The sequence below is a fragment of the Durio zibethinus genome, chromosome 21 (genome assembly GCF_047325235.1).
Source record: "Durio zibethinus cultivar Kanyao isolate XHJ-2024 chromosome 21, ASM4732523v1, whole genome shotgun sequence".
Lineage (NCBI taxonomy): Eukaryota > Viridiplantae > Streptophyta > Magnoliopsida > Malvales > Malvaceae > Durio > Durio zibethinus.
Genome location: NC_143182.1, coordinates 2,110,199 through 2,341,687, shown reverse-complemented (window position 1 = coordinate 2,341,687; position 231,489 = coordinate 2,110,199). Strand labels below are relative to the sequence as shown.

The 231,489-nt window shown below is 33.9% G+C and overlaps 35 protein-coding genes, 1 long non-coding RNA gene, 1 other non-coding gene and 9 pseudogenes across 122 annotated transcripts; 28 read left to right on the top strand and 18 right to left on the bottom strand.

Annotated features, from left to right (window-relative positions):
- The first annotated feature begins 2,562 nt into the window (after nt 1–2,562).
- Nucleotides 2,563–12,482, top strand: SK20 (SKP1-like 20). 14 transcript variants are annotated; one of them, XR_016331257.1, is made up of 15 exons: nt 2,577–2,975; nt 5,135–5,427; nt 6,168–6,392; nt 6,674–6,865; nt 6,955–7,065; nt 7,255–7,333; nt 8,052–8,155; nt 8,231–8,412; nt 9,199–9,316; nt 9,808–9,886; nt 10,606–10,709; nt 10,785–10,966; nt 11,753–11,870; nt 12,206–12,343; nt 12,456–12,482. XR_016331257.1 is itself a non-coding variant. In XM_089750310.1 (14 exons), exons 2-14 carry the CDS (start codon nt 5,392–5,394, stop codon nt 12,220–12,222), a joined length of 1,563 nt encoding a protein of 520 aa, XP_089606436.1. In that variant the 5' UTR covers nt 2,569–2,975; nt 5,135–5,391; the 3' UTR covers nt 12,223–12,482. The 14 variants fall into 14 exon arrangements, 7 of the variants coding, with proteins under 7 accessions (XP_089606436.1, XP_089606438.1, XP_089606433.1 ...); XR_016331256.1 differs by having other exon boundaries at nt 12,453–12,482; XR_016331259.1 differs by having other exon boundaries at nt 11,753–11,886.
- A 3,086-nt stretch (nt 12,483–15,568) lies between these two features.
- On the top strand, nt 15,569–22,673 carry LOC111304741 (signal peptide peptidase-like 4). 2 transcript variants are annotated; one of them, XM_022901633.2, is made up of 14 exons: nt 15,569–15,847; nt 16,788–16,946; nt 17,098–17,209; nt 17,661–17,777; nt 17,943–18,094; nt 18,218–18,400; nt 19,771–19,805; nt 20,279–20,435; nt 20,658–20,711; nt 20,909–21,001; nt 21,122–21,264; nt 21,648–21,718; nt 22,078–22,161; nt 22,288–22,673. In XM_022901633.2, exons 1-14 carry the CDS (start codon nt 15,713–15,715, stop codon nt 22,401–22,403), a joined length of 1,611 nt encoding a protein of 536 aa, XP_022757368.2. In that variant the 5' UTR covers nt 15,569–15,712; the 3' UTR covers nt 22,404–22,673. The 2 variants fall into 2 exon arrangements, with proteins under 2 accessions (XP_022757368.2, XP_022757367.2); XM_022901632.2 differs by having other exon boundaries at nt 20,273–20,435.
- A 268-nt stretch (nt 22,674–22,941) lies between these two features.
- Nucleotides 22,942–27,368, bottom strand: LOC111304739 (U-box domain-containing protein 33-like). Of its 4 annotated transcripts, none has more exons than XM_022901630.2 (9): nt 27,097–27,368; nt 26,824–26,945; nt 26,252–26,373; nt 25,986–26,151; nt 25,709–25,868; nt 25,332–25,469; nt 24,421–25,077; nt 23,393–24,115; nt 22,942–23,218 (listed from the first exon to the last, which is right to left on the bottom strand). In XM_022901630.2, the coding sequence occupies exons 4-9, from the start codon at nt 26,105–26,107 to the stop codon at nt 23,039–23,041; spliced, it is 1,980 nt and encodes a 659-aa protein (XP_022757365.2). In that variant the 5' UTR covers nt 26,108–26,151; nt 26,252–26,373; nt 26,824–26,945; nt 27,097–27,368; the 3' UTR covers nt 22,942–23,038. The 4 variants fall into 4 exon arrangements, with proteins under 4 accessions (XP_022757365.2, XP_022757363.2, XP_022757364.2 ...); XM_022901628.2 differs by having other exon boundaries at nt 26,050–26,151; XM_022901629.2 differs by having other exon boundaries at nt 26,050–26,151; nt 26,824–26,941; nt 27,097–27,284.
- Nucleotides 27,369–28,235: 867 nt separating this feature from the next.
- On the bottom strand, nt 28,236–33,198 carry LOC111304740 (U-box domain-containing protein 33-like). Of its 3 annotated transcripts, XM_022901631.2 has the most exons (9): nt 32,986–33,198; nt 32,780–32,883; nt 32,451–32,572; nt 31,818–31,922; nt 31,610–31,745; nt 31,258–31,398; nt 30,150–30,668; nt 29,060–29,806; nt 28,236–28,707 (listed from the first exon to the last, which is right to left on the bottom strand). In XM_022901631.2, exons 1-9 carry the CDS (start codon nt 33,143–33,145, stop codon nt 28,522–28,524), a joined length of 2,220 nt encoding a protein of 739 aa, XP_022757366.2. In that variant the 5' UTR covers nt 33,146–33,198; the 3' UTR covers nt 28,236–28,521. The 3 variants fall into 3 exon arrangements, with proteins under 3 accessions (XP_022757366.2, XP_089606431.1, XP_089606432.1); XM_089750305.1 differs by lacking the exon at nt 32,780–32,883; XM_089750306.1 differs by lacking the exons at nt 32,451–32,572; nt 32,780–32,883; nt 32,986–33,198 and adding an exon at nt 32,220–32,271.
- A 1,904-nt stretch (nt 33,199–35,102) lies between these two features.
- Nucleotides 35,103–40,853, bottom strand: LOC111304738 (U-box domain-containing protein 33-like). 2 transcript variants are annotated; one of them, XM_022901625.2, is made up of 9 exons: nt 40,160–40,853; nt 39,751–39,872; nt 39,403–39,539; nt 39,196–39,303; nt 38,540–39,008; nt 38,258–38,395; nt 37,333–37,860; nt 35,995–36,741; nt 35,103–35,551 (listed from the first exon to the last, which is right to left on the bottom strand). In XM_022901625.2, exons 1-9 carry the CDS (start codon nt 40,428–40,430, stop codon nt 35,369–35,371), a joined length of 2,703 nt encoding a protein of 900 aa, XP_022757360.2. In that variant the 5' UTR covers nt 40,431–40,853; the 3' UTR covers nt 35,103–35,368. The 2 variants fall into 2 exon arrangements, with proteins under 2 accessions (XP_022757360.2, XP_089606429.1); XM_089750303.1 differs by lacking the exon at nt 40,160–40,853 and having other exon boundaries at nt 39,403–39,559.
- Nucleotides 40,854–56,347: 15,494 nt separating this feature from the next.
- On the top strand, nt 56,348–61,894 carry LOC111304737 (putative recombination initiation defects 3). 15 transcript variants are annotated; one of them, XR_016331433.1, is made up of 14 exons: nt 56,355–56,621; nt 57,113–57,263; nt 57,363–57,516; nt 57,675–57,809; nt 58,200–58,252; nt 58,359–58,553; nt 58,779–58,853; nt 58,934–58,983; nt 59,266–59,413; nt 59,589–59,667; nt 60,162–60,273; nt 60,672–60,791; nt 60,896–61,099; nt 61,653–61,894. XR_016331433.1 is itself a non-coding variant. In XM_089750647.1 (12 exons), the coding sequence occupies exons 1-12, from the start codon at nt 56,557–56,559 to the stop codon at nt 60,080–60,082; spliced, it is 1,242 nt and encodes a 413-aa protein (XP_089606773.1). In that variant the 5' UTR covers nt 56,351–56,556; the 3' UTR covers nt 60,083–60,245. The 15 variants fall into 15 exon arrangements, 9 of the variants coding, with proteins under 9 accessions (XP_089606773.1, XP_022757352.2, XP_022757351.2 ...); XR_016331436.1 differs by lacking the exon at nt 61,653–61,894 and having other exon boundaries at nt 56,348–56,621; nt 60,186–60,273; nt 60,896–61,267; XR_016331438.1 differs by lacking the exon at nt 61,653–61,894 and having other exon boundaries at nt 56,352–56,621; nt 60,103–60,273; nt 60,680–60,791; nt 60,896–61,267.
- Nucleotides 61,895–63,295: 1,401 nt separating this feature from the next.
- Nucleotides 63,296–78,314, top strand: LOC111304732 (mediator of RNA polymerase II transcription subunit 12-like). Of its 5 annotated transcripts, none has more exons than XM_022901605.2 (13): nt 63,296–63,581; nt 66,496–66,689; nt 67,182–67,241; nt 67,567–67,672; nt 68,343–68,411; nt 68,559–68,612; nt 68,763–68,870; nt 69,018–69,167; nt 69,271–69,615; nt 69,722–72,105; nt 72,596–75,196; nt 76,069–76,360; nt 77,402–78,314. In XM_022901605.2, the coding sequence occupies exons 2-13, from the start codon at nt 66,562–66,564 to the stop codon at nt 77,852–77,854; spliced, it is 6,750 nt and encodes a 2,249-aa protein (XP_022757340.2). In that variant the 5' UTR covers nt 63,296–63,581; nt 66,496–66,561; the 3' UTR covers nt 77,855–78,314. The 5 variants fall into 5 exon arrangements, with proteins under 5 accessions (XP_022757340.2, XP_022757342.2, XP_089606844.1 ...); XM_022901607.2 differs by having other exon boundaries at nt 63,350–63,581; nt 66,496–66,569; XM_089750718.1 differs by having other exon boundaries at nt 63,350–63,581; nt 69,251–69,615.
- Nucleotides 78,315–78,462: 148 nt separating this feature from the next.
- On the top strand, nt 78,463–81,465 carry LOC149512762 (uncharacterized). Of its 3 annotated transcripts, XR_016331508.1 has the most exons (3): nt 78,463–79,874; nt 80,489–80,687; nt 81,334–81,465. It is a non-coding gene; the product is annotated as an uncharacterized LOC149512762 (long non-coding RNA). The 3 variants fall into 3 exon arrangements; XR_016331507.1 differs by lacking the exon at nt 81,334–81,465 and having other exon boundaries at nt 79,102–80,102; nt 80,489–81,125; XR_016331506.1 differs by lacking the exon at nt 81,334–81,465 and having other exon boundaries at nt 79,108–79,874; nt 80,489–81,125.
- LOC111304734 (rop guanine nucleotide exchange factor 3-like) lies at nt 81,212–83,633 on the bottom strand. Of its 2 annotated transcripts, XM_089750719.1 has the most exons (8): nt 82,929–83,633; nt 82,728–82,844; nt 82,480–82,634; nt 82,322–82,396; nt 82,184–82,239; nt 81,949–82,135; nt 81,445–81,789; nt 81,212–81,351 (listed from the first exon to the last, which is right to left on the bottom strand). In XM_089750719.1, exons 1-8 carry the CDS (start codon nt 83,296–83,298, stop codon nt 81,232–81,234), a joined length of 1,425 nt encoding a protein of 474 aa, XP_089606845.1. In that variant the 5' UTR covers nt 83,299–83,633; the 3' UTR covers nt 81,212–81,231. The 2 variants fall into 2 exon arrangements, with proteins under 2 accessions (XP_089606845.1, XP_022757345.2); XM_022901610.2 differs by having other exon boundaries at nt 81,949–82,239; nt 82,929–83,630.
- A 1,564-nt stretch (nt 83,634–85,197) lies between these two features.
- Nucleotides 85,198–89,623, bottom strand: LOC111304735 (putative pentatricopeptide repeat-containing protein At3g01580). Of its 7 annotated transcripts, none has more exons than XM_089750120.1 (5): nt 87,097–89,623; nt 86,143–86,247; nt 85,985–86,050; nt 85,739–85,782; nt 85,198–85,617 (listed from the first exon to the last, which is right to left on the bottom strand). In XM_089750120.1, the coding sequence occupies exon 1, from the start codon at nt 89,095–89,097 to the stop codon at nt 87,175–87,177; it is 1,923 nt and encodes a 640-aa protein (XP_089606246.1). In that variant the 5' UTR covers nt 89,098–89,623; the 3' UTR covers nt 85,198–85,617; nt 85,739–85,782; nt 85,985–86,050; nt 86,143–86,247; nt 87,097–87,174. The 7 variants fall into 7 exon arrangements, with proteins under 7 accessions (XP_089606246.1, XP_089606250.1, XP_089606244.1 ...); XM_089750124.1 differs by having other exon boundaries at nt 87,149–89,623; XM_089750118.1 differs by having other exon boundaries at nt 85,985–86,247.
- A 515-nt stretch (nt 89,624–90,138) lies between these two features.
- LOC111304733 (transcription factor EGL1-like) lies at nt 90,139–94,060 on the bottom strand. The gene is made up of 8 exons (XM_022901609.2): nt 93,503–94,060; nt 92,905–93,156; nt 92,636–92,732; nt 92,477–92,491; nt 92,281–92,337; nt 91,313–92,173; nt 90,692–91,147; nt 90,139–90,595 (listed from the first exon to the last, which is right to left on the bottom strand). Exons 1-8 carry the CDS (start codon nt 93,631–93,633, stop codon nt 90,527–90,529), a joined length of 1,938 nt encoding a protein of 645 aa, XP_022757344.2. The 5' UTR covers nt 93,634–94,060; the 3' UTR covers nt 90,139–90,526.
- A 4,292-nt stretch (nt 94,061–98,352) lies between these two features.
- On the top strand, nt 98,353–102,224 carry LOC111304731 (beta-amylase 2, chloroplastic-like). Of its 5 annotated transcripts, none has more exons than XM_022901602.2 (9): nt 98,354–98,865; nt 98,973–99,044; nt 99,154–99,357; nt 99,814–100,008; nt 100,448–100,612; nt 100,748–101,008; nt 101,131–101,349; nt 101,645–101,864; nt 102,059–102,224. In XM_022901602.2, exons 1-9 carry the CDS (start codon nt 98,617–98,619, stop codon nt 102,139–102,141), a joined length of 1,668 nt encoding a protein of 555 aa, XP_022757337.2. In that variant the 5' UTR covers nt 98,354–98,616; the 3' UTR covers nt 102,142–102,224. The 5 variants fall into 5 exon arrangements, with proteins under 5 accessions (XP_089606264.1, XP_022757335.2, XP_022757337.2 ...); XM_022901601.2 differs by having other exon boundaries at nt 101,645–101,925; XM_089750138.1 differs by having other exon boundaries at nt 98,353–98,865; nt 100,448–100,595; nt 100,743–101,008; nt 101,645–102,224.
- Nucleotides 102,225–102,774: 550 nt separating this feature from the next.
- On the top strand, nt 102,775–110,579 carry BAM7 (beta-amylase 7). 6 transcript variants are annotated; one of them, XM_022901578.2, is made up of 12 exons: nt 102,775–103,130; nt 103,568–103,618; nt 103,729–104,186; nt 104,606–104,893; nt 105,264–105,341; nt 105,586–105,789; nt 106,678–106,872; nt 107,286–107,450; nt 108,182–108,442; nt 109,017–109,235; nt 109,422–109,641; nt 110,224–110,579. In XM_022901578.2, exons 3-12 carry the CDS (start codon nt 103,746–103,748, stop codon nt 110,250–110,252), a joined length of 2,100 nt encoding a protein of 699 aa, XP_022757313.2. In that variant the 5' UTR covers nt 102,775–103,130; nt 103,568–103,618; nt 103,729–103,745; the 3' UTR covers nt 110,253–110,579. The 6 variants fall into 6 exon arrangements, with proteins under 6 accessions (XP_022757313.2, XP_022757314.2, XP_089606262.1 ...); XM_022901579.2 differs by lacking the exon at nt 103,568–103,618; XM_089750136.1 differs by lacking the exon at nt 105,264–105,341.
- Nucleotides 110,580–111,046: 467 nt separating this feature from the next.
- LOC111304726 (uncharacterized) lies at nt 111,047–114,566 on the bottom strand (annotated as a pseudogene). Its single transcript, XR_016331151.1, has 6 exons — nt 114,457–114,566; nt 113,046–113,758; nt 112,794–112,852; nt 112,484–112,612; nt 112,039–112,174; nt 111,047–111,498 (listed from the first exon to the last, which is right to left on the bottom strand). The product of XR_016331151.1 is annotated as an uncharacterized LOC111304726 (transcript).
- A 226-nt stretch (nt 114,567–114,792) lies between these two features.
- LOC111304729 (large ribosomal subunit protein eL36y-like) lies at nt 114,793–117,139 on the top strand. Of its 3 annotated transcripts, XM_089750135.1 has the most exons (5): nt 114,793–114,830; nt 114,916–114,959; nt 116,234–116,350; nt 116,629–116,815; nt 116,920–117,139. In XM_089750135.1, exons 3-5 carry the CDS (start codon nt 116,250–116,252, stop codon nt 116,998–117,000), a joined length of 369 nt encoding a protein of 122 aa, XP_089606261.1. In that variant the 5' UTR covers nt 114,793–114,830; nt 114,916–114,959; nt 116,234–116,249; the 3' UTR covers nt 117,001–117,139. The 3 variants fall into 3 exon arrangements, with proteins under 3 accessions (XP_089606261.1, XP_089606259.1, XP_089606260.1); XM_089750133.1 differs by lacking the exons at nt 114,793–114,830; nt 114,916–114,959 and having other exon boundaries at nt 114,966–116,350; XM_089750134.1 differs by lacking the exons at nt 114,793–114,830; nt 114,916–114,959 and having other exon boundaries at nt 114,966–116,350; nt 116,629–116,820.
- A 746-nt stretch (nt 117,140–117,885) lies between these two features.
- LOC111304725 (acyl-CoA hydrolase 2-like) lies at nt 117,886–124,503 on the top strand. Of its 4 annotated transcripts, none has more exons than XM_022901588.2 (17): nt 117,886–118,017; nt 118,183–118,275; nt 118,477–118,544; nt 118,854–118,935; nt 119,082–119,128; nt 119,264–119,389; nt 120,114–120,191; nt 120,824–120,911; nt 121,621–121,733; nt 122,399–122,461; nt 122,548–122,603; nt 122,812–122,916; nt 123,073–123,129; nt 123,416–123,517; nt 123,910–123,958; nt 124,055–124,123; nt 124,252–124,503. In XM_022901588.2, the coding sequence occupies exons 1-17, from the start codon at nt 118,002–118,004 to the stop codon at nt 124,327–124,329; spliced, it is 1,290 nt and encodes a 429-aa protein (XP_022757323.2). In that variant the 5' UTR covers nt 117,886–118,001; the 3' UTR covers nt 124,330–124,503. The 4 variants fall into 4 exon arrangements, 3 of the variants coding, with proteins under 3 accessions (XP_022757323.2, XP_089606257.1, XP_089606258.1); XR_016331146.1 differs by having other exon boundaries at nt 117,891–118,017; nt 123,301–123,517; XM_089750131.1 differs by lacking the exon at nt 122,812–122,916 and having other exon boundaries at nt 117,891–118,017.
- Nucleotides 124,504–125,225: 722 nt separating this feature from the next.
- Nucleotides 125,226–127,352, top strand: SKIP4 (SKP1 interacting partner 4). Its single transcript, XM_022901594.2, has 3 exons — nt 125,226–125,357; nt 125,794–126,308; nt 126,600–127,352. The coding sequence occupies exons 2-3, from the start codon at nt 125,827–125,829 to the stop codon at nt 127,195–127,197; spliced, it is 1,080 nt and encodes a 359-aa protein (XP_022757329.2). The 5' UTR covers nt 125,226–125,357; nt 125,794–125,826; the 3' UTR covers nt 127,198–127,352.
- Nucleotides 127,353–127,688: 336 nt separating this feature from the next.
- Nucleotides 127,689–128,531, bottom strand: LOC111304730 (uncharacterized). Its single transcript, XM_022901598.2, has 2 exons — nt 128,119–128,531; nt 127,689–128,034 (listed from the first exon to the last, which is right to left on the bottom strand). Exons 1-2 carry the CDS (start codon nt 128,375–128,377, stop codon nt 127,811–127,813), a joined length of 483 nt encoding a protein of 160 aa, XP_022757333.2. The 5' UTR covers nt 128,378–128,531; the 3' UTR covers nt 127,689–127,810.
- Nucleotides 128,532–128,728: 197 nt separating this feature from the next.
- Nucleotides 128,729–132,907, top strand: LOC111304724 (serine/threonine-protein kinase 12-like). Of its 3 annotated transcripts, none has more exons than XM_089750129.1 (12): nt 128,729–129,135; nt 129,206–129,460; nt 129,559–129,633; nt 130,121–130,201; nt 130,410–130,504; nt 130,732–130,852; nt 130,928–131,007; nt 131,251–131,313; nt 131,463–131,575; nt 131,655–131,740; nt 131,945–132,063; nt 132,557–132,907. In XM_089750129.1, exons 1-12 carry the CDS (start codon nt 129,100–129,102, stop codon nt 132,693–132,695), a joined length of 1,263 nt encoding a protein of 420 aa, XP_089606255.1. In that variant the 5' UTR covers nt 128,729–129,099; the 3' UTR covers nt 132,696–132,907. The 3 variants fall into 3 exon arrangements, with proteins under 3 accessions (XP_089606255.1, XP_022757321.2, XP_089606256.1); XM_022901586.2 differs by having other exon boundaries at nt 129,203–129,460; XM_089750130.1 differs by having other exon boundaries at nt 128,769–129,135; nt 129,239–129,460.
- Nucleotides 132,908–133,440: 533 nt separating this feature from the next.
- TRNAV-CAC (transfer RNA valine (anticodon CAC)) lies at nt 133,441–133,514 on the top strand. Its single transcript has one exon. It is a non-coding gene; the product is annotated as a tRNA-Val (tRNA).
- Nucleotides 133,515–133,541: 27 nt separating this feature from the next.
- LOC111304720 (riboflavin biosynthesis protein PYRD, chloroplastic-like) lies at nt 133,542–136,142 on the top strand. 2 transcript variants are annotated; one of them, XM_022901573.2, is made up of 4 exons: nt 133,542–133,694; nt 133,844–134,362; nt 134,752–135,050; nt 135,260–136,142. In XM_022901573.2, exons 2-4 carry the CDS (start codon nt 133,967–133,969, stop codon nt 135,861–135,863), a joined length of 1,299 nt encoding a protein of 432 aa, XP_022757308.2. In that variant the 5' UTR covers nt 133,542–133,694; nt 133,844–133,966; the 3' UTR covers nt 135,864–136,142. The 2 variants fall into 2 exon arrangements, with proteins under 2 accessions (XP_022757308.2, XP_089606801.1); XM_089750675.1 differs by having other exon boundaries at nt 133,589–134,362.
- Nucleotides 136,051–137,921, bottom strand: LOC111304721 (voltage-dependent chloride channel 1, chloroplastic-like). Of its 4 annotated transcripts, none has more exons than XM_089750678.1 (4): nt 136,991–137,921; nt 136,647–136,814; nt 136,304–136,514; nt 136,051–136,244 (listed from the first exon to the last, which is right to left on the bottom strand). In XM_089750678.1, exons 1-4 carry the CDS (start codon nt 137,687–137,689, stop codon nt 136,051–136,053), a joined length of 1,272 nt encoding a protein of 423 aa, XP_089606804.1. In that variant the 5' UTR covers nt 137,690–137,921. The 4 variants fall into 4 exon arrangements, with proteins under 4 accessions (XP_089606804.1, XP_089606802.1, XP_022757310.2 ...); XM_089750676.1 differs by having other exon boundaries at nt 136,051–136,227; nt 136,359–136,514; XM_022901575.2 differs by having other exon boundaries at nt 136,051–136,227; nt 136,460–136,514; nt 136,651–136,814; nt 136,991–137,917.
- A 1,207-nt stretch (nt 137,922–139,128) lies between these two features.
- On the bottom strand, nt 139,129–143,505 carry LOC111304719 (serine/threonine-protein kinase BSK3-like). Of its 2 annotated transcripts, none has more exons than XM_022901571.2 (11): nt 142,960–143,505; nt 142,605–142,694; nt 142,299–142,519; nt 142,067–142,202; nt 141,625–141,758; nt 141,435–141,540; nt 140,986–141,071; nt 140,646–140,834; nt 140,320–140,472; nt 139,999–140,112; nt 139,129–139,728 (listed from the first exon to the last, which is right to left on the bottom strand). In XM_022901571.2, exons 2-11 carry the CDS (start codon nt 142,684–142,686, stop codon nt 139,474–139,476), a joined length of 1,476 nt encoding a protein of 491 aa, XP_022757306.2. In that variant the 5' UTR covers nt 142,687–142,694; nt 142,960–143,505; the 3' UTR covers nt 139,129–139,473. The 2 variants fall into 2 exon arrangements, with proteins under 2 accessions (XP_022757306.2, XP_022757307.2); XM_022901572.2 differs by having other exon boundaries at nt 142,605–142,638; nt 142,960–143,323.
- An 873-nt stretch (nt 143,506–144,378) lies between these two features.
- On the top strand, nt 144,379–145,421 carry LOC111305936 (uncharacterized). Of its 4 annotated transcripts, none has more exons than XR_016331052.1 (4): nt 144,379–144,534; nt 144,632–144,693; nt 144,786–145,026; nt 145,315–145,421. XR_016331052.1 is itself a non-coding variant. In XM_022903815.2 (4 exons), the coding sequence occupies exons 1-3, from the start codon at nt 144,477–144,479 to the stop codon at nt 144,912–144,914; spliced, it is 249 nt and encodes an 82-aa protein (XP_022759550.1). In that variant the 5' UTR covers nt 144,379–144,476; the 3' UTR covers nt 144,915–144,926; nt 145,315–145,369. The 4 variants fall into 4 exon arrangements, 3 of the variants coding, with proteins under 3 accessions (XP_022759550.1, XP_089605980.1, XP_022759549.1); XM_022903815.2 differs by having other exon boundaries at nt 144,786–144,926; nt 145,315–145,369; XM_089749854.1 differs by lacking the exon at nt 145,315–145,421 and having other exon boundaries at nt 144,786–144,859; nt 144,960–145,187.
- A 3,489-nt stretch (nt 145,422–148,910) lies between these two features.
- Nucleotides 148,911–153,870, top strand: LOC111304716 (AT-hook motif nuclear-localized protein 11-like). 6 transcript variants are annotated; one of them, XM_022901566.2, is made up of 6 exons: nt 148,911–149,172; nt 150,351–150,798; nt 151,740–151,807; nt 152,437–152,568; nt 152,878–153,039; nt 153,420–153,870. In XM_022901566.2, exons 2-6 carry the CDS (start codon nt 150,369–150,371, stop codon nt 153,648–153,650), a joined length of 1,023 nt encoding a protein of 340 aa, XP_022757301.2. In that variant the 5' UTR covers nt 148,911–149,172; nt 150,351–150,368; the 3' UTR covers nt 153,651–153,870. The 6 variants fall into 6 exon arrangements, with proteins under 6 accessions (XP_022757301.2, XP_022757303.2, XP_022757300.2 ...); XM_022901568.2 differs by having other exon boundaries at nt 150,346–150,798; XM_022901565.2 differs by having other exon boundaries at nt 148,911–149,373.
- Nucleotides 153,871–154,988: 1,118 nt separating this feature from the next.
- On the top strand, nt 154,989–155,980 carry LOC111304718 (SKP1-like protein 1A pseudogene; annotated as a pseudogene).
- A 2,761-nt stretch (nt 155,981–158,741) lies between these two features.
- On the top strand, nt 158,742–159,236 carry LOC149512761 (SKP1-like protein 1A pseudogene; annotated as a pseudogene).
- Nucleotides 159,237–160,656: 1,420 nt separating this feature from the next.
- On the top strand, nt 160,657–166,641 carry LOC111306368 (kiwellin-1-like; annotated as a pseudogene).
- Nucleotides 166,642–167,042: 401 nt separating this feature from the next.
- On the top strand, nt 167,043–167,524 carry LOC111306367 (SKP1-like protein 1A pseudogene; annotated as a pseudogene).
- Nucleotides 167,525–170,615: 3,091 nt separating this feature from the next.
- Nucleotides 170,616–171,219, top strand: LOC111305935 (SKP1-like protein 1A pseudogene; annotated as a pseudogene).
- A 1,549-nt stretch (nt 171,220–172,768) lies between these two features.
- LOC149512760 (kiwellin-1-like) lies at nt 172,769–173,332 on the top strand. Its single transcript, XM_089750408.1, has one exon. It carries the CDS (start codon nt 172,769–172,771, stop codon nt 173,330–173,332), a length of 564 nt encoding a protein of 187 aa, XP_089606534.1.
- Nucleotides 173,333–173,705: 373 nt separating this feature from the next.
- Nucleotides 173,706–174,231, top strand: LOC149512759 (SKP1-like protein 1A pseudogene; annotated as a pseudogene).
- A 3,763-nt stretch (nt 174,232–177,994) lies between these two features.
- LOC111306365 (SKP1-like protein 1A pseudogene) lies at nt 177,995–178,705 on the top strand (annotated as a pseudogene).
- Nucleotides 178,706–180,139: 1,434 nt separating this feature from the next.
- Nucleotides 180,140–181,023, top strand: LOC111304713 (kiwellin-1-like). The gene has a single exon (XM_089750452.1). It carries the CDS (start codon nt 180,265–180,267, stop codon nt 180,826–180,828), a length of 564 nt encoding a protein of 187 aa, XP_089606578.1. The 5' UTR covers nt 180,140–180,264; the 3' UTR covers nt 180,829–181,023.
- A 661-nt stretch (nt 181,024–181,684) lies between these two features.
- LOC149512758 (putative ripening-related protein 1) lies at nt 181,685–183,465 on the top strand. Of its 2 annotated transcripts, XM_089750451.1 has the most exons (2): nt 181,685–182,397; nt 183,344–183,465. In XM_089750451.1, coding segments are annotated over exons 1-2 (561 nt in total). In that variant the 5' UTR covers nt 181,685–181,837; the 3' UTR covers nt 183,345–183,465. The 2 variants fall into 2 exon arrangements, with proteins under 2 accessions (XP_089606577.1, XP_089606576.1); XM_089750450.1 differs by lacking the exon at nt 183,344–183,465 and having other exon boundaries at nt 181,686–182,672.
- A 1,392-nt stretch (nt 183,466–184,857) lies between these two features.
- Nucleotides 184,858–186,195, top strand: LOC111304714 (putative ripening-related protein 1; annotated as a pseudogene).
- A 190-nt stretch (nt 186,196–186,385) lies between these two features.
- LOC149512757 (uncharacterized) lies at nt 186,386–187,213 on the bottom strand. Of its 2 annotated transcripts, none has more exons than XM_089750454.1 (2): nt 187,080–187,213; nt 186,386–186,909 (listed from the first exon to the last, which is right to left on the bottom strand). In XM_089750454.1, the coding sequence occupies exons 1-2, from the start codon at nt 187,185–187,187 to the stop codon at nt 186,724–186,726; spliced, it is 294 nt and encodes a 97-aa protein (XP_089606580.1). In that variant the 5' UTR covers nt 187,188–187,213; the 3' UTR covers nt 186,386–186,723. The 2 variants fall into 2 exon arrangements, with proteins under 2 accessions (XP_089606580.1, XP_089606579.1); XM_089750453.1 differs by having other exon boundaries at nt 187,038–187,187.
- Nucleotides 187,214–187,253: 40 nt separating this feature from the next.
- LOC111304712 (FT-interacting protein 3-like) lies at nt 187,254–191,807 on the bottom strand. 2 transcript variants are annotated; one of them, XM_022901559.2, is made up of 2 exons: nt 191,540–191,807; nt 187,254–190,546 (listed from the first exon to the last, which is right to left on the bottom strand). In XM_022901559.2, the coding sequence occupies exon 2, from the start codon at nt 190,470–190,472 to the stop codon at nt 187,458–187,460; it is 3,015 nt and encodes a 1,004-aa protein (XP_022757294.2). In that variant the 5' UTR covers nt 190,473–190,546; nt 191,540–191,807; the 3' UTR covers nt 187,254–187,457. The 2 variants fall into 2 exon arrangements, with proteins under 2 accessions (XP_022757294.2, XP_022757293.2); XM_022901558.2 differs by having other exon boundaries at nt 191,582–191,807.
- A 3,182-nt stretch (nt 191,808–194,989) lies between these two features.
- On the top strand, nt 194,990–196,438 carry ADF11 (actin depolymerizing factor 11). The gene is made up of 3 exons (XM_022903811.2): nt 194,990–195,272; nt 195,641–195,906; nt 196,009–196,438. Exons 1-3 carry the CDS (start codon nt 195,270–195,272, stop codon nt 196,157–196,159), a joined length of 420 nt encoding a protein of 139 aa, XP_022759546.1. The 5' UTR covers nt 194,990–195,269; the 3' UTR covers nt 196,160–196,438.
- A 28-nt stretch (nt 196,439–196,466) lies between these two features.
- On the bottom strand, nt 196,467–199,556 carry LOC111305933 (uncharacterized). Its single transcript, XM_022903810.2, has 6 exons — nt 199,188–199,556; nt 198,033–198,583; nt 197,700–197,892; nt 197,480–197,544; nt 197,140–197,350; nt 196,467–197,017 (listed from the first exon to the last, which is right to left on the bottom strand). The coding sequence occupies exons 1-6, from the start codon at nt 199,359–199,361 to the stop codon at nt 196,679–196,681; spliced, it is 1,533 nt and encodes a 510-aa protein (XP_022759545.2). The 5' UTR covers nt 199,362–199,556; the 3' UTR covers nt 196,467–196,678.
- A 1,923-nt stretch (nt 199,557–201,479) lies between these two features.
- LOC111305932 (uncharacterized) lies at nt 201,480–204,198 on the bottom strand. Its single transcript, XM_022903809.2, has 6 exons — nt 203,807–204,198; nt 203,070–203,626; nt 202,722–202,914; nt 202,521–202,585; nt 202,178–202,388; nt 201,480–202,087 (listed from the first exon to the last, which is right to left on the bottom strand). Exons 1-6 carry the CDS (start codon nt 204,050–204,052, stop codon nt 201,725–201,727), a joined length of 1,635 nt encoding a protein of 544 aa, XP_022759544.2. The 5' UTR covers nt 204,053–204,198; the 3' UTR covers nt 201,480–201,724.
- Nucleotides 204,199–205,965: 1,767 nt separating this feature from the next.
- On the bottom strand, nt 205,966–209,563 carry LOC111304710 (denosine deaminases acting on tRNA). 3 transcript variants are annotated; one of them, XM_022901550.2, is made up of 11 exons: nt 209,276–209,563; nt 208,987–209,107; nt 208,514–208,701; nt 208,316–208,408; nt 207,964–208,077; nt 207,469–207,638; nt 207,314–207,390; nt 207,108–207,227; nt 206,944–207,031; nt 206,356–206,469; nt 205,966–206,241 (listed from the first exon to the last, which is right to left on the bottom strand). In XM_022901550.2, exons 1-11 carry the CDS (start codon nt 209,433–209,435, stop codon nt 206,200–206,202), a joined length of 1,287 nt encoding a protein of 428 aa, XP_022757285.2. In that variant the 5' UTR covers nt 209,436–209,563; the 3' UTR covers nt 205,966–206,199. The 3 variants fall into 3 exon arrangements, with proteins under 3 accessions (XP_022757285.2, XP_022757287.2, XP_089606574.1); XM_022901552.2 differs by having other exon boundaries at nt 206,012–206,241; nt 206,944–206,994; XM_089750448.1 differs by lacking the exon at nt 205,966–206,241 and having other exon boundaries at nt 206,381–206,469; nt 206,944–206,994; nt 207,097–207,227.
- Nucleotides 209,564–211,395: 1,832 nt separating this feature from the next.
- LOC111304709 (uncharacterized) lies at nt 211,396–214,397 on the top strand. The gene is made up of 5 exons (XM_022901549.2): nt 211,396–211,636; nt 213,147–213,197; nt 213,307–213,394; nt 213,626–213,707; nt 213,984–214,397. The coding sequence occupies exons 1-5, from the start codon at nt 211,477–211,479 to the stop codon at nt 214,176–214,178; spliced, it is 576 nt and encodes a 191-aa protein (XP_022757284.2). The 5' UTR covers nt 211,396–211,476; the 3' UTR covers nt 214,179–214,397.
- A 218-nt stretch (nt 214,398–214,615) lies between these two features.
- On the bottom strand, nt 214,616–217,372 carry MYB17 (myb domain protein 17). Of its 2 annotated transcripts, none has more exons than XM_022901547.2 (3): nt 216,640–217,372; nt 215,659–215,788; nt 214,616–215,519 (listed from the first exon to the last, which is right to left on the bottom strand). In XM_022901547.2, the coding sequence occupies exons 1-3, from the start codon at nt 216,770–216,772 to the stop codon at nt 214,832–214,834; spliced, it is 951 nt and encodes a 316-aa protein (XP_022757282.2). In that variant the 5' UTR covers nt 216,773–217,372; the 3' UTR covers nt 214,616–214,831. The 2 variants fall into 2 exon arrangements, with proteins under 2 accessions (XP_022757282.2, XP_022757283.2); XM_022901548.2 differs by having other exon boundaries at nt 215,984–217,366.
- A 2,630-nt stretch (nt 217,373–220,002) lies between these two features.
- LOC111304707 (DEAD-box ATP-dependent RNA helicase 8) lies at nt 220,003–225,300 on the bottom strand. Of its 2 annotated transcripts, XM_022901546.2 has the most exons (11): nt 225,218–225,300; nt 224,556–224,970; nt 224,240–224,300; nt 223,486–223,720; nt 222,705–222,943; nt 221,615–221,866; nt 221,355–221,535; nt 220,884–220,972; nt 220,717–220,790; nt 220,505–220,626; nt 220,003–220,366 (listed from the first exon to the last, which is right to left on the bottom strand). In XM_022901546.2, exons 2-10 carry the CDS (start codon nt 224,825–224,827, stop codon nt 220,548–220,550), a joined length of 1,482 nt encoding a protein of 493 aa, XP_022757281.2. In that variant the 5' UTR covers nt 224,828–224,970; nt 225,218–225,300; the 3' UTR covers nt 220,003–220,366; nt 220,505–220,547. The 2 variants fall into 2 exon arrangements, with proteins under 2 accessions (XP_022757281.2, XP_089606573.1); XM_089750447.1 differs by lacking the exons at nt 223,486–223,720; nt 224,240–224,300; nt 224,556–224,970; nt 225,218–225,300 and adding an exon at nt 223,158–223,320.
- Nucleotides 225,301–225,974: 674 nt separating this feature from the next.
- LOC111304706 (acetyl-coenzyme A carboxylase carboxyl transferase subunit alpha, chloroplastic-like) lies at nt 225,975–231,123 on the bottom strand. 2 transcript variants are annotated; one of them, XM_022901542.2, is made up of 11 exons: nt 230,954–231,123; nt 230,269–230,745; nt 229,864–229,938; nt 229,394–229,501; nt 229,141–229,301; nt 228,760–228,874; nt 228,492–228,646; nt 228,024–228,075; nt 227,883–227,951; nt 227,692–227,769; nt 225,975–227,180 (listed from the first exon to the last, which is right to left on the bottom strand). In XM_022901542.2, exons 2-11 carry the CDS (start codon nt 230,650–230,652, stop codon nt 226,182–226,184), a joined length of 2,196 nt encoding a protein of 731 aa, XP_022757277.2. In that variant the 5' UTR covers nt 230,653–230,745; nt 230,954–231,123; the 3' UTR covers nt 225,975–226,181. The 2 variants fall into 2 exon arrangements, with proteins under 2 accessions (XP_022757277.2, XP_022757280.2); XM_022901545.2 differs by lacking the exons at nt 228,492–228,646; nt 228,760–228,874.
- Nucleotides 231,124–231,489: the final 366 nt, after the last annotated feature.

Genomic DNA, 231,489 nt, shown 5'->3' with positions numbered 1-231,489 from the left:
GTATCATATTTTTTATTAATATAAAAATATAAAATATATTTATTATTTTATTAATTTATATATATTTATTATTAAAAATATAAATTATATTATATTTTTATTTTTATTATATTTATTTCATATTATCGCATTATATTTTAAATTATTAAATTTAATTCTGGATTAACATAGAATTCAACTGCTTCGTTACAAATGGTCTCAAAGAATAAAACTTGTCTTGGCTCGATTAAAATACGACAAAAATGCAGGCCTAGACCAATTACATTTCTACGGCCCGAGACTCTCCTCAAAGGCAAACGCAGTTTCAAAAAGCCCACTAACGAAAAAAGAAATTACAAAAAATGGTTTATTTATGTTTTCATGCAAGAAATTCCCATTCATTTTGTTTTAGGCCCACAGGATCATTAGGCAAATGACAAGTACAGGCAGGTTCATTGCTTTGGTTTCTCTTAAGACGATGCCTTTTGTTTATTTTGTCATATTTCTTTGCATCGAGACCAACTAGGTTCCCACGTCATCAATTTTGGTTGGTTCGTTTGCATCCAAAATCAACGTCTTTACCAGATTTGAGGGTGACAGGCAAGCACAGGCAGCAGGCTTATACTTAACTAGCTTGGTCGAGGTCTAGGTTCATTGTACTATAACCTTAACTAAGTGATGATTTTAAGGCTAATGTTTTCCCTAGGCTATATACGTGTTTGTGCCTACGCTACATTACATTCCATGCTGATTGGTTATTGAAAGTTGACACCCCAACTTACCTGATTCTTTGATTTGATTTTAGTACTTTATTTATATTATCATTCACCTCTTCAAGGGTTAATTATACTTTTGAAATTTAAATTTTAGAATAATATATAAATTAGTATTTAAAAATAAAATGTATAATTTATTTTTTGAATTTTTAAATAATCTATAACTTTAATCAAAATTCTAATGCCATTAATTTGTTTATATGTTTTTAAATTAAAATTTAATATAATTTTATTATATGTATATTATTTGTTAAATGAAAATATTAAATATTTTGTAAAATTTGTTGGACACATAGCATGTACAAGACTATAAAAAAATAATTCGTGAATACTTTAGTATCTTGATAACTTTTGAACCTTTTGTAAGTAGTTAGATTAAAATAATTTGAACCTTCGATTATGAATAAAATGATTTTAATATTTGTTGCAAATGCCATATTTTTTAATGATTTTTTTGTCTCGACTAATTATAATATGTAAAATAAGTGAATCAAAATGCCTTCAAAATCTAATAAAGTTTTATTTGTTCTTATTTTACACCAGTAAAACAAACAACTAAATAATCATTGGTAATAACAAAAATAAGTTTTCTACAACAAACAATGTTAAAGAATCTCACCTTTTATTGATAAAGGATTTGAAAAAAATAAGTGAGTTACTATTTAATTGAGTTTTGTTGTATAAATTAACTCACATTAATCTATATTTATATAGATTAAATTTTAAATTTGTAATTATTTGATTATATAGTTTTAATAAAAGATTACTTAAATTTTTATTATAATTAATAAATTTGAAATATTATAAACATATTTATTTATTTAAATAATTAACGATAAAATCATTTTTTTCATTTATGAAAATTATATTTTTATATAAGGCAATCGATTTTTTCTACAAGGCAATGGATTGCCCATTGTATTTCAATAATACTTTCAAAGAAAAACAATATGCTTCTTTCAAATTTCATAATGTTCCCATTCGACTTCTTATAAGACCATCGACTTTTTTTTATTAGTAGTTAGACTGTTGTAATTTCAAACAAATTTATTGAAATTTGAAAAGATTTGATTCATATAAATTATAGCAGTTACTTGTTTTAAACTGACAATCGATTACTATTTAATACCAAATTTAAATATTTTATATTTATCAAAATAATCAACTTAAAATACTCGACAATCAAATATTTTGAACATGACAATCAATTACTTACATCTATAACATTTTCAATATGATTATTTAAAGTTTAGAATCATGTTATTAATCTTATGAACCATGCTTTAAGTTATTTATTAACTTAACATGATTTTTCTTTGATTAAGTTATTACTTAATCATATTTTTATATTTTAAAAATATTTTATAACAAAAATATCACATAGATATCATGTGGACACTACATGACAAATAATAATTGATCAATCTTTCATAATTTTGCAATTCAAGTAAAAAATATATATTTAATTTTTACTAAAAATATTGATATAATGTGTGATAAATTTATAACTTAATAATGTTTGTCAAATATCACATATATAAGTTAATATAGATAATGATATTATAGTTTGGATTAATATAATATATAATTTAAAAATTTATGATATAAAATGTATATTTTATTTATTTAGATGATAATTTATATATATATTTAAAATTTAAATAAAAAAATATAATTAACTTCTATAAGAAATCCCTTAACCAAAAAATTATCCCATAACTTTTACTGATAATGCAAAATTTTATTACTCCGGGAAGCGGGTCGACGGCTAGTTTTATAAAAAAAAAATATTAATATTTCTTGTTTTGGACATGTGGAGTTAGTTTTTCGGAGACAAGTGCATGTTTCCAGGGTATCCGAGCGGAAATGGCAAAATAAGAAACAAAAAGAAAAGAAAGAGCCTAACCCTAACAAACTCTAATAGGGTTCACTTGTGTGCGTGCGGTGATTTTATCGGATCCTCGGCTCGTCCAAAGACAGCGACGCGGCGCGCACCTTGAGCACAGAAAATCTTCCCCCTTTTCTTTTACTTTCTGCGATTTACAATATTTATTTGTACTTTCCAAAATTGAAAATCACTAGAAAATATATACATAAAAAAAAAACTCTATTTTCCTCTCTCTCTCTGTTTCTCTCTCATTTATCCATTCTCGGTTCGCCGACAACCGCCATATCTCAGCAGTTCGAAAGCTCTGCAATAACCGCTGCCTTTTTTCAGAGGTACAATCGGAATAACGCCGTCTTGCTTATAAATTGAAAAAATAAATGAATTACCGTATATTAAGCATTAAAAAAAAGAAAAGTGAAGATCGTTTTTCTACTTATCTGTAAAGATTCACTTTCTCGAATCATTCTTTCATTGTTTTGTTTCTTTATTGGCTCGATTCACGACGGAAATGTGTTTCATTTTCGTATTTTTGATTAAAATTTTTGTTCAATTTATGCGTATCTGATGAATTAGCTGCTCGACTCTGTGCGCTAGGTAGGGTTAGGTTTTTTATTTGTTTTGCAAATTAATTTCTGTTGATTTGATGCTCTATGTGTGTTTATTGGTTAAAAAGATGTATGGTTGCTGAGAAATCGAATGGAAGTCTTAAGGCAGAAAAAGTATAGGAAAATGAAAGAAATTTAAAATGAATTATAAGGTCTTTTCTGGTTGTATGGATATTAACATAATACGTGCATGAAATTAGGTTAGCGATTTGTCTGCTTGACATTGAATTTATTATCAGTTAAAAAAACTGTAAGAACGAAAAAAGATGGCTCCATTATCTTGTATTTTGCCAAAAGCTTGGCAGATGAAAATTTTGCTGCCAGCTGGTGGTTCGGTAGTTCTAACTGTTGAGTGACCTAGCTTTTTCTTCAGGGTAACTATTTAAGTTACAATTAAGTTGAATATTTCGCTTTAAAAGTGAAATAGATAAATTTTATAAGTTTCTAAAATGGTAATGGAGATGAAATGATTGTAATCTCAGAAATAATATTTGGAAGTAATTGGATTCTTGAATCTTTGGAGGTTGGGTCAAATAGTGACTAATGAGAGAATGATGGTAATTTAGGAAAAAGGTAGATTTTAGGGAGTACAGTTGTGGAAATCAGTGGCAACGTCAACAGATGTTTAAGATTTATTATCCACAAACGACAAAGACGAGTGGAATGTGGGGTGAGGTACCGATAAGATACACGTTGACTGTGGCAGAAGAATTTCATTTAGCTCGTTTTTCTCGTGAGGTGCAGGGCTAAAGTATAGTGAAAAGAAACTTACTAGTTTTATATCAACATTGGGGCATTACTACTTAACTTGGGAGTGTCTAATTGATAACTTTAATTTACTGGACACACTGACTTTGGCAGAAGAATTTCATAGCTCGTTTTACTTGTGAGGTGTAGGGTCGAAGTTTAATGAAAAGAAACTTACTATTTTTATATCAACAGTGGGGCATTACTACATAACTTGGAGCGTCTAATTGATAACTTTAATTCACTGGAGAAGTGTATAACAAGAAGTGTCGGGCTCTTCTGAGAACTGAAATTTGTATGTTGATTTCTTATGACATAATCATTATGCCATGAGTCCTGCTTGTCCCGCTGCACTGAAATTATCTGTATGCTTAATGGTTGCGAGTCATTAGGTCTTGGATAGGCAAGTCTTGCCTTGTAGAAATTGGGGAGAGAAAGTGTGATGGAGCAAGCATTTCAGGATAAGCTTTAGCAAGAGCTTTTTTTTTTTACTTAGTTGGGGTTTTCTAGTGGATGGTTAGACTCATTCGCCGAACAGAATCAGTTGTTACCATTTTAGGCTTTACCTTCTGGTGGAGTTGGATTGTGGAATTAACTTTTGAAATTTCATCTTCCTGTTAGAATGTTTGGTTCTATAAAGCAAATTCTGTAGAAGGAAAGAGGTTTTTTTATGGTGAAAGAAAGGTTGAGATAGTCCTGGTAAGACTTAAATTTTTAACTACTATACTATTTTCTCCTGCCATATCAGGTATCTTATGTTTTCTTTTGACTCTGATATTAGTGGTTCCAGCAATAGGATTCATGATTATGAGAGATCCTAGTTTTTTGTTGACAGTCCAAGATATTTTCCATTCTGAACAGTTTTAGTAGAGAATATAAACCTAACTGAAAAATACATAGAATTAATTAAAAAATGTGATTGGCAGAGTCAATTTATTTAAGTTATGGGGACACCTTTCATGATATTTAATGTAGGAGCTTAGGTGTATTTACCTTCTCTTGCAACCTGTTTATGTAATTAACTGCAGAAACTTGACTATAATTTGATATGGTTGTTTATTTATGCAGTTATTCTACTTAAGCTGAAAGATCTGTCTGTAACTTGCTGCATATCTTTTGTATTGTTTCTGGTTGAACAGCTTCATGTTGCAGCTTTAAGTAGCTGTTGAGATCTACTTCCAAAATCAATGTTCGTGCAAGTGGGAAATTTGTCATTGATAACTGTACTGTGGGAAACTTATTACAGGTTTGAGAGTCTCTGTCACTTAAGAAGTGCAAAGCTGTTGCTTGAGCTACTGTATTGAAGCTTTTGATTGCAAGAGAAGTAGGGTATACAACTTATATTACAAGAAGCTTTACATAAATACCTTTCTTGGTGTTTCAAATTTACTTTCAAATGTCTGAGGTTGATATGGCCGTCATTAAACCTGAGGTAAGTTATTCTGAGTCCGTTAAAATTTATAGAGTGTTGTCTTTCCGTTGATCATAATGAATTGCATCCTCGTTTCTATTCACTTCGATTACGTTTTAGTTTAATTAATCATTATTATGTAGATCAAAAGAGGGCAGTTTCTTTCATATTCTTCAGGGTTTCTTTTGGTAGTATAAGAGGCATATTTTTCAGGGTTACAAGCATTTATTTAGCAACCTAGGTAATTAGCAAAATATTTAGCTCTGGTTTGAGATGGACCTAATTATTGTGCTGTGAGAAAATTTTGTGTGTTTGTATTTTTAACATTTACGTGAATAACTTCCTCGATTTTCTTGACCTATGAAGTGTGAGTTAGGCTAGATGGACTCCCCATTGGTATAATGTCCTAAGCAGGATGATGAATGAAAACTAAGTTTCTGTCTGGTGAAATTTGGGCTTTACATAGTTTGCTAAGTAGGGTTCAAGGAGGACCCAAAAATATTTATATGGTTTGCTTAGTAGGGTTCAAGGAGGACCCAAAAATATTTATAGTTCAAGTGTTCGATGGATGGTATAGGTAACTTAACTCAGATGGGTAAGAAGGTAGGATAGGTTTGACTGTTTAGCTGTTAAATGGTATAGAATTTCTTGTAAAAGTTTGTAATGCTGACAATTATACTTAAGTGGTTTGGTTTGGTTTGGTTTTTTTTCGAGTTTATCTTTAAGTTTTGATTCTTAAGAATTGTTGGAATTGTTCTCAGCTGATGAAGTCTTATATTTGGCTTCAAACTGCTGATGGCTCAATCCAACAAGTGGAACAGGAGGCTGCTATGTTTTGTCCCATGATATGTCATGAAGTGATACAAAAGAGCATGGGTTCCTCCAAGAATAATGCAATATCTCTTCCTCAGCGAGTCAATCCTGCCATGTTAAGCCTAATTCTTGATTATTGCCGGTTTCATCAAGTGTCTGGTCGCTCTAACAAGGTAGATTCAACATTTTTCTCAATTAGCATTTGCCTCTTATGTTTGATGTTTTCCTCTTGCTTTCTTTAATAGATGTTTAATCTTTCTGGAGTTGCATAAATGGAGCCATTTCTTTTTTCCATTCTTTAGGTATAGAATGGCTTTCTTTGTATATTTTATTTCTTTTGTCACTTTCTTTTTTGGGAAAAGAAAAAAATATGTGTTTATAGGATATTCAGTTCCATATAGCAAACTGACTTCCTCTCCTCCTTCCTTTGCGTGTTTGTTTTTTCTGTTTGAAGGAGCGCAAGTCTTTTGACGAAAAGTTTATCCGAATGGACACAAAGAGGCTCTGTGAGTTGACATCTGCTGCTGATGGCCTTCAGTTAAAGCCTCTAGTTGATCTTACTAGTCGTGCCCTTGCACGAATTATTGAGGGGAAATCCCCTGAGGAGATACGTGAGATATTTCATTTGCCTGATGATCTTACTGAGGTGTCTGGTTTTAGTCGAAATTTCTTTATTTATTATGTCCATTCTCTCAATCTCTTTTCTTATTTTTAAGGCTTATTTTGTCGGTTTAGGAAGAAAAGTTGGAGCCTCTAAAAAACACAACTGATGACCCACGCATTCGATTGTTGAATAGATTGTATGCAAAAAAGAGGAAGGAACTAAAGGAGAGGGAGAAACTGAAGGTGATGGTCTCTTACTTGTTTTCTGCTGCTTTCATCCTCTGATTATTTCCTACCTCATGCAATTTTACCCCAGTAGTGCGTTTTTCTAGTGGACATGAACTTGCTTTGTCAATGAATTTAATAAGGCAACATTATGCTACTCCCTGCTTAAATTGCGTGTAAATAAGTTAAGATTTCTGTGTGTCTCAGAATGTTGAGGTTGAAGAGGAGCGTGTTGATGATCGTTCAGTTGACGACCTCTTGTCATTTATTAATGGAGACAGCAGAGGTATACATAATTTTTGCTCCGGTGTAGCTTGTCTACATTTTAATCTTCTATCCCAAAGATTGGAGTTCTATAAACTTTATCTATTTCATGGGTCTTTTGGTTGGTAGACCTGCTTAAATTGGCATAATAGTCTTGATATATGGTATTACTGATTAAATAGCTCTTCTCCTAAAAGAATGGTAAAATTCTGTTTAGCTCCTCTGGTTGCATCCCATGTGTCAATCTCAATGTCCAAATGTCCTCTATTTCTCTGCAGTCATTTGGGAGTGTGAGGGACTGCAGAGTGAATGATAGGGCTGAAACAGAACAAGGAAGGCAAATTGTTTTGTGTTCCTTTCTGAGAAACAGATTGGTAATTCATAAATTGTGGAAACATGGAAAGAATAAGACCTTTCTTTGAAGATATGATATTAAAATAAGTAATGTGCTTTTGTTTGTTTCCTTCAATCAGCATTGTGTGGGAACTTTATTGAGGAATAATTTTCCAACAAACCCAAACTGAAAATTGTCAAAATTTTGCACTTAATTTTGGATATCATGTAACAGATGAAATGTTTAGAGTGCTAATTATACTTGTCTGTTTGGTACTGGCATCTGTTATATATCAGACTTTTAAAATTATTCTGCTGTTGTGGATACCATAAGCTTTGCCTCTTAGTCTTCTTTTTCTAATTCCTTCTGAAGGCCTCATAGGAGGTAAGGGAATTTGGTTTTGCAGATTCTAAAGGAATTAAAACTTCAAAGAGTAAAAAGAAGAACAGAAGAAGGAAAGATCAGCAGAAGAGCACATCCGGCAGTGAAGCAACGAAAAACCATAATAAAGTTTGACCCTCTCCTTGTTACTTCTTTAGTTTCCCTCAATACTGCCAAGTTACTGAAGTTTCACTCATGTTCCAGGAGCCAAATGGTCTTAACTCTGTATGCCGTAGTGCCGAAGTTGGTCAGAAAATTCAGCCCAGTTTTGGTGCTACCTCAAACTTACAGGATGCTGAAGATGATATATTTGCAAATAAGAATGAGTTTGATGACGCTGATATTGATGATGAGATTGATCCGGCATTGAAGGAAAAAATAGACAGGTAAAGGTGGAATTTTGCCTCCTAAAATTTCCTCTTCTTCCTTGTTCCCTTCTTATTTTTCTGCTCTTTCTTTGTGAGCATTGAAGGAAAAAAATGGTCACTTAACCTTGGATTTTTTGCCCGAGGGCTCAGCGTGTACACCTTCAATTGCCCAGCTAGTAATAGAGAAATAAATCCAAGATTTTGAAGTTTCTAGACTTGTGTGTTTTTATTCTTTGATATATATCTTCAAGTGGATCTTATGTTTTTCTGTCCATCTCTCCTTTTTCTGTTCCTCTTTTTTTCCCTTCTTTCTCTTTTTCTTTCTCCATTTTCTGTTGATCTATTACAAACAAATGTCCCAAAGGATGAGCTGCCTAGTAAATATTGTAATAACTAGACTTATGACCTCACCTTAATTCATTATTTTAAGGGTTCATGTGCAAGTCCATTTATATTTCTAGAAGTGATGCCGCATTTCTGTAGTAATAGAAACAGAAGATCTTGTCATCTGATATTCTGTTTAATCTGCATATCTGGACTAAAAGAGAGAATTTTTAAAGGAAATTGAAATCATTGCTCTTGATCTGTTGAAAATCTCCGTGGTAGTCCATATATTAGATATTGTTCATATGAATTGATTAGTCCTACTACTGGAGGAAAAGCAGTATGCTGACAACAACAATGAATATTGTATCCAATGAAGTAACAATGTTAAATATCTCATACTTGTTTTACACTATTTTGGAGGAAATTTGTATCTGTACTCTGTAGGCCTAATGATCTTCATTTATATCTTTTGTTTAGGGAGGTGGAAGATTTTGCCCGTAGATTGAATCCAGATTGGCCAGAAAGAATGCAAGAAATTCTTTCTTTTGGTCAAGAAAGAAAACCGGCCCATTTTTCCCTAAATGGTAATGGTTCGGTAAGGAGATATGAGTATGTTGCTTTCCCTTTTCTGTTATAAGTCTGTTTAGTGTTGCTTGTGAAAATTTTTGTGATTTTCATTTGATTTTACTCTCTGTCCATTCTTGTGAAATTAACTATTTGCATTTGTAAACTAAATGAGCCTACGTGTTTGCCTTCTCATCTGTTCCCCTGATGCCTAACTTCAGTTAATGATTTTTCGTGGTTGTGATGGTTCATTTTTTAGAAGTTAAAACTAAACTTTCGTTTTTTGTTATGTTTCCAAGTATCATTCTCATTTGTTTGAATAAGTAACTAAAGGTGATGGTCTCTTACTTGTTTTCTGCTGCTTTCATCCTCTGATTATTTCCTACCTCATGCAATTTTACCCCAGTAGTGCGTTTTTCTGGTGGACATGAACTTGCTTTGTCAATGAATTTAATAAGGCAACATTATGCTACTCCCTGCTTAAATTGCGTGTAAATAAGTTAAGATTTCTGTGTGTCTCAGAATGTTGAGGTTGAAGAGGAGCGTGTCGATGATCGTTCAGTTGACGACCTCTTGTCATTTATTAATGGAGACAGCAGAGGTATACATAAGTTTTGCTCCGATGTAGCTTGTCTACATTTTAATCTTCTATCCCAAAGATTGGAGTTCTATAAAACTTTCTCTATTTCATGGGTCTTTTGGTTGGTAGACCTGCTTAAATTGGCATAATAGTCTTGATATATGGTATTACTGATTAAATAGCTCTTCTCCTAAAAGAATGGTAAAATTCTGTTTAGCTCCTCTGGTTGCATCCCATGTGTCAATCTCAATGTCCAAATGTCCTCTATTTCTCTGCAGTCATTTGGGAGTGTGAGGGACTGCAGAGTGAATGATAGGGCTGAAACAGAACAAGGAAGGCAAATTGTTTTGTGTTCCTTTCTGAGAAACAGATTGGTAATTCATAAATTGTGGAAACATGGAAAGAATAAGACCTTTCTTTGAAGACATGATATTAAAATAAGTAATGTGCTTTTGTTTGTTTCCTTCAATCATCATTGTGTGGGAACTTTATTGAGGAATAATTTTCCAACAAACCCAAACTGAAAATTGTCAAAATTTTGCACTTAATTTTGGATATCATGTAACAGATGAAATGTTTAGAGTGCTAATTATACTTGTCTGTTTGGTACTGGCATCTGTTATATATCAGACTTTTAAAATTATTCTGCTGTTGTGGATACCATAAGCTTTGCCTCTTAGTCTTCTTTTTCTAATTCCTTCTGAAGGCCTCATAGGAGGTAAGGGAATTTGGTTTTGCAGATTCTAAAGGAATTAAAACTTCAAAGAGTAAAAAGAAGAACCGAAGAAGGAAAGATCAGCAGAAGAGCACATCTGGCAGTGAAGCAACGAAAAACCATAATAAAGTTTGACCCTCTCCTTGTTACTTCTTTAGTTTCTCTCAATACTGCCAAGTTACTGAAGTTTCACTCATGTTCCAGGAGCCAAATGGTCTTAACTCTGTATGCCGTAGTGCCGAAGTTGGTCAGAAAATTCAGCCCAGTTTTGGTGCTACCTCAAACTTACAGGATGCTGAAGATGATATATTTGCAAATAAGAATGAGTTTGATGACGCTGATATTGATGATGAGATTGATCCGGCATTGAAGGAAAAAATAGACAGGTAAAGGTGGAATTTTGCCTCCTAAAATTTCCTCTTCTTCCTTGCTCCCTTCTTATTTTTCTGCTCTTTCTTTGTGAGCATTGAAGGAAAAAAATGGTCACTTAACCTTGGATTTTTTGCTCGAGGGCTCAGCGTGTACACCTTCAATTGCCCAGCTAGTAATAGAGAAATAAATCCAAGATTTTGAAGTTTCTAGACTTGTGTGTTTTTATTCTTTGATATATATCTTCAAGTGGATCTTATGTTTTTCTGTCCCTCTCTCCTTTTTCTGTTCCTCTTTTTTTCCCTTCTTTCTCTTTTTCTTTCTCCATTTTCTGTTGATCTATTACAAACAAATGTCCCAAAGGATGAGCTGCCTAGTAAATATTGTAATAACTAGACTTATGACCTCACCTTAATTCATTATTTTAAGGGTTCATGTGCAAGTCCATTTATATTTCTAGAAGTGATGCCGCATTTCTGTAGTAATAGAAACAGAAGATCTTGTCATCTGATATTCTGTTTAATCTGCATATCTGGACTAAAAGAGAGAATTTTTAAAGGAAATTGAAATCATTGCTCTTGATCTGTTGAAAATCTCCGTGGTAGTCCATATATTAGATATTGTTCATATGAATTGATTAGTCCTACTACTGGAGGAAAAGCAGTATGCTGACAACAACAATGAATATTGTATCCAATGAAGTAACAATGTTAAATATCTCATACTTGTTTTACACTATTTTGGAGGAAATTTGTATCTGTACTCTGTAGGCCTAATGATCTTCATTTATATCTTTTGTTTAGGGAGGTGGAAGATTTTGCCCGTAGATTGAATTCAGATTGGCCAGAAAGAATGCAAGAAATTCTTTCTTTTGGTCAAGAAAGAAAACCGGCCCATTTTACCCTAAATGGTAATGGTTCGGTAAGGAGATATATGAGTATGTTGCTTTCCCTTTTCTGTTATAAGTCTGTTTAGTGTTGCTTGTGAAAATTTTTGTGATTTTCATTTGATTTTACTCTCTGTCCATTCTTGTGAAATTAACTATTTGCATTTGTAAACTAAATGAGCCTACGTGTTTGCCTTCTCATCTGTTCCCCTGATGCCTAACTTCAGTTAATGATTTTTCGTGGTTGTGATGGTTCATTTTTTAGAAGTTAAAACCAAACTTTCGTTTTTTGTTATGTTTCCAAGTATCATTCTCATTTGTTTGAATAAGTAACTAACACACTAAAATATTTTTGTATGGTGAGGGCCAGATCCGGAGCACAGATGATTTTGCAATGAGGATACTTCCTCAGCTCGCCTCACAGCCTGGACAATTTTGATCAGATGCTTTTCAGGTGGCTAAAAGATTGCACCTAGAAGGGTTGGGATCCTGGCATTGTGGATCCCTTGTAAGTTTTTAACTTCTTTTTTTTTTTTTTAAATTATTTCTTTCTTTGTTGTGCTTAGTCAGGATGCAATTTTGATTGCGAGGGCAACCTCTTTGTATTTTCATGATAGAAGAAATAAGAAGGAACTGTGTTTTGGTGAGCCAGTTCTGGTCAATTACTCTTTCTCGCAAAGCTACGATGGAAAAAGAAAAAACAAAAACCGAGAGAAAGTAGGTCGTCTTATATGTGGTCGTTAATTAAAATTTTACGACTCCGACGATGTTTTAGGCAATTATGGGCTTAGGTTAGAATGCCCATTCATACTGTTTTCAGTTGTCTGAATAAATGCTGGTGGGCTTTTCAACATCATACGAAGGCCTTCTGTTCAACTAGCATCTAATCACGAATGCTTAATGAAGAAACAACCATTTTTTTGGGAATTGATTATTGGCTATGAGTTTGGCTGGATGTTGTTGGCCTGTAGTGTAATGGAGATATATGCTATCCATGTTATAACTTAGAAGTCATATGTCAGTATCGGGTTGGAATTTGTGGGACTCTAACTAGTGTTACATTTTTTAAAAAATTTTTTCAGTACTGTTTACAACTAATCCCTTAAAATTTTTCATGACCCCATTTGTCATAAAAATTGGTACTAAATATGGTAGAAGCTGCACAACCTTGTGAATGTAGTAGATTCCAAATAGCCTGTCGGCATGTGTGGGTAAAGCATGAAAAGGACTTTGGCAATATGGTCCTGAAGATCCTGAAGATCAATGATGCTCCTCCACTCATCTTGAGTAAGAAAAATTCGAGAGTGCAAGCTGGCAAGCATCTTTGGTTGTGACAAACTCTGTTGTCTAACCGAACAGTACAGTGATGAGAAAAAGTATGGATGCCTAGTTACTTCGGCTAGGCTTTGCTCTGACAGAAAATTTTCTGTTGGATTGGACCTAACATCATGTGGAAATTATAACCAAGCAAAAACGGGCCGGATTCGATATCGTCAACATTGAGTTTTGGTTTTCGATTGTCCTTTTATTTCTTTTGTGCATTTAGTTTCTTTTTTTTTTTTTTATATCCTAGCTATTTAATTTACCCAATAAAGATATTATGTCTTAATCCTTTTAAACTTATAATCTCTATTCCCTGAGATTAGCTTTGTAATAATCTCGGCGGCAATGCGTCTAATTAGAGTTCTATTTTGGATATTTTGTGTGATAAGCTTTGTACTTTTTGCAACTTGGCAACGCTTATCGAGTATAAGTTCAACGTTATCTTCGACGAGAGTCAAGCCTAGCTGATGTTTTCCCGTACTGAGGGGGACCACACATGTGCCATTTCTCACACGTGTGATTCCACCATGAAAGATAGTGCATGTATGAATAGCCCTACCATGTCTGTTGTCCATGTGAGGGCCCCTCCTTTGCATCTTCATTGCCGTCCGTCCAAAGAAATTCTGCTACTCCCAAATGAGGTTAGGTCCATCCCTACAAACACGTGTTTTGTTGTTACTGGTTGTAAATGGTTTAACCCATAATTAGCTGAAATGTACCAAGAAATCAGTGAGGTTGATATTACCTGATCCCATCTAAAAAATTATTTATATTGCCTTCTTATCTGTACGGTCTATACGGAAACTTTTAACCAAATTTACAGTGGCCGGGTAACCTTTGAACTTGGATTAGATATTATCCCACGCGCTTTTGCTTTTTCAACTTCTATCACCGTTAAAAACGGTGTTTGGTAACAAGGAATCATGCCCTTTTATTTGTGGTCTCCCATTGCTTCTTTTTCCCCCTTTTGATTAAAACAAAAATTAAAATTAAAATGTTTCCCTCTTAAATAGTCATTTGACTGTTTGATTTTTCTACGTTAACTTAACAAAATCATGGTTTGACTTCACAATTTAATTTAAAGATACTAAAATTGAACACATTCATTTATGTTGATGAAAAACAAAATAATTTTGAAAGATAATAATATGTAAAAAAAAAAAGGAGTATGTAGTTTTTTTTTAAGTGAGAAAATCAAGACTAAAAAAAAATAGTAGATAGTATTTTTTTTTTCAAGTGAGTACTTTCTCTTTTTTAAGTGAGAAAATGTATATACTATTAATTTTATATTTTAAAATAATTTTATTTTATTTTGGATATATTTTAATCAAATTAATGTGACTTGACTCATGATTCCAACTCAATTAAGCACTTTATATATAGTATAGATTGCACTAAATTATGATTAAGTGAGTGTTTGGTCTAAATCATGAAAAAGTTTTTCATTTTAGAAGTAGTAGTCATATGTTTAGTTATCAAACATTTAAGATTTTTAGTTTATGCATGAAGTTCATTTTAGTTTTTAAGCGAAATTATAAATTAAAATTAAAAAATCCTAATATTATATTATTTTACATTAATTTTTTATTTTTCCTATTTTTTTGTTGATTATATTTGTTTCATTAAAAATAATTTTATTTTATTTATTTTTTATTCAAAATTTTGTGTTTTATTTTAATAAAGTTGAGTATTTTTATTTTTTATTTGTTAAAAATATACAAATATTATAAAATAATTTTTAATATTTTACAACAACAAAGTTTATCAAATGTTATTTTAATTTATTCTTATAACATTTAGCAATTTTGCTCGAACAAAATTCCTTAATGAAATTTCAATCGAACCAAATAAACCCTAATATTAAATATCAATAACACATAACATGTATTTTTTTATTTTCTTTTCTCCACTTTTATGAGTCTAATTTAAAGTAGTTAGTCAAATTTTAAGGTACATTCTACATATATTCTTTTATTACTTCTTATATTTATTGTAATTAAAAAATAAATATCTCAAAAAGTGAACTTACAACACTATTACTCTAATTAAAGTAACTTTTTATTGATCCTTACTAAGCAAACTCTCTAACTGATTAATTTGGAAATTATTAAATGAATCATACCTAATTAATAATTGAATTTATGCTTTAATAATTACTTTATTAGTGCAAAAAATTTATTCCCTATAAGCTAGACCATTTCTACTCCAAAATTACAATAGCGTGAACTGCACACGCCGACCTAGAGCGTCAACCACACAGAAAAAGAGCACAAAGCAAATCCAGGCAACAGCTGTTACCACACGGCGTTTATTTCATGTTCCTACCTCAAAACGACAAAAAACCCAAAATAAGGAAAATGAAAAACAAAAAAGAAAATAAAGAAAGTGATGTTTTTCTTCTTCTTCCTTTGTGCTTTTCCTTTATGCTTCCACATGCTTCATTTCTATCTTTTTTTGGGTTATCTTTGTTTATCTCTCTGAAGAAAGAAAAGAAGAAAAAAAACCCTCGAGAACCCTTTGTTTTTTTCTTTATTTATGGTAAATCTTTCCAAATATGGAAATAAATAGGGGTGTATTTATAGTAATTTTAGTAGTAATTCTGAGTGCTGGTTTGGGGTCGGCTGGGGACATAGTTCATCAAGACGATGTTGCTCCAAAGAGACCTGGTTGTGCTAATAACTTTGTTCTGGTATTCCTACAAAAGCCCTAAACTTTATTTATTTTTTCTTGCTGTCTGTTTGGTTGCTGAGAAAATGGAGGAATGATGAAAGAATCTTGCTTTTTGTCCTTGTACTTGATTTTGGGTTAAGATTTTTCTTTAAATTCGATAATTCTTTCTTTTTTTTTGGGACTTATTTACTTCAAATTATGACCATGTCTTTTTAGTTCTGTCTGTTTGATTGCTAAGAAAATGGTGGCAAAAAATATATATATTTTAGCTTATTTTTGTGATTTTCATCCTGATGGAAAAGTTGATAATGTTTTTCGTGAGTTCCTTTCTTTTTGTTTGGATCAAAGGAAAATAAAATGGTAAAATTTGCTATGAGCTAAATTTTTGCTCTATACTCTTTTTTTTTTTTTCTTATTTGATTATTAAGGCTGGGAGAGGAAATGTGTTAACTTTATTGAATTGTTTGTTTCTATGCATTGGAAGGACAAAAACTTAGTTAAACTAAGCCGAGTAGTTATTTTGGGCTTAGCTGGGTAGGACTCTTTTCCCCATAGTATTGGTATGGTGAAACACTTTTAAAAATTTCTTAGCAGCCAGAGGAAACCTTAATCTTTCCTTAAATTTTAAAATAGATTAAAAGTATATTTTACTTAGACAATAACTTATTACTGGAATGTCTTTAATCTTCAAAATATTTGCAACTTGAACTCAACTTACAAAAAGTTAATTAAATAGCTGAAAAATCTGTGGCATCTTCTTTGTTTTCTTCTTTTTCTTCTAACATTTGGATTCAATAATAGATTTTCTTACTTCTTTGCTACCCTCTGAAAATTAAGTTAGAAATGGTGTTTGTTTGTACGTTTTGTTTTTTATTGGTTTAATCATATTCTTTGATATATTGTTTTAAAATTATGAATATGGCCTTTGTATATTAGATTTGATCCAATTTGTATTTTAGGTAAAAGTCCCAACCTGGATTAATAGTTTAGAAGACAATGAATATGTTGGTGTTGGTGCTCGTTTTGGACCTACTTTGGAGTCGAAGGAAAAACATGCAAACCATACCAGGCTTGCACTTGCAGATCCTCCTGATTGTTGCAGCAAACCTAGGAATCAGGTTTTCAAATTCTGATCTTTTTACAATGTATACATCCAATTTGACTCCTAGATATATTCTTTTTGACGTGTGCATGTGTTTTCATCTGATCAGTGCCCTTTCACTTGTTCCTTTACTCATTGATAATCTTGAATGTCTTGCCTGTTGGTAGCTTGCAGGGAAGGTTGTTCTGGTGCATCGAGGTAACTGTAGTTTCACAGTGAAGGCAAATGCTGCTGAAGAAGCTGGTGCTTCTGCCATCGTCATAATAAACAACCAAACGGGTATCTTGAATAATGCATGATAAGATTATTGCTTCAAATTGGAAAGTTGAAGAAATTTTATGGGCTTACATTTTGGCTTATGATATCTTTTCATTTTTCAACAATAGGCCATCATCATGAAAAATTACTCATAAGATTACTACTACAACTGTGATCAGAAAATTACTCATAAGATTACTTTTTCTGTTCTTTATGATATGTCTCTAAATATCATTGAATTTTATCCGTCCAAATTCTCTAGATGGCTGTTGTGATATCATCATTTTCAATTGGTGGAGCTTGTTTGAGCTATGATTGTGGTAGCTTCAGTTTCTTAATCAATTTACCCTTAGAAAGATGGGAAATGTATGGAATTTTTTGTGATGGCTAATTAAAGTTATGAGCAGTTGTCAATAGTCCCAAAACTTTTTTTTGTTTTCTAAATGCTGAATCAATTAATCTTATTCTACAGAACTCTTCAAGATGGTTTGTGAATCCAATGCTGATGTAGATATAAAAATACCAGCTGTCATGCTTCCTCACGATGCTGGTTTGCATCTGGAAAAATATATAAATAACGACACCATCGGTATGACTTTCCTTCTTCCACATTTCTTTGATACGGTCACAATTGATTTGCGTCTTTGTTCTGGAGAAGTACTCTCTTCTGCTCTTTTTCCTTGCTTGATATTACCTCATACAGCATTAGGTCAAAGTGGATTTTAAATTGCCTGCACTTTTCATCTTTATGTAGTTTCTGTTGCCTTTTACTCTCCAAAGCGTCCACCAGTTGATATTGCTGAACTGTTTTTGTGGCTAATGGCTGTTGGTACCATTTTGTGTGCTTCTTTTTGGTCTGCATGGACTGCTAGAGAAGTTGCTATTGAGCAAGACAAGCTACTAAAGGTCACTTTATAACCTTTAAGAGCAAATTTTATGCATTCTTTGTTAAATTTGTTCTAGTGTATATATAGCAAATATGTTTTCAGTATAATTTATCCACCGCAATGATCGATGTTGTTTGCACAGGATGCATCAGAAGAATTTCTACTAGTGGGAGGTGCAGGGTCGAGTGGTTTTGTTGACATAAATACAATGTCAGCCATTCTCTTTGTCGTGATTGCTTCATGTTTCTTGGTCATGCTTTACAAGCTTATGTCATTCTGGTTTGTTGAGGTTCTGGTGGTTCTGTTTTGCATTGGCGGAGTAGAGGTGCGCCTATCTTCATATATTTGTATGCTTAGTTTAGAGTGGCTTATTTCCTCTATCTTTTTATTGGTAATTCACAAGTTATTACTGAGCTACTTCATATTATCTCCAACAGTTCTCAATATTTTTATGGGCAGTTTTAAGATTTTACTAATGATGCTAGTCTTCTTTCCTTGTATATATATATGCGTCTCTTCTTCCTGTTTTGGTCAGTGGTGGATCTAGGATTTTTTTTTCTAGGGGTGTCCGCTCATATAATATTGTATAAAAATTTGGTGATGGATTTACCAATTTTATCAACGAATTTGCTAATTTTGTGGACGAAAAAGGTATCCATGAGAAAATTTTGGGTGTCCAGTAAAAATGTTTCCTTCACATTTTCTTATTTTTCAAATATTGGGGTGTATATGGGGAAATTTTGGGTGTGTCGGGTGAAAATTTTCCCTTCAAATTTTCTTACTTTCCAAATCATGGACACCCTAGTTTATAAGGTGGATACCCCTATGGTTTTGATCTGTGCTTCTTTGGCAAATCTTGCCCAAAGTTCTAACCCAAGCATATTGTGCTGAAGGGTCATTTTTTTGTCTCTATTTTACATTATCTGCAATGTCCCCAATGTGACTAATGGTTATGACTTATGAAGCCATTTGATGGAAGCTGCAATTGTTGTTGCTCATGCACATTTCGTGCATGTCAAGCACCATCATCCGTGTCTCAGTACTTTTCTGGACAATTTATTATACACTTGCACAGAAGAAAACAGTTTTTGCAACATGTCAAAGATCTTGAATCTGTTCAGTGGGAGGGATATCAGTTTCAGAAGCTGCAACCAAGGGACACCTTGTTCCTTATTGAGCATCAGCATTTGTCTGTGTCATCATCACTTGTTGGACACTGATGTCTGTGCCTTTATGTTTTTACTGAGGCTAAGTTTTTAGATTTTAGAAAACATGTCAAAGATCTTGGTGTGTGAGATGCAAGGCTCACAATCCTTCCAGCTTAAAATAACTTATCCAAAAGATATGCTACCTACTAAAAAGTATCATGTTGCTCTATGTAATTTGTTAATGTTGAGGACAATAATCATGTGATCTTAGTTAGTGCTAGAAATGATATAAAAAAGCTTTGCAACTTTGGCGAGAGGCCATTACCGTCCATGCAATGATTTTGTGAACCTCAATTTGAAAACATCTCTTAAATAAATGTGCCTGGATGTAAAAGTTACTTAATCAGATGCTACATTTGACTTCCATGTTACATTTTTCTGATATTCTCTTGTGATGAGGTCTGATGGGAAGGGCTGAGGGTTGGGGTAGGGGGAAGACTCTCTTAAGATGAGTGCTGATCCTTGATATATCCCTTTATGCTTCCAGGGCCTGCAAACTTGCTTGGTGGCTTTGTTATCATGGTATGCGTATTCCTTCCCCATTACTTTTCTATGATTACATGTGCATCTTCTTGATTGTTCTGCTCCCCTTTGTCTTCTTAATGGAACATCATTAAGACCAAAGTCTCTCTTAGAAATATGTGGGAAAAGTAAGTCAGCAACTACAACAACAACAACAACAAACTAAGCCTTATGTTCCATAACTCTGGGGTTGACTGTATGAAAGGCCAAAAGGAGAATCATGTTAGGTTATAGTTTTGAACCTTCTTCCACCACTCATTTCTATCAAAAACAACCTTTTCATCTACTTACTTAACCCTCAAATCTTTTCTTATTACTGTCATCCACGTCATCCACAGGAAGTCAGCAACTAAATCTCTATTAAAATGTTTTAAAAGCAACAGTATTCCTAGAATGCATGCTTTTTCTTTCCAAGTTTTAGTGAACAAGTTATAAATCAAATGACACTGACAACCAAGTATATATAGTTTCAGGTGGTTTCAATGCTTTGCAGAATCATATGTTAAAGTACCCTTCTTTGGAGCTGTTTCGCATCTGACACTGGGTGTTTCTCCCTTCTGCATAGCATTTGCTGTTGTTTGGGCTGTGTATCGCGGAATCTCCTTTGCCTGGATAGGTCAAGATATTCTTGTAAGACAATGTTTCTAGTAACTTATGTTCATATGTTGTTATTGGTACCTTTCTTAGTAACTGGATTTCTATAGGTGATTGTATCATATCCGATGTGTCCATTTGGTTGTAGTGACATCTCTTCTCATTGAAAATTAATGTGCTTGGAAACTTAGTCTGATTTATATTCTTATCATGTTGAACTGATGATATTTAAACCTCCTCTTTTGCACTCTCAATCAGGGTATTGCACTTATAATCACAGTCCTTCAGATTGTTCGTGTACCAAATCTCAAGGTGAGTATCTTGATTTATTTGACTTTTCTACCTACTGCTTAGAGATGCTTGCTTGTTATGCTATTTTATGGGTTTTATCTTCTTTGCATTTCTGCACGCACAGGATAAAATATGCATGTAGCTAGTGTACATTTGAGGATAATTGAAGTGCTGAAAAATCTTTTGATGCTCTTTAGTGATGAATTTTATTGAATCAGGTTGGAACAGTTCTTCTGGGTTGTGCTTTCTTGTATGATATCTTCTGGGTGTTTGTTTCAAAATGGTGGTTTCACGAGAGCGTGATGATAGTGGTAAGTAATTATAAATATTATTTCTTCGCCATAAAATTCTGATAATGGCTGATATTCTTTATGTAGACCTGTTGGACCATTGAGGGAATGACATTAGTTTATTATTTTCCTTCTATATAGGTAGCTCGTGGTGATAAAAGTGGAGAGGATGGCATACCAATGCTACTAAAAATTCCACGGATGTTTGATCCTTGGGGTGGCTACAGCGTTATTGGATTTGGAGACATAATCTTACCTGGACTGCTTGTGGCATTTTCACTAAGGTTTGAACATTGGAGCCATATTAACTTTTGCATGGCTACTAGCTGTCCACAGGATCTAGAAATTAAATTTGATCTTTATTATCTTTGTTGATTCTTTATACTTTTGTATAGTTTAAGAACTCATAACCATAAGACCAAAATGTGCTGATCATAATTTGTTAATAGACCATATTTACAAGATTCAGTAAGTCCATAAATTATGTCACTATGGCTTATGAAAGTGAATATGCTGCATAATTTAAACTGTAAATAGTTGGTTCTGTTTGTTTTGGGAGTGTTCTATCTTCATTCAAATGTTACGGTACTTGGATTAATTCCAAACAAATAGATTGGTTTCTTATGTTTTGTCTGTTAATTGACTGACCATGTTGGGGATTTTGCAGATATGATTGGCTGGCGAAGAAGAATCTTCGAGCAGGGTACTTTGTATGGGCAATGACTGCTTATGGTGTAGGTATGAGAAATTATTAATTTGCGGAGGCAACCTGTTGATATGTTGGGGTGGGGGAGGGGAAGATGGAACCAAGACAAGCTTGAATTTTACTTTGTTCTAACTCAGCTTAGCCTCAAATTAATGAGGCTCAAGGTCCTTACTGCTAAGGGGAAAAAAATTGTTAGGCTCAAGCTCTTTATTTAATAATCCCATAATCTAAAAGGGCACAAAAATGATATTGCTCAGAGCCTCCTAATTTAATGTGATAATATATATATATATAGATATATATTTTACAGTTTCATTTTCATTGTCTGCTGTCTTGCAACATAAAGACCGTTGGCTCATTAAGTCTCTGTTCCTTTAAATTAATTCCTCAGGTCTTCTAGTCACGTATGTGGCCTTGAACATGATGGATGGACACGGCCAACCTGCTTTGCTTTACATTGTACCTTTCACACTTGGTAAGTGGCAATGAGATAAAGAATAGTGCAGTTTCGGGAACATAAATTGACATGCTTATAAACCCCAGATGAACCCCTATCTTCCACCATATTTCACTTACCACGCATCTGTTGTTTCGATTGCAGGGACCTTTATTACTTTGGGAAAGAAGAGAGGTGATCTCAAAAGTCTCTGGACAAGAGGAGAACCAGAGATGCCTTGTCCTCATGTCCAACTTCAGCCCCTAAAACAAAAAGAATAATGGTAATAAACCATGCAAAATAAGCACCTCAATTGTATGCCTGTTTTGGCTTCTCTTCTAGTCCGGAACCAGTTGAAAAGCTTTTAACCTTTTAGGTTGTAGAGAAGATGTAATATTTGCAGTATGGTTATTGCGACACCTTTAGAAATTGACCAGTAACAAAGTACTTTCAAGCCCGTTCAACTAATTTCTTAGAATCTTTACCTTTGATTCTGTAAACCTATGATCAGATTATGACAAAGTAATTGATGAGTTTGAAATTAACCTAAAGCCTGCATGAAGACCGTGGTTCAGAGTGATTTATAATTTCTAATTTTAGATATAACGGAAACAGTTGTATCATGGCAACTTCATTGAGATACTCGGCAATGAGGCAAGATCTATATTTTGTAATTTTAGATGTAACACTTTGTTCTTTAAAATATTGTTTCTGAGTTCTGACTCCTGACAGAGAATGTACAAACATGTAGGACTCTTATGTACTATTACACTTATAAATGAGGAAGAGCATGATAAAAAAAAAAGGCAAAATTCCGAGGATTGAAAAGCACGGTTTATATATATATATACACACACACAAGATGGGAAACTAGGAGGGAGACTAGTGAAACAAGTTCCTGGAACAAAATACAATTTCAGCGATTTTGCTGCCACTGCTGAATAGCAGAACGAAGAGGAAAGTTAGGGATAAGATTTCGATGCGGAAGCCTGAGGTTTGTCATAGGTGAGGTATCATGGTCAGCTAGCCATCCCTGCAATGCTGTTGCCTCATAAGTAAAACCATCAGCTGCCACATGGGGTTCACTCATAACTTCCTGCAAGCCAATTATCAAATGAATTGAAAAGTGTGTTTTATTGGATGCAAGTATAATCTAATTGTGATTCTTGGCAACAAAGCCCAGACTTAAGCCATAGAATTAGAGAATTTGTTTTCGGTAGATAAACCACCTAAAGGGTTATTAAAACAATGGAAGAGTAATGGAGCTAACCTGTAAAATGGGGCAAATGAAATAAGGTGGAGGCTCACGATTATCATCTTCAGACTCATCAGGGTATGATAATGACGCTCCGGGAGAAGGTCTCATCGTTTCAAGCACCTTCAAGACCTCTGAAGCAAGATCAGGTCGACGGCTGCGGTTAATATGACAACATCTTATAGCCAAGTGAGTCAACTGTGCAACTTGGTGTGGCCATACTCCAGCTGAAGAATCTAAGAAGGAATTCAGATTTCCTCCATTTCGTAGTGCATCTTGTGCGGTCTCAGCTATATTCTGAGTTGATCTCCCACTCAGTAACTGTAATAGTATAATGCCAAAAGGGTATATGTCTAAACTGTGAGATAATCTTCCTGTATTAAGGAAATCAGGATCTAAGTAAGGATGTGCATTGCTTGTGTTTTCCAGAAGAGACCGTGCACGGCGTTCTCCGAAGTCGCTAAGTTTGCAGCCAAAGTTGTCATCAAGGAGAATATTCCCGGGTTTTAAGTTGCCATGAACTAGTTTACTGGAATGTAAAAACATGAGAGTAGAGCATAGCTCAGTAGCTATGTGTATCCTTTTTTGCGATGACAGCGGTTGGGCGTCATTGCTGCAGTTCAAATGATCTTCAAGGCTTCCATTAGGAAGATATTCAGAGATTAGAGCCCAATTTTCAGGGCAGGCTCCAATGAAAGCTACCAGGTTTGGATGCCTCGATTTACTCAAATCATCAACCTGAAATACAGGAGAACATACTTTATTTCACTCCATTGCATGTAACTTATTTGATCTAAAATTTGTACCATAAATAACTTTCATGTTGCTTCATATATTGGTAGCTGCAATCTAATTGAATGTTATCCTTCAAATTAAAAGAAACAGATAGACAAATTGAAAATGCCCAATGAATGTAAACTTCAGAAAAATAATCTGGTAGAAACTCTTTTTTGTTTTTCTTTTGTTTTTGAGACTGCCGGTACTGAACCCTGATCACTGTTGAACAGGTAGAAACTCAATATATACTCAACAAGTTTTCTTACCTCCTGTTGGAATTCAGAGGGGTATTGTAAGCTATTTGGGCCAAGCACCTTTATAGCAACTTCAGTGTGACGAAGGACGCATTTATAGTATACACTCCCTCGAGCTCCATCTGCAATCTTAAAGGAGGGGTGAAACTCCTCAGTGGCTTCCTCAATCTCTGAGATGGAAAACTCTGTAAAGGTTGGCTGCATATGTGTGCTTGAGGTATCTTCCGCTTGTTTTCTTAAAAGCTCTTCGGTTATCTTACGAGTATTTTCAAGCTCAACCTGCAACTCGTCTTTTTCTTTCTGGCAAATTCGTAACTGATCCAAAGTTGCATCATGAATCTCTGAGACAGACAACCGATCAGGGTCGAATTGCTGCATTCGTGTGCTTGAGGTCTCTTCTGCTTGTTTTCTCAAAAGCTCTTCAGTTACTTTGCGAGTATTTTCAAGCTCTACTTGCAACTCATCGTGTTCTTTCTGTGAAATTTGTAACTGCTCCATAGCTGATGACAACTCGTCTTTTTGGCTCTCCAGCATAGACTTTTGTTCCCTGGCAACAGAATGCTCTTCATCTCTCATCCTCTTCATCCTTTCGAGGTCCTCTTTCTGTTTTGCTAGTGCTACCTCAGTTTCTCTCTTGTATTCATTGTACAACCTTTCAAATCTTGTTGCCTATAAATTGATGGCAGGGATTAGCAGCTATCCAATACTTTTTTAAAAAAATGAAAATTTTGGCAGCTGGCTAATGCTAGTCAGTTGCATATGTTTTGAGGAACAGTTGGTAAAATTCACCCCTTTTCTCTTATAAATGTGTTAAATATAGTGGAAGTATAAGTTCAATGGTGACTCATTCTGTTCTCAATGCAAAAACCAAAACCATCTTCACAACAGATGGGAAACAAAGGCTGAATTGCAAAAGACATTACTTGGCGCATAGCCCGGACAGCATTCATTTCAGCTTTCACACGCCCTTCAGACTCTTCAAATGCTTTTCGATTGGATGATTCAGCTTCCTGCAGTGCCTTTTCAAGTTGATCATATAGGTGATCATTGCTAACTACTTCCTGCAAAAAGCCATGAACCATCAGGGACATTAGCAATCATCGTTTTAAACCTGAAAATGCCTCATTTTGCAGGTTCTAGTTCAAAATTAGCTAAAGGGGTGGCAAAATGGCTGTAGGGTTGATCAGCATATGACAATAGAAATTTGCATTGTGGACATTCTCAACATGTAGCTTTTATAGCAGATGAATAAAAACTGTACTTGTTACAGTACATTGGGCGTTAACAATGAATCACAAACCTCTCCAGAGTGAAGCAATACAAATGGCTCAACATCACTCTCACTCTCCTCTCTTTCCTCATACACAGTCGAGTCTAAGATACCAGCAGCTTCACTAGAGCTCGTCAAATAACTGGAACCTGATGGACTTTGTGCATTTGATGATTGCCCAGTTTCAAACCTGCACTAAAGACCTTTAAGTCAATATAATAAAGCAGTTGGAATGTGCTATTTCATTAATGATAAATTAATCAGAGTCTGAGAGAGAACTTTTCACCCATTAGCTTGAAATGTGTACCTGAAAGTTCCAAGAGATAAGACACATAAATTAGAATCAGGATTTTGGCAATCACTGAGCATACCTTGTGTGGACAAGGTGCTCCCTGCAAATGAACCAAATTTGACAGGAAAATGGTGCATTTTCGTTCACATATTGTGCTTTCTCAGACATGAGCCACATTCCCCTGCAATGTTAAGGTCAAGTTCAGTCGATGAGTGCAGAAAATAAATAACATCATGACTGTTAAGGAAACTGAGAACTGTTTAATAGAAAGTTTTTTGTACTCTGAGAAGTGCTCGTCAGCTGCTGCTCCCATGACTAGCTTCTTGATATTTTGCCGGTGAATCAACTCGACAATCCCCTTTGCAACATCATCCCTCTGAATAGATAATCTAATTGCACTTACCTACACGATATTGAGGAACTGTTTCAGAAAAAAAAAAAAAGAAACAAATTTCTTGAAAACTGTTTATGGGCATACGGGGAAATTTTTTTGAATCTTTCTCCATCGAAAACAACTCTCTGAAATTGGATATAATTTGAGGTCAGTTCCCAAAAGTTGAAAAAACTAATGCGATTTCCACTATCAGATCCTTTTAGAGATGTGTCGAGACTTGTCTGGGGTTCTTTCAATGTATTCAACAACACAAATTAATGTTTACAATCAACCAAGTTTCGCTAAATAATCACCAACTGTTTTCATACCTAACATTAAAAAACCGAAAAACCCATAAATTATAGAGAGAAAAAAAAAAAAAAAAAACCTTTCCATTAAGCAACCATGACTCTTTTGCCGAGTTCAGTAGTCATTAAAAGTGCAACTGTACAGAAAGAAGACTGAAGGAAGAAATAGTACCCCTGCTTGACTACAACAAAGAAGGTACTCTTCCATGATCCGATCCATCATGCCCATTCCAACTTCCTCTAGACCCCTGAGTTGTCGTTGGTCAAACATGATTTCAGCTAAATTCCCACTAACTCCATAAGGGGAGGGGGAAAACAGAAAAAACAAAATCAGATTGCATACAGCAAAGAATCTGAAAGAAACCATTAGAAATCAGCAGAAAAGAAAGTCCAATTTCTTTAGTTCATCAGACCAACATCTTATAATTAGAGTGAATTGACTTACTGGAGGAGATCATTTTGGAAGGCTGATGAACATGAAGGATGCAAACTTTTCGAGGACTAAGATTTTGTAATGTCCATAACAAAGTGAGCACACTTTCTTCAACTTCTCCTACTGCAACATATATGGTATCATCATCACCAGCCATGTTGTTAACAGGTGTTGTTTAATGATCTCTCTTCTCTTCACCCACTTTGATTACTCCCTGAATCAACCAGATTTAAAGCTGCAGACACAGGACTCAGTTAAGCCAGAGCAGTGGCAATTATTTCTTCAGTCTTTATCTTATGTAAACCAAGAAAGCTTCAAGGCAAGTTCCAAGTCAATACAGGGTCAATGACACTATGCATACAGGAAAAAGGAAAAAAAAAAGAAGGGAAGATTCCCTACGTTAAGGTCCATATGATGTGGGAGACTTGTCATGACAAGAAATTAATCACTTGTAACTGTATTAAAATACTTTAATAGTATTAAATCGAAAGGAAAATTGAATTCCAAAATAATCCAATTTCCAAAAATCTTTTTTGGCTGCTTTTGGATCCAAAAATTTATTTTCTTTCCATCTTTTTGGTTTCATTGATCACTTTGCTGAGTTCCACACGCCAACAGCCTTTCTTCTTTTTATCGGCCTATTATTCCTTGTTTCTTTTACCCTCTTTCTGCCTTGATGCGTGCATCGAGTGAAATTACTTTTATATGACAACTAAATCAAGAGAAAAACCTTACAAAAAAAAAAAACCAATTTTTCATGTAATTTTTTTCTCTGTTTCTTTTCACTTTTATCTGTGTGGAAAAGAAATAAAGCCTAAAGCAAACAAACAAAGTAGAAGAGTATTTGACTATTTCTCATTTGTTGAGAAATAATAAGGTACGAGATAGTAAAGGATGAGGATTTTTTTTAATCCATAGTTATCCCCGAGTTACTCCTACTACTACTCAGGTACTATTATTACAAGGGCATGACTCAGATCATACCGTACAATGATTGCTTCCTCTCACGGACTCACAACAATAAAGTAAGTATGAATATATAAAAGCAAAATTTCCGACTCAATGAAAATTTCATTCTTTCAATCCTCTAAACACGCTTTGAGGTTTGAATATTTACTCAGTAGCAAATCAGATACGGGAGTCCCTGGAACTGGATATAAAACTCCATTCTTAGAAATATCAACTATAATTCCACATAATATATACATATACAATATTGTAGACATGCCTATGTTCGATTGCAAAAAAAAAAAAAACAACGACATTAGAATTGGAACGATATTAGAAGGAAACATACAACATGAAGAATACTAGGAAACTAGTCAAACATATTCCTGGAACAAAGGAGCAACTGAAAAAACATTAAGTGGTTTAGATCGAGGTCTAGAGTTGCCGGACATGAGCAAATTAAGGAGGAAAACGCATTTAAGTACAAATTCAATGCCGCTGCTGCTGCCACTCCAAGATTGCAGAACGAAGTGCATGGTTAGGGACAAGATTGCGATTAGCAAGCCTTACGTTTGTCATTGGCGAGGTATCGCGGCCACTGTCCAGCCATTTCCTCAACTCCCGCAATTCATAAGTATAACCATCCGCTGCCACATGCGGATTTGCCATAATTTCCTGCAAACATGAGCAAAAGAGGTTAATGTGTTACACAGAATTCAAATACAGTAAGACCAAACTGGTTCTTCCTTCAGAGTCGAGAAATTAGAGCTACATTCCTATACCATAACACCCCCATTTCTGTATCAAATTAAAAAGATGGGAGCAATTCACCTTCCCTAGCTGAATTTAGTAGGTCTATATTGGTTGTCTACGTTACTGCTATTTGCAATTTTGTATTGGCTTTTAGTTTTCTCAATTTCTACTATGCATAAATTAAAACTGAAAAATGTATATTAGGTTAATAGAACTTTGGAATATCCAATATGCACCAAGAATCTAGCATTTGAGAGTAAGGGTGGTCGCTAACCTGAGAAATAGGACAAATGAAATAAGGTGGAGGCTGATGATGCCCTTCAGACCCAGCATGGAATGTTGATAAGGGTCCAATAGAATCTCTCATCTGTTCAAGCACCCCAAAAACCTCCGAAGCAAGATCTGGACGACGACTTCGATTAGCATCACAGCATCTCAAAGCCAAGTGAGTCAACCGCGCAGCTTGCAAATATGACCAGCCTCCAGCTGAAGGATCTAACAAATCATTAAGATATCCTCCATTTCGAGCATTTTCCACATCCTTTGCTATATGCGAAGGTGATCTCCCAGTAATTAACTGTAGTAATATAATGCCAAATGAGTATATGTCAGAACTAGGAATCAATGTCCCTGTTGAAAGAAACTGAGGGTCCAGGTAAGGAAATCTGCTGCTTGAATGAGTCATATTGCTTGAATTTTCGAGAGAAGAAAGCGCATGGCAGACTCCAAAGTCGCTAAGTTTGCAGCCAAAGTTGGTATCAAGGAGTATATTCCCTGGTTTTAAGTTGCCATGCACTAACCTTTGAGGCTTACTGGAATGTAGGAAGATAAGGGCAGAACATATCTCAGTAGCTATATGTATTCGAGTTTGCCATGACAATGGGGGAGTATTATTCATCCGGCTCAAATGATCTTCAAGGCTTCCATTAGGGAGATATTCATAGATCAGAGCCCAAATTTCAGGGCAGACTCCAATGAGTGTGACCAGGTTTGGATGTCTCAGCTTACTCAGAATATCAACCTGAAATACAGCAGATGAAAATTTTATTTCGTTTTGTGAATACGATCAATATCTGATTTCTTTAAGTCCAAAAAGTAATATTGATTAAAATTGTCAATATGCAAAGAAAAAGTATGTATATTCAGTAACATAAGAATTTGAGTCTTCATAGGACTAAAAATTAGATTTACAGTATTAATACTCTTAAGAACTTTCATGCCAAGGCGTAAAACCCTGACTACTCCAAATTAAGCCACATTTAAAAGTCACATCTGCCTCTAAATTTTAAAATTAAGGCCACCCAATAATCATATTGTGTTAATAAATTTAGTTTAAAATGACAATATCAGTGATACTAGCTTACCTCCTTTTGAAATTCTGAGGGCCCCTGCAAACTATTTTGGTGGAGCACCTTTATAGCTACTGGAGTGTGACGGAGGATACATTTATAAATGTTCCCATATGCACCTTCTGCAATCTTAAAGGAAGGGTCAAGTTCCTCAGTTGCATCATGAATTTCAGTGACAGAGAACTCTGAGAAGAATTGCAGCATATGCATGCTACAAGTCTCTTCATCTTGTTTTGTTGAATGCTCCATGGTTTGCTTGCGAGCATTTTCAAACTTTATCTGCAGCTCATCTCGTTCTCTCTGGCAAGCTTGTAACTGTTCCATAGCAGATGTTACTTTACCTTCCAATACTTTAATGTCATCTAAGTTAGCAACTCGACTCTCCAATAATGACTTTTGTGTTCTGGCAAGTTTGCGCGCTTGATCTCTCTGCTGCTTGATCTGTTCAAGTTCCTCATTCTGTTTTGTGAGTACTGCTTCAGTTTCCCTCCGGCGTCTTAACTCTCCAGTGTATGAGCTTTTCAATTCACTTGCCTATAAGTTAATAATGGCTGGGATCAGAAAGTACTGATAAATGCATTCTCAAACTTTGGCAGTGAGACTAAAGAAAGCATGTTTAACACAAATCAGTTGGATTGAGGAAGATGGCATGAAAACACCGCATCTTCAGGGTGGAAATCCCAGATATTTGGGACTTTGAGCCAAAATTGTAACAGCAGATATCAAATCAAACTAAATGAAATAAGCAATTACATGAAAGGTTTACTTGATTTTATCCATTCTTCCCTTCAAACAATAGTGCTGTCAAGTAGAAAATCAATAGTTTTATTTATTATTAAAGACAAAAAAAGTCATTTGGACAATGTCAAGTGAAGAGAGACGTTAAACTCCCTTGAACTGCAAAGCTAAGCCTGACTTAATCAATAGATAACAAGTTTCCTTTCTATGATCAGTAACACAAGTGCTAGACATAACCTTTCCGTTTGCAGTATTTTATCTACAACAATTAATGTAACTATAAATTTGAGGGAAACTCCTTTTCTTTTCTTTTCTTAGTCCAAAAACAAATATATCTACACAAAAAGAGAGGGAAGTGAGGCAAATGAAAAAAGGGGGACCTTACTTGGCGCATCACAGCATTAAGAGCACTCTTTTGCGCTTTCACATGCCTGTCCAACTCTTCAAATGCTTCTTGACTTAATTTTTCAGCATCTAATAGGGCTTCTTCAAGCTTATCCAAGGGTTGATGGTTCCTATTTTCTTCCTGTGAAGATTTATAACCATCTAAGACGTTAGCAAAAGGTTTAGAAAGACTGGATTTCACTGACTGCATTCAGAAACGTAAAGAAACGGACACAATGGAAATTTTTAACTTCTAAGTGATCACATGCTTGATGAATATATAATTGGTCCACTAATGTAAGTTTTAAATTTCCCTGTATAATCAGACATTGGTAAATAATCAGGATCTTCACCAAAGTGGAGTAGGGCGTCTCAAGCCAGTCTGGACTCCCCTCGGATGTCTCAGACACAGTCAGATTTGAATTGCTAGTCAAATGATTAGAACTTGAAGGATTACTCGGGTATGATTGTCCAGTTTCAACAATTGACCTACAGCATGAAGTCCTTATATAAGTACACGTAAGCTTAGGAACAGATTAATAAGACTATTAGCGAGCATACCTTCTATGGATGAGTTGCCCCCCGCAAATAAACCAAATTTGACAGGAAGCTGGCGCATGTCGCTCCACGTATAGGGCTTTTTCAGACTTAAGATCAGTCATTCCCCTGCAATGTTAAGGCAGGCAAGTGATCAAGGTTAGAAAAAAAGTAAATATTAATTTAGTCGGCCATGGACATAGTTTAGGTAAGCAAAACCCTTTGACAGCTTTAGTTTAACAAACCTAAGAGTAATAGTTCTATGAATAACACAAGTTACCTAATTAATTTATTTTAGAAAATGTGAACAGGAAATCAAGCTTGTAATTGTTTTTTCAAGACAAAGAAACAGGAAATCAACTTTGGCTTCCCTAAAATAAGAAGACAAAAATAAAATAAATAAATACATAAAAAGTTTATTTCTACATCAACTGCTGAGATTTTTCCCAGCAGCTTCCACCAGGTCAACATTTGCTTTACTCAATTACTCTCTGCCTGAAGAAAGGATGCCATTGCTTGATCTCATGGAGCCAGGACATATTGAGTCATTTAGTAGCACAACAACAATAGTTGTGGTATATAAGCATAAAAAAGTAGGAGTAATTATTATCAAGAATTTCAAATTAAATTGAGAAGTGTTCAACAAGTTATTTGTACTCTGAAAATTGCTTGTCAGCTGCTGCTCCCATGACAAGTTTCTTGATATTGTGCTCACGAATTACCTCCGCGATCCCCTTTGCAACATCATCCATCGCGATATGTAGTTTTTCTGCTTGGACCTACATGAATACATAATGAAGGCCAACATTAGTAAGGTTAAGAGCAGGAATTGTAACAGAAACAGCTGACCCTTTACCAAGAACCACTTTTGGAAAATAAATTTTCTTGAAAGCACTTAAAAAAAAAAAAAAAAAAACAAGTGTCTACAGGGAGAGCAAGAAAGTTTTCTGCAATTTTAACAAATTCCTCTGAAGAAGAAATAATACCCTTTTTTGAACACAAATGAGAAGGTAATCATTCATGATCCTATCAAAAATTTTCTTCCCAACTTCCTGTTGTTTAATCCAGCTTGCTGGAAAAGTCACACCATCTAAAAACCAAGGAAGAAAAAAGAAAGAAGAAATCAAATATTGACCTAGCAAAGAATTTCAAAGAAACTGATACAACAAACCAATTGTGAAACTGAAGTTACCAATGGTAATTACACTGGCAGGCTGAGAAACATGAAGAATGCAAACTTTTGTTGGACGAAGATTCTGTAATGCCCATAACAAAGTGTGCTTGCTTTCTTCAACAGCTTTTCCTACTGCAACATATATGGTTTCATCAACACCAGTAGTCATCTGATCCATCCGTTTGTTCAATGATCTCTTTACTCGTTGCCACTACACTGATCCACTTGTTCGCATGTTAGAAGACAGAGCCAAAGATTATTATATTTCCGATGAAACTTTCAGGGCAAGTTACAACTTACGAGTCCATCCAAGGTCAATTACACTGTGTACTTTGGAAAAGACAAGATTCTTTGCCTTAGGACTTAAGTGCAGTTGATCTGACGGCTGTGATCCATCAGAATTTAATCATAAAAATATTAACCAGGAGAATGGGTAAGTTTCTTTTGTCTAGTTTTGGACCCGATAACATTTTCCACCCTCTCTCAGTGGGTTTCTTTTTCAATTGTTTCAGCTGGGTTCCACACGCTAAATTCCTATTTCTTCCCTCGTCCCTTTCGCTTGCAGTAAAACTTGCACCACTTTGCTTTTGTTTCACCTTCTTGGAATATGCTTCTTTCAATTGTTGACAGTAAAGACAATTAGTTCGTCTTTACTTTGTTAGGAAAAAGAAATGATTCCATTAGAAAAAAAAAATGTGAAGTAGGACATAATGATTAAAGCTTATAGGCTCTACAGGTATTGAAACATATCACTAAAATGCTAACAAGTTGCAGTTTTATTTGATATATTCTACTAGCATTATTATATCATTAAGACTTAATGATCTGGATGCGTTTATTCACGTACTTTTTTTTTTCTTTTGGAATTTAATTTTTTGTCTTTTTTTTTTTTTTTGGTTTAGAAACTTTTTCTAAGTAATTTTACAATCCCAACATTGTAAAAACTATATATATGGAAAATAAAAACTCATTTTTTGAAATTTTTTTAGAGTTTGAAAATAAAGTGAAAATTTTACCTTATTTATAATTATTTAGTTACATTTTTAGACTAGAAATAATTTTATTTATTTTAAAAATATAGTCATTTTATATATAATTTTTTATTTGATATTAGAAATTTAACAAATACAATATTTTTAAGATAATAACAGAATCTTTATTAAAAATGAGATAATTTTTTATTTTTTAAAATTTAACAAAAATGATATTTTTAAGATAAAAATAATTTTTATTGAAAATATAAAAAAACATTTTTAAAATTCAAACAAAAACAATATTTTTAAAATAAAAAACACAAATTTTGTTTAAAATATTTTTAAAAATTTTTAAATTTCAATGAAAAAGCCGTTTTTAAAATTTAAAAACTTAAATTTGTTAAAAATATGAAAAAAATTTATATTATGATAAAATTTTGTTATTATATATAAAATTTACTATTACATATATTATATATACAATAAAACTTAAAATAATTTTACTTAAATAATTTAATAAATAATATTAAATAAATAATTTACATATTAAATTAATAAAAATTTAAATAAATTTCTTGCTTATTCACGTATTTTTAAATAATTTCATATTATAATAAGCAAAACCAAAAAATCACGTACTACTTTTTCCAAAATCATTCTTCATATCAAAATCTAAGAATTTGCTAATAAAACGTACTTAATAATTTTTTTTCCCCAGAAAATGAGTCAAAGTCGTCTTCGAGTTTCTTTAACAAAATGAAAACAAAAAAGATGACTCGACTCGGTTCAGAATTCAGATAGTACAACAGTTTGGGTCCGTGATCTCCAAATCCTCCGGATGATAGAGAGTGCCATTCTTGTCTGTCGGTGATTTGGATTCTAGGGGGTGGGAAGGGTTTAAATGGCAAACCCAGCCCCTGAGTCCCACACTTCGTTTTGGTTTCCTTTCTGGCTTTCGAGGCTCGCTTTTGGACTTGGGTTGGGAGTTGGGTCTCCTTGGACCAAGAATTCAGTAAAATTTCTGATTAGGTTTTAGACATGATACTTTTGGGCAGCAAGTAGAACCGAGAAAACCCCGGCTATTAGCCTGCTTTCAAACAGAACCTACTAATGTAAAGAGTGTTGAGTCTCACAAAACCCTCAAGCCATAAAGCCACAACATTGAAATATTACATGCTTTCATTACACTAATGACTAATCTTTAGCATACCAACAATCTCTTCCATACAAAATATACAATAGATGACACTATAACGTGACTGCAAGGTCTGAGATCCCGTAGGACCCAAACAAGTACCTAAAAAGAAGGAATATAAATATATATGTACAGAAAATCACGTGTTTTTCTATCTTTTGGCTACTTAAGAGACAGCCATAAGCAACAAACATGACATTGAATCAAAAAGATAATCTGATAGTAATGCATTTTAATGTTGTTGCAGCCACTCCTGAATCGCAGAGCGAAGAGCAAGGTTAGGGACAATATTGCAGTGTGCCAACTTACTGTTCGTCATGGGTGAGGTATCATGACCACTATCAAACCAACCTCTCAAAGCCTCTGCTTCATAAGTGAAACCATCTGCTGCTACATGAGGATCTCGCATTACTTCCTGAAATATTTAAGCAAATATAGGACTAGAATTTAATTGATGAACAATGTTAATTCTTCATATGAATCAAAACTTTGTAGCTAGTCTATAGCCCTTATAACCCACAGTCACAATAATCTTGGTAGATAATACAAATTTAACAGAAAAATGATTGGTTTTGAAAAATTCTAATAATAGTGGATGTCTTTTCTCTCTCCCTTTATGAGGCTGGAGCTTGAAGAGGGGAGTTCATGAAGCAAATCAACAGTAGAGAAAGCAACACTGCAAGTATTCATTACATTAGGAAAGAAGAGTTGGCCACATTTGTGAATTATTTCCAAGGGATGAAAATCCCTTTTTTTTTACCCATTTCAATGGGGGATGAGGGAAGGAGAACTTATTCATTGCAGATGTGCCACTCCAAGGAGTATATGAAAGATAGGAGCAGGAACAGATTAACTTACCTGGAAAATGGGGCAGATAAAATAGGAAGGAGGTTGGAAATGCTCTTCAGAACCCAGCTGGAATGTGGATGAACCTCCACATGAAGCCCTCATTGGCTCAAGCATCCTCCACACATCTGTTGAAAGGTCTGGCCGACACTTTCGGTTCATCTCACAGCACCTCAAGGCTAAGTTAGCCAGTTGCTCGGCTTGCACAAATGGCCAATCTCCAGCCAAAGGATCCAAGAGGTTTTTCAAATTTCCATTATCTAATGCATAATGGACTTCCTTTATTATACCCACGGCTTGTTTTCCTGTCAACAACCGTAACAATATGACTCCAAATGAGTAAACATCGGCCTTTGGAGTAAGTTCTCCTGTTGCAAGGAACTCCGGATCCATGTAAGCAAAAGTTCCCTTGGGGTCAGTTCTACAGCAGACAGTTGTATTGTTGCTTAGCAGACGACAGATTCCAAAATCACTCAGTTTAGTAACAAAATTGGCATCAAGGAGAATATTTGCAGGTTTCAAATCTCCATGCACTATGCCATGAGGCTTACTAGACTGAAGGAAGATGAGAACAGAACATAACTCTGTAGCTATACAGATTCGTGTTTGCCATGATAAAGGGGGTGAATTATCCCTGCAGCTTAGTCTGTCTTCAAGACTTCCATTGGGAAGATATTCATAAATAAGAGTCCAAGCTTCAGGACAGGCTCCAATGAGAGTGACCAGATTACGATGCCTCATCTTACTCAAAACATCCACCTACACATGGCCAACAGAGGTCATTCAACACTACCTGAACTTGCAATCAAATACAGTTCCACGCTTCTAAATGTGCAGCTCTATGCCAGTTACAAAAATTGTTCATACTATCGAAGTATAAATTATGAAAGTGTGGATTCTTTGTTCTTACAGTCAGGGAACACAAATGTTTTTCCTTGTACATAAAACATTCTCCTTTTTTAAAAATTTCAACTCTTATTATAAACAAAATGGAAATAAAACAACTATTTTACATGCATAACATGATGCTACTGTTAACAAATAGGTAAATATAAGCTTATTCATGACAGTGTAAATTTAAAATTTGATAGAGGAAAGAGAAAACACAGAAACATCAAACGTCAGTAAGACACAAAATAGAGTTCCAGGAGAATGGACAATCTACTTTGAGACATGTACAAATAAGGCATGCTGCAAACGAAGCCAAATAACAGAACTTGTAATTAAGTCTTCTGATTTCTGCTAGATATACGACAGGCTCCAGGAATGTACAACATAGATAACAACATAGATAACACTAATAACAGAATCCAAACCATAAATAAATGAACATTTTTTAGGGGACCATACCTCCTGTTGAAATTCTGATGGACCTTGCAAGCTATGAGAATGTAATACCTTGATGGCCACAGTGGTATGGCGCAGGAGACCCTTATAAATGCTCCCATATCCTCCTTCCCCAATCTTCAAGGTGGGATCAAAGTTGTGAGTTGCTTCCTCAATCTCTGAGAAAGAGAACTCACTGAAAAACTGAGGCAAATGTGCACCTGAGGTCTCAGCTCGACTTTTTCGCAACTCTTCAGCCTCTTTGAGTGCATTGTCTCGCTCCATCTGCAAGTCATCTCTTTCATTCTTGTAATTTTGCAAAACTTCAACTGCTGAGATTATCTTCTCTTCAAGCTCCTTAACCACCTTTTCAGATTCCATGATTTGTTTCTCCAGTGATGATTTCTGATCCAAGGAATGTTGAAGTTCTACCATGACCTCATCTCGCTGGTTATTCATCTTGTCAAGTTCCTCCTTTTCTTTTGCTAATGCTTCCTCAATTTCTTTCCTTCGTTTTAACTCCTGTCCATACAGGATTTCTGATGCTTTGACCTGCAGATTAGCAGCCATGACTGGTTCTTTAACAAATGGTGATAGTAAGCTAACTTTAAATCTTAGAGTAAAAGAGGTTACCATTATTTAGTTTGCATATCACTCCAAGACCCATCCTAAAGATTGAGGATATGATTCTTTTTAGATCTAAATTTCTCCAGTAAGGACAAATTGAATAATTAAGAGAATATCGCATGCATTCTGCAATTAAAAGGTCAACCAACTTCCTATTCATTGTCATATGACAGGAAAGTTGAGCACACTATGCAAAATACATGGAAGATTCACTTTTGCCAGAGCAAAAACATCAAGTATTAATTTCTGATAATCTAAATACTAGAAGAAATTTTTGCATGAGGTTGTGTTTGATTCAACTGAATTAAAGCAGGAAATTTACCCTACGTATAGCCTCAAGAGCATCTTTTTCAGCTTTTGCACGCCTGACTGCCTCTTCAAATGCTTCTCTTCTTGAGTTTTCGGCCTCTGCCATTACTTGTTGAAGTTGATCATAAAGAGTATTATCTATAGTTTCATCCTACAGGAAGCAATCAATCATTTGTGAACTTTTTGAATAGTCTAGATATAAAAGAATTGGTATTGCACCAAGTTGGTTGGTCAGTTTAAAGGAAGAAAGTGAAGCTTAACATTCTCAGATAATAAATGAAAATCTTGCACATACCAGAACACTGGGAGGAGATGACAGACGAAATTTCTCTTTAGCCTGAGGCGTTGAAATAGATTCTAATCCATTTTCATTCTCCTCAATTCCCATGTTTGGGACCAAAGCTGCATCAGCCATTCCACTGGAAGAGCATGGTAAGAAAACAGAACTCTGAGGACATCTTCTAGATAAACCACCCCATTCATCAGAACTACTTTCTGCAAAAGATCTGCTCCGCAAAGTTGATAGCCATTCCTTAGCATCAGGGGAAATAAAACCCAATGCACTTCCTATGCGTCCATAAGCATTTTCAGATCTCACTCTATGCAGTGAACCTGGTATAGAAGTAAAGGGTTTTACTTGACCAGTTTGTGGCAGCATAACAGATTTTGGTCTGAAGTGATTTTCCCCAGATTCAAGGATTGGACTTGCTGGCAGTGCTGATGATGATGATGATGCAATATCAGTTACATCTACACTTAGTTTCCTGTATCAATATTTTATTTACATTAGTCACCAGAATCAAGGCAACCAGTAAACCAAATTCATAATATCAATATACAAGTGTACTTTCTCCCTAATAAGTCAACATCGGAGCATCGGGTACAATCATTCTGAAAAGCTTACAACCTGCTTCACTTTATAAGTTTGACAATCATTACAATCAAGCATACCTTGTGTAGATAAGAAGTCCTTTGCAGAGAAACCATATTGTGTGGCAAGAAGCAGGTGCATGTTCACGCACAGAGATGGCTTTCTTGGACTTGAGGTCCATGACTTTCCTGCAATAAAAAGGAATAAGATCAGCAATACCATCAAGGTGCTTCTCTAAGAGGAAAGACATGCTAGTTCTTTAGAAGATCCTCGGGATGGATCATTACTTATGTGGTTTATACTTCGAATAATGTTTGTCCGCTGCTCCTCCCATTACAAGCATCCGAATCCCATTCTCAGATATCATTTCCAAAATCCCCTTCTCGATAACGTCCATTTCTTTGTGCAGCTTCTCTGCTTTCACCTACGATAAAATAACAGAATCTAAAACACATCGAAAACTTTTGCCAATTCGTCGACTTGGTATTTAGAAACAAAATTAAGGACTCAAAAACAATGATATGAAACAGGTAGTGATTGTAGCTTGAAAACTTGAGCTTCATTATCTTGATGCACAACCACAGCAAATAGCCATCATAAACTCATATTGCTTTTCAAGAACAAGAAGCTAATACCCCCTTTTGGAGACAGAGGAGAAGGTATTTATCAAGGATCTTATGCATTTCTTGTCTTTCAAGTTCCCAGTATGCATTGACTTCCTGTTCTTCGAGTTCACTAGCTGGAAATTTTGTTCCCACTGCAAAATAAAACAACAAAACAATATTTCAATTAGAAGATACAAAATTAAGCAAGAGAAAAGAAGGGACAGGCATAATTGATCATATTTTCTAAAAAAGAATAACTACAATTTCAAAATTATTCATTCCGTTCATCCAATTATTTTAATTATAAATCACATAAACCAAGGTCTCCAAAAAATTAAAATCAACAGAATTTAGACAATTTTATCCTTAATTTTGGTTTTTCCTTCTGAAATTAATCTAAATATTACTATAAAGAAAAGTCAATTGCAATAAAACTTACTGTCATTGAGTGGAATCATCTTAGCCCGCTGGTGAACATGAATTATGCAAATTCCTTTTCCTCCGGAATGTTGTAAGGCCCATAATAAAACGGACTTGTATTTTTCAACGTCTTTGCCAACAGCCACATAGATTTTATCTTCAACTTTACGCGCCACCGGTTCCTCCACAATTTCTGTTCGAGCCGCCATGATTCCTGGAGTTCCAACGTGGTGAAACCTCATCGAATTCACCCCCGGCGTTATTGCAGGCACGGGACTCACCACAGCCATCCTCCAATTAAAAAACTAATCACAAAAATATATAAATATATTTCTCAACTAAACTCACCAAAAACCTATACAACAATAATTTCCCCGCACATCTTCGACTGAGGAAGCTAAAAACGACGGGGCTTTGGGAAGATGAAAAGAGTAGGCTTCTTATATCGAAGAAGAAGAAGAAGAAGAAGAAGAAGAATAAGAAACGGTGAAGGGTGAGGTTCTTGTTTAATGTTAAGTAAGGCTTAGTATAAAAGGGCCTTGTTGTCTATAGCTCTGACGACAAACATTAAAAACAAGATAATGACTGCAAAAGCAATTAGAAATTAGATTAGATAAACACTATGGCCATTTGGCGGGCTCCCTTTTCCTTAGTATTGCGGTAAGTGTACAGTGTTGCCTCTCTTTTGAGGATCAGTCTCTCTCTCTCTGTCTGCCTCTGACGACACTCTGATTCTGATTTTAATGCGGCGAGTTTTAATTTGCTTCCAAACGAATCTTCCACCAACTTACCGTTGGGCTCCACTTCAGTTGTTTGGAAAGTGTAAATGCCTTTTTTTTTTTTTTTTTTGCCCCTCCAGAAATCTTATATTCGTTCAAATAGAGCCATACGATGTATTTATTAAAGTAGCAATTTTTTCTTGGCCAAAAAAAAAATCAACAATTTTTATTGAATAGTGTAATTAAATTATTTTTAATAACTAGATCAAGTTTAATTGGTGACATAAAATATTTTTATTTTTGCTATATTTGAAATTGTTAAATATCGAAATATTATAATATATGATGTATACAATTAAAAGTAAATTTATCATTTATCAAAATAGATAATTTATAGTACTAGATTTTAGTCAATTGATTTAGGTATGTTTCACTATCACTTTTGTTTTTTAAATAATGAACATAATCACGTAATTGTTCACGTATATATATTTTGTAGAAAAATATGAATAAATAAATTAACACACATTAATTTAAACTTAAATATTGTATGAAATTTATAGTTTTAGGTTTTAATAACTCATACATTTGTCTTGTTTTGGAAAATGCTTTGCGGGCGAACTATAAAGAAAGAGTACACTGGTGAATTGTTGATAAAGGGAATTAACATTGTAACTCCTAAGGAAGGGGGGCTCCCTCTTGAGAATAGTCTTTTCTGTTCCAATAAGAGCTGTTGGAGGACTCGCTAATGAATCAACTGTTTTAAGGAAATATGGGCAACCTGACAATTATAGCCAAGAGTCCCTAGGGCAGGAAGGGGATCCATTGAATGTAACAATCTTCATACATCAGTTGAATTAAAGAATGCATTTTATTTCAGACAATTAGACATAAATGTAATTGAATAATAATTCATAAGGCATGTATATTATTCAAAAATTTAAGTGCACAATATCATTAGTTAAGAAAATACGTAACATAGATTAATGATAAATTAGAAATTTAAGAAGAAAAATGATGGGGTATTTTTTAATTAGGGTAAAAAAAGGGAGTATGGTGAAAAACCGAAAATAATGAATTGCTGTAACCTTGCCCTATTTGTAAAGAAAAGATCCTCGACGCTGATGGGGTGCTCGTCTGTCAAAATGTACGGATGAGTATGGGGCCACCCATGAATCGCAGAAGAATATTCTTGGTATAATACATTATTAAATTTAATTAAATTTTATGCTGGACCGTCGGGCTAGCCGTGTTCCACGCAAGCGGCAAGCTTGTCAAGTACGGTTACTTCTTCCACTCAAGCTGTCAAGGATGGTTACTTTTCCACTCGGCAATAAATATCAAACTTCAAAGGCATCAACAAAGTATTTTAAATTTTGAAATATAGGAAAATTAAACAAAATCCTCATCCGCGTTTTCTTTAATTTTTACCGATTGTTTAGCTGTTTTTTGTCCGTTATTTTCAAATGTTGCAACTGTCGTTCACAAGCATGGAATTTTCAAAGATGATTTGCAATATATTTTCCGCGTGTAGTAACCGCCCTCCTTCGCGGCCATCAACAAACTTTCAAACAAACAGTATCCATCCTTTTTTTTTTAATTGAATAAAAAATTTTAGACTATTCTCTCTGATTCAATTTGTTTCTTTCTCAACATTGAAATTTAAATTTATTTATTTCATGTCATGCTTTCATAATGTGTGAATTAGTACATGATATTTAAAAGGAAAAAATAATTATTTTTTTTTTTACCAATAAATGAGAGATGTTGACTCTATTTTATTTTTGAAGGCCAAAATATTTCATTTTTTAAAATTCATTTGATACGATGGTAGAAAGAATTCCAATCATATTATAGTTGCCTTTATAACGAACATTCAAAGGTTGAATTATTAAACAATATCACTAAGTAATAAAATTTTCTCTTGTTGTGTTGTCAAGTGAATGTTAAATTATTAATGATTTTGAATATTTCATTGGAGAGAAAAAAAAAAGCAATAATTATGTTAGAAAAAAAAAATCTGACAGATTGCTTAGAATTTACTCATTGATTGCTTTCTCTTCCTTTTAACTTGGATCAATAATTGATTTATTGACTATCAAATAGATGCTGGATAACCTTTGACCATGCACTATCTTAGAAAATGAGCTGGTATTTTTTTTACTAGTTTTACTTTGTTCAACTTTTAAATTAGTTGAACAGATGGTTATGGTATTATATGTTTGTTGTTTTTAGGCTTGTTATAGTTCATTTTCAATATCATAAAAAAATATTTTAAAATATTATTAAATTAAAAAAAAAAAAAAAACTCAGATTCGATACAATGTTTTTTCTCTATACTTGTCTACAAATTTTGGTGCAAACTACAAAATAAATTCTAAAAATACATGATACATTTCAAATATGATACAAAAATTTAAGTACAAAATTTTTTGCCAGAATCTTCCTTTTAAATTATATTATAACAATGTCAACAAATGTAATAAGATTGATGCCTTAAATAAAAGAATATTCCATAAGATGCTAGTGCATGTGTCTTTGAATCATGTCTATTTGACAATAAACAAGGATAGAATCAGTTAACACTATATAATTAATAATTCCAAGTTTTTTTTTTTTTTATGGTAGATTGGAGTTGGTCAGAAATTCTATTTTCTAGATTATCTTTAAACTTGGGCTTCGCTTCTTCAATGCCTCACCTTTCCTACACCAATAACCACCATTTTCATGATGATGATGGAATTGGAAAAAGGTTATATAAATTCATTTAATATATTCATATAATACATAAAAATATATATTTGGTACACATAATTATAATAAAATAAGATAAAATAATATTATAAAAATATTATATTAAATAATAACATCATATCTTGTATTTGATATGTATAAAGATTAGATAAAATAATTTATTTATTGATCAAAATTATCATTTTTAAGAATTTATATAATTTAAATTATTGATGAAATTTTTAAAAGGTATAATAAGATATGTAAATTTAATCTCATTGATTAAAAATAATTATCTCTACTTTTTGAGAAATGAATTATCATATACTAAGAATATGATTATACTCCTTAAAATTCTATTCATTTATTTAGATACAAATCAAATACAATACATAATGATTATTATCATATCCCATCCATCATCTACCAAACATTACCAAAAACTTATATTATAGATATTAGTATTCTCGCTTAAACTTTTGGAATAAGCAATGAATGTATGAGATGAGTGCAAATAATATTGTCTTAACACGATATCTTAAATGCTAAATATTATTAGAATGAGTACGCATAATTAAACCTAATAATTCGTGTCATCGTATTGTGTAAAAAACTATATTCTTATCATGTTTTATATAAAAATTGTACGTCATAATTCGTGTCAATACAAAAATATAAAATATAAATTTTTGATTTTATTAAATCTATTTATGATTTTTCTAAAATTTTAAAACATGTTATATTCGTATATTTTATTTGTATCATTTTTATATCATGTTATTATGTCGTATTTTAAATTGTCAAGTTTACGCGTAACTAAACACGGCTTTGACCATATTTCTCCAATTGTAGCCAAAAATTAAAAAAAATGAGAAAATAAAACCCATCAAGATTTTCAAGGTTAAAATTTAATACAAATTTTGCTTAGAATATTAGGTGAAGATCATTGATTTTTCTATGATTTTAACCAGAAAAAGTGGGCCATTTTGAAAAAATTAAGCTCTATTGTCCAATATAATCAATGAATAAGACATTGATAAGAAGTGTACCCCTAAAAAAACAAGTATATTGAAAGAAATAAAGATATAATAAATGATTGACACTGATAAAAAGTGTACCCAAAAAAATAAGGATGTTGAAAGAAATAAAGATATATATATTTTAAATAAATAATCCATACATTGTGTGAATGATAAATACCATAACAATTTTTTTATGTAGTAATATAATATAATTGAAGTTGATATGAATAATAAGAGTGAAAGTCGAAGTAAACATATCGACATAAAGTAAATAGCTTTAAAAGGCCATGTCAAATCAAACGAGTTTTTTATTGAACACATTAGTATTGAATTGATAATTGCAGATCCTTTAATGAAAGGCATGCCATGAAAGTTGTTAAAGGATAATGTAATACAAATGGAACTTATTTTAGTTCAATATGTTCCTATTAAACTTTACGTATTTTGAAACTCTGAGTGATTAATTTGTCTTCTCCTTTACGTTTGTTGTATACATATCTATTTAAGAATGACAACTATTTTGTAAGGACCTAAAATAAGCAATTAAGGCTTATTCATGTAGTATAAAGTATCACATTTATGATTTATTCGAAAAGAGAAATTATTTGTAATACATGAAAGATGATACTTGTTTGAAAATAACCTATTGTCATGATTCATGTAATTTATCTTTTCGTTTAAGTATGAAATTTTACAATATCATATTGTAAGTATTGAACTAAATGGGAAAATATTAGATATTTCTCTTTTATATTAATTTGAATTTGAAATATATCTAATATGTATTTGAAATTTGATATGGTTCGTCGCTATTTTTACGAAATCTATGGTGTAAGTGTTAATTGTTTCTTTAATGAAAATAGTCTATAAATAATCACCCAATAGGTTCCTAATTTATGCAATAAGTAATAGTATAATACCACCCATCAGATCCCTAATTTATGGAATTAGAAATAGTATAGTACCATCTAACGTGGTTGTTCTAAATTAAAAGACTTGAAAGGTTTTAATTTCATTTAAAAATTTATGGCTGAAAATACGCTTTCTATTTTCGTTGTTTAATCTCTGTATCTTTTATAAATAATTTAGTTAATAAGTTTACAACATGTTCTACTCATTTTATTTTTTTAAGTTCATTTAATATCAAGATAGAATAAATTTAAATATTTTAAAAGTTTATTTATCAAACGATATCACGCTGTGAGGAAATTTTCTTTCATTGCATTACTAAAATATTTTAGTTATTAATGATTTTCAATATTTCATGAAGGGAAAAAAAAAAAAAGCAACGATTATATTAGAAAAAAAATCTGACAGATTGCTTTTTAGTCCTTTTAACTTGGATCAATAATTGATTTATTAACAATCAAATAATTGCTCGATAACTTTTTTTCTTTTAGCTTTTTCAATGCATTATCTTAGAAAATGAGTAAGTATTTTTTTTAAATATTTTTACTTTATTGAAGTTTTAAATTAGATGAACAGATGGTTATCATTTGTTTGTTATAGTTCATTTTCAATATCAACCAAAAAGATTTTAAAATCTTGTTAGATTTAAAATGAAAACTCAAATGTGGTACAGTGTTTTTTCCCCACAATTGTCCAAAAAATTTTGGTGCAAACTACAAGATAAATTTTTCTAAAAATAGGTGATATATAACGAAAGTGATATGAAATTTTAATTATAATTTTTTTATCAGAATCTTTCTTTTAAACTATTTTATAAGAACGTCAACAAATGTCTTATAGTTATAAACTTTGAGAATATTTGAATTTATTAACTTAATTTGGATGTAGTGACATTGATACCTTAGATAAAAGAATCTTCTATAGGATGCTAGTGCATATATATTTTAATTATGAAAATAAATAATGATAGAATCAGTTAACAATATATAATTAATAATTCCAAATTTCCAAGGTTTTTATGGTAGATTATAGTTGGTAAAAAAATTCAGTTATCTAAATTAATTATCTTTAATCTTGGGCTTTAAGTCTTCAATAACTCACATTTCCTATAACAAAAACCAATATTTTGCATGATGATGATACATAATATTATAGCTCATATTAGTATTTTCACTTAAATTTTGGGAATAAGCAATAAATGTATGAGATGAGTGCAAATGATATTGTCTTGACACGATTTCTTAAATGCCAAGTGCTATTAGAACAAGTACACGCAATAAGACATGGTTTTGACCATATTTCTCCAATTGTAGACAAAAATTATAAAAATGATAAAATAAAACCCATTAATATTTTCAAAGTTAAAATTTAATACAGATTTTACTTAGAATATGAGATAAAGATGTTTGATTTTTCTATGATTTTAACCAGCAAAATGGGGTCATTTTGAAAAAATTAAGCTTTTTTGTCTAATATAATCAATTTAGTGATATATTTTTTAAAATAAAAAATAAAAAATATGAAACATGTATTTTATTTTTATAATATAAATTTACTTGTTTACCAAATAGCCTTATTTAAAAAATTATTTAATTATCATAATCTTTCAAATATGTTTAAAAATTATAAAGATTAAATTTATCTAAATATTTCAATAATATTTTTTTATCTTGATTTAAAAAATTATATTTTTTAAAAATTTACATAAGACATTAAAAATTCAAGCAAGTTTATTTAAGATTTTGAAAATTTAAAAAATTTTCATTTTAAATTTTTAAATAATAAGATCATCAAAATCATTTTATCCATTTAAACTATAATTATCAGATTTATAGTTCAAATAAAGGCAAAAACTTTAATATTATCTGTATCACTTATCATATCCATTTTAAATTTTAAAAAAATTAATTTAAAAATTATCTATTTAATATTAATTATCACTAAAAAATTTTTCTACAAATTTAAGAATGTAAATGTAATATGTTATACATTAATTTTTTTTATTTTTTTAGTAATATTTTTTCAAGATATATTCTATTACTATTATAATTTATTTTTTTATTTATAACTTTTTTCAAGATATATTTTATTATTATTACAATTTCATTCTTATGAAAAAAAAAATAAAATTTTAATTTATTTTTTCTTTTTTTACATATTTATAATATTTTTCATATTTTACAAAATAATTTAGTTAAGATTACTAAAGTGAAAGTATGTTAATGCTTCTTTTATTATTTAATTTATCATTTAATAATATATATTTTTATTTTAAAAAAATAATTTTATTTTTGTTTGATATAATCTCACAGGTATATAAATATTATTGTAAACAAAAATATAAAAAAAAGACATAATTTTTTCTTGCTATTTTCAAAAAATTTATTTTTAATAACAAGTCAATATATAAAAATTTTATTTATACTATGAATTTTTAAGATTTGAATATAATTTTAAAAAATTAATTTATATATTTATATTTATTTATATTAAATAAATAAAATTATTTCTTGTATCACACGTATTATAATCTAATTTTAAATATATAATACATACATTGGATGTGTGATAAACACTATAATATTTTTTATTAAATAATATAATAATTTGCCACCTGTAGTAACCACCCCCCTTCACGTCCATCAACACATTTTCAAACAAATAGTATCCGTCCTTTTTTTTTTTTAAATTGAATAAAAATATTTAGACTATTCTCTCTGATTGATTCAATTTGTTTCTTTCTCAAGATTGAAATTTAAATATATTTTCTTCATGTCATGCTTTCATAATGTATGAATTAGCATATGATATTTAAAAGGAAAAAAAAAATTTTTCCAAATAAATGAGAGATGTTGACTCCATTTTATTTTTGAAAGGCCAAAATATTTCATTTTTTAAAATTCATTTGATATGATGGTAGAAATAAATTTTTCTAAAAATATATGATACATTTCAAAAATGATACAAAAATTTAATTACAAAATTTTTTGCCAAATGTCTTATGATTATAAACTTTGGGAATATTTGAATTTATTAACTCAATTTGGATGTAGTAAGATTAATGTCTTAAATAGAAGAATATTCCATAAGATGCTAGTGCATGTATCTTTGAATCATGTCTATTTGACAATAAATAAGGATAGAATAAGTTAACAATATATAATTAATAATTCCAAGTTTTTTTAATAGTAGATAGGAGTTGGTCAGAATTCTATTTTCTAGATTACCTTTAAACCTGGGCATCATGTCTTCAATGCCTCACCTTTGGTAAACCAATAACCACTATTTGCATGATGATGATGGAATTGGAAAAAGGTTATATAAATTCATTTAGTGCACTCGTGTAATATATAAAAGATGTGTTTGATATATATGATTATGATAAGATAAAATAAAATGATATTATAAATATGATTAAATTAAATAATATCATCATATATTGTAGTTGATATATGTAAATATTAGATAAAATAATTTATTTATTAATCAAAATTATTATTTTTTAAATTTTATACAATTAAAATTATTGATAAAATTTTTAAGAGTATAATATGATATATAAGTTCAATCTCATGAATTAAAAATAATTCTATCTACTTTTTGAAGAATTAATCATCCTATATCAATAAAATTATTATCATCCTTATAATTATATCCGTTTTATTTAGATATAAACCAAACAGAATATATAATGATTATTATCCTATTCCATCCATAATTTACCAAACATTACCAAAAACTTATATTATAGCTCATATTAATATTTTCACTTAAACTTTTTGAATAAACAATAAATGCATGAGATGGGTGCAAATAATATTGTCTTGACACGATTTGTTAAATGCTAAGTACTATTAGAATGAGTATGCATAATTAAATCTGATTCGTATCACCATGTCAAGTAAAATACTTTATTCTTATTGTTTTACACAAAAATTTATGTCATAGTTCATGTCCATACAAAAATATAAAATAATTTTTTAGTTTTATTAAACCTATTTATGATTTTTTTAAAAATTTAAGACATGTTATCTTTGTGGTTTTCATTCGTATCGTTTTCATGTTATGTTTCAAATTATCAAGTTTACGCGTAATAAGACACAATTTTGACTATATTTCTCCAATTATAGCAAAAAATTATAAAAATGAGAAAATAAATCCCATCAATACTTTCAAGGTTAAAATTTAATATAAATTTTGCTAGAATATTCGATGCAGATCGTTGATTTTTAATGATTTTAACCAACAAAATGGGCCCATTTTGAAAAAAATTAAGCTCTTTTTTCTAATATAATCAATGAAAAAGACATTGATAAGAAGTGTAACAAAAAAAATAAAACAACTATATTGAAAGAAATAAAGATATAATCAATGATTGATATTGATAAGAAATGTACCCAAAAAGATAAGGATATTGAAAAAAATAAAGATATATATATTTTAAATATATAATACATACACTGTATGCATGATAAATACCATAACTTTTTTTATGTAGTAATATAATATAATTGAAGTTGATATGAATAATAAAAGTGAAAGTCTAAGTAAACACATCAACATAAAGGATTATGTAATGAAAATGGAACTTATTTCAGTTCAGTTTGTTCCTATTAGACTTTATATGTTTTAAAACTCTTAGTAATTAATTTATCTTTTGTTTTAAGTTTTTCGTATACATATCTAATTGAGAATGACAAATATTTTGTGAAGACTTAGAATAAGTAATTAAGGCTTATTCATAAAATATAAAGTATCACACATATGATTTATTTGAAAAGGGACCTATCATCATGATTCATGTAATTTGTCTTTTCGTTTAAGTATGAAAATTTAATTACAAAATTTGTTTTGCCAAAATTTTTCTTTTAGACTATTTTATAAGAACGTCAACAAATGTCTTATGATTATAAATTTTGAGAATATTTGAATTTATTAACTTAATTTGGATGTAGTGAGACTAATGCCTTAAATAAAAAAAATCTTCCATAGGATGCTAGTGCATATATATTTGAATTATGAAAATAAATAATGATAGAATCAGTTAACAATATATAATTAATAATTCCAAATTTTCAAGTTTTTAATGGTATATTATAGTTGGTAAAAAATCCAATTATCTAACTTAATTATCTTTAATATTGGGCTTCAAGTGTTCAATAACTCATATTTCCTACAACAATAATATTATAGCTTATATTAGTATTTTCACTTAAATTTTTGGAATAAGTAATAAATGTACGACATGAATGCAAATGATATTGTCTTGACACAATCTCTTAAATGCCAAGTACTATTAGAATGAGTACGCGTAATAAGACACGGTTTTGACCATATTTCTCCAATTATAGCAAAAAATTATAAAAATGACAAAATAAAACCCATTAATATTTTCAAAGTTAAAAATTTAATACAGTTTTTGCTTAGAATATTAGATTAAAATATTTGATTTTTCTATGATTTTAACCAGCAAAATGGGGCCATTTTGAAAAAATTAAGCTCTCTTGTCTAATATAATCAATGATTAAGACACTGATAAGAAATGTACCTATAAATTGTAGACAAAAATTATAAAAATGACAAAATAAAACCTATTAATATTTTCAAAGTTAAAATTTAATACAAATTTTACTTAGAATATTAGATGAAGATGTTTGATTTTTCTATGAATTTAACAAGCAAAATAGGGCCATTTTGAAAAAAATTAAGCTCTCTTGTCTAATATAATCAATGATTAAGACATTAATAAGAAATGTACCCCAAAAAAAATATATTAAAATAAATAAAGATATATATTTTAAATATATAATACATACACTGTATGCATGATAAACACCGTAATATTTTTTATGTAGTAATATAATAAAATTGAAGTTGATATGAATAATAAAAGTGAAGGTTGAAGTAAACATATTGACATAAAGTACTTAGTTTTAAAAGAGCATGTCAAAATAAACGAGTTGTTTATTGAAAACATTAGTACTGAATTGATAATTGTGGATCCTTTAATGAAAGGCATGCCACAGAAGTTGTCCAATGACCATGTAATGCAAATAGAACTTATTTAAATTTAGTCTATTCCTATTGAATTTTATGTATTTTGAAACTTCGAGTGATTAATTTGTTTTTTCATTTAAGTTTTTCATATACATATCTATTTGAGAATGACAAATATTTTGTAAGAACCTATAATAAGCATTTGAAGCTTATTCATAAAATATAAACTATCGCATATATGATTTATTCGAAGAGGGAGATTATTTGTAATACCTATAAGGTAATACTCATTTTAGAAGGACCTACCACCATATTTCATATAATTTATGTTTTCATTTAAGTATGAAATTTTACAATGACATATTGTAAGTATCAAGGTGAAAATGTTCGGACCAAATAGGAAAATATTAAATATTTCTCTTTTATATTAATCGTGTTAGCCTTGAATTGATAATTATTTTGAAATAATAAAACATTAAGCTAAATAAACTTGATCAAGATTTTGAAAAAGATTTATTTAATACATGTTCTTAAGTTTTATATTTTGGTACTAAATAAATAATATATTTTTCAAAGTATAAACAAACATTTATTTGTTTTCATATTTATCAAACAAAATCTATCTTTAAAGATTATTTATTTGAGCTTAAATGAAAGTCTAATTGTTGTTTTTAAAGTAAACTCATTCATTTTTGACTTAATATAATTTTGATAATATTGGTTTTGAGAAATAGATTAGCTTAAGAAAATTATTTTACAATAACAAAGTTTTCTAACATTAAACTTATTTTATTTTTCTGTATTAATTCATAAAGTTTTAATACTTGAATTTTATATGATTGAAAATATTTTTGAGTCTACTTTCTAATGGATCAAACAAAATCAAAATCTAAATTTAAAAAAAAAAGATTTTGAATTTTTACTAAATACTCTGCAGTTGTCTAAAAATTACACAAAATGGTAGATTTGAAAATTTACTATAATTCATACACAATGAATTAGGTCATTAAATTTATATGGATAGAAAACCATTTAAGTTTAGTTTCTAAATCTTCAAATTGTTTATGATTTGGATTTGTATAACTCAATATATGATTAAAGTAGTAAGTAAAGTGCAAAACAAGAGACTACCACCCAATATGGACATGATTAATCCCCTCTAGAAGGGATCGATTGATTTTTTATACAGAAAGCTCATTGGGTAAAAAACATGAAGAAAAGATCGATCACCTTAAATATAGATCAATCACCTGCTTAACCAATCGATCTCTTACATAAAGGGATCGATCGATTAGGCTATTTTCAAGCGTAAATTGGTTCAAAACATGAACCAATCGATCATTTCATAGACAAAGACATCTCCAACGACTATTTTATCAATGATTCAATGACTACTTTCACTTCATAAGCTTTTCCAATGGCTAATTCTTCAATTTCACTGTAAATTGGGCACTCTAACACATCAAGAAGATTAATGAATCAAGAGAGTAAGAGCCAACAAGTCATATTTTCATTCTCTCAATAATCAAGAGTTTTTAGAGCTTCAAAGTTTATATCTTTGTATTTATTATATTCAAATTATATTTGTTGCTCATTCATCATTTTCTTGTACTTAAACTTAGCAAACACTTAGCCTTAGAGAGGTTATTCTATTGTTTACAAAATCACCTTTGATATACAAAGGTGGAAGAGAACAAGAGGTGATGTATTATTTTGAGAGCTTTGTAATGAGATTGGGTAAAATATTATAAAAGATAGAGGTTTTTATCTTAAGCCTTAGAAAGAAAAATATATATTATATTTTCAATTTAAAGAATAGTGGATTGAACCTTAGTGTGGACAACCAATAAGAGAAGACGTAGGTGTCTTGTGAAGAATGACCGAACCTCTATAAATCATTATGTTTGATTTCTCTATGCCTAACTTCTTACAATTTATTGTTGTTTATATTTTATTTTAGGTTCATTAATTATTATTTTTTACATTATATTTTCATCAAAATTACTTATTATTTTAATTTTCATTCAACTATATTGAAATCATTGTTTGAGAAGAATTTGAAGAAATTTAATTCACCTTCTTTTGGATCACTATCTCACGTAAAAAGTTAACAATTGGTGTAAGAGCTTTAGTCTCTTTTTTATAGGTTTAACCACATTGAGTAAATATCATATGGCTCAATTTTGATTTTAAAATGGCGAGAAAGTTCTTAAAGCTTCTATGGTTGATAAATTTAAATTTTATGAATGGAAAATGAGGATAAAGATGTTTATAATGACCAAATATTTTAGAGCTTGGAATGTGATTTAAAAAATGGCTTGAAATTTCTTCAAATAAGGCAAACTACATGAGACAAGTAATGGATGATGCCAAGGTCAAGTGCTTACTATATGAAGCTCTTGACTATCGCAAATTTATTGGTATCAAAGTGTCCAACATCAAATGAGATATGAGAAAAGTTAGATGAAATATATGAAAAATAACAATAAAATCGAAATGCATCATGTCTCGTGGCTTTTGAAGATCCAGAGGTAATCTCTAATTCTATTGATTAAAATTTATATGCATTTGATGAATTGTAAGATGCTTATAATGAGTTATATATTGAATGTGAATCAATAAAGAGGAAATATAAGAAAATGATTTCAAAGTTAAATGTAGAAAATGAGTTTTTAATGAATGCAAAAAATGTTTTGAAAAAAAAAATGAAAATTTGAAAATAGATTTTGAAATCTCTCAGAATATGTATGAAAATTTAGAAAAATAAAATTTTGATTTGAAAAAAGAAATTTGATGTTTTGATGAATGAAAAACAATAGTTTTTAGATAAGAGTTTAAGTGCTAAAATGATTAAATATAATTTTTATAATTTTTATGGTCATATTATACATACTTGTCATATTAAAAGAAAAGTTTCATTTAAAATTAGACAAGTATAGGTTCCTAAAGGAACAAGAGACTTGTTCATTAACTCTCAATGACTTAAAGCAATTTGGGTATCAAAAATCAAATGAGATTATCTGAACTACTATTTTTTAATATTTTTATTTTGTTAAAGTTTTAAATTAGATTAAATAGATAGTTATATTATCATATGTGTTTAGTATCTAACTTAAAATTAATTGACTATAAATTGAGAGGTTTGACTTGAATATAAGACTATAAAAAATTAGATATTTATTAGATGTAGGATAACTCACTTTAATATGATCTTATCACATATAAGCGGAGATAAAAGAAGCTTATTACGTGATAGATTTGAAAATGATAACAGAAAAAAATATTGACTCTGATACCGTGTTAAGTATCAAACTTAAAATAAATTGATTGTAAGTGAAGGGATCCAACCTGAATATAAGACTACATGATATTTGATATTTATTAGATGTGCGATAATCCACTTTAACATGCCTTTATCGCGTGTAGGCGGAGATGAAAGAAACCTATCACATGATAGATTTAAAAATGACAACAGAAGAAAATTATAACTCTATACCATGTTAAACATCAAACTTTAAATTAATTTGGTATAAATAAAAATGCTCAACTTGAATATAGGATTACAAGAAATTAAAAATTTATTAGATGTGGGATAACTTATTTTAACAATATATTTATTGTTTTTAAGCATGTCATAATTCATTTTCAATATCACCGAAAGAGATTTTAAAATATTATTAGATATAAAAAGAAAAATTTAGATGTGGTACAAAGTTTTTTCTCTAAAACTGTTTAAAAATTTTGGTGCGAACTACAAGAATTTAAAAAAAATATGTGACATATGACGAAAATGATACAAAAATTTAATTACAATTTTGTTGTCTGAACTTTCTTTTAGACTATTTTATAACAACATCAACAAAGTATCTTATAATTATAAACTTTGAAAATATTTAAATTTATTAATTTAATTTGGATGTGGAGAGATTGATGCCTTAAAAGAATCTTTCACAAGATGTTAGAGCATATTTATTTGAATCATGACAATAAATAATAACAGAATCAGTTAACAATATATAATTAATAATTCCAAAATTTCGAGTGATTTTATGGTTGATTAGAGTTGGTCAAAAATTCAATAATCTTATGTAATTGTCTTTAATCTTTGGCGTCAAGTCTTCAATAACTCATATTTCCTACACCGATAACCAATATTTGGCATGATGATAATGAAATTGAAAAAAAGTTTATATAAATTCAATTAATACACTCATTTCATATACTCACATAACATATGAAAAATTATATTATAACTCATATATTAGTATTTTTACTTAAATTCCTAAAAAAAATAATGAATGTATGAGATGATTGCATATAATATTATCTTGACATAATCGCTTAAATGCTAAAATTATTGGAGTGATTACGTGTAATTGACCACGGTTTTGACCATACTTCTTCTATTGCAGCCGAAAATTATAGAAATGATAAAATAAAACCCATCAATATCTTCAAAATTAAAATTTAGAAAAGATTTTGCTTAGAATACTAATCGAAGAATATAATTTTTAATTATCTCTAAATTATATATTTAAATTTCAATTGCAAATTAATGTTCTCAAATGGATTCCATCCAAAAATATCGAAGTTTCAAAATAAAAGTTGTCTTTACGTAGAGTTTGTCATTTTTTTTATTAAGATATGCTATTAAAAAAAATAATAATAATAAAAAAAAGAAATCTGAAAACGGGCTCAAGTCGGGCTTGGTCCTAAAGATAGAATATTTGGACCCAGCATTGGGTCAAATTGCTCTTGAGTCCGGACCCAAACACATTCAGTCCCCTTCAACCCTTTCCCGCCATCCTCTGTATTAAGCGTCATCGTTTCATTCCCTTAAGAGCCTTTTCTTTTTGTAACTGACAACTCTCTCTCTCTCTCTCTCTCTTCCTGTTTCTCAATCTATTAGATAATTCAAAATCCAACGATCACATTCATAAAGAGAAAAAAACAGAAAAATCCGAACGAATTTTTTAGGGTTTCGGAAAATTAAGGCTTGAATTCCTTCTCTAAAAGATTCAGCGATTTCGGTATAAATGAAGTTGAAGATCAACAAAGCCTGCGATCTCAGCTCCATCTCTGTTCTTCCTCCTCATACAAGGTTTGTTTTCAACACAAATTATCATCATTTGTTTCCCGAGAAAATACATAATATGATAAATCAATTAAACTATATCAATCGTGAAGGTTTGATATTATTAGGAAAATACAATTATGGAGCTTAATCGAGTCTATTTTGCGGTTTTCTCAAACTATATGGAAGAGTAGAGATGATCTTAATCTTCTTCATAGGTTTTCCTCAGAATACGAATCTCTAGTTCATTTATGTCAATTTTCTTAGTTTTTTTAAAGGAGATCAATTCCCTTTCGAATATTCAAAGACCTGTTTGACTGGAGGGAATTTTTTTTTTCAAATTTCTGAGTTTAATTTTTTTTCTTCGTACTTCTTTTAAGGAAATAACGTTTATATACGACTTTTTATTTGGCAACGAAAATCATCTTTAGTCAATTTCAAGATTATCATCATCCAAGACCTGAGAGTTAAATTTTCAAATTGGCTTACTTTGTTTGATTATGCTAATATATCTGAAGGAGATCGAGCCTGGCTCCGAGTGGACCACAACCATCACAGCTTAGATCGCAGCTATCGCAACAGTCATTCTCACAGGGGATTTCATCTCAACATGCCTTGTTTTCCCAGATCTCACAGAACTCACTCGATGAAGTCGTGACAACTGATCAGGTTGAATCTCATCTCCTTTGCTTTTTCCTGCATTTATTTCGCAATGTAAATCTCAATAAAACCGGAAAAAATTTGTTGTCTTGTACTTCATCTTTGCAGAGATTTTGTTCTCAAGAACGAGAGAATACTGGGAAGAAGCTTTCTTGCTTGCCTTCAACCAACTTTACAAGAGAAGATAGTCAAATGCCAATTTCTAGACCTTCCACCAACCTAATACGCAAATGGAATTCTGCTTCTGCTCCAGAACATAGATGTAAGTTTATTATTTAATCGTATTAGTGCAAGTAAGGCTTATGTTTAGAATAACCAGTTTTATGATCTTTCCTTTGAGTACCTTAATTAAGCTTTTGAAACACATTTTGTTATGTTATGGCTATGGATGGATGCTGAATATTTTATTTGTCTGACCAGTTCAAACATCTGAAGAACTTGAGCGCCGGCTTTCAATGATTGAAACTTCATTAAACAGATTTGGAATGATCTTGGATTCTGTTCAGAGTGATGTAATGCAAGTGAATAAAGGAACAAAAGAAGTATTGCTGGAAAGTGAGTCATTGAGTTCCTTAAGGTTACAAAATCCTATTGATTTATGGTTATAACTATTATTAGCTTGTTTGTCTGCATAAGATTGTTATAGGCCTGTCAATCCAAGATATGGAAACAAAGGAGAAAACTGAAGCTCTATCTTCTGTAGTTCTAAAAAATATAATTTGATATAAGGCAATAAAAACTATTTTTCGTCATGAAACTTGATCTTCATTAGTGCAGTAAGTAACTACTGAAAAAAGTCCTTAATTTAGATTTTGTGAAGTATTTTATTCCATCATGTAGGGTTTGTTTTGAAAGAAGAATAGTGTGAAGTTACTAAAGAATGAACAATTTTGTAGCCTGTGAACTTATCTTGTTAAATGACGTTTCTTATCATTTTTATTTCAGTGGAAGGGATACGACAGAAGTTGATTTCTGAAGATACCTCCCTAAAGCTAATGGTAACAACACATCATTATGCTCTTTTTACTTTGTAAATTGACTAGCCTCGTTGTTAAAAGCATCCATAAATATATACTTTCAAGACAACTGAGATATGGTAAACAGAACAAGGGACAAGAAGATATCAAAGCCAGCCTTGATGGTGGCATGAAAGCCATATCAGAGCAACTAAACACGGATATATATCGAGACAAATTACAACAGATCTTCTTGGTGCTTTCTGCATTACCAGAACAGACGGAAGCTTCTCTACTCAAATTACGAAATGAGCTTTGCAACACCTTCACCGACGAAATAAAGGCATGTATTATGCTGTAAGGAAGAAGTTCAAAATGCTTAGAACATTTAAACTTTAAAATGATACATTCAGTTCCCTGGTCTCAATCATCATTTCCTTTTCCCAATACAAACAGTTCCCAAATCTTCCCTATTTACAAACTTTTTCTGCCAAATTTATTGGACTTCTGTTTTGCATACTTCCATGCTTCTCATCTTGTACAGAAAGCCTTTGATTTCATTGTGTAGTTACTTTCATCAATTGCTTGCAATGTAAAGACTCTCAGCCAAAAAGGTCCAGTTGCTACTGCTATTCTACCGAAGGTATCATCCTGTATTTTGTAAGCAGCCATTTCATGATAATAAAATTGCTCAGTAAAATTTTCTTTTTTGTGAATATGCAGTCTACCAGCTGTTGTGCATCTCCACAAAGCAAGCCTCAGGCAGTTAAGAAGTATGTAATATTCACACTATACAGTCTTGGTTATTTCTCTGCTTGTTCAGACAAGTTATATGCTCCATCGCTCTCCTGTTAGACTATATAATATTTTTCCTCCTTTTTATTGACTCTCATTAAGAGATAACACATATAATATATTAAAATTTATCATTTTGAAATCCCAAATAGAAGGATACTGGTGTTCATTGTGATGCAGATTTAAGAAAAAGTTTTTCCTTTTGAAATTTAAAGTTCTCTAGCCTTCTCATAATTCTAAAAATATTCTCTTGCTTCTAGTCAAGCTGCAAAAGTTTATGAGCAACCCACTCAAGCTCCAAAGGTTGAATCAGGGGGCTGGAAATCTGTGAAAATGAAACAATCTACTATACGTGAAAAGGCAACCTGTAAAGAGAAAAAGTGTAAGGGAGTTTCTTCTGTTGAACAGGTAGTTCTTACTTCTTATTTGGCTTGTTTTTCGCCTCCACTTATCCCCTGGCTTCTATTCTTCATATGTTCTGTGGAGATATGCTGGTGTATTTAAGGATATTATGAGTTACACGATATTTGAGGATATTTTGGCTTTTTTACTGCATTGGGTTGTTTATGCTTGACTGATGCAGGAAACATACGGAATTTTAATTGAATCAGATGAAGAGATCAATGGAGGCTTTTCATGCTTACTTGATTGCAATGAAACAGGTACTCAACTCCATAAGAGAGTTAGATTATATGATTCACTTTTTTCTTGTAAGTTATCATTTTGAACCCTTTTTTTTTTTTTTAATTAAAAGTCCCTGCCGGAGGCAGACACTAAGACTCCTGTGATCTGCCAGATATTTAAATTAGCATTTACACGGTTTACTGCTAATGACCAGCATTCTGTATGTAGACAGATGGAATTCAAACTCTAATTCGTTGAAAGTTAACTACACTAACTTGCTACAAGAATTTAATAAGCCAGTTGAATGCATTCTGAAGCTTTTAAAAAAAGTAAAGCATCTATCATAAAGGGTTTGCTTTATGTTTTTTTTTTAATTTCAACTGATGCAAACTGGATATAGACATCTATTTTTACCAGATGATTTATCATGGTTTATTGAGAGCAGATGGATAGCATAATTCTATTACTTGCAGCTGTAAGGGTTCTTATTGCTTTTCTCTTCATCTTTCCGAACTTAACTTGTTTCTCCAAGATGACACAGCAAACGTTTTGATAGAGCAAGCAAAGGAAGAGACTGAACGAATTTTGAGGAAAGCTAGGAGGCGAAAGAGAAATTACCATAATCCCATAATTATTAACTGAAGGTACTTAGGCATAAGCATTTTAAAGTTGGCATTTTTGCAGTTACCACTACCATAATCACATAATTATTAACTGAAGGTACTTAGGCATAAGTGTCTTCAAGTTGGCATTTTCACAGTTACCACTCACCTAAAAGTTTCTCTCTCTTCTTAGCGTAACTGTACTCTTTAGAGTAAGTTTACACTGTCAGAAAGACAATCACATAGCATCCAATTTGATCTTATTTTACTGCATATACTGTAGCTCCTGTTGTGCTAAGTAGTATAGAATGAGGAAAAATGAGTCAATGTATTGTCAATGTATTCCATTGACGTAGAAAACCTATATTCTACTAGCTTTAATTTTTTTAAAGTAATTTTATGCTTCAATGACAAATAATGTTTGTCTATGCCTTTCTTAGTTTTGCAGATGCTAGATATCTCCATGTTATGATTACGCATCGAAGAACTTTTGAGGGTTTTCACTGAAGCTCCATTGTATTTGTTTTGGTTGCCAGTTTGGGCAACTTCTCCATCAATTGGTACATTTTTTAGCCACGTCCAATTAAAACCCCTTTTTGTATCAATAACATTTGACTAGTTTTTTTTTTTTTTTTTTTTTTCCCTATGGGGTTCTGATGATCAGCTCGAAAGTTTATTAATGGATGATGATGCATTTCGAAAATAAAAAATAAAAAAACCTGAAAGTAGGTTTGTAGTTTACTTCTCCCCGTTGGAACACCAAAATATTTCCCCTTGGGTTGGGTTCCATTGAAAGGCCCAACTTAAGCCCATTTAGTTGGACACTGAACTCTGAAGTCTGAAGGAGGGAACAGGCCTGTTTTACATGGTAAGCTAAAGTGTTTATACTTTGTTTTGTATAAAGTATATCAAAATATATATACGGATTATATTTCCAAATCACTCTTATCATTTAATGAAGTAATTATTGTGTTGTAAATTGTATAATAGTTTAGCAATTACAAAGATAGCATTTGGATAATAACCGTTGAATATATATTTATGTATATAAGTGGAGCGAAATGTTTAAATGATGATATACTTTCTAAATGTTCCCAGTGTTTGAACTTTTAAATAACTGTATGTTTCAATAACAGAAAAAAACACCAAATTTATAAACGAGTATACTTTAAAAGTTAACTTTTTGATGGTAGTGTAAATATTAAATGTGATTATATAGTATGATTTGAATAAAAGAGATATATTAACGTGGAAGAATCGTTTCATATAATTTATAAATTTTTTAATCTTAAATTTTGTATTTTCATGTATATAACAATTTGAAAATACATGTTATCGTGAAAAGTGTACTGGATATTGATTGCATTAAACCGCCCCAAAACCATGACATATTTGGGACCATTTGGATTGTACTGTGGCAGGGAGGTGCATTTAGGCCATGTTTTTGGCTTAGCCGCACATGAATCATGTATGCATAACGTGATTTGTGGTGCAGTTGGCTTTTGGCCCGCGCTGAAGTCTCAGTGGTGGACTGGATAGAAAAGGTCAGGTGAACCATGGATATATCAAGTGGACTATTTTATCTCTGTTAAAACTTTTCATTTCCATTGGACCTTTAAATGAATTTTTGTTCGCTAAAAAACCTAACACCCGTTTCTTTTCCATATTTTTTCTCTTCTTATGTAATTGTAGAAGGAACAGAAGAAGAAGTATTTTCTGGGTATTTCATTGAGTTTATATGAACCGTTGGATTTTGTTGGCGTGGTAAGACTTTTAGGTTAGTTATAGTGTACAAATTTCTTAGTTTAACATTAGATCTTTGAGATAGAGTGACTACGATTTCCCGGGACAATGTCTTCCTTATGTAGGAAGCTGGTGTTTTTGGTTTTACAGTTCCTAGATGAGGAAAAATTCAATGAAACTGTCCATGAGTAAGTTAATTTACCTCATTTTGCTGTACTGGTTCCTATTAACCTTTTTTTTTTTGTTGGTTGTTGAGTTAGATTTGAAGGATGATGGCACAAGAGTTTTTAAGCCTATTGCAGGAAGAGGGAAAAACTTATTTCTGTTATGTTATATAATGGGACCTGATAGTTAATGTTTTTGGGGTTGCAATGCAAATGATGAACACTCATGAAAATTTGGTTAGCATTTTAGAAATTCGAGAGAATGTATGCATTACAATCGAAGGCCATGAAAAACGTTTTAACTATTTTTTTCGTTAAAATTGTATTTTATTATAAATTTTCATAAATGATGATGTTAATATAAACAAATTTATTAGTTGTGGCAAGCATTTGAGAAATAAAAATAATTATTATAAATAGATGTTGAAAGGGTCTCTAAATACAACAATTCACTTCAAATTTCAAAATTGTTACCCCTAATATATTATTTAAATCTAAAATAATGTTTTACTATTTATCAAATAAAACTTTAAAGGTTTTAATTGTTAAATAACATTAACATTTACATAAAAATAATTTTCAGATATTTAATAACAAAAATATTATTTGATATAAAAATAATTATATTAATTTTTTATTTATTAACAAAAATATTATTTGATATAAAATAATTTTAATAATTTAAAATTATTTAGTAATTTCAAAATTATTAAATATATAATAGATAAGTTTTAATATAATATATTTAATTATCATTTTTTTATAACACTTTACTTTATTATTTAAATATATTTATATTCAAACACTTATCTTATTATTGTAATTATTGTATGTAATTTCATCAATACAACTTTTAATTATATTATTACAGTAATTTTTTTTTTTTTTCATTGAAGACCATCTTGTCGCTTTGATGTAAGATTCTTATTTGATCAGGTCAGAAAAATATATTATACATATTTTGTTTTTGTTTTAGGGGTTTGGATTGGCGCATTTGGTTCATGTGTTAATTTAACCCAAAGTTTGAAAAGTATGGCTCAAGCACTCCACAATCGAAATGGCAATTAAATTAACTTAATGAACACTTTAACACTTAATTCCCATTTTATCCCCGATTTTATTTCCTCCTTCTTAGGAGGAATGAGAATAGATAGAGGGCACAATAGAAAAAAAAACACTAATAATTTTAATATACGAGTAGATCCCTCCGTAATTTCTCTTCTCTTTTAGTTATTTTGAGCAGAAGAAGAAACAGAAGGTCGAGGCTATCGTCGTCATCATCAGCCAAAGCTAAAAAGGAGTCAAAGCCCCAGACCCTTCTCCCCTACGAGTCTCTCTCTCTCATCCTTTTTTGTTCTCTCTCTAAAACCCTATTTCTCTCTATAGATTTCGCCCCTTCTTGCTATCATTCTATGCCTTTTCGAAATCCCTAATTTTTATGAGGTACTCTCCACTTTTTCTGTTTTGCAATCTTAATCCTCTTTCGTATGTTTTCTTATTCCGGTTTAATCCTTGTCTCTTTACATTATTTTACGAATTTGCCATAAAAACCCTAGCTTTACTAATCTGCAAAAAGGAATAAAAAAGGCGTCAATTTTTTTAGCTTATTAGTTCGTCTTTCTTGCATCTGACATAAATCCTAGTTCTCATTTGGTGCATCGAATTTGTGTTTCTTGTAGTTCTAGATTCGATGATTAGGTATCTAAATTTACCTTTTAGCATGTAAAATATCATAGCTTGCGTCTAGTTTAATTTGGGGGTTTGCTTGATTAGGTAGATTTGGTTCATTGCTGAATCACAACGATGAGTTTTTTAGTTCTTTCTGTTATGTTTTTGGTGGTAAACTGGATTGAGTCACCTGGGGAGGTAAACATATTGAATTTTAGCATGTGTTAGTTGTTTATCTTGGTTTATTTTAATAGATCAAACTCATTTGATTATTTAATGCCGTTGTTCTGCTATTTGGCTTTCGAGTTTGCATTCCCAGTTAGGGTTTCCAAAGTGTTGGCAGATGATTTCTTTTGCCTTAAGTTCCAAATTTAAATAATTTGTGAAACATGTTTAGAGTTTAAAGTTTTGATTGGAATCACATTTTTGCAACTTCAAACTAATGTCTTTTATTGTTTACACTAATGGTATGAAACAGCTTAAATTTATAGGATCAGTTCTTAGTAGTTATTAGAACAAAGAAATTGAGTTTTATTCATATGATGTTCAGAGTTTTGGTAAACTAGGGGAGAGCATTCGTTGGTTTAAACCTAAAAAGCCTACAAAAAAATTATGCATTTAAGTAAATCAATTCGATTTTTTTGGTTTAACTGGTTTAGTTGGTTTAGGCGGTTCAGTTTGTCGGTTTGCGGTTTTAATTTTACAAACCGTACTCACCGAATAAATCAACTTTTAATAATTACATATTTAGTAAAATACATCTTTATGCTTACACAGCACCCTAAATTCACGCCTCTCATACTCTTGCACCTCTCTGTTTCCCTAAAATCAAAACCTCATTTCCTTTGTATAAAAAATTCTCCCTCATGCCTCTCTCGCTACTGCAATGCTGCTCGAGCTCCACGGCTCCACCATGCCAGAAGCTACCTCTCACAATCATGCCAAAAGCTACCAGTGACGCCCAAAGCCACCACACGATGGTTAATCCAAACAGCCTTTCATCCTTTCCCTTCCCCTTTTGCCAAACGCCCCGAGTGACCTTCCACCACACGAGCTACACGCCTTCACTTTGTTTCTTTCCTTTCTCTCCTCTCAAAGTTTTCCCATTTCCCTTCTTTTTCTTTTCTCCTCTTTTTGTTTCTTCTTTTATTACACAAGGTATTGTCTCAAATACCATTGCCTTTGCTACTACTACTACTAAAGAATGAACTGGGTTTTGAACTTGTTTGATGGTTAGGTATCTGACATTTTCATTCTTTTAGATGTTTTTGAAATTGGGTTTTTGGATGGGGAAATACTTTTCTTGGATTCTGAATGAATTTTGTTTTTCTTTAGGTGGGAATTAAAGTTTTTTTTGGTTCAAGTTTAGCAATTTCAATGAGGTTTTTTTTTGAGCATTTGGATTGGTGTTACATTGAAAATTTCAATGCCGGCGGAAGTAAGAGATAGAAGTGTGGGTTCAAGAAGCAATCTTTTTAGTCTTTTCATCAAGAATAATCTGTTTGGTAGCTGCGAAAGTGGAGGAAATGAGAAGGAATTGAATTGAATTTTAGAAATGATGTTTTCATTATTTCAGTCATTGCCAATTCCACTGTGAACTAAAAACCAACTTTCCAAAAATTTGCACTCTTTTCTTACTGAATTGGATTCTTATTTTGTCTTACCAATTAAGCAAAAGAAAATTATAGTTCTTAAAAGTTGATTCCTTTTTCCTTCATTTTTTTTTCTTGAGGAACAAACAGAATAATGTGAAGAAATTAAAACGAAAATGATTATTGATGGATTTTCAAACCGAAAAAACCGACTAAACCGACTGACTTAAGTTGGTTTGGTTTATATCAATTTTTAATCACTTAATTGGTTGGTTTGGTTTTTGTATACATTAAGTTGGTTAAATCTGATTTTGGAATTCTTCAACCGAATTAACTGAACTGATTATTTGCTCTTCCCTACTACGGTAAACTGTTTTTCACGAAGGTAAAATCAAGGAATTACCATTCCCATGCCTGTCATGGTTTAAGCTTCAAGTTGTGTACTATTGGTTAATTGTTCATTGGTTTATGCTGTTAGGTTATGTTTTCTTAAGCATTTGAAGGCCTTCAATGGAAGAAAGGATCAGAATCCTGTCTTCTAGAACCTCTAAAAATTGAATTATGTATCCCTTTTCACTTTTTATTTTCCTTTTCCAGGGTTAGTAGTCTGGTTTTTTATATTTATATAATTTGATTTCTCCATCCACATAATGGTAGAACTAGAACTTCTAATAATGGAGTGGGGCGCATAGCCTGTGACATAAATTTAAAATTTCTGATACTGCATCTTAGCCTTGATGACCTAAGTTTGACTGAGGGTTTGTAGTTTTAATTTTTCTTTTGGTTCATACGTTTCAAAAAAATATATTAGAGATTAAAATTGTGATTTCATCCCTCAATGGTTATTTTGCTTTTATTTGTCTCTTAGTCTCTGAAAACACAAAATGGAATTTCCCTCAAGATGTGATGTTTTACTTTCAATTGGCTGACAAGTCAGAGTGAGGTTGATAAGCTAATTTCTAGATTTCATGTTTAAGGTGGCACACTCAGTGAATCTGTTTTTAATTTTATTTTCAATGTGACTTTTCTATCAAATTACTAACAAATTACTTATGCCTTACAATGTGCATATGATTTCTATTTCTTTTTTTTTGCAGTTTGGCTTTGACATTTCTTATTAGTATTTGATGCTGGAAGCAGTATGCCGCTGATAGTTGGGAGAAATGCAAAGGTATCATGCTGCCAGCTGCACTAGTGCAGTTAATAACAGTGCAATAGGAGGAGCCTCAGCCAGGGATACTGCCCGGGCTGACGCATCTTCATTACCACCTAACTTCTCATTAAATTCTAGGTATCAGAATACCATATTCCTTTATGCTCTTTTCACAGGTTCTTGTCTTCTTGAATTGACTTCATTAATTGATTCTAATTCCAGTTTTGGCTATATTTTACAGTATTTTTCTAAGATGAATTTTCAATTAATGGTAAAATGTTGAGAATGTTCTGCACATACTCATAAGAGCACTGTTAATCTGGAATTAGTTTTTCTAAGTCTTGCACTGAGTACTTTGTGCTTTTGTGTAATTCTGTGATTGTGCATAAGCTACTTCATATTGTTCGAAATGGAAGCTAATGCTTGGATATCTCCAACACCTCTATTGTTTTTATTATATCATTTTGTGCATTTTTTTGAAAAATAGATTTGCCATGCTAAGATAAGTGTTGATTATTTTTTTCTGAGCATATTTATCCTTAGCATTTTTTTGAGCTGTAAAGTTGTCTGTCTGCCGGCGGAAAATACACTTTTTTCTACCCGGTCTCTTTAATTATTCTTTTTTTGTAGGCGACAATCTCACTTAGCACCCTACAAGTTAAAGTGTGACAGGGAACCTCTTAATTCCAGGTAATTTCTGCAATTGAATTTAAGCGGTTGTTGTTGTATTAGTATATTTTATAAAGAATGATTTGGTTATGCCTCATAATAGGGTTGTATGTTACTTTTGATTGCTTTATTATAGTGGATTGTGAAGCTGACTGAGTTGATGATCCTACTGATATGATTCTTAAGTTTATCCTTTTAGGTTATACGTTAATTTTGATTGATCGCTTTATAATAATGGGTTGCAAAGCTGACTAAGTTGATGGTCCTACTGATTTGATTCTTAGATTTATCTTCTTAAGTTATTGGATATCTTATATACTAGTAATTTCTTATTGTTCCTTTTCAGACTTGGCCCCCCTGATTTTCATCCTCAGTCCCAAAATTGTCCTGAGGAGACTCTCACTAGAGAAAATGTGCAGCAGGGATATAAGGAGACTATTGATGGATTGGAGGTATAGTCTTATGATTGATTAAGGTTCATTGTTTTTTGTTTTGCCGCAACATCCATATGCAGATGGTTGCTTTACCAATCTATATGAATTGGAATCACATTTTTTTTCTTAAACTGAATGCTGAAGTTACTTTGTTGTTTTTGAGCTAAGTGAAATGATTTTAGTTGGGTCTCTTTGAAAATGAAAGGATTGGATCATGGGTTTTTTTTTTTTTTTTACTGATAATTGAAGTTAAAGTTTATACTCTCTATTCTACTTGGGAGGAGTTGGATAGAGTTTATTTTTCAAATACGCTAACATTTTCTTATTTTGGCCAATAACATTTTCTTATAGTTTGGGAACTAATATCTGCATATGCTCCAAGTATTGGATTCTCATTTTGTTATGGCAGTCTCTGTCAGACTTACTTTATTTCCCATGATGCTGGTTGATTCAATTTTTATTTACCTTTTTTTGTTTTCTTTGGTTACCTTGGATTGGAATCTGATAGTATCAGTGTGAGGGCTGCTTTGGGTTCTTGCTGATGTAGCAACTTAGCAATATTTTAAGGATGTAGGAAATTTAAATCTGGAAAATTTTTAAGATAATTCCAGGAAGTTAACTGTCTTTCATTAGCTTATTTTATTACCATCATATTTGTTTGTCTAACATAGTCCTCCCATCTGTTCAGGATTCGAAAGAGATTTCGTTGACTCAGGTTCAGGCTTTTACAAAGCCGGTTGTTCTGAAATGCAGAGATGTAAGTCCCTTTATTTGGTATGCTATGGCCATATAGACTGTTTTATGCATATTTAATTTAATTTCTCAACCAAACAAAAAAGTTCTTGTGAAATATAACTGTCAATTTTTAACTTTTTATCAAGTAATTCTTTTCTCTTCCTTGCAGGCAATTAGAAAGTGTCTAAGGGCTATCAATGAATCTCGTGCGCAAAAGCGGAAGGTGATGCTTTTGTTCCTTTCATATTTATTAACTTATCTGCTTCTTTAGTTGTTTCTTGTATCTGTACTTGTATTATCATTTCTTTTTTGCTTCCTTTATAAAGTTCTGGATCTCAGTACGGAATTTGAGGCTGTATTTTGTTCTTGTCAGGCTGGTCAGGTTTATGGTGTCCCTCTTTCTGGTCCACTGTTGAGTAAACCAGGGGTTTTCCCTGAACAAAGGCCGAGCAATGAAGATTTCAGAAAGAAATGGATTGAAGTATGTACATACTACCCTCTGTTCATGACTGGTTGTGCATAACTTTTTGTTGTTTTATTTATTTTTTGAGTTCTTGAAACTTTGTGAAAGGCAAAAACAATCTTTATGCATTAACTCAATGAGTTGTTATGTTCTTATTTTTCTCAGGGCTTATCTCAGCAACACAAACGTTTACATTCTTTGGCTGATCAAGTTCCACAAGGGTATAAGAAGAGAACACTAATAGAGGTTCTTATCAGGAATAATGTTCCATTGCTGAGAGCAACTTGGTTTATCAAAATAACTTATCTTAATCAGGTACAATTGCCTTAATTATTATAACCATCTGATCATGCTCTTCTCCATTGCCCTAGGCTATTCATAATATTGGAAGGTAGCAGATTATGGTTATCTTTTGCAGGTCCGCGCTAGTTCTGGAATTTCTTCTGGAGCACCTGATAAAACTCAATTATCTCGTACAGAGCTCTGGACAAAAGACGTTATTGATTACTTGCAGTACCTTTTGGATGAATTTTTTTCAAGAAATAATTCTCATTCTACTCAACATGGTAGAGATCGATTGCCACAAATGCTTTATGCTGGGTCTTTGCAGCATAGGAGTGATTCAGCATCAGCAATCATTGAGGGTGAGGAGCCATCGCTTCACTTTAAATGGTGGTATGTGGTGCGGCTCTTGCAATGGCATCATGCAGAGGGACTGGTTCTTCCTTCTCTTATCATTGATTGGGTTCTGAATCAACTTCAGGTATTGAGTCTTGTGTACCTTTCTGAGAGAGCTGTTCATATGGGAGTAATTATGAGCTTATGAAACATTCTTCTAGTTTCTGATTGTTGTATTTGTTCTTTTCCAGGAAAAGGAATTGCTTGAAATTCTGCAGTTGCTATTGCCTATCATTTATGGAGTTTTGGAAACCATCATTCTATGTCAGACATATGTACGCAATCTTGCGGGTGTAGCTATTCGCTTCATCCGCGAGCGTTCTCCAGGTGGATCTGATTTGGTTGATAATTCTCGGAGAGCATACACAATATCTGCTCTTGTTGAGATGCTTCGCTATTTGATACAGGCTGTGCCGGATACATTTGTTGCTTTAGATTGCTTTCCTTTACCAACTTGTGTACTCTCACATGTACTGAGTGATGGTGGTTTTTTATCAAAGTCATTGGATGATGCAGGGAAAATAAAAAACAATTCTGCAGATGCTTATGTTCTCAGGAGTAAAGTGTTTGATTCTCAATACCAATCCTTGTCATTTAATCATGTTGTTTCCACCATCCAGAAACGTACTGATAATCTTGCTAATGGTGCAAGTGCTGGATATCCTAGCCAAAGTGTGGCAAAAGCTGTGCAGACCCTGGATAAAGCTCTTTTGCAAGGAGATCTGAGAGAGGCGTATAAACATATCTTCGATGGTCTTTGTGATGCAGCAGTTGGCGAAAGTTGGGTAGCAGAAGTTAGTCCATGCTTAAGATCATCATTAAAATGGCTTCAAACTGTGAATTTGTCATTGATTTGCTCAGTTTTTTTCCTTTGTGAGTGGGCAACATGTGATTTCAGAGACTTCCGGACTTCTCCACCCCGTGGCTTGAAGTTCACTGGCAGGAAAGATTTTTCACAAATATATCTTGCAATTCAGCTTTTGAAGCTGAAGATGAAAGAGTTGCAGAATCCACAACACAAGAATGGAAGGGCTTCTGCAATTAACAGCAATGCAAAGAATATGAGTCAGCAGAATAACTATTCCAGCAGAACTTTGTTGGGAGAAGCTAAAATCAATGGAAAAGGTGTGGATGGAAGTAGTATTTCTTCAGATGTATTTGACAGCCCAGGTCCCCTGCATGATATTCTTGTCTGTTGGATTGATCAGCATGAAGGGCATAAAGGAGAAGGTGGCAAGCGTCTTCAGCTTTTTGTATTGGAACTCATACTTTCTGGAATCTTTTATCCTCAGGCATATGTGAAGCAGCTGATAGTTAGTGGAATTATTGATAGAAATGGACCTATGGCTGACCTGGACAAAAGGAAGAGACACCACCGAATCTTGAAGCAGCTTCCAGGGCAGTTTATGTGTGATGCTTTGGGAGAAGCAAGAACTGCTGAGGGCTCAAAACTGCTTGAGACTGTAAATGATTACTCAAATGAACGTCGTCTTGTCCTTCGTGAGCTTCTTTTTGATCAACATAATAATGCAAACAATTCTCATGTATCATCTAAGAAGCAAAAGTGTCATTCTACCTCAGGAAGGGATGGTGCTTCCCAAGTTTCATGTGATGAGTTGAAAACTGTTCAGTCTTCAAAGACTTTCAGGAGAGATGTGGACATTGAAGAACTGAAGGCTACCATCTCAGTGTTGTTGCAATTCCCTAGCTCATCTTTCACATCTGCAGATAGTGGAGTGGATGAGTCTCAAGGGAGTGTTAGAAGGCCTGTTGGGTCAACATGCAACAAGATGGATTTGTTTGAAGGTACTACTGGGTGTGAAGATTGTAAAAGGGTAAAAAGACAAAAATTAAGTGAGGATAAGAGTTCATATCTTCAAGTACCTTTACCAATTCCATTGGATGGTGAAGATACTTGGTGGGTGAGGAAGGGGCCGAAAAACTTAGAGTCTTCCAAAGTTGATCCCTTGCTTAAGTCAACGAAGCAAGTTTCTCGTGGTAGGCAAAAGACTGTGCGTAAAACTCAGAGTCTTGCTCAATTAGCAGCTGCTAGAATTGAGGGTAGCCAGGGGGCATCTACAAGCCATGTATGTGATAACAAAATAAGCTGCCCACATCATAGAACTGAGGCGGAAGCTTTGAAGCCAGTGGATGGGATCAGAACAACCCATTTCGGAGATATTGTTTCAATTGGAAAGGGTTTAAAACGGCTACGCTTTGTGGAAAAGAGGATTGTGACAGTTTGGTTGATATCTGTAGTTAGACAGCTTGTTGAAGAGAAAGAGAAATCTGTGGCCAAGGTTGGCCAGTATGGCAGGCCCTTTGTTGCAGCTGATGAGAATAGTCCTTTAAGGTGGAAGCTTGGTGAGGATGAGCTATCAACCATACTGTATCTAATGGATGTTGCTTGTGATTTAGCTTCAGCTGTCAAATTTCTCCTTTGGTTGTTGCCAAAAGTTATTAGTAATCCCAGTCCTACCATTCATAGTGGGAGAAACATTCTAATGGTGCCCAGGAATGTGGAAAATTATGCATGCGAAGTGGGGGAGGCATATCTTTTATCATCTTTTAGAAGGTGAAATATCATTTTTTTGCCACTTTTTCTTTTAATTAAGTTGTTCATGCTACTCATCTGGCTATCAAATTTGTTCTTCTCTACATGGTTCTTTGTTAGTGTCCATTTCATTGCACTATGATTTGATGAACTTGTTGTTTCTTGATCTTGCTTTAATAATAATTTTAGCCTCTTTTCTCCTCTTTTCTCCCTTAATTTCTGGCTGGAGCAAAGCTGTTCAGGATTTGTTTGTGAATGTTTATCATTGATTGCATGAAACATTTCAACAATACATTTTTTCTTGGTGTGGTTGGAGTAGACTAATTTCTAGGAAACTGTCCCGGGGTTTGGGAGAACTTCAATTTTCTTTCCTGAAAGCTATTCTTATTGCTCGGGATTATATAACTTAGCCACTGGATCTGTCATGGCAAAACCTTTTGTCGTTCTTGTCAATCTTTTGTCTTGACCTGCAAATGTATGTCTTACATGCTTAATGATGAATTTTGTTCAGGTATGAGAACATACTTGTTGCAGCAGATCTGTTGCCTGAAGCTCTGTCAGCTACAATGCATCGTGCTGCTGCAGTTATGGCCACTAATGGAAGAATTACAGGTTCAGGAGCCCTAGCTTTTGCACGGTATTTGTTGAAGAGTTATGGAAATATTGCCATTGTAATTGAATGGGAGAAGAATTTCAAGGGGACTTGTGATAAAAGACTTTTGTCTGAACTTGAATCTGGACGGACAGAGGGAGAGTTTGGGTTTCCACTTGGAGTTCCAGCAGGGACTGAAGATCCTGATGATTATTTCCGTCAAAGGATAGCTGGTGGACGTTTTTCTAGAATGGGTCTAAACATGAGAGAAATGGTTCAGCGTCATGTTGATGATGTCTTGCCCTATATCTTAGGTAAAGAGAGAAAAGTTTTTGCAGCCAATGCACCAAAAAGTCCTGCCATTGAAAAAGGGGATGATGGTTATCAAGTTGCTCAACAAATCATTATGGGACTAATGGACTGTATTAGGCAGACTGGTGGTGCTTTTCAAGAAGGGGACCCGGGTTTGGTGTCTTCTGCTGTTTCTGCCATTGTTAGCAATGTTGGACCAACCCTAGCAAAAATACTTGATTTTACTGGTGGCAGCAATTATTCAAATTATCAGCCACCTATGAATTCCTTGAATTTTGCTAAGCGCATCTTGCACATTCATTTAACATGTCTATGCCTGCTAAAGGAAGCTCTTGGAGAACGCCAAAGCCGAGCATTTGAGATAGCTCTTGCAACAGAAGCTTCTTCTGCTTTAGCATTAGCATATGCTCCTGCAAAGTCCTCTCGAGGTCAGTTTCAGTTATCTCCTGATGCTCCTGATTCTAATGCAAACATATCTGGTGACAATTTGAACAGTTCTTCTAAAATGACTCTTGGGAGAACAACCAAAATGGCGGCTGGTATTTCTGCTCTAGTCATCCGGGCTATTATTCATGGGGTTATTAGCTTGGAGAGAATGGTAACGGTCTTAAGATTAAAGGAAGGTTTGGACGTTGTTCAGTTTGTAAGGAGCACAAAAACCAGTTCTAATGGTAATGCCCGATCTGTTGGGGCTTTTAAGGTGGACAACCCAGTTGAAATCTATGTGCACTGGTTCCGGCTGTTTGTTGGGAACTGCAGAACTGTTTGTGATGGACTGGTTTTGGAACTCTTGGGTGAACAATCTGTTGTAGCTCTTTCAAGGATGCAGAGATTGCTTCCTATTAATTTGGTCTTTCCTCCAGCTTATTCAATATTTGCGTTTGTTATATGGAAACCATTCATTTTGAATGGCAACATTGCAAGTCGTGATGATATCCATCAATTGTATCAGTCTTTGACAATGGCCATTGGTGATGCCATAAAACACACACCTTTTCGAGATGTTTGTATGAGGGATAGTCGTGGCTTTTATGATATTGTAGCTGCAGATACCACTGATGCCGAGTTTGCAGCCATGCTAGAGTTGAATGGTTTGGACATGCACTTGAAATCCATGGCCTTTGTCCGTCTTCGTGCAAGGCTCTTTCTAAATGCTATAATTGATTGTAAGATGCCTTATTCTGCTTTTACACAGGATGATGGAAATAAGGCTTCTGGACATAGCGAGTCTAAAGTTCTGCGTGCAGAAAATGAATCAAATCTTTCGGATAAGCTTGTTTGTTCTTTGGACTCTCTGCAACCGGCTAAATTTCATTGGCAGTGGGTTGAGTTAAGGCTTCTTTTAAATGAACAAGCACTCATTGATAAGATGGAGAACCATGACATGTCCTTGGTGGATGCTATTCGCTCTTCCTCACCCAGTTATGAAAGAGCTTCTCCTTCTGAGAGTGAGAAAGTTTTCATTGAGATCATCCTCACAAGATTGTTGGTCAGACCTGATGCTGCTCCTCTTTTTTCAGAGGTGGTTCATCTTTTTGGAAGGTCATTAGAGGATGCAATGTTGATGCAGGCTAAATGGTTCTTAGTGGGCCAGGATGTTCTTTTGGGAAGGAAAACTGTTAGGCAACGGCTCAGTAATATTGCTGAAAATAAGTGCCTTCCTACAAAGACCCAGTTTTGGAAGCCTTGGGGATGGTGTTCTTATGGTGTTGATCCTCTGACAAACAGGGGAGAGAAGAAGTCTGAAGTCACCTCTCTCGAGGAAGGTGAAGTCATTGAGGGAATGGAGTCAAAAAGGTATGTGAAATGTTCCACTCAGGTGGATGTTGATGGTTCCAGTATCAGCCAGCAGTATGTAACTGAGAAGGCTTTCATTGAATTGGTTCTTCCTTGCATAGACCATAGCTCTGCTGACTCGCGCAATACCTTTGCAAGTGATTTGATAAAGCAGTTTAACACTATTGAGCAACAGATAAACTCAGTTACTCGTGGTGTAAGCAAGCAGTCTGGAACAGCCTCTTCTGGAATTGAAGGTTCTATTAATAAAAGCAACAATCGCAAAGGTATAAGAGGTGGTAGTCCTGGATCGGCTAGACGAACAACGGCTCCTTCGGAATCTGTGCCTCCTTCCCCTGCAGCTTTGCGAGCTTCTATGTCATTTAGGTTGCAGTTTATTGTGAGATTGCTGCCAATCATATGTGCAGATGGGTAAATATATGATTTATTTCCCCCCTGATTTCAGTTTATTCCACTTTAATAGAAGCATGATCAGTTTCTATGCATGCTGGCATACTGCTACGTGAGACTTATTTGTTTGTTTTTCCAATATACTAAGCATATTTTCTTATTGCTATGTATTCCTATCATAGGTTTCTGTCTTTTTTTTTTTTTTTTTTGTTTAACTTCTTGTTTTGGTTATATGGTAGTATGTGAATTATTCTGCTGGAAATGAATATGCTACTTATTTTATTTTCTTTATGAAATCCTCCTGGCTAATTGTCTTAATCTCACCTCAGTCTTAGCTGAAGCCTTTCCTGTTTCACTTATTCTGTTGAAAGGGGTCTGAGAAATTAGCTTTAATTCTTTCTATGTTATTTAACCTTAACACTGACTCATTTTTATGGTACCATGTAAATTGCAAGCCTTAGTTTGTCAGGGTAAGAATTTTTTTGATTTTGATGATTTGTTTAATCTCTAATTCAAACAATTCTTAAATCGAAAACTTCTCTGCTTAGATATGTTTTATATCTGGTTTGAACAACATTTCCATTATCTTAGTGTGAGATTTTTTTTTAATTTAATTTCTTTCCCCCGTTGCTGAAAATTGAATGTGAGCATTAGTTTTTTCTCTTTATAGGGAGTGTTAGAAGCATCAATTATTTTTCTATTTCGTGCATTGTTTATGCTATTTTTTGAGAATTCTTTGACTTTTGGTCTCCTACTGGCAACTAATTGTTTCATCCTAATTAATATTCATGTTTTTGGGTAGAGCTAATGCTATAATTACATGAAATCTCTATCATTTTATTTCTAAGTATTTGATAAACTAGTTACCAAGGTTTATTTGTTGGATTATTCAGGGAACCATCAGCACGAAACATGAGGCACATGCTTGCCTCTGTAATACTTCGATTGCTTGGAAGTAGGGTTGTGTATGAGGATGTAGACCTATCTTTTAACCACATACAGTTGAAGAGGGACATGGAGCTGATGCCATCTGTTGCATCCTTAGAAATGTCTGGCGATAGTCTTTTTGATCGTTTATTGTTAGTTCTACACGGGTTGTTAAGCAGTTGCCTGCCAAGTTGGCTGAGGACAAGGACTGCCAAGGATTTTTCTGGACTTGACCGTGAGACAGTGGAGAGTTTGCAGGTTTGATCTTTGTCATTTAGATTTAGTAGTCTCTCTTTTCTTTATATAAGTTTGTTTTGTCTTTACTTTAACTTTACCCTCTTTATTTTACCCTATATATTACCATAAGTTATTACCGTAAGAAAAAAAGGAATTTTTAATGAGTTTGATTTCGTTTTATTGGGTTTAACTTAGTATTATACATTCATTATGTACCGTTGTGCTGATTGATTTTACTGCTGCTTGTTTTGGTAACCTAACCTAAATTTATTAGAAATGAGAGCTTTGAATGTTTTTTCTTGTTATTTTTAAGTTAAACATGTTATTATACACTACCTCATAACGATAGATTATCTTAATTTACTTGGAAGCAAAGTGTTCCAGTTGTACCAGACTGTGTTGGCTTTGGGGCCTATTCATTTTCTGAATATTCAGGATTGTAATCATGACCAGTATGTATGATATGCCTTCATGGTTTGTTAGCAGTTGAAGCTTGGGGAGGGCGGGGTATTTTGGACTTTTAGAATTCTAAGGTAAAGAAAATTTCTGTAATAATGTGTGGAAATGAGTTCATGAGGTGTTGCTTTGGCTGTAATGAATTTAGTAATGAGAAGTATAAATAAAGCACGTTTGCTGCATGCTGAAGCCATACGTTATCATAGGCGCTTTTAATTTGACTGAATGTCTTCTTTGTTGTTTTGTGGACTTTGCAATTGGTCTTCCCTTCCGAAAGTGGGAATTTTTAGTTGTGGTTTATGATTTTATCATCACAGATAGTGTGACCTTTTCAATACTTTCATTTCATGTGAAAGAAAATATTCAGTTTTCTGCAAGTTACAAGTTCTTGAGATGTCCTTCCTGTCAATATGGAAAATTAATTACTTTTAATTGCTCTTTTGAAGTGAAATTGCTCTTATGAAGTGAACTATCTTTCTCATAAACATAAAGCTTTTAAGAGTTCTTGCTTTATTTTGTAAAAGTTACTATTTAAAGTGAAGTTGGCATTGGAATGAAATGAATGATGACTTCTTACTCACCTTACTTTTTTGTCTGTGGATGCAGAATGAATTAGATTCTATGCAATTGCCTGAGATGATTAGATGGCGTATCCAAGCAGCAATGCCAATATTATTTCCTTCTTTTCGCAATTTGATCTCCTGCCACGCTCCTTCTATCCCATTTGGTGCTTTTAGTTCACTTCAACCCAGCATTTATGTCCCTGGATCGTACACTGGAACTTTGAACCCACCCCAGAGACAGGTTGCATTGGCACGAACTGTAAATAATATACCAGGAAAATCCAAGTCAATGCCATTGCTACAGGAGTATGATATGGAAATTGACCCATGGACACTTTTGGAAGATGGAGCAGGATCAGGTCCATCTTCAAGTAGCACTGCTGTCATTGGAAGCAGTGACCATGCTAATCTTCGAGCCTCAAGTTGGCTTAAGGGGGCTGTAAGAGTGAGACGGACAGACCTGACATATATAGGTGCTGTGGATGATGACAGCTGATTTTAGGTTTGACTTCATTTTTGATTTGGTATAAGGTTACCAAACACACCCCCCCCCCCCCCCCCCCCCAAACAACAGGTAATATAATGCATCATTTGTTGTGCATATTGGCATCTGGGTCACATATGTTGCCTGTCTCATGTTTAATGGTGGAGGGGGAATTGTTGGGAGGGGGTTTTTTTTTTCACAGTTGGGGGGTTGGGAAGGTGGTCTGGGCATGCTGGAGACCTTGTAGAAGAATGTCAAGATGTGCTTATGGAGGCCATTTATTCAGCATTGAGAGCTTATAGAACTACTGTCGTTTTATGCTCCCCCACCATCTGGGCCGTATACGCAGGTGCGGTTCAGAGTCTTTGTTGTATATATAGAGATAATTGTTTCAGTTTACCAATTGATGGAGTAAAATATCTCTAGAATGACACGTGTAGCTGTTCCATTGCTAATCAATCTTTTGCCTCCACTTACCTCTCTCCTTCAAACACACACACACATGGACATGCCGAACGCATGCACATCCCATGTATAGAAATTCGTAAAATACTTGTTTTGCAATCATACATACGTTACTGCCGACTTAAATATGTTTGTACATGTCCGAGGATTAATATTTTCCAAGGTGGAGGGCATGTAGTTCCTATACTTAAATTCTTAAAACATCAGCTTCTGCATACTTAAATTGATTTCTACAGACATTTGTGATATCAAGAAGGTGTCATTGTTGGATAGGCATCGTTTGGTCACAAGACCCTACCTAGAATTTGGAAGATGTCTTTGTGGGTATACAAAGACAACACCATGTTCCTTGATTTTACGGATTTAAGAGATTTGGTTTTTTGAACTATAAATCTCTGATTGACAGTGTTGGTCAATAATAGCTATCTTAGCAGTTAGATTTTCCGATTTGATGCAATAAGAGTCTGAAGATGGATGGCTACATGCATTTGTATATTTTAGTTGTCAATGAATAACTGTTAATGGTTCAATGCTCTGATTCATTTGAAATGAATCAGGCGTTGTCTTAGGACTTCAATGTTAAATTGATGCATCTGATATAAAGATCAAACAGGGAGAAAACACAATGAGTTGAGTTTCTTCTATGGGGCCTTCGTGTCGTTCCTTCTTTTGATGAAAATATAGTTTTAACGCATCGATTGTTATACGAGAAAATTGATTACATTTCAGCTATTTCAAGAGTACTTTATCTGATCTAAAATCTGAAAATTAAAAAAAAAAAAAAAAAAAAAAGCTGATCATAGTAATGAACTTTAATAGGGCCAAATCCAATGGTCGAAAAATGAAATTCTTCTATCAGAAATGGACAACTAAAACCTATTCCAAGTCTGAGGCCAAATAAGAAAATACAGTTTTCAAAGTTTATTGGTTATTCGGCTCAGTCTTGATTAGTTCTATCTGGATCTTTACCTGACGGTTCTTTCCTTACTATTACATTATATTGTTGGCACATTCAATTATAGTCTCTCAGTGGGGGACCATAGCTTCCTGTTTATTTATTCTGTGGTCATTGGGCCTTTACTTTTAGTTATGATATGGTATATAGTATAGGCTTCCTGTGCAAAGAAGATTTTACTATAAGTTTATTAATTTTTGAGCTCTCAGCTTAAGCATTTAGATGGTGTGATTCATAGATTAGTGTCAGTTTTCACTATATTTATTTTTATTTTTAATTCACAAAATGTACGTGATGGACCTGTCAAGTGGGCTTTGTTCACACTTTTCCACACGTGAGAGGATATGTAAAAACTAATCTTAGATTATTATATACAACTAAATTAATAGCTTAAGCTTTTACTGTATTGAGACAATGCTGAAACATTATTGTTATCATTATATGGCATAAAATGCTATCATTATTATTAACGTCTTCTCCTTAACCGTCTCTGCCTCTGCCTCTGCCTCTGCCTCCTTTTGCCTGCTTCTGGTTGGAGAGGTCAACTTGAACCCTGACTCCCTGTGGCCTGTGCGGTTATGGTCAAGGCCAAGGAATCAAAATTGAGGAAAAGTACTACTACTCTCCAATATTTGTTATTATTTCATTTTTCATCTCTGTTCTATCCCTAGCCTTCTGTCTCTGAATAAATTTAGAAATGGACGCTCCAGAAATGAAAGATATATAGACTGATGACTAGTGCTATATATTTCTTTCTCATCTTTCTTTTAAAATAGTTGTCTCCAACTTTCTCTCTCCATCTGCAACTCCAGCAGTACTCCATCCTATAGTTTTCTCTGAGTACGTTCATCAACTTAACATTTTCCACCTTCTTTTTCTTCTCCTTTGTTCTTTTAGGTTTAAGGGCAAGATGGTAGCTGTGGGAACATCAGTTAATCTTGAATTATTCCTGTATAGTTTAAAATTATTGTTGTTTTTAGTTTAAGATCAGGTTAAACTATGTTCTTTGCTTTTGTTTTTCTTGACCTACTTTTTTCTATCATCTTTTCACAGCTGATGAAAAACTACTTAAACAATAAAACCTCAAAATTCTGTGGGTTTTTTTTTCTACCCTACATGTCCCACTTTCCCTGGAAATTAAATATAGCTTGTATATTTTATTTTCTTTTTTAAAGTAGAATATATATGTTTATGTTCTATCAAACAATTTTGAATCTTTGATACAGGCTTCCGAGTCCTTTTGCTTTTGGTTGACTTGGTGGAACTATCGACACAATGGATCAAGAGAAGGGGGTGAATGGCGCCGCTGCTGCTGCTGCTGGTATTGATGTGACAGAGAGGAAGACTTTGTCCCAAGGCAAAGCTGAGGGCTTGGAGGAGTGTTTGGAAGAGAACAAAGGAGACAACACCAAATGCAAGGATAAGGTTAAAGCTTTCAAATCTTCCACATCATCTTCTTCTTCTTCTTCTTCTTCTTCTCCTCCAAGAAAACCCTTAATGCCTATAAGACTAAGGAGTGGTTCGTTGACTGATGTTTGAATGGCTTAGTTGGTATCCATTCCCCTTTTCCACAGTGGATGAAGTGATGATGTTGCCTTGTTGGAGTACATAATTGGGAAATTTTTATTTCCTATTGTTATTTCACAGGTTGTCAAAATTGCAGTTGAATTAATGAGAACCTGTATCTTCAAGTGCAATACAGAATAGGAACCTAAAAAATACAGGGGGACGGGGGGGCTAAAAACATTGTGGTGTTAGAATTGCATGATTTGTTTAAAATGATACTAATGGACAAATTGGTTCCCATGTAACAGCAATTAAAATATGCATGGAATTATAAAGAAATATTGCTAGGTTTATCAACCAGATTATGTTCTTGGTTTCTTGTTAAAATGGATGAACGACCACAAATGACTTTGGGGTTGAGTTAGCCCTCTCTTTGATATTTGTTACTGATTGGAATATACTTTTATTCTTGGTTTCTTATTGTTCTGTCTACAAAAAAGACATCTTCAATCCAAGCAACAATGTTGAAAGCGAGACCTTCTAACACTCTTGAGTAGCTCTCCAGGATTGCTTGCCCCACATCCTGCAACAAAGAATATTCATTAATGGAAGAACTTCTAACACTCAATTTCAGTGCTGCTAAATAGAAAAAACGCACGGATAGCTTTTCACCTACCCGATTGTATTGAATCTTGCATGTGTCCAAGGACGTCTGTGAAAGTTCAGGATACCTCTGCTTCAAGGCAAATAACAAGCTCTCTGCTCTTTCAGCCAATATATGATTTTTGTCACTTCGATCAACATCAGACATCAAGTCTTTTACCATGCTCCATGACGATTTTGAATGGCTTATGCATGCTTTACGTCTCCATGTATACATTGAAGCTTCAACGCGGTCTGCAAGCTCAAGTGCTTCATGTTCGGATGCTATATTCAGACAATCAAGCAGATATTCAGGGGAAAATTTTTCTGTGGCATACATGAAACGGTAAATTTGGTCTCCGATACTGGCTCTTCCGCTCTGTAGATGAAAGGAGTTTCCGCATGGAAAATAGAGTTAGAAAAAAGAAATTTGTCGTATCTTTCAGCTATGGATTGGCAATGCTTGTTCTAGAAAAAAAAATGCAATTGGGTCTTGCTTCAAATTTTGAGCAGCAATTTGATCGCCGGAAGGACTAACCTTTGGAAGAGATAACATGTACGAGTCTGGTATTTCCATCTCAGCAAGAACACTACTGTTGATCGCCATAGCCGCCTTGTGAATTTGATTAGCACAGTCACGTTTGTGTCGCAAGTGTTTCCTTGCTTTCTCAGAGAGACCACCTGAAGGAACGCATGGCACTGGCACCCACCATTTCTCATCGTTCCTCTGAACAACCCTTCTAAATGAGCCTGTACGAGTCGATTTCGAGGACATACTCCCTTGCTCCGCATACCAGAATTCTCTGTCCTGGAAACTATCCAGTATTTCCTGTAAAAAGATGTTAGCAGCTATGAAATAAGCTTTTCAACTAGAAAAGATTGTGATTTTTTTCACAATGAGCTTGTCTTACAATAAGCATTGCATCCAACTTTCTCAGTGCAGGAAGATTGATATAAATATCTGATCTCGGTCTGCTTTCCAGTATCTAAAAAGTCAAAAACATCATGTTAAAGCAGAGAAGGATGACAAACCCCAGCCAAAATTTGGTTTTGGATTATGAAATCTTACCTCAACAGCTGCTCCATTAAGCAAATTCTGTGACTTGGGAGTAAATTCCACAATGTAATCGCAGGCAGATAAAAGACAGTCCATTTCTCTTTTCCAAAGTGCCTTCTTTTCAGTGTTCAAAGGCTCCAACCTCAAATTTTGACCAAATACAGTTGCTACAGAAATTAACATGTAACAGAAGTAAGCAATTTCATAGAATTGAATGACATCTAAAACAGTCATGTTTATGTTTGAAATATGTTATGTACCATAGAGATTGGTTATGGCATTTGAGATTGTAACCGCTGTGCAGACCCCTTTCCCACTTCCTGACATGTCTTCTCCCAGTAAAAGTTTTGCGAATCTTTCCTTCATCATTTCAAGTTCTGTCAACATAATTTACACCAATTAGCATGAAAAAACAAACATAGTTTAGAATGGAAGACATATAACTCTGCCAAATATTTCACCTAAATCCAATGATTCCAGGTCATCAAGCTTTTCATCTGCAATACTTTTGCGCTGCTTTGTTCCAAGCCTGTTAAGAACAGCTTGATTCTGAGCCCCGGATCTTGTGGCCGGCCAATGAGAGGGTGAAGCTTCACTACAACAGCTGTTATCATCAACGGGGTCTGAAAATGCGGAGGTCTCAGAGTAAGTCCGGCAATACAAGAAAGAATCACCACTCATCGTTGAGTATCCTGGCGTTTCTGTCGTTGACTGATCATTTTGATCAATAGAAGAAGGAGAAGGTTGATAACCCAGATCATACTTTTCATCAGAATTTGACAAATTGTCCATTTGAGCCTTATTACTATTCTTGACTCTGCAAATAATCATGAAATTTGGTTAGTGGGGCTCAAGATTTGAGGACTTATAAATCATAATCCACAAACTGAACTGATGGGACTTTAAGACATGGTCCAAAACATGGCCCGGCAAAAATTGTGTTAAACTGAATTATTTACATTGGACAGAAGAAAAAGAAGGGAAAAGAAAAGAAAAAAGAATGGCCTATGGTTCTTGCCGAAACAAAAAAGCAAAAGATGTTTTGTTCACAGTCACAGGTCGTTGTTGCTATCAGATTCCAAATATAATTTATAGAAATATGTTTAAAGCAATATATTTGTATCGAAGAGGTGAAACAAACTGACATTTGAAAATGTAAAGCCAACGGTTGATCATAATTCATAAAGCAACGGTCTTCCTTTACATTCTTTTCCAATAAGTTACCTTTAAAGGGCGTTTGAATTCGAAACCGTTGAAGGTAGCTAGCAATCTGAGGACCGTTTGAAACAGTTCCCTCCTAAGCATTTCTTTGTTGCTTGCTGCTGTTGTAACCTTTTCTTTCCAAAAGAAACACTTTCTTTTTGCATATCCATGGCACCATGATCATGCAAAAGTCGAAAAACAAGGAATCTTGACCGTTCGATTGCAGGATCTTTTTTATTTTTCTGATTAAACAAGAAAAACCCAGTTGCAAAATTGGCAGAAAATATTGCATTGAAGAAAAGAAAGACTGGGTTTGATTTTTGGAGAAAGTTAAAACAATTTTTGGCTTCTTTGGTTGGACGAGTATTGTTTCTGATAGGACATGCACAGTGTCTCTTAGTTGTACATTGAATATTCATGAAGGCTGGGGGCTTTTATTATATGATTGCAGTTTGCAAATACTTGAGAAATATTTTATATTTCAGAGAAAAGAATTTCAACCATTTTATTTGCTTTAATTCAATGCAAATTTTAAGTCAATGAAAAATGTTTCACAATCTTTGATATTAATAATTTTTTTTAGAATGAAGCTTTCTTACAAGCCAAATTTTTATTATGGATCAGTTATCATGTCAGAGCTCACCATCAAAATTAATAAAAATTGCCTAAACTGAGCTGTTGTGAATAAATAACAGCTTTTTTTTAACTTATCTTGATGAATACTAATAGTATATTGAAATGATTCCCAATTAATGTCATGGACAGACAAAAATGATGTGGTTCAAAGCAAAATTAGTAAATTCATTAGCCATATATTTCTAATGATGTAAGTCCAAGGCATGTGAAGCATAACAAGTTGAAAAGATAGGTGTCAGAGTAGGCAAATTGAGGTTTCCCCATTATTTTACTCAACTAATTTGTCTTTAAACACTCATCAAGTGGGTCATTAGGGCCCCATGACTGAGTCAACTTGATAGGAAAGATGCACCAAAACCCATTTCCCCAGTTTCAATAACAAGTTTATTCGACTTTACAGCAATTTCATAAAATGACTTTCTTTTCTTTGCAAAATTTAACTTTATTTTCATGGAAAAGAAATAGTACCAAGTACAAGTATAGATTAGAACATGGGAATTTCGCTTGCATGTTTTGGAAATCATATAGGGCCCCAGCGGTTTTGGGTTGGTCGGAGGTTAGCCTGGAAATCGATAGTATGCACTAGCCTTTGGGAATAATTCATGGGGCTTTCAACTTTGGTGAGTCAAACATATTAGAAAATTCAATGGATTGAAAGAGAACAAAAAAAATCAGTTTATTATAAGGGAGATTCGTGAGATAGACGTGCCTCCCATTTATCTGAATCATATGGCTTATTAGGCCTAATTGGGGGCCAGATTGGAAAGGCCAAATGATTTCTTTTTCTCTTTGTTTTTAATTAAATGCATGAACCTCCGCAAAATGGTGTCAAGTCCTATTTCTAGTTATAGAAAAACTGCCAAGACCTATTGAAAAATCATTGGGAAAATCATTTGGAAAATCTTCATATCATAGAATTCAGACCATGGTTCACAATTTTACATTAAATCGCATGCAAATGAAAATTTCTAGCTGTATTCCTCTTAATCATCCATGTGCTCATTTTTGGAATTATTTTGTTTAAAGAGAAAAGAAAAAAGAAAAAAAAAAACTCCATTGGAATTTCCACAGATTCCTAATGGAGTTCTTGCTTCTCTTTTTGCACTTCTTTCTGCAAAAAAATGACATCCTTTTCTATGAATAAAAATATAAATTTGGGGTCTGATCATACTCACATGAGCAATGAATTTAAATCCAATCTTTATCTGTCCTTTATAGGTGTCATCTTCAAGCACTATACTGTAAGGAGCTGCTCTCACTTGTATAAATCCTATGTCGGTCCCCTCAGTAATTATTCCACCAAGTTGAATTCTGAAAATGTAAACTCATCTTAGCTGTTATATTGGTTTTTTGTGTTAATTGTTGATTTGTTTTCAATGTCTCAAAAAGATGAGTAAATTACAGCAACATTTAACTATCTGCTAGTCATTACCTTATGATGTTTTGGTCATTATATTGCTTTCCTACCAGTCCTATCTGCATTTTTCATGGCACAAGAAATTATAGAAACAGAGTGGGGAAGGTTAGTTGTCAGATTTAGAAGAAGTGAGGTAAAAGATGGTAGTAGTTTCTAAATGCAAACTGAGGTATCAGGGCAATGAGAATGGGGTAAAATGCATATTAGGGAGAAAGAAGCAAAATACATGGTTTCACCAACAAATTAAGTCAAAAAATGAACCTGATGATACTTTGCTTCTGTATTATTGAGTTCCACATTGTAATATAACATTGAAGGCTGGTGTTCCTACGGCCAAATGACCAAACCCAAACTATTAATTAAAAGTTTGAACAAAAAGTTGTTGAAAGAAAAACAAGAATAGACCATGTTATATTTACCATCTATAGCCAGGAGAGAGAGATACCAATAAGATTAATGTGTCTAATATCTTCAGCATTTACGACAAGAACTTCAAGTATTCCTTCTTTCATGTGTGAGATAGCCTGCAGATAAAACAGGGGCAAACTTAGTTTCTGTGTTGGTGTTTCTGTAAGTAAGAAAGGGAGCAAGACTGAAGAAAGTGTGGTTGCTGTGTTGGGAAAGTTAATGCAGTTAGTTTTAGAAGTTCATTTAACACAACATTTGCTCCAATTTTAATGTGTCTATTGGAAAATATTTCTAGCCATAATTTCAACACTTCAAGCTCCCAAGCAGAATTCAATGTTAATCTAATTCTGACATGGAAAATGTTTTGTAATCTGAAAATGAAATAGTTTGATAGAGGTCATCAATATTATATTTTCTATATCCAATTGTCTTGCTTGGTCTCATGCTAGATCGAGGCTTATTTTAGAGAGTAAGGTGCTTTGATTACTCTTTGTTTGCAATGGTTTTTCCTCTTAGGGAAAAAAAATAACAGAGCAATATCGCTCTCAAACTGAAACAGATCAGCAAGCACGTTTTAACTTGTCCCATCATGTTCTGCTTAGATTCCCGAAATAACATTTTAAAAAATCTACAGAATATTGCAAAAAATAACATCCCTCAACTCTCAAGAATGCATGATTGAACACGTCATAACTGGCTAAGGAGTTTAACAACCAAAAAGAAAATGACACACTTGGTCTTGCTTAAACTCATTTTGAGATTCAGAACATGATCACTATTTTAGTCCCAATTATGATTTTCAAAGCACAAAATGAAATGAGAAGATCAACAATGTTAGCAGAATACCCGAAAGATCTCAGATTCCATTAAAAAGAACCCTCAAGTTTTAAAAGTTAAAAATTTTTAAAAATATATTTTCAACATGCTACAAAATGAATACAGAGAGACTATATCAATTGGTTTACCTACTGATCATGAAATCAATTGACAGAATGTACAGAAGACTGAATTCACTACCGCATTGTTCAACTTTTGTTTTTCCTCTAGGCATTCTCATCCACCAATCTTCTCAGCCTCTCTGCATCTTCCTCTCTACCCTCCTCTGCATATAGGTCTGATAAAATCATGTAATAGTTAGTACTATTTTGTGGGTCCAAGGTGGCAAGCTGTTCAACAACAAACTCTACAATCTCAATTGGCCCATGCGTTAACCTACAACCAGCAAGAAGAGCTCCCCAGATTCTTTTATCTGGTTCCATTGGCATTTTCTTCACAAAGTCTAGGGCTTGTTCAATATTACCCTGGCGACTGAGCAAATCTACCATACATGCATAGTGTGCAAGTTTTGGAGTAATGCCATACTTCTCTTTCATAGAATAAAACCAGTTCCAACCCTCGTATTCTAGCCCACAATGACTACAAGCTGATAAAACAGAAAGAAAAATAATATCATTGGGCTTTATCCCACAATGCAACATATTTGAGAATGTCTCAAGAGCCTCAATTCCATAACCATTCAATCGATAACCATTAATCATTGAACTCCAACAAATAAGATCTTTGGTAGGAACTTCATCAAAAAGAGCCTTTCCTTGCTTAACCCTTCCAGATCTGCAGTAGAAATCTATCAAGGCTGAAGATAAATATACATTCCTTGAGTAACCAAGTTTTGCTATGAAAGCATGGATGCTTTCTCCAAGTTCATGAGATGCTTCTTGAGATGCCATCAAAGAACACGTTTGCAACAAAGTAACTAAACTGAACTCATTAGGTTTCAAGTTCATACATAACATCTGTGTAAATGTATCCACAGCATTAAAAGTTAACCTGCTTTGGGTGTAAGCTGAGATCATCACATTCCAAGCAATGACATCTTTATTGCTAATGTGATCAAACACATTCCTAGCTGAACCTACCATGCCAAACTTAACATACATCTGCAAAAGTGAAGTTGCAACAGAAACAAAAGCCAAGAACCCGGTTTTCAGAACATAGCAATGAAATACAGATCCAATTTTACTTTCTCCAGATTGTAGCACAGCCATAATCATATCCAGGACAACAAATTCATCTGGAGCAAAGAAAGACAACCGCTGCATCTTTGAAAAAAGATTAATTGCTTTTATTCCACATTCATTCTCAATATAACCACGAATCAGAGTCTTCCAAGAAACCAAGTCCTTCTTCCACATCCCGTCAAAAACACAGATTGCTGTATCAAGACTATTACATTTTGCATACATATCAACCAATGAATTCTGAACACTAGTAACATGATAAAACATTCTTCTTATAATAAAACCATGTATTTCTCTACCTAACTGGAGAGCACCAAGATTCGCGCAAGCAGGTAAAATGCTGACAATACTAACGTGATTAGCTTTCAACCCAAAAAACTGCATTCTTCTAAACAACTCAAGAGCCTCCACATAGTCCCCATTCTTAACACATCCAGCAACCATAGCACTCCATAAAACAACATCTTTATCAGGTACTTGATGAAACAAACTCCAACATATCTCCATACCATAAACGGAATACGATCCAATTAGAGCAGTTAAAACTGAGGGCTCTGATTCAAACCCCATTTTGACCACCAACCCATGAACCATCATTATCAAGACATCCCAATTTAAAGCATCTACGGCTTTTATTAAGCTTAAAATTGTAACATAGTTTGGCCTTTGATTAGTCATCAGGAATAGCATATTCTTGAACAAGCAAATGGCTTCTTCTGGCTTGCCTAGCCTTACCAACTTGGATAACTTGGATGTCCATGATACTAATACATAATCTTTTTCAGCATAAGAGTCAACTGCTTCGTCGTGTTTTGAATTCCTATGGAATAAATCGTCGTGTTTTAAATTCCTATGGAATAAAGCCGCGGAGATTCTCGTAGGAGAGTTTCTAATTCTTTGGGTAATTTCAGCAAATAGCTGCTGTACATGGCGATACATCGAATACATGTAAGCATGAAGTTGAGATTGGACCTACAGACTGGGCACCGAAGGAACAAGCAGGCAAGACACTCTTATTGGACAACAATGGGTCTCTAAAGCCCAATTAGAGCATTTGAATTGGAACCTTCTCTTACAAAGACCCACCACTCGCTACCCTCACTTAACTCGTCGTTACTTCCGACCGCCCCCCTTCTCTTTCAGTGATAGGCCCATTCTTAGACTTGATGAACTTCCGTAGCTATGAATTAAACTCCATTCCATGCCCCGCTGCTCGTCAATCACATCGGAGAGTAGTTGGGTCAAAGAAGACCTCTTTGGGCAAAAAATTAGACCGCAAAGCCCCAACCCGATAAACGATGAGAGAAGATGCCTTTCAAGGTAAAAACGACACCGTTGAACAACATGTAATGCATCGATTAGTTTTGGATTCATATTGGTCTGTTACAACCAAAAGAAGAGAAAAAACTTATGCCTACTAAAACAAAGAAGCCCACAAGGCCAAGATCTTAGCGCCTCATTGACTTGCTTTTTAATTTACTTAAATGTGTCTTTTGGATATTCTTAAATGTTTTATTAATTTACTTAAAATTATTAATATAAATATTTGTTAAGTTACTTAAGTTATTTAATACAGCATTAGTGGCGTTTTTAAATTGGAAAATGCTTTTAGTACATACTTTTGTTCCTCTTATTTTTTCTCTTAATGAGGCAACATTTTATTGGTTCAAATTTAAACCTTACATTTATGAATTAATTTATTGGAGAAGACTTAAATAAAGTTTTTTAGATAAAATTTTGAAGTTTTTAAATTAAAAATAATTAAATAAAAATTAAAATCAATAGATTGAAATATTTAATTACATTGATCAAATGTATAAATTTTGATTTTTTTTAGATAATTATTTTTAGTAAAAATTTTGACAGAATTTTTATCATTAAATAAGTATTAGTTATTTAAAAATCGATTCTAAGGTAGCCCAAAAGAAAAATCGATTGGTTAGTTTCATAGTTATATAGGTTGACATCATTCAGACATGCAGAAAAAGACAAGTATTTGATGAAGCCTGGTTTAATATTTGTTGGACAGAAAAAAGAAATGAATTAGAAATTGCATGATCATAAAAATACAGTAATTTGTTAACTGAGATTCAAACCTAAAGGTTCTAAACTAGTACTAGGTAGGGGAATACATTGAAGGCTTTGTCCTCTTAACACTAGACAAGTTCCTACTCGAGCCTATTAGCTAAGAGGAAGGGTACAACGATTGATTAATATTCATTACAAATGCTTGTTGGGAAGAATATCAGTTCTTCATTTACTTCTGCATTTGCTTGGTACCCAAGTAACAGAAGTACCAATGTAATCAGCCTGCTGAACCCAGAAATCATACAAATACTGGTTGATGATTAGTTTCTGATGTGGTTTCTCATCCTGATCACCTAGTTGCAACTCTTTGAAGTGCTTGTTTGATCATCCCTGCAGGTGCAATTGCTGCTCCTCGAAACTGAAAAAAAAAACAAATGAAACAGGTTATTCTTAAGAGTGGAACAATAAAAAAACAGAGGAATCTGTTAGAATGAGCCTAGCTGAGCATACAAACCTTAGATTTCAAGTTTACCATGATAAAACCCTCGAGAGTAGATGATTGAACAGTGTGGGCATCCAAGTGTAGGCTGTTTATAGCATCCATGATATCCAGCAACAGAAATTCCCTGGAAGGACATCTTATTTCAATTTTAACCTCCAGCTCTTTAATGCTTACTTTCACATCTGATGTAAGGCCATCTTTAGGAATAACCCTACTTAGTTCTGAGCCAGTTTCGTGGCTTTCATCAATGTCACAGGCCTTCCTCTTGTTCATCCAGGATTTCTTGACATTGTCAACCTTTCTGTTTTCATAGTTATCCGATGTCTGCTCCGCGACATCCAGAAGGCAATTCCTTCTAGGCCTTGCCTCAAAGTCCACTGAATCCTTGCAAGATTCCAACTCTTCTACCCTGGCTTCCAGCTCTTTCAAATACTTAATTGTATCCTTCAGAATTGATGCTTTGTCAATCTGCACAAAGTTTCCGGTAAATTGCTTCGGATGTTTACACTTATATTATGAACGTTTAATAAAACACATAATGGAAATATGTACATGCATATATAAATAAAGTATGATCATATTATGCCACAGTTGATTTCTAGGTAACATAGTGCGGATGGAAGTGAAATTAACCTCACTGATAGAAGGAACCATGGACCTGAGGACCAGAAATTTCTCTTCCTCTCTTCTTTTTTCAAGTAAACCACTTCCTCTGTTATCATCATCTTTTTTCAATTTGCCAAGGCAATGTTTCCCACCATTTTCCTTCTGAGACATAAGAGAACTACAGCCATGCATTAGAGGAACTTCAAATAGAATCTTTTTAAATATGTTCTGATATACCCTTGGTCTGTGAAAATTTGCCATTCCTCCTTTCTTCCAACTGATAAAATTAGATTTATAGCCACAAGTGCGAAAACCTTGGCTTTTGATCAACCAATTTGAAGTTCCGAGAATAGCAGAAAGAGTTCTTTTGTAGTGTAAGTCATCACCAACTTCAAGATCCAAAGAGCTTAGTTTTGTGTGATTGCCATCTTGAAGTTCTTTAAAATGAGAATGGCTTACGCTTCCCCGCTGGGGAGAAGAGATAGCATCTTTTTCTAAAATACTAAAGTCTTCATCCATGAAATGCCAACTTTGAACTTGGGAAGCAACACCATTCACATCTTCAAGCATGAATGAGTCTTCCATCTGGTGATTTTGTTCGCAGCCATTTGAACACTCATCAGGGGAACCAATGTTGAAATCTTCATTGATATTTTCATGTAACTCATTAAATTTCTCCTCATCAAATTTAATTTCTTCCGTAGGTGAATAGAGGTTATCCAAGTCCAACAAATCCACTATCTTATGGTCAACCTTGGCACAAGCAGGATCTCTATCATCATCATCTGCATTATGAGGAGCAGAGGAAGATTTCTCAGAGCAAACAGGCTTGGAGAAGTCCAGCAAGGAAGCTTTAATATGCTGAAGAAGATTAGGATCCTCCAGAACCTTAAAAATTAAGAATATTCAGAGAAAATATTAGGTATCATAATTGCTTAATTTCTTGATATAATGAACTGAAATCTTCAAACCTAGGTCCACAAAAAAGAACTTACTAGTTCAGTTACACCAAGCTCAACCAAACCTCCAAGGTAAGGGAAACATACCACAGTCTGCAGAGCAAAAGTAATAGCCAATAATGTCAAGGTAAGAAAGGAATGACAGCCTGGAGATGTGTTCAGATAACACATCTGCATTACTGCATAGGATGATCAAACGGATGACAAGATTTGCAAGGAGAGATCATCTTACCTGAATAGATGCACTCTATGAGCAATGATGGACATCAAGTCACGGAAAACAAGGTCACAGGAAAATAATATCAGTCAAATGGATTCTTGTAATGCAATTGGTTGGGATATTGTACCAGTTTAAAATGGAGCAACAACACTGAAGCCGAAGGAAACCAACCTTTGCAAGCAATGAGCGGGAGAATATTTTACTATCTGCATGCTGAGCATTGCATAACCATATGGTTTCACCATTTGCTAGTGCTCTTCCTGGCAAGCTATGGAGAAATGTAAATGAAGAATGAATATAGTATTAAAGGAAAACAGTCAAAACACTAAGAAAACGTATAAATGACTAAAAAAAGTAATGAGAGAGACAGACATTATGGAAAAAATAACATATAAAAGGCAATCAAAATAGGTTTACATATTAGAATTGAGATTTATTACCCTTGTCCCGAATTGAATACAAAGGACATGCAAACCAAGTAATACCACTCTGCATCAGACAGATCCTCTGGAGATAATGCAGCAGAAGGCCTCTTGGTTTGGTCAGTTTCACCATCCAGCAGAGATTCATAAAGCTCTCTCAGTTGCTCACTCCTCTGTAGGCCTATTTTATTAGATTTAAGCTCGATTGCTTGAACAGTCTTCCTAGTCTTAATGTCTCCATTGTAGTAACCATCACCCCATTCAAGTACCCTGGTGATTGTTAATCAAGAGATATCATAATTCCAAAGTTAAAAAAGGAGACTCCCTAAATCTTATCTCTCGGGTTACCATACCAGTGGCTTTAAATTCTACTGCAAAACAACCTCATTATGCCATGTATAGAAGGAAAATCAAAATTCCATTGTGGTAAGTTTAGCTTGAAAGGAAAGTTCACATTGAAGACAAAATCTTTTTTTTAAAGAAAACTAAAGACTGATAGCATTCATTTGCATTGGATTTAAAACATGTTTAAACCTAAAAATGAGAACTAAGAAATATGAACAAGATTAAATTTGAAGAATACTATTGATCTGAATGGAACAAATGATGACAATACCCTGGTTGTGTAACTGATAACGACCAGAAAATTGCATAGCTCCACTGGATACTCCTGACAGCCACTGCAAGCTGTTTCCTCAAGTTTTCAGGCACCCCCTCCTGGTTTGTAACAGCATTAGCCATTGACATTACAAAATATGACGGACTTCAACTTACAGAAAGTGGAAACCCAATAAACATCAAAGTAAACCCAAGCTTTTCTTTTTCTCAGCTGACCCAGATGGTTATATTTGCTTTCAACAGAGTGGAAAAACCATAGTTCTTTAACCAACTTTATATGTCATCAGGATAGAGGAGATCTCAAAACTCAAAAAAAAAAAAAAAATGAGGACAAGACCAAAGACAGACAAATTTTGGAGCTTATAACTTTTGGGTTTTCGTTTTTTTTTTTTGTTTTTTTAGCTTTGAAGGTTGCAACTAGCCATTGAATTTAATAAAAAGAATATGCAGAACCATATAGTAACATTTTCTTTAAAAAAATGCAAACAACAGAATCTCCGGCCGGCATTTGTTCCATTTACATCGCTTTCCTGATCCTCTCTTCTTTTTGTTCATTAAGCATTAATTTTATGAATTCTCTCATTTTATCTCAAAAAAGAAAATGAAGGGTATATTCGGGACAGAAATAAAAATAGTACTTGTAGAAATTACTGCATGTGTGTACATTTCTCGTCCGACAAAGATTCCGCACTTTACATTTAAAAATATTTAAGGCTTAAACCCTAAAATTAAAATCTTAAAATAATAAAATTTATAAAACTAATATAAATAATTATTACCTTTTGTTACATTGTTCAATACTTACACAACCAGGAAACTAAAGAAATTGCAACTTGTTAACAGTTGCGTCTCCTTTGATACAATATTGACTTTTTAGTTATAATAAATATAAAATTCAAATTTTGAGAATTTTAAATACAAAATACAAAATATAAAATACAACTCAACTAATTAATTAATATTAAAAGTGTTAAATCATAATTTTTTGAATATTTATATTTAATAAATTTATAATCAAACTTTTTTAAACAGTAATTATAATTAAGAAAAATTACGGTCATAGCGAATATTTTTCAGTTTTCACCATGTTAATTAACATGGCAATGCTCATAAAAGAAAAACATTAATCTATATAGACCATTATTGTGGCAGCTTTATCAGAGTAACTTTTCTTGTTTGATCTTCATAAAGGCAAAATCTTTAATCAGAGCCTAGTATTTTTTTATTTTTGTTATTTAGAAATTAATTTCGTAAAAGTTACTATACATGTTAGGAGTAGTTTGTCCAATCATGTTACGCACATGTGTTGGTTGTAGTTTCAATGACTTATTATTGAATTTTTTATTTAAAAAATAAATTGAAGTGTCGGATTTCTCTTAAATTACTATAAATTCATAACTGTTTAACTTTGGATGCCAAAGATTGTTTCGAATTTTCATAAATATATCTATAGGTGGAGTGGAATTATCAGTTCTATTCTCATCTCCTGTACATCTTACATGATTGCAAAAGACCGATTAGATATTGTTTGTTTTTTATCAAAAATAGGAAAAAACTACTGTTTGCTCAAACAAAGATATATATATGAGGGAACAGTTTACACAAAATTGATATATTAATAAATAGTTTAAAATTTTAAATCATAACAAAATATGTTATATGTAAACGTAATAATTTATATATTCGTATTATATAAAATATTAATATTTTATATATTTATATTATATTTAATATAAAAATTATATATTATAATTTATATTAATACATAAATAAAATTTTTTATTTTGATAAATTTATTTATGATTTTTATTAATATTAAAATCTTTAATCATATTATATTTTATATTTATATTATTTTTATGTTATATTATTATATTATATTTTAAATTATTAAATCTACTTACCTTAAAAATTAATCATGAGTAGGATTTAAATTGAAGACCACTCACGTTTGTAGGAATGAACTCATGGCTTGAGCTATTCATTGATGATTTTAGCTATAGGAAAAATGCAGATGGAGGCCAAGAATGGTTGGTGAGGTGAAGAAAGGGCGATGGCAGGCTTTAAAGGGAGAAGTACTGGTTGAATTGATGAACGCCGAGATGACCGGATAGATTAGAGATCATTATTGAAGTGGTGAGGAGGGCCCCCCTTTGAGAAGAAGAAAGACGAGTGTCCTAGTGCTTTATGTTCACTTTCTCATTTGTCAGCTTTCCTCGACACTGCTAAAGTGCTGCTCCATAGGTCGTACGCTTGCTTGGCATATAGCTATTGTAAACCGCAGTTCATTTTCCTTTGTTTCTCTTCTCTCCTTCAAAACATCATTTAACTTTCACAGCAGTTAATTAACTGTAAATTTTCCACGGGTCTAGGGTAAAATATATATAATACAAAATTCTTGGAGTGAAGAATTATAAGAAATGAAATGACTTGGCAGTATTTTGCAGTCGCATGCATGTGTGATGTGTCCAAGTTGTAGGCGAATATGTCGTGAATCAAACAAGTTTCCTTTGGGATATTGCTTTTGACAGGTTTTAATTATTCGGGGAGAACAACTTTCATGGTACGTTATGTTGTTTTCTCTTGTTTTGTTTTGCTTCTTGTAGTTTTCTTGCCTGCACAACAAAACAAATCAAATCAAACCATGCATGAAAATTCAAAAAAAAAAAAAAAACCCCTTCAGTTCTTAATTTTGACAATCCAATTATATATAAGATATTACAATAAACTCTCACGTGGTGTGTCAGGATTGATTAATTCGTTGGTCACTCCTTAAATGAAAGAAGTAAAGTGTTCATAAATATTTTAAAAAATAAAAATAAATAAAATTTTAAATATTATTGATAACATTTTTAAATTTGTCCATAATCAGACTTTTCATGCATCTCTGATGCTATGTAGCTTTCTTTGTTGCAAATGCCAGGCAAAAACCCATCACCTCCTCAAAGCAAAAGATTCTCCATCGCCGTACCGTTCATGGCTCAACTGGCACATCACATCAAATCAAATCCCATGCATCAAAGTTGATGAATGAACATTACTGGATTTTGATAACTAAATCTTTTTACTAATTTTTACCCTGATTGACATTTAATGTAATTTATAGTATTTTTGGGTAGAATTAAAAGTTAAAAAGAATCTCTGAAACTAATTTAATTAAATTTAGTTGTTGCTTCCACTGTATTTATTACGATGAGACAAATCAATTCTGTCAAAAAATTCAAACTTGAAATTAAAACATGTGATTGAGTAAGTATTTTCCATTTTAATATCATGGAAACCAAAAAAAAAAAAAAACGTTGTTAAGAGATGTATGATGTTTCCAACTCACGAGGCAGGCAAGCATGTGGGGGTGAATGATAATATGGTTTCTCGAAATCTTCAAGTGCTATGATTTAATCCCACCAATGATGGTCCATGAGAATCTATTTAGAATCAATAATCATGCCATATCCATTATTCCCCAACCCCATGCGTCAATCACTTTTTAAAATTTCGTTTAACTTTTGACTGCAAAAATTTTAATAATATGGCTTCTTTACGCTCCTTTAATTATTACAAACCAGAAAATTTTAAGGGAAAAAAAAGTTGAAAGGTACAAAAAAATCTTGAATTATAATTAAAATATCTTTCATTTTTTTTATTTTTTGTTATAATTATTTAATACTTTAAATATTTATCTACTTCCAATTAAATTTTTATTTTGATAAAAAATTTAATATCATTAATTTTTTTTAATTAAGATATAAATTTTACATGATATCAATAAAATAGATAAAATTTTGACATGTTGCGTAATTAATGTATATAAAAATTCAATAAAATAAAATTTTTTTTTATTTTCTCTCTCAAATTTTCTCTAAAATTTCTCTAAGATTTCAATTGATTATAATTGAATGATCACTTGATTTAATTTTTTTCATGTAACTAAATTTCATCTAATTAAAATTTCAATTGGGTTGAAATAAAAGATTAAGAGTTTGATTAATTATAATAAAATATTTAAAATTTAAATGATTATTAAATTATAATTTAAATATATTTTTAACTCGTTAACAAAAAATATATATAATGCCGTGAAAGAAAAAGTTAATCGATGTCTAGTTAAAATGATATTAATTTTTAAAATATTGTAATTAATGTGTTATTATTTTTTTAATTTTATGAAAATAATGTATTAAATGTAAAATTTTAAAATAGTATTTTAATTATTTTAACTAGTGTTTATATATAACCGTTAATCAATTTTCAAAAATAAATAAATAACGAAGTAATAACAATGAAGTACTTCTACATGTATTGTTTGTGTGGACTAGGTTTACCATTTTGGATCTCATCCCTTGTTTATAAGTGGGTAAAACATCACATTTCGAATATATTACATATGAATATGCATACATATACATATATATATATATACGTATTTCATATTTTTGTAACGAAAATAAATTATAATATTTTTTAATAGACTCGATAATCGTTAAAAACATAAAAATTAATCTTAATTATCACATTTTATATCCCAAAAAATAAAAATAGCTCGGGAGTAATTTGATTTATAGGCACTTTTATTAGTAATTGAGAATGACTTATTTGAAGCCCAATATGAACAGAAGGGTCTTGGGTGTGTGTTGTGGAGCACATGAGAGCACGTGTTATTATGTCCAAATCCTATTTAGGTAATAAACCAATAATCTATTGGGCCTTAAGCAGCCCACATTTTGCAATCAAAGGAAAAAAATCAAATGGGACTAAGCCGTGTTATGATCCACTTGTGAAGCCAACATATTTCTCTCGTGTTTTCACCTAAACCCGTCACTTTTTATTTATTTTTTCACCTAAAATAGTAATCTCTTCGATCCATAAAACGTCATCGTTAGATGTTCCTTTTCTTCGATCCCTGGCCACGCAAAATTCAGTCTTCCACCCTATTTCCGTTGGGTTGGTGTTACGTTGGCGAGAAAAATTTTCCAAAAAAACCATGGCCAGATTCTTCTAATAGAAGGAAATTCTTCAAAACACTGCAGATGTTTCATTTAATTTTCTTTGGGAGTAGAACTTAGCGAAACGTTCAATTACATTCTAATTCAGGAGATTACTGGAAAAACCGAAATGGCGGTTTCATCAGTTCGTATATTCAATAGTTTAAAGCCACCAAGTGCTTCTCTTATAGCTTGCTCGACTGTACATTCTAGGTCTCCGAGCTCATTGGGTTACAACTCGTTTTGGTTCAAGGGAGGTTTTGTCTGTTCTAGTGTTTCCGAGTCGTCTCGGGTTCGAGCCATAGTCAGAGATAAAGGAGAAAGAACAGAGGATCATCCAGTCGTTGGTGATCTTGTAGATAACGTTGGCAACAAGCAGGTAAAACCACAAAATTTCCAATCCATAATTTGCGTTTGTTACCCATTTTCGCAAGAACTAGCTGAGAATATAAAACTGAATGGTTCTTTATTTTATTTTTTTGGTAGGTTTTGTGGCCGAGGTTACCAGAGCGTGATTTTGCTGGCACTCCTTATGTTCCTGTATATGTTATGTTACCAGTAAGTTATTAAATTTGACTTCATGATTTTTGTTTTTGAAATGTTTCTTAATAAACACTAAATAGTTTATTTTGTTTGTGTTCTATAATGTGGGGGGTGGGGGTGGCAGCTCGGTGTTGTTGACATGAATTGCGAGTTGGTTGAAAAAGAGGGTCTTGTGGATCAGTTAAGGATTTTGAAGTCAGTTAATGTGGATGGTGTAATGGTTGATTGCTGGTGGGGGATAGTTGAGGCGCATGTGCCTCAAGTGTATAATTGGAGTGGCTACAAGAGGCTTTTTCATATTGTGCGAGATCTTGGGCTTAAGTTACAGGTGAGTAATACTACATTAATTCATGTTTGCTATGTTTTTTTTAACAATAACCAATTAACTATTCATTCTCTAAGAGATTTATTGTTGTCTTCCCTTTACTTTTTCGTTATTGGTATGTATATCGCTAGAAAAAGACTAGTTAGTTGTTAGACCATTTTTTATCTTTAGACTGTCAGCTTGTGATGTCCTGACTTGATTTTGAAACATGTTATGAGTAATGATTGTTGGTAGTCTATCTAAGATGAAAACTGACATGAAGTGGTTTGCCTTTTGTTGTTTGTCTATGAATGTCACGCTTTTGTTTGATATAGGTTGCTCTTATATCATGTATAGGGAAATATTCTAGACGATGAGAGTTGAGAACAACATACAAAATAAATATCACTTAATTGGGATTATCTTGCTCCTGATCTTTTGAATATCCTTCTCCCAGTTCTTGATCTAAAATGGGCACAGGTTGTAATGTCATTTCATGAATGTGGAGGCAATGTTGGAGATGATGTACATATTCCACTCCCTCAGTGGGTAAGAGAAATTGGGCAGAGCAACCCTGATATATATTTCACAGATAGAGAAGGAAGGCAAAATTCTGAATGCCTTACATGGGGAATTGATAAGGAGCGGGTTTTAAAGGGCCGAACTGCTGTTGAGGTATAACAGTTTGATTTTGGTTGTTCAACTCTACTTGACATTTATGCTTCTATCGTTTACTAATGACTTTGGACAAAATCTTTCACAATTTCTCTGTCTTGTTTAGTTCTGCTCTCTACCTGTGACTCTAAAAATTAACAAGTTTCAAACTATTGCTAAATAATTTTTTGGCTTTCTCTTTTCTCTTTGTTTTGGGTGAAATATTTTTGATCAATTTCTAAATTCATCTTTGAATCTTTGTATTATTTAGCACTTATAACTGAGCTTTCCAATATGATTTTCAGATATGTCACAGCCTCACAGGTTTGAATACTAAGGATTGGAAACTTGGACCAGAAGTCTTTTGTTGTTTACTTTGTCCTTCATTTGCAAAATAAATTTCTTTCTTTTGGTGCATGATTAACTTTTAGGATTTTATTGGGTTGATTTATAAGTGCAGGTTTACTTTGACTATATGAGGAGCTTTCGTGTAGAATTTGATGAGTTCTTTGTGGATGGAGTCATATCTGAGATTGAACTAGGACTGGGTCCATGTGGGGAGCTACGCTATCCTTCTTATCCTGCAAAGCATGGTTGGAGATATCCTGGTATTGGTGAATTTCAGGTCCATTTCAAATGACTATGTATCTAGATATCTTTTGTAAATTGGTTGAACCTTTGCTAATTATTATGATGATTCAACATTAATCGATAGTTTTGCTAATTCTTCCAAGCACTAATGCAATCTGGTTCAGTTCAGTGTTATGATAAATATTTGATGAAGAGTCTAAGCAAAGCAGCAGAGATTAGGGGCCATTCTCTCTGGGCCAGAGGACCAGATAATGCCGGTTCTTATAATTCCGCACCTCACGAGACTGGATTCTTTCGTGATGGAGGTGATTATGACAGCTATTATGGCAGGTTCTTTCTTAATTGGTATTCTCAAGTTTTGGTTGATCATGGTGATCGTGTGCTTGCTCTGGCCAACTTAGCCTTTGAAGGCACTTGCATTGCTGCAAAGGTCAGTTTTTAGCAAGTTCTATTCTTTGGAGCTGATTTAGAATTTCATGATTTGCAATCAAGCAAACTCTTCACCGCCTTTTGTTGTAAAGAATTGTGGCTTTGCTTTGATTTCATTCCCAGCTATCAGGTATTCATTGGTGGTATAAAACAGCTAGCCATGCTGCTGAGCTGACTGCTGGGTTTCACAATCCTGCAAATCGTGATGGCTATGCTCCGATTGCAGTGATGTTGAAAAAGCATGGGGTTGCATTAAACTTCACATGTGTTGAATTACGCACCTTGGATCAGCATGAGGACTTCCCAGAGGCACTGGCAGACCCTGAGGGATTAGTTTGGCAGGTAATAGCATTTCTTTTTATTCTGGTTTTCGACTTTGGTGGGTATATCATATTTTACTATGGTAGTGTGTGTTCTAGGATAAAAATGGATTTATCTGTTTTCTCTGATGCTAAGATTGGAGTAAGAAAACATGAATTAGATTGGTTGTGACTTCTGACCATACTCTTATCTTCAGTCAAGTACAAGAATCTTTGGATTAGGGCCATTCAGTTGGTTATCATATGTGGCTGAGTCTATGGCTTGGTTGTGCTAGCAAACCACATTCTAATTTTGCTACCATCTTTCTAATTTCCAGGTGCTGAATGCTGCATGGGATGTTTCCATACTGGTTGCTAGTGAGAATGCTCTTCCATGTTATGACAGAGAAGGCTATAATAAGATACTAGAAAATGCCAAGCCCCGGAACGACCCAGATGGCCGTCATTTATCTGCTTTTACCTACCTTAGGCTCAGCCCAGTTTTGATGGAGAGGCACAACTTTGCAGAGTTTGAAAGATTTGTCAAAAGGATGCATGGTGCAATATACCTTCACTTTTCTCATTTATTCCTTCTTTTGAAAAGAGCTGACCTTCCAATGTATGGTAGATGTGACTTGGCGCAAGGAACCTTAATTTCTGGATTTGAGCTTGCACTGCTTCTACATGTATATAAGCTACTTACCTTTTATCAATTAATTGAAACTCATGAGTTAAGCCACCTTCATTTACAGGGGAAGCAGTACCAGATCTCCAATTGTTTCCAAATGAAAAGCCGGCTACACCTGAGGGGAAGGATGGACAAGTTGCTGCTTAGGGGAAAGAAAGATACATGTAAACTTTGTGCACGATTTTATGCAAATAACTACTGATATAAATAAATATATATATATATGCTTATGATCATGATTTCTTCAAGTGACCAAGAGAATGTTTTCTACCCCACATTCTGTAAATAAATAATATACTGATTATACTGAATATTAGTCTAATTGATGCCGAGCTAAATCATGTTCGAACATTTAGTTCAGTTAGTTGAGGTTTGATTTTTGTGCTCAAAAAACATGCTCGAAATCCCTTCTTAAAAAAAATGGCTTCAAAGAGGGTACTTCTAATTGTCAATTAATTTTAATAATAATTATTTTTATGTAGTTTTAATTTTACAAAACAAATTATTTTTTAGGGAAAATGAGTCACTAGCATTTATATGAGAAATTAAAAAGAAAATATATTGCTAAATAATGGCAAGTGTTTTCTAAAGTGGTTTGTATAACCGACTTTAGCTTGCGTCACAGGTCACGTGATATTTTTCCAGCCTAAAGAGAGACACACCTAAATCTCGTGTCCGGTCGGGTCCCTCAAAGCAAAGCCCACGGCACGTGTGACAAGTGTCCCCTAACACGTCCGTAGATCCCGCTTAATACGCTGCTAGCCCACACACGCCTCATTCGTGCCAAACCCTAAATTTCACACACATACACGCTCGCCCATCCCACACACGCGTGAAACCCTAACACCCACGCGCTCGCCTCCCCCTCGTCACGCGCCCCCCACATCCTCGCCGGCGATAGCCCTATTCTCGGTCTTCTACATCGCTTCTTCTATCTTCGCAGCTCCGGAGAATAGTCCTCTTATCAAGCCGGAGATACCCTGCGGTTGCCGGGAATATTGATCTACTCGCATAAGTCGGTCGGTTTGAGAAGAGAAAGTGGAATTTGAAGGATTGGAGATATTTCGAAGCGTCATGTGAAGCAAATTGAAGATTCGCGTAAGAATTACGCTAGAAATCGAGACGCTACTCTGAAGGTAATTTCTTGAGAGAAAACTTCCGAATTTTTCTAGAGAGAATCTTTCTCTTTTTTTTCGGTCTCCTTAGGTTTATGGTTAATTTACCACGGGAATTGAGTTAGGTACTTAAATTTCTTCATGGGGTTGCTGAGAAAGTGTTGAAGTGAAAGAAGATGAAAAATAATAAAATTTATTTTTTATCGTCTTAATTTTCATGAATAAAAGTTTAAAATCCAAAATAAGACAAATAGTTTCCTAACCTACAATTTAGTGGGGTATTTGATCTTTTTAAGGCCTAAGAGACTTAGTAGGTGCCTTATAATAATTATTGTTGTTGTTTTGGTTATTGTATTAAGGAAACATGTAGAATTGGAAGTTGGAGCTCTGTCTATCTGGGGAGTCCTTCCTTCCCCTTTTGTGTAAGTATATGAATTGAAGTTTTTGATTGTTACCAGGAAAATCTGAAATCGAGTTGGGGCAGAAATTAGTGGATCTGATTCTGCATTGTAAGAGAAATCCATGCCATATTTTAATTTTGCAAAAAGTTAGGAAATGGTTATCACATTTACTGTAGATAAGTTATAATCCTAAGGTAATTTTGGGGTTAGAGGTTCAGGATTAGAGTGGGAAGTTATGGCAACAGATATGCAGAAACTGATGGGAGCTAGTGAGGAGGATGATGAAGAGGAAATGGATGTAAAAGAAGAGGATGATGAGGATGAGGAGAATGGAGAGAGGCGTATTGCTGCTCAGATGATGATGGGGGTTGATGAAGTGATGCCAAGTACAAGTAGTGGCGGTCAGTTTCAACATCAGCAGCAACTTCAAGAGCAAGTCGGCACCCCGGGTGGAGGAGGAGCTCGCAGGTCACGACCACCGGAAGAAAAGGAGCGAACGAAGCTAAGAGAGCGGCATCGGAGAGCAATAACTGCAAGGATCTTGGCAGGGCTTCGGAGGCACGGGAACTATAACCTGAGGGTTAGAGCTGATATCAATGATGTGATTGCAGCTTTGGCCCGGGAAGCTGGCTGGGTTGTTCTTCCAGATGGAACCACTTTTCCATCAAGATCTCCGGTACTAACCCTTCGAATCCATTGGATTTCTCTTCTTAAATTGAGCAATTGTTTCATTCAATATCTACTGCAAGGTACAACATTGAAATGTAACATTCATTTATTCAAGACGTTCATAGATTGTTCATTGTTTAACTTACTGCCTAACCTTGGATTATTTTAATCTTTGTCCTGCATAATATTGATGGTAAGGTTTCATTCAATATCTACTGCAAGGTACAACATTGAAATGTAACATTCATTTATTCAAGAGGTTCATAGATTGTTCATTGTTTAACTTACTGCCTAACCTTGGATTATTTTAATCTTTGTCCTGCATAATATTGATGGTAAGGTTTAGAACCATGCTTTAATGCTCCTTTGATCTTCACTTCTGATGAATCTGTGGAAAATCCAAATGGGAATGTTTTCTCTTTGCAGGGTTCAAGGCCCACTGGTGGCAATTCTGCAGGCATGACTTCATCTTCCTCCCAAATGGTATCACAACAGACTCCACCTACCTCCTTGCAGGGAGTCTCTTCTGGCTATCGCACCTCAGTAGAGTACAATGCTAGTCGTATGAAGGGAGTTTTCATGCCTTCTTCTTCACCTTATGATCTGTCCTCAAGTGCCCGTTCTCAAAGTTCAGGCATGGTTGGAGATGGTGGAGAACAAATAGAAAGTCTTCCTTTTATTTCTGGCTCCATGGAAGCAATTAATGACAAACAGGTATGACAGAGTTATATGGATATCACATGTGAATAACTATCTATGTGTTTTCTGTTACTGATTTGCCAATAGCAAATGATGTTCGGATATTGGATCTAAAATGCCCTGCAAGCACTTGGGAGTGTCAAATAAAATATATGATTGATGCATATTCATACTTAAGTAATAGGTGGAAATAGCCATTGATAGTATGATCTTGTGTATAGTGACATACATTTAGTACTTCCTTACGGTCATGTGTTCTTTTTCATAATTCAGGAGCTTAATTTCATCCTTATATCTATTGTAAAACTTAGTTGCTTTGATTTGCTTATTTTCATGGGTGGATCTTGTGACGTTCATTTTCTCTTCTAATCTACAATCTTTATAGCTTATTGGGCAACTTCCTAAGCTACCAGAACGTGATTTTGCTGGCACTCCATATGTTCCAGTTTATGGGATGCTACCAGTGAGTTTTCTAATTCAAACTTCTTTCTCCATATTTACATTAGATCATAATATTTCTTCAACACTTCATATCTGGCCGACTGGCCCTTTTGTCAAATGGGCATGCGTAACTTTTTTTCTGTTTTCCACCTCAGTTTGGGTTCTTTGATGCTGAAGTGCTTCTTAAAGCTAACTAAATGCCAAATGTGACAACTTCTTTAGAGACTCTCCTAGTTTCAGTCTAATAATTCCCTTAATTGTGGCAGTTGGGGGTCATCAACATTAAGTGTGAGCTAGTTGATCCAGACGGTCTGCTAAAGCAGCTTAGAGTATTGAAATCAATCAATGTAGATGGGGTCATGGTTGACTGCTGGTGGGGAATAGTGGAAGCACATGCTCCCCAGGAATATAACTGGAATGGTTACCGAAGACTCTTTCAGATGGTTCGTGAGCTTAAGCTTAAGTTACAGGTGAGTTTTCAGTAAGGAATTCTTTATGTGGTTGAATGCTGTGTCATTGCTTGAGGTAGTACTCAATGTTAATATCTGACCTCTGATATGGTAAAGAACTACATAATATCAAGTATCAACCACCTATGGTTTTATTTCATGTATTTATTTGATTTATTTGTTCATATGAGCATAGGACTTTGGTGTTCCCCCTCTTTAGCCTCATCCCCCAAGAGTGCTACAAGTCAATTCAAGCTGAAAGTTAGTTGAAAGCCATTTTACTTTCCTTGGTACCTCTGGCACAAGTTTGTCTCTAGATGTCAGCTTTTGCAGATCCTTCTGTATGATGATGTGGATGCTTTAGCGACACAAAATTTGGGAGGTTGGATATGCCTTGAAATCCCCATGTGTGTCTCAAAATGTCAGACTTGACCTGTGTTGCTGCATGGCAAAGTAATATGCCTTTGGCGAAGGCTGTTGTGATGCAATTTGTGAAAGAAAACACAAATGTAATTGGTGGCCTATGTTCTTCAGTGGTATGCCTTAGGAGGGTAGGCTTCATATAGGTTTTGCACTTCATCCTAGAGCTTGGCTCAAGCTTTTGAATATTGGAAGGAAATATGAAATTTCCACAAGTTACTAATCTTAGAACAGAAAGAAACAATCCAAACACTTGCAACTTAATTCAGATGAGTAATCATGACAATTTAGGACTGACATTCTTCTTGTTAAGGTGTTTGAGATGAGTATATTTGTCATTGTGATAGTAAAGTTTCTTTTCTCTTCTATATTAAGCTTAGTTTTATATAAGAAATATGTATGATGCAGTATTTCTTTTTCTTTACCTTTTGAATGTGATGCTTGTAAAGATTTGTTCCAAGTGTGACGGTTATCTTATTGATGGATCAGGTTGTGATGTCATTTCATGAATGTGGTGGCAATGTTGGTGATGATGTTTGTATTCCACTTCCCCATTGGATTGCAGAAATTGGTAGAAGTAATCCTGACATATTTTTCACTGATAGGGAAGGAAGAAGAAACCCTGAATGCCTCTCCTGGGGGATTGATAAAGAGCGAGTTTTAAGGGGCCGAACTGCTGTTGAGGTATTAGTCCTTGATATTATTGTCAGTCATTAGTTAGTCTCTAACTTTGTAACAACCAACAAGTGGTATCGATAATCATACAAGTTACATCATACAAATTGCTGGCTTTACTGTATCACGTTCTGCCCTCTTCTTTTGTTGTGAATCATTAAACTTATTTGAGACCTACTGAAGCTGGTTCTATTCATACTTCTGACTATGTAATTGGTAATGGATCAGACTTTGGATCTTATTTATGTTAAAATAACCATTGCTAAAAAACAAAGTGACAAGGATTTGCTATTTTCTGAAATTTGCTTTTGAGGGATATTATAAACAGATTTGTTATGCTAACTTGGTTTGCTCTTTTCTTCCTTTGCTTTCTTTTAAGGTTAGATTCTTTTGATGTTTTAACTTTTTGTTGGCAAACATAGGTATACTTTGACTATATGAGAAGTTTCCGAGTGGAATTTGATGAATTTTTTGAGGATGGTATCATATCCATGGTTGAAGTTGGACTAGGTCCCTGTGGGGAGCTTCGGTACCCATCTTGTCCAGTAAAGCATGGATGGAGATATCCTGGGATTGGGGAGTTCCAGGTAATTGTAATTACAATTTGAATACCAACCCTTGCCTTATTTAAATCTGACATATTCTTGCATTATTTGACACATCATTTATTTAACTCATTCGGGTATACAATTAGGTTGCTGTCACAAGAACTGTGATTTGTTCTTGTTAGTGGGAAATTTGAAAGAAAATCTTTGTTAAGAACCAGTTTCACCAATTCAAATTTTGAACCTTAAATGTGACAACTGATTTTTGAACCTTAAATTTGACAACTGATTTTATATAGATTAATATATTGCTTTGCTGCTCCATGTATGTTTTGCCACTCTAGATGCTGCAATTACATCAGCATCACATTTTCTTGCGCCTGGAAACTTAGCCTACATCTTCCCTCCCTCTCTCACCCAATTTACCGTCTAGAAGGAAAGAGAACAATAAATAGGAAATGATGACTAGCCAGCTTTCTAGGAATCTTTTATAAGGGCTAGATTAGTATGCTCAGTGTTCTTATCTATCCTGCTTGTGTTAAGAAGTAGTTTCCTTGCAGGTAATTCTTTTCAAGTTTAACATAAGTAATCTCATCATGATTATTAGTATTGCTCTAATGTCAGCCTAGCAAGTTGTGATGCTCTTTGTTTTGGGTCCTGTTGTGTCTCTGTACAGTATGTTGCTTGTTTGTGGTCTTGTCACCTCAACAGTGCCAAGAACATTAAATTTTTGGTTCTCCTCTGGGCATCATATAATGCCTTTCCTTTTGCAGTGTTATGATCAGTACATGTTAAAAAGCCTTAGGAAGGCAGCAGCAATGAGGGGGCACAGCTTTTGGGCTAGAGGGCCAGATAATGCCGGGTCCTATAATTCCCAGCCACATGAAACTTGCTTCTTTTGTGACGGAGGAGACTATGATGGGTACTATGGCAGGTTTTTCCTTAATTGGTACTCTCAGTTATTAGTTGATCATGGAGACCGGGTACTTTCTCTGGCAAAGTTAGCTTTCGAAGGCACTTGCATTGCAGCAAAGGTGAGTCACCCTGCACTGATATATCTTATACCTGACAGAAAATAATTCTTATCATCCTCTAAAATTGATAATATGATTCATTGTTAGCAATCTTCTTTTTCTTCAACCCCCTCAACTGTGTTGCTTCTTCAACTGTGTTGTCCCTTTCAAAATCCTTAAATCCCCTCAACCCTGGTTTAAGTCAGAAATATTCTAAGGTCCAAGTCTTGTTTCATGTCTTAATGTTGCACAGTTTGAACATACTATTGTTTTAAGAGTATATTCTTTAACATGAATGCTTAAAGTAATTATAAGCAATTGAAGATTGTAATTGATATGATATCTTATTCAAGTTTGATTCTCATATGTAGCATTTGATCATAATCAAACTACATAAGGAAAAATTGTTGTTTAACATGCTTTTACATTTCTATTTGTACTGCTTTTGTGAAATACTATGTTTTCATTGACACAATCATGCAAATCTGCAACTGAAGAGTTTTTGTTAACTTTTGTAAACTAATTTTAGAAGTTGTTTCTGAAAGCTATGTAGTGTTTGCATTTTTTTTCTTTTCATGTTTTAATTGCTGAGCAGCTGCCAGGTATTCACTGGTGGTATAAAACAGCCAGTCATGCTGCTGAATTAACTGCTGGATTCTACAATCCCTGCAATCGAGATGGTTATACTGCAATAGCGGCAATGCTAAAGAAGCATGGAGCTGCTTTAAACTTTGCATGTGCTGAACTGAACTTTTTGGAGCAACATGAGGACTTACGGGAAGCGCTGGCAGATGCTCGGGGTTTAGTCTGGCAGGTGAGGTTTTGAGAGCTCCTGATAAGCCTTAATATTTACTTGCTATTAGTTTTCCTTTCTCTTAGAGGAGCACTTTTCCTCTGTAAAAACCTAGCAATTTAGAAATTCATTTGCCATATTTTACTATAAATCCAATAGTGCTGATTCTTTATTCAAATCCAGAAGCTTAGTAGTTGTCTGTTTCAGGTGCTGAATGCTGCATGGGATGTTTGCATTCCAGTTGCAAGTGAGAATGCTGTTCTTTGCCTTGATAGGGTAGGCTATAACAAGATATTGGACAATGTCAAGCCAGTAAATGATCCAGAAGGGAGACATTTTTCATCTTTTACTTACCTTAGGCTCAGCCCACTTCTCATGGAGAGACAGAATTTCATGGAATTTGAACGTTTTGTCAAGCGAATGCATGGTAAGTTATTATACACATTTTCTCTTCTAGACAAATTTTACTTTTTATTTTATCTATTGCTGGCGATCTGAGGTGGGGGGTTTAAAAAAAAGACTTGTGTCTACTGACGCCAAACAAGGAAAAGAAAAAGCCAAAAAAACACTGACAAAACTGAAACTAGAACAAGGAATGAACTAATAGTCAGAAAAAAAAAAGAGTAAACTTCAACCTTGAAGTCCAAACGAAGAAAATCATTTTTGATTTTGGGCAATTGATATGTTGTATCTCTCTGAACTTAAAGATTATCTTATCCCTTTCTAAATTGAAGATCCCAAATGTGGAATGAAATTGAGTTTGTTATGGCTTGGTTTTCCTAGTTATGGGACTGAGGTATAAAATATAAAGCTTGCACAAGATCAGGTGGTTAAATAGTGTGGCTTTTCCTCCCAGAAGTTTTAGTTTTAGTCTGTCTCTCCTTCCGGAATATGATGGCCGATAAGACTTGAGATTGCTTAGAATTTGTTGTATTAAGGATAAAGATCAATTTGGACAACACCATGGCATTGAGTGAAGTATTTTACTCCTGTCTCATCTTTGCTGCAGGGGAAGCAGTTGTAGATCTCCAGGTATAGCAAGAAGGTACGAAAGCTCTTAAAATTATGTAACATCTGGTTTGCCCCTCAACAAATGTTGGCGGTGCAAATGTTGCATATTAGGGGAATATTATTCTTAGTTTAATTTAACAAACAATTATGTAAATGAAACCATGGATACCAGTGGTGAATTATTTTGGACCGCTCCTTGACATGCCTAGCTGTTTAACATAGGTCAGGCGGTTAAATCAATCAATGATCAATGTACAATTTGAATTTCAGGACATTAACATTTCTCGAACGTAAAATACCCTAATATTTTTTCATGGATTACCAATGAATGATGGTAAACTCATCTTTTTCGTCCTTTCTTGTATGTTTGAATTGACAATAAAAAGAAGCAAAAACTAGAAGGAAAGTGAAGCAGGAAGCTGTGCCATGTTTGGATGGCCTAGCGTCGGAGGTGTTTACCTCGAAGTCTAGAGTTCTTGCGGCTAGATTGGATGACTTTCTTTTAATCCTTTAAAATCAATTTTAAAAATGATTCTAAATCAAAGCTATGATGCAATGGCCATTAGTAAATCAGGACATGTATGGTAATTCATTCACTCGTCAGTTTTTCCCCGACAGGAAAGAAGATAATTATCTCGAAACGTTCTTCCATATTCTATTATCCCCACTTAACTTGCAATTAATCCATGATGTTGAATGTGTTCTCCCTTCTGCCAAAGGGGCAAGATAAGGTGATTCTTTGGTGGTGGAACACCAAAAGTTTCCCTATCCTCCATTTGCCTCATGGCATTTGTCATCTAGGGTTGCTGTTACTTGGAAGATTATGACAATCAAAGAATGCTCAACTGGGATAAAATGGATTGACCTTTATGTACAAACTTTCTTATCATTCTTTATAACAATATCGTGGTAATCATGCAATAAATCATGGAACAATGCATTTGTAGGCCTCTTTTCTTTTTGAGGCAGGGTGGGCACTGAGGTTGACTTCTGGAGCACAATGTGGCCAGACTCATCTACTACTTCAGAAAGGCGCTCTACAAAATCATCCTAACCAAGAAACCTCCTCACTTGATCTGCCAGAAAATTCGGCTTCTTCCATTTCGTGGAACGTTCCATATGATGAAGGTAAGTAAGCTTGAGGGATATCCAGAGCAACTGCCCTCTGAAGAGCTGCCTTGTACTCTTCACCAAGTTCTCGAGCAAGAGACTCCTGTCGCTCCATTTTCTGCTTTGCAGGAATCTGCATTATGCCATCTTTCTCCAAAATCAACTGCATTCAACAGAATGAGAGCTTAGTATTTTGTTGTAATAACAAAACTCTTTTCCTATTTTAACCATCTAACTAAAATGTTCCAGCTTTAACAGACTGGTACTCTTCTTACATTGATTTACCATTTAGAGCAGTTGTCGAGATAATTTAAATGCAAAAGTAACACATAAACTTACACATGATTTTTCCCTATGCATCTTGTTAGTCGTTTCGCCTTAATTATGCTAAATGCTTAAGTATAGGTTTAGAGTACAACACATGGCATCAGCAAGATCCTAAAGGGTAGATCCTGGCTCATAAAAACAAAAGTTAATGATAGTAGCCATATTTTTGGTCATTTTCAGCACCCTAAATGCTCCTTGAAGCTAATTAAGATTCTTAATATCTGTCACCTCCAACTGAAAGAAAACAGCTAGTTTAAGATCCAAGCTCTCACGTATATGCTGAAACATTTCTTTAATTGCTTTAATTGTAATCTTAGACATGTAAGGATTTACTACCTCAAAGCACAGTCTACAGCTCAAAAAGCTCTAAACTTACATCAAGTGCTCTTTGGGACTCCCTCTCTATCCAAATCATGGCATGGTCAGAGATTGCATTGCAGGAAAGAACTATATGCTCAAACCTCCCATCCACAGGTACAGCTGTCCTCACTACTGGGGGAAATCTTCCTATCCTGCAATAGGGAAAAAGGGAAACGCATATGAAGCACTGAACTGGAAATACATCCCAATTAATCCCAATAATATGTGATGAATTTAAGGGATAAAAAGAGATTCGTTTGACCACAGCTGGGACTCATTATCCTCTTCTACTAAGAATTCCCTTCTTTATTTGTTTCATACCAAGCAGACTCGTGTTTATTCATATACCAGCATTAATAATCAAGGTGTTTGACCCCTCTAGTAAATGGCATAGAAAACCAAATAATTCATCCTATATTCTAGAATGATTCACAAATTTGTTAATGTAAATCTCATAATACCTGCAGGGTTTTCTTTCAACAATGTGGTAAAGGCGACCAGGTGCATACAGCCGCCTTGGATCTTTAAGCATCTTCTCCTTCATGGTGAAAGTGTCCTTCAAGCACGTTAGGCATAACAAACAGGGTAAACTGCATATTGAACAGAAGTAAAACCAGCCCTGTTATGCAATCATCAAACCATTCCTATGATCGAAGAGAGATTGGCTTTCAAAAATCACATTCTGCAGAACTTTACATAAAAAATATTGGCACATACCAAATGTTAAGAAAATTAGTAATGGAAAGGTGACTAAGACATACTATATTTTACCAGAAGAGTGATTTGAAAACGTCTTCCAGAGCTGTGGTTGTTCGAGGTAAAAAATCATCCTGGTTCATTACAATGGCTCATGTTAGGACATAAGCATACAAGATATTATCAATATGCATTAGAATACGGTGATCTAACCCTAAACCTTCTAACCAATTTGACGAACGGAAGTAACTGAAACAAGTCCATATAAACCAATATAAAGCAAGCAAACATACATAGAAGCTTAGAATATATCGAATGACAATTTACCTGAAGCACAACAGAATTGATTACATCCGCATATCTAACCGCCAAATTGAGTGACATACACCTAGCAGGAGCGGTGGCATAGCATCTAATCCGCTTCCTCTCCATGATTCCCAGTTTGCTACGATTCTTAACTGCAACCATCACCAACAACGCTACCACCCCTGCCCCAAGGGAATGCCCTGCAAATGTCAAAGTGTAACTGGGATTCTTCTCAAGTAATTCCCTTAAAACCTCACACTCGGCATCAAATACCCACTCTGCGGCCTTCAATAACCCATTGTGCACATAACCACCATCAAATTTCGCTTGCCCCAGTTTGTTGTCAAGCAAAACAGCATAATCGCTTTCCTTTGCTAAGTTAAGTCCCCTCACAGCCAAGACAACATCAGCATTATTATGATCCAAATAAATCATGTAAGGAGGAGCTCGGCCTTGAGTTTCTTGGTCATTTCTTCTTAAGATAACCCAATCAGGATCAATACCATAGCCTCCAGGGGGTGCCCAAATAGGGTTATGAAGATCATCTTCATAAACTGCTAGAATTAGACGACAAAGGCGTGGCACTGGCTCGAATTCCTCAGCTGTGGCTAAACCCCAATGCTCACTTTCATGGCCTGCAGTGTATAGACATTTCTGCCATACCCAACGGGCACAGGCTAAACAGTAGACACATTCAAGGATGGGACAGCAACAGGCGATTGACATAGACACCCCTACGAAGCAAACATGTTAATAACATACCATGAACTCCATGTACAATGTAATAAGTAAAAAGCGGGTTTTATTTTAATCAAAGTTGGACAGGCATTCTTAAGGTTGGGAAAAAACAGGGTTTAGAGAGCGATTAAGTATTAGAAGGAAACATCCAATCAGTGCATAATCCAACTAAACTAGAGGGATAATTAATAGGCTCTGAAATCCCAAGCGCCCCAGGTGTCAGCCAAAAGAGTATATAGACATATATTACTGTGGTTCAATTGATATGCTTTCCCAAAGAGAAGTTTCCTGAAGAAACAACACTAAGAGTGTTGTATTTTCACTTCAGGTTTTGTAGGAACAGGGAGATCAAAAAAGAAAAGTTAATCATATCAAAGCTCCAAAAACCACTACCATGAACATGTGATAAAATAATAGAAAAAAATGAAAATTTTGAAAAAAAAAAGAGAAAACTTTGAATTACAGAATGGGAATTGAAGGTATTAGGTACGGTATGTGAAGATTGGAGAAGTTTAGCGGTGAGGTTGCTTTATGTTCAGAGCTACTTTTATTATACTGGTTGGATAAGAATTAGCAAAGGAAAACCAAAACTGATGAAAGAAGAGACAAAGAGATAGAGAGTTGAAAGAGAAAGAAAGAAGGAAAGAAATAGATTGAAAGCCATGGCTGAATTGGCTATGACGCTTAGCTGTACCTGCTAGTCAAACCCATTTGCTGGTTTTGAGCGTTTTCGAGTTGGGTTTCGAGAATCTACGCACCAGAAATTCTTTGATTCCATTTGCTTCCGCCGATCCATTTCATGCGCATCGCTTGCTTAACTATGGAGGGGAAGTGATGGGCCTAATTTCGGCCCATTTTTATTTTTTGGGACCTCCAGAGATTAGCCCAATGAGTCGAACACATTTTTTGCTTTATGTTTCTGGGCCAGTAAGTATGGACCCAACAACATATTTTTTTTTTTAACTTGTTAACGGACCCAAGGAGCCCCGACCCTAATCACAACCTACAAATGGGCAAGCAACGCCGAAAGAGGAAACCCTATCTATCTCTCATTGTGCCGCTGGGGGGGTGAGACAGCTGTACTAAGCCTAATGGAAAATTAAAATCTTTCCCAAGTTGCGGAAGCTAATGTCTGTTATTCTCTTTCTTGCGGCTTCGAGATTTTCTTGGAGATTTTCAGTTGGAGCTGTTTGGTAGGTGAGAAAACACGCTGAAACTGCTATTTTTCGCCGCCTTCATTGTAGTCAATTTTATGTTGAAATTTAAAATGCATGTCAATAGCATAAAGTTTTGGCTCTGTTACTTCCTGGTTTCCGAGAAAACGAGGAAGAAGTCATTAAGGATTCTGGAATTTTGAAGGTTTTAGGCTTTGGGTTTCCTCGAAATGATTCTCTTTACACATTTTCGCTGGTTCCAAAACTAAAATCTGAAGTTCATAATTCCGAGTCTCTTCTTCCTTTTCTCAGGAACTGATTAGAGATTTTTAGTGAAGTATGTACTAAAAAATTCGTTATTCCAACTTAGTAGTTAAGTAGTTTGTCATGTCTTAAATGGAGGAAAGATGATTGGGACGTACTTTTGCTGAATTCAATTTGATGAATTTTTAACCATCTGATTTGATCTTTTTTAACGCATTGTACTGTTAATGTCCAATCTTTAATGTGGTTGATCTGCTTGTTGGAACTTGTCGTACTTGCTTTGTTGCGAGTACGAAAGATTTTATCAATTTTTTAGCTGAGGAGATAATTTTGATGGTTTTATATTATGTTAAGTATATTTTAAGTTGTTTTCAGTTAAAAATGTTCATGTGGGATGGTTAAAACTCATCAAATTGAGTTTCTTTTGTCTTTCCGATCATATTCTCATGTTGACATATTATGAAAATCTAAGATTGTTAGGTCTAGATCAATACTCAAGTTACTTCATTTTGGTCTGACCCTTTTTTGCTTATAACTAACCCTGTAAATTTCTTAAGGAATATGAAACAGTGTGGGAAATGATGTTTCGAGATGTTTTAGTTCTGCGGTTATCCTTTTATATTTGTACTAATTACTTTTGACGTAAATGATTTTCTACAATTTTGATTTATGCACATGTGTTGTTCTTTACTTGTTAGGAGTAGTATTTGGTTTATCAAGTTCTGCATACAATTTTACTTGTGTGGTTAGCTTTTTATGCCGTGTAAGCTTGGGGAAAAAGTGACTTATCATTTATGAGAATCTATTTATAAATATAATTTTTTGTCTAGTGGTTTGTGTTCCTTTTAGAATACTTATAATGTGACTTTGTAGTTTCATGTATACACAAATGCCATTTCTTTTTTTTTTTTTAATCTTTTTGGGTCTAAGGAGTGGAGTGGTGTTGCGGTTTGATATTCCTGTTCCATTCTATTCTTCTTCGGTATTGATAAGGTTTACTGAGTTCACTTGCTTTTCTTGGACTGGTTTCAATTGTGATTTGTCATGCCAGAGACGCTTCTTTCAGGTGATGGCTCCAAGTCAACCTAACACTGGCCTTTTTGTGGGCTTAAACAGAGGACAGGTTGTCACCAAGAAGGAATTGGCTCCCCGCCCTTCTAATAGAAAGGGGTAATGTTCCATTGCTCAAAGTTCTCATGTTGTTGCACTCTCAATTATGTGCGCTTTTGAAACTATTTTGTAAAGCATAGAGAAGGTTCTATGATGAAGTCTTGGCAATTTACTTCAGGAGTGGCTTCTTTTTCATTCAAACCCTGTAGATATCTGCATTTTTTTATCATTTCTATAACCTACCTTCATTTGTCTTGATGATATGCTCTGCATTGTTGAAATATTCTCTATGTTTTTCTATGTTTTTTTTTTTTTTTTTTTTGGTTCTAGAAAACCAGCAAGAGAGTCCATTTTGTGAGGAGCCTAATTAGGGAGGTTGCTGGTTTTGGTCCTTGTGAGAAGAGGATTACTGAACTGCTCAAGGTTGGAAAAGATAAGCGAGCTTTGAAGGTGGCAAAGAGAAAGTTAGGCACTCACAAGAGGGCCAAGAAGAAGCGTGAGGAGATGTCCAGTGTTCTCCGCAAGATGAGGTACTTGATCTAATTATGACTCGGTCATTATTATCACTATTTAATGATTTTTCCATTCCAATGAGGTTTACATGCTGATGCATTTCTTGTCTGTTACAGGTCAGCTGGAGGTGGAGAGAAGAAGAAGTGAGTTGCACTCTGCTTGTGCTTCATAAACGGCTTAAACTCTCGGATGTGTGAAATTTTCTTTTCTGTCTTGTTTTGAGAGTTTTGACTTGCTTATAGAGCTCAAAATCTTGTAGTATTGCTTCCAAATTTTGAGAATATTGTGTTACAGAATATTTTGGGATCTAAAGATAGAACGAATATTTTCGCCTCATTTGCACTCTGCTGGGGTGAATCCTTGAATGGAACTTGAAATGATTCAAGTTTACTCTTGAATCTGATTGCTGGGCAGAGCTGGGGCATCCTTGGTCTTACCCTTGATTTGGTTGTATGGACGTCGGTAACAAAAGATGTGGCTTGAAAATTGGTTCACCTCTGATTAAAGTCTCACAGTTTTTATGCTTGAGATAGGTTCGTTACTAAATCCAATGTCATGATTAAAGTCTCACTCGAACCATTGTTAAATTTCTTTAACAATTAACATATAAAAATTATGTCTCAAAAAAAAAAAAGGAAAATTATGTTGTCAGCTTCTTTCCAAGAGTTAGGTATGCAATTTGATTTCTTACATTAATGTTCAACATTTTTTTATTTATTATTTTGAAAAGAAATGTTCAACATTTTAAAATCTTTTCTAAACTCGGGATTAATCTTCTTTTAAAAAGTGGCCTTTAAATATTATTATCATAAATTTAATAATTTATATATTTGTGTGGTATTTATTTTATATAAAATATAAATATTATTATGATACAATTCATATTAATATATTAAACATAAAATATATATTTTTATTAAATTTAAATATTATTTTTGTTAAAATTTTCAATTTTATCGTTTTCATTTTTTAATATATATATTTTTTATGTTGCATGATATTTAAAGTTACCAGATGAACCTATTATTATGTAAGAGATAAAATTGAGTTAAGTCAATTATTTTGAGATTAATTTGAAAGTCAGACGCGTATTCATGCACCTAACCCGAAACACTTGATCCCAACCTCTACTCCTTTTTATAACCCGTCACATTCTAGTCTGCAATTTCCACTTTCCTTCTTACATTTAAGCTTAAGTATGAACACCGAAACAGGTGAATATTTCTGTTTTAGTCTGTATCGTTAATTTCCGGTATTCCTCTGTTTGGACAACGAGAAACTGCAAGAAAATATTGTCGCGGAAGATTTAATCTCTAATCATGCGCTAAGTTTCTCCAAACTGTGTGAAATCTTTTTGTTATTATTTTTTTTTTTTGCAGTGGTCGAGTTTTTGGGCAACGTTCCATTGCTGCAGAGATTACCGAGTTCTTTGTTCAGAAAAATTGCTGAAGTCGTAAATTTTAAGCACTATGGTAATTTTTTAAATTCTGATCCAAATTCAATTAAATGAAATGTTTGCGATTTGATTTTCCGTTTGTTTTGTTCGTCTATTTTTCTTTCATTTGCTTTATATGCAACCAAACAGAGTCTCTGATCTGTTTAGATCAAACTACTTTGAGTATTACTAAATTTGATTCATTTACTGGATTTGCTTGAAATGATTTGCGTTTCAGAGAAAGGAGATTATGTCGTTCGTGAAGGTGAAGTTGGAGATGGAATATATTTTGTATGGGAAGGAGAGGTCTGTTTTTGCTATTTTACGTACATTAATATTTCTTTTTCTCCTTTTAGGTAGGCTCTGTTTGGTTGTTAATTTTTCTTTTTTTTTTTTGTCAAAAATTATTCAAAATGTAGATGCAAAAAAAAATTTTTTTTTGATTGCCGATGAGGAAATAGCTAAAATGTAATATACAGTTAATCATAATTGTTTTATGAAAAGGTAAAATTTTTTATTCAAATAACTGATATTTGTTTTTAGAAGCTAAAATGTAAACCAAACAAATTCCTTTTTCTTTTAAAGTTGGCTGAGGTTCAATTTTGTGGTTTATAGGCTGAAGTCTCTGGATCAGTCCATGCTGAGGAGGAAAACCAACTTGAGTATCAGTTGAAAAAATATGATTACTTTGGCAACGGTTGGAGTCTTTCTTTCCCTCGTGTGATATTTTTTGCGACTTATAAGTATTGGTCATTAATTCTTATATGAAAAGAGATGGCTTCAAGTCAACTATTGATGGAGACATTCATCCTCAATAGAATATAATTGAGCTTACTTTTGCAGTTGCTTCCACATCTGTTCATGTGGCAGATGTAATCGCTTTAACTAAGGTAGCTATATATTTCTTACTTCTCCCTGGCATAACTTTTCTTGACAAGTACATCATACCAACTGCTTAAACATATGAAAATGCACCATTTGGGAAAACTAATATGGACTATTTTTTGTATTGCCTTTAACTACAGCTAACCTGCCTGGTGCTACCTCATCAACACTGTGGTTTGCTTCAGTCAAAATCTATCTGGAGTGCAGATAAGACAATTGAGACCTCTGCACTTGTGGAAAGCATATTGCATTTGGAGCCAATAGAAGTAAGCTTTTTCTTTTGTCATTTTCTTTTCTTTTGGCTCAAAGCTTTAGATTTCTGCTTACCTTATAGAGCATCTATAAACTTGAGATATTTTCATTTTACGGAGTGGATATTTATAATAAAAATGCTGCTTGTCATGAAGATTATATTGTCAACTATGGACAGTATTCACCCTTCAACTGCACTATAAATGTATATGAGATAAGAGCTTTTTGATTTTCAAATAGTGGCTTGTTTAACATGTGAATAAATAAATGACAAGTTTTTTTTGAAGGAACAATAGCTGAATAATCATAACTGCAGGAATGGAACTCTCTGAGCTTGCATAGATTTTAAGGCTCAACCTATGAACTCATGGTCCCCAGCTCCCAGCCATGTGTTGGAAACTAATATTTCTCCCTTTTTCCTCTATATTGTGTCCTAATCTTCATCTAACCTCAGCAATCATGTGCCGCCCTCGCCCTTTTCATCAGCCACCACCTTAAGCTAAAAGAATTATGCTGCATGTATAGTTTCCTTCATCTAAAGTTGGTAAAAGTATGATGAAAGTACTTATTGCCAAATGGAAAAGTGAGAAGTTATAGAGTTAATGTTTTCGTGGTATACTTTAACCATGCCGTTTTTCTTTCCTTAGTGACCCATGCTAAATAGTGTTGGAAAACACTTGATCTAACTAGATTAATCTTATAACCTCTATACTAAGGCTTTGTTTCTATTTGTTGAAGCTGAACATATTCCAAGGAATTACTCTGCCAGATGCACCGAAATTTGGGAAGGTCTTTGGAGGACAGTTGGTTGGACAGGCATGTTTAAGCTTCTTTGTTTCCTTCATTCTGCTTGTCTATGTGGTTCCTCAGGTTTAGCTTTTATGATACCATATTTTAGACAAATATATTTAATGTAGGCCGGATTCTTTCCTTGTTTTTACTTGTGTTCTTGATTTATATCATAGTCAATGATATTTCAGCTCTGTTGCTTTGAGTCAAGATTATCAGTTTATAGTGGTAGTTTGTGAGGTTAATGGTGGCCTAATATATTTTTGCTGATAAGTACAAATGATTCATAGATGAAATTGTTTGCACAAACACTGAACCTCTTGCTTGTTGAGCAAAATGGTAGACATGTATACTGTTGTGCTCATTAGTTTATTTATATGATATATAACTAATTAAATATTTAGGTTGGAATTTAGTTCATAGCGAGGTAGTATGTTTTCTGCATAGAATCTTTGAGAGAGAAAAAAGAAAATTAAGTAAACTTGGCTTATGTCATGATATGTCAACATACTGTTTGATTCTGATATGTCAACATTAAGTGGTTTAATTCACTTAATGGACTTAGTAACTGTTGTCCTATTTGCTTCCTGTTGATTATTATACTGTTTAAAATAAGCTAACTGTTTCCTTCCTTTTCTTATTTGTTGTCATGTATTCAGGCGCTGGCTGCAGCTTCAAAAACTGTTGATTCTCTTAAAATTGTCCATAGTTTGCATTCTTATTTCCTTTTGGTTGGGGATTTTAATAGTAAGTGCCTTATCTGTGAGCATTAGTGCAATAAATAGATTCATCATATGTATTTTGTTTTTAGAAATGTCCTACCGATTATATATTTACATTTTAACTCAATATATGCATGGCTCACAATAAATGTGTCATTATCCAAACTCCATAACTCATAATATGTCCAAGCTAATAAATTTCATTCTTCATTCTTTGTTACCTCCCTGTCATTGTTCCTAGCCTCCTGTACTTTTAAATTGAAGTTATATACTGGAAGTAAAGAGTGTAGAAGATATGCCATAACTTATGTCCTCAGGGAAATCAATATTAGGTGCCAAATTGCGCTAGTGGATAGAAAAATTATAAATCGTTACCCACTTTTCATTTCTCAAAAAAAGGTTTGCACAAAACTACAGAAACTATTTTGAGCCTCCAAGAGCTTATTAGTTCTACCCAACTGCTTATGAATTTATCTTAGTAACGTTGGTTGGGTGAATGGCATTGATCATGCTATTCTAGCTTGTGTTTGTGTTTAATGAGTATGTAATTTTGTGAGTAAATATATAAACATCCTTCTTATCAAGAAAAGTAAGCTGCATGAATTAATCATGGCTGTTACATTGTTTTTATTTATTGAACCTTGCATTTTAAATCATTGATTGATCCTCTTATTGAAATTAGGAGTTCAAGTAAAAAAGTTTGTAATAGCTGATATTTACACATACTTTTACAGTACCAATAATATATCAAGTTAATCGTCTACGTGATGGTAGAAACTTTGCTACCCGTAGAGTAGATGCAATACAAAAAGGAAACACCATATTCACATTACTAGCTTCTTTCCAGGTATGCAGTATCTTCGTCATGTTTATATTCAAAATAAACATCTACTTTCTTATTTCATCAGTTATTGATATGTTTAGTATGTTGTCTGAGCTTGAATGTTGGACAACTCTTGACTGTTAGAGTGCAATTCTTCCATAATAAATCTGTGAAGAACTATTAGGATGCACTCTTTCATTTCAAGGGGTAGTTAGTATGTTTCATGCTATCTGTAGATTGGTATTGTTAGGAAGAAAAATAGTATACATGGTGGTTTGGAAGAACCTTAAAGATAAGAATTTTGGGATTTTGGGATGGTAAACTCAAAAGATAGATCGTATTAGTATTAAAGCATAAGAACATTGAGTTGGATATGCTCTTTCCAACTTGTTAATAAGCCAATTATTTTCTATATAGAAAATTTGTAAAGAAGATATATACATTTTTAGATGCAGAGCTAGATGTTTGATAATGATGGTTTAGACAACAATAGTTTACTCCACTGGTCATGTTCTCTATTTATTATTCTTTTTGATAGTGGTTTGTTGGCACAATTATATGTGGGACTTTCATTTTTTACCTAAATTCTTAATCTGTTGTAAACTTGTAATACATGCTCAAGTGATAGCTGCTGAAAGGGTACATATAGCATCTCAGATTACTTGTAATTTTGTGAGTTGATTTTACAGAAAGAAGAAGAAGGCTTTGATCATCAAGAAACAATGATGCCATCTGTGCCAGCTCCAGATGTGGTAACTAATATTTTCTTAAGTTAACATTCACAGTCATTTCTGTGGTGGATAATTGGATAAAAGTATCACTCTTTGACCTATTGCAGCTTCTGTCATTGGATGAGCTACGAGAATTACGTCTCACTGATCCCCGTCTTCCTATGTAAGACTTTAAATACTCACTACTATTGTAATTTCTTTATTTATATAATTTATTTCTTAAATTTTGCATTTATCTCATTTTTTCTCTTTGTGATTGGTTACTTGTTTTTTTTTTTTTTTTGGCCAAGGTTACTTGTTTGTTTTGTTGTAAAGTTCCATGACCATTGGCAAAAAATAAAAGTGTCATGACTCGTAATCTGTTGTTTCAGGAGTTATCGAAAAAAGGTTGCCACAACAAAATTTGTTCCTTGGCCCATAGAAATAAGGTTTTGTGCACCTAACACTAACACAAACCAGACTAAATCTGCTCCGAGGTTAGCCATCTTTTGTGGTGTTACGTAATCTTAGCTTTTCCAATTCACATTGAAACATGAATGTTATGTTGTAATTTGCATTTACTGATTTAGCTGCTGTCTTATTATTTATCATTTAGGTTTTATCTTATTTGAGAATGATAATTTGCTTTACAGTTTGAGGTATTGGTTTAGAGCCAAAGGAAAACTTTCAGATGATCAAGCTTTGCACAGGTCAGTTATCCCTCTTAAATGCTAAATTCTTTCTGCTTTTTGTCTATATGTTTTCATGACGACTTTTGCTCTGCTCATTACTTGGCAATATTCTCTTTTTTTTTTTTTTTTTCGGCATATGATGTTGCTTAATTAAGTTTGTTCTGTCTATTTGATTCACATGCTTACCAGAAGTATAAACATATGGCAACAATATTGGACTAGCAACTTCAGGGAGCAGTGTAGATCAGGCTTTCTTATCTTTTTTTATTGATTTTATGTGCTATTACATGGTTGTTTTTTGCAGATGTGTAGTGGCATTTGCTTCAGATCTGATATTTAGTGGTGTCAGTTTGAATCCACACCGCCGAAAGGGTTTTAAGTCAGCTTCCCTTAGCCTGGACCACTCGTAAGCATCTGCTAATCTGCATCATATTAATTTTATTCTTTTTGTGTGTGGTTTATACTTTATATAATTCATTTTCTCTTGCTTGCTTCTATATTTAGAAAATTTTCATATTGGTCAAACACCTCCCTGGTCCCCAAAAATACACCCACACATACATGATATGTCGCTGTGACCCTTCATTTTTTCTGAAATACTTTTGTTTGAAACATATCCAATGGACACGGTATAGCTTTCTAACCCTTCAAATAAAAGGAAAATATTAAGAAATAATTGAGCACATAATAAAAAAAAAAAAGGAGTTCGAACATATCTTTATTTTTTCCCATACACGTACTGCCCATAGACCCACTTGGTGTATCACATCTCTTTACTCTTTCTTTCCTCTTTCCCAGGATGTGGTTCCATCGGCATGTTAGGGCTGACGACTGGTTATTGTTCGTGGTAAGTGTCAGATGATGTCTGTTCTCATGTATGATTACATTTTGTTCTTCACTTATATAATGAAAGAAAATCACAAGTGAAACCAATGTCATGCAGATAGTGAGTCCTACAGCCTGTGTCACTCGCGGCTTTGTTTCAGGCCAAATGTTTAACAGAAAGGGAGAGGTACATAGGTTTTACTTTATCTTCAGGCGTTAGCGTTGTTCCTTTCCCTTATCTTTTTCTGCTTTTTGATTTCCCACCAATCCTATTTTTGTTATTACCAACACAATCATTCGTATGTTGATTTGCAGCTTGTTGTATCATTAACTCAAGAAGCACTGCTTAGGATGGTTAGGTACCCCAACCCTCCGGCTGTATCAAGGCTTTGAACAACTCTATGATATTTTATGCATAAAGCTTTTATGATCATAGCTGTAATGTAATATAGCAGGAAATTGGCACGTAGCTGTTTTTACCCTTAGCATCCGAAATAATACGGGTAATAATCAACTTTTTCAACATACTGATGGTTTAATCCTCGTTAATTTGAACCTTATTTATTATACGACGATCCAAAGACGAAGTATAGTGGCGTGGCCGCATGGGTTTGAATGATTTTAAGTATTGCATTTATCTCTCTCCCTTCTTGCTTTTAGTGGACTTGGATCACATTTTACTTATGTTGAAAATTTTAGAATGCAAATTTGATCCTTATTATATTAAGGGATAAAAGGCAAAGTTTACTAGTACTAGTAATTGCATTATTATATATATTAAGGTCTTAATTTTTTCCTTTTTGAGAAAATGAAACCCAATCAATGAAGAGTATATTTTTTATATATTAACAGCCAAAATTTTTTAATTTCACAGATGAAATTAAAAAGATTGTATCATGTTTTAATATTATTTTATTATTTTATTTTAATTTAAAAGGAATGTGTGATCTTGCTACTCTTAATATTGGAATTTAAAATTTTCACTTTGAAGTGATAGGGATAAGTTTTCAAGAAAAAAAAAAAAAGAAATGCTCCAAGTAAGGGAAAAAATTTCAAGAAAGTTAAAATTTTCTTTTACTAGCAAGAAAGTTAAAGATAGAAATTCGTTATGGGTTACTGGTTTTCTTTCTTTTTTTCTTTTTTTTTAAGGAAAAGTGTTCGTATTGGTACTCATTCACCAAAAACCTGAAGTTGGGCTGATACTCAGGCCCAAGAGAAACTTGGGTTCAGTCGTTATCCCTGCCGCCCTCAATTGTCCAATTCTCAATAATCACGTTATTAAAATCCCCCCCCCCCCCCCCCCCCCCATTCCCCAAAAATAAAATACTCATTAGTTCGGAAATTCTACCCTCCAAATTTGCAGCTTTCATATACCTCTTCAATACCCGTTCGTCGATTTCCCTCATTCCCGATTATCACAGGTCAGCTTTTTTTCTCTCTCTCTCTCTCTCTTTTTTCCCTTAATTTTCCTAATTTCTTATATAGTTATCTCTTCGACCATTACCTCAATCTTGTCTTTTGTTTTTTATATTGGTTTTTCCATTCAAATATTTGATTGCAGCGTTTTCCTTTCCCCTTTTGGGACCTTTATCATTTTGCTTAAGATAATTAGTTTAGCGAATTGGATAGTTTTCTAGTTATTTAGGTGATCGATCTCGTTTGTTTGGCAAATACAATTTTCGTCAAAAGATAAGTTTGGGGAAGGAATTATTCGTTTTGTTTGGGTCAATATCTAGCTCCTTAATTTCTAAGGTCTTTGTACAAGATCAATGCTAGCTTGAATCTTTTAGTATTTTTCCCAAATCAAAATCCAAAAACGCATTGAAAGTATTTTTCTTTCAATTATCAATTTATTAGGTTTGGGGGACTTTATTTGACTGTGGGATTTCAATGGAGAGTCTGGAAGGAGGATCAGATGGTATCAGTCAAATGAAGCAAACACAAGAGCCACTGATATGTGGGCTTCCTGATGATATCGCGCTTTTCTGCTTGGCTAGAGTCCCTCGAGAGTATCACGTTGTCCTCAAGTGTGTTTCGAGGAGATGGAGGGACCTAGTGCATGGTGAAGAGTGGCATGCTTATCGTAGAAAGCAGAATTTAGGTGAAACTTGGATCTATGCTTTGTGTAGAGACAAGTTTGAGCAGATTTGCTGTTATGTCTTGGATCCCAATTCCTTAAGAAGGTCTTGGAAGCGGATGCTGGAGCTTCCATCTTGCAGCTTGCGGAGAAAAGGAATAGGTTTTGAAGTGTTGAGGAAGAAACTTTACTTGATGGGTGGCAGCAGATGGTCTGAAGATGCTACTGATGAGGTCTACTGTTATGATGCTTCTAACAACGCTTGGACTGAAGCTAATCCCCTATCAACTGCAAGGTAATGAACTTTCTTCTGTTCCTCTCAAAGAAGTTATTCCTGAAGGTTGCAGTGGTAATTTAAGCTCATCAACTCCCTTTCCCTGTTGTCTGTGGGAAAATAAATGAATTATGGATACTTATTTATATTTTACCTCTAAAAGAAAATTAATTTTTATGCTCCACTTATTTTTTATGGAATTGTTACATGATATTCAGGCCTTGTAGTTTCTCCATTTTTGCTTGCCTGTTAAGAGAATACTACCTATCTTTTAGATAATTTTAAAGTAATCTTGGGGTTTTATGTGCTCAGGTGCTACTTCGCTTGTGAAGTTCTTGATCAGAAAATCTATGCAATCGGGGGATTGGGTTTAAACTCAAGCGTTCCACATTCTTGGGAGACTTATGATCCTTGCACAAACAATTGGAATTCTTACTCAGATTCAAACATTATTCCTGAAATTGAAGATTCTTTTGTTTTGGATGGGAAGATCTATATTCGCTGTGGCAGATCTGCTGTAACTTCTCATGTTTATGCAGTAGTTTATGAACCATCGAGTGGCACTTGGCAGCATGCAGATGCTGAGATGGTGTCAGGCTGGCAGGGTCCTGCAGTTGTTGTAGATGGGACTCTTTATGTGCTGGATGAGAGTTCTGGAACAAGGTTAATGATGTGGAAGAAGGATATTAGGGAGTGGGTGGCCATAGGGAGGCTTTCATCCCTGCTTACAAGACCACCCTGCAAGCTTGTTGCCATAGGAAAGAGCATTTATGTGACAGGGAAGGGGCGGAGCACAGTAGTTGTTGATGTTAGCAATGCAGGAAATATGGAAGGGATGATGGTAAGTTCTTCTATACCTGAACTGAGTTCAAATGATGAGATAATAAGCTGTAAATGTTTGGCCATCTGAATTATTTGGTACTAGGAAGGCTTGGGCTTGGATTTGTGGAAAGTCTATTGTTTTGCTATATTCTGAAAACAATAAGTTCTGACCTCAGAATGAAAAATCATTGCTTATGTAACTTACATGTATCATTCTATACAAGACTTTTCAGTTTCTACTAACAGTTGAATCCAACATGTATTACTTTTGTGGATTGACATCGATTGTTGTAACTGGTATGCTAGTAGAGTTGCTTAAATAGCAGCTCTGAAATTTAGAATGACTGTAATTGATGATTGCCTTGCCCTTCAATAGCTGAAACTGTCATGAAATTGCAAAACAATCATGGCATCACAGTTATAGTCTTGCAGGATATCGACTTCAATTATTCGGAGCAAGGTTTCAAACTGTTCGTTTAAAAGAACGACGGATACAAATCTTACGCAGAAGCCAATCTTAACAATAATTACATTCCAAACAGCTCTACATGTTAAAGAACACAAACAACAACAAGGGGATTGGTACACGAAATTGAAATCAGTGCTTTCATATTACGTCTACAAGGGGAAAAAAATTTTCCAAATCCAATTAACCCTTTTCTTCCAAAATCTAGATGCAATCGCACCACAATTTCCACCTGTCAAACATGAAAATCAGCCTTCATTGAGTCAACCAATTTTCTCTTTTTAAAAGCAGGATGTATAATGCCATTATAAGAGTCTAGCTTCTCAATCCTTGAAATACACTCTTTCATCCGCTTCATAGCAACTGGCATAGCCGAAATGTTACTTGAAATTTTTTCTTTAACTAACCGCATCTTCTCTTCTGTGCTTCGCTCTTTATCTGATTCAATCTCTTCTGAATCTATAAAATACAAAATCTGGGTCAATTATCAAGAAAGATTTATCAATCCCAATTTCACAAACCCCAGAAAGTTTACGGACATACCTGCATTATGTTCTCCGGACGGTCCAGGCTCCGACCCATCATCGATTCCTGGCATATTAGGCCTGTGAGTAGAGAGAATTGAATCGAGAGTGGTCTTAAGCTGATCTGGAATAGTGGATCTGTATTCTAGAATCTTCTCTGCCAATTTCTTCACATCCGATTCCAGCTCCTCCAAGTCCTCTTCGGATTCGGGTTCCGATTCGACTCGTCGATTCTCAAAGCAGGTCTCTAGGGTTTTCAGTTTATTGTTTAGAGCCATGAATTAAAGGAGAAGATTTGAGTTTGATTGTAGGGAGCTTTTCTTGGAGACGTTAGGGTTTTGAAATTTGAAAATTTCGAGCGTAAATCTTATCTGTGAGATTTTCTCTGGGTTTTGCCTGTTACAGGTTTTGATTTTGGAAACCCTGCGAAATAAGCCCGCTTAGGTGAAAAGCGACGTCGGCCTGGTCCATTAAACGAATGACTTACAACAAGTTAACGGCGTCGTTTAGAAGTTGACTTTGTCCTCACTCCTCCTTTGCCCATTCATCTTCCGTCATTCGAATCCCCCGCCAGAATAATAAAAAACGGTTGAGAGAAAATTCTATTTGTTGTTTGTTTCCTAAAACCAAAATCAAGACAGGAGGAAAAAAGAAAATTAAATTCATTCTTTTCTCAGTAACCAAACAGAAAAATTATCTAAATTCTTCTTTCAATCCCAACGTTGAATTCGCTTCTTGTCAAGCTCAATTTCCAGGCGAAGCTCACGAGGCGGTAACATCTCATAGTCAAATCTGTGAGACCAGAGACAAAATACAACAAAAAAGGAAAAAAAAAAACTTTGATGACTCCGAAGAATACGATGAAGAAAATTTTGTACTTTCCTACATTCTTAATAGTCACAGCTTCGATTTTAAGCCTTTTTTATTAAAGCTTATATATATATATATTCTTTTTAACTCTTTCGATCCTTTCAAGTTTCAACAACTCCTTGCAATCACAATGGAAGATTTCAGGCCATCTGCTCCTTCTTCAACGGTAAATTCAATCTCTTTAAAAAGATTATAACTCAAGGTTAACCAATTTTATTTATTTAATGAATTAGAAGGATTCTGTTTTGGAACGGAGGCTGGTGCAACAGAATATGGATTCAGGGGGTCCTTATAAGCTGCTTCAATGTTCAAGTAAAGGCGATAAAGCCGGAGTCATACAAGAATTAGAGAAAGGGGTGGATCCAAATGTGGCTGATTATGATAGGAGAACGGCTCTTCATTTAGCAGCTTGTGAAGGCTGGACTGAAGTTGTTGTTCTGCTTCTTGAAAAAGGAGCTGATGTTAATTCTTTAGATCGTTGGTGTCGAACTGTAAGTTTAATTTATATTCTTCTATTTCTAGCGTGGAGATTTTTATTTTTGGTTATATTGATTGATCAGAAAGGATTTGATGTGGGCAATTTTTGTAGCCATTGTCTGATGCGCGTAGCTTTGGTCATCATGAGATTTGCAAGATACTTGAAGCTAAAGGGGGAACTGATCCGGTATTTTGTGCTTTTATAAGGCGGTTGTTAATCTTATTACTTCTGTTTAAGATTATGTTTTAGTTCTCAGAATGCCAATTTCTGCATGTAACCAAAATGTCTACCTTTTGCTTGAGAAATTATGCATGTGAACAAGACTGTCATTCCGTTTTATTCTAGGGAATCTTATAAAGCTCACTTCCAACATTATCTGACTCGTCCACTGGTATGTATAGTTCACAAAGATGAAAGCAGGCAAGCATCAAATACAGTTATTCAAATACATCTCGGTTCTTTGCATGACACTTAAGTGTCCTTATTAAAATTTGAGACTTCTGTTAGTGTTCAAAAATCATAGGCCAATGCAAAATAATTCACTTACTCGTTAACTACACGAGTTATAGAGTAGAGGAGTGTCTGCCACTGTGTGTGTGTGGGTTGGGGGGGGGGGGGGTACTTATCATGTTGCATTTCATTCAAAATCTCAATCATCATTTCCTTGAGATAGGTGGGAGTTGACTCTCAAGCTCCATGCTTTGAAATTGATCGCTATGAGGTGAACATGGATCAAGCAACCCTTATCGGAGAGGTAATTTCCTCCCTTTTTAATTTCTTGGAGCATATATTTAAAATTGAGGGAATCTGATATGATTTCCCCACCTTGCTTTTTCCTGTTTTTGCCATTGCCTTAAATTTTGATTCTTCCTCCTTTGGTATGTGCCTCGGTTTTTTCTTTTTTATCAATCTTTATATTTTTGGTGGTATTTCACCCGTACTTAAGTTATTTAGTATACCAGGGAGCATATGGCGAAGTTTATTTGGTAAAGTGGCGCGGCACTGAAGTTGCAGCCAAGACAATTCGTTCCTCCATTGCTTCAAATCCTAAAGCAAAGTAAGTTTCACATGCTATGATTTATAGCAAGCTTCACTCTCTCTATCTCTCTCTCTAAGCCCTTCTTAAAGTAGTTCTTTTTAGTCAGACTTTTATCTGTTCATCACTACAAGTTTGAAAGGAATTGCCTTTATGACAAAGGTTGCAGATCAGTAAAGCTTGAATTATGGTAATTCTAGCTTAACAATAATAGTGACTATGCCTCTCTGCTGTCGACTATTTAACAGAAATATCTTTTTGACGGAACTGGCTTTGTGGCAAAGGTTGCGCCACCCTAATATAGTGCAGTTCTTTGGTGTTTTAAAGCACTCTGATCGTTTGATCTTCCTCACTGAGTACCTACGGAATGTGAGTCTTGCCCCATTATATTATGATCAACTCTTGTAAGATTTTCTTGTCCTTATTTAAATTGTGTTGAGTTAGGGAAGTTTGTATGATATATTGAAAAAGAAGGGAAGACTTGATCCACAAACAACCATTTCCTATGCTCTAGATATTGCAAGGTACATATTACTGCCACTTTTCTGTTTATGTTTGTTTGACTGTTTGTATGATAGTAGTAATACTGTGAAAAGTAATACTAGTAATACTAGTAAGACTGTTTGGCAGTGAAAAGTAATACTAGTAAATCATTGATAAACTTCGGCTTCCAAAAATCTTGTCCTGTAATTCAGCACCCACTGCTCTGCATTTCGATTATGTTGACTTATAGTGTTGTTGGAGCTGATATCTTTTAAACCTTGCAGAGGCATGAATTATCTCCACCAGCATAAACCACATGCTATAATACACAGGGATTTGACACCAAGGTATTGCAAGTTAGATCTTTCAGCTGATGACCTAGTCAAATCTTTGTCACTCAGAAATTCTGTGAACCAACTAGGAGTACATGCTTACATAGGTAAGCTGCAATTGAAATTGGCTAAATTCTGATGCCTTCATTCTGTTGGACCTGCAGGAATGTGTTACAGGATGAAGCAGGCCGCCTTAAGGTTACTGATTTTGGTTTGAGCAAGCTTGCCCAGGAAAAGGATTCATATGGTTACAAAATGACTGGGGGAACTGGTTCATGTAAAAATCACTACCTTCTGAAAGTTAAATATTAATAAATTACAAGTGTTGACTCAGACGTTCTTTTGAGATTTGCCAGATCGCTATATGGCACCTGAGGTTTACCGCCGGGAATCCTATGGGAAGAGCATTGATGTCTTCTCCTTTGCTTTAATGGTGCATGAGGTAACTTAAGTTGGAAATATGGATTGTTTATAAATGACTTTGTTCATATTTTTGTGGAAATCTTCTGTATTAATCAATTAAACTTCATGAACAAAGTTCTACCAAATTGATTTATCTTTTATAATTTCTTACTGATAGCTTTCATGGTAGATCAAATATGGCTGTTTAAATATCATCTGGTTGTTGCTTTAAATTTCCTTACAGATGTTCCAAGGAGGACCATCACATAGAGGGGAAACAGCTGAACAAGTAGCAGACAAAAGGGCGTATGAGGATTTGAGACCACCTCTCTCTTCGTACATATACCCTGAACCAATCAAAACGTGAGTTCTCTTGGTTTACTTTCCTGATTTGCCACTTCAGGTTGTTGATAAGCAATTGTTATTTCATACGATAAAGTGAACTTGAGAATCCAAGAAAAACTTCCAAATCAATCATTTCCATGGAACTTGCGGTGGGGAAAAAGAACGTGGAGCAGCCGACAACTTGGGGTAGTTAAGATAAAACATAAGGAATCATTTAGTTGGTTAACATGGTTAGAAACTAGCACTTGTAAACTGGCTTGTGACATTTTGGTGCCATAAGAAATTGCAGGAATTGTTGAATTGTGTTTGAAAGTTGAAGCATGTGCTATTATAAGGTTACTCCTTGACAATACCTTCCCCCTATCACTTCTGTCATCTAAATTTGCATCAGCAACCAAACATGGATCTTGCTTTTAAATTAATTGAATTAATTTAACTGCATTACATTATTTTTGTCATTTTGTTTTGCATGAAGTATCTAAATCTAATGGTTTTCATTGTCCTAATTCAGTCTTCTTGGGGAATGCTGGCACAAGAATCCAGATTGTCGACCAACATTCGAAGAGATAATATTAAAGCTAGAGGTAATCCAACAACGTTTTCAAAGTAAAAATGCAATGAAAGCCTGCAGTTGCTGTGTTGTCTTATGAAACTAGCTAATCTCATCATAAGCAGAGTATCTTATTCATTTTCCATGTAAGCTTTTTCAATATAATCAATGTATGTTTCTCCTTTTAACTGTGTTCTTTGATTAGAATCTGTATTAATTTTCTTCACAGCAAAAACAATGTAAACAAGAATGTTAATAATCCCTTTGATGTTTGTGTACAAAAGAACCTTATGGGGAACTCTACACACGGATATATGCAATCCATGCTGTCTCTCTTTAGGTTTGCTTGAGACTTCTATTTTTGTTAATAAACAATATAATTAGAGTGTATCAAACAGCCCTCCAAGTTGAGAAGCATTGCTTGTGATCAAACGTGGCATGAATGATTATTAAACACATTTAGAGTGAAACCAAATTGAGATCATTGTGTATTATCTCTATTAATATATGGTAAAACATCTGGCAGAATTTATGTTACAAATTTGATTTGCAAACTTAATTAGCATAATTTACTAGACTTAATAAAAAAACATGATTTTCATAATTACATTAAAATTTATGAAATTTACTATATCTCTAATGGATAATGAATTTGGAAAAATAGCAAATTATATATTAAATCTGTACTAATTATAAATAATGCTTAAATTCATCTTCACCATCTTACCAATAAAAGCAAAACCAAATCAAAATTAGAAAATATAATAATATATAAATAGGTTTCCCCCAACTTTAAAAGCAAAGTCATGTATTAATAAGAACCTAGGGAAATGACTCAACAAGCTGTCTGGGTGGTGTAGTTGGTTATCACGCTAGTCTCACACACTAGAGGTCCCCGGTTCGAACCCGGGCTCAGACATTTTTATTTCTTTTTTTTTTTCTTGACGGTTAAGATTGCTATATTTTTACGATGTAAGCGTACGCTACATCCTCACTTAGAATCTTCAAAGCCAATTTCGGTTCATCTGCTTCTGCTGCCCTCAGTTTCAGTTTCACTTCACTTTCTTTGTCGGTTCGGTTATAATCAAGCATTTAACAGGTATCTGTTCTTTGTTTAAAAAAAAAAAAGGTATCTTTTCTCTTTAACTGCCATTTTTCGATGTTTATATTATATTGTTTTTGGTACAATTAATCATTGCAAGTTGCAACAATTTGATTTTCTGAATTGGGTTTTGTGGATTGGGAAAGAAAAATGAAGTCCGGAAGAAAGGAAGAGTGAAAGGAGAGTGAAGATCGAACTCGTGGGGATTATCTTGGACTTTGCAAGAGAAAAAAAAAAAGAGACAATTTTATAGGTTGAAATTGTGAGAAATGACGCAAATTCAATTACTCTACTTTCCACACTGCAATCTAACTCCACCCAACCTCACGTCTTCTCCCCAAGTTTTCACTTCCTTTTCATCAAGACAACAACTTGTTGAACTTGTGGGCAATCAACATTTCCCATCTTGGTCTTTTAATTCGCTCAAAAGGGTATCCAAATTTCAAACTAGTTTGAGAAAATGTGGTGGTTTGGTTAGGTTCAGATGTGGATTGGTGGAAGATGAAAGTGTTGATGATGGGTTTTATATGAGGAGGTGTGTGGAACTGGCAAGAAGGGCAATTGGGTGCACAAGTCCTAATCCTATGGTGGGGTGTGTTATTGTGAAAGATGGCAAGATTGTTGGTGAAGGGTTTCATCCTAAAGCTCGCCAGCCTCATGCTGAGGTAACCCTTATTCTCTTTCTATGCGTCTATCTTCACTTGTAAAGTGTATGGTTTTTTAGAATAATGAAGGGACTGCCAAGCTGGAATGGTAAGAAAAATGAACTTAGAGCAAAATCACTGGATTAAGTTTGGTGTCCGGAGTGAAAAAGAGTCAATACTTGTTTTGTCATTTTTTTAAAAATAATGGAAAGAGTCTTTTGGTGATCCATGTTCAGTTGGCAACTTCATTTTATACTTTCTCTTTGGAATTTGACCATTCTTTCTTGCCTTTAGGAGTGCATATTAGACTAACCATTCTTTCTTGCCTTTAGGAGTGCATATTAGACTAACCATTCTTTCTTGCTTTTAGGAGTGTATATTAGACTAAGTTCAGGAAATTATATTTGCAGGTTTTTGCTTTGAGAAATGCTGGGGATTTAGCTGAGAATGCGACTGCTTATGTGAGCTTGGAACCATGCAATCACTATGGAAGAACTCCACCATGTACTGAAGCATTAATTAAAGCCAAAGTGAAAAGGGTGGTGGTTGGGATGGTGGATCCTAACCCAATTGTAGCTTCAAAAGGGGTGGATAGATTAAGAGATGCAGGAATCAATGTGACCGTGGGTGTTGAAGAAAAGTTATGCAAGAGGCTCAATGAAGCCTATATCCATCAAATGTTGACTGGGAAGCCTTTTGTGACACTAAGGTGAGTTTCCTTTACCTTAGTTTACAAGCACGAATTCGAACTGAATGTTTTCTTTTGCTGCCTTAAATATTTTGTTTGGCATATTTGCATGCACGCACTGATACACTTGTTGCTCTGCATGTTCCTTAGAATCGTACTTGCCAATTTTCAAATTCTACCTTGATTTTAGCATAGAGAACTCTAACCAAAGGCCTCTCCACAATATCCAGGTATTCCCTCTCTGTCAATGGCCACCTTTTAGACCAGCTAGGGGATGGAGTCACACAGACTGGTGGATACTACTCAAAATTGTTGCAGGAATATGATGCAATAATACTTTCGGCCTCTTTAACTGAGAAGTTTTCAAGTCCTACATCACAGGAGCCTGGGGCCAATCAGCCTCTTCAGATTGTAATAGCAAGTAATCCTGGTCAACTTCCTGCTCCCTCTAAAGAAGCCTCTAAGATTATAATATTTTCAGACAAAGAGATAGCCACAGAAGCAGATTTGGCTCAGAAAGGAATTGATGCAATGAATTTGGATCGGATAAATTTGACTTCAATTTTGGAATACTGTAAGCGTCAGGGGTTCTGTAGCATTTTGCTGGATTTGAGAGGCAGCTTTGGTGATCTTGAAGAACTTCTTAGAGAATCTATTGAGCAAAATGTGTTGCAAAAGATAGTGCTGGAAGTGTTGCCATTTTGGGATGAATCAAATGGTAGAGTGTCACTAGTGGCATTAAATAGTTTGGTTCAAAGACTAGAAGTGAAGAATTTACAATCCATGATCTCAACTCAAAGCATTGTGCTTGAGGGATATCTTCAATATAGGTGATTACAACAATGCAACTACTTCTTATTGGCACTTGGCTTTGTTGGTTCATCAATGCCATGGGATTTCCATGTTCTAGATGGCAAAAGGCAAAACCAATGCCCAGCTACGGCGCGATGTGAGATATTTAGCCTTGAATTAATGTGAACATATTTCAAATAAGCACAGCCTTAAGAAATTTTCCGTTTCATTATGTGTTGGGCCAACCATTAGGTGAATGCTTGTATGAATGCCTCTTTCTTTTTCCATTTAATCTTGCTTGAATAACCTTCTCTGTTGCAATTTCTTCTTTAATGTTTTTCTGCACCACGCTGCAAAGCTCATCAAGGGCTAACATTGGAAATGGCTCTTCAATAAGAACACCAACCTGCAACATGAAAGAAACTTAAAGACCAAAAAGAAAAACATACTACAATGTATAGAGATAATATCTAAAGAGATACATTCTTCTTCTATGCAGAATAATGAAGCAGCACTGATGAAAGTAGCAGGAACAACCATCCAATGGCAATCATCCCAGATTATGACGGGAAGAGTTAGATGCCAGAGGACCAAAAACCTTGATGTCAAGCGAGTGTATGATAGAGGGATAGGAATACCCGTGAGTTTTTCACATACACCAATTCCTTCATGGAAACATGAGATCTTTGACTCCTGGAATGAAATTAGATGGTAAACGTATTAAAAAAAACAAAGATAAAGAAATCTTTTATGATAATTTTGAGTTCATTTTTCTCCCTAACATTGGTGAAATGTAAAGTTCAAATGGTCCAAAAGGGGAGATACCAACATAGTTCTCTTTGATTCTTCTAAGTTCAACACTTCAAGGCTTTGAGAAATGAACTCGATTATGCAGCGTGGTCGATGCTTTGAATTCAGTACCACCGCTAAATCATCTACTTCAAGCAAATTTTGAAGATCTCTGCCCACATCCGAGCCATACATAACATGACACTGCAAACACGCCATCAACAATTGATCACTAACTTCAAATAAAATTCCCTCCTTCATCATACAAGCCAGTTATGAACTTGTTCAATTTATTTTTATTTTCTAATTACCCCATAATTAAACAAGAACACAAAAAAGAAGCTTCAAAGACATAAAGAAAAATACTAAACCAAACCCACCTTAAGTGCAACAGGAAAAGCCATAATATAGTGCAAGAGAGCACTTTTGATCGACTCATCACTCGAATTCTCAACCCAAGCAATTACCTGCCTTGCAAAATCAAATGTATCAGCAATTACCTTAGTCCAAGCTTTCCTTCCTTCTTCAAACCTTGAATACGAGGCCTCAGTTCTAAACACCAACAGCAAAGCCAATGCAGGTGCCGTCAACTGATAAGGCAAAGAAGAAGCTCTCAAAACTGGAAAAAACCCAGGCAACCAATGCAAATCCGCGGCAGTGTTGTAACTGGCAATGACCACAGCTACTGAAGTAAAGGCTAAAACAGGTGGCACTAATGATAAGATGACACGTGACTGTAAACTGGAAAGTACATGCCGAAGGTGACGTAGTGAACTTCTATGACGAACCCATTTTTCATGGTTGTAAAGAGCGCAGTTCTGTTGCCTCCCACGCTCTTGAATACGATCCGCCCAGTCAAGGATAGCACGTAGGAGGGAGACAAGATTCAGGGTTTTAGGGGCGGTGAGGTTTGAGTTTGGTGGTGGTGGTGCTGGTTGGGAAAGAGAGGAAAGGATCTTGAAAGAGGGGAGTTGTTTGAGTCTGGTGGGAAGGGAGGAGTTAGGGTGTAACTTGACGAAGGGTTTGGGGGTGAATTTGGAAGAGAGGGAGAGTTTTGAAGGGTTCGAAGATAGAGCCATGAGTCAGGGTTTGGAGGGAGACGGAAGCAGATGGACATGTTACCAAGTTAGGGCTTTCAATCAATGAGAAGAGTTGAAAGGTTGGGTGGGTAAGTACGTTCAGATGGAAGTGGTTGTTGCTTAATGTTTTGTGAAGAAGGTAGATACAAATGTTAAGGATTTTATTCGGATCAAACGAGAATACTTGGAAAAAGTAACCGTTACAGGTACCTTTTGACAATTTAGGTCAAGGCTTTTGCGTGTGAGCTTTTTGTTCGCACCCTTTTTCTAGAGCAATTTTAAACACCTTTTTTTTTCTCATTTAAAAAAAAAACTACTTAATTATTTTTTTTTTCATTTTTCATCATACTCTTTTTATTTTTAAGTTCTTAAATTTGTAAATTTCAAAACGTAAAAAAATTTTCCAATTTACAAATTCAAAATTTTTTTAAAATTTTATGATTCAATTATTGGAAAACTTAAAAATTTCTGTTTCAAAACATTAAATTAAGAAAAAAATTTAGAAACTCCTATACATATATTTTTTTTTATCAATTTGTAAAAACACTTGCAATTACAATTAGTGTTTTTTTGACGATAATATGAAAAATTTTCAGAATATTTTTTTCAATTAATTTTTTTCCTAAATTTTAAATGTAATTTTTTTAAATTTACTTAATATTAAAAACTTGTAAATTATATAACTTATCAAATATACATATTCAATAAATTATAAAATTTATTAAAAAAAAATACATATTCAAAAGCTTTAAAATTGATATGAAAATAATAATTAAATAATTTCACTTTAAAAAATTTAAAAGAAAATGTCGAGAGAAAAAAAAATTAAAGGTGTGTGTAAAATCTCCCTCGTATATATTCGTCTAGGAAATTCAATTCACTCATTTTATCAACGATTCTGGAACTGAGACTATTAATAGTAGTTTTTTATTTTAAGAAAATCATTTGATATTTTTTTTCATTTGCTATAAGAACTTAAGGATGTAATAATTTTAAATGCTACTCAAATACTTGTTGTAAAAAATAATAGATAAATATTGGTAAGAAACATTAAAAATAATGACGGATTGCTGGATTGGCATTGAAATTCTTTCTTCAAAAGCTGTATATACACACTACACGATCCAAAAATCCCTGTTGGAAACTCAGAGGGACAAAGGAAGCTTGGTCTCATATTAAACGCTATTGACAAAAATCCAAAAAAAAAATAAAATTTAATAGACACAAAACTCATGACCGCTTTATTCTGGGGTGTTTCCTATGGAATAGACTATGGGTTTTCTTTTGCATTATTGGAACTCGGTGAACTTTCTAGATGTTTCTTTCCTTGATACCAATATAAACTCTTAGAGAGTTTTTTAATAAATGTAAATTATAATGCTCGTGAACGGAGGAAAACAACTTTGGTCTCTCATTTTTCTCTCTTCTCTGACAAAAAATAACGCAAGGGGAAGAAAATGTTTCTCCGTTCCCAATCAATATGAAAATGAAGAATTTGTTACATAAATATCATGCACAATTGATCAAACCGAACAAAGAATGAATGAAAGAACTCTCACATACTCATAAGGAAACAAAAAATTAATAATAAAAAAGGGAAAGAAACCAATGACTACACCCTGTCCAAATACCTTTTTCCAGATGATTCTCTCATGGCATTTTCCCGGGGAAATATTTGCTTTTGAATGGCTGAATTATGGAATGAATGATACTTGGTTGCACAGTCATTGTGGACTCCCAAAATCTATGCCAGGCGCTCATCTTCACAGTCCGTCAATCAGTATTTACTTTTTCCCAGCCTCTGAGCTTCTCTCGGCTTCAAGAGTAGCGCCTTCCTTAAGTGCTGTTTGAGACTCACTCTCCATTCCAAGAGCAGCAAGTGCAGTCGCCTGAAGATAGGAAGCAATGTGCCATACTGGAGAAATGACTTGGGCTTGCATTGCATCGTCTAGAGCTTCTTGAGGCATGTCATTAATGAGATAACATAGGCTACGTCGTGCAAAAACAGTTGGAGAAATCATGGTACCCACATCAATGAACTGTTAATTTGTAAAGAAACTGTCAACAGGTTTCTAGGTACCACGAACATTGGAAATCAAATACCAAGACCAACCCAAAATTAAATGAGAACAGCTAAATTTAAGTTTTTTTTTTTTTCTTCTTTTGCCAATAAGCTAAATTTAAATTTGTGGAGTCTGCACAAGTAAATAAAGAATATTCAAAGGATAGCATATAATGTATAGATATTATCATGAAGTCACAACTAAGGATTTTTAAACTAACTGAAAATATCATAGCAAGAACTTAACCTGAGAGTAACACTCAATTGCTTCTTTAAAATCTTTCTGCCTGAAAGCAGCATCACCTTTTTTCTTTGAATTCAAGGTTTCCTGCATTTGGTCAGTCCACATCTGGAAGGAGAGCTGCAGCAAAATGCAACTACAATTGTTAAGCAATGGCAGACAAGGGATTTGCATATTAGGCAGGAACCGAACAAGAACAACAGGTTACCAAGCATTTGCTAGTATTGGAAATTTTGATTATTACGCACAATGTAAGCAAAACTGGAACAGCAATTACAATTAAAAGTGAGAGACAGAGAGTAAAAGGTAAACTAAGTGAACACAAACCTCATTTGCCACTCCTTCATCATCTTTGTAGCCAAGTTTCTCTAAGATCTCGTGTATAGCAGTCAAGTCCCCTCTTGAGCAAGCCTCTCCAACTGGGGATTGGGGAGTGAAGGAAGCACTGTTTGGAATACCCATCAAGACATGTGAAGGAACCTATATAGAAAAGGAAAGAGTAACTCAGAAAATGCAGACATTTCCCCCTTTTTCTTAGTAATGCATGAACCTTGATGAAAAGAAGATTTCCTTATTAAACTCCAATGCTACCATCTGAGTCACATGCGAATGTAAAATATTGCCACTCAATGGGAAAATGAAAAATAACTTACTTCAGTTTCCTTCTGAAGGGTTGTCAAAGCAGCAACTAAAGATTTAGAATTTGGCCGCTCTCTAGGTTCATATTGCAAACATCTAGAAGCCAAGCGGACTAGCTCAGTTCCATCATTATCAGAAAACTGCCCTTCCAAGCAGGAATCAGTCAACATCTGAAGATTTCTGTCTCGTATTAAGTCAAGTGCCTGGCACAAATTGCTTAAGCATTAGAAATCAAGGTGTAAAAAGTATTAAAATGTCAATATCATGACAACTACATTAAGGATTGACATTCAGGAGTATCCAGATGAGAAAAGAAACAAAACCAACGATTATCTTCACAAACAACCAACTTACATGGCTAGGAGGTATATGTTTTCCACTGAGAAGATCAATTAGCAGAGTGCCGAAGCTATATATTACACTCTCTGGTGTTACTCTTCCTATATAACAAAAATAAGTCAGGTGAAAAGGAATCTTGGATAATTATGTATCAAGTACTAAAGTTCGTACCAGATAAATGCACAAGCATGTTTAGCATCTCAGTTAACACTTTAAATCATGATGAATAACATCTTAGAGTAAAATCTAATTTACCATGCTGAATAGGGAGACAAGCTAGAATTTCATTGAGCAGTTATTGAATAACAATAAAAAAGAATGCATTGTGCCAACAGCCACATGGTCTGTTGGTAGAGTACTGGACTTTTAGTTTTCAGTTACCAAATTCAAACCCTGATAATCTCAAATGCCACGGAAAAAAAAAAAAGAATGCATCATATAAAAAATATAGATAGTGTAAGTACCAGTTCTCAAATATTCAGGAGGAGTAAATGCCAAATTTGTACTGTAACTTTTTCCATCTCTACTGTTTTTCATCAGGCCAAAGGTTGAAAGCCTGGGATTTCCATCCTGCAAATTTCTAAATATAAATAGAGGTATAATATAAAATTTACCAACCAAAAATTATCAGACAACCAGATAATTAATTAGTACCTCATCAAATAAAACTCTGTAAGCATTGAGATCATGGTATAACGCACGGCCTTTGTTTGTGCAGTATTGTAAAGCTTGTGCAAGATGGAGTACAACCCTTAATCGCATAGCCCATTTCATTGGTTGGGTTTCCCCTGATTCAAGATCATAAAAGAATTATTTGAGACACTATTTCATTTTGGGACAGCATCCAGGACATATAAATTTCAAACCCATAGTCGAAATGTAATAATTAACCAGTCATCAGACCAGAGATATGCACAACCTTCCTGGCTCTACATTATCTTAAACACTCTATTTATTTACATTTAAGCATTTTCCAAAGATTCTGCAAGTCAGTTATCACAGGTTAAATAGAAAAGCAACATTAAGAGTGAATTACAGAAGTTGACTTTATCTGATATCCAATAATAAAAGCAAAGATGAAGATGATAAGCCATACAATGAAAAAGGTGTTTCGCGAGTGTCTCATTGGGCATGTACTCTGCCACAAGCAACCTCTCATCACCTTCACAACAACAGCCAAGCAAATTCGCCAGTCTATTGTTGTGTAGCTGACCAACTGCTCTTGCTTCCTCCTACAGGTGCAGAACAAAATAGCCCCAAGTTATGATCATACACAGAAAGAAATGGAAGCAAAGCTCTGGTAAGTGTAAACTGTATTTAGTACTAACCAAAAACTGTCGTGAATCAGGCCAAGCCATCCTGTTGAAACGTTTAACAGCAATTCTCCTCTGATTCTCCAACTTCCCCCTAAAAACAACATTGGGAGCCTTCTCCCCATGCTCAGAAACAATATTCTCCACCGCAAATCCAGATGTTGCATTCTTGAGTTGCTCCAACGTGAATTCCCGAAACGCAGGCACGTGATCAACCTCACTCTTCTCCTCATTCTCTGCAACAAGTTCATCAATTTAACCAACCATTCTGATTCTCATCAATCAAAACATCTGCCAATGAAAATTCACAATAATACCCACCAGCATCAGGGGCTTCCAACACTGCTGCTTTGAACTGTGAATCCCAGCAACACGGCGTTAGCTTAGAGCACTGACACCCCATCGCAGTAACTTAAAAAAAAATTATAATAAAATCGTTAAAATTCAAGCGTTAAACAATTAATCAAAAGCTGAATCGGAACTATATTCTCTACTTCATTTTTACCAATATATGTATATATAAAGAAGAAATAAAAATTGGATAAATTTGCAGGGCATTTAAAATGACGAACGAGATTACTATTAACTACGAGGAATAACTCAACAGTAACTTTCCAAAAATAGGACTAATAAATACGAGCAGCCAAATAAAGAGAGAAAAAAATAAATTAAATACCTCAAAAGCGGTTCCTCTTCTTTTCCGAGTCAACTCAGTTTCAGTGACGCTTCTTCTGATTTTTATCCTGGAGCCAATCAGATTTATCCTTGTCTGGATTAAATCAAACGCCACTTTTACAAGATCCACCAAATTCTCGTCCCCCTCTCTCAAGTCACAATCAAAATCGAACCTTTTCAAATTCCTGTTTCCTCTATATCCTCGATCCAAAAAATACTACATAAACTTTTAATAACTACAAAAAAGGAGATTATTGAGAAACTAAAAAATCAAATCGTAACGGACGACATGAACAATATTCGAAAACCTTAGAATGATGATTGATAAAAATGGAGATGATGAGATGGAGATCAGATTCATGAACAGGGAAATTTGATGACATCTTTATGGGGTTTTTATTTGGGAGTCAGATGTTTGTTTAAAGCTAATAATAATAATAATATACCGACATGCCACGAAATTTTATTCAATGCCCTAGAATCTGGTTATTATTTTAATTATAGGGAATTTTTTTTTAGTAACAAGTGTGTTGGAATAATTATTGACTGGGCGAAAAGGAAAATTATATTTTTGTTTTAAATTATTTAAACTTCTTTTTAATTTTCAAATTTTTTATTTTTAAAAGAGAAGAAATAAAGAAATTGTAAAGTTGTACCGTCTGTGATTTTGGATTTTTCAGAGAATAGAACAGCTCTTGGCTCTATTTTGGAGACAACGCCTTCCACGTTTCATCATTCCATGCCTCCCGCCGTGATCATTTCAATTTGCGAGACTTTTAATTGGCTTTATTTATCGGAAAGAAAGTTCCATAAGCGGTGCCGTTTTGAGATTTCCACTTTCAAGTTTGTCCTTGAAAATTGATAGTATTTTTTTTCTTATTTTGTATATACCTATAAAAAAGCCTGGAAAAGTATGGGATCAACATTGCTTGATATTCCAATAGTGCAATTGGATCAACTTGTGATAATATTGAGCTGTGTGTAATGGAAATTTCACTCTATAATATTCTTGCGTTAAATTTTGAATTTTCTTTTTTTTTCTTTATTTAGATAGGAGAAAAAAAAAAGATTAGTAGTCATATCTCGTAAATGATCAAACAAAATATATCGGGAAAAAAAAACAAAAATTTAGTTGTTTAGATTGCAAAAGGAGAAAAGAAATTAAAGACATAAAAAAAACTAGGAATTTCAATATAGTAATTGAAAAACAATAAAACAAAAATTCAAAAACATGATGAAGAAGATTAAAGGGGCCCAATATCCAATCAGAAATGGCCCAATTTCTCGAAAACGGGTCAGGAGAATATCGGACCAAAAAGTTACTCCATATCCAGTGAGAAATGGCCTAATATTTTTGGTCAGGTGGATATCGGCCCAAAAGAGTTGGTGAGCCCCGGGTTCACACTTCGCGAACCCGAATAAAATAACGTCAAGAGTCAAAGCAAGGGTTAGGTTTAGGGTTTAAGCAAAGAAGAGGAACAGCGATCCAGTCAGAGGCGGTGCCAACAGAAGGAGAAAATGTCGAAGAAGAATAATTTGGCTCGTAGAAAAAGGCAGCACGAATTCGATCTCCAAAGTACCAAATTCTTCAAATTTCTCCGCTCTATCCGCTATATTTGATTTATTTGTTTATTTCAGTGATCTATTATTATGTATTTGTTTTGGCAAATTAGGGGAGAAGGCAGAGAAAGAAAAGAAGGCTAAGAAGCTTCAAGCAAAGAAGAATAAGATGAAGGTAAGTCTTTTATTCTTTCATTGGTAAATAAATTTTATTATTTTTTTATTTAACAGTAATTTATTTTATGGACAATTCGGAAATTCATTTAGGTTGATGGTAATGAGAAGAAAAAGAAGAAAGGTGGAAGTGGGTTCCAAGTAGGGAAGAGAAAATTGAAGACCAGGTTAACAGATGTGGCTAAAGCCAAAGCAGCTCAAGCTATGGAGCTTGACAAATGAAGCTTCATTCAAGTAAAATTTTGAGCTCATGGTTTTGAAGACCAGGTTAACAGATGTGGCTAAAGCCAAAGCAGCTCAAGCTATGGAGCTTGACAAATGAAGCTTCATTCAAGTAAAATTTTGAGCTCATGGTTTTGTAATTTTAGTGGGAATCTGTAACTTTTTCTTGCTGTTAAATTTTGCTTATTGAGATAAAGTATGTGTTACCTTGATAATTTTTGGATAGTGTGACAGCATATTGTTGGTTAATGGTTAATGAAGCTGTTTCCATGACCAATTTTCTTACTAACATAAGTATGTGTGTTAGTTTGGAATACACGTTTAAACATACAACATGATGTCTTACCAATCCTTTGTTTTCTGATGGGTATATTTGCTTTTCTTGGATCATTTTTTTAAGAGCTGAGAAAATCTTGGGCTCTGTAACGCGTAAGGCTGCTATGCTTACATTGTACACATACAATGATGGGAAGGCAAGAAGATTGTAGAGGGTGAAGAAAAGGTAAATCTTTTTAGGATCCATTTGTAGATTTATATATCTGCTTACTAATGAATAATTTGAGTTAGTCACGTTTATGACTTCACATTGACGTGAATCTGAAATTGTGGAAGTGGAGTTTCCATGTGATTGAAGAGGCCTCTTCATCTGCAATAATGAAGAGGCCACTTATTGTAGTTATGCAAGCAGTCAAATTATTAATGCATGCCTGCTGCTCTGTATCATCTTTCTCTGCCGTCCGGTGTTCTGGTTGCCTGGTGGGTTTGTAATAGACCGTACTGAGCTTTGAAATTTGCACAGTCCAAGACCTCCCTCCACGCCAGAAGATTAGTCAATAAAAAATAATGTCCTTTTTACTTTCATCGATACTCAGTCACCCCTGCTTAGGAACAAGAAAGGTAATGAAAGATGCAAGGGGGAGATGGAAATCTGAATGGTGAATTGGTCTTAGCACTACAATGAAACAATACGGTTCAAACTTGAAAGCTTTAGATTAAACATTGAGCTGAATGAAACAAGCAAACAAACTAGCAAAGCTTTCATGTCCTTTCACCTTTGACCATATTAAATCTTTGGAATTCGCTATGCTTCCTTTGTGACAATTATTTGCAGGTTAGGTGAAATTTTAGTACTTGGTAGTCAAAGTTTGGCCCTGAAAAAGAAAAAAAAAAAAAAAAAAAAAACGTGTATTAATTGTCATGGGTCATTACTTTGGTACTAAAGTGTCTGGACCTGCCGACTCCATATCTTAAGTTTAATAAATTGGAACCAATTTCAATGTTAATAGTTCTTGATCTAATTTTCCTTTTTTTATTTATTTTTCTGAACTCTAACCTTTATTTTCCTTTTTTTAATCGAATTAAAAAAGTAATAGCAATCAAAGGGTAAAACATTATTCTCTCTGTCCAATTTTTTTATCCATCTTTTTTTTTTTGTCTTAAATTTATTTTTTTTAATATCTAAAATTTTTATTTTTTATATTTTTATATTATTTTTTATGATCTTTTTATTTTTTTATGTTATAAATCATGAAATTTTAAATTTTAATATTAAATATATTTAAATTAAAGATTTTTTAAAAATCCATAAAATTAATACATAATAAATATTTTGAGGTAGAGAGAGTAAAATAGTGATGGGAAGAATGATAATTTTTGTAGGAAATAGAGGATGTAAGCATTTGCCTGTCGATTGAGGAAAAATGATAAAGTTACATATCTTATTGTCAAATTATGTCTTTTTTACAGTATTTTCTTTAACTGTCCTTTAAAATTAATCTCTATGTTTGAATCAATCATAGGCATTCCAAAGTCTTTCATCATTATCATTAAAGTTGAAATGTTCAAAAGAGTGGGCCGCTATGAATTTCCAACCTCTTGACTTGAAATCTTCTATCATTAGATATTTTTAAAAATTCAATACAATTTCATTTTTCACGAACAATTGTCAGCTCATTGTGTATATTTTAATTGATAGCTATATTACGCCCTTAAAAAATAAATTAAAGGTTTGGAATTTAAGCTACAATTTATTAGTTATTATTTTTTAAAATTTATTATGTAAATTATTTGAATTAAATTTATATTTTTATTGCATGCGAAAACTCCAACTCAAATAAATTTATTAAGCAAATGAATATTATATACATTTATATAGCTTAAAGACGGTAAAACGTTTTATTTCTTGCTTTTCAAATTTAATCATTGAGGTAATTAAGCATTCTTTTAATGGTAAAGAGAAAATTTTAAAACTTTCAAGATTTAAATTTAAGTTTCATTATAATTTATATATGAGTTTAATTCAATTTTATGTACGACTTATTTAATTATATTTTAATTTATTTATTTGATTATTAAATAATTTTTTATACATAAATATAATATTTGATTATGATTATAATTTACATTATTAATTTAAAAAATATGATCATTTAAACGGGACTTTGAATATAAGAATGAACCCAAAATAAAAAAAATAATTAAATGAATAGTAATTATTTTTAACAATTCCCTAAGGAAATAGTAAACAAAAAATGTAACTGTAAAGAAACCGGGGAATCCACCATAGATCACAGTTCGAGGTGCTTTGTTGTGGTTCTTGATCCTAAGTTTGACCTAATATTAATAATTTAATTTTATACTAAAAAAGGTTGCATTAAAATAATCACCTACAAAGTCAACCTTGATCCATAAGGTGGAAAAGAGTAAAAAAAACACAATGGATATTTATTTTATTATTAAAAAGAATTATAATAAACTAAAATATGACAATGTAGCATTCATTTTTTTTCATTTTATTATTGTATAAAATATATTATCGTATTAATTAAAAAAAGATACTATATAATACTCAAAATTGAAATCTTTCACAAAGAGGATAGCCTAAATTAGAGATGGAAAGAGACACTTTATGGGATGTTTTCTATCCGGGCAATGAATATGCCAAACAAATTCTAAATTTTTGTGCCTAATGAGGCCATTTTCTTGTCTAATGTTGTGGCCCTGTCTTGCCATTCCATGCAGGAAAGGGGGGGAGAGGGTGAGCTATCAAATTGATAGAAATGAATTCAATCTTAAAAAGGATTAATTAATATAATTACTTAGCTTCTTTTAATGAAGAATTGGAACATATTTATGGTATTTTGCAATAAACAATGCTAAATTTAATATTATTTTTGGAAAAGAATCTAAGAAAGAAAATGACAACATTTGGTTTTATGAACTTGTCTTTAATTAACCATTTTTTTTAATTATTTCAAGAATACATTATTTCGTATTATCAAAATTATAGTATTTTATGTTAAGATAAACACCCAATCACATCAAAATAAATGATTAAAATGTACACAAATTGACATATGTTACAGTTATTTTTACATATAATTAAGGCCAATCAATGATGAAAAACATAGAAAAAAAATTAAGTGGTGTTTGCTAAATTTGCATGAAAATATATGATTGTATATTTTACTATATATGTTTGGTTTGATTTAAGATGGGTGAGCAGTGAGCACCGAGGGGTGATGTTATCAATGCTTCGAGACAGATATTTTTAGGCTGATGGTCTACACACAGAGCAATGTTAGTGGTAAACAGAGAAAGGTCACATGCAAACAAGCCTTTTCCTCTTTTCTCCACCATCCCACCAAACCCATTTTCCATCCCCTCGTGCCTGCTTTCCACGCGCTCCTTCCCTTCGCTTTAATTTCTTCCAGCTAGTCAGCTAGAATTTGAAAGAGGAAAAGGTAAAGATTGAATAATACTACACGTGATATAACTGCGCGTGGGAGGTGGCGGTAGACAGCTTTTTTTTTCAGACAGTATTCAATATTCAAAATTCCAACTTCAAACAAAGAAATAAATATCAATTAGGATTAGATGATTATCCAGGAATAAAACGCTTTATTTTCTGTTGAATTTGTCTGTTTGTTTGCTTGTTTTTCTCTCTTTTTTTCCCTCGTTTACAAAAGCCTCTAAGTTTAACTCTTTTTAAGTTTTAACTCAGTAAAGCAAAGCAAAGCAAAGCAAAGCATCATCACTCACTCATTCGTCACTTGAGAAGAAGATGAGAGAGAGACAGAAACCAAAGATAAAGATAGAACCTTTTTAGATATCAAGAGAGAAAGAGAGAGAAAACAAAGGAAAGATAAACAGCTTTTATTATAGTGAAGAGAAGGAGAGAGAGAGAGAGAAAGAGAAAGCTGTGCCCTAGAAATATGCATCCCGATAAGGACTGGTGTATGCAAAGGAGCTTTTTGTAGTAAGTAATAACAAACGCTTTCTTCCCACCTTCACAGCTAAAATGGCCTCTTTTCTGCATTTCTCAGTCTGCCTTTAATTCCCTTAACCTCTTCACTAAGACTACTTCACTCTCTTTCTTTTTTGAAAAAAAAATAAAAAACCCATCTTCTTCAAAATTCTTACTTTCAAAAGGTTGGACCTTTAACCCCAGTTCACTAATGTAAGTTACTTTATCTTTCTGGGTTTTTTTCTTTCAGAAAAAAGAGCAAAAAAATTTTACCCATTTTTGCTTAGTTTTTGAAGATAGTTTTTGTTTCTTCTTTCAACTCCGTTTGACTCTTTTATGGCATTGGCTTCGGCTTTTGTCTCTTTTTTTTTGTTTTTTTTCTTAATTATGTATGTGTGTAAATCGTTTTCTTTGGGTTGTGATTCTGAAGTATGTTAAGTTCTGAGGGTTTGCTGTGGAAGATGCTTGGTGTTAAAGGTATATAGGGTTGGTGAGAGTGTGGACCTGGTTTTCAGTTTCAATCTGCTTCGTTATATCTTTAATATGAAGCCTTTTGCTTTGTTTCCTGTGGTTTGGTAAGCTGTAAAATAGCTTGCATTTTTGTCTTGTTCTCTTTCAAGTTCCGAGCTTTTGATATTTCAACTCTTTTTTCTTCTTTCTCTATGTTTTTCTGTTGGCTGCTTTTAGATTCTTGGTTTTGCTTTTTCCGTTTATAGCCTTGTAATTTCTTCCTTGGTGTTTTACTTTTACTAGTACCTCTCTTATTACTTTAGAACTGTTGCGAATAATTTGACGCTTCATTTTCTTTCATGTCTAGATCGAGGAGCTTCGTTTATAAAGCTAAATGTATCCCTTTGGTTTGTGTTATGGCTCAATTCCTTGACCCATGCGTCTGTGAATTTTGTTTTGTTGGAATATGAAGCAGGAAACAAGTTCTTCTTTGACTTGTTATAATCTTTCATATGGCTTGTTCTATTCTATCTCTTTTCATGTTGTTTCCAAGATCTATATGCTTTCCAACTGTTTAGTGGGTCACAATTTAGAGCTTCATGAGTGCTTTTTCTATTATTTTGACTTTGCAATTTGAATGGAGTGTTTGGCTTTGCTTTGAACTTAAGAACAAATAGAGCTATCTTTTTAGTTACCTTAAATTAGCTTGTAAGTTGATTTGAAGGCACATTCAAGTATAGGTTATTGGAGGTAAATGCATGGATCGAAGGGATGCTATGGCATTAACGGGGTCTGCATCTTACTATCTACAACAAAGAGGAATAACTGGGTCAGGGTCTGGAACACAGTCTGGGATGCATGGATCACCAGGCATTCATCCATTATCTAGTCCAAATGTACAATACCAATCAAGTATTAGTGCCACTACTATGGGATCAACCTTACCTGTAGAGTCTGCATCAGGAATTACCCCTCATAGTGTCAATGTAGGCACACCTTCAGCTGTGCCACCTAGTGAGACTGTGAAACGTAAACGAGGAAGGCCCAGAAAGTATGGACCTGATGGGACCGTTTCATTAGCACTGACTCCTGCATCAGCTACTCATCCTGGGACAATAACACCAAGCCAGAAAAGGGGGAGAGGGCGGCCACCGGGTACTGGAAGGAAGCAACAGTTAGCTTCCCTTGGTAAGATGTTTTACCTATCTTTTTTTTTTTTTTTTTTTTTAATGCGTAGAGCTTGGTTAGGTGGATTGTAACTTGTAGTGGCACTTTAACTTGGTGGAAATAAGCTTTTTTTGCAAATTTTCTTGTTGCATAGGATAAAATAATTTTGCTGTGTCCACATATTTTAATCAGGTTTATGTCAATGCTGTCATGACTTCGTAATATTGCCAACTGATCTGATTTCGAATTTTTACTGGTTTATTTAAATGGTTAGCTCATTTGTGCTTATTTAAGGTGGAGTAGGGTCAGAATTCAGAAGCTTCTTCCATTATAAATGAATAAAATATTCCATTTCAATTAAAAAAAAAAAAAAGAGCCTATTGGCCTGACTATAATCCATGAGTTTGTCCATTTTCTGAAATTTTGGAAGCAAAAAAATTTCAAAAGCAGTGGAAATTTAAAAGAACAAAATTAGTGCAGGAGAAAATTAGAGGAGCAAAATTTAGAGCTTGTCTTGAGAAAGGGAATGAATGCAAAAAGAAAAGAGAAGCAGAACTCAGAGTGTTGCAAGGAGATTAATAAAATTACATTTATGATTGGCTCTTATCAAATTGGATGCTCAGCCGTGTATATAGTTGGGAACATACTGACAGTTGGTAAAACTTGTAGACTTTAAATAAGTGCCGGTGACATATAATCAGGACATAAATATTCAAATTGCAAGTTTCCATTACTAATAACTTATCCAATCCATATAAGCTGAAATTTCATTCTCCTTGGTGTATGAACATGTAATCTGATATTGCTGCTTGCAGTTTAAGTATGCATGCTTACTAGCTGGATTTCTAAGCCTTTTTTAAAGGTTACCTTGAGTTATTTAGCTTTGCTTATCAGTGCCTAATTCTGGCATATTTTGTTATTGCTATGTGATTGATGGTGAAAATATCTAATTGTTTTGCTAGGTCAATGGCTGTCTGGTTCAGCTGGGATGGGTTTTACTCCACACGTCATTACCATTGCTGTAGGAGAAGTATGCAATTTTCTTTTATTAATTAGTGCCTGGGTCTCTACCCTCTAAAATAAATATACAAGAAACTTTGATTTTGTACAGTGTGGCTACCAGCAGCCAATCGGTACTGTGATAAGGAAAATGCTGCTTGGTCTATATATATAGTTTCCTTGACTTTTTATATTTTTATGAACTGGAAGTGCCCAGGATTTGTTCATTAAAGCATGATTAGACATTGATTGCAAATATGAGGAAAAAGTTTGAACAGTAACTTGCTTTGTTTCACTATCTCCTTGCAAAACTGAAAATAACTTTCCAGAGTTAGATTATAATATGTTGTCATTTATAGAGAATTAATGAACGAAAAATATTTAGCCTAGTTGTCCATGCTCTTCTTTATACCTTTTCATCTAATAAAACATTCTTGTTGATTGTCTTATGTATCCTTGTATTTTCAATTTACCGAGGCAGGCTATCTCTTTCAGCTATGTGATATATGAGGGAATTAAGTTTTTCTTAAGATTTTACTCTGTTAACAAAAGTAGATATTCTGTTTTGAAGTATTAATTGTTTAAATGTGGTACTATATCTTTTGGCAGGGTATAAGAAAGTTCTTTTGTCTTGAAATTACTATTTAACTTTTCGTGTAGGATATTGCAACAAAAATAATGTCATTTTCACAGCAAGGGCCAAGAGCAGTATGCATTTTGTCAGCCAATGGTGCTGTCTCTACTGTAACTCTTCGCCAGCCATCATCCTCAGGTGGCACTGTCACATATGAGGTTTGAGCACTCAATAACCTCCTGATTCTTGATTTCTTATATTGTTTTATGGCAGTCAGGCAACCTAAGAATATTTTGTTGAGGAATTTTGAGGGAATTTAGGTTTGCCTGTTACTGGCTTATTCCTGTGAATTTGACAAAACTAACTTGGATTGCATTTAAACACACACACACACACACATATATATGCTGTCCAATATTGTTGCAATTGTCAGTAGTTTTATGACTACCATTTAACAAGTTTTTCAGTTCTGACATATTAACCCTTTTTTCCTCCTCATTCGGAAACTCTTATCTTGACATCTGTAGGGGCGATTTGAGATATTATGTTTATCAGGCTCTTACCTGCTGACCAGCAATAGTGGCTCTCGCCATCGAACTGGTGGTCTTAGTGTTTCGCTTGCCAGTCCTGATGGCCGTGTCATTGGTGGAGGTGTTGGAGGAATCCTTATTGCAGCAAGTCCTGTTCAGGTAACTCTTTGGTTGCCGTAATATCTATGATGTTATTTGTAATTCTCATTTCTAATTGCCGATTTATTTATGTTAATTATACCTTGTATGGGTTAGTACTAGCTCTTTGTGCATCCTGCTGGCATTGCACATAAGGGTTAACTGAGATTGGGCAGTTCCACAGTAATTTGAACAGTGTTTTTTCAGCTCAAATTAATTTTGCCTGCTTCATTTTGTGTCTGAAACGTTAGGAAGCTACAATAATACCATTACAAAGGGTAAATCAGTTAAACTTACCATATGCTTTAGGCTATAATACCGGGGCATTTAGTTATCTATCATGAGCATGCAATTTGAATCATCCTTTATTATGTATCTTAAGTGAATGATGAATGAACCAGGTGATTGTGGGAAGTTTTCTGTGTGGTGGTTCAAAGACAAAGAACAAGAAGGGGGGTGGTCAAGACGGTCTAAAAGACTCTGATAATCAGAGTGTTGACAATCTAGTAGCTCCTCCTGTCGTTTCGCCAAGTCAAAATCTGACTCCAACTTCGCCAGCAGGTGTATGGCCTGGTTCACGATCAATGGATATGCGAAATACCCATGTTGACATTGATCTAATGCGTGGATGACTGTTTACTCTAATAGTTTCATGAACAATGTATATAGTTTGCTGTTGAAGGCCACCTGATTGTAATTTGAAAGTCCTATGGTTTGGACAGAATAGAGGCCAGGCCAGCCTGATTTTTGGCTTCATGATTCTCACTTAATTTACCCTTGACTATGACAGACAATGGGATTTGTTCTGATATTTGTAGCTTGATGACAGTTAGTTAAAAATTTTAGCGCTCATGATTTTCATTTCTCTAATTTGAACCGGTAAGATTGCCTCACTTCGCAGTATAAGCAGCCATGGTATCATGCTCGTCGTCACGCTCATCCACCACCATGGCAACGACTCTGCGCCCATTACCGCATACAGTGGTATTGTCGATTGTGGAAGCTTTCTGTTTGTTAAGCCATCCTGTTGATGGTGCCACAATTTTCAGATAATCAGAATTGAACTGTCTGTCACGTTCCGATGAGCCACCACCATCGGCTCCTTTCTGGAAGCTGTTGAGAGTTAGAACTGCCTTGGTATGGCCGGTCTCTCATGTCGAGCATTTTTAGGTTGTGTAAACCGCGGCTTCAACTCAACAGTCAGAGTCATTCTTCATGTTGCATTTGTCTTTAGGACGATTTTTGCCCCTTGATTTTGCCACTAGGCTTACTAATAATGCCACCTTCGGCTTTAGGTACCCAATACAACCGGCTCCTTTTCTGCTTCTTTGGGCTTTAGGCAATCAAATGGAGAAGCAGACATTACAGTTAGAACCTTTGAACAGCACTGGCGAACTTATTGAATTCACCGAGACTTTCATCTTTGATTGTTTGGTGATTATTTTTTAATTTTTATTATGCTTTTCTTTCTGATGAATTTGTGCTGTGATTCCTATGAATTATTCTTTTTTTTTAGTTTTTGATATTTTATTTTATTTTTTAGTTTAATTTGATGTTTAATTTTTGTTTTAAAGTTAATTTTTCTTTTTTCATGAAAGCTAAGTGACTTAATTGAATTATTGAGTTGATATGATGAGGATGATTATCTAATACGCACGTGTTTAGAAAAATAAATATGAAATCTGGTGCATAAAAATCTAATTTTTAGGATGATTTTAATATAAATTTATTAGAAGATTAAAAATTTTTATTCGATAATCTAAAAATTTATTATAAAGATTACTAATTAAAGAAAGAATCTTATATAAGATCATATCCATGATAATCTTAAATATTATTCTGATTACGATATTATAATTTATATATTAATTTTCGAAAATAAAATTTAAAGATATCACATCCACGCAATTCAAGACGGATCTTATAAAATCGTAAATCTCATACAATTCAGGGGAGAAAACATAGTCCTCCTGATAGAATTAGACAAAACACTATCTCTATATATACTCTAAATAGTCCGGCTTTTAGCCATCAGTATTCGGCAGAGCTTTCGATTCACATAATAATATTAACACCATGTCATCATCCATGAAATCTAAAGTCTTGAAGATAAAAACTTCAGACAATGAAATATTTGAGGTTGAGGAGGCGGTGGCCACCATGTCTAAAACCATCAAAATCATGGCTGAAGACTACTCAGGTGAGGTGATTCCAATTAACAACGTTCACAGCACAATCTTTGCTAGAGTGATTGAGTGGTGCAAGAAACATGTTGACGATGGTGAAGACTTGGAGTACTACAAGGGAGCACTCAAGAATTGGGATGCTCCGTTCTTTGAAGTTGATCAAGGTGTTCTTTATCATCTTCTCACGGCTGCAAACTACCTTGATATTAAGCCTTTGCTCCATCAAGGATGTCAAAGGTTTGTTGACATGATTAATGGGAAAACCGCAGAGGAAATTCGTCAACTTCTTCATATCAAGAATGATTTTACTGATGAAGAAGAAGATGAAACTCGTATGAAGCTTTGGTTTTCAGTTCTGGGCATGAATTCTTTTATCCTTTTTTAGAGCTTTTTGTTTACTGTAACTTTCTTAGTTTTTTTCTTTGGTTTTGTGTCTACTTTCCCTAGTCCTTAACTATTTCCAAATAATTGAACATTGTTAGGTTGGTGTTTCTTCCATTTTTTTCTTCTTCTTTTTATTTTTCTGGTAAAGCAATTGATGATTTTATTGAAACAAACAAAGGGAGGGTTCCATTATTATTTCAAAGTGATCAACAGCATCATGATTTAAATCAAGAAATAGAGACGAAGAGCTCAAAGCTATATAGTATAATAATGAACTATGGAATATTTTAAGAAAAGAAACGAGTCAGACAGGGCTTGTTTCTTCTAGCCCGCTCCACTTTTGATGGGTTAAACAAACTTTAATGGACCTGTTTCACTTAATTCACGAGAAAAATTTTGGATTTGGGCTATATTAAAACAAAATCCGCCCTGCTTTATGAAGTTGGGATTCCGGACAAGTGGGTTGGGCCGGTTTTAAAACCTAAATTGAGCTATTGTCTAATTGAGGAGAATTATCATCTGAGCAGAACCAACGTCTTCGTTTTTCAATCACCTTTTCTATAACTATAACAGACCTAGAAAAACAAGAGGAGAAATTCTCTCAGCCAATCCCTGTTCTGGAACATTCACTCCGTTGTATTATGTGTAAAGAATTGACAGGTCACAGGCCAAAAGGGTTCTGATAATTATAACCAAGATATCATTTTATACTGACTATTATAGGCAATGATCGGCATAACCGCAATGTTGCCAACTCTTTCACTCTTGAACAAGGTTTTAACTGCATGCACAGAGTCTTCTTCACTACAATACATCATAATATGCAATCTGGTGTCCCCTAAATTGACCAGTAACATGCGGCATCATCATAATGTGAAGCTTGCGTCGTAATCTGGTGCTAGAAAACATACATAGAATGACTCGACCAGGATGAACATCTAACAGAGATACTCTAGAGGACTTTTCAATAATTACAAAATTAAGGGGTATGCATCATGATTCATGCCTGGCACACGTGTTCATTATGCTAATTGTATCAAATTATTTGAGGATCTTTGAAAATGTTACTGTGATGTTGTTTCTAAGTCTGCTCATCTCAACCAAATTTTATTTTTCAGTTTGGCCTATATAACAACTGAACAAAATTTTCTGACCAGTTAAAAACAACATTATCCACTTAATTTAAAATGTTTTTTCGCATGTTATGCTTATTTTTGGCTCTTTCACTTGGTTCTTTCCTGTAAAGGAATTTCAGGCTGAAAGAATCTTCTAACCATGTCCAACATCCCTTTTCCTTATAGCATCAACGTAGCAGAATTGCAACATTCTTGTTATCTCTTTTACTCTTACACGGTTCTTACTTCGTCTAGGAACAAGCACAATCATAATTTAAATTTCCCTGTCTCCAAACCAGCGACCTCGTTATATGACCTTGCACATTTTATTAACTCTATCATAAGTCTTAGGCAGGCTTTCCAGACAGCCTTTGAGGCATCAACAATGTTGTTAGCACAAGGAGGTTGATAATCATGTTAGTCGTCACATCCCATCGTGGATTCACACTCATCCACCACCATGGACACCACGCTGCGCTCATTACCCCTTGTAGTGTTGTTGTGGAAGCACCTCTTGTTTTTGTTGAACCACCCTGTTGACAGCCCCACAATTTTCAGATCATCTGAGTGGAACTTCTTGTCATATTCTGATAGGCCACGGCGATCGGCTTCTTTCTGGAAGCTGTTAGAACTGCCTTAGTATGGCTCGTCAGTCACTTGTGTCAAGGATTTGTAGGTTGTGTAAAGCTCACCTTCGACACAATAGTCAGTCATTCTTCCTGTTGCTTTGTCTTTAGAAGGATTTTTGCCCTTGATTTTGCCACTAGGCTTGCAAACTTTAGGTGCCCAATAAAATATGCCACCTCTTTTCTTTTTTTCTTTTTCTTTTTTTTTGGTTATAAATATGTAACTAATATTAGGTACTCATCCTTATTACCAAATCAACTCTCTAATCCCCATAACCTCTGATTAATTTATCTAAAAATAAATAAATAAATTACAAAATAAATTATGAAGTTTTTCACAAATGAAATTTAAAAAAATGACAGATATATCTTAAAGTATATTTAAAAAAATATATTCACTAAAAATAAAAATAAAATATCTGTTAATCTCTTAATATAGCTTGTGAAATTAATAACTTACATTAATAATGTATTAAATACTATCTCTTATCAAAGCACGTATTTCTAAAATTGATTCAACATTTAATAGAAAAAAAGAAAAGGGAAAACCCTTCTTTGAACTGCTTTGATGCTTCTTTTGGCTTTAGGCATTAAATGGAAAAGTAGAAATTATAGTTACAACAAAAATATTTAACAATAATGGAGAGTTTTATAACAAGGGCATCGAGTCAAACCTTTGAAGAACACTGGCGAATCTATTGAATCCATCAAGACTTTCATCTTTGATTGTTAGGTGATTATTTTTAATTTTTGCATTACTTTTCTTTCCATTGAATTTCAGAATTTGTGCTGTGATCCCAATGGAAAAAATTCTTGTCCTGATTTCATTCTATGAATTTTCTTTTTTAGTTTTTGATCTTTTATTTTTATCTTTTTAGTCTAATTTGATGTTTAATTTTTGTTTTAAAGTTAATTATTCATTTTTAATGAAAGTTAAGTGAATTATTGAAAGTTGATTAGAGGTAGATGATTATTTAATCTGCACATATTTTTAGAAAAAAAAATATGAAATCACTATTTTAATGGTGCTTTAAAATACATTTTTTAGGATGATTTTAATATAAATTTGTTACAAGATTAAAAATTATTATTCAATAATCTAAAAAAAATACTACAAAGATTCTACTAATTAAGAAAAAAAATCTTATACAATATCGTAATCTAATATTAGATATTATTCTGTCTATAATATCATAATCCACGCATTAATTTTCAAAAAAAAATAAAATTCAAATATCCAACCCCTCTATAATCCGGGGTCCGGCTCTTATAATTTCGTAAATCTCACACAGTTTAGGAGAGAAAAACTTAGTTTCCCTGATAGAATTAAACAAAACTTAACTCTATATATTCTGGCTTTTAGCCATTGATAGTCGGCAGAGCTTTCGATTAGCATAATAATATTTAGTACTATGGCATCATCCAAGAAATCTAGAATCTTGAAAATAAAGACTGCAGACAATGAAATATTTGAGGTTGAGGAGGCGGTGGCCACCATGTCTAAAACCATCAAAATCATGGCTGAAGACTGCTCAGGTGGGGTGATTCCACTTAACAACGTTCACAGCACAATCTTCGCTAGAGTGATTGAGTGGTGCAGGAGACATGTTGACGATGGTGAAGACTTGGAGTACTACAAGGGAGCACTAAAGAATTGGGATGCTACGTTCTTTGAAGTTGATCAAACTGTTCTTTATCATCTTCTTACGGCTGCAAACTTTCTTGATATTAAGCCTTTGCTCCATCAAGGATGTCAAAGGTTCGTTGACATGATTAATGGAAAAACCGCAGAGGAAATTCGTCAACTTCTTCATATCAAGAATGATTTTACTAATGAAGAAGAAGATGAAACTCGTAAGAAGCTTTGGTCTTCAGTTATGGGCATGAATTCTTTTATCCTTCTTTAGAGCTTTTCGTCTATTGTAATGTTCTTAGTTTTTTTCTTTGGTTTTGTGTTTACTTTCCCTATTCCGTAACTATTTCCAAGTAATCGAACATTGTTATGTTAGCATTGATTTTCTTCTGCTTTCTTTTCTTTTTGTTTTTTTTTTTCTGGTCAAGCAAGTGATGATTTTATTGAAACAAACAAGGGGAGGGTTCGATTATTGTTTCAAAGAGATCAAGAGCATCATGATTTAAATCAATATACAGGAACGAAGAACTCAAAACCATATTGTATGATAATGAACTATGGAATATTTTAAGAAAAGAAAACGACTCAGACAGGGCTTGTTTCTTTTAGCTCGTTCCTGTTTTGATGGGTTAGACAAACTTTTATGGACCTGGATCTCTTATTTTGGAAGGAAAGTTTGGGAGTTGGGCTTAAAATAAAACAAAATCAGGGCAAGTGGGTTGGGCTGGTTGTAAAACCAAAAATAACTCTTCGAGCTATGGAGCCTATAGTCTGTACTTTAACCTTTTCTTTTCTTTTCGCCAATGTTGCTGTTGTTTTCCTTGGATGACTCAAAAATTATAAGAGCTGTAGTCTATACAAATGCGATTCAATTGACCATTATAGGTTTTTTTTAGTAGAATAAAGTTTCTTTTGTGTATTTTAGGTTAATACATAACAGTTTGATAATTGTGGGAGTATGTATTATATATTTTGTATAATGTTTTATTTGAAGCAATGCAACTATATTTTGTACAAAAAATCATCCGCTGTAATCTGAAACTCCTTTATAATGGCCATTCTCTCTGCAACATATTTGGCAGAGTACTTGATAAACTTCAGTATTAATTCTTCTTAGTCAATTTTACAGACTTAAATACAAAGAAAACAACTATTATCATCACCTGAACATTCTTATTACATGTTGTATCAGGTTTCATTTACATTGATAGAGATTTAGGCCGAGGATAACAGGGAAATTCTTTCATTCTTTGTTGATTCTCTGTCAATTCTGTTCTAGTAATAAACGTAAGTCCACCAGGGAAAAAAAAAAACTAATTTCAGAAAATCTTTTAGAAATTGATCATGATTCATGCTCGACACAAACATTCTCCACTTACTTCTAAAATGTATTTTCGGAAGGTTGTACTTATCTTTGGCTCGTTCACTTGGTTGTTTCCCGTAAAAGGAATTTCAGGCCGAAGGAATCTTATAACCATGTCCAACATCCCTTTTTCTTTATAACATCAACGTAGCAGAACAGCAACATTCTTGCTATCTCTTTTCATTCTTGCACGGTTTTTTACTTCATCCAGGAACAACGCAATTATCTGTTTGTTGATTATTATAATCATAATTTTAAGTGCCCTGTCTCCAAAACCAGCAACCTCGGTCTTCACCAACAACAAATTGCTGTCATAATAAACTGTAAAGATAAATTGAATTCCAATAATAATTACAAAACATGGTATATGACTTTATACATACCTGAGCATATAACAGTCAATAAATTCAGCAAACAGAAATGCTAATTTCATATTGAAAGACTGATATTTTGAATTACTAATGGCTAATCTCTATTTATTGCCCGTCCCCACTTGTAGTTTCTCACACCAAAACATTAGGAACAGAAGTGAATTTAAAAGATAAAAAATGAAGAAGCAAGTTTGTTCAAGTGTCTTTCTTCTCATTTGCGTTCTTTTTCTTTTCCTAAGTGCGGAAGCTCAAACCTGCAGGCCTAGTGGGAGGATAAGAGGGAAAAACCCTCCATCAGGGCAATGCAACCCAGAAAATGACTCTGATTGTTGTAAAGATGGCGAGTGGTACACAACATACAAATATTCACCCCCTGTGTCAAGCAATACAAAAGCAACACTGACACTTAACAGCTTTGAGAAAGGCGGGGACGGTGGTGCACCATCCTAATGTGACAACCAATACCACTCGGATGATGATCCTGTGGTGGCACTTTCAACAGGGTGGTTTGCCCACAGAAAGAGGTGTTTGTGTTAGGAAAATGGGGTCCAATCCCATGTAAGTGGTTTTGGATCAAGTAAAAGTCATGGGCCTTGATCTTTTATTTTACACAGAGCCCTAGCTACTTAATAAAAAAAAGGTGGGGTTGTTTTAGGTATGTGTTGAAAACCAAGCAGAGAAAGAAGAAAAGCCAGGAAAAGCAGAGAGAGAAAAAAGAGAAGAGAGAGTTGGTTGAACGGAAGTCGATCCGTGATCCGATTGAGTTGGAACCTTGTCAGGAAGTTTATGATTCAGAGTTTTACATTCTGAATGGTGAAGATCGGGTTTAAAGCTCTCTAGGAACAAATCCATGGTGTATTTGTTGAGTCACTTATTTGGTGAGATTTCTCCAATTGTTTCTCTAGTTGTTGATTAACTCTAGTTTTAGCTAGAGAAGAACTTTGTATAACTATTATTTGATAGTGAAGATTTTTCTGGCGGCCCGTGGTTTTTTCCCTCTACACTGGAGGATTTTCCACGTAAATCTTGGTGTGTTTTATTTTTCCTGTGTATTTGATTATTGATTGTTGTCTATTGCTTCTGTATTGTTGTGATTATTGCTTCAGGCGCAACAAGTGGTATCAGAGCGAGGGTTATTTTGAGACATCGATACAGAAGCAACCCAGGATAGAAGTAAATTCTGTTTGAGATCATGGAGGGTAATACAGGTTCCATGATAAAATTGACAGCATCGAATTATTCAATTTGGAAGCCTATGATGGAGGATCATCTATACTGTAAAGATTTGTATGAGCCAGTATTGGGTGATTCGGCTAAACCAACAGATATGAAAGATGAAAGCTGAAAGAAGCTAGGTAGAAAGACGCTGGCTACAATCAGAAAATGAGTTGATATCAGCGTGTTCCATCATCTAGCGCAGGAATCAGATGCTCACATTGTTTGAAAAAAATTGGTAACATTGTATGAGAGAAAAACAGGTATGAATAAAGTTATGCTTGTTAAAAAGATTGTAACTTTACAGTACAGGGATGGACGATCTGTTACAGAGCACTTGAGTGATTTTCAAGATATATTTAATCGGATGACTACTATGGAGCTTAAAATGGATGATGAAATGAAGGCATTATTTCTTTTGGGTTCATTGCCAGACAGCTGGAATACTCTAGTTATGACTGTTCTTAATTCAGCTCCTGATTATAAGGTGACATTGGAGATGGTAAAGGACAGTATGCTTAATGAAGAAGCAAGGCGAAAAGATGTAGACCCTGGGAATCAAGCTCTAGTCGCAGAGAATAGGGGTAGAAACATCGACAGAGGTCAGGACTCAAAAGGCCGTGGTAAGTCTAAACATAGATCCAAGTCTAGAGGTAAAGTGAAGTGTTTCCATTGTGGTAAGGCGGGTCATATAAAATGAAAGTGTAGAATCTTGAAGCAAGAGCGAAAAGATGGGAAAGGCAAGAGTTCAGATGATAGCAATGTTGCAGAAGTGAATTTAAATAGTGATTCAGTTACTTTGATTTGTACACATGATGATTGTAATCATATTAGTGATCCCGGCATTGAGTGGATAGTTGACACATGAGCGACATATCATTATGTTCCTAAGAGAGAATTGTTTACAATTTACAAAACATGAGACTTTGGTTGTACCAAGATGGGAAACAAGAGTGTGTCACAAATTGTTGGAATTGGTGATATTGTTGTACAAACTAGTACAGGCTGCATGTTGACTTTGAGGGATGTCAGACACATTCCAGATATGAGAATGAACTTGCTTGCTATTAATGTCCTTGATAAGGAGGGATATAAAAGCCGACAAAAGAATGGACAGTGGAAGCTTCTCAAAGGATCTATGGTAGTTGCAAGGGAAAAACTATGCTGCACAATGTATAAGACATGGATGTAATTGAACGGTAACCAGGTAAATACCGTTAAAAATGATGCTTCAACAAACTTGTGGCACAAGAGGCTGGCACATATGAGTGAAAAAGGGTTACAGGTTTTGGCAAGGCACTCTCTCATTCCCTTGACCAAAGGTATGTCTCTCGATTCATGTGATTATTGTTTGTTTGGTAAGCATCATAGAGTTTCTTTTCGTAAAAGTTCTCAGAGAAAAGAAAATAGATTGGAATTAATTTATTCTGACGTATGTGGTCCCATTGAGGTTGAGTCATTAGGTGGTAGCAGATATTTTGTTACTTTTATTGATGATGCTTCACGTAAGACTTGGGTGTATATGTTGAAATATAAAAGTCAGGTACTGCAGTATTTTTAAAAATTTCATGCCATGGTTGAAAGGATGACAGGGTTACCCTTGAAGTGTATTCAAACTGATAATGGTGGGGAATACACATCTAAAGGCTTTGAAGAGTATTGCTCAAAGCATGAGATCAGGCATGAGAGGACAGAACCTGGAACACCGCAGCATAATGATATAGCTGAAAGAATGAATCGCACCATTGTGGAAAAAGTCAGATGTATGTTGAGGATGGCAAAATTACCAAAGCCATTCTGGGGTGAAGCAGTTAACACAGCTTGTTATTTACTTAACAGGTTACCATCAGTTCCTTTGGGCTTTGATATTCCAGAAAGAGTGTGGACAGGGAAAGATACTTCATACTCTCACTTGAAAGTTTTTGGGTGTAAAGCATTCATGCATGTGCCAAAAGAGCAGAGGTCAAAGCTTGACAGTAAAGCTACACAGTGTGTGTTTGTAGGATATGGTGATGAGGAATTTGGCTACAGGGTATGAGATGCAGTAAAGAAAAAGATAGTCAGAAGCAGAGATGTGGTCTTTCATGAAAAAGAAACTATAGCAGACCTTGAGAAAAATGAAAAGACTACACGAGTTACTGTTGAGTGTGATGTTTCAACACCGACATGAATTTTACAGGAAAGAGCCACAGATGGTGAAAATGAGCCAGAAACAGAACTTGGGGATATGAATGAGCCAGCCACAGTTGGTGATGAAACAGATGCTATTAGTTTTGAGCAGGGGGAGCAATCTTCTCTACCTGAGAGTGTTGAGCAGGGGGAGCTACCTTCAGCATCAAGTGATGTAGAGTCTCAGCCCAGGAGATCTACTAGAGAGCACAGGTTATCTACCAGGTATCCAAGTTCAGATTTTATTTTAGTTACCAGTGAAAGGGAGCCAGAAAGCTTTCAAGATGTGCAGGCTACTTCGGATAGAGAGCACTGGTTAAAAGTAATGAAAAGAGATGGAGTCATTACGAAAGACTGGTACTTATGATCTTGTTAAACTTCCAACAGGGAAGAGGCCATTAAAGAATAAATGGATGTTCAAGTTGAAAAAAGATTGTGACAAACTAGTGAGGTACAAAGCTCGATTGGTAGTAAAAGATTTTTCTCAGAAACCAGGCATCGATTTTGATGAGATTTTTGCTCCAGTTGTAAAAATGAGTTCTATTCGAGTGGTATTGGGATTGGCAGCTAGTTTGAATCTTGAACTTGAGCAACTTGATGTTAAAACTGCACTTTTGCATGGTGATTTGTAAGAGGACATTTATATGAATCAACCTGAGGGTTTTGAAGTGAAAGGAAAAGAGCACTTAGTTTACAAATTGAAGAAAAGCTTGTATGGCTTGAAACAAGCTCCGCGACAGTGGTACAAGAAGTTTGATTCTTTTATGGTGAGTCATAGCTATAAAAGAACAGTAGCAGATTCTTGTGTGTATGTTAAACAATTTCCTAATGGTAACTTCATTATCCTATTATTATATGTTGATGATATGTTGATTGTAGGACAAGATGCTAGTATGGTTTACAGGTTGAAAGAACAATTGTCTAAGTCCTTTGATATGAAGGATTTAGGTCCAGCAAAGCAGATTCTTGGTATGGACATTATCCGGGATAGGAGAGTTGGAAAGCTGTGGTTGTCACAAGAAAAGTATGTTGAACGAGTGCTTGGTAGATTCAACATGCAACATGCTAAATCAGTTAGCAGTTCACTTGCCAACCATTTTTATCTAATTGGTGTAGTGAGCAGATTTCTTTCTAATCCAGGGAAGGTTCACTGGGAAGCAGTAAAATGGATTTTTAGATATTTGAGGGGTACCTCAAAAATGTGCTTAACTTATGGAGTTTCACAACCAGTTCTAGAAGGGTTTATTGATGCTGACATGGCAAACGATCTTGATGGTAGGAAATCTACTTCAGGGTATTTGTTCACTTTTGCAGGAGGAGCTGTATCTTGGCAGTCTAAGTTACAAAAGTGTGTTACTTTGTCAACTACAGAAGCTGAGTATATTGTAGCAACTGAAGCATGTAAAGAAATGCTTTGGATGAAACGCTTTCTTTTTGAATTGGGGTTGAATCAGAAAGAGTATGTGGTATTTTGTGATAGCTAGAGTGCTTTAGATTTGAGTAAGAATATCATGTACCATGCTAGAACAAAGCACATTGATGTTAGATATCATTGGTTACGTTCAGTGATTGAAGAACAACAGATGTTATTGAAGAAAGTCCATACTGATAAGAATGTAGCAGATATGTTGACTAAGATACTTCCCAGGAAAAAGCTTGAGCTTTGCAGTAACTTGGCCGGAATGAGTTCCCTGGCCAAGGTAAGTTCCAAATGAAACTGCTATGGTGATGAATCTCCTTCTAATGGGGCTGGAGGGGGAGATTGTTAGGAAAATGGGGTCTAATCCCATGTAAGTGGTTTTGGACCAAGTAAAGGCCATGGGCCTTGATCTTTTATTTTACATAGAGCCCTAGCTACTTAATAAAAAAAAGGTGGGGTTATTTTAGGTATGTGTTGAAAACCAAGCAGAGAAAGAAGAAAAGCCAGGAAAAGCAGAGAGAGAAAAAAGAGAAGGGAGAGTTGGTTGAACGGAAGTTGATCCGTGGTCCGATTGAGTTGAAACCTTGTCAGGAGGTTTATGATTCAGAGTTTTACATTCTGAACGGTGAAGATCGGGTTTGAAGCTCTCTAGGAACAAATCCAGGGTGTATTTGTTGAGTCACTTATTTGGTGAGATTTTTTCAATTGTTTCTCTAGTTGTTGATTAGCTCTAGTTTTAGCTAGAGAAGAACTTTGTATAACTATTATTTGATAGTGAAGATTTTTCTGGCGGCCCGTGGTTTTTTTCCTCTACACTGGAGGGTTTTCTACGTAAATCTTGGTATGTTTTATTTTTCCTGCGTATTTGATTATTGATTGTTGTCTATTGCTTCTGTATTGTTGTGATTATTGCTTCAGGCGCAACAGTTTGAAGTATATCTACATCCATGGCAACGGAAAAAGTGTGAGGGCTAAGGTTGTGGATGAATGTGATTCTACAATGGGATGCGATTCTGACCATGATTACCAGCGTCCTTGTCCTCACAACATTGTTGATGCTTCAAAAGCAGTTTGGAAGGCTCTAGGAGTGCCTGAAAGCGATTGGGGCGAAATGGACATCTACTGGTCAGATACGGATTGATTACTTTACCTATATTTATAATGTCTTTATTAGAATAAATATTTCTTGTGTGTTTTAGGTTAATGTTTATATTACTATTTATTTGAAATTCATACATCTTATGTTTTCTGTTTTTTAAGTACTAAAATTATGTATTAAATCTTAATCATTTGCTCTGTTCTTACTTCTGACAATCCTTTAACTGTTTCATTGGCTCGATATGAATTTTAATGGATTTTGTTTTTCTAATAATTTTGAGAGGAAATGGATAAATATCAACAATTTTTACTAAAATCTAAAATTAATTATATGAACAATATAATTTCTTGAACTATTGACAAGATCCAAATTAGTCAAATTAGCCATCAATATTCGACAGAGCTTTCGATTCACATAATAATATTAACACCATGTCATAATTCATGAAATCTAGAGTCTTGAAGATAAAAACTTCAGACAATGAAATATTTGAGGTTGAGGAGGCGGTGGCTACCATGTCTAAAACCATCAAAATCATGGCTGAAGACTACTCAGTGGGGTGATTCCACTTAACAACGTTCACAGCACAATCTTTGGTAGAGTGATTGAGTGGTGCAAGAAACATGTTGACGATGGTGAAGACTTGGAGTACTACAAGGGAGCACTCAAGAATTGGGACGCTACGTTCTTTGAAGTTGATCAAGCTGTTCTTTATCATCTTCTCACGGCTGCAAACTACCGTGATATTAAGCCTTTGCTCCATCAAGGATGTCAAAGGTTTGTTGACATGATTAATGGGAAAACCGCAGAGGAAATTCGTCAACTTCTTCATATCAAGAATGATTTTACCAATGAAGAAGAAGATGAAACTCGTAAGAAGCTTTGGTTTTCAGTTCTGGGCATGAATTCTTTTATCCTTTTTTAGAGCTTTTTGTTTACTGTAACTTTCTTAGTTTTTTTCTTTGGTTTTGTGTCTACTTTCCCTATTCCTTAACTATTTGCAAATGATTGAACATTGTTATGTCGGTGTTTCTTCCATTTTTTTCTTCATCTTTTTATTTTTCTGGTAAAGGAATTGATGATTTTATTGAAACAAACAAAGGGAGGGTTCCATTATTATTTCAAAGTGATCAAGCGCATCATGATTTAAATCAAGAAATATGGACGAAGAGCTCAAAGCTATATAGTATAATAATGAACTATGGAATATTTTAAGAAAAGAAACGAGTCAGACAGGGCTTGTTTCTTCTAGCCCGCTCCACTTTTGATGGGTTAAACAAACATTAATGGACCTGTTTCACTTAATTCACGAGAAAAATTTGGGATTTGGGCTATATTAAAACAAAATCCTCCCTGCTCTATGAAGTCGGGATTCCGGACAAGTGGGTTGGGCCGGTTTTAAAACCTAAATTGAGCTATTGTCTAATCGAGGAGAATTATCATCTGAGCAGAACCAACGTCTTCGTTTTTCAATCACCTTTTCAATAATTACGATAGGCCTAGAAAAACAAGAGGAGAAATTCTCTCAGCCAATCCCTGTTCTGGAACATTCACTCCGTTGTATTATGTGTAAAGAATTGACAGGTCACAGGCCAAAAGGGTTCTGACAATTATAACCAAGATATCATTTTATACTGACTATTATAGGAAAAGATCAGCGTAACCGCAATGTTGCCATCTCTTTCACTCTTGAACAAGGTTTTAACTTCATGCACAGAGTCTTCTTCACTACAATACATCATAATATGTAATCTGGTGTCTCCTAAATTGACCAGTAACATGCGGTATCATCATAATGTGAAGCTTGCGTCGTAATCTGGTGCTAGAAAACACATAGAATGACTCGACCAGGATGAACATCTAACAGAGATACTCTAGAGGACTTTTCAATAATTACAAAATTAAGGTGTATGCATCATGATTCATGCCTGGCACAAATGTTCATTATGCTAATTGTATCAAATTATTTGAGGATCTTTGAAAAAGTTACTGTGGTGTTGTTTATAAGAATGCTCATCTCAACCAAATTTTATTTTTCAGTTTGGCCTATGTAACAACGGAACAAAATTTTCCGACAAGTTAAAAACAACATTATCCACTTAATTTAAAAAGTTTTTTCGCATGTTATATTTATTTTTGGCTCTTTCACTTGGTTGTTTCCTGTAAAGGGAATTTCAGGCTGAAAGAATCTTATAGCCATGTCCAACATCCCTTTTCCTTATAGCATCAACGTAGCAGAATTGCAACATTCCTGTTATCTCTTTACTCTTACACGGTTCTTACTTCGTCTAGGAACAAGCTTAATCATAATTTAAATTTCCCTGTCTCCAAACCAGCGACCTCGTTATATGACCTTATACATTTTATTAACTCTATCATAAATCTTAGGCAGGCTTTCCAGACAGCCTTTGAGGCATCAACAATGTTGTTTGCACAAGGAGGTTGATAATCATGTTGCTCGTCACATCCCATCGTGGATTCAGACTCATCCACTACCATGGACACCTAGCTGCGCCCTTTACCCCTTGTAGTGATATTGTGGAAGCACCTCTTGTTTTTGTTGAACCATCCTGTTGACAGTGCCACAATTTTCAGATCATCAGAGTGGAACTTCTTGTCATATTCTGATAGGCCACCGCCATCGGCCTCTTCCTCGAAGCAGTTAGAACTGCCTTGGTATGGCTAGTCAGTCACTTGTGTCGAGGACTTCTAGGTTGTGTAAAGCTCACCTTCAACACAACAGTCAGTCATTCTTCCTGTTGCTTTTGTCTTTAGAAGGATTTTTGCCCTTGATTTTGCCACTAGGCTTGCAAACTTTAGGTGCTCAATAAAATTATGCCACTTTTTTTTTTATAAATATGTAACTAATATTAGGTGCTCATCCTTATTACCGAATCAACTCTCTAACTCTGATAATTTATCTAAAAATAAATAACAAAAATTACAAAATACATTGTGAAGCTTTTCACAAATGAGATTAAAAAAGTAACATATATACCTTAGAGTATATTAAAAAAAAAAACAAATTAATTAAAAATAAAAATAAAATATGTGTTAATCTACTAATATAGCTTGCAAAATTAATAATTTACATTAATAATATATTAAATACTAACTCTTATCAAATCGCGTATTTCTAAAATTGATTCAACATTTAATAGGAATAAAGAAAAGAGAAAATCCTTCTTTGAACTCCTTTGATGCTTGTTTTGGCTTTAAGCATTAAATGGAAAAATAGAAATTATAGTTACAACAAAAATATTTAACAATAATGGAGAGTTTTATAACAAGGGCATCTTTGAAGAACACTGGCGAATCTATTGAATCCACCAAGACTTTCATTGTTGATTGTTAAGTGATTATTTTTAATTTTTGCATTACTTTTCTTTCAATTGAATTTCAGAATTTGTGCTGTGATTCCCATGGAAAAAATTCTTGTCGTGATTTCATTCTATGATTTTTCCTTTTTAGTTTTTGATCTTTTATTTTGATCTTTTTAGTTTAATTTGATGTTTAATTTTTGTTTTAAAGTTAATTATTCATTTTTAATGAAAGTTAAGTGAGTTATTGAAAGTTGATTAAAGGTGGATGATTATCTAATCCACACATTTTTTTAGAAAAAAAAAATGAAATCACTATTTTAATAGTGCTTAAAAATATATTTTTTAGGATGATTTTAATATAAATTTGTTAAAAGATTAAAAATTATTATTCAATAATCTGAAAAAAATACTTTAAAGATTCTACTAATTAAGAAAAAAATCTTATACAATATCGTAATCTAATCTTAGATATTATTCTGTCTATAATATCATAATCTACGCATTAATTTTCAAAAAAAATAAAATTCAAACATACAATCCTTATATAATCTAGGGGCCGGGTCTTATAATTTCGCAAATCCCACACAGTTTAGGAGAGAAAAACTTAGTTTCCCTGATAGAATTAGACAAAACTTAACTCTATATATTCTGGCTTTTAGCCATCGATAGTCGGCAGAGCTTTCGATTAGCATAATAATATTTAGCATCATGTTATCATCCAAGAAATCTAGAGTTTTGAAGATAAAGACTTCAGACAATGAAATATTTGAAGTTGAGGAGGCGGTGGCCACCATGTCTAAAACCATTAAAATCATGGCTGAAGACTGCTCAGGTGGGGTGATTCCACTTAACAACGTTCACAGCACAATCTTTGCTAGAGTGATTGAGTGGTGCAAGAAACATGTTGACGACGGTGAAGACTTGGAGTACTACAAGGGAGCACTCAAGAATTGGGATGCAACGTTCTTTGAAGTTGATCAAGCTGTTCTTTATCATCTTCTCACGGCTGCAAACTCTCTTGATATTAAGCCTTTGCTCCATCAAGGATGCCAAAGGTTTGTTGACATGATTAATGGGAAAACCGCAGAGGAAATTCGTCAACTTCTTCATATCAAGAATGATTTTACTAATGAAGAAGAAGATGAAACTCTTAAGAAGCTTTGGTCTTCAGTTATGGGCATGAATTCTTTTATCCTTCTTTAGAGCTTTTTGTCTATTGTAATTTTCCTAGTTTTTTTTTTCTTTGGTTTTGTGTTTACTTTCCCTATTCCTTAACTATTTTCAAATAATTGAACATTGTTATGTTACCATTGATTTTCTTCTGGTTTCTTTTCCTTTTATTTTTTCTGGTAAAGAAAGTGATGATTTTATTGAAACAAACAAGGGGTGGGTTCGATTATTGTTTCAAAGAGATCAAGAGCATCATGATTTAAATCAATATACAGGAACGAAGAACTCAAAACCATATAGTATAACAATGAACTATGGAATATTTTAAGAAAAGAAACGACTCAAACAGGGGTTGTTTCTTTTAGCTCGTTCCAGTTTTGATGGGTTAAACAAACTTTTATGGACCTGGATCTCTTATTCTGGAAGGAAAGTTTGGGAGTTGGGCTTAAAATAAAACAAAATCAGGTCTAGTAGGTTGGGCTGGTTGTAAAACCTAAAGTAACTTCGTCGAGCTATAGAGGCTATAGTATGTACTTTAACCGAGTAGGTTGTTGTTTTCCTTTTCTTTTCGCCAATGTTGTTGTTTTCCTTGGATGACAAATATTACAAGAGCTGTAGTCCATACAAATACGAGTCAATTGACCATTATAGGTTCTTTGTATTAGAATAAAGTTTCTTGTGTGGATTTTAGGTTAATGCATAACAGTTTGATAAGTGTGAGAGTTTGTATTATATATTTTGTATAATGTTTTATTTGAAGCAATACAACTATATTTTGGACAAAAATCATCTGTAGTAATCTGAAACTCCTTTATAATGGCCATTCTCTCTAAAACATATTTGGAAGACTACTTGATAAACGTCTGTATTAATTCTTCTTAGTCAAATTTACCATACTTAAATACAAAGAAAACAACTATTATCATCACCTGAACATTCTTATTACATGTTGTATCAGGTTTCATTTACATTGATAGAGATTTAGGCCGAGGATAACAGGGAAATTCTTTCATTCTTTGTTGATTCTCTGTCAATTCTGTTCTAGTAATAAACGTAAGTCCACCAGGAAAAAAAAAAAACTAACTTCAGAAAATCTTTTGGAAATTGATCATGATTCATGCTCGGCACAAACATTGTCCACTTACTTCTAAAATGTATTTTCGGAAGGTTGTGCTTGTCTTTGGCTCTTTCACTTGGTTGTTTCCCGTAAAAGGAATTTCGGGCCGAAGGAATCTTATAACCATGTTCAACATCCCTTTTTCTTTATAACATCAACGTAGCAGAACAGCAACATTCTTGCTATCTCTTTTCATTCTTGCACGGTTTTTTACTTCATCCAGGAACAACGCAATTATCTGTCTGTTGATTATTATAATCATAATTTTAAGTGCCCTGTCTCCAAAACCAGCAACCTCTGTCTTCACCAACAACAAATTGCTGTCATAATATACTGTAAAGATAAATTGAATTCCAATAATAATTACAAAACATGGTATATGACTTTATACATACCTTAGCATATAACAGTCAACAAATTCAGCAAACAGAAATGCTAATTTCATATTGAAAGACTAATATTTTGAATTACTAATGGCTAATCTCTATATATTGCCTGTCCCCACTTGTAGTTTCTCACACCAAAACATTAGAACAGAAGTGAATTTAAAAGATAAAAAATGAAGAAGCAAGTTTGTTCAAGTGTCTTTCTTCTCATTTGCGTTCTTTTTCTTTTCCTAAGTGCTGAAGCTCAAACCTGCAGGCCTAGCGGGAGGATAAGAGGGAAAAACCCTCCATCAGGGCAATGCAACCCAGAAAATGACTCTGATTGTTGTAAAGATGGCGAGTGGTACACAACATACAAATGTTCACCCCCTGTGTCAAGCAATACAAAAGCAACACTGACACTTAACAGCTTTGAGAAAGGCGGGGACGGTGGTGCACCATCCGAATGTGACAACCAATACCATTCGGATGATGATCCTGTGGTGGCACTTTCAACAGGGTGGTTTAACCACAGAAAGAGGTGTTTGAAGTATATCAACATCCATGGCAACGGAAAAAGTGTGAGGGCTAAGGTCGTGGATGAATGTGATTCTACAATGGGATGCGATTCTGACCATGATTACCAGCCTCCTTGTCCTCACAACATTGTTGATGCTTCAAAAGCAGTTTGGAAGGCTCTAGGAGTGCCTGAAAGCGATTGGGGCGAAATGGACATCTACTGGTCTGATACGGATTGATTACTTTACCCATATTTATAATGTCTTTATTAGAATAAATATTTCTTGTGTGTTTTAGGTTAATGTTTATATTACTATTAATGTAAAATTCATACATCTTATGTTTTCTGTTTTTTAAGTAGTACAATTATGTATTAAATCTTAATCATTTGCTCTGTTTTTACTTCTGACAATCTTTTAACTGTTTCATTGGCTCGATATGAATTTTAATAGATTTTGTTTTTCTAATAATTTTGAGAGGAAATGGGTAAATATCAACAATTTGTACTAAAATCTAAAATTAATTATATGAACAATATAATTTCTTGAACTATTGACAAGATCCAAATTAGTCAAATTAGCCATCAATATTCGGCAGAGCTTTCGATTCACATAATAATATTAACACCATGTCATAATCCATGAAATCTAGAGTCTTGAAGATAAAATCTTCAGATAATGAAATATTTGAGGTTGAGGAGGCGGTGGCTACCATGTCCAAAACCATCAAAATCATGGCTGAAGACTACTCAGGTGGGGTGATTCCACTTAACAACGTTCACAGCACAATCTTTGCTAGAGTGATTGAGTGGTGCAAGAAACATGTTGACGATGGTGAAGACTTGGAGTACTACAAGGGAGCACTCAAGAATTGGGACGCTACGTTCTTTGAAGTTGATCAAGCCGTTCTTTATCATCTTCTCACGGCTGCAAACTACCTTGATATTAAGCCTTCGCTCCATCAAGGATGTCAAAAGGTTTGTTGACATGATTAATGGGAAAACCGCAGAGGAAATTCGTCAACTTCTTCATATCAAGAATGATTTTACTAATGAAGAAGAAGATGAAACTCGTAAGAAGCTTTGGTTTTCAGTTCTGGGCATGAATTCTTTTATCCTTTTTTAGAGCTTTTTGTTTACTGTTACTTAGTTTTTTTCTTTGGTTTTGTGTCGACTTTCCCTATTCCTTAACTATTTCCAAATAATTGAACATTGTTATGTTGGTGTTTCTTCCATTTTTTTTCTTCATCTTTTTATTTTTTCTGGCAAAGCAATTGATGATTTTATTGAAACAAACAAAGGGAGGGTTCCATTATTGTTTCAAAGTGATGAAGAGCATCATGATTTAAATCAAGAAATAGGGACGAAGAGCTCAAAGCTATATAGTACAATAATCAACTATGGAATATTTTAAGAAAAGAAACGAGTCAGACAGGGCTTGTTTCTTCTAGCCCGCTCCACTTTTGATGGGTTAAACAAACTTTAATGGACCTGTTTCACTTAATTCACGAGGAAAATTTGGGATTTGGGCTATATTAAAACAAAATCCTCCCTTCTCTATGAAGTTGGGATTCCGGACAAGTGGGTTGGGCCGGTTTTAAAACCTAAATTGAGCTATTGTCTAATTGAGGAGAATTATCATCTGAGCAGAACCAACGTCTTCGTTTTTCAATCACCTTGTCAATAACTATAACAGACCTAGAAAAACAAGAGGAGAAATTCTCTCAGCCAATCCCTGTTCTGGAACATTCACTCCGTTGTATTATGTGTAAAGAATTGACAGGTCACAGGCCAAAAGGTTTCTTCTGATAATTATAACCAAGATATCATTTTATACTGACTATTATAGGCAATGATCAGCATAACCGCAATGTTGCCAACACTTTCACTCTTGAACAAGGTTTTAACTGCATGCACAGAGTCTTCTTCACTACAATACGTCATAATATGCAATCTGGTGTCCCCTAAATTGACCAGTATCATGCGGCATCATCATAATGTGAAGCTTGCGTCGTAATCTGGTGCTAGAAATCATACATAGAATGACTCGACCAGGATGAACATCTAACAGAGATACTCGAGAGGACTTTGCAATAATTACAAAATTAAGGTGTATGCATCATGATTCATGCCTGGCACAAGTGTTCATTATGCTAATTGTATCAAATTATTTGAGGATCTTTGAAAAAGTTGCTGTGATGTTGTTTCTAAGTCTGCTCATCTCAACCAAATTTTATTTTTCAGTTTGGCCTATATAACAACTGAATAAAATTTTCTGACCAGTTAAAAACAACATTATCCACTTAATTTAAAATGTTTTTTCGCATGTTATGCTTATTTTTGGCTCTTTCACTTGGTTCTTTCCTGTAAAGGAATTTCAGGTTGAAAGAATCTTCTAACCATGTCCAACATCCCTTTTCCTTATAGCATCAACGTAGCAGAATTGCAACATTCTTGTTATCTCTTTTACTCTTACACGGTTCTTACTTCGTCTAGGAACAAGCACAATCATAATTTAAATTTCCCTGTCTCCAAACCAACAACCTCGTTATATGACCTTGCACATTTTATTAACTCTATCATAAGTCTTAGGCAGGCTTTCCAGACAGCCTTTGAGGCATCAACAATGTTGTTAGCACAAGGAGGTTGATAATCATGTTCGTCGTCACATCCCATCGTGGATTCACACTCATCCACCACCATGGACACCACGCGGCGCTCATTACCCCTTGTAGTGATGTTGTGGAAGCACCTCTTGTTTTTGTTGAACCACCCTGTTGACAGCGCGACAATTTTCAGATCATCTGAGTGGAACTTCTTGTCATATTCTGATAGGCCACGGCCGTCGGCTTCTTTCTCGAAGCTGTTAGAACTGCCTTAGTATGGCTAGTCAGTCACTTGTGTCAAGGATTTGTAGGTTGTGTAAAGCTCACCTTCGACACAACTGTCAGTCATTCTTCCTGTTGCTTTGTCTTTAGAAGGATTTTTGCCCTTGATTTTGCCACTAGGCTTGCAAACTTTAGGTGCTCAATAAAATTATGCCACCTCCTTTTTTCATAAATATGTAACTAATATTAGGTGCTCATCCTTATTACCAAATCAACTCTCTAACTCTGATAATTTATCTAAAAATAAATTTAAAAAATTATAAAATACATTGTGAAGTTTTTCACAAATGAGATTAAAAAAGTAACATATATACCTTAAAGTATATTTAAAAAAAACAAATTAATTAAAAATAAAAATAAAATATGTGTTAATCTATTAATATAGCTTGCAAAATTTATAATTTATATTAATAATATATTAAATATTAACTCTTATCAAATCGCGTATTTCTAAAGTTGATTCAACATTTAATAGGAATAAAGAAAAGAGAAAACCCATCTTTAAACTCCTTTTATGCTTGTTTTGGCTTTAGGCATTAAATGGAGAAGTAGAAATTATAGTTACAACAAAAATATTTAACAATAATGGAGAGTTTTATAACAAGGGCATCGAGTCAAACCTTTGAAGAACACTGGCGAATCTATTGAATCCAATAAGACTTTCATCTTTGATTGTTAGGTGATTATTTTTAATTTTTGCATTACTTTTCTTTCCATTGAATTTCAGAATTTGTGCTGTGATTCCCATGGAAAAAAAATTCTTGTCGTGATTTCATTATGTGATTTTTCTCTTTTAGTTTTGGATCTTTTATTTTGATCTTTTTAGTCTAATTTGATGTTTAATTTTTGTTTTAAAGTTAATTATTCATTTTTATTGAAAGTTAACGCTATGTTTAAATAAATATTAATAAAAGAAAAAAAATAAAAGAAAAAAAAAGTTTTTTAAAAGAAAAGAAAAGATACATGTAACTATTGTTTGGATAATTAAAATTAATAAAAGAAAGAAAAAGAAAAGAATTTTAACAATCATTATTTAGATAAAGAGTGAAAAAGAAAAGAAATGATTAATTATAATAATTTTTTTCAATTATAATCTTTCATTACCTGTGATTTTAAAGTACTCCTAGATCATGATATATTTACAATCTTGTCTGATCTCATAATTACTACTATATCAATTGTTTTTAATCAAGTAAAATGGAAAGATGTTTTACAAATATGCATTGATGAATTTTGAGTTAATCTAACATCTCATAAACTCAAAAAATATATCTCTTTACATTCAAACATTCATCAAAATCAAGTCACCAAAAAATTATAAAATTTTTTTATATTAGAATATATATATGAAATTTACTTGAAAAAAGAGATGGTTTTGAAAAATTATAGGATGATTGTGATCTACTTAAATTTTTTTATTAGATTTTTAGTATTAATAAAAAAATAGACGTAATAATCTTTTTATATAAAAATTTTTTTTAACTTTTCTTTCCATAACTTTTTTTTTTAAATTGGGGTATTAAAAAAATTAAGTTTACAAGAGAAACCAAATGTTATTCGGTTTCAATCTCTTTTCCTTTTTTTAAATTAAATATTTAATCAAATAAAGGAAATGAAGTTTTGTTTCCTTTACTTTATTTTACTCTACTTTCCTTTCCTTCCTCTCCCCTCAATTCAAACACATTGTAAGTAAGTTATTGAAAGTTGATTAAAGGAGGATGATTATCTAATCCGCACTTTTTTTTTTAAAAATATGAAATTACTATTTTAATGGTGCTTAAAAATATATTTTTTAGGATGATTTTAATATAAATTTATTAGAAGATTAAAAATTTTTATTCAATAATCTGAAAAAAATACTACAAAGATTCTACTAATTAAGAAAAAAAATCTTATACAATATCGTAATCTAATCTTAGATATTATTCTGTCTATAATATCATAATTCACACATTAATTTTCAAAGAAAATAAAATTCGAACATCCAACTCCTATATAATTTGGGGGTCGGGTCTTATAAATTCGTAAATCTCACACTGTTTAGGAGAGAAAAACTTAGTTCCCCTTATAGAATTAGACAAAACCTAACTGGCTTTTAGCCATCGATAGTCGGCAGAGCTTTCGATTAGCATAATAATATTTAGCACCATGACATCATCCAAGAAATCTAGAGTCTTGAAAATAAAGACTGCAGACAATGAAATATTTGAGGTTGAGGAGGCGGTGGCCACCATGTCTAAAACCATCAAAATCATGGCTGGAGACTGCTCAGGTGGGGTGATTCCACTTAACAACGTTCACAGCACAATCTTTGCTAGAGTGATTGAGTGGTGCAAGAAACATGTTGACGATGGTGAAGACTTGGAGTACTACAAGGGAGCACTCAAGAATTGGGATGCTACGTTCTTTGAAGTTGATCAAGCTGTTCTTTATCATCTTCTCACGGCTGCAAACTCTCTTGATATTAAGCCTTTGCTCCATCAAGGATGTCAAGGGTTTGTTGACATGATTAATGGGAAAACCGTAGAGGAAATTCGTCAACTTCTTCATATCAAGAATGATTTTACTAATGAAGAAGAAGATGAAACTCGTAAGAAGCTTTGGTCTTCAGTTGTGGGCATGAATTCTTTTATCCTTCTTTAGAGCTTTTTGTCTATTGTAATTTTCCTAGCTTTTTTTTTCTTTGGTTTTGTGTTTACTTTCCCAATTCCTTAACTATTTCCAAATAATTGAACATTGTTATGTTACCATTGATTTTCTTCTGGTTTCTTTTCCTTCTATTTTTTCTGGTAAAGAAAGTGATGATTTTATTGAAACAAACAAGGGGTGGGTTCGATTATTGTTTCAAAGAGATCAAGAGCATCATGATTTAAATCAATAAACAGGAACGAAGAACTCAAAACCATATAGTATAACAATGAACTATGGAATATTTTAAGAAAAGAAACGACTCAAACAGGGGTTGTTTCTTTTAGCTCGTTCCAGTTTTGATGGGTTAAACAAACTTTTATGGACCTGGATCTCTTATTTTGGAAGGAAAATTTGGGAGTTGGGCTTAAAATAAAACAAAATCAGGGCAAGTAGGTTGGGCTGGTTGTAAAACCTAAAATAACTCTTCGAGCTATGGGGCCTATAGTCTGTTCTTTAACCTAATAGGTTGTTGTTTTCCTTTTCTTTTCGCCAATGTTGTTGTTGTTTTCCTTGGATGACAAATATTACAAGAGCTGTAGTCCATACAAATACAAGTCAATTGACCATTATAGGTTCTTTGTATTAGAATAAAGTTTCTTGTGTCTATTTTAGGTTAATGCATAACAGTTGGTAAGTGTGAGAGTTTGTATTATATATTTTGTATAATGTTTTATTTGAAGCAATACAACTATATTTTGGACAAAAATCATCTGCAGTAATCTGAAACTCCTTTATAATGGCCATTCTCTCTGCAACATATTTGGCAGACTACTTGATAAACTTCTGTATTAATTCTTCTTAGTCAAATTTACCAGACTTAAATACAAAGAAAACAACTATTACCATCACCTGAACATTCTTATTACATGTTGTATCGGGTTTCATTTACATTGATAGAGATTTAGGCCGAGGATAACAGGGAAATTCTTTCATTCTTTGTTGATTCTCTGTCAATTCTGTTCTAGTAATAAACGTAAGTCCACCAGGAAAAATAAAAAACTGATTTCAGAATATCTTTTAGAAATTGATCATGATTCATGCTCGGCACAAACATTGTCCACTTACTTTTAAAATGTATTTTCGGAAGGTTGTACTTATCTTTGGCTCTTCACTTGGTTGTTTCCCGTAAAAGGAATTTCGGGCCGAAGGAATCTTATAACCATGTCCAACATCCCTTTTTCTTTATAACATCAACGTAGCAGAACTGCAACATTCTTACTGTCTCTTTCACTCTTGCACGGTTTTTTACTTCATCCAGGAACAACGCAATTATCTGTTTGTTGATTATTATAATCATAATTTTAAGTGCCCTGTCTGCAAAACCAGCAACCTCGGTCTTCATCAAAAACAAATTGCTGTCATAATATACTGTAAAGATAAATTGAATTCCAATAATAATTACAAAACATGGTACATGACTTTATACATACCTTAGCATGTAGCAGTCAATATTTTCAGCAAACAGAAATGTTAATTTCATATTGAAAGACTGATATTTTGAATTACTCATGGCTAATCTCTATATATTTGCTGTCCACACTTGTAGTTTCTCACACCAAAACATTAGAACAGAAGTGAATTTAAAAGATAAAAAATGAAGAAGCAAGTTTGTTCAAGTGTCTTTCTTCTCATTTGCGTTCTTTTTCTTTTCCTAAGTGCTGAAGCTCAAACCTGCAGGCCTAGTGGGAGGATAAGAGGGAAAAACCCTCCATCAGGGCAATGCAACCCAGAAAATGACTCTGATTGTTGTAAAGATGGCGAGTGGTACACAACATACAAATGTTCACCCCCTATGTCAAGCAATACAAAAGCAACACTGACACTTAACAGCTTTGAGAAAGGCGGGGACGGTGGTGCACCATCCGAATGTGACAACCAATACCACTCGGATGATGATCCTGTGGTGGCACTTTCAACAGGGTGGTTTAACCACAGAAAGAGGTGTTTGAAGTATATCAACATCCATGGCAACGGGAAAAGTGTGAGGGCTAAGGTTGTGGATGAATGTGATTCTACAATGGGATGCGATTCTGACCATGATTACCAGCCTCCTTGTCCTCACAACATTGTTGATGCTTCAAAAGCAGTTTGGAAGGCTCTAGGAGTGCCTGAAAGCGATTGGGGCGAAATGGACATCTACTGGTCTGATACGGATTGATTACTTTACCCATATTTATAATGTCTTTATTAGAATAAATATTTCTTGTGTGTTTTTGGTTAATGTTTATATTGCTATTAATGTAAAATTCATACATCTTATGTTTTTTATATTTTAAATAAAACAATTATCATTTGCTCTGTTCTTACTTCTGGCAATCCTTTAACTGTTTCATTGGTTTGATATGAATTTTGATGATTTTCATTTTGTTTTTCTAATAATTTTTAGAGGAAATGGATAAATATCAACAATTTTTACTAAAATCTAAAATTAAATATATGAACAATATAATTTCTTGAAGTATTGACAAGATCCAAATTAGTCAAATTAGCCTTTGATAAGATACAATTACAATTAGTCGATATATGTCTTAGACAAGATCCAGATTATTTAATAATTATCTAACTTTTAACAATCTATATAAAACTTGGCTGGTGTAAGAGTCAAGACTCGAGAACCTTGAATCCACTCTGCTGCCAAATTTAATTAATTATAAGAAAAAGTCATACATATTCATTTTACAAATTTGCAGAAAATTTTATATTTTTCACTAAATTTTTAAAATAAAACTTGAAAATATATAAATATATTATGATAATAGTACTTTAATAATACGAATAATAATTAATTTTGTGCAAGCCCATAAGTAGAGTATTTTATGCCGTGCAAGCTTTTTCTTAATTACCGGGAAACTTCACACCAACCCTATCTCCTTCAATCGATCCGTGAGGTCTTACAAAAGTTTTTGACTTGAACCTACGACAACTGAAACATTCATGACTTCAAATGAATATGTGGAAGAACGGGATCCAGTTTGTGAATTGTGGTTAAGTCAAATGCCCCCAATGACACGTTAGAAGAAAATGAACCCCAACCCCCCTCCCCGTCCCACTTTCTCCAAGTTAGTCAGGCATGTTCACAGTTTATATATAGGTTTTCCGCGGTTACAAGTTTTCATAGAAGGACATCGCAAAAGAAGTTCAGAAGAAAAAATATAGTGGGAAAAAGAATGAAGAAGCAGGTGTTATCAAGCGTTATTCAGTTTATTTTCCTTTATTTCCTATTTCTTTTCATTTGTGTAGGTATTGAAGCTCAGACTTGCGATTCTAATGGCAGTATAGAAGGGACAACGCCTCCACCAGGTCAATGTAACCAAGAAAATAACGCTGAGTGTTGTGTAGAAGGCGAAATTTACACAACCTACGCATGTTCACCACCGGTGTCAGCCAATACACCGGCTACCCTGACTATTAACAGCTTCCAGCAGGGTGGGGATGGCGGCGGCCCGTCAAAATGTGACAATCAGTTTCACTCGGACAATGAACCTGTGGTGGCACTCTCAACAGGTTGGTTCAGCCAGAGAAGTCGTTGCAATAAGTTTATTAATATCAATTGGAATGGTATCAGTGTGAGGGCTTTGGTTGTCGAAGAATGTGACTCTCAGTTGGGCTGTGATGCTGAGCATGCTTACCAACCTCCATGCCGCAATAATATTGTTGATGCCTCAAAAGCAATTTGGACAGCTTTGGGAGTGCCTGAAAGCGAGCAGGGTGAACTGGACATTACCTGGTCTGATGCTATTTGATCATTTTCACCCTATGTAAAATATCTTCTGTATTAGAATAAAGGTTTCTTCAGTGTATCAGATTATGGTTTAAGTGTAACCATGCTATATATGTGATTCATACATAAAGAGTTGACCACTAACTATTTGCTTTGTTGATGATGGTTATATAAATCAGTTTGCTATACTTGGCATCTCATTGCATCAAAATCACCATTATTATTGATTATCGAGTCTTGTCAGTTAGTTGTTCATGGAAAATGTTCTAAATTTGGTATCAGGACGGTAAAATTGTTTGATACATATAGCAAAAAAGCAGATGCCTTCATCGATGAATATGCAACCAGATCAAAGCCCAATATAGCATGTTTTTCTCACATTAGCACCTGCAAGAATCTTATGACCAAATTATTTATTTATTTTTGTGAGTTGTTACGGCAATGGTCCCCACTGTAAGATTCTAGAATCTCTGTCTTATTATGTTCATCACATTCCAGTCCTGAAGCAGAAACAAGATACCGTCTTGCTTGTATAGTTCAATTTATACTGTTTCAAATTGTTGATTTCAATGTCAAAGTCATCCTCTTTAGCTATATATTCTGGCAGCTCTGCATTATTTCCAATTGAAGTACAGATATTTAAATTTTACTGGCAGACAGATATTGGAACATGATGGTTTTTAACCCTGTTATGGTTCCAGTTGTTCTTTTTAACCTTTTGTAACTGATGGTACAGTTCAAACGATAATTTTAATGCAATGGTGAAATTCTTGGAAAAACAGACTGTAAACTTGTCTTAATCTTAAAAAGTATCCATTGCTTATTTCTATATAAACCCCACCTCTTCATGTTTCCCGCACCAAGCATAACTAAGAGTAAAAAATGTATAGAGAAAATGAACAGGAAAGTTTGTCCTACTTTCTTCTCATCTACTTTCTCTTGATTGTTACAGACTGTTTTATTGTTGAAGCAGAGCCAAAGACATGCAAGCCAAGTGGCAAGATAAGAGGGAAACAGCCTCCTCAAGAATGTAATACAGACAATGGCTCAGACTGCTGCAAAGAAGGCGAGCTTCATGACATTTACAAGTGTTCACCAGAAGTTTCAAACCATACCAAGGCAACCCTGACTCTCAACGGCTTCGATAGCAGTCAGGATGGCGGTGGACCATCTGAATGTGACAACGAGTACGATCGGATAAAGAACTTGTGGTGGCACTTTCAACCGGATGGTTCAACAAGAAAAAAAAGGTGACTCCACAATGGGCTGCGATGTTGAACATAGTTACTAACCTCCATGCGATAACGACATCGTTGATGCATGTGATGCAGTCTGGGAGGGCTTGGGAGTGCCTGAAAATCAACGGGGTTGGATGAACATTTACTGGTCTGAAGCACGATCGGTTTTCAACATATTTACTTACGCTTAAATTAAGCATACAGAACAAAGAAATACTACTATATTTACTAGGCTTATGCTTGTTATTAGTATACTGTGGTGCTAATATACGGCTTTCTAACAGTATATCCGTATCCACTTTCTTTTTTTAAAATTTTGGTTTAAATCTGCTTTGTTCAAAGTTGTAATTGCATTTAACTTCTCAATGCATATTTTCCTGGTTTGGAAGTTATATCCTTGAACCCCATTTCGTAATTTCCTCTATAAAATGGATTTCTGCTACCGCTGTCTTGTGTTTACCCAAATTTTGGGTCAAAATTCAAATTCCGTGAGAGACGACTTTCTTTCAAGTGCTTGAATACTCGAAGATGAGATTCAGGCAATTTGAGTGGATTCACCCGAATTCCACCGGCACTATATCCCTACGCTCACGACATTCAAAGCGTTGAATTTAAAAGTGTAAATACATTTCATAAAAAAAAGCTTGACTACAAATGAGCCTTTAAATTATAATAAATTGAAACCTTTATTTTTTTTTTATTACAATCGCCTTTTAATATATATTTTTAATTCAATTAAAATTTTTTAATTGACAAAAATTGATTACATGACCCACGTCATTATTGTTAATAGACCAAAGCTAAAAATTTCTCGGCCTTCCATCCGTGTTTTCGAGGGAATTTGGGTTTTTCTGGCTTTTTTTTTTTTTTAAGCATTATTCTATTTTTGTTATTTTCAACTAATAAAGCGTTGTCATGTGGCCACGAAGAAAGGGAAAATTCTTTACCCACCAGATGACTTGCCACGTTAAAATATTTTTTTGATAAGTCATCTAACACGTGATACATACATTACACGTCATCAATTTGTTAAGGATGTTTGTCACACGTGAGTTATAATCAATTTTTGTCAATTAGAAGATTTAATTGGAATTAAATGTTGGAATGCTTAACTGATGACAATAAAAGATAACAATTTTGATAATTTTTTAATTATAGTTCAAAAATTTTTTTTATTCAAGGACAAAACTAAGGCAGTTGAGACAAAAACAAATGTAAGGTTAAACAAATGACACAACCGACACCTGTTGAACTTTTGGGTTTTGTTCTATTATGTATGTCAGTTCTCCTTCATAATGACACGTGTATTTCATGGTATAGGCTATGTTCTAACGGATCAGATATATAATTTTAAACATTGAATTTAGAACGTGACTATTTAAACTGGGAAATTCATCTTCATCTGTATGAAGTTTGATTTGATATTTACTTGATCTCCGGCTGACCCTGAATAATGCATTTCTAATGAAACGCTGGAATTCTTTGGAAAACAGACCTGTGAAATCGTCGAGATCTTGATTTGCATTGTTGGGACTTTGGAGGCACGCACCGATGCACGCTCTCATTTCTAAATAAATCCCGCCATCTATTCAGGTTTCCTCACAGAACTAATAGAAAGAAGTATCAGAAGACGAACAAGCTGGTTAATCATAATGTCTTCCTTCTCGCCTGCTTTCTTCTTTTTTTCACAAATTGTTTTGTTGTTGAAGTTGAGACTTGCAGATGCAGGCCCGGCGGTCAAATAGAATGAAAAAAACCTCCTCCAGGGGAATGTAACACGGAAGACAGCTCCGCTTGCTAAGTCGAAGGCAAGCTTTACGACATATACTTTGGTTCACCAAAAGTGTCAAACCGTACGAAGGCAAACCAGACTCTCGAGAGCTTTGATCGCGGCGGAGATGGCTACCCACCATCTAAATGTGACAACAAATACCACTCGGATGCTGAACTTGCGGTGGCTCTTTCAACAGGATGGCTTCACAAAGGAAAAAGATGTTTTCATCATATTAACATCCGTGGCAATGGAAGGAGGGTCCGGGCAAAGGTTGTTAATGAGTGTGACTCCAGAATGGGCTGTGATGTTGAGAACAATTTCGCTCTCCCTTGTGATAACAACATTATTCGAGCCACAGATGCTGTCTGGCAAGCCTTGGGAGTGCCCCGAAATCAATGGGGTGTAATGGAGATACATTGGTCTGATGCATAACATAATTGGTTTTCAACCTCTAATGTTTTTAATACATTCTATATCTAAAATTAATCTTCTAATGATTCAACCGAGCTTGTCGTTATAGCAAGTTTAATTAAATGAGTGGCTTTAAGTACACTTCCTTTGAAGTTATGCATTGATCATTGAGAATCTGGCTTTTATGGGTTTTTGATATTGAAATTTATCAGATTCACTTGAATTCCATATCATGAAGGACATTTATTTATGTTGAATTAAACAAGGGCTTTTAATGATAGAAACAAAACCAAAGGTTAATCTTCTGATGATACCCCCGACGCTCGTGGAACCTTTGGATTTTATTCTGTTATGATTCAAGTTGTTCATAGGCAGTGCCAACAGGAATTTTTTTGAATTGGATGATTACAAACTTGTAACAATTTGATTCTAGGAATTTAGATTAGGCCAGAAAATTTATCCCTACATTTTTCTCTCTGTTTCTTTTTTGGACAAGGAATTCATCTCTACTAATCGAGTACAATGCCAATTTCAACTTCTTTGATCAATATCAACCTATCACAAACAGAGGAAACAAGAAAAGGAAATTAAGAAAAGAAGAAACAAGTTTGTCCAAGAGTTTTTCTTCCCATTGTAATGAGAGAAATGTGCACAGAATGATTCCAAGAGTACAAAACAATATTCATATAAGCAGTTTGATTTTATTTTCTATTTGCCGGCAGGCTCTGCAAATCTGACTCAAAAGCTTTGATCAAGGTGGAAATGGCTGTGGGCCATCTGAATGTGACAATAGATACCACTCAGACGATGAACTTCTAGTGGCGCTTTCAAAAGGATGGTTCAACGAGAGAAAAAGATGCAATAGGTGCATTAACATCCGTGGCAATGGAAAGAATGTTATGGCAAAGGTTATTGATCAATGCGACTCCAGAATGGGTTGTGATTCTGCTCACGAATACAAGCCCCCTTACGGCAACGACATTGTTCTTGCCTCAAAAGGTGTCTGGTGTGCCTTGGGAGTGCCCCGAAGTCAATGGAGCAGTCTGGATATACATTGGTCTGATGCATAACATAATTCACTTTCACCATATTTATCTGTAATGTTTAACACAAGGAACATATCTATAAATATTTCTTTTGCTATTTGGATGTCATTTCATTACATTGACAGTCTCTTAAAGAGAAGGCAAGATCTAAATTCTTTAAAAAGGAATAAAATAGACCTGTTGGTACTGTAAAGAAATGGCATCAAGATGAAAATGTACCAACTCGTCAATTAAGCTGTTCCCTTTTGTCATTGATGATACAGAAACGTCAAGCCTGGGGAAGAGAATTTGGTCAAAGCACCTGTCATCAAGAACTAATTCAGCCATCAATACTGCGAAGAGAACATTGCAAAATCCATACACAGGCTATCATGATAATATGGGGACAATTGCTTGCAGTTAATTCAAACCCATCACATATCTTATTCTTGCATGCGTTTGGTCACAAAACTTGGAATTTATATGGCTAATATTGAATGCATAAAGTTCTATCTGCATTCACCAAAATACAACTGGCAACAGACAAAAACCAAGACTTGACAGCCACAGCAACCAGAACCTAAAACTGACAAGTGGCCAAAATCCCCCATAACCTATTTACAACATACTATCTGTCCTTGCAGGCAAACGACGGAAGAAATTAATTGGTGCTGCAGGTGTCTTGTGGCGAAACCTGGGATGCCTCATAAGGTAGAACCCAGCGAGAAGAGCAAGCACCTGGAAAGGTGTCACATACAATACAATGGCTGCTGCAAGACAGAATATCACAAATATAGTTGTGGCACGCGGATCGCGCCAGCTTAAGAGCGACTGAAGCCGCTCGCCTTGAGTAGCTATGTCACCCACAACGGTCTGAATTCTCCCTGCCACACTCCTTAAACGATCATACCTCATCCGAATTATATCTGAGCTCCTTGATGCAGGAAAAGACTCAAATTCTTCATCTAGTTCATCAGGAGAAACTGCATCTGCACAAGAGAGACTTGTGTTCATATGAGGAGGGTACCTTGCCCGATAACGATAATTCCATACCCCTATTAGAAACATGTATAGGAAAACTGTAGGTAAAATCAGCTCTGGGAAACAAACAAGCATTACAAATAGGACATGCACCAGCACTGTTGTAATAGGGTTCTTCCACTTGCAAACTTCACCAAACCATTTTCCAACAGCAAATAATCCAGAGAAAACTGATGTCAGTCGCAAAAAGTTTGCCTTGCTGCGCCTCATGCTCCATAGATGAGCATTTGCATCAGACATATATTCAACTACTTCTCTCCTGAGAGGAGGTTCAGCCCGACCAAGCCTAGCTGCCACAATATTCACAGCCTGGTGTCGCAGCATGTCCTGCTGTATCACACTCAATGGCCTTTTGTAGTGCATCTTTGGCAAAAGGGGTCGTGAGTATTGAAACAGCATATTAAGCATTGACGTGTATGAAAATCGTATAGCCAAATGTAGTTCACCCATTTTCTTGACACCAGAAGGGTGAAGAACCAGCAGTGGATAACTGTGTGTGTAAACTCGACCAGTTTCCAGAGTAGATATACGAATTCGGACCTTTCCAATTTTAATATCCTTGTTTCCATCAGAACCACCTATCTGACAGTTATCAAATACCCCCACAGTGAGAACTGTGGCTGGATCATAAACTTCCCAAGTGTACTGCTCATTATATTTCGGGTTCAGGCTATTAAATATGGTTCGAGTTCGAACCCATTTGTGGCCATACTTTGCTACACAATAAGTATCCGATGTACCTTTCCCTTCCCTTGTTTTCATTGGATGAAGCCCATTAGCATTCAAAATTCCAAGTTCCAAAACACCAATTGATGGTTTCCAGAGCTGCTTAGCTGTTGGCCGCAGATCACTGCTATACTGAGTTGACTCATCAAGAACATGGTATCCTCCATCAAGACAAACACAAACATGGAGCCTACTATGAAATTTATCCTTCTTTGCACGGTCCTCATCCATGGCATCTGATAAAGATTTCTCCAGGTTGTACCACTGGGAACGAACATATCGATCATCAGCACGTTTAACAACGGTGTTCCATGGTATAACAGCCTTTCCAATGGTCTCATCCTTATTAGGACCCACACGATCTTCAACTGAAAAAATAAAATGTTCTTCAAAAGGCTCAGAAGCAACCAACATAAACTCCTCGTTCCAAATTGGATTCAAATTTCGAGGTTGAACTGTTTTTGTCTTTAAGACCTGGTTACCAATCTGAACCTTAACATATGCATCAGGAAACTTGTTCTTGTCAGCTGGAACAAGGTCTTGTGCCTCAATAACATTAACACGGACATACCACAATCTTGGAGAGTGATAAACTTTTGAACGGGTATACATGGAGGCAATCGAAGGGGTATCACCAGGAGCAATAGCATCTGAGTGCCAGGCATCAGGAAAAGCCTCGTCAGCCTGTGTGCCATACCAAACTGCAAGCATCAGTTCTCCTTTCTTTTTCTCTCCTTTCTTGTCTTCTAGCCTATACCATTCTGGAGCCAATGGACTATCGGGTGGAACCCTTGTCGGAACCTCATGGAGATCAAAGCGTACAATCCCAACAAAGTCATCTTTCACTAAATCCTTATCCTTAAGAACAACTTCCAGCACAGATGACTGCAGTGTTTCCTTTGCAAAGGCAAACACCTGATTCCACTCAGGATTTTGATTCTTCTCAAAATGCTTTGTGATCCCTTTGAAGTTTCCAACTTTAACTTCAACATATGGATCAAGGCTGCCTGTCACATCTTTTGAAGGAAGATCTTGGGCTTTTACCACTCGTACAAAAAGGTAGCTCATCTGTTCAACAAGGTCATAGGTGCTGGCTGGCCTGTCTCCTCGTATAACTCGGCCTCCAACAATTCGCCCTCCTCCAAGGAACGGGCTTGTCTCTTTAAGAGCATAATCAAGTGGTTGTAATGATGGACCTGAGGACATGTGAACAATTTTCGGTGGCCGGGGTTCAGATTTCATCTCATGTACTCCATAATTCATTTGTTGCTGGGGGGGAAACGGGGAAAATTTTTGTTTTTGTTGTGAGTGGTTTGCAGTCGGAAGATGATGAAATGTCCGTCTTTTATCAGTTTTCTCTTTGCGAAGTAAATTTGGGGCAGAGTTTGGAATTTGAGCATAAGCTGAGCCTACATCTGTATGCAGAGCGGATTCCATGGCAGGAAGTGGATTTGAGGATTTGATTGAAGGGTCATCAGTAACAAACACTTTCAAACCAAGCTCTCCTTTTGCACGAGACAAAATGTGTCGTTTTTCAAGAGGGTAGTGCAAAACAACCGCATCAGAGTAGGGCACAAATGATGTTCCAGTGAGGCGAACCTTCCCAAGACAAGTTTTCCCGTTGTTTGCTTTGTTATGGTCGAAAACATAGGCTTCCAGAGGTAGGTTAGATAAGTTGTTTGGATCTGAGATATTGAAATAGAAACTTTCATTCCAGACCGGATTGAGATCTTTTTCTTTAGTAGTGGTGCGGAATCTCTGGCCATCAAAATGGAGCTCCACAAAGGGATTGGACGAACCCTGCCCATCTTTGGCTACAAGGTCATGGGCGCTCACGACCTCCACCCCTAACTTGAAACTACTCATGGTTTATTTTACTCAGAGCAGAAAAGGGAAACACTGTCGCAGCTATCAGGAATCGGAAGGAAACAAAACAACACCTGAAAAATGAAGAAAACTAATAGATCAACAATGATGAAAAGTGCATCGTATAAAGAAATTGACAGGAAGCATCAGGCGCTGTGCATGTATGAAGTTAAAATAGATGAACTTCAGTCCAGAAACAAATAAGAAAAGCAAAATTGAAAGGATGAAAGTACTTAAATGCGAAAAAAGCACAAGACAATAAATTAAATTTCCATGTTAGAACATGAAGCTATCAGAAGGAATAGTGTATAGTTAATTTTTCCCTTTATAAGCGCTTGCTAAATCCAAGTCCAAGCTTTTCAAAAACCCCAATCAATTTTTTCCATTTGATTCTTAAAAATATAATCTTAATTTTAACATGTCCTCAAATTTTAGAAAGGAAAGAAAAAGGAGAGTTAATAAGATTCCACACACAGAGATAAAGTAGGAAACAAATCTATGAATTTTTCTCAAACCAAAGCAAGATTCTGAGAAAAAGCTACCATACTTTTAGCTTCACATCAGAAACAAATAAATAAAACAATAAAATTATAACAAAAAAAAGCAAAAATAAAGAAGCAAAGAATCCTTTTAAGCCTTAAAAATCCAGTTCCCTTTACCAAAACCGAAAAAGGATACGAGAATATCTGGTATCTTTCAAATACCCTTTTTTCACTTTCATAAAACTAAACATAAATTCTATAAAAATTTTATCTTATAAGAAAAAAAAAGAAAAATATTTTAATACATATTCCACAGTCCATAAAAAAATTAACAAAAACAATCCCAGGCTCTGTTTCTTTCATGGGAAACAATGACTGGGTTTTTTTTTTTTTTTTTTAAGTTAAGAATGTTATAGCAAAAACAAAATTTTCCCCCATGAAAAGCTTCTATGAATTTTTTTTATAATCTTAACAAAGAAAAGAAAGAATCAAGTTTTTTTTCTAGGTTTCAAATCAAAGAACACCCAACAATCAGATAATCAAAAGCAGCGAAAACTTCAAAAAACAATAAAAAAAAAATCCAACCTGAACGAAAGAATAGGAAAAGTAAAGAGACTCAAAACTGACCTCCGTTTTTTAAGTTGAAAGCCTCGGTTAGGAAAGTGAAAGGAAGCTTAAAGCTATATGATCAGCATCTAAGAAACTTAGCAGAGAAGTTGATCAAATATAAACAAACGAGGAATTACAATTCTTTAAAAAAAAAAAGACTCGTTGACTAAGAGAAGGAGAGTCGTCGAAAACGAGTTAAATGGTTCTTGTTTGACGAGAAAGAAAAAATACAAAAAAGAAAAACAAATGATGCAAAGAGGAAGGTGAGAGGAAAAAGAGCAGCTCCAGTTTCTGTTTCGTTCTTTTTTTGTTTTCCTCTTCTAACCTTATTCGACAACGATACGGAAGTTCATGTAGTTTTAAATTTCAACACTACTCCGAATGATTCCAATAAACGTACTCGCTTTATTTTCTCGACACGTATCAATTACGAATAAAAAATGTTTTTATTTCTTGGTTTTTTCTTTTTAGTTGACTGTTTTTTAATTTGATTTTTCGCATGTTTTTGAAATTTTTTGACAACTTTATTTAATTTTATCTAAAATTTTGATGATTGACCAACCAAAAGAAAAATTTTTTTTTGATCAATTTTATTGTATAATTTTTTTTTCCACAAAGAAAAAGTAGTGAATATGATCAAGTGTAACGATATTTATGTTTTGTAGTACATAAAATATTAAATTATTTTATCAAAATATTTAAGCTTTCATTTTAATAATACATAAAGTTGAAAATTAAAGAAAAAATCAGTCGGTAAAGAAAAAAACAATGAAATAATGGAGTAAACACTGCCAGTTTAGAAAAATATAACTTGACTTTTCGATTTAATATAAGGGACAAAACATATTATTGGCCAACGCGTAGAACAACTTTATATTTGTGGTATTAATTTTTTTCTATGTTTATCCTTTTCAAATTTGATGGACTGCGACAGTAACTCAATAAGAGGATAATTTAGCTAAAACGAATCAAATTACTGATTTGACCTTTTTCTTTTTTATTTTTAAAAATTTAAATTTTAAAAAATTATATTATTTCAGGATTAGAATATATTATAAATTTCAACAAAATTTTATATCAAATTCATAAATCATAAAAAAAAAAGGTAACTTAAATCTTACAAATCAATTTTTTATTTTTTTTACTAATATAAGGAAATATGATGTAAAAAGGAGGGACAATAAGGGGAATTTGACGACACACCAATCACTATAATAATACTACTACTATTAATTAACAAATTTCTGGGACCATGCTATCTAATGCTGAGTGGCTGGTGGGCTTTGGAGCCAATCCATGTGCTGGTTCTTTTCTCCACTCATTTTTAACATTTTTGTGATCAACGCAGAACACGTATTAAAAATATTGGAGAAAATTAATAAATTAATATCGTTTTTTTCTTTTTGATGAAGCAAAACTTTTCAGTTAAAGGGTCTCATTCGAGACCTAGAGAGCGTGGCTGGTGATAGATTTAACATTCATGGAGAAGGAAACCTAAATTTGCTAATTAATTGAAATTTGGGGAAAAATTAGTGATGATTATCCTCGTTATATACGTCAACGAATATTCAAATTTTACTGAAAACCAGTGTATCATCAGGAAGCATCTAGCCTCTAGGCTAGGAATAAGATTTGCAATATTATCTATTTATATCGTTGGTGATGTTTAAAATTTAAATATTATTATTGAATATTTTATTATAATTTAAATTTTTTTTCATGATATTAACTCTGAAAAAGCTCTAATTCAAATACTTTCACCATCCAATCGGTTGGGCATGCTTAGGTGGTTAGTCTATGTATTAAAATGGTTCAACATTTTAATTATAGTAGCTTCACAAATTAATTATAAAATTTTTTTTTAGCATTTGGTGAGAAATTAGGATCGATAACGGATTGAGTCGAAATAATTTTTTGTTCACTTTAAATTTGATCCGATTCGACTTGAAATTTTTTTTTATATTCAAATTTAATCCGATATTATATATATCGCACTCGATCTAACTTGACACGAATTAATAAAATATTATTTTTTAAATAAAAAATATTATTGTTTAAAATATAAATATTTAAATATATAATTATATAAATATATATAAATAAAAATTAATTTAAAAAATTATTTTATATAAATATTAGATCGGATCGAGTCAAGTTTATTTAAAATCCGAATTCAACTTGATCTTTACTTTTTTTTAACATTATCAAATCCGACCAAACCTAAAACTTAATTTAAAAAAAAAAATAACTCTATGAAATTGGGTCGAAACCCATCGAGAACGAATTGAGTTACCTATCCTATAAGAAATAAGAAAAAAGAAAACATGGGAAACCTTGAGGTTTTAATTGAATTATATTTAGATCATACAAAACATTGTCTTATTATTTTCTTGTTTTTTTTTTTTAAGAAAATGGATCAATTTATATTAGTATACAATTTTTTAATTATATATTCTTTTAATTATTAATTTTATTAAATTTAAAAAATGAGAGAGATAATTAAAAATAAAAAAATAATTTTAATCTCTTCCCTTTTATTTATTGAAATTAATAATTAAAAAAATAAAATATTTTTTAATTTTACATTGATGTAAATTAATTTTTTTAATAAATATTATTAATAAAAACATTCAAGAGAATATGTTTTGGAACTCTTTCCAAGAAAATGAAGAGTACCCAACTATAACTTGATCGATTTAACCTTAGTCACCAAGGCAACTTCATTAACATATATACAAAATGTGACTTGTGAGCGGATGTGATTTGCATTTGAGCCAGCTATTATCAATTTTTTAAATACTTGATTGAGAGTGACAACTAAAGCGGATCACGATCAAGCTGAGTCATACTCGTCACACCTTTTTAGCATAAAATTTCCATAAATAAGCGTCAATGTTATTTATCCTATCAAATCTTTATCTATAAAAGATTTTTTTTATTAATCTAATAATTTAATGAAACTATTATTCAATATTTAATGACGTTATTAAGATAATATTTAAAAAATATTTTTTCTTAAATTTATCAAAATAACGTATTAATATGAAATTTTTAAAATAATAATTGAATAATTCTTAATTTAATGAAATTGATGTTTGTTAAAAAAACAAATTAATAAAATACTGGTTTAACCGCTTTGTTAAATTAATAATTAATTCACGGGGATGGAAGTAAGATAATCGGTTAAAAGCCAGCTAATTTTGTACTAAAAAAGGGGGATTTTAACCCAAAATTAATGAAATGAAACTATGGAAGCTTGCTGCAACCTTTGACCATAATACTAAAATAAGTAACTGATCTTGCGAATTACAAGGAAAATCAATAATAAATAAAAGTAAACGAAATTAATAATCTATATTAAGATTATTTTAATCCTTAAATTTAACCTAAAATATTTGGTAAAAGCCCAAAGCATTTCCGAAAATGCACCCAGGCAACATGGAAGTTTGATCAGCAAACAGAATTCTGATTAACCCTTTATTTTTTTCCCCTAAAAATTCTCCCTTACCTATAGCTTTCTCTGTTTTTCTTAAAAAAAAAAAAAAAAAAAAAGAAACTCCACTTCTATTGCCCCTCCATCATAACGAGACATTCAAATTTTCTTCTCTTCTCTTAATTATTTGTTTCAGATCCTCTCTTTCTTTTTTTTTTTCCTTTCTAACCATTGCCAAAACGTTTGTCCTAGCCAGCTTCATTGAAGAACAAAATGGTATTCTCTCTCAATTTACTTTTTTTTTGTATACAAAGATTATTTTTATATAAAAGAATTGCAATTTAAAAAAATTTTTTGAATGTTAAAATTTAAATTTTAAACCGATTACATGTCATTTTTTGAACAGGATACATAAAAAATTGATCCTGATGTATATATATTTATAATCACATTACATGCTCTAATTTTTTTGAATGTAACATGAGTAAATCATACTATTTCCATTAAGCATTCAAATTTTGTTGTGACAAGATACTTAGACGTGTGATTATTAGGCATATATTTCCATACTGAAAACGATTGCTTCGACCTTGGTTTTGAGTTTTGACATTGCACGTTGTTAATTTATATGGTGCTATCAATAGGCAAATTCATCATCTGGAATGGCTGTGAAGGATGAGTGCAAGCTGAAGTTCTTGGAGCTCAAAGCCAAGCGGAACCATCGGTTTATTGTGTTCAAGATTGACGAGAACACACAACAGGTGATTGTAGAGAAGCTGGGAGGTCCGGAAGCAACTTACCAGGATTTCACTAACTCCTTGCCCGCTGATGAATGTCGCTATGCTGTCTTTGATTATAATTTCACTACCAATGAGAATTGTCAGAAAAGCAAGATTTTCTTCTTCGCATGGTATGAAAAATGGAAAAGAAACCAGCACCTTGTTCCTTTTTGAAGGGGTAATCGTTACAACTAAGAAGGCAATAATATTGTTTTTTTTTTTTTATGGTATAGGTCACCTGACACATCAAAGGTGAGGAGTAAGATGCTTTATGCAAGCTCTAAGGATAAATTCAAGAGACAGTTGGATGGGATTCAAGTTGAGCTGCAAGCAACAGATCCAAGTGAGATGAGCTTGGACATCGTCAAAGGACGAGCTCTCTAATTCCGATAACTTTGAAGTCCCTTCCACTTCCATTCAAGGCATAATTTCCTTTACAATTGTCTTTATCAATTTGTGAGCTATTCCCCTGTTTTTCACTTTCTCAAGTAATCCCCAGTCTAAATGGTAATAGAAGGGTAGGAGTTTCCATGTTTTTCAGTTTTCGCTTTGATAACATGCATGTATATCTCCTAAATTGTAGTCCAACACTATGGAGGATTTTGTATTTTTTTTTCTAGAAATTAATATTATTTAAGAGACTGCTATACGCACTCCTTAAAAGAGGAATGATTCTTATGGGATGTTTGAGGCCTTTGAGTTTGACTTATTGAATGGTTCAATGCTGCTTCGAAATCTTTCTTGTATTTCATTGAATTTGGACAAAATTTCCATACGATCAGTTTAATGATCTGGACTACTGCACTAATAATTCTTAATTGGGTAAACTAACCATATCGATGAAAATTAAACCAAAAAAGAGAGGTCTCTGTTGCTTCTTAATTATCAGTTAGTTAATTTGTTCTAATATTCAGTTTCCCACGTCTCCACTTGCCTAGTTATTTTCTCTTTTGTGTCGAGAGAAGCTTGAATGGCATGAGGTTCATATGGGGGAGGCAATGCACATGGAAGTTTATCACTAGGAGACTTCACCATAGACTTCAGCTTCAACTCCTTATATAAACCTTTCTCCGAGCATGCTGTGGTTTCCGAGCAGACCCTTTTGGCTTTTGAAGGTATTGTTGGTTTAAACTTCAAGAGTTTGGAGTATTCGTTCAACAAATGAAACATGTAATCATATACATTTCTCATTGTCAGAAACTGTTCAATTAATTTGCTTCCTGCCTTCCCAATGGCCTTTGCCTGCAAGTTTATGGAGTGAAGATCAGTGTTTTCTTATGACATATACTCCATAAGGGCAGTGAATTCAACTAAAATTTTGCAATAAAAATCCATTCCAATCCATGTTTGCTGAGAATAAGTACCTTGTCAGTGTGATTATTACCCCATTCAACTGCAAACTTAAGATCTCTACATTTGCTTTTGCTGCTGATGGGCCAGTAATGCTGCAAAGGCGCCAAGCTTCTCGAGAAGAAATCGAAGTATTTAGGCTTTATCATCAAGGTCATGCTATCGCATGCTAGTATGTATTTCTCACTTACAGACCAGGTTGCTCCTTCTATATAAATTTTATATCTTTTTGCCGATTGTACCATAGCAAAACTCAAAATCTCATTAGTATCAAGAAAAAGAGTGGAAGTCATTTAAAATTGAAATTTATAAAGGAAGCAAATCCATAAGAGGGATAAAAGTTTTCACATGTACCTATGGGTGCACTGATCTTCCAATTTAGAATGCTTGAACCCTTGTTTAATTTCTTTACGCCAATCCTGAATTAATACCAAATCAGAGTTACAGAAACCCAATAGCAAAAAGTTCCAAGACCAGTTTTAAAATTTTCTGGCTTGGCATTGGCTAATTTTCTTATCATTTCAATCAATTTATAGAAGCCCTTCAAAGACCCAACGTAAGTTTCAGGGATTACCTGGGAATAAAGCCGAACATTCCAGTCGTATTTGTCTGAGAGGTTGCACTTCAAAAAGTCTACCCTATCTGCAGCAACATATGGGTTACCCCTCCAGTAGGCATAAGGTGTCCTCTCTTCCCACTTGACCCTCTCGTTCCCTTTCTTTATTGCCGTCAACATCTCTTCCCATGGCATTATATTAACCTCAGCCCTGTCAGAACAAAGCAAAGCAAATTAAAGAAATTCGCTTAATAACTGCAGTAAACATTTGGTAGTTTCTTTCTTCTTTTTTCTTTTTAAAGAATTTCCATTAGCAATTTGTTGTGGTACTACATATGTACCAGAATTTACCATCCCCAGAAGGTCCAGTCAGGGAACACAATGTCCAGTGCCTCCTCCTCTCCACAGTAATGAAAGACAGGCGGTGGTGATGTAGCATTAGGTCCTTGGTAGTCTCTTTTCTTGATCATAGTCTTGTCTCCACTATAGAACAAAAGATCTAAGTCTGGTATCTTTCCAGGGTACAACCTCAGCAGCTGCAAAATGCCCCAGACCGTAAACGCATCCCTTGTTTGATAAGGCTTGCTGTACTTCTCCACATAGGCCTTGCCCTTGACAATAACAAGTCTAAAATGCGCACTCGGTTTTCCTCTTTCAATCATTCCTTTTGTAATTCCTGAACTTTTCCATTGCCGTAAATCTTGGTGGATCCACCGGAAGTAGTCTGGACAAGTTTTTGTTGATGATTCATCAGGCTCAAATACCGAGGGATAATTGTCTGGGCATTTTCTTGGCAAACCTGAATCGGTGCAGTTGAGAGGAAATTCAATCCTCTCATGATGTTTTTTAGTACTTCGTGACGAAAAAATAATCTGGCCAAATTGAGAGCCCCTTATAATAGGCTGGGAAAAAATATATATAGACAAAATTATTAATAATAAGCTGTTGCATTAATCTTATAAAACAGAATTTGAAACAATATTGAATATCTAATGCCTTTGATACATATACTTTCAAGGGTTCATTGTATAAACAATATGTTAATAGTGCCTGTTAACACATTAAACATGGACTATCAATTGAGGCAGTGTACAGTGTACAGCTGGAAGCATTACATGAAGAATGTTTAGGGGCATCCTTGTTTTCCCCTTCTTGTTTGCCAGACTTATTAGCAATTACCTTTGCAAATTTGATGAAAACAATTTCTGTGAACCTAAGTAACAAGTCATGGATGGAAACTTTGTTTTTCTGTTCTCAATATATTCAATTTAATTGTCAAGTTTTGTATTTGTAAGTTCTAAAAATATTATATTATATTTAAATATTTATATCAATTGTATCTGATCATTTGGCTCTTTGGTAAGTATTATATTTATATTTTGCATGTAAAATTGAGTTTGAATCTTCTCTTTCTCAAATTTTATTAATGAAAAAAAAAAGGCATTAGTTGATGGAATGAAAGAAACAATAATGATGGAGGAAAGCAACAACTGGGGGGAAACTTACAATGTCCATCCGATTAAGCCGAGATGCGAAAATGATGAAGAAGAAGAAGACTATCATAGTAGTGGAGGAAACCAGTCCCTTGAGCCGTCCAAGACCAACCTTGGAAAAACAACCATGGATCATTTGATCACCATAAGACCAAAAACCATGAAAAAGATTAACATGGTCTCCCATGGAAATTATGCAGTCGACAAGTTGATCAGGCACAAACTTCAGGGGTTTGAGATTCTTTCCAGATCGTGCTTAGAAAACACAGCTTGATTCAAAAGCAAATGTGTTAATGGCCTAACATATATGGAACCATGGGGCAAAATAAATGTAGAACGGAATTCAAAATCTGTTATGGACGTTAAAGAAGCCATGAATTATATGTGGACCTTCCTTGAGCCAATTACCTTCCTATCTTTTAATTATAATAAGCAATATATAGAAGGTAAGACGCAAGAAATGCTTTTGCACACTCAAATACCATAAATATTCAGACAAAATTTAAGAAGACAACACATTTACCTCACATACATTTAGAATTATATTTATAGTTTTGTTTGGAGAGATTCTAAAATACTATAAATATTCAGACAAAATTTAAACAGAGCCTAAATTATTCATTATTATTAATTGTTTTGTAACTACTATTTTATTCATATATTAATGTTCGCCTAAATTTAGGATGTTTCGTATGTTAATTCAGTTAATTTTAAATTAAATTATTTAAAATTTAAATAATTAAGTTATATTATTTTACATTTATTAATTGAATTAAATTTATTAATTTTAAAAATATAATCGACAAAATTTAATTCAATTAATTTTTAAAATAACCTAATAATAAAATAAATTTAAATTATGTTATATTTTAAACTTTTAATTTATTATATTTGAGACAAATTAAATAAAATCATCTAGTAAAATATTTAAATACTAAAGTATTAAGTTAAAAACTTTAACAATTTATAAATTAAATGAAACGATATGTTTCATATATTTTTAATTTTATATTTAGATTTTATTATATTTTGATTAAAACTTAATTAATCCAATATTTAACTGAATTAATTAAAAATAAAAATTCCTCCAAAATCATATTTGTTAATTAACCAAAATTAATTCGATGATTGATTGATTAATCGATCAATTCCATTTGTTAATTCATTTTCATAGATATAAACACTCATAATTAATCAAATTTAGATAATCTAGTTAAAGAAATTAACAAGGATGTTCGAAAAAAAAAATTCAAAACACTCTGTAAAACTATTAACAACTGATCCAAAAGAATTGAAAAAGTGTTATAATTATAAACAAACGTGTGATCTTGTTATATGATATTTAATAATAAAAAAAAAAAATCATGGAAACACACAAAAAGAGCATACCTGTGTTGTAGCCAGAAGTCGTGGTGCTGTTTCCTGGAGATAGGGAAAAACTTAGGTCACATGAATGAGAAGTCGAAAACAATGTAAAATTAGGCAGTGATTTTGATCTGTTGAAAGGAAAGGTTTGAAGCTGAATGGAGTTTGGTCAAATAATACGTGCACTTCGTAGCGGGAAAATATGGGATTGAATATTTTAGTAATTTAAAATCAATTAATAATTTGATTTTATATAGCATTTTAATAATTTAAAATAAATTAAAATTACGAGTTTAAGAAAATTTAAATCATCAAATGTTTTAAAATTCAAAAGTCAAAGTTATATTAAAATTTTAAAAAATATATTTGATTTTATAGGTAACGGATATCGACTCAAATTGATAAATTTTGTTGAAGATCGATGGATAAAGATGATGAATTACTGAATATATTTGTCTAAGACAAAAATCGATGAGAAAAAAAGACTTGAAAAAAAAAATTAATGTAAGTCTTTGTCTTAATTATCCTTTCTTGGCCATTAGGAGAAGAAAAACAACTACATATACTACCCAAAGTCAAATTTACTTTGGTTACGAAATCACACTAATCTTCTTATATCTAATAATTGGAATATTGTAGGTAATTAGTAAACCCTAAATTTAATGAAGACATTGATGGGTTGAAAAATAGCTCTTCGACTCAATTAATTTTTTTACAGTTTTTGTTTTAAGAAATTCTTATATTAAGTTGAAAGAAAATTTAATGAAACTGAAGTTTAATTTAATTTGTTTATATAAATACTTTTAAAAGGTGTCATTTGATATATAGATTTTAGATTTGAATAATAATATTTGTAATTCTTTCGTTTATCTTTTAATATTTAATTAATTTCTGACCATTAAATTATTAAAATTTTGCATTTTGGGGCTCATCAAGTTAAAGTTTCAAATCACTCTACAACAGTTTTTCTGGTATAAAAAAATTATAGCTTACAAACCTATAAAGTGGTGCTCAAAAGTGGGATTTGAGTAAAATTTTGAAATTGTTTTTTTTTTTTTTTTGGTTACATGAAAGATGGTTACTGGTATATAATATTGTAATTACTAATTAATAAAGAGGTCCAAAATTTTGTTATTTATGGAGGATATTTGCTTGCTATTGGTAGTTAAAGCTACAAATTTTGCTTTATTGCTTTTTATTTTTACTAAGCAAATATTCGTTTTCCCACATCTCCACTTGCCTCGTTGAATTAGCTTTTCTTTCAAGAAATTCCCGCAGCCCTTGGGGTTCATAAGGTGGAGGCATTGCGCATGGAATTGTATCGCTAGGAGACATTACCAGGGATTCTACCATGAACTTTTTCCAATTACCAGTTGAAGAACATGCCATTGTTTCCGGACACAGCTCGACAGCTCCTGGAGGAATTGTGGGTTCAAATTTCAAGAGCTTGGCGTACTCATTCAATAAATGAAACATGTAATCATATACATTATCCATCTTTAGATCCTCTTGTATGAAGTTACCGGCAGCCTCTCCAATGGCCTGTGCCTGGCGAATTAAAAAAATTGTCACATTTCCAGGGGCTTTGATTAAGAAGAGAGGAAGAAAAATGCTATGAAGTACAGAATAGAGAAAAACCTTTTCAGGATGAAGGTTACCCCATTCCACTGCGAACTTGAGAGATGTGCACTTGCTGTTTTCCCTAATGGGCCAGTAGTGCTGCAATGGCACCATGCCCCTGATGAAGAAATCATAGAAACGAGACCTTATGTATAAGGTCATTGAATCACATGCCAAAATATACTTTTCACTTACTGACCAGGCCCATCCTTCTGTATATATCTTATATCTGTAGTATATAACAACCAATCTTTGAGTTTGAAAAACTAAAAGTCACGAAGTGCAGCACCAAATTAAGAAATGGGATAGCTTAAAAGAAGATGGTTAACGATATGAAACTAGTGCATTGCTTGATGATTACCTGTGGGTGCATTGGTCCTCTAGATTTGATTGTTTGAACCCCTGTTTAGATTCCCTGACCCAATCCTAAAATTTAACAATATAAGCAATGAGAAGGATACTGCTGATTTCTAGATTGGAGTCTTGGAGAGCCAACATCCTAAAACATGTATGTTTTTCTTCAATCAATTAAGGCGATAAAAAGCTGATTGCAGTTATTTACCTGAATGTATAAGAGGGTATTCCAGTTATTTTTGTCGGTAATGTTGCATTTCATAAGGTCCTTCCTTGTAGGGGCCACGCTGGGGTTGCCTCTCCAGTAAGCATATGGCACCCTGTCCTTCCATTCTGTCCTCTGGTTGCCTTTCTTTATCTCCTTCAAAACACTTCTCCAAGGCCTAATATTGGTCTCAGCCCTAATGAAAAGTGTGAAAAGCCCATTATTAGTTTTATGGATTAGATCATTGAAAGAATGGGCCTCAAATAATTGTTGGCCATATCTTATATTCTTATCAGCTCCAGAAAATTTCAGGGCCAAAAAATAGGAAAAAAAGGAATTATATTCCATTACCAGCCCCAAAAGGACCAATCTGGGAAAACAATGTCCAGGCTCCATTCATCCGCACAATACCGAAACAAAGGCGGTGGGCGCGCATCTGGACCCCGGAAATCCCTGGACCTAACCACAGGACGATCATCACAATCAAACATCAACTCCAGGTCTGGCAATTTTCCAGGGTACAACCTAAGAAGCTGCAATATACCCCACAAAGTGAACGTATCTCTGGTCTGTATTGACTTCCTATATGTCTCTACGTATGCTTTCCCCTTCACAATCACCAGCCTGAAATGTGCCGTCTTCCGTGCCCGCTCGATCATGTCTCTACTGATTCCTCTCTCCTTCCAGGGCCGTAAATCTTCATGGATCCATCGGAAGAATGAGGGGCATGTAATTTTTAATGAAGCGTCAGGATTGGTTGTATTGCATGTGGTAGGATAGTCCCCTGGACACGTTTGTGTCTGGTTTCCTGTGAAGCATTTGAGTGGGAACTGTGGCTTCTGTGTTGCCTTTGTGGAATTGGAACCGAATACTAAATTTTGATAAGAAGAAACACCTGAAAAGATGGACTACATCGGGAAAAAAACAACAACTAGACTTGGTGAAACGAATCATTTACATTTCTTTCAGCAATAGGCAGTATATGCAGTGATTCTTGCATGGGTTAGTGGGGTTTTAAAAATACCATGGTTCATAGGTAAGCTTATTTAATGGTGGATAGATCTTTATAAGGATTCTGCAACACTTACAGCATCAAACCAAGCAATGGAAGCTAGCACACCAATGATGAGGAGGAACACCGCGATCACAGTAGAAGCTGCAACCTTCTTCTTCATGGGCCGCCAAGGCGTTCCTGTAAAAGATTCTTGTATCTCTGACAAAGGACAGAAACTGCCCTGATGATTCTCATTATTCCTTTTCTTTCTTCCAGAGATCGAAGGCTTCTGATCATCCAATTGGTGTTTAATGTTGTACTTCGTCTTTATACCTAACATAGCGAAGTTCAGAGACACCCGAGAGCATGCCACGATTCTTGGTTAGCTCTAGTTTTGGGAACTTCAGTAAGTCAGCTTTCCTTCTTTTGTTGGGCTCTCAGCTATATGTATGGACACCAATGTGCTAATAAACCAAATTAAAAAGGCACAAAGGTACTCTCTAAATTTATTGTTATTTGCCAAACAAGGCTCCAATAGTCCAATAGCATGGTTGGTAGAACTAAAAAGAATAAAAAAAAAAGTATAGAATTTAATTTAGTTACTGCATGCAAAAAATAATATTAAATAACTTTAGATTAAAATCTCAATATTTATATATTTTTTATTTTCTAGCTGCGACTTCTTTTATACCCTAAAAAAATATTTTGGGTTCTTCATGCTTATATGGTCGAAGAAGTTTACTTATTTTATAATAGGTTTCTCATGCATCTCTGGAAATTTTTTTTTTAGCCAAATTCAATTTCATAATATTTACATTCAATATTCCATGGTTTTCTTTAAAAATATGCTGGCAAAATTTCATATAGCCTTATGGGATTATGTTTCCAAATTATTTGACTTAATACAATTTGATTTCATTCTTTATATCCACCATTTGCTAGACAATAGTAGTATATCATATACTAATAACCTTGTTCGTAAAAAATTCATGTCCATATAAAATTTCAACGTTCTTATTACGAAGTAAAGAGAAAGGAGACAGGGTCAGAAAACAATGAGGGGAGAGCTTGCATAGAAGGAAACAAGCACATGACTTCTTAGAAAAAATAATAAACAAAAAATTTGGCTTTGAGACATATAATAATATTTTGTTTAAAGGTAATTATATTTTTAAAATACAACAAAATTTTAAAATTCTTCGAATAAAAATAATGAAAATAATTATACTAAAAAATTTATTTATAATGAATGAATAAACATAAATTTTTATTCAAATAATTATGATTTTTTGTATAATCATTCTCTTTATAAATAATAATTTTATTTATATTCAAATAGTTATGATCATTTATTGTATGATAATTATTTTTATTCAAATATAATTATTTAAAATATAAATAAATTTAATACAAAAATTAACTTTACTCATTAACATTTTATCCTATATAAAATACTCTATATTCTAAACTACCAACATAATTTTGTGCGTATAACCATGTGCTTACCCCACTGTCTCACATTTTATGAATGTATTTGCAAAGGATAAAGTATTTGGTGAGTAGAGCAATAACTTTCTTGTTTTTAAAGACTGATTCACGTTTGTTTTCACACCCGTAATTTGCTCCCTAAAACCATACAAAATCTTCTCACAAAAGCGATCAGGAATTATCGAGCCTATATAGTTCTATTTGTTTAGTGTTTTTTTCTATTGAATCTAACTTTTGGTTTCCGTAAAAATCACGCTCAATTATATTCGCAGCTCAAATCACATGAAGGCCTGAGTTAAGACGTGGACCAGTAATTGTCTGGCATCTCTGAAAAAATGAGGAAAAAAAAAATTCACACTGAGTCAGACTTTCAAAAGTAAAAGTCCGTGTTAGAATCTCAATTATAGCTCAAAAGATTAAAAAATAACTTGTCCAATATATTATTAAATCCCTTCTTAAGTTTCTCTATGCCATTAAAATTCTCCTCTGTTTTTCTTCGTGACTTTTACCTAACAAAAGTGAACTTTCAGCTTCCCAGATCAATACGACACTAGATATTAATAGAAGTTCGGTTTACAATATTAGGTTTGGTATTTGTCCAAATGAAACAACGTTTTAATGTAAAGCTAAAGAAGAAAATTATTCGGCTTGACTGGTGGGTCTGCAAAAGCAAGCCCTGGATTCTTACCATGACTTGCCAAAGCTAGTCCAATCCATACGTCGGGAACTAGCAAGATTTTCCATGTAAAGTACTAGACAAGTTAACCACATAGCAAATTCTTTGAATTCTAAATAATTAAAGAATATAAACTTATACTACGGGACAACCTATTTAATGTCAATGATCACGTGAAATAGCCCATAAGTTATGCACAAATAACTTTTGCGAGAATAAAAAAAAATAGATAGTCAAATCCAAGAGCCTTTCACATATCGAAACTCTATGGACTCAGAGCATCAGGCATGGTATATAGCACCAGCTTGAACCAACCAACTAGATCACCCTTGAAGGCCGCATGACTTGCAGGAAGGATAATTGACCTATTGACGAAGGCAATTACGGTCAAGAAAATAAGCAACTTGTCCTACTTTAACAAAAGGATACTCATCCATATTTCTAAAAGACTAAAACATATACAGTTGTACATTGCATACCGTGTTCGTAATAATTGAGAAATCCTCCAAGTTTGAAGGTTTCAATAGCCAATTGTGAAAGGGAGGTCTCCCCTTAAAAAGTTTCGAAGCTGAGTTATATCCTTCAGCCCCGTCCTGCAGATAATACACCATATCAACCAGCAAAGACGGTAATCATTACTCCTTGCCACCAATGAACTCATATTTACTATTCCAACACTAAGGTAGAGTAAGAAGTATGATTTCTATTGATCAGTCATAAGTCAATAGAAAGATTCATCTATACTTGGAACCTACATCAATGGTACTACTGAGTAGCTTTATTTTACAGCCCATAATCAAAGCCATTAAAAGAGATCACTAGAAAATAGCAAAAGCCAATCACGTGCACCATGCTTACATTGCACATGCTCCACATGCTTGGTTAATACATGAAACTTGGCAAAATAGCATATACAAGCAAACAAGTTGTACTGAAAGTTAAGTTGGTTAAACAGCATGCTTCTTGCATCCATCACTAGTTTCATTAATGCAAACCACTTCAAACAGTATCAGGTCAAGAATGAAATTCAATAAAATAAGTCCACAATACGTTTCCAAAACTATTACCTTGAGTTCTCGATAAGAAACCTCATTGGATGAGCATTTGATTTTGCATTCCTGCCTCAGTGATAAGAAAATTTCCAAAAAACGCTTTCTGAGGGGAAATTGTTCGAATAAGAACAGGATAATGACAATAAAATTTTGGTTTCAAGAGCATACTTGTAGCTTACTTGCACAACAATGATTCAGTAGATGGATAAATTGCCCCTTTAGCAGATGTGCCTTGCTTTCTTCCAGTAGTTCCAAGAATGACTTCATGCAAACCAGACTTATTCCAACATATAGAATACCTGAAAATTAATATACATAAATCATACAAAAAGAGAAGGATAAAACAATATTCAGACCTAGAGGTGCATGCATTCAATGGGAGTACCCGCAAGTTAAGGTGGCTTGTGCGGTCTCAGAATGCTGAAACTCCTTTGCTGGTACTGGTGCTGCACAAAATAGTGGCTGCTCACAGCATTGAAATAATTGTTGTCAAAATCATCCTGTTTTATATTGGATTAAGATGATATAAACTTCACAAACCTTGCTGACTCCAAAAGGCCTTATAAGCTCATTTGACAATGGTATAATTCGATCATATAAAGATCTTTTCAATTGTTCCACCAAGCAAAAATCCTCAGAAAAGTAACAGGATTTTCCGACAGTAATGGAACAAAGGTAAACAGGTCGAAGAAAGTAAGAAAGCAAAGCCCCTAAGATAAGAAACAAAGAAACTTTGACATCAAACAAATGCAACCCCAATGCAAACTAGTTCACTAAATGAAATCAGGAAAGCCAAAAACCATTCAAATGTCAAGTCATAAAAAAGAAAATATACTTGCTGCACAGTCATGTATGTTTCTGAATTGACGATATAGAAACAAAGAATGTGGCATTCAAATGATAATAGACCATGCAATAATAGTTAAATATAGTGTGTTTTTGCAGTGTATAAACTACAGCAACATGATTAACTGGTGTTAATTATATAGGCTAGGCATGCAAACTCCTGCAATTATTTCATAGCAAATGATGAACCTTGAACTCCAAGAATGTTCCAACGAGCTATCTTGTCAGAGCAGCTAACTGACAATGTTGTATCACCACGACCAGGCTTCCTCTGAACCAAGCCAATAAGTTGTGAGCAATTCCCTGACATACATTTTCTAATAAGTTGATTTCTATAAAATATGATAACTGCCTTGTCTATTGAAACATTAATTATCAATGGAAAAGAATATGACAATACCACTTAATCAAAGGGACAAGAGTCATAAATATTACTATTAAGAACTATCCCTTCCAAAATCAATCCAAAAACCCACGGGCAATTTTCAAAATAATGTATAACCTTTCACAGTTTTTCTTGAATAAAAGAGCTAAAATTTACCACTATTTCCTCTTGAAGCGTTGGGAAGCTCAATTATGGACTGGCCATGTTCATCAATTGTAGATGCTGCTGAATTAAGTGAAGCATCACCACCTATCAGACACACTCAAGAGATAGAAAGTCAAATTGCATGCCTTAGAATGAAAACCCAAGAAGACCGACATTAGAAGATAAGTAAAAGACATCACTAGGGATTACATGGCAACTGAGATATGTACAGATGTAATTTCCACCCTTCCCGGAGTTTATATTTTATTTCACCAGAACCATCTGAATCCAATTGGAAAAACAAGTGTTCAAGACCACCAGCTTGCAACTGTCTGGTTTCATTTTGTCCTAGCTTATTTAAATTGTCATTAAGACGTTGAATCTCTGCATAGAAGAACCTGGTTCGATTACGAAGGAAAACAAAACAAACAAACCTTAGACTTACTAAAACTTAATCCCACAGTCAATTATTTTCTTTTTATTCCTAAAACCCTAAATTTTCCTTTGGGAAAAAAAGACAGGTAATTGCAAAGTGAATATTGATAAGACAAGTATACCACTTAAATTTACATATTTTACTATTTCTTACTCTAAAAAATTTGAAATTTTGGTTTATGCGTAAAAGGAAAAATTAACAAGAACATTAAAGCATAAAAAATGGAAGGTGGGAATGGAAAAGGAACCTTAACAAAGCTCTGCGGGCAACAATTTCAGCATGAGAGTCATTGAGAATGTCACCACGATGGCTCAAACGAGAGCGCCCAATACACTTTGTTCCTGTGCCTAGTGCAACCACTTCCAAATCTGAACTCCAAAAAGACAAAAGATAAAAAAGTTAAGTTAATTTAAGTGAGCTTGTATCAGCAATAGCATCATTATCAGCAACGTAGCTACTAACTAGAATAATTTTGAATTTAGATTCTTACTAGAACTTAGCAATAAATTAGGGTTTTGAGAGGATAAAAGAATGACCTTGAGAGGGAGAGGAGACGAGAAAGGCGGCCAATACGGTGACTTCGCGTCCCTGAGGCTTTCCCTTCTTTGGCAGCGACTGATAGAGAGCAAACACTTTCTCTGCAACTCTCTCCCCCCATTCTTTCTTTTTCTCTTTCTCAGAAGAAGAATAATCCATAACAGTAACTGAAGTAAGAAAAGGGAGAAGCGGGAGTTCTGTAACGGAACTGTCACCCGGTCGCCTTTCTTTAACCGTTACCTTCAAAGAGACAGGAGCCCGACTACTGCGACTAGGACTTGGGCTGACCCTTGTCTAATGAGGCCTCTCATTACTATCCAATTAGTTGGGCTCATTTGGCTGGCCCACATACTCTTCATTTATGAATGATACTTGGACCATTTAAAGAGCCAAAATTTCATGCCGTATCAAATTAATTTTTAAGACTAATATAATAAAAAAGTCTCTGAATTTTATTATTTTATTTAAATAAATTTTGATGTTTTTATTACATTCAAATAAATTTTTAATCTTTAATTTGAATTAAATAAACTTTTAATTTTAATTTATATACAAATAAACACTTAATCTTTAATTTTTACCAAAATAAATTTTTAATATAATTAATTTTTTATTTGAAATAAAGACTTTTATAAATATAAGTGAAAACATAATAACTTATTTAAGTACAATAAAAATATAAAAAATTATTTAAATAAAATTAAATAATTCAAGAGTGTTTTAGTATTTCAATCTTTTTAATAATTTGGAAATATAATACAATATATATTTAATTTTTTATGTATACCTCAAAAAGCATGCTTAATTTAATTAATTTAAAAAATTAAATTTAAACATTAACAATTGGAATTTTTTAATAAAAATATTAAACAATGAATCAATTTGAATTTTATGGAGCTGGATAGATTCTTCAATTAAAGCTCCCCAACGCCGAAAGGCCTAAAAATTAAGTATATAATTTTAAATTCAAAGATAAATTAGAGCATAAGTGATTGATAACAAGAAAGCCAGCAGAGAAAAGCAAAGCATTAAGCATGTAATGTACAAACTCAGCATTAAAGGCGATTTGTCCGCGTTTTGCCAAACTGGCCAACCAAGTCAGTCTCACCAACGCAGCATCAAATCTTTCACATCAAGAGAACACATCAATGTAATGTAACGGTCCAATCGAAAGGGACCCACACCATCACATGCTCACTGACTTGGTCACCAGCCTATGCTTACCTGTCAATTAGATATATCCGTTGTCTTGCCCTTATGATCTCACCTTCTTTCCAATCGCGCGTCCCACCTACTGCCCTTCCACATAAATCCAACTCTAGTATTTTTCATCGTGCAAACAAAACCAAAAATAAAATAAAAACAAAATCAATCAATAAATTACATAAAACACTAATTATTTATTATCATTCCTTTTGATTTTGTCTCTTTCACTACCATTTTGTCATTTTCTTTTTTAAATAAAAATAACAAGTTTTGTTAAAGAGAAAAAATTAATTAATATTCTATTTATAATAACTACTTTAAACAATTGGTATTTTTTGAATAATATATAAATCATATGTATAAAAAAATTACTCATATTAATTCAAATCTTACAATCTTAAAACAAAATCTTGGTTTTTTTTTCTTATTATTAATTTAATTATTGGTTTAATTAATAATTAAAGTAAGTTATAGACACGATGATGGGGATAGGGCCATGGAAAGTGACAGCACAGCTGGCAAGAGAGAGTGGGATTATTTAACTTTTGATATTTTACTAACGGGACTTCCAACTTCAATTTCTCAAAGCAGTCAATGGCGGGCCCATTGCCCATGAGCACACGATGCTCTGCTTGTCATCTACTCTACGTCGTCGTATTTCACTTACCGACAACTTGCACAGTTTAACCGCTTTACCTGTCGGAGTAAAAAGATTCCATACCCTACTTTTAATCTACACCGACTATCGTATTCTTTAAAATATAATGACCGTTGGATAAAAAATAAAAAATAGTATCTAATATCAACGGCAAATGGATTCACTTGAACTCAAATCAATTACAAACTAAGCGTATGATATAAAAATCCAGTGTGGATTTGTAACTTATAAGTGGCTTTATCATTTGAGCAAAACGTTGCTAAATATAGAATTTTGAGAATTAAGAAAATTATCGTTTTTTTCTTCTTTTCACCAACTGTATCTATAAGCTGAATTATGGCGGAGGCAGTGAAGAAGGAGGTTGAAGCTGAAACGTCCGCGGCTCCACCGCCTGCAGTGGAGGCTCCAAAAGCTGAATCCGGGAAAAAAACCGTGGCTCCACCACCACCAGCTCAGGAGAAACCTGAAGAATCCAAAGCTCTTGCCGTCGTTGAGAGTAAGCTTTGCTGCCACTTCCATCGTGTTTGTTTTTTACTCTATAGTTTCAACTTTCAACATCCCCATATCATGGCATTTTTAAGCTTTGTTTAAGCTGCGTTTGGTTCCTTAATTATATACTGTTGCAAACTATAAAGGTAGCACCAAAATTTTGAACTGTTTCATGGAGACAAAAACCAGCTGGAAAATTAACAGTAGGCAATGAATCTTTATTAGTTTCTTTGCTGATCGACTTTGTGCTGAATGGGTTTTTTTCATTGATTATGGATTTATCTTCCTTTTTTTATTTTTTCATTTATGGTTGGTAGACTTCTCTTTCAAATTTATAGATTGATCACCTATGTATAACATAATAATCCTTTCCATATACGTGTGAGTTTAGAATGGTAGTCAATTTCTTTTCCAGATTTTTATGCGTGTGAGTTTTTCCGTCTTTCTCGAAAGCTATTTGATCGCTTTGTCGTACACAGTTTCAACCCTGAAACTGATTGAGAAAGACTTAACTTTTTAATTAAAGGATTAAATTCTCCTTCAAAAATGAAAACTTGACTCCTAAGAAAAGTATGTTAAGTTTCTAAAAGTAGAATCTTGCTTTTGAGACTAGGCTTCTTTCATGGGATGCTTAAAATTTTTTCATTTTTGTTTTTGGAAGTGAACCATATCATTCATTTACGTATTTTTCTGAACTTATCTCAATACATAACTGTTATGCATAGGATTCTTTCGTTTATGGCACTGTGATCAATCAAAATTCGAAAGTCATCTTCACTCAGATGATACGTTATATTGCAACGAAAACCCTATCTTCTAACACTAAAGATCGACTAGAATATGGTTTAGGGTGGCAGGATGATATATATATATATATATATATACATATATATTTATCTTGATTATATTTAAAATTATATATGCTTTTTGCAAACATTATTCGTCAAATATTATCATGGGTGTGGCATCTAATAATGATTATGCGACCCTTGTTTTATTATTCTTAAAAGATGAAAGATTAAAGTTGGATAATTATGCTTTGCTAAAAGTTGCTTTTACAACAAGACTTGTGCTGCTACAGCTTGCCTTATTTACTTGCTTTTAAGATTGAAAAAGAAACTTCAATTGTAGTGTTGTATTCTTTCTGTATTGATAGAAATACTTGACTCCTCAATTTGGTGATAGTTTTAGAGCAAGTTTTACTATGTTCTTATTCAACCTGAATTTTCTTGATGTACCTAAAGAGTGAGCTAGCTTTAATTAAAAACAGATGATGTACCTATTTAAAAGTTATTTTCAAGCTCACTTACAATCAAAATTCAATCTCATGGAATAAATGTTTTTTTGTTTAATTTATCCTTAATATTTCTTTAGTAGGTTAGATTGATCTTGACATGTTATACATTGAAGTGATCAGTCTTGTGCCACAACTTTAAATTTTTATATAAGCCAAATGTCATCATTGGTCGTCACTCATCATTCTTGTGGTGATTCTAACATTACTTTCATTTTGACAGAGGCTCCCGAGCCTGCACCAAAGAAAATTTCAGGAGGATCACATGATAGAGGTAAGTGTTTGCAATACTTTTCTGATATGGTAACTTTATGACTTTATTTAGTTTTATGTAGCATATTAAAAAAGGATGTTTAAGATCCATCACTTCTTCGGTTTTTCAGATATTGCACTTGCAGAGGTTGAAAAGGAAAAAAGGATGTCATTCATCAGAGCATGGGAAGACAGTGAAAAGACCAAAGCAGAGAATAAGTAACAAAAACCCTATTTTATTTACACTATATTCTTTTGTCTTGCATAAAACTAAAATATATTGTAACCGTACAAATTATCTTTATAGTTTTCAATTTTCATGATCTACTATGAGAGTTTAAATGCTATATATTCTTTCACTTTACAAGTTATCTTTTATGGTTTTCATGATCTTCTATGAGGATTTTATTTGCTAAATATTCTATAAACTTGACTGAAACTGGTGAGCAGGGCCCAGAAAAAGCTCTCTGCTATTGTAGCATGGGAGAACAGCAAGAAAGCAGCTCTGGAAGCAAAACTGAGAAAAATTGAGGTAACTGGCCTTCATTGCTTTTTTTTTTTCCATCCACGCTTGAATTTCTTGATAAGTGAGGACCAATGGTTTAAATGGCTCTTTGATTCTCCAGACAATGTTTTTGACTTGTTCCATTCCACTTGTCAGTAAAACTGAAACAACATTTCACATTATGTTGGTATATAGCAATTGGGAAGTTAGAGTTTAAACTTTTAGGCTGAGAGCTGCTTTTGGATATACTTAGGAGATCATTTATCATTTGGGTTTAATTCTAACATTTGCACCTTTTGGTAGGAACAATTGGAAAAGAAGAAAGCAGAATATGCAGAAAAAATGAAGAACAAGGTAGCTTTACTTCACAAGGAAGCGGCAGAAAAGAGGGCAGAAGTTGAAGCCAAACGTGGAGAAGAACTGCTCAAGGCAGAGGAGGAGGCTGCAAAATTACGTGCAACGGGACAAACTCCAAAAAAGCTCCTCGGTTGTTTCTGAAGTTACAAATTTGCTGTCTGGTTTTGAAACAAATGTGATTAACAGTTTTCATTGCACGCTTTTCTTGTTTGTAACTCTGTTTTTATCTGTATATTTCCTGTTGGTTTTCTATATTGTTTTGTGTCTAAACGGAGTGGAACATCACAATTATCTACTATCGAATGTGCTGATATATGAATAGAATTTTTGTTTCTTCGGAAACAAGTTTGAGGTTTTTCATCTGGGTTTTGGGATTGATTGGAGCATTTAAAATTTACTTCTTTAATATTAGCATAATTTGGATTCCTTATTATATATATGCAGTGATTGCATGAACATGATTACATGACAGATATTTACAATGAAATTTGGAATGGTCAGAATTCTGATGAATATGGGGTCATATATTTCTGTTGATCCAGTTAAGAAAATAAGCAAGTAAAGAATTTGCAAATCACTGATTAAAAAAGCTGCAAAGGTTATAAGGAATTCATATCTGCTAGTACCATATACGATAAACAAACTGGGTTCAATGGTGGCGTCACCTCAGCTAACCAGCTAACTGCCTAGCATAGAAGTGAAGTTAGGCCAACAGGCAGTAACCTTAGCATACAACTGGCTTTGGCACTAAACTCCGGATCAAAATTCAAGCAATAAGGGCAATAAAATACAAATCATGAGTTCAGATAACCTTCGGAGGGGGAGATAAGAGATGTTTCGGTCAACATTGCGGCAGATGTGGCATAAGTATCAACATTTTCCAGGAAGCTCATGTCATTGTTAATGGGGAAATCCAACAGCAATTGCAGTGCAGAGTCTGATGAATCTTCTGACTCGTTTAAACATGATGAATCGGATGCATCAACTGGATCCTCAGTGCATGACTTGAAGCTCTTGCATTCTGTATCCTCAATTTGATTACTTGCGGGGGTTGAGGACCCTGCTATGTTAGGGCAAATATCAATGGTAACAGCTGAAACTGATCCACATTTTGTTGATGAAGATGTGCTTTGACAAGCAGTTTTATCTTCTGTATTCAACTTCCGAAACGATTCTCCAACTTCAGAATTCCATAAGCGTAGGAAATAATCAGAGTCAGGCTTTCTAAACGATGGTGAATTGAAGAGAAATGACTCCTTTGAAAGGCGAGCCTCGGCTTCGAGTCTAGCACTCTCCCATTGAGCCATGTGGCGGGTGGCAGGAGATGTAGGTACTGCTGCGGTTGGACCGCAAGGAGTAAAGGGCTCGTGAGTTTGTGGATCAAGACCCATGCAAAGTAGACGTTTCTTCAGGTGGGTGTTCCATAGGTTCTTGATCTCATTATCCGTTCTTCCTGGCAGTTGAGAAGCAATGGCAGCCCACCTGAAATTCATGAAGAAGATGAATTTTCATTCTTATGTTTGATACTAACAATTCTGTCCCCCTCCCCTGGTAATGATTCTGACATCTAAGGTAAATCCAATTTTGAAGAATTAAGCTAACAATAAGCATAGAAGAATACCTGTTTCCAAGAATGCCATGAAGCCGAATGACAAGTTTCTCTTCCTCAAGGGTGAAGGGACCACGTTTTATGTCTGGCCTAAGATAATTTGTCCACCGAAGCCTGCAACTCTTGCCGCACCGAAGAAGACCTGTCAATGAAGAAACCTTCATAAATATCCTTTAGGATTCACTCGGGGTTCTAAAGGAAATACCCTTTATAATCCATGTATTTACTACCCAACTAGACATTCTAAAATACTTTAAGCACTGGCTTTAATGATTTGTAGATTGTAAATACTGTGAGTTAAACATAAGCAACAAAGAAGTGGCAGACGGAAAGTTACTGATTCTACTTGTGGGATTCATCCACAGGGTGAAAAGACTTCTTTCAATGATTGAGAGAAGCAAACATTTCTACTGCAACAACTTTACACTTACTGCAACAGGAAGTAAGTGAAAGGAGCACTGCTTTAACTCCCATAAATTGTTGTGTCCCTCCAAAAGAAAAAAGGAGCATTAATGAAACAACAAGAGAAGCAACAGGAAGAAGGCACCGGGCACCAACTTATAATATAGCTAAAATGAATTGAAGATGGTGCTTGGTTCCATTTCATCTAGGTAAGCAATGTTAGTCAAGAACAAATAGTAGATCAGAACAAAAACATAATTTTGGATGGTGAAAGATATTAGTAAATGATCTAAAGCCCATGAACTCGAAAGATTAGTAAAGTACCCCAAAGCTTGAGATAATCCCACAAATATATTAGTATGGGAAATCCAAATGTCAGGATCAGTCCCTTAAGTCCAAAAAACAATTAATGGTTGTCCTCATGGCACTTTGGAAGTGTTTGCCTTAGAGGACACTAAGAAAATTCCAAAATGCTTAAAGTAAGTGTATACTTGATAAAACTACAAAAAGTTGTACATGAGAAAAAGCCCAAAAAAATTACTTAGAAAAGGGTTTTCTTGGACGAAAGTATGAAGGCAAAGGAGAGCAAACCTGCAAGCTTAGGAAGTGAACGCCAGCTTCCATGGCCATGTTCCTTGATGTAATTTACAAGGATCTCATCTTCTTCGGGAGCCCATGGCCCTTTCTTCAAACCTTTCCTGTCACAACATGGCGTCCTCCCCATCTTTTTTTTGTTTATCAAGATTGTTTTTATAACCACAAACACACGGCAAAAAAAAAAAAAAAAAGCCTAATTAAACAATGAAAAATATCAGTAAAACCCTTCAAATATTGATAAGAAGAAATTTACTTCACACTCTAAAACTCTACCAAGCAAAAGAGAGAAAGACTAAGAGTGTGCGTGTGTGTTGGAGTCACAAGTGCTGTGAAGTAAAACACATAAAAGAGGGATGACAAGAGAGGGAAAGAGATGCTTCAAATGCGAGCTTGAACTTATCTAGGCAAATCGAAAGTGATTATCTAATAAATAAATATAAATAAAGTCGGTACAAGCAAGAAAGAACGATCAGCGAGTTTCAAGCTGGCTTCTGCATCTTTCAATTAATATGCGGTATATAAAACAGTGTATGTATTTATGTTTAACAAATACAACATTGAAGAAACTTGAATGTTGAAAAATCATCATTGAGAGGAAAAAAAAAAAAAAACTTGTACAAACAGCGGAGAATTAATGAGGGTTTTTTTTTTTTAGGTTATTTTGAGTTGCACAGAACTAGGAAGAAATCGAAAGAAAAAAACAAATAGATAGAGAGAGTGTGTGTGCATTGAAGATGAAAGGATAAGCATTAATAATGGATTCTCCCAGATAAACGACACAGAAATATTTATGGTGAAAGAGGGGAGTAATGGCTATGAAAATGACGTGCCTGGGATGTACACACCATGAAATAAACGCACCCACATAATTTTTTGTTTGATTAGTCAGAAAACGAAAAAAAAAGGAAGAAAAAAAGCTAATCCAAGAAACTAACACTGTTTGTTGGGACAAAATAGAAGCTGGGGTTCAGGGAGAGTTGTCAGTTGATAATAAGCTGCTGTTCGTAAAACTAAAGAGTTTTTCAATCAAACTTTAATGAAACAGGAAAGACGTGGGATTGGCGAGTAGACTGCAAAATCCGGGGATGGAAAGACACAAATCACGTGGTAACACATGATAGGATATGAAGACGTGTTGGTTGAATACTTGTTTTTTTGTTTGGATTCCGGGGAAAAAATGGTGGGTTTGTTTTGTTCTTTTCCTGTTTAAAATTTAAAAAAAAAAAAAAAGAGTGCAACAAACGTCAAAGGTGGAGGGAATGGCAGAATGGCAATGGTAAGTCTTTTCAGTTTATCAGTATGTATAATAAATGAGGTCAAATACAAAGTCAAAAAAAATAAATACTGGAAACATCAGGCGGGCCAAGCAGAAGAGGAAGTTTGGTGACGGAGGTTGATGGGTTTGAATTTTTTTATTTAATTCAAATTAAATTTGATTTAAATTTTAGTCTAACATAACTTTTTTTATATATTTGGTTTTAAAATTATAAAGTATAAGATTTAATTTATTATTATTGTAATTCGAATTAAATTTAATTATTAAATATATATTAATTCAGATTAAATTTTAGATTAAAAATCAAAAATTAAAAATTAAAAAAAATTAAATTATGCATTTTTTTATTAAATTTATTTACTTCAAATTTTTATAAAATAAAAATAAATATTTTATATCTAAAAATATTTAAATATTTTAAAAATTATATTAAATAATTTATAAAAAAAATCAATGAATTGAATATGTAAAATTTAATTTAAATTAATTTAAATTCTAATTAAATTTTAAAAAATTATAATACTTTGTATTATAAAAAAATTTGAATCATATTTAATTTAATTCAAATTATCACGCTAACAGATGCATCAATTATGGAACGTCAGGACTTAAGACCGATCGACAGATGGTCATGTGTACTTTCGGATGATAATCACGGATCTGCACATCCATGTCTTTAATTTTGTGCTTATGCAGTTGTAGTAAAAAATTTAAGAGTGTAGTACTAAACCATAAACCCTATTACTAGCGGCAGTAAATGTTAGAGCAGACATCTGCAATTTTGGCTAAGTGAATTATCATATTCGTGATTTTTTTTTAATTAATTAATTATAGAATATTATTTGTAATTATTTAGTATATTTAATACATAAATAAAAATTAAATATATTATAAATTTATCATCAAAAGCTTTATTAATTTTTATAAATGAATTTTATTATATTTATAATTTGCTTTATTTAATTAATGAATTTTAAAAATATTGTTTATTATTATTTATTAAATTTAATAAATAAATAAAAATTAAATATATTTATAAATTATTCATAAATCATTTTATTTATTTACATTCTAATTAAGATATGAAAATTATCGATTTCATTTAGAAATTACAAATTTTTAAGTTGAGTTGCACTAATAAAAATTAAAATTTTGCCAATATGGGACTATTAAAATAATTATCTCATAACATAAAAACGTGTAGAGCAGCTTTTTTCATGTTAGTGCCAAAAAGATGATGTTAAAGTTTGAGAAATTTGTTTCTTCTCTCCCTCCTCTCACCCTTTTCGCCTTTAGAGAGATAAAGGTTTCTTGCGGAAAATTCATGCATTTAAAGTTGTCTGCAACTTGTACGAACACAACCTCGAAATTATTTGGGAGCCACAACGATGCGCTTCTTTCGATCGCCGTCCAATAAATGAGAAAATCTGACATACCAAACCAAACCAAACCAAACCAGGGCTTATTTGTTCATGGGGCTACACACACTGCCCTTGTCCAACGAAAATATGGCCAAAATGCTTGTCAATGCTTACCCTTGAATCCAAGTTTTTAATTACATTATTCTTCATGCAAGAAACCTCCACTTGAACTCCACAGTTTAATGCGCCGGTGCTGCTTTATTCTGGTTGGTAAAATACCTTTTCGACTTGCCATGTAAATTCCCATAAAATTGAAATATGTCCTCTGTTTCCACATTTGAGAAACAAAAAACAAAAAAAATAGACTTTCTGAATAAAGATTTTGTGTTTATCATTATTTTTTTTTTGAAGCTTCTAAAGTTTTACCATTCCAAGAAATCTGAGAAGCATCTAGAATATTTGACATCTTTACAAGGTTGAACACAATGAGAGTTGCCAAGAACATAATTGGTGGCGCATCATGCATTGCTTAAGCCCGAATTTTACAACAAAATTCATTCCCTGCCAAACTTTGTTCAGCGATGGCAAGCATCCCAACATGATTTGCACACTTCACTCCCATGTGACAGATTCAGTCACCTGATGAAATTACAAAGTAGCAATGCCCTAAACAAATTGAAAATTGGGATAAGATGGCATCAAGGAAAATCCAACGAGTCATTTCTTTTAAGTGTCAGATGCTTTTATTTATTGAAATGACAAAGATAAGCAAATGCACCGACATAAACAAAGCATAAATTTCTCGCACAAGGGACAACCTTAAAACAATTCCACGATGATCAGACTAGCATAGAAGTAGGTAGTACCAAACCACATGTTAACTAAATCAAAAGCAAGACTCATCTAAATTCTCTCCTACTATCCTGTTAACGTTTCAGGACTGAACTTCTGAGAAATCAAAGAAGCATTCAAGGGTTACATGCACACAGCACCAACTATAAGTCATCCACCGACACCACCTAATTTTTAGATTGCACACCCATGTGCAGGGACGGACACCTTGAATTGACCAGCTTCATTAACCCTAACATTCAAACAATAGTAAATCATCAATAATTGTGGCAAGAGATGAAATAATAAAACATTCTAAACAGGGAAAAAGAGAACAAAGAAATCACTTCATGCATGTAATCTAAAACTGGACATGATGGTGGTTGCTCACCATTGTTACCACCGTAGGCTAAACAGGAAACATCCACCGTAAATCACCGACAGTAAATAGCCTGATCGATATGTGGAGGAATTTGCTTAATTTCAGTCCCAAGTTCTTGTTCAATCCTATACCTGTTAGAGAAGACCATATAACATTTCAATGAATCAGGAGACTCAATGTATACGGTACTATAGTTTCAAAATAAAGATTTGTTAATATACAAGTTAAAGCGGTCCTCATAAGTGATCAAATTCACAGCTAGTCCAAGATGACCAAATCTTCCTGATCGACCGACCTGCTCATTAAGAGGATATCCCTGAGGATTAGCATAAAAAAAAATTTGATAAATGATTCAACTTGCAAGATAGAAAATATCTTAACCACATACCCTATGAAGGTATGTTTCTGAATTCTTGGGAAAGTCAAAGTTAATAACAACATTCACAGCTTGGATATCTATACCCCTTGTAAAAAGATCTGCAGCAAAAATAAATAAATAAATACATCATTAGGAGATTATTCTTCATATAATGACTATCATAGAATAATTACTTAAAGTAAAACTTTTTTCTGCACTAGCATTGGAAATTAATTCTAAGGAAACAAAAATTTGAAGTATGTTGGTTGAAATAAATAATTAATGCCAGCAGTGTTGTGTTAAAATAATAGGTATTGTCTATCAAAACAATAGAAAAAGAAACAGAAGATGAAAAGAAAACTAATGCCTAATACAAGAAACACAGCAAAAGAGAGTCCAACAAACTAAATCAGCAGTACAACGCTCATTTACTTGTTAACTAATCAAACTGCATATGTAGATTAGCTCATATACCAAAACACACAGCATGGCACAACATACCAGTGCAAACAAGGTTCCTGCATGCCCCATTGCGGAAATCATGAAAAACTCTGTTCCGATGGTCCTGAAGCATCTTTGCATGGATATAAAAGCAAGAGTAGCCAAGTTCTGTAATTTTCTTGGCCAAAAGTTCCACCCGATTTACCGAGTTGCAGAAAATGATTGATTGGTTTATTTGCAGCTGGATATGAATAAACATTACTTGTCATCCAAACAAACGAAAAGAGAGAAAACTAGAACATGTTTATATAAGGTCAAACCTTAGAGAAAAGAGTATTTAAGCAGTGGACTTTCTGTCTTTCTTCCACAAAAGCATAATATTGTGTAATACCCTTCAGAGTAAGCTCATCCATTAGATTAATAATATACGGTTTTTGCAGGTATCTGTCTTTAAAGTCCTTAACAGTAACAGGAAATGTGGCTGAAAACATCAAAATTTGACGATTTGCTGGAAGAAAATATATCAGCTGCTCTATAGAAGGTTGAAACTCTGGAGACAAAAGTTTATCTGCCTGAAAGAAACCAAAACACAAAACATCAGATTTTGCATATCATAAAGTTAAAATCAAGCATAACAAGACAAGGAAAATAATCAAATACTTTCTCCATTCCACCACAAGTGTCTTGCTTTCTTTTTGTAGAAACTTGTAAGAATTATTATGCTAATGAATGCTCACACTTCTGAATTCTGGTTCCAAAACTAACATTTATATAAAGACAAGAAATTTAAAAAAGAAAAAAGAATCAAAGGGTACTATGACGACAGAAGATAATAGTGCTCAGTCCTTACAGAACAACAGATATGGGATCTCTGGGACCTAATAAAGTGAATATACACAAAGAAAACTTGAGACATAACCAGAACCAGCTTCAGTAACTTCATATTATATCAGTTAAATTTTCCGAAGAAATTTTTAAATTAAGCATAACAGGGTATGGGGATACATCCTTAACTTACAAATAAGAATTAAGTATTTGAAATTTCATTTAAATTTTCTTAAGAAAAAATCCAATGAATTAGGAAACCAAAACAGTTGCCAGAATCTGGACCTTTGAAAAGAAAACAGTAAACTGGAAAAACAGATGAACAGAATTAATACTTTCCCTGCCAGTTTAATTGATGGCAAATATTTTCAAACTGTAAACCTGAGGTGACCAGAACATACCTCTCATCCCACCCAACCAAATAGGATACATACAATAAATCACCGTTTGCCAAGATACAAAAGGAACAACTTTCTTTATCTATCCAAAACACTTCAAACTTCATCAAATTCTCTCATGTTAAACTTGAAAAGGAAAAAAATCAAACTGAGAGAAAATTATAGAGAGAAACTAACAAATAAGTACCTCATCCATGATAAGCATTGAACAGTCCTTCAAAATGCAAACACCCTTTTTAGCAAGGTCTAAAATTCTTCCAGGGGTTCCAACCAGTAAATGGACTGGTTGATACAATCGCATGATATCATCCTTGAGACTGGTACCTCCCGTTGTGACCATGATTTGAATTTGTAAATGCTTCCCAAGCTCCTTGCACACTTGCGATGTCTGAAGAGCCAGTTCTCGTGTTGGAACGAGTATAACAACTGTGCAAAGAACACACAAATTGAGTAAAAACAAGAAACTGAACAGATAGTTAATGTAAAATCAAAAAATTTGATAACTCTTTGTGCTAGAAGCAACATCATGAAAGAGAGAAGGGGGAAATGAAATTGACTCGTATCTTGAATTAAGCCCAAAAAGGTTAAAATAAAGAACTTATTTTGGGCAGATTTTGGAAAGATAAGTGAAAGTTTATGCCTGGACTGACGCAAAAAGTTGCACCAATTTGCAAGAAGGAAGACATAATGCACTTGTTTCAGGAACTGGTACAAGAGTTTGACCGTCACTCGTCTATGTCCATCCATGCCAATTCCCGTAATTCAAATTTCAATCAACGATATGCACCAAATAGTCTTCTCCAATATCCAATTGACAAGCAGACCAAGCAACTAGAAGAACAATAAACAGTTGAAATGGCAAAGCCATCCTTCATGCAGTATATATTACCATTTAACTGGGCCTATAATTGATACACACAAACATACCAAAAAGTAAAAATAAAAAAATCTGTAGATGGAGACCTAACCTTGAATAACATTGTTATCTTGGTCAATTTTTTCCAATGCAGGAATGCAAAATGCTGCTGTCTTCCCAGTTCCATTTTTGGCTCTAGCAAGAATATCACTTCCAGTTAAGGCAATGGGAATACTCTCTTCCTGAATAGGAGATGGTCTTTCAAAACCCTTCTCATATATTCCCATAAGAAGTTCACGTTTCAGAAAATAGTCCTCAAATTCATTTCCTTTGGTAGCTGTCACATCCTGACAGTAATTAATTAGGCATATTAGTACATAAACATGTCAGTTAAAAATTTGAAACATCTCCAAAAACCAAGAGTACCATTAACATGCCTTGTAATGAGATGTATGTCACAGATATAAGATCATATGCTACCAAGTATGAAGTAATGCAAGCCTAAATATAGCACTTTGATACATATGCTCAAGTCAGAAGGCCTCAACATCAGAGAACTAAGTATCATTGTCCTGAAGTAAAAAACATTGGAAACTGTCCATTTATAATTGTATATCATAAGATAATGGGAACTAAAAAAAAAATCCACCTGCCTTACCAGAATAACATAAGTAAGACAGCAATTTGTCCTTCACCATTCCAAAGAGCTGAGAAGAATTTTTATAGTTTCATGAAGGTATGGCAATTATCTAGGTGAAATATATAAACCTACGCTGGAATTGCTCTAGCATAACTGATAAAAGCCGAACCATCAGGGAGTAGTCAATTCAATGCACACACAATTAATATATGATTAACAGACATACCTCTGTTTTGTAGCGCGTATCTGGTGGAGGTATCTTTAGCCCTGCCTTCCAATCTTGTGAACTGAAAGAGGAATAGCCATGACAAGAATTCAAAAATCAAATAAAGACAAAGTTTCAATCTATAACATATACAAGAAAAATATCCAACTCATTGTCACATACAGAGTTAGCAATCAAAGCCTAGAATTATCGCCTAAGGTGATTTGGAATACTCGTGTAAAATGGTCTACCATTCAAGAAAATCAAGAGAAATAACGCCGCAAAATACAACAGAAAAATAGTCATAAATACAGATAACAACAACATAGGAAGGGACCTTGAGTCGACGGCTTCGGATTGTACGGTCTTCTCGACCTCAACGACGACAGTAGAGTCATTGACGCCGCGCAACTGGTTTCGCCTAAGCCACAGCTGTTGCCGTTGATGTTGTTGTTGTTGTTGTTGTTGTTGAAAGTGCTGGTGATTTTGCACCAAATTCCTCTGCACGTAGTGCTGTTGCGGCGGCCTCGACTGAAAGCTAGGGTTTGCGTTCACTCCGCCGCCCCGGCCAACGCCGATTCCCGGTGGATACCTCCCTCTACTATTCATATCACAACCCTAAACTCCAAAAAACCAGATTCGAAACCCTAGAAAAACCGAAATTTGTACACAACTACAACAAGAAAAATCAAAAGACTAGGGTTTCTTACAAAAGGGTAACGCCGTAAATAGTGGCAAAACCAAGGGTCGTCCTAAAACAAAACAAAGAAGCTAGGGTTAGTTAGTTGAAGAAAAAAAGGGCTTAGATCGTAAATTTAAGTGAAAACTGAGGGTGATGTTGCACAGATCTGGCATAAAGATAGGAAAAATGAATAGATTTTTGGAAAAGAAATCAAATGATTTTTTCTGTTTTAGGTTTGTGGGTGCAAAGGGTTTTGATTATTTTTGGTTTAGTTCATAGTCGTTTCAGGGCTTTGCGAAGAAAATGGGGAATCATACTTTTCTTTTTTTTCTTCTGTGGGGTGTCTTTAGGGCGTCCGGTTCGGATAGATGATTTGTTTTTCTTTTGTAAATTTTGATGCATTGGCCTGCTTGGTTTTTTTTTTCTTTAAATTGCCCCACCAACAAGCCGATTTTTTTACATTTAAAAAAAAAAAAAAAGGTAAAAAAGAAAGACATGGTGAATTAAAAAAACTAAAATAATAATAAATTTATACATTTTATCATTTTAGTTAGATAATTTTTTTTATATTTTTATTATATTTAAATAAATTTTTTTATTTTTAATTTGTATTTAAATAAATTTTAATCTTTAATTTATATTTAAATAAATTTTTAACTTTTAACTTATACCTAAATAAACTCTTAATTAATCAATTTTTTATTTTAAAATAAAAATTTATTTATATATAATAAAAAATAATAATTTATTTAAATAAGAGTTTATTTATAAAAAATAAAATAATTTAAGAACCTTTTTAATATTTTAACCAAAAAAAAAGCTTAGCAGGGAAGGTGCTTGGTGAGCGAGGAGTAAGAAAAGCGTTGGTGAGCTAAAGAACAAGCCACCAATATATTTTGGAAATTATTATTGCATTATTATCACCAATTATCAAAACTTTAGGGATTTTACCGTAATTTACATCAAATAAAGAGAATTTATAAAAGTCTAGAGTGAAAAACAAAAAACAGAATCATGGTTGAATGCTTTTTGTGGACTGATTGTAGCTGTAGGAGCAGAAAAAAACCAAGTTGCTTTTGTACCAAGAAAAAAGTAGCCATAACTGTGTTAAATCCTTATGCTCAATACATGGCATCAAAGTTTAAGTTCAACACACGAGAGTAATCAATAAAAAAAATGAATATATGACAAAGGACAGTGCTTTTTAATGTAAAAAGAAATACTGTATTTATTGATTTGCAACCTTAAATCGCATCTATGTAAAATGTTTTTATTTCAGCATCAGCCTTTTTCAGCAGGAAGCCTTTTATCTGTAGCTGCTTCCAAGGAAGGTGCAAATTCTCTTCTTAGATTCTCAAACTTGTCTTTCAATGCCGTGTTATCCAAGGCAGCAAGAATCCTCTCCTTGATCTCTGTTTCTAGTTTTTCTACTCTTGGTGAACTAGAGCCTTTAGCCATCTCTGCCTTCAACTCCTCAATTTTGCCACGGAGACCTGATACATTGATTATCCTTTCGATCTCTCCACCGATCTCTTTGTTCACATTTACAATCTTCTGTTGTAGCTCTGGAACCTTTCTGTTTGTCACTCCAACGATTTCCAAGTTAGCTGACTTCAAAACTTCCATGAGTTCTTTCTTAACTTTTACTGCCTCTGCCACCAAATCCTCATCAAGTGGATCCCCTTTGGACAAATTTTTCTGAGCATTTTTCAATTGTTCCAACTTTGCTTTGACCTCAGCTGGAATCTTCTGATTTATCTCAGTTTTCAGTTTCTCACCTTTCTCTTTCCGCTCAATGAGTCTGCTAACCATGCTTAGATTTTCAAGCTTTTGCTTTAAGCCAAGATAGGCCCCTGGCCGTGACAAATTTTGCATAAATTCTTTCATCAGTTTATCCACCTTCACCTTTAAATTACGATTGAGGGGCTGATTATCAGGGGCTCTGGATAACTCCAACTTAAGTGATTCAAGCTTCTTTTGAAACCCCATTGAAATGAATGCTCTGGTAACCTCCTTGTCAACATCCTGCTTAAGCTTTTCTATAGCTTGGTTCGTAGTTGGATCTGAAGGTACCTTTGCCTCTACAATATTCTTCTTTAACCTCTCAAGATCTGACTCTATATCAGCAGCTTTCAGCACGCTGGCATCCGAAGGCTTCATGTTGCGTTTCTTTTCAGGTTCCACTGGCTTTGGTCGCTTGCCTTCTGGGAAACGTTCAATTGACCGAAATTTCAGCATCCGATGGTGAAGCAACTCTTCTGTATTCATTTTTGTTAATTCCTACATTCATTTGAATCTCACTGTAAGTGGCCAAAAGGAAAAGAAAAAGAATAATAATGACCAAATCAACCTTGCAACAGAAAATTTTGGAAAAGTAACATCTTCCGGTTGTGCACAAAAGGAATTCAAATGTAAAAGCAGGATTTTTTTTGAAGAAATTATACTGCATCAAACACCATTCTATGGCAGAATCCCATAAATGCTACAAGTTATGATTACTTTTAAAGTTCCCACTAGAGCAATGGTTAAAAGAGAGAAAAAAAAATTAATGACAATCTTGAAAACAATATCTTCCGAAAAGTTAAAAGTTAATTTTCCAGAAAATAACCATTTTCATTTAAGAAATGACTCCGGTAATAATGGACATACACACATAATATACTTAAATGCCAACTTTTTTTTAGTTATTACAACCTAAAGGTTTATAAAGATATACCGTGCTTTAAAACCTCTACATGAGTACGCAAATTTGTTTTCCTTTTCTGCATGCAAATTTGTTAACATCACTTACCTCCATGGCCCGAGTGATTGCAAGTTTAATTTGTTGGGAAGTCCATACAGGATCAGCATGTGCACCTCCAAGAGGTTCCTGTAAAAATGGAACTTATTGTGATAAACAGCCATTACCAAATCCACTGCATTGGAAGGCTCAAGAAGAAGGAAGAGAAACGTGATAAAACTTAAGAGGTTCAAGGTGCTTACACGGATGATACCATCAGCAATTTTGCGCTTGTAATGTTCTTTAGCTGTTATCCTCAGTCTTTCAGCTGCCTATACAAGTAGTGAAACATCATTCCTGACATAAAAATGGTTCTCATTTCAACCATCAAATGAATCACTTACCTTAGGAGCTGCTTCGGAAGATTTATACAGTATAGCAGCACATGCTTCAGGACTGATCAGAGAATCATGGTCAAATTCATATATAAAAGAAAACATGAGCATGTGAAAACAAAAGACAGCTTAGAAGTATAGGAAATATAGCATGGAAAAGAAATCTCTAAGAGCTGTTAATATATCTGTTGCCAGTTAAAGATGAACTTTAGAAACAGACGTTATTCAAAACCATGTAGAAGTAGTAGCGTGGAAATAAGCTGATCTTCCTGTTTCTTTTTAACGATCACTGACCAAAGAAAAACTAAAATCTCAAATTAACTAAGGAAATTAACATGTAAAGCACCTTTCTAAACTTGGAAGGATAAGTTATGTATATATTTGTTTTAATCATTTTGTGCATCATAATCTTCAGTTAAATTTGTATTTTCCAAGTGACCTTACTGAGATAAGGAGGGAAGAAGGAACTAGTCTCACCTTGCAACATATAGAACAGAGTTCTCAAGCATAAACAATTTATTGGGACAAGCAATGGCCAGAGCCCCACCAGAACCACCTTCACCAACAATAACTGTTACAATTGGCACTTTAAGGCCAAACATGGTCCTCAGGTTTTGGGCAATTGCTTCCCCCTGTATAGGGTAAAACATGAAATGGGCCATATTATTATATGAACTAGGTGTTTGAGAATTTAGAGTAGGTAATATCACAATTTCCAAAGTTAGAAAATAGTTTGTAGACACACTTGACCAAGTTCCTCTGATTTGAGATCAGCAAAGGCCCCAGGAGTGTCAACAAATGTAATAATAGGAAAACCATGATGATCAGCATACTTCATCATTCGCAAAGCCTTCCGATAGCTGTTTGCAAAGCTCTCATATGAGTATTTGTTTATAAATCAAATGTTGTAACAGATGAAATTTCAAACTATTTTCAGCAGACTTTCTCAAATATTAAAGGTTATGATCACATCTCTGTCACCTCTACATCTTCTATGAAGTAAGATAAACTAAGAAAAATTCCAGGACAATTCAAATATCAAATAAAAAATATCAAATAAACATGACATCTCATGCAAGCTGAACCATCAAGTTACTTGTTCAAATAAAAGATCCTTGAAACATACCCATGGGGAGTTGGCATTGCAAAATTGCGAAAAATGTTCTCCTTTGTATTCCTGCCTTTCTGATGGCCTATAAACATGTAGCTCTTACCATCCATGCTGCCTATACCAGTTACTATAGCTGGATCATCATAGCCTGCACGATCTCCATGGAGTTCCACCCACTATAAGAGAGTAAAAGAGTAAGAGTGTAAGAAAGTAATTTCATAAATTCTTTCAGGTTCAAACATATAAAAGCTATGTACCATCCAAATACCTTCTCTGTGATATTTAATATATGATCAAGAGCTGTTGGTCTGTTGGGATGTCGAGCAATGGTCAGGCGTTGGATAGGTGTCAAATGGGTGTATAAATATTTCAGAGCCTGATGTTTTGAACAAATAGAAAGTTATAGATATGTGAATAAGCATGTTACGAAAAAGTAAATGTGGACTGCAATTTTAGTGAGAATATTAGCAACCAACAGAGGCCTATGCAAAGTGTACTTCCAAACCAATCGGTGGGTTTCTCATTGTTATAACTCATAATCTAGGAGCCTAGGAAAACAAATTCCATGCCTACATTTTGACAAAAAAAGTTTGACAACTGCCAGAAATCTTTAGTTTTACAGGTCTTAACATATAATTCTTAAATTTGCCACTGATAATGAATGAAAAAAGTAACAATACTGATGCTTAACATTAAAACAATCATGACAGAATGGACAAAAGAACACATTAGATTAACCTGTTGGTACTTGTTTTCCAAAGCTCCAATTTGATCAGTAAAATCCAGACCAGTTTCATCAGCCATTCTGCTTACCTGCCCAAAAATATATTTAGCAAAATAACAAATATATAAGAAAGGCTCTACATCTTAGTTTTGTGCCTTATGAACACATAAAACTTCATGACATAAGGAAAAGAAAATTGATCCATTTTAAGATCAGAAACAAAAGTAATATTATATTGACATAATATGATACAGTTGAAAATTTGTCCCTATAATGGGTCTTCACTTGTCATGAATCTTCACCATGTAGCCTTGCACCAATAACAAGTTTTTAAAGAACATTAACAGAAACATTAAAAATGGTTCAAATCTTCTCAAATAAGTAAATATATCAATTCAAACCAAGGAAAAGCAACTCACCTCAATAATCTTTTGCTCGAGACCAACCAGTGGCTTCTCAAATGGTAAAGTCACCGGTTTTGGTTTCTCATCCAAAGGCTTGAAGTAAGACAGGTAAGCTAAGTGTCCATCAGTGATATTTGGATCAATATCATCAGGCCAGGGGTAATCATGCTTCTTCCCTTTCTTAACTTTCGCAACAACACAAAACCTCTTCTCATTTTCATTCCTAGAACCTTTTAAAGCTTTTGACCAATACCCATTTGCTCTTCTAAATGAACTATTAAGCAATTCACTAGCCAAAAAGTCTTTCCCAAAATATGAGTTTGACCCGAATTCGAACCTTCTATCTTCTCTTCCTCCTCTCCTTCCACAATTTCCAGCTACTAATGATATGGTAGCCATCTAAACCATCAACTCACTTCATACAAATCCAAAAATGCTACTGTAACATTAATTCTTCATGTATCAATGATCCATTCTTTGTATTTTAAATGCCTGTTAACAAAATGGTTTAAAAATATATATATTTCAATTCCTTTCAGATGCCATAATTCACCTTGTCAAAAACAAAGACTCTAATGCCAAGGAAGAAAATGACTTTAACATTCATCAGTACAATAATTCTAATCTAACAACAGTGAAATTCCAATTAAACAAATTCTTGAATTTAAGCAATGGAAAAGCCCATTAAAAAAAAAATTACCAGAATGTTGATTAGAAGAAGCTGATTGTGCTTAGAAATTTAGGGTTCCAGAATAGAGAAGAAGCGATTAAGAATGAAAAAGGTCGGAGACCAACGGTGGAGATGTCCCCTGCTTGAACCCTAAAAGCGAACCAAAGCCGCTTGGACTTCAACTGGGAGTTTTTGTCGACAAATAAAAACTACGAGGCGTGCGTTTCGCTGGGCGTTGAAAGGGAAACGATGTGGTTGGGCTGTGTATGACACGTGCTTGAAGTGAAGGTGAAGTTGACAGTGGTAATCCACGTTGAGGATAAGGATCAACTAGCAACAAAAAACAAAGCGACCCGCCGAGCTTGTGTCATGCATGTCGCACGTCATTTTGTTTGGCTTCATGCCATTAATCAAATTTAATTAGAGAAAACTTAAATAAATTTTTTTGAGAAAAATTTGTGAAATTTTTTATTAGAAGTAAATAAATATAAATTAAAATTAATAAATTAAAATTTTTGGTTATATATATTAAATAGGTAAAATTTTAATAAATTTTAATAAATTTT

Coding starts and splice junctions, on each gene's coding strand:
- LOC111304735 (XM_089750118.1), bottom strand. CDS start 89,097: ATGTATTCGATGTATCGCCATGTACAGCAGCTATTTGCTGAAATTACC.
- LOC111304709 (XM_022901549.2), top strand. CDS start 211,477: ATGGCGGAGGCAGTGAAGAAGGAGGTTGAAGCTGAAACGTCCGCGGCT. Junction 211,637..213,146: donor AGCTCTTGCCGTCGTTGAGA/GTAAGCTTTGCT, acceptor TCATTTTGACAG/AGGCTCCCGAGCCTGCACCA. Junction 213,198..213,306: donor AGGAGGATCACATGATAGAG/GTAAGTGTTTGC, acceptor TCGGTTTTTCAG/ATATTGCACTTGCAGAGGTT.
- LOC111304739 (XM_022901628.2), bottom strand. CDS start 27,241: ATGGCTGGTGATGATGATACCATATATGTTGCAGTAGGAGAAGTTGAA. Junction 25,470..25,708: donor TATTGCTTCACTCTGGAGAG/GTTTGTGATTCA, acceptor GGCTTTTTGCAG/GAAGTAGTTAGCAATGATCA. Junction 23,219..23,392: donor TCATTTGCCCCATTTTACAG/GTTAGCTCCATT, acceptor ATTGGCTTGCAG/GAAGTTATGAGTGAACCCCA.
- LOC149512760 (XM_089750408.1), top strand. CDS start 172,769: ATGAAGAAGCAAGTTTGTTCAAGTGTCTTTCTTCTCATTTGCGTTCTT.
- LOC111305933 (XM_022903810.2), bottom strand. CDS start 199,361: ATGGGAGACCATGTTAATCTTTTTCATGGTTTTTGGTCTTATGGTGAT. Junction 197,545..197,699: donor ATGTTCGGCTTTATTCCCAG/GTAATCCCTGAA, acceptor GTATTAATTCAG/GATTGGCGTAAAGAAATTAA. Junction 197,351..197,479: donor GAAGATCAGTGCACCCATAG/GTACATGTGAAA, acceptor ATCGGCAAAAAG/ATATAAAATTTATATAGAAG.
- LOC111304734 (XM_022901610.2), bottom strand. CDS start 83,298: ATGATTATTTGCAGAGTCAAGAATAGTAATAAGGCTCAAATGGACAAT. Junction 82,397..82,479: donor TTAATGGAGCAGCTGTTGAG/GTAAGATTTCAT, acceptor TTGACTTTTTAG/ATACTGGAAAGCAGACCGAG. Junction 81,790..81,948: donor ACATGTTATCTCTTCCAAAG/GTTAGTCCTTCC, acceptor TTTCATCTACAG/AGCGGAAGAGCCAGTATCGG.
- LOC111304733 (XM_022901609.2), bottom strand. CDS start 93,633: ATGTCAATGGCTAATGCTGTTACAAACCAGGAGGGGGTGCCTGAAAAC. Junction 91,148..91,312: donor TGGTTCCTTCTATCAGTGAG/GTTAATTTCACT, acceptor AACTTTGTGCAG/ATTGACAAAGCATCAATTCT. Junction 90,596..90,691: donor TGGTAAACTTGAAATCTAAG/GTTTGTATGCTC, acceptor TTTTTTTTTCAG/TTTCGAGGAGCAGCAATTGC.
- LOC149512757 (XM_089750453.1), bottom strand. CDS start 187,187: ATGGCTGAATTAGTTCTTGATGACAGGTGCTTTGACCAAATTCTCTTC. Junction 186,910..187,037: donor TTTCTTTACAGTACCAACAG/GTCTATTTTATT, acceptor TAAACATTACAG/ATAAATATGGTGAAAGTGAA.
- LOC111304721 (XM_089750678.1), bottom strand. CDS start 137,689: ATGGCTCTATCTTCGAACCCTTCAAAACTCTCCCTCTCTTCCAAATTC. Junction 136,815..136,990: donor CTTTTCCTGTTGCACTTAAG/GTGGGTTTGGTT, acceptor GCGTGTTTGCAG/TGTCATGTTATGTATGGCTC. Junction 136,245..136,303: donor ATTCTGCATAGAAGAAGAAT/GTATCTCTTTAG, acceptor TTGGTCTTTAAG/TTTCTTTCATGTTGCAGGTT.
- BAM7 (XM_022901579.2), top strand. CDS start 103,746: ATGGCAACAGATATGCAGAAACTGATGGGAGCTAGTGAGGAGGATGAT. Junction 108,443..109,016: donor GCACTTGCATTGCAGCAAAG/GTGAGTCACCCT, acceptor ATTGCTGAGCAG/CTGCCAGGTATTCACTGGTG. Junction 109,642..110,223: donor TTTTGTCAAGCGAATGCATG/GTAAGTTATTAT, acceptor TCTTTGCTGCAG/GGGAAGCAGTTGTAGATCTC.
- LOC111304740 (XM_022901631.2), bottom strand. CDS start 33,145: ATGGATCAGATGACTACTGGTGTTGATGAAACCATATATGTTGCAGTA. Junction 31,923..32,450: donor GCTGACAAGCAATTTTCAGA/GTACAAATAACT, acceptor TTAACATTGCAG/GGGAATGACTGATCTTAAGT. Junction 28,708..29,059: donor TCATTTGTCCTATTTCTCAG/GTTAGCGACCAC, acceptor TCATGTTTGCAG/GAAATTATGGCAAATCCGCA.
- LOC111304741 (XM_022901632.2), top strand. CDS start 15,713: ATGGAAATAAATAGGGGTGTATTTATAGTAATTTTAGTAGTAATTCTG. Junction 21,002..21,121: donor ACGAGAGCGTGATGATAGTG/GTAAGTAATTAT, acceptor CCTTCTATATAG/GTAGCTCGTGGTGATAAAAG. Junction 21,719..22,077: donor AATGACTGCTTATGGTGTAG/GTATGAGAAATT, acceptor TTAATTCCTCAG/GTCTTCTAGTCACGTATGTG.
- LOC111304716 (XM_022901566.2), top strand. CDS start 150,369: ATGGATCGAAGGGATGCTATGGCATTAACGGGGTCTGCATCTTACTAT. Junction 150,799..151,739: donor GCAACAGTTAGCTTCCCTTG/GTAAGATGTTTT, acceptor TTGTTTTGCTAG/GTCAATGGCTGTCTGGTTCA. Junction 153,040..153,419: donor TTGCAGCAAGTCCTGTTCAG/GTAACTCTTTGG, acceptor TGAATGAACCAG/GTGATTGTGGGAAGTTTTCT.
- SKIP4 (XM_022901594.2), top strand. CDS start 125,827: ATGGAGAGTCTGGAAGGAGGATCAGATGGTATCAGTCAAATGAAGCAA. Junction 126,309..126,599: donor AATCCCCTATCAACTGCAAG/GTAATGAACTTT, acceptor TTATGTGCTCAG/GTGCTACTTCGCTTGTGAAG.
- LOC111304731 (XM_022901599.2), top strand. CDS start 98,617: ATGGCGGTTTCATCAGTTCGTATATTCAATAGTTTAAAGCCACCAAGT. Junction 100,613..100,747: donor CTGGTATTGGTGAATTTCAG/GTCCATTTCAAA, acceptor GGTTCAGTTCAG/TGTTATGATAAATATTTGAT. Junction 101,350..101,644: donor CTGAGGGATTAGTTTGGCAG/GTAATAGCATTT, acceptor TCTAATTTCCAG/GTGCTGAATGCTGCATGGGA.
- LOC111305936 (XM_022903815.2), top strand. CDS start 144,477: ATGTCGAAGAAGAATAATTTGGCTCGTAGAAAAAGGCAGCACGAATTC. Junction 144,535..144,631: donor GCACGAATTCGATCTCCAAA/GTACCAAATTCT, acceptor TTGGCAAATTAG/GGGAGAAGGCAGAGAAAGAA. Junction 144,694..144,785: donor CAAAGAAGAATAAGATGAAG/GTAAGTCTTTTA, acceptor AAATTCATTTAG/GTTGATGGTAATGAGAAGAA.
- LOC111304706 (XM_022901542.2), bottom strand. CDS start 230,652: ATGGCTACCATATCATTAGTAGCTGGAAATTGTGGAAGGAGAGGAGGA. Junction 228,647..228,759: donor AATCAGAGGAACTTGGTCAA/GTGTGTCTACAA, acceptor TACCCTATACAG/GGGGAAGCAATTGCCCAAAA. Junction 227,181..227,691: donor CAATCACTCGGGCCATGGAG/GTAAGTGATGTT, acceptor AAATGAATGTAG/GAATTAACAAAAATGAATAC.
- LOC111304719 (XM_022901571.2), bottom strand. CDS start 142,686: ATGGGGTGTCAGTGCTCTAAGCTAACGCCGTGTTGCTGGGATTCACAG. Junction 141,541..141,624: donor ACAGAGTTTTATTTGATGAG/GTACTAATTAAT, acceptor AGAAATTTGCAG/GATGGAAATCCCAGGCTTTC. Junction 140,473..140,645: donor CCCTTCAGAAGGAAACTGAA/GTAAGTTATTTT, acceptor TTTTCTATATAG/GTTCCTTCACATGTCTTGAT.
- LOC111304732 (XM_022901605.2), top strand. CDS start 66,562: ATGCAAAGGTATCATGCTGCCAGCTGCACTAGTGCAGTTAATAACAGT. Junction 69,168..69,270: donor AAATAACTTATCTTAATCAG/GTACAATTGCCT, acceptor TATCTTTTGCAG/GTCCGCGCTAGTTCTGGAAT. Junction 69,616..69,721: donor GGGTTCTGAATCAACTTCAG/GTATTGAGTCTT, acceptor GTTCTTTTCCAG/GAAAAGGAATTGCTTGAAAT.
- MYB17 (XM_022901547.2), bottom strand. CDS start 216,772: ATGGGGAGGACGCCATGTTGTGACAGGAAAGGTTTGAAGAAAGGGCCA. Junction 215,789..216,639: donor TTCACTTCCTAAGCTTGCAG/GTTTGCTCTCCT, acceptor CTTCATTGACAG/GTCTTCTTCGGTGCGGCAAG. Junction 215,520..215,658: donor CATGGCATTCTTGGAAACAG/GTATTCTTCTAT, acceptor CATGAATTTCAG/GTGGGCTGCCATTGCTTCTC.
- LOC111304712 (XM_022901559.2), bottom strand. CDS start 190,472: ATGAGTAGTTTCAAGTTAGGGGTGGAGGTCGTGAGCGCCCATGACCTT.
- LOC111304738 (XM_022901625.2), bottom strand. CDS start 40,430: ATGGCTGTGGTGAGTCCCGTGCCTGCAATAACGCCGGGGGTGAATTCG. Junction 39,873..40,159: donor GATGATTCCACTCAATGACA/GTAAGTTTTATT, acceptor TTTATTTTGCAG/TGGGAACAAAATTTCCAGCT. Junction 39,304..39,402: donor TCGAAGTATAAACCACATAA/GTAATGATCCAT, acceptor TTTTTATTGCAG/GAAAGTCATGGACCTCAAGT.
- ADF11 (XM_022903811.2), top strand. Junction 195,907..196,008: donor AAGATTTTCTTCTTCGCATG/GTATGAAAAATG, acceptor TTTATGGTATAG/GTCACCTGACACATCAAAGG.
- LOC111304710 (XM_022901550.2), bottom strand. CDS start 209,435: ATGGATTATTCTTCTTCTGAGAAAGAGAAAAAGAAAGAATGGGGGGAG. Junction 208,078..208,315: donor CGCTTCAAGAGGAAATAGTG/GTAAATTTTAGC, acceptor AATGTATGTCAG/GGAATTGCTCACAACTTATT. Junction 206,470..206,943: donor TTTCTTATCGAGAACTCAAG/GTAATAGTTTTG, acceptor TATTATCTGCAG/GACGGGGCTGAAGGATATAA.
- LOC111304737 (XM_089750647.1), top strand. CDS start 56,557: ATGAAGTTGAAGATCAACAAAGCCTGCGATCTCAGCTCCATCTCTGTT. Junction 57,810..58,199: donor AAAAGAAGTATTGCTGGAAA/GTGAGTCATTGA, acceptor TTTTTATTTCAG/TGGAAGGGATACGACAGAAG. Junction 58,253..58,358: donor ATACCTCCCTAAAGCTAATG/GTAACAACACAT, acceptor TATGGTAAACAG/AACAAGGGACAAGAAGATAT.
- SK20 (XM_089750307.1), top strand. CDS start 5,392: ATGTCTGAGGTTGATATGGCCGTCATTAAACCTGAG. Junction 8,156..8,230: donor CAACGAAAAACCATAATAAA/GTTTGACCCTCT, acceptor CTCATGTTCCAG/GAGCCAAATGGTCTTAACTC. Junction 9,317..9,807: donor CCCTAAATGGTAATGGTTCG/GTAAGGAGATAT, acceptor TGTGTGTCTCAG/AATGTTGAGGTTGAAGAGGA.
- LOC111304713 (XM_089750452.1), top strand. CDS start 180,265: ATGAAGAAGCAAGTTTGTTCAAGTGTCTTTCTTCTCATTTGCGTTCTT.
- LOC111304725 (XM_022901588.2), top strand. Junction 120,912..121,620: donor TTTGGTTGGGGATTTTAATA/GTAAGTGCCTTA, acceptor ATACTTTTACAG/TACCAATAATATATCAAGTT. Junction 124,124..124,251: donor TGTTTAACAGAAAGGGAGAG/GTACATAGGTTT, acceptor GTTGATTTGCAG/CTTGTTGTATCATTAACTCA.
- LOC111304730 (XM_022901598.2), bottom strand. CDS start 128,377: ATGGCTCTAAACAATAAACTGAAAACCCTAGAGACCTGCTTTGAGAAT. Junction 128,035..128,118: donor GTCCGGAGAACATAATGCAG/GTATGTCCGTAA, acceptor TGTATTTTATAG/ATTCAGAAGAGATTGAATCA.
- LOC111304729 (XM_089750133.1), top strand. CDS start 116,058: ATGTATACACAAATGCCATTTCTTTTTTTTTTTTTAATCTTTTTGGGT. Junction 116,351..116,628: donor CGCCCTTCTAATAGAAAGGG/GTAATGTTCCAT, acceptor CTAGAAAACCAG/CAAGAGAGTCCATTTTGTGA. Junction 116,816..116,919: donor TGTCCAGTGTTCTCCGCAAG/ATGAGGTACTTG, acceptor TGTCTGTTACAG/GTCAGCTGGAGGTGGAGAGA.
- LOC111305932 (XM_022903809.2), bottom strand. CDS start 204,052: ATGTTAGGTATAAAGACGAAGTACAACATTAAACACCAATTGGATGAT. Junction 202,389..202,520: donor GAGGACCAATGCACCCACAG/GTAATCATCAAG, acceptor TATATACTACAG/ATATAAGATATATACAGAAG. Junction 202,088..202,177: donor GTAACCTTCATCCTGAAAAG/GTTTTTCTCTAT, acceptor TTAATTCGCCAG/GCACAGGCCATTGGAGAGGC.
- LOC111304720 (XM_022901573.2), top strand. CDS start 133,967: ATGACGCAAATTCAATTACTCTACTTTCCACACTGCAATCTAACTCCA. Junction 134,363..134,751: donor CTCGCCAGCCTCATGCTGAG/GTAACCCTTATT, acceptor TTATATTTGCAG/GTTTTTGCTTTGAGAAATGC. Junction 135,051..135,259: donor AAGCCTTTTGTGACACTAAG/GTGAGTTTCCTT, acceptor CACAATATCCAG/GTATTCCCTCTCTGTCAATG.
- LOC111304707 (XM_022901546.2), bottom strand. CDS start 224,827: ATGAATAGTAGAGGGAGGTATCCACCGGGAATCGGCGTTGGCCGGGGC. Junction 222,944..223,485: donor AGATAACAATGTTATTCAAG/GTTAGGTCTCCA, acceptor TTCTTTGCACAG/TTGTTATACTCGTTCCAACA. Junction 220,791..220,883: donor CAGAAACATACCTTCATAGG/GTATGTGGTTAA, acceptor CTTAATGAGCAG/GTCGGTCGATCAGGAAGATT.
- LOC111304724 (XM_022901586.2), top strand. CDS start 129,100: ATGGAAGATTTCAGGCCATCTGCTCCTTCTTCAACG. Junction 131,576..131,654: donor GACTGGGGGAACTGGTTCAT/GTAAAAATCACT, acceptor GAGATTTGCCAG/ATCGCTATATGGCACCTGAG. Junction 132,064..132,556: donor TACCCTGAACCAATCAAAAC/GTGAGTTCTCTT, acceptor GTCCTAATTCAG/TCTTCTTGGGGAATGCTGGC.
- LOC149512758 (XM_089750450.1), top strand. CDS start 181,838: ATGAAGAAGCAGGTGTTATCAAGCGTTATTCAGTTTATTTTCCTTTAT.